Consider the following 252,682-nt stretch of genomic DNA (forward strand, 5'->3'; position numbering starts at 1 on the left):
TGTTTTGCATTGGATGGATTGTGTGTATGTTTCCAGTGCAACAGTGTGACTCATTGTTGTCAATATTTTTTTAAAAAACCTGGAGCTCCAGAGCACAAAAGTGAAACCGCAGCAGCAAGGCTGCTTACCGGCAGGTTGCTGTTTATATTGGCATATAGAGCTTGTCTCCAGACCTACTAATCCATGCAATAATCGACACAAATGAAAACCAGGACATTTTTTGGGTGTTTGACCAGTTGCAGAATGCTAACTGCAGGAGTCTGTTTTCAATAACAGGGCCATATGAGGGACACTGACAGATTTCTGACAGTGTAATTCAGATCGTTATCAAAGATTTAATGCCAGAGTTTAACAAGAGTTCAACATTAGCACAAATTGTCCTCTCTGGTTCCTGATGCTGCCTGAGCTAGGTTGCAACACTTGTGCCCGACAACTGTCCCTCAGATCGGGAGGCCACGGGAAGGATGGTGGGATATCTCACGCGGGTTCCACGGCAAAGTAACGTTCTGATCAAATGACCCAAAGACAACACCAGCAAATGAAAACAATTGTTTTTTATTTGGCACAAAGACAAAAGTGCTTTATAATAACACTGTTTTTGACATGAAAACAAACTCATGGTACAACTATTGGTGGCATCAAAGGATCAAAGCTTCAACGTATGCAGATGATTCCATTTTTTTCTTGTGCAAATTGTTTTTAAATGTTTGAAAAACTGAAACTAGGAAGTCCGACTACACATCGGTGCTGCAAAGTAATCCGTGATTTAGCAATTCTGGGAACATATGGACACTGTGTTGGTTGATTTTGTAGCGTAAACGTACACGTGGGATTTTAAATACCGGACGACACTCCGGACGACATGTTACTAAGCACAGACTGAATATAAATATGCTGGTTCCTCATCTCTGCTCAAAGTATAAAAACACAGGTTCATCTCTTGAAATCAATAACTTACCTCTACAAATTGCATTTTTATTGTTGTTATTGCAAATAATAATTAAAAAAAACCTAGCTCATATTTTCACATTGTTTGGTCAGATACAAAAGTCGTTGTCAGAACAGTTTAAGCACAACAAAGACATTTTCCCATTTTTCTTATTAAAAAAAACCTTTAGTGAAAATAAAGAATCTTTGGTAACTGTAAGCAAAAATAGAATAAAAATGTCTATATATAAAATGCACTGAAATACAAAGTAGACAATAAGTAAACGGCTACAGCAAAAGGACAACAAGGCAGGGAGCTCCAGCTTTGACTGAATATGGAACTGCATATAAAAAGAACACTTTTATAATCAGAGATAACATGATAAATTAACAGAGGCCTTACAAATGCATCAGTCTGTAACCAGAATCCTGACGCCTCGTTGCAATTCAAAGGGAACCACTGAGGTATTTCATCTTGATCAGGTCAAGCATCATGCCGGACAACAGGAGAGACATAAAAGTGCATAAGAATTAAACTCATGTCTCTTCCCGGTCATCTATAACAAACACAGAACTCGTTCTATCGCAAAATGCTTCTCCTTTCCAATAAGAACACTTTTTTTTTCACATTCCTGTTATCAGATAGTACTTTTATACACTAAAGTCTGTTCTCACATTTATGCCTCCCGCTGCAGGCTGTTTGAGCCTGTGCAGGGGAGCTGAGAGCTGTTGCTGCAGTGCCCTCACTACAGTATGTGAAGAGAGGCGGAGAGCAAAGGCGCATGGAGGCGCAGGTCTTCGGATCAGAACACACCCAGCCATGTCTGCCGAGGGATTATCATTCATCTTGGAGGAAACAACATTCGCATCGTTTATGAAACACACACTTTTTTTTAAAAAAGGCATTGTCTGTCAGAATAAAATATCACAGCAGCAATGATACACCGGCTCTCTTCTGGTCACATGTTCACCTGGTCACCTGTTCCGGTGGAGCTAAACGGACCAATCAGTGATCAGTTTGAGATTCTTCACTTTGTAAACATTGAAAGAAAAAAATAATGCATCCATGTCGTATGGGAGAGACCGAAACATTTGGATATGATGCATCTGTAGTATTTGTTACTAAACGTATTTTCATTTTCAACAGAAATAGCACTAAAATGTCCATCTGCAGGATTAACAGAAGATATTTTTATGCTAAAAGCAAGTGTGTTTCCCAGACAAAGAAGTCTTCAAACTTTTCGGATCCCTCCCATTAGACGCGCATGCAGCAAAAGAAAGAGAGCAGCTTTCCATTTTAAAGTCCATTTCGTGGCATTTCACTCTTGGTAAAGCAATACTGTGGCTGTGGACATCGTCATTACATCAGTGCATTGCCCCAAGAACCTTTACCCTCCAACCCCCAACATCTGAACACTGACCTTGACGCAGGTTCTCGTGTCAGTGATGGATTTAATTGTTTTTTCCTGTAATGTCATTTGAAAGGATCTAAAGCCGTCAACAGCTGAGATGGTGGGGCAGGCGTGATTTCATTTGAAATCTGGGCAATGCAGAGATGGTTTTCTTTGGCTGTGGCAGTGGTAAGTTTCTGCAGACACCATGATGCCCTGGAGGGAAAATGGGCTTCCTTGACAAGTTAAATGCCGATGGATGGAGGTTTTATACTCGGCTCAAATGCTGACACCCAGTGAAAAAGATAGGGAGAAGAGGTAGCTCTGACTGCATAGATGTAATTGCACTTTTGCTACCAAATGCACATTTCTTTTTGGATTATTAGCTTACAGTAGTTGACCTTTACATGAATATAAAAAGTAATCTACCTTAGCCAACTAGCTAGCTGTTTAAGTTGAACCATTCTCCCTCCAGAGCATCTCAACGACATTCTGAGAGTGAAAACGACCAAAAATGACTTCAGTGGTATGTGATGACCGCAGCCTGAGTTACACGTCCAGCACCATGTCATAGTGTGATTCCTTCTTTCTCTTTCCACACTTGTTGATGAGCACTGTGTACAACGTCAACAGGATGACCCAGTAACTGGCATAGACAACTGCCCCCACGATAAGAACGATCTTTTCTGTTTCGGGAAAGGGTTTTCTAGTCTGCTGGACTATTGTGTAGATAATCCCAAAAAAGAGGATGGTGAACCAAACTGAGATAGGAATCAGACCGATGAAGTTCACCACAATTGTTTTTCTCCCAGATGTTCCCCATCCAGACTTGTTGATGGTTGCTATTGCAAACATTTTGGCCGGCAACAGGCTTGACATGTACAGTACTGAGTAAAAGGACATGAATATCATGACTATGTTACCTCTGAGGCAGCTGGCAAATGACGACTTGATCAGTGCAACCGCCTGCACAATGAGTAGAAACAACAAAATATTCCAGAGCCTTCCTTGGTAGAAGAGTTGGATTGCAGTAGCAATGAGGAAAAATGGGAAGAAGCCAGTGATCACGGCCTCATAAGTCATCCACAGATGGTGTTTGTGGAACCACATGGAGTTGTAGAGCCACTCTCTGAAGTATGACTTACTCCACCGAGTCTGTTGGTTGAGCCAGCGCAGGTACGTGATCGGCGTCTCGGTGAGGCACTTGGATCGTGCCGTGTACTTAGTTGCGTACCCAAGACTGAGGACTCTGTTTGTGAGATGGCGGTCGTCCCCAAAACTACAGTGGGATCCCATAAATGTCTGATTATACCAGTCTTCGAGGAACTCATTCAGGAGAGAGTTCCGGTACATTCCCAGCGGCCCACTGATGCACTGCACACAGCCAAAGTAGGACTGGCAGGCCCGTTCTATGTTGAAGGCCATCCAGTAGCGGACGCTGCTCAGGAAGGAGATCCACGACTCGTATTTGTTTAAGATCTGCAGAGCACGAGCAAGAAGAAGCGCCTAATGAAGCATCCATGATGAGCAGTTGGGTGACATCGTGTTTGAATTGAAACTAACCTGAACATCTCCACCAACACCCCCGACCATGTGGTCTTCTTCCAGAACCTTCACCATCTCCACTGAAGATGCCGGGTCCAACATGGTGTCAGAGTCACACACCTGAGTAAAAGCATCAAATATTATTAATAGTCCAGAACGTGTGAACAAAAGTTTAGAAATTTGGTATGGGGGGGGGTTGAGGCGAGGAACCATCGCATAGATGGTGGCCTTAGTCTAGAATAAGGCCACAACATCAGGCACAACTGGAAAACAGAATGTAGCACTTATGGATTAAATCGATTTTAGAGTATATTTCCAAGTTTGTGTCACGGATCACCTGTGGTGTAATCACTTCAGCACCTTTACCGTCTTTCATCTTGTTTTGAAGTAGTTTTTGGCAGTAAATACAAAGAGCTTGAATGAAAGAGAATGTTTCAACTATTTAAGAATACATAAGCATTCAATTTAGTGGACAGTCCCTTATCAAAAGAGCAGGTTTCGAATCAGCAGGATCTCAAAGAAACAATAGAAATAGAAACAGATCAAAGCACATCTGTTAATGGTGAAAATATGCATCACAGTTGCTGCTTCCCCCACACAGTGGAGGTCCTGGAGTGCTGACAGAGTTCGTTCTTTCATTCCACCTGCTGACGCCTGCTGATGGTTTGATATGCCACGTAAGGAATGAGGTACCGGTACTTTATTGATTAGCATGCTCAATACAAGTCTGTAACCCTAACAAAAAAAAGGTCTTTAAAAGCTGAAATACTGAAGAAGGCAGAATAAGTCTCCAACTGCAGAGATCATCTGTGTGCACGGTCCATTATTCTTCCGCATGAGATCATTTGCACTTGCAGGAAAGAATTATGATTTTGGGTTGACCTTTTTTTCAAGCAACATTTCCTGACTGCAGGGTAAAAACAGGTGTCTCTGTGTTCCCATTTATACTGCAAGATAAACCACCACACAATGTTAGCATTATTGGGGCGTAGGAGCCAGCCAAAGCCCCTCAGAAGCTGGCTTGTCTAAAGATACAATTTAAGTATTTTTCACATAGGGACACATTCAGAGCGGAGCCAGAGTCAGGCAGCCTTTCAGTGTGCTGGATCTTGAACGCATGTCGATGATGTAACGCTCAGCTCTGTGAAACAGATCTGTTTTTACAATTAGACATCAGCTACTGCCGCCCGTCTTCACGCTACGCTTCCAAACTGCATACAGCCACCGTCCATCTCAAAGAAACACAAAAGGCTCTTTGTGGACCCCATGTTTGGCTTGGCAGAACCCCCACTGCCCACCCCACTTTGGCCATCTCCGTCTCTTTTTCTCTTCCCTTTCCCCTCTATCTTCACTCAAATCCTTGTCAGCAGTGTCTTACTATGTGTGTTCACGCGGGTGTATAGCACTGAATATATTAGCCATTATCCAACGCTGCCTCTTTTCATGTCTTTCTTTTATTCCAGTTTGCATTCAGACTAGTGGCGATGGGAAATCTGGCTGAGCTCAGTAATTAGTCCCACTTCTGGCTTTAATAATTCTCTCCATTTTCACAGTTTTACTGCCTGCGTTTGATGCCTGTCATGTTACCGTTTTATTTAGTGCTGCAGTTACAGGGTAGGGTAAAAGATGCATTAAAATCTGTGCAGAAAATGACCTTTTTTTTAATATTGCACGTGTTTTTTCCACATATATTGTATTTAAGACATGGACTGGGTATTTAGTTAGCCACAGCTGCCAGTGTTTGTCGAGCAACCTTTGTGGTAGCCATGGAGAAATGTTTGCCAGTTCCTGTCTGTCCAAATGACCTGAACCTCTCTGACGGCTCAACTGTGATTCTGCGTTTGGATTTAAAGTGGTCTTAAAGTGCTGAACTAAGGTTTTGACTGACCTGCACGTAGTCCACGCTCTTCCCCAGTGCCTTAAAGGGTGTGTACATGACCTCCCTCTTGCCTCCCCACTTCTGCATGATGCACATACACTTGTTGTTCAGCACCAGCTTGTAGATGTGCTGGATGCTCTCGGCGTAGCTCTCATCCGTCTCCTCGGGGGCGCGGTGGTGAAAGTTGCTCCGCCACACGTACGACGCTACTTTGTCGCGCCCCATCACCTCTTTAAAGATATCCATCATGTAGTTGTCGTCCTCCGTGTTGCCATCGATCACCATGATGACCTTGATGCCCGGGTACGTCAGCCTCTTTACTGACACCAGGCACTTCCTCAGGTAGTTTGGGTCCTCCTGATACGCCGCGATGCACAGCGCCAGGGATTTGTTCAGTTTGATCGGGGTCTCTAAAGACCGCCGCATGTTTCTGTGTTCTAGGAGTGCAAAGAGGCTCTGGATGAGGAGATGGATGACCAGGATGGCGCCATAAAGGCCGAAGGAGAGGTGATGGCCAGCGGTGGTGAAGAACTGGTAGCCCATGATGTAGGCGGTGGAGATGCCCACCAGGAGAGAGATGCCAAACATAGTGGTCCCAAATATCCTCAGGTAGGTGAGAATCCTCTGATACCTCATCTATGGGGAGAATAAGCATAAAACAATTCAAGTACACATCATAGCTATAAATGCATCAAAATGCTGCAGGAGGTTGTATATCAAATGTAGGAATGACACAAGGAGTCATCATAAAGCAACTATTTATAGTGATTCTAAATGTTTTGGTTGACTGTGATTTTGGGTTCCGGGAACATTTGGATGTTTACTTCAAGTACAAAGTTGCACATTTTCCCACAAATGCATTGCAACAAATTGCCCTCCAGCTCCACGTTGACAGGGGACAATACCAAAGAATCTGCAAGTCTATGAAATCCTTAGAGGGGCTGAAAGAAAACCTCAAAAACGGCAGCACAAAAGCATCAAAGTGCTTATTCACGAGTTTGGGGCTGTTCGACAATCATGCCTAATTACATCAAGCCGAGGTAGAGACGGCAGTAAAGTTTCTCACCCCACTTTTTTTCCGTCTTCCTGTCCCCCCCCTGCTACTCTCTCCCCCTCCCCAAAATCTGTCTAAATGTCAGACAGATCTGAGAAGCCGATTGTTCCAGCCCTCCATTAGTGTGGGTGGGCGCACGTTACAAGATTTCTTGACCTAATTAACCAACAAATGCTGCTTATACCGGCCATCCAAGCCCTCTTAATACCTGTGCAGGGGGGACTTGTATTTTTCTCTCGATTGCAAAGGATTTTAAAAAATATAATCAGGCGTGTATCCAATATCTGGGCCTCTGACGGAGGCATTTCTATATGAAAACACGGCCCGTGCTTTTGAGCTTAAACTGTGAGTGGCACTCTTTTATAAAACAAGGGGGGGGAGAAAAAACTTTCACTAAAGATCCAGTCCTCATTACTTTGCTACCGCCATCTGTTTGGCAGACCATCAGGGACCCACTCAGCGTGGCTCAGCTCGGCTCAACGCGGAGCGGACCACCCTGTGATGTCATCTGTTTGCATCTCCGTGGGAAGAGGAATACAAGAGCTTCTCAGATTCTCTAAAGCTGCACGTGTGCCTCTTCCCCCCGGTTACACCCCATGCAAAATACGACAAGAAAACAATTTACTGAATTAAATAAAGTCAAGGAATTATGGCAGAGGGAGCGTGGCATACGGGAGGTCAAAGGGCACCCCTCAGGGCACTGAGTCAGGGGGCTGCCGCCTGTTGACACACTTTTAACGTGTACGTTCAGGCTCAGCGAGTCCATTCGGGGCCGAACTTTTGCCAAAAGACGAGCAAATGGCGCAGACAGAGTCCAGCAGTGTTTGTCATCTGGCAAGTGTTTTTCACGCCACACCTAAATGCATGACAAATGGTGGGAGGGAGGTGGTGATGCAGAGAGGGGGGATTAAAGAGAAAGAGGTGCAACAGACAGCAGAAGGGGAAAAGCGGGTCAAATCAGAGGACGGAGATACGACGGCTTCTGGAGGACAGGCGAGCGTTGACGCGGTGAGCCAGGGGTCACGGGCAGCGCTCCGAACAAGACGCCCCTTGACTCTGGCTGAAGGTCTCATTCATTTGAGGCTTGCGGACCAGTGCAGCAAACCTCTTCTGGCACGTGTCGAAGCTTTTAACGTCAGCCGCCCATTTACAAGACCCCCGATACACCAGCGCACAGACGCTCATATGCAGCATATAAAAGCTCATTATGAGAATGAGAGGGAGGAAGAGGGATCGAGTCTGTAAAAACGCACATTTTTATTGGGCCAAGAGTTTCACATTCCACCCATTTGTATGTATCAACGTGCACGTCTCACAGCTATATAAGGCAGTGTAGAGCAAATTTTTCTGCCACAAAGGAGAAAAGGAGGTGTTCCACCACAACGGTGCCATCGGAATAGTTGAAGCTCTGTGTATGTTTGCTGCGGAGACCCGCCTCGCAATCAGGACAGGAAGTTGTCATAAATCTTTGAATGCACCTCCACAACAGGCCACAGTGCGGGCTGACACCGCCGATACCCATGTGGGCTTTACCGTTCCTACCCTGCAGAGGAACGCTCAGAGCCTCTGCTGTATTTGCTTAGCTTGTTTGAGTCTGGACTTAAGTACCTTTATTGGTTTAATTCTTTGTTTTTAAAATACAACCCCAGACAGCAGGTCTGCAGACATGAAGAGCCCTTCGCTTTCTCCTTCTGGGCCGTCTGGGCCGTGTCAGACGCTGTCATCGTTGGGAATTAAGTGCTAAAAGATACAGCTCAGACGTGGTGTCATGGGTGGGAGCGAGATCGAGCACGACGGACCCAGAATTAATTACTAGGACTCATCACGCTCGAGATAACGAAGACGACCTATGACGCACAAGCTGGTGTGTGTCCCTTGGAGAAGCAGGTATGTGGATAGTATGTCATCACAAGAGCAAGCTGGTGGCGTCATTGCAACGTGCAGATGTTATCGGCCGAGTTTTCTGTTTATTTTCTTGGGAAATGCGATGGAGCCCCACCACTATCACCCGCCATTCGGTTTACTTTGTGTGTGTGTGTGTGTGTCTGCTGTGTGTGTGTCTGCGCATATGGGTGTGGGACAGAGAGAAACCCTGCAGTGACCTCATTGCGTTATCGGGCTCCCTATGACATCAGGAGGAGTCTCTTGAGTGAAATTCCCGCATGCTGCATCTCAGGGATGCTGTGATGAACTGGAATAAATGCAGAGATAAAATAAGCTGTTAAAGACAAACTTTAACCCCGTCACATTACAGCGGTGATGGGTGGCGTGGGGATGTGATTGGGTCACCAAATTGCTCAGACAAAGGTGCTCGAATGCAGGTTTGCTATGAACAATGCTAACATCCTGTCAGAGGCAGAAGGAGAAGTGATGATTTCAGACCACACCAGAGGAGGCACGGCCAGGACCTCTAAATGTGGGGTCTCCGCATCCGCCTGTCAAAAGACAAGCTCATTATGCCGTCTGGAGCCTCTCTGCAGTCCGTGTGTGGCTGTGATGGACTGGTACTCTGTCCCGGTTGTATTCCCGCCTCTCACCGGATGTCTCCTGTGATAAGATCCAGCAACTCACTGACCCTGACCAGGAACAAGCAGCTGTGAACAGAAGACTAATGGACGGGCCAGACCGGGACAATCAGACGCTCTGGGGAAAACAGACTGCTTGTAATTCTGATGCAGAAAACACCACAAAATAAGACTTAGTTGTGTTTTAAATGACTTAAGTATGTTACGATGCTTTTTTTCCCCAACACCAGCTGCAAAGACAGTTGAAAAGTTCAATTTAATATTCAATCATGTGCTTCCATTTCCCTAAATCCACTGAAGCAATAAAAGACCTGAGGTGCAGTTACACAAATTGCCGATTATAATGAAGCAGCTTTTATCTCGCAAATGATTTAGCAGCATTCTGTTAACTCTATAGGGTGGCTGCGTGTTAGCATTTTTACATTTCTGAGGTCCAGCAATGAAAGTGGAACGTGGAACGAATCCCACTGAGAGTGTTTTTTATCCAAAGTGTGCTGAGTGGAGGCCTCGGATTTGTAAAAGGTCATTGGGGTCAAGTAACCATGCTGAGGTGCCTTTTTTCTCACAGTCAAACTTAGCATGATGGCTAAAAGACCTCTAATTACGCTGCACATCTGGACAGTTTCAGTCGTGGAACTGAAGCAAATCAAACGTCACAATTTACACCTCGAACGCGCCGAACATCCAAGACCCAAGAGCTTTTTTTTTGTTAAACAAAAACCTCTTGATGTTAAAAGTTTTTGTGCCATCGCCATGCCCGGCAGAAAGCGTCAGTGTTTTCCCCTGACAGGAGGTGTGGTCTCACGCGAGGGTTTTGTTGCTGTAAAGGCGGTTAGCTAGTGCGGTACCAGACACTGTAGCTGTCATGTTGTTTTTATTTTGGTGACGTCCTGATTTTGCGCGTTAATGCTAGCCATGTGGGAGCGCTAAACATGTTGGAGCTTTGCCAGCATGCAACATGCAAGTATGTGTGTCTGCTGCAGATATTCCTCCACACAACTCGCAGGACAGTATTGTGTTGGGCTATTAAAATAAAACAAGGCACATGTGAACATTGCATAGTCTGTGCACGCTGCACAAGCAGTGGCCATTAAATTCAGAAAGCACTACATCAGTCACAGAAACTCTCTCCCACATCAACCCGTTATGCTGCTCAGAAGAACAAGTGGTGAATAGAACAGGAAGAGCAGCACACAAGAGATAACCGTGCCGAACGGGATCAATACTGAGCTACAGGTCACCGATGAGACGTTCATGTAAAACCAGATGTGCTGAAGTCATGTTCACCTCAGGTCTCAAAGGTATGAGAAATGAAAAGCAGACATGCGAAAAAGGAGACGTGCACCCTTGGGTGGGAAATGCACATGCAGCAAACGCATGTGTAGGATGCATCTTAAAAGCATTGAAACCGAAGATGATTCCAGAAGGCTGCAGAACCGACTGCCAACTTCCCCCAACCACTATTTCTGTGTCGACTAGAAACATCAGACGTTTGAAGAACAGATACGAAGCATCTGTCCTGCGCACATGTTTCATGTCTGTATTTAAATTCATGCTGTGGGCTCGCTCGCCTAGGACAAAAAATGTGCTCTAAACACACCGAGAGGTCACGGGAAAGGCGCCACCCACCGTTCCACGCGCTGCTACACGACTGGAACCGACAATGTAGCGGGACAGGGGGGGCGGGGTTCCTTCACTCTATCCTCCGCTCTCTGATCTATGGACTCTTAGAATCAGGTGGGGAATATCAGTGAGAGGAGAGAAGTGGGTCGGAAGGGAGTGTGAAGAGGAAAGGGGCGGAGGGGTGGTGGGTTTAGCTGCGTCTGCCAGCAGAGGCACTGGACTGGAGCCACCGTGGCCGGCTCTGCTCCTGTCTGGTACTGCAGCTGCGCGGACCTTCGTCTTCCCTTCAAATGCTTCTCAGGATCACGTTTCTCAAGACACCGAGATACTGTAACTGTTGTTGTTGATGTTGTTGTCATTGTGAAGGCTTGACCTTGTCACCCATCTGTCCGGCACGTTCTCCTATCTGATTACAGCTTTCTAAAATAGTTGCCACTCTGTTTTATCTCTGTCAAAAACAGCTGAAAGATAAACTGAGACCAAACCCAGAGCCAACCTCAGTGACAGACGCACATAAATGGCTCTGCCCGCTACCTCTGTGAGACGTTCTCATCATTAAGAGGTGGCTGGAAGCTAAGTGAAGACTTCACTGACATCCAAGTTTCCATTTTTCCTGGCTGAAAGCAGCAGATCGTTGCAAGTTACCAAATGCAGGCGGACAGAAAAACGCTCTCCAAGATTAAATGGTTGCACCGTGTCAGCCTGGAGGCTCAGAAGCTGAGGAGCTCATGCTGGGAGCAGCGGCGGCACGTGACGGTTGCGAGCCCTAATGGAGACCAGTCTGGAATGCCCTTCCTCTGTTATGCAGTAAACTCACTGAGTGGAGGAACATCCTGCAGCACTGAGTCTGCAGTAAACTAGACCACTGGGTCACCAAACGAAAGCAGCAGAAAGAATCACTTTTCTGTTCTTTTATGGTAAAACTAATGAAATATGCACACGAGTGTTTAAACTCAGGTTGGCACGGACACTTTGAGGCAGCATTACAGCATTCTTTGCAACTTTTGCAATGATTTTCTTTTTTTTTTCTCCCTTTGGTTTGTACTTTTATGGAGGAATGGCAGCAATCACTGCATGTCCAAACTCACAAATCTGCAAATGTTTAGCGTGGGTTGGAGCCAGCCAAAAACTGACAGGGCGGATTACCAGAGCATTTCAACACAGCCGTTTGCATGTGCGCGGCCTGTGTGACAGCGTAGCTATCTGCGTGGAAACCGTCCACGCAATCTCTTCATCCCAGTAATGGAATCAAATTACGCGCTTCCACCACGAGGCGATTCTAACGTGTCCAAAGGCAGCGCCCCCATTGGCCCCCGAAGCCCAGCTGATGACGTCGGGACGAGCGACGTCATCAGATGGGCTTATTCTCGTGAGCCAGTAGTTTTTTACAGTAGATGGATGTCGCAAAACTTCTAAACCTGCGCTCAGATTTGTTGCCCTCCACCATCCGGCTGCCTCTCATGGATCTGCGCGCTTTACGCACCGCTGGTTAAAGTGTGTAAAGAGACAAACTTCAACCCTTTTCCTCAGAAATGGCGTGAATGATATAGCAATTAATTATTCGTGCAGAGAATGACTGCGAGCAGCAGCGTATCAAAGTTAGGAGTTAATTTAATCAGGTCGAAGGTTGCATTTATTGCTGCCTGTCAGCCGGCTGCGCGCTCGCCGGACCAAATGGTCACCGACCGCCTACCTTGAAGCAGCTGTTGCCCTCCTCTCGTTCGTCCTTGGGAAAGGATGCGGTCAGCTCCGGCGGCTCTGGAGCTGCTCCACAGGGGGAAAGAGTGTCGAGAAAGCAGCTTCTGGGGATGCTTTTGTAGTGATGTGTTTCATGAATCCGCTGGAGTCGATCGTCATTAGGAAAATGAAATCAGACCGGCGCAGGTTCCTCTGTTTGCTGGACGATGAAAAAAAAAAAATCCTCAATTCAGTTTATTAGTTATTAGAAGCTCGGAACTAGACCGTGTCAGTCAGCGCTGCTGGCATTCTTATACAAAAAGAATAAATTAAGATGTGTTGGAAAAAAAGATAAATATTCTCCTCATTTACTTTGGGCGGCTTAACTGAAATTTAGTTACCAAAAAAAGCCATCAGCTGTGGCACCGTCAGTCGTTACAACCTCAAAAGTTGCCAGCAATAAAAATAAAAATCTGATCATGACTGATCTTCAGAATTTGCTGTCTTGAGGGGCGTGTGGGCAGAAGCATTAGTTCTCTCAAGCATCCAGGTTGCACAGAGCAGAGAAGTGGCCAAAAACCTAATGCCTTCCAGACGAGTGTGCGTGGAGCCTCCTTTACGGCTGCTGCGGCTCCCAAACCCCTTTTACCGGGCAACATATTGGCGTGTTGTTTTAATAAGAGGGGATGGTTTGGGGGACATGAGGAGGAGCGACGGAAAGGAGGGGAGGGGGTGACTCATCCAAACTCCATCAAACTCCTGAGGGAGAGAGAGAAAGAGGCAGAGAGAGAGCGAGAAAGTGTGTGTGTGTGTGTGTGTGCGTGTGCGTGTGTGCGTGTGTGTGTGTGTGTGTGTGCGTGCTCGTCTGAAATTAAGAGCAGGCTCAAGAGCTACAAATCTCGTCTCGATCGCATCCCTGCGCAGGGTGATAGCTTCCAAGTCGAAATGTTTTCACAGAATCTGAAATGAATCATTAGAGCTGTCAGCTAATGTTATATGACAGTGACGCGCATAATTACATTACATTATTAACCGAGACGTTCTGACAGGGAAGGCTGGGTCCAAACATCTGTATTAGCCGCGCACATATGCACGTGGTTGCTGGATGTTATGGAATTTCAGTCATTTCATTGATTCAGAAGGGTGCAGTTCCCAACTCTGGCCAGCAGGTAGTGCTGTGCGTCGCAGAACGGAGAGGCTGTGTGTGGAGGGGGGGCTGATGGAGTACAGTAGCTCCTCCGGAAGGTAATCAGGAGGGAATATTCAAGCAGAATCAGGACTCCTGTTGCCTCCTTCCGCGGATGAGTCAAAGCGTGATGCACAGCCGTCCGGAACTCTTCTAGGAAGAGAAATGTTGATTCATTTTGAATCATTCCGCTAATCTCAACCTAAGGGACCAGTTGCATTTTTGTGGGGCAGGAAAATATTCAAAGATTTTGCAGATTATGTTGTCAAAGAGCGTGTTTCTTGGGTTTCTGGGAAGCCGGTGTGGCTAACATCCATGTCCATATAAAGAGCGTTAGCTTCTGCCACAGGTCATCCTAAAACGTTGGATTATGAAGGTTGTAACTGAGAATAATTACTTGAGGAGATGATAACTTTGAATCTACTCTTTGGGTTTATTCCAGTGATCTAAACTAATGTGAACTGCAGCTTTTGTGTTAATCTTAATAAAATAAGTCCTTATTTCCTTAGCGTGAGCGCGTATTAAACAAGGAAATGGAACCTGTGGCACAAACCCCCTTTAGAACTATGTTGTTTACACAGGCTGTTGTAAAAACACGCAGTTCCCAAGCTCCGGTGAACCTATCGGTACCACTCAGAGAACCGCATCATTGTCACAGAGGCCATTGTCCAGTGTTTGGGGCCAAATTAGACCTCGACCCTCTGCCTTTTAACTGTTGTAAAATGCTCATTCAGCCTGGTATTTATTTAAAGAGGGAAACGCACAATCACGTGCACAGTCAAAGGCTTCCTGGATGAAGGCGTAGAGTTAATGCAGCTCAGGAGAGCCTGGCATCATGGGAAAGTTTGAACACGAGGAATCTGATCATTTTAAAGAGGCGGGCAAAGGTCACCCTGCAGGCTCTGACTTTGTCAACACCGTTAGATCCTGATTCTTTTTCTCATTACCAGAAAGTGATGTTATTTCAAGATAAGCAGTCAATCAGCACGAGTTCAAAAAGAAACGCACGGGAAAGGAGCACCTTCCCCACGTGCATAGATGATAGAGATGTTACACATGTAGAAATACACACAATCACACATGCAGGAAAGAACAGCAACTAATCAGGGAACACGCTGTTTGGGTCGACGGGGGCAAGTTCATGATAAACGTCAGGCCGTCTGACGTTCGTTTGACGTTGACATTCTGGACTAGGGAAAAAGTCTAATTACTGTGATTAGCAACATCTAAAACTCTCAAGAACAGTCTTCTTCAGACAGTCCTCCCAGACCGCTACCATGAAACACTGAAAGGATGATTTTATTAGAACAGAATCAGGCCCCCAGCACGAAGAGGGAAACCCGGGAAACCTATGACCCCCAGAGTCTAGACAGTGGTTGGTGGTGAAGTTGGACCTGAAGACGGGGGATCAGAGAAGGCTGGCTGAAGATGCAGAACTAGGCTGACAGCTGAGGGGTGAAGGAGAGTCTTTAAACATCTCCAGGCTTTCTGCTCCAACCCTCAACTGGCCTCATTTTTAGCATTGTTTGTCGTGGATGCTACCTTAAAACAAGCATACATGCTAATGTTTTTTTTACAAGATTATCTCTTGATCTCTTTTCTCCTAAATGCTCCAAATTTGCGACAGCATGTGGACGCCAAGCCGGCCTCCGCGACCTGCGTGTGTGCCGTGTGTGGTAGCAACAGGTAGGACGCTGGCGAAACGTGGTGCAGCATTATGGAACGCCGCGCCATCGAATCACGGGTGGGTTTACTGACGCCTTACCTCATCCATCGCTGCTGTTGATTTAGCTGTGGCTGCTACTTCGCTGGCCCGTTGGGGTGTGACATCAAAGGTCAACCGGTGTGGCCCAAGAACAACAAAGCCAACCGAGTCACACAGAACAAAGTAAAACAGTGCAAATCGCCTCCTGGTGGGGGGTGGGGGTGGGGGGGGCTTCACTCCCCCCATAATCTGACCACTGCAAACTGCTTCGGAGACAGCCAGTCCAGCTGCATAAATTATGCATCGAGTGAGAAGTGTAGTCGGATTTAGATGCGCATGTAAACTCCCGTAATGAAGCGGCTCAACGGCAGGGACCCCCTGTGGTTTCCCCCTATGACTTCCCTGCTGTGTAAACACTCCACTGTCCTGTTTACACAGTGGACATTAAAATGGAATAACAGGGAGAGTCGTCGATCACCTGTTCAGATATGTGCTGGCTCCTTCGCGTCACTTTATTGTGCAGAACAGGGGTTGCAGGTGTGTGACGGTGCTGAAAAGCCTGTCACTGGCTGTCTCCTCGCCTCAGATGGTGCATACATGCACGTCAGTTCTCCTCAGGTTACAAGACCGCACGTATCATCCAAACACAGCTCATGTTTTTCAGTCCAGCCATCCGACAAATCTTTTAATCTGGTACAACAAGTACAACAAGAAATTACAAGTACTATAAAAATCAAACCTCTTAAAACTGGACTTTAAGCCAGGTCATTGTTGTTGTGCAGTGTTGCGGTGGCGTTTTGTGTCAAGAAAGCTAAATGTTGGCTTGTTTTGGTTATTTTGGTCCACGAGAGCCACGTCATCTAACCGCAGTCACCCGTCAAGAGCGCTTTAGGGTTCCAGGGCGTGAAAGGGACTCTCCAGGCAGCTCCGTCCGAAACCACGGAAAGCAGCGCGCTGATTGGACGATGACATCACGTTTTATGAGCGATTATGTCATAGGCACGGTCGCGTAAAATGAATTGGGCGTGACGCAGTCATGTGTGTGCAACACAAACACACACGCTTAAGGAAAAAAGGACAGAGGAGTCTGTGTTGGTGTGGTTTCCATCCTCTCTCCTGACATAAACAGTGCTACTCCAGGAGTTTAGGTAAAATTGGTACCACGTGTTCCTGTTCTTAACTATGTTGCAACCTCTAGTCCATGATTTCCTCACATCTCTCTGGGGGGGGGGCTCCCCCTGTAAATGGGAGAAAAGTTGCTTACACTAAATATAATCACTCGTTTGTAACGGAGAGTTCTGTGAGGGCAAAGGTCAAGCAGCAACTTTCTCCCATGTAAACATGGCTCTGCTGAGTCCAGCATCCTTCCTCAACCAACATATTTAGAAGGACTTCCATCCATCCATCCACCCACCCATCCATCCATCCATCCACCCACCCACCTACCCACCCATCCATCCAGCCATCCATCATCCATCATCCATCCACCCACCCATCCATCCACCCAGCCATCCATCCATCCACCCACCCATCCATCCATCCATCCATCCATCCACCCACCCACCCACCCACCCATCCATCCATCAGCTTTTCTGAGGGCAGGTAATGGTGGCAGCAGGCTAAGCCCAGATTTCCAGACCTCCCTCTCCTCCACCAACATTTTCCAGAGCTTCCAAGGGGATCCCAAGGCTTTCCCATACCAGATGGGATGCATAATCCCTCCATCACGTCCTGGGTCTACCCCGGGGTCCCCTCCCAATTGGATGTGCCTGGAAGACTTCCAAGGGGAGGCGTCCGAATCAGATGCCTGAACCGTTTTTCGACGTGTAGGAGCAGCGGCTCTAATTCAAACCCCCTCCAGATGTCCGAGCTCCTGCCTCTGAGGGCTTAACCCATGCCCCCCTGCAGAGGGAATTGTCAGACTGTATGCATAGGCATTAATTATTCAGCCCCATGTGGGGAAAAAAAAAGCAATTTCTCAGCTCCAACAGAACCTTTTGGAGGAAATATTGACGATCATTCCCGCCGCTACAGACGCTGTGAAAACAGTCGTAAAATCAGTTTCAAAAGATTAGGATTAAACTGTCAATGAGAGTGCAGGATGGATTTACTGCTGCACTTTCTTCAGCAGTGAGCTGACAAACCCCCACACCATTATGTCAAATGGAGGAAAAAATGACTCTGAGAATAAAAGCATTCTGGAAGGTCCTGTACATTCGGAATATAGTCTTGATACAAATCAACCAAAGTCATAAAACACTAAACAAAAGGCTTTCGTGAGTGTAGACATGGGTTGATTTTCCTCTGGGAATAAATAGGAATAAGAGCTGAAACTCCTGGTGCTGCTGAGGGAAAGACCATTTTAATGGTTGAACAACTAACGATGGCCTACTTTCCTGCTGGACTGCTGAGAAACGGCACACTTGCGACCCTTCATCTCTTCCTTCTCTTGAGGTGGACCGGTCGGAGGACAGAAATAACCTTTGAACCTGAAAAGGAAAGCTCCCTCCTCCTCTTCCTCTTCCCACCTTCCTCACACAGGCTCAGAGTTTCCGCCAGGCCAAGCAGGGGAGACTGTTTCATGTGGAGGGGGGCAAGATACTTGTCTTAATTAGCTCAGTGGTGAGTGTGCACGCAGGCCTGAGTGCGAGCACCCCCCTCTCATGGCACTGTTACCATGGTGATTAGGAAAAGAGACCACCAGGCTAGGTTAGGTTTCTAAATTCTTTGTCTTTCCACTCACAACCTTCCTTCGATTTTCCTCTCGCCTTATTTCCCCACACCGTTGCTGCACGGTGAAATAAAACCCCACCGTAATACTTAAGTGCACACACCCCCCCAACTCACCCTGACATCCCAGACTCTCCATGGCTGGTTTTTGAGGTCGGGCAGACTTCAGGCCGCAGCCCCTGAGAATTACAGTTCTCATGCACTCAATCATCAGTGCCCCCCCTCCCCGACAGAACAATGAGCAGACATCACATCCATATGTTTGCAACATGGCAGCACAGACAGATTACAGGATTATCAGCCAAGAAATTCTCAATCGTCCATGTGTGTCAGATATGATTGACAGGTAAGGTGGACTCTCCCAGAGATGCTGCCTGAGGTTCTCACTGTCAAGGGATGTTTGCGCTGGATCCCTTTGCTTCCACCATTGATTAATCTCCTCCAGGCGAATCCTCAAAAATGGTTCTCCTTGATCTTGACAGGGAAAATGATATGTGGAGGAAGCGCTAAATTCTGGTCCATCCAGAGAAACATCTTTTGGTTGTCTCTCATTAGCCTGACACGTTGAGTGCCTACACATGCAAGTTGTGACACATTTGCAATGAAACAGACTTAAGCCGCTCTTTCAGAAGCACAACAATGGCAGCAACGCGCCCTTCAGGCATCTCAACCTTTTCCCTGACCCTCACCTGACCCATTAAACTTTAGCCCCCCCCACCCGCGACCCCGTCCTTTGTTTTTACCGGCAGGGTCCAAGCTGTAATTACTTTTAAGCATTCCTTTAACCTGGTCTGATTCAATTTAAGCCTTTTTGCCTCAATCTATTGACTGAGAGACAGATTTAGAAAAGAAAAGGTGCGTGTGTGGGGGGGTCTCTTATACACACATGGTCACACACGTGCACAAAATGGAATTCAGGCGATAACACAACTCACCTGATTCCATCAGTCAAACCCTTCAATAACAACTTTCAATGGGATTTTAAAAAATGTGTGTTCCCCCGTTGCTGTGGTGATGTGATATTTTGTAAATTCCACCCAAATGCAAGCTGGTGGGATGAGTAATAATATTGAGCGCATCCACGGCAGCAGGGGAATTGAAGCATCAGGCTGATTGATGGCTTTGTGATGAGGGTCCCACCTTAATGTCCACCGAGAGACGATTTCTCGGGTCCGACACACCAAGAATTTCAGATGGACTAACAATGTAGGTTAGCCCGTTCAAAGGCCACTGCAAAGTCCCAGGGTCCATATGTCAGTGAATGCATCATGGAGGCCCATAAGGAGATGCTCTCGACTTTATAGATATGTAAAATGATGCCTTTTAAACAACGAGGCCTTGGTTCCTGGTAGCAAAGCCATGATGAATAGGTGGTGTTGGATGTGAACGGTTGCATGATGCCGAGTGTATGTATTTGCCCACAACGGTTGTTGTAAAGTCACATTTATAGAGGCATGGAGCCAACTCCTGTTTTAACAGCACGTCGTCATCTCCACAGTTGGGGATGGGGCTTTAACGACCAACCGACCTCTGCGCCCTTTCAGCTTGGTTGTGTTTGGTCTGACGCAGATGAGCTCATCCAAACACGGTGGGATTTCAGTTGACTTAACATGTCGACCTGCCCTTTTTGAAGTCCAGTTTTAATCAGACCAAAGCATTTCTGAGGTTTGAGAGGCACATGGAGTCATTGATTGCACCCAATGTTATTAACTCCTACATGTCTTTCAAGAAATGAGGGTGTGCTGATAATTCATGTATCATGCCCGCGCCCTATAATCCCGTGCGCCTTATGGATGTGTTAAATACAGAAATAGCACCCATAACTGAGACTGCACCATTTAATATGGTGCGCCTTATGCATGTGTTAAATACAGAAATAGCACCCATAACTGAGACTGCACCATTTAATATGGTGCGCCTTATGGTCACGAAAATACAGTATATAATGTATGAAAACAGCAAAACATTTTAAATAGGAAGAATAAAGTAGAACAACTGAGTGACGTTAAAGGAGATGAAAGGTAAGTTCAGTGTTAAAGGCCCTCGACTGTCAGTCGGTCCGTCTGCTGGACATGTGTGAAGGAGGAAGTGGGTCGGGAGTTCTTTACTGCTTCTGCTCGACCCTCCTCTGCTTCAAAGAGCTGCCATTATCATATTAATGGTCCCACTCAAGGGGTGCATGTCACTTTTATCTGCGCGCTTAATGACAGCTCCGAGTTAGCGCGGCTGCAGAACCCTGATTGATGGAGCCACGATCAGAATCATAACAAATCCTGCGGCTTCAGCACCAGCTATTGCTCAATTTGTGTTTGTGCGCAGCCTTGTTTCTGTTACCACGTTGTCCAACTCTAACATGGGAAAATGTTGTGCGGCTGATTACGTAAATACCTCCGACTCTTTGGGGGAAAGGAGTTGTGATTCCTTTTCACAGATCTTTGGATCCAGCCTCAACCGTTCAGGAAATCTGCAAACACTCACTGAAACGGCCCTCAGGTCGCAGCAGATAGGTCCGTCGCGCCTCTGCAGGCGCAAACGCTCGCTGGGCTTTGAGTCCAGTGTCGCATCGGAGGCTTAAAGGTTAGAGGAAAGCACTTCCAGACACTGCCCTGAAATCCCAATCTTAAATGAGCACAACAGAGGGGATGTTAAAGAGAACCAGGCACTGACCTCTGCTGCTTCCTGTAACATATACTGCAAGAACTCCATTAGAATTATGACTTAAAATGATGACTGTGAGTGTCAGAAGACACGATGGCCTTTCATGTGCTTCCATCTGAGTTAAAATGGCTGCTTGTTACCTTCATAATTGGATTACAGGAAGGTCAAAACCTCCTGCCTGCTGACTCATTTCTCTGTCTAGATTTTTTTTCCTTTGTCCCCCATTTGAGTTTGTTTTCATCAGGCACAACCTGGAGGCTTCATTGTTGATGTTCCAGACAACAAAGCAAGAAATAAGTCAAATACAGTGTAATAAAAGTTCAACTGCTGGAGGTGAAGATTGAAGTGGGGCTCTTTGACAGTCGGGCTGGTGGGTGGTGGGCGACTGATAACGGAGCTGACTGAACTGTAGCTCAGCTTCATTAAGGGGCTGCACTCACCTCAGATGAGACCAGCAGAAGACATAAATCTCTGTGCTGACTGAACAAACCTCTCATACCACAGGAAGCAGGCTTGCTTCCTGTCTGTTTGCCCCATTACCAGTCGCTTATTGCTGTTAGCGCAGGGCAGATGCTGCACGTGGGCTTTAATTGCCCCGTGCAGGAAAAAGCAATTGCCATTTAAACGACGATGACATTTACATAATTGTCCTACCTGATAACTGCCTGCTGAATACGACAGATAATGTGCACCGATTTTTTACAGCATTTGCATGTGACAAATTCCTGCTGCTTGATTAACTGATTTATATCAGCGCTCAGTAGGTGTGTGAGTGTGTAACAAAGTTGCAGGCAATTAACATTTTAGATAAGGGATGAATGAGAATAAACTGAATCTAAGGCCTTTGTACACCAGCTATTACCCAGGTGTGAATCTTTTAAATGGAACTAAAACAGATAGGACTGACTTTGTCGCCCAGGCAACAGGCACAAGGTAAGATCTTTGTGTTCGGCTGGTGAATTCAGAGCCTGTAAAGACAACCTGCACCTCTGCTGTGGACCTCCCCTTAGTAGCTTCTTTGTGTATTTATTAGGAAACATTAATAACATCCAATACTTTGCCTTCATGAGATGTCAAGCAGCTCTCAGGGGAGCACATGTCACCTCGAGGGTCGCACCGGCGGTGCTAATGCTGCCAGAAAAATGACCGTGTGGCCATGTGGACGACCTCAGCACACACATGTCAGTGTGTGCATGTTTCACAGCCACAGGACACCTGAGCAACAAGACCAACATCAGGACAGACCATAATAATGATGTGGTTTTGATTCCAGACCTGAGAGACGAGCTACACCGCTCATTAACGTTTCTCAGGCTCTGTAGGATCTCCCCATGGAGCCAGTCAGGGAGCATCTGAGCTTCTCCAGCTCGATATGTTTGGTTACTCCCTTAATCCACTGAGCGTGAGATGTGGAGGCTGAAATCTGCCCCAATGAATCAGCCTTCATTAGCTGATGTTAGTGTCCCAGAAACACAGGCGATGCTACGATGACAGTCATGTTCTCTATGATAAGAGGTTGTTGGAGCCATTATACTATTTTCTGGCTATATTTATTCTAGCGTGGCGTCATCGAACACAACACCATAAATCAACGTGAGATGAAAGCAAGAAAACAGTTAATTATCTTGCTGATTTGAATTGCAAAAGGGTTCGGTTTTATTGGGGATTATGGACATTTTATTCTTCATTTGCAGGTCATTTTACCCTAAACTTGATATGTTGGCCGGGTTGTTACAATGTCACCAGGGTAACTTATGGTATCCAGCCTATCACATAAACTTGAGCTCAAAAGGTTTGACGGTCACACTTGACCTTTGACTATTGCTCTCTGTTTGCCAAACCAGCTGGAAAGGAAAATATGAAAGAGCTACGAAAATGAAAGGGCGCCGTTCAGCTCTGACCCTCCAGCAAAACGGAGGAAAAAGAATCTGAAAGGGCTGTTCGTTGTCTCTGGGCTCTCATTTCGAATGTGATTTCAGTTCCTATAACACATTTATATTTGGACCGCATTACACATTGAATTACTGGCAATTATTGTCCTTTGGACACTGTTTTGGAACCATTTCTCCATCCACGGGGACTTCACAGGTTTTAGTTCTCTTTTTGGCAATCAGGTTCCTCCGTTTTATTAGGAACCAGCCATCAGTATTGCGTTTCCCAGCCATCCATTTTGGTTTCTCTGGCTTCCGTTGGTTGAGCTCCCTCCCAGTAAAGGGATAAGAGCCTTGCCAGATCTGTCAATGTGGACGGTGTAATAAGATGACTTCTACAGGTATTCTGAGCAGGACTGTCACCGAAATTCATTTATCTTCAAGAGGTTGCTCTCCTGTGAGCTCCAGCCCTCCCATACCCGACCACAGGGAGCACAGCACACCCGCAGAGAGGCCTATCAGCTCATCTTCCACATGCGTCACTTCCCACAACAAAGGGAACATTTAGTGCTGTCATTCTGACCAGGTGTTCGTCAGGATACCTGCCAAGTTGGTGATAAGCTCAAAGAGGAGCCACCGTGTTGCGGCCAGAGTCGTGCACACAAGAATGCATATCTGCTAATGGGGATGGTGTTTAAATTGCAGTTTCTAACCTTTCAAGTTGAAAGGCTTTACGGTCCTGTCACAGCCATTTAAGAGAAGGCCTGTCAGTCTTTTCTCGTTCCTTCCCAGCAGGTCTGGTGGAGATAAAGCGCCGAGTCTCTGTTCCACACTGCTGAAGTGCAGGTTTATTTCATCCAGAGGTCAGCCTGGAAGAGCCGCAGCTGTCCGGAGAGAGATGGACGGCTGCTTGAAGTGATAAATAACCCCGGGGCTTCTTTGACCAGCCCCTCCCCCCTAACCCAGACGCTAACCTGCTGATCTTTAACTTCTGTCTCCCAGATATTTTCCTTCCCAGTTATCTGATCTTTCACACCACTTCTTCCTGACCTGTTTGTCTCCATCCTGACTTTTCTTCCTGCGTCCGACTTGAGTTTGCTGTTTTCTACATCTTCCGTTGCCCTTTACTTTCTGCTTGAATCCTGAACGAGAGTTGTTTCTTCAGGGTTTAAGTTTACAGTTGTGGCTCTTTCTTGAGTTAGCTGCTAACTGCTACCAGCTGCATTCTCACCGCGGCCTTGATTAGCATAGCGTAACCCAGGGCCAGTTGCAATCTTTGGAGATGAGTTTACAGGAGCCACCCAGAGATCTCTTGAAACCATTGCAACGAGCTGGGTGGTGTTTCTGAAAGCTTTGTCCTTTTGCTGAATAACAGCGGGACTCCCACAAACAAACTTTGCATAGCTAATTACATCAGCAGCTGGTGCTGGTGGGGCTGCGGAACGTGGGGCTCCAAAATGAAATCAGGAGAAGACCTGGTAATTATATTTGTCTCTTTTCAGGTGATAATTGATGCGCTGCCCATTTCATTTCAAAAGGGATTAAAATGGAGGGGACTTACCAAATCTGGTTATTGTATTGCGGCATTTAATGAGATTAAATTTGGACATTAAAGTATTTAAGGCACCAGCTGATGCTTCATCATAATAAAGATGGACATCAACCTGCCCTGCAGGCGATCACCCACAAGCCGGATTTGGTTAAATTAAACAAGCTCCAATTGAGGTTTGATCCAGACTTACAAAGATTTTTGGCGCGGCTCAGTGGAATCTGGCATCATTTGACGGAATGATTGAACCGGACATTCCAAGAGCAACACCAGTGTAAGCGAACTGGTGCTAGGTCAAACAAAAACATGGAGGAAATCTGGTCCTACATTTTAATAGCTTTGACAGAAATTATCCAATCATCGGGGATCATGTGACCTCCTGACACGTGAGCAGCAACAATGCATGAAATCGGGCACAGCACACGTGCACAAAGAGAAGTGCCTTGAATTAAAATTGTAAATGGTTTGATTTAGTGTAATTCAGACAGAATGCTTGGGCTTTATATCCGCTGATTAGCGGCATAGATCTTCTAAAAACCGGAGCTCATCTGAGTCAGCTGACCCGAGTCACATCTAGTTTCCCATCATGCAACAGCAACGAGAGCAAAATGGTTCAAACGCCTACTGGGTGTGAACAGGCCGCACTGGGCTGCAAGGTTGATGGCTTTGTTTTTGACAGTTCCCAAATTTGACTTTGTCTCCACCACGTCACAGTTTCATTTTCTTTGACCTAATAGACGTTATTCATAAAAAGACTGTGAAGATTAGTTAAGAGTGGAAATCAATTTCTCACTGAAAGAGAGACTTAAAAACACAGAAAAGTGCACGTGAACAGCATTGTGCTAAAGGAGCCGTGCGCTGTTGTTCACTTCTCAGCTTGATTGAGATTAAAGATCTGCTCCTTGCATCTCCTGAGGGCCTCTGGATCATCTCACTAAGCTGTACATTAGCAACCTATCGGTCCTATTTAAGATGACAGCAGTTTAAGTCAATGATCCTGGACACTGTCACTTGCAGCGCCGTGCACGCTGATTAAATCCGAGGCAGCGTTTTGCAGTACATTACATACATGCATATGTCAGGGTAATTTGGCTCGGAGGTGCCTGGATATCTGGGTCTTGTAACGAGAGCGCATGAAAATGTACAAATCGCACTCTGGGGCCGTAAGAAATCAACTTTTTACAGTTCCACAACTTTATTTAACTTCTGCTTTATTTTACGAAACCCAGAGGAATACTTTCAAGCGAAGTACCAGTTCAAGTACTGCGCAGGCAACATCTCAACCACACGCCATATATCTTGTAGCAGCCTCCAGACAAGGTCACAGCCTGGTTGGAGCACCGGCTGACACTTGTCCTACCTTGATTTAACTTGGCGTTCAGTGCATAAAATTTAACTTCGGGCCTTCGCAGCCTGTAAAACGGCTCGGTAAATCATTGGAGCCGCAGCTTGGGGAATTATCATCTGCTGAACGTGCGTATTGATATATCTGATTGTGATTGGCTGATACCTATGCGCTTTGCTCCTTATAGTGCCTTATCAGCTGCTGCACTTCAGTAAATGGCATTGTGTTGTGTCGGTGCTGGCTGAAGCGAGCTAAGATGATGCTAACTTTATCAGAATGGAAGTTGGCTACTACGCAACAAGCTGTTTTGAAGATTTGGAGGTGATAATGCAGGCGGTCGCTGCTGAGTTGAGCTGATAAAGTGGAATCATTGGCACGAGATACAGCAAAATTCCCCACGTTAGCAGCAGCTTTCTTCAAGGATTAGCATAAACTTAGAGGTTACCATGATGTCTCCAACTTGTCCGCTATCCTGGACGTAGATCGTAGCTTCATATCTGAGACCAATGAAAAGATCAGAGCGCACATGCTTGCATTCCTAAAGCTTGTGTTTGAGATACCGCTATACGATTTTCTCTTCAACTCTTCCATCCACCTCTCTCTCTGTTACCGTAGATATCAAAGGATCAAGAAAAGCAAATCCAGAAGCTTGAACAGAAAGCTGACCCGACAGCGAAGAGTTTCCCTCCTAACAAAACCCATGTCCAGTATTCACCCACCGTCCATGTATGGCCTCCATATGCTCCCCAGCGCCAACAGGGATTTTATATTGAGTCGCTGCGATACGGATGACGGGAGGTAAACAGCAACAGTTGTTGTCTTGTTTGATTTCGCGGTAGCCTCCTGACACGGAGGCGGATCTTGTCGGAGTTTCCCTCCGTGAAGGCTGAGGAAACACATTTCAGCCACTTGTGAGCGGGTTCTTTCGGTCAGCACCGTCTGCTCCCGATCGCAGGTCGGGGGTCAAATCTAAGCCTGACCGTTACCTTCACGTCTCCCAGCACCGGTATCGTTAATATTCCCCACACTGAGGCGGGGACGCTCTGGCCAGTGGCGTCGGTAACGCGAATGCATTGATTGTCCTCATAGTAATAGTAACTCACCCCTGGGGGTGTGTGTTGTAACAGACAGAAACTAGGGGGGTGCTGAGGATAAGAGACTTGGCTGCGACACAGGGGTGGTCCTCGTGGGATTTGACGTTTCATCCTCCGATTTCCCAACGCTAAGCATGAACATATGCTCCTCGCAAGCCTCTTTTTCTCTCTCCTCCCCGAGTTTTCTTTAAGTTTCACATCTGCCTTCTTGTGTTACTCCTTCTCATGGTTCCGTCCACCTTCCTTTTTCTCCTGCACCCCCCCACGGGCTAACACAGCAGAGTTAAAACAAACCTATTTTTCCACGGTATAAATAAGCCACTTTCTCTTCTCCTTTTCTCTCTCTCTTCCTCTCTCACTCTCTCTGTCCCTTCTCCTCTGGCGTAGTGAAAATAAACGGCCCAGCCTGTGTTTATTTTTCAAAGGAAGACCTGACCACCACAGAGTATCTTTCAAGCCATTTCGCCATTAAAACTCCCCCGTTTCCCCTTTCGGGGTGTAATCGAGGAACTCGTTCTGCTAATTTGGGACACGCGACTCTATTAGCAAACCAATCGCATGAGCATCTTCCCGCAGCAGACACGGTTGCCAAAACAGAAATGGTGCGTTGGCGTCGATGATGCATTTTCCCATGTCAGACGTGCTGGAGGTCAGCAGTGAAAGTAAGCAGCTTCTTCCTCTGGCTAAATCTGGCGATGCTCAGCTCAAGGACAGCAGAAGTCCCAGAAACATGACGGGCTTTTTGTGTTTTTAACGCCTCATTTGTCTTTGCGGCGATGGCGGAGATGTCGCTCACTCCCATCTCTGCACCTAATGCACGGCTCCGCTAACGAGAGACGGCCACCAACACCAACCTTTTTAGCTGCTTTGGTGCTAACACTACCGAAAAGTGTAGCATGCGTAAGAGTTCATTGTCAGACGCTGGGAGAGTAATGATCGGTTTGCACGTGGTTGCGTTTTGGCCAAGCATGCGAGGGGGGTTCCAGCAAGTGTTAATGGCCCCGGAGTCCCAGGACACCCTGAGCTTATTCACTTTGGCTTCAGAGGTTGAAACGAGTCAGAAGTTGTTGTGGTTACACGCTGTATTCTGTCCAGATATAATTGATGACGACCACCAAAGTATTTACACGAGCATTGGATAAAGTGATGGGATAAGGTGTCCTGTTTATATTCTGGACCGATAGTCATTACAAAGAAGCAGAGTCACGTGCACCTTATTCTGAAAGCAACAGCACTTTCATTTATGGAAGAACCTGCAGAAGGTCTCACACAGCTTTTCACTGCAGCTATGAGGCTAAATGACTCTAGACAGGCACAAAACCTGATGAGTTGTCGTTTATATGGGTCGTTAACTGACTGCTGTACATTGCGTTACATTAAGAGGCATTAAAATAACGTCCACATCAAGAAGAATTATATTTCCTCCCCTTGCAGCACCTCCACATTGACCCAAAAGCTACCTCCTCTTGCTCAGATTTGCACATTTCACCTGGTTGTCACGTCCCAGCTGCTAAGCGCGATGAACCGTGACTGCTTGTTTGGTCACGTGACCAAGTATGAGGTACGTCTGTACCCTTTCCCACTGCAGACGAAAGCCAGATGCTGGTGGCTTTATTGCGCCTTGTCCGGTTAAAAGGGGGGTATTATTTTCAAATTTATCGCTGGTTTGCTTCCATTTTCCCATCCTAATCCCGGAGTGCCTCTCTCCCACTGCTCCAGCAGTGCCATTATGTCATTGACGCGTCTCCGCGGTGCTGCGTTGCTTTACGGCGGAGCAACGGACAGGCTACCTTTTGTGTTGTGAAATCACAACCAGGCTGTTTCCAGTTTGATAGCCAGGGCAAAAAACAGCAACGTCACATCTTCTTTCCTCCCCGCATCCTTTTCTGCTGCACACCCAATGAATTATTAATTACTCCTGAGGGTCTCTCCTTTGGGGGTAATGTATACATTTTTCTCTCCCTGGTGGGGTTCGTAGGTTCCCGTTTCCATAAGAGGGTAGTGGGAAAAGCCCGAATCTGCCACACACGCTTATCATCAAGCCAGAATATGCTGCTTTGTAGTTTTGCATTGTTAGAGCAGAATCTTATGAAGCCGCAGCGCACATGGGAACAGGATCGGGGACGGGATTCGTCTCATGTGCGTGCCCATGTGTGGAACATCAAAAGAAGTCCGGTTTGAGAGGAGATTCTGCTGTGCGTGGAGATAGAAGGTCTGCGATGTGTCACTTTTCCTGTTGCAATGAGGAACATATTGGGGAAGCATGTGCACGTGTATGTGTGTGTGAGTGTGTGTGCATGTGTGTCTTCCTTCAGAAAGAAAGCCGGCATTGTGATTTAGGTATAAATACATGACATTAAGACATCCCGTGTCTGTGTTGCTGCAGCAACGCACTCGTGCATGGGGGTGTTTAGGGGGAGAGGGAAGTTCAGGACAGCTAATGACTTATTGTAAATAGCACTTATGTCAATGTGCTGACTTAAAATGTACATTAGGCGTGAGGGGAGGGAGCAGGTGAACTTAAACGCTCTGAATTATAGGTTGTTACCGGGCGCCTTGAAGCAGGACCGTCCACCAAACCAGTCAAATGCTGCAATTACTTAGCTAAACTTTGTGGAAATTGCTCACTCCAGTACCAGCCGTCTTGACGAAGCTGACCCAAATTTCACTTATGACACTCATTGCTTGGTCTAATTAACTTGCTGGGGAAAATCCCCGGCTCTCAAAGCAAACAAGCAGCAGAGCAGCAGGTTCGGATCAGCTCCCTAACCTTTAAGGCAACACTTTCAGGGGGGTTGGTGGAACCTGCCCGCACACTTGCTCAAATGACGCAGGCTCCTGATGTTAGACAGGGCTTTGTAATAAGGATGGGCGGATCGATCCCGTGGTATCGATATATCGATACTCACAAGCTACTCATTTGGTATCGATTTTCTTTTATAAATATCGATACAAACTAAAAAAAAAATTGGGGGTGTGTGCATCACTTTCGTTTTAGATTACTTACTTAAATTAATATGTGCAATATGTGTAATATGTGTAATTTGAACCTGCTTGAAATGAAAAATGGGGTTCTGTACTGTTTTTTTACACACTTTGTTGTTCAAGCAGGGTGGAAAAGATGGTTTATACGCACTAAAACAGAAAGAAAAACATGTACCAATGAGTCTGAGAGTAATGTGGTGAATTAAATAATCCATCTGACTGTAAATCTCATTGTTTCTGTGTGTGTCAGCCTCTGTTTTGTGTTTGTGTGCGTGGCTGCAAGTGTCAAATCACCCTCATCAATATCAGTTAAAGGGAAAATTGCTGGTTGCCCACTGTGTCCAATTTGAACACAAGCCAGAGAAAATAAGGGCGTAAACCCCACAATTCATCAAGGCATGACTCCACCGGGGTGTGGCCCTTTAATTTCTGTGAAAATGTCTCTAACTGCATGCATGTGTGTGTCCCAATCAGTGAAAGATGACTGGGAAATGGGAATTGGATGGAGGGGATGAGAGGATGGTTGTAAAATGAGAGTTTACAGGAAAAGGAGAGACAAGAAGAAAAAAAAACTGAAAGTAGATGAAGAGAGTGCTTCTGGTATTGAGTCTGCAGACAGAAAATGTGTTAAAGTCATGAGATGTGGGCGTGTGCACGCTGGACTGAGGCAGTTCTTTTCTTTAAACGTGTCTTTGCTGTTCATTGTTCACATTTCTACCGCGAGCAGATGTGGTTTTCTTTCTGTGTTCAGGTCTGAGGACAAACCGAAGGCAGCTGTGTGACGGCGGGCTGGATCTATAAACGTCGCCCCGCCCTGCCTCTCTCTCCGCTGTGGGACCGTGTTTTGTTTGTCCACATTTTTGGTGAATTAATCACTTGGTAAATACACTCTGTTGCCCTATATCTGGTGTCGTCTTTGTCCTCTGCAGAGGTCCAGATGCTTGGAACCATGTGCCAGCTCCCTGCCTCTCACCAGTTCGTGCACAGCAAGCTTAAAGCAGCTGCTGGCCGTGGCCAAATATGACACAAGGCTCCGTGCTGCTGACCAGAGAACCTGACCGGAAAGCTACCGGAGCTCCAGCGATAATCTCTGGGAGCTAATCACTGACAGTTTAAGCAGATTTTCCATTTAGTCGATACTTAAACATCAGGACATTGATGGAAAAACCTGTCACTGAGCGCGTCGGCCAGCCAGAAAGGTGCTTTTGTCCTGCTGTCGCCTTGCTCCATGATGCCATTCTGCTAGCGCCGCCGCCGCTTCAGCTAATGTTTCCCATGGGGCCGCATCAAAGCTTCCTCTCCAGAAACTGACGACCGACAGAGATCCGTTCCGAATGACACATGCGTTCAAAATTTACACGCCCGGGCACGTGCGCACTCAGATGCCCGAACCACAGAGTCCCATCTGTCCTCGTTGCTAGCTGACATCAGCTTATAAAGTGCACCCTGGCCCGGGCCTTGTTTGGATTGGACGGAGCGGTAAATTTGGATCGATTCTACGTAGGTTCTGCTAAGTGGAGAATGTGGAGCAAGAAAACCTGAGACTACCAAACCTGAGGATTAGGCTTTTTAGATCTGGGACAACTGGGACCAGAACTCGCTTATTAGGCAAAGCCAGCAGCTAAAGCTGGAGATGGATTTGATTTAGTGGTGGATGGAGAGAGGCTCAGGCCCGGGTTTGGACCACTTGGAGCCATGGTTCTCGTTAGTCCTCAAAAGTTTTTTTTTCAAAAGCATTCTCTTAACCCTGCTGCTATATGATTCAATCATGACAAAAGAGGGAAGCAAATCCCTCTTTTTACGTGATTTATAGCGGTCTGCCCGCTTCACACACGTCGCCTGTTGTATTTGTATTGGCGCTGCATTCAGGTTCTTTCCCAAACTGGAGTTTAACCTGCAACCACGCAGGCCTCATCTGCCTGGGTGCAGCAGCTGGTGGTAGAGCCGCAGGAGCTGGAATCACAGCCCACACATCATTAATCTGCCTTATTTTACGCTCCCAGTCAGCGGAGCTGCGTTTGGCAGGCGGGCGCGTTGAAATAGACATTTTCCAGTGTGTGCGCGTACGGGAGCGGCTGAGGGGTTAGACGGGCCGTGCAGCCTGGTGATGTGTTGATATGACAGACCGCTGCAGCGCGAACCGTCCAAACCGAAGCAGCTGAAACGTCACTCGTGAGCGAGACGCTCGAGACTGAAGCGTCTCAGCGGCAGAAATTGAGGAAAGTGTTTAAATCGCTTCATCAACAGGGACGCAGTGGAGCTGAGATTACAGATCACGAGAACGAGATGGATGGGAGCACAGATGCAAGCCATCAAACCAGCATGAGGCGTGCGCGCCGGAGGACCGCGTCCTGGTGGGAGACACAAGGGCTGCGAGGTTTCATGTCCAAGGGGGAGTGAAGAACAGGAACAATAGACGATGGTTTCGCTCTCCCGTCATCATCAATCATGCAGCCTGTCGTGTCCGGTCCTCTCTGCCGACGCTCTCCAGACGCCGCACTTGGACCGTGTGTTGAAAAACCGCGCCTCATTTCATCATCGTGACCGATGCGTCCTGATTGAGTTGACATGTGACGGTCACTTTCATTCTGGGGGGTGCTGGGGATCAATCAAAGACCAGTACCCCCCTCTAAGAAACTTGCTCTCCTCGGCTAACGGGGCTTCCCCACAGCTCACACTCACCAACATTTGCTTTACCTTAAGTCGGCCACGTGCGTGTGCGCGCCAATTATTTATGAAGTCATGGAAAAGCTGGGTGATGCTGAGGCCGCTGCTCTTACCGGGCTAATGAACTGTTAGAACCGATGTTATGTTTTAAATGTCACTTATATCACCACGTCATTACTGGCAACAAAACGGGCCACAATTAATGTAAATGTAAAGTGCAATTATGACGGGGGAAATGCTTGAGTGATCAGCAGAGGGGGAAACGTCCTCAGCCCGGTCCAACTGGCTGGCTGATTTCATCTGAAAGAAGCTTTAGCTGCACATCAGCTGGGTTTCAGCTGTTCTGAGGTTAAGTGGATGCAGTTAAGAAGAGTTTAATGGGCGGATTTCTGGCGCGCAGCCACTGTTTGGTCGTTGGCCGTGAGTGAGAGCGTTGGTGAAAGTTCCTCGATCGGTGGTTCTTAGAAAGATTCTGATGGAACTCACATGCGCGACACATGAGCACAAGTTTTCAGTGTCAGCTTGGCCAGCTTGTGTTTTATCTGTTTCTCAGGGTAAACAGTTTATTTCTGTTATTGGGCTGAAAATTGATCATTGCACTGAGGTTTTAAAAGCCGCAGAACTCAGCAAGCTTCTGGACGCGTTAAGGGAGAGTTTATTGGTGTGATGACACATTTTTTTTGTACCGTAATAATAAGGTGCACGATGTCCACACTGCTCCAACACCTCGCACCGGCGCTGGCACACAAGGCCAAAATCTGCAGCAGACTAACATGATTAATGAGCAAAGCACCGAAATCACCGTTAAAACTCAATCCTCTTGAGCTTTTTCAGCCCCCCCGCAGGTGTATATCTTCCTGCTGGTTTATGTGTCTTTAATGGGTCCATCATTCAATAAAATCACCTTCCACAGGTCAGTGTGCCACCATAGATCTTAGAAGTGTTGCCTTAAACATGACCCCTCTGCACTTAAAAACACCTTTTATGAGTATCTGCATCCTCATAGCTTAACTGAAATAAGACTCTTGAACATATTAAGAGAGATCACCGTGTTTGTGGGAATCCTGCTCCTGAACATGTTGGTATACTGTATTATGTACATATTATAAAACCTATAACCACATTTGATTGAGCGCCGAGGTTTCGGGGGAAGGATGGTTGAGACTTTTCCTATAAATCTACAAAGGCTAAACTTTAACCAAAACTTGGCTAAGCACACAAACAATTGACATTAGATATGATGTAATGCAATAATGACACGCTGTATGTGGTTTTCCAGGAAAACTGTTTAACCATCTAATAAACGTGAGACTTTGGGTTTTACTTTGTGACTTTTGCCCCATATTTGAGGCCACATCCTCTCCTGTGATCTCCTGTTTTAAGGTTTCCCCTTACAATTTACTATTTTTCACCCCCTCGGCCTCAGTTCCTGCTTTCCCTCTACCTCCACACGTCCCTCTGTCCACCCCTCTGCCCTTTCATCTCGTCTCCTCTCCCATCCACTTTCATCGCTTTGCCCCCCCCCCCTCCTTTTGGTCCGGCCCTGGTGTTCCTGGAAACGCGTTAACTTTAGCGCATTGTATAAAGCCTATAGCTGCCCCTCCTTTGCCCTCAACACTCTTGACAGCCGCTGATTGAACCCATTTTATTTCCTCTCAGCCAGAAGGAAATCAAAACATCTAATTTCCAAAATCAAAAAAGAATTAATAGAAACTCTGTAGTGCAGTGCTGAAACCGTTTCCATGTCCAACAGGAGCGTCACCTGGGGGGGGGATTGGTCTTATACCCATTGCTGAAGTGTCTCTGGGACTTTAAGCTACTAAATTGAGCAAAAACATGAGTGTGCACCCCCCCAACAATCATACGTATAACATTTACTTTTCCAGTTGGTAGGTTTGCAGCTGTTTCTGCTCATTATCAATATTTTAAATCATCTCTTCAGATGTCAGAAGCATTCAGGTCTTCACTGTATGTGACCCAAGAGCAATGAGGGCATTTTTCATTGGTTTTGATGTCGGACAGACAAATGTTTCATGAATTTACACAATATTCTAAACTAGCTTAAATACAGGCGATCATTTTGCTGTCCTTAAACCTGACAGCACAGATGGACTAAATATTTGGATCTCTGGAATATTTTGAGGTTGCTAATGCTAACATCATGAGCTTGGCCTCAGGAAACAGATCTCAAGTTTCCAGAACAGACAACAATATCGACAATGACTCGGAAGATGGCGGCGAGCCAGAAGGCGTATATATGAGCACAATGTTTCCGAGGGGGGGTGAGAGACAATGCAACACAGGTGAGGGACCAGATGCAGGTGATAGACATCAGGGTAATCAGACGGGTGAGACAAGAGGAGACAGTGCGGAAGTTGAAAAACACCTTTTCAGCAAGTCTGTGGTGCATCCATCTTCCGTCTGGACATCATCTTTGTTTCACGCCACCTTTCGGAAAAGCGTCATTAGCAGACCGCAGAGAGAAGACAGAAGTCCTCGGCCGTGACGCTGAGCACATATTTCAGTAATGATAAGTGCTGTAATACACGGACGTGTGAACAGGGTCAAATACGCGATTCCCATCGGGGCGGGTGAGGCAGAGGTCGACGTTCGCGCACCAGTTTCCACGGAGACACTGTGGATTAGAGTCGACAAGGAGGAACTTGATTGAATTCCACAAAATGCATCTGCAGACATCTAGAAGCTGTCCAGGGCCTAAAGGCTTCAGCTGAGGAGAAGCAGAGAGATGAATTGATTCCTCCTATAAAAAACCCTTCTTGCTTTCTTTCTTGGCTCCAGCTTCTCACATGTTCCCCTGTGATACATGTGATGTGTTGTGCAGAGCTAAAGATTATGACGTGAGGGTATTTCCCCGTTAGCGGGATAAAAACGACTAGAGTTCAAATTCCACAATGAATGTATCTTCTTTTATAGAATCCATATTGAACTAAAAAGATGGGCGATGATGTCAGATCAGGATCGCAACGTTTGAATAATGAATCTGACTGTGTGGTGATTTTGGCTCGAAAACCAGCTTCCAAGCTGAGCTTTTTCCTCCGACCTCCACATGGCTGCTTCCTTAAATGGATGTACAGTAAGTACAGACAACGGCTGAGACGGTAGCAGCTACAGTAGCTAATATTTTATCATTCTCTGACAAAGTTCTGGCATCCCGCTCTCATCCTGGAAGAAAGATGTGGCGACGCTCCTGCGTGTAATTTCTGAGCCATTAACCACCCAGTTGGCTGCTCAGAGCCAGACTGATCAGTCAAATCGAGAGTGTTATTCACCGCAATTTCTTGACAATGTTTTATCACCGTGGTCTTCAGTCCCGTCTCTTCAGTCGCCTTCGGGGAGCTGTGGATCCGCACGGCTCCGTGCACGACGATGCTGATTAAACCGTCACGCCAGGCTTTGGCTGGTGGCGTTCTTCCAAAGGAGAACTGCATAAACAGGCTCGCCTAATGAGACATTTGGTCTCGATGCAAATGTGTCGGTCTGTCGGCAAGAACGGCGCAGACGGCGTCCCGAACGATCAGGGATCTACAGGAAAGTTGCGGTCCATTTTGTAGCATCGCCACCGACCACAATGCTGAAAATGCTCAGTGTTAACGGTCAAAGGGTGCAGTGAAGGAGGTTTTATGGGTGTTAAAGAACCATGTCCAACACATGTCCAGATAGAAGAAAGAGTGGGTTCTAACCTCTGAAATGCGATACGTGTCATCAAAAACACAAGGAAATACTTCTGAAAATGCCAAAAATCCTCACCTCTTTCCCACGGCAACATGTGTAATAAAAGTTACCCAGAGAATAAAAACCAAAAATAAATAAAAGCTGGAAGAGGTGTAGAGCTTATGGGAATTATCGGGAGGGCTTGGCTTTGTGCTGACGAACGCAGCCTTTGAAGCCGTTATTCTATCGTTTGCGTTTTGAACTTTGGAAGCAATTAAAGAAATCCAGGTAAATAAATTCCTGGAAATGTTGATGGAAAAGGAACTATGGAAACCCACTCTGAGATCCCAACCTTGCAACGTGTTGGCAGCACATGTCCAAGTCGAGCCTAACCTGTCACCAACTGGCTGCTGTCTCAAAAAGTCTCTCACACAATTGATTTTCCTTATTAGCATCTGCACGACTCACAGTAAGTGAATCTGGGTTTCAGTCTATTCGAAAAATCGACATTTGATTTCATCGGCGAGAGCTTGGTGCACAATGGTCCGTTCATTAGGCCATTAGCCTCAAAGCAAAGCAAGAAGTCACATAAGGTCGGCGAGCCTCCACATGAGCGCGCACACAAACGCTCTCATGACTCTAAACCAGGGGTGGGCAAATCCAGTCCTCGGGGGCTGGATCCAAGCCAGACTTTCTGTCCTCCAGGTAAACACTTTCACCTGGGGTTCCATTTACCTTGGTGAAAGCATTTCCTGCCTGGTAGGATGCAAATCCAGGCTTGAATTCAACCCTCGAGGAATGGATTTGACCTCCTCTGATGGGCAAGTCCAATCCATGAAGACTGGAATCCAGCCAGGTTTTGCATCCTACCAGGGAGAAACCGCTTTCACCAGGTAAATGGAACCTCAGGTGAACGTGTTTACCTGTAGGACAGAGAGTCTGGCTAGGATCCGGCCCTCGATGACTGGATTTGCCCACCCCTGCTCTAAACGCATTCAGATGCCCGAATTTAACCTCCCGCGCTCCTCACACAGTCTGGGAAAATGAAAGGAGCCTGTGTCGCTCTTAATTTCTGACAACTGATAAAGGAAATCCGCACGTGGGGATGCAAATGGCCCTGAGAGCGCCAAGCTCAGCCGCGACGCTGCGCAATCTAATCAGCGGGGACTGAAGCGGAGCGCTGCTCAGCCTCCCGTCACACCTTGGTCTATCACAGAGGACGGAGACAGAGGGCTCTACGCGTGTCAGCTTCAGAAAAGATAGCATGTATCTATGCAAGAGAGAAGGCAACAAAGCACCTTTTTTATAGAGGGGAAAAGGGCTTCAGAGAAAGGAGCAAAAGAGGAGTAGCCGCACTTATCAACAGGTCTGATAAAAATCAGAAACTGAATAATGCTGCGATCACTCTGAGGAGCTCTCTGGATCAGAGTCCGCTATCTTGATTTCACAATGAAACCGCAGACCACAGAGCCGCCCAGCGCCTCCTCTGCTTTTCACCAGGAGCTGTTGTCATTGGCGGCGGCCTGGAGGCGCGCAGACACCGACCAATCGAAGCGGGACTCTCCTGCGTGGGGGAATGGGATCTGCTCTCGTTCGAGCGAAAGCGGCGGTGAGAAAATTCAAGCTGTTCAATTTGTGTCTTCACTCTGCAGACGAGACGGAAGCCAATCCAGCCTGTAAAACTACTGGCTGCTGTTCAGAAGGAAGAGCGCGCTGCCAAATCGATTTGAGGCGATTTCAACATATCGGCTCGGCGGGATTGTTATGATTCGGGGCGAGAGTCCTCCGCCACTGATAGTTGTTTTGTTTGCGAGCTGCTTTTCACTCGCCGTGACGTTTGCGGTTGTATTTGGACGTGGAGGACGTTTCCTAAATCGAATTAAAGCAGCTTCACTTAAAATGAAAGGATAACAGTGTAATTCAAGCTAGCAGCGCTTACGTTAGATCAAACAAGGGGTTTGCTTCAGGAATAATAGCATCTGTCTCCTTTTGTTTTCATTTGCTGAGCTCGGCACCCTTTAATTACACTTTTCTCCTCCTTTTTTCTTCCTCTCCACCGCACACACGCAATTTACAAATGTGACAGATTAACAAACCACGAAACGTCCCAGATTCTCATGTCTCACCCCTGATTATCCTGCTAGATTACATAAACTATCAGGCTAATTGTGCTATAATGGCAACTCTTTAGCTGGAGCTACTTTTAATATGAACTAATTCGAACTAATTTCATACAAATTGCTTTTGCAGGACTGATATCAGGGTTTGTTTTCTTGCTTTGGGAGGCCTGTTGTTGCGACTTCATCTTGGCCCTGAAGGAAAACGTCTCCCACGGAGATGATGGATTATAGACTACTGAGCTCCATAATCCATCACAGGAAAGACAGGGCCTTTATTTAGCCTCGTCAGGGCTCCATTTATTTGTTAATTCGTAAAGGTTTGGTCGAGTGTTCTGCAATTTTGCCTAAACGGTGCGGTTGACACGAGCCTCATAGCCTGAGAAGGCACAAGAGAAATAATCCACAAAAGCTGATAAGGACTAAACAGGATTACCCTGATTTTTTTAGGAAAGAGAGTACAATCCAACAATACGGGTTTTCCATAGTTAACCATTTTTAGCGCGACCTGATTGGTAATCTTGTAGATAAAGTCTCCTGCGTGCTTCCTTAAGCTGTGAGGCGTGGTGGGTATCAGATATCAGGAGGAAACTAAGTGGGTGATCATGTTATTTCAGCCTTGTTGACAGCCTTCCTCTCCCACCCTGCCCCCCTGCAACCTCCCCTCCCCCCCACATCATCCAAATACCCTCTCCCCTGATTGACAGTCTGCAAACGTCATCCGTCGGCCTGCCAGTGGCCGTCCAGGACGTCCACCCGGCTGGGCGATCGTATGCTCTCCGGGGCAACAAACAGGTCAGTGGTCAAGCTTCAGAGGCAGCCCAAGACGAGGTGGGTCAGTCAGTCAACACCTTTTGGTTCTTGCTATCAGGAAGTATTTCCTGTCACTGTCTTCTCCTCCCACAACACCTGGACACACAAACAACGACACTTGTGGGAAGAGACGGTCAAATGGCAGCTTCAAAGCGAAATGCAAATCTAAGCCAAAGCTTCTCAGTGGAGCGCTCCGACTGCAGACATGACGTAAAGACCAGTCTTACGTAATTATACCACACATGCAGAGTCGCATGGATGTCACACTGTCCTTGAGACGTCAGGAGGGGAGACAGGAAACCTGAAAGGCTCCGTTGTTTCTCTAAAACCAACGCAAACACACCTATATGTCATCCATCAGTAACACTCCATCTACAGCATCTTTTTCCTAACATGACTGAATCGCCCAGCTAATTATTAAATGTTAAATATTAAATGTAAACAGCTTTTTTTCCGTGTTCTTGGTGAATAAACAGAGCTCTCTGTGAGAGCTGGATAAATCTGTCCACACCTGGTGGCCATCACCAGTTGCTTGGGGGATTTTCGAAGGTTGTCAGTACAATTTAATAATATTAAAGTGAAAATGCTGCCTGTTCCACGACGCCCGGCTGCATAAAGCGCTCCTCGCCCAGCTCGTCTGCCACGTCACCTTATCTGGCCCGCGCTTTTCACAGTCGTGACCTTTACTCACCTGGTTTACAGCCTCAGCTTAGGGCCTCGGAGCCTTGTTCACCCACAGCGGGACGATAACTGTTACTGTCTCTCTCAGCTTTTATGTTGGAGCTGTTTGTCCACACTTGAGCCATAAATCATCAGCGAGACTGTCGGCAGTCTCCGCTGTGCCGCGATGGACGCTAACGCCGATAGAGTCGACAAAAAGAAGGAAGGAATTAAGCGCTGCACCATCCAACCTTAAAATATGAGCATGTGATGCCATCTGTTCAGCAGATTTAAAGTAGAATGTCCTGTAGCTGCTACAAAATCCTTTTAGGATTGAATTTCACCTCAACTTTGGACACACTGTCTTGAATCGCTGCAGCCAGCTGCAGACGTGCAGTCGATTTTAGTTTTGGTGATGGAAATGTAAAGCTCATTTTAATAAAAATGTTAGTTTTGACAGCCTAAGTGCTCAAATAGAAAACCTGTGAAATGTGGGGCTCAGCAACAATCACTCTGACTGCGTTTATTGTCTCCAAGTGACAGTAAATCATCTGTCAGTTGATTTATGGCAGGATTAATTGTTTGATTTATGTGTGATGTAAAATTAAATTCAGGTTATGAAAGAACAGTGTGGGGGGTTTTGTCTTGCACCAACGGAGCTCTTCTGTTTGTGGGTTAAATTTATCCAAACATATGCTACACAAATGTATAGCATGTGGCTGTGGGGTGTGTTAAACATTCCAACATGGTGATAATCGTCGACAGGATGGTGATATCTTAAAAGCCCATGTGGCATTTGAAGCCACAAAATACAAATTAACCCACTAAGTCACATTCGCACCCTCATACGGTGCGTAGGGTCCTGCCAGATGCCGCTTTGCTTATATGACGCATATAAATGCGAGTGTGGGAGCTGCTGCAGATTAGCGACGTTCACCCGCAGCTCGTAGCTGTTAGGCTGCCTTCCGATTACGCCATTATGGACATTTAAATTGCAGTTCGCTGTTTTCTGCGCTAAAAAAAAAACATTAGTCATGGCATTAATGGAAACCATCTACAGTTGTCAACAAGATCATGTGAAAACATTTGGAAATACCCACAGAGAACAAAACAAGGATTAAAGAAGACAAAGCAAAGAACAAACACAACCGTCATTTTTATTCCAATTCATTTTATGCATCTTGAATATTATTTATCTGTACAGATATCCATGAAACCCAACTTCTTTGATAAACTGGGAGTGCTGTTTCACCGTAGCGACATCAGACTGGTTGTGTTAGCCCATATGGCGCCGCGAGGTCGCCCAGTTCCATCCATACATCTCTGTTCATTTAAGGGGACCCATGAAAGCACCGGAACCCAACAAACACTTGAGGGGAACTTCGGGAACTTTAGAATGCGGCCCGTTGTTTTACATGCTTCTGCGTCACAGCATTAAAGAAATGCGGTTTTCGGACACATCCGCGCCACGTTGAAGAACAACGCGAAACCCAGAGTGAAGCACCAGCTGAAGCTGTGAGGCAAAGGCCAAAGGTCAGGTTTGTCTCTCTGGGTGGGTGTGTTGCCTGTTTGCTATGGTTCCAAAACAACAATCAAAAACAGCTGTGCAATAATCTCTGTGTTTGTATGTTCGGAACCAAAATCCATATTTTACCTGCATAATGAGGACACTTTGGCGGGTCCTCACAACTTCAAAGGCTGTTTGAGGTTTTAGACCTCGTTTTAAGGTTAGAATTGGGTGGAGTTGAGGTTAGGTCAGGGGCTTAGGAAAGGATTATGTCAGTTAAAGTCCTCACAAATATTGAAGTACGAGCATGTGTGTGTGTGTGTGTGTGTGTGAATTTCTTATAGGAAGTATTGAATTTGTGTGCATGCATGCTGTCACTGTCAGCTGTCATGTTTCATTCATGGAAAAAGTGGATTCCTTCTCCTCCGGGTGGGGTATGACACACATACGGGCCCTCCGGTATAAACACACACACACAAACATCGAACTGATTTATTTACAGCCATTTCCACAATGAGAAACACGTTATCATAAACAATAAAAACAAAGATTTGTGAGGTCCACATGTGCTCGGGTTTGCCAACAAATATGGAAAACAGTATCACACATACACGCACGCACACACACACACACACACACACACACAGTTCTTTGTGTGTGGGGATGGCTGGCAAATGTGGTTGTGTAGTTTACAGATTGATACCTCGTTCTGTTGATTGGTTGGTCAAGTTACCTTGGGACAATCCCCGAAGATCACAACAGCTCTTTGTGTGTGTGTGTGTGTGTGTGTGTGTGTGTGTGTGTGCGTGTGTGTGTGTGTGTGTTTCCAAGGACAAAGAGGTGATTTATGGGTGTTTGCTTCTTTCAAGTCCAGTAACCTTTGACGTTCTGAGCTCACAATTCTGGCTAAATCCTCAGGTTTGAACATATCTTTTCATCACCCTCAGTTTTTCGCAGAGTTTCTTCCATTAAGGACTATAGAAACAGTTCTATACATTAACCCATAAAGACCTTTCGAGGTCACTGATTGAAGGCAATATTGCAGAAATGATGCGTTCATCCATATTAGATACATTTATTCACAGCCTGTCAAATGATCACATGCTGTATCATTGGAATATTGCATATTACTTATGACAAGACATGATAAAGGGCCCAACAGGCATCTAAAACAGCCTCACTGCTACCTTGCTTCTGAAACACACGTGTCCACGTAGATATGTTTGCATTCTGGGGATTGACTTGATCGATTTTGCAGGAGAGTCCACACTGTGTCTGTTTCTCCACACTGCAGACACCGTATGATGGACACATTTTGTGGGTTCTTTCCCCCATTGGGAGGAAAATGCAGCAGAAGATCCATCATTATTTGTGTCAAAAATGAGAAAGACAAAGAGAAAGCACCTGTGAAATGTGACGCATGATTCAGCGCTCCATTTTTGCTTTACCAGCATTTTCATAAGAACTTCATGTCAATCATGATGCGTTCAAGAATCTGTCTGAACTGACGATCGGCGTTGGAAGGAGGAACACTTTATTTAAAGTGTTCATCATCTGGAACAGCACAGAGAATTCCAGAAAGCTGTTTTATCTGGTACCAGCTGTCCCTGTCGGAGTTAATTCACTTTATAATGCAGCCGGCTTCATCCCGTAACAATCCAACTCAATATGCTTCCATCTCTCCTGGCCCGGACTGTGAGGAGGAGAGGCCCCCGGTGGGAGCCTGATCTGATTGACCTTGAGCGGTGTGCTGTGTGTTGTTGTAGAAGCGTCCCTGGCGTGATTATATCCACAGTATCCTGACTCACACCGCATCCTTTCATCACAGAGGATGCTTAGAGACAGCCTCATGGAGGCAGAGAAAAGCCTCCCCGAATTCAACCAACCGAGTCTGTTAATCGCTGTTTTGTGTCTCTTTACTTGAACCAAGGACAGAAGGTCGTGGGGGCATATAAACGTACTTCACATATGCATCAAATAAACACTACTCAAAGTAAGTCTGATTTGCAAATACATTTAGTGTTAGCTTTTTTAGCAGTTAGCTAATAGAACTGACAATAAATATGAGATATATGAGTTTTATAAACGATTTTCAGGTTATAATCCTAAACTTCCTTCATGTTTGGGCTGTTCCTTTACACTGAAATAGGGTTTTCTCCAAAGTCCTCAGCCTCGGGGTAAGATCTGACCAAACACATTACCAACTAGTGGCTCGGCATGGAAACTACAGGAATTTTGTTCCCGTGTAAACGATTTACAAAACAACGTATTCAGAAATGAGATGAAAAGGGGGAAATGATACCATTTCCGGCAGAGTCATTCTCATGGAAAAGGGGTGACAATCATTTCAGGTGATGCTTATGTCCATAACTCATCCTTCACATCATCGGTAGTAACAGCAGCACATATTCCCAAAAGGATATTATATTCCTGGTAAAACTTAAGGAAAAAAATCCTTTTATTTATGATAGCCACCTTTTTTTGGTTGAATATCCACACCATCATCAATCAGCCCATGTCTCCATGGTGATATCAATTTGCAACTAGCTGCAATTCATTTAAGGTTCCAGTTTCACTTGGCGTCCTCAACGTGCCATGCAGCCACATGCACAAGCACATTTGTGCGACATCCCATTATTTAAAGCTCACTTGCTTCCATAATCCCAACAAGGTGCAATATATCATGTTTGAAATATCAAATATTTGCATAGTTTAAAAGAATCTTGTAAAGTACAGATCATAAACAGATTTCCACACATCGACGTATGTTTCCAGGCCACAATACTGCAAATCCTGCAAATGCTATGATAGGCAAAAATTTCCTAATTTTACTTATGAAAGGTCTTACACGCCAGACCTTTGAAACATAAGAGACATGTTTTCTTCCTAGCTTGAAATGCTGTGGTTCTCAGGAGACTTGTCCATTTTTAACCACACCTCAAAATAATCAAGAACCATCAGGTCTCACCACCAGCTTCCCTTCCTTCCTTTATTTGAGGGGAGTTATCTAACCGAGGTCCAAAACCTCCTGTCCTTCACCGCCATCCATCAACGCCAGCATGACACACAAGCTGGACAAACTTGGCCCTCAGCTTGAGAACTACGTTCTCCCCTCCAGCCCTCTACACTTTCTCACAGTTGTCCAGCAGGAAGAGGATATCTCCGCCAGACCTCGACATATGCTGGCCAGACAGCAACACACACACACACCAACACACACACATGCATTTGGGCTAGGTCGTGGAAGCAGTAGCGCCACGCCCTGCAAGACAACCAAGTTGTCAAAGAATGTGCCAGACTCACTTAAAGAACTGGTCATTCTTCTGAAACATAATAATAATATATTATTTTTTTATGTGATTAAAAGAGTAGACAAGATGAGGTGCTTTTCTCCTGAAGACAGTGAACACACAGACTTTAGGGTGTGTGCAGAGTCAGATGAACAGTGGACAGTCTCTGTTGACCTCCTTCTGGAGATGTAGGGCAGGGTGGCAGCAGCAGCAGACAAGATGGTTTAAGGAGGTCATCCAGGGGTTAAAGACTCGCAGAGTGTGTCTACTTTTACCTTTGCCAGGAAAAAAAAAAACAGCGCTCCCATCTGGAAATCCTGGCTCACGACAAAGGGATGGCTTTAAATCCTGCTTAATGACTTGTCATATTTGCGGATGATAGTGTCATTTTGACGGATGTTAGCGAGTTGCTATTGTTACCGTGCTTCAGTTTGGAGTGTATTCTCATCACATGTCTGATGCATTGCCCTCATGATCTGGTGCAGTTCATGTCCCCTCGGGAGAACGACCGTGCAGACCCTAGAAAAACACAAATGGTTTGTCAAACAAAGTTATGATAAAACAACTGTGGTTGTAGAGGAAGGGTGGCCTGAAGGATAAACAGTGTCATCATTGGGGCCAGCTGTGAGGCGAGCAGTGAGAGCGAGCGGCCAAACGTTGATGGGAAGGGTAGCTGATGATAAAGAGCTTTAAGCTGTTTGGCCTGGGCCGACCCGCCTCTCAGAGGATAAAGGTGTAGCCGTAAAGATGCCGGGACACAGTTTTGGGTTGGCTTTATCTCTTTTCATTTGCATCTAATTGCCTTTTGTTGCTTTAGAGTCCCTTTAGAGTCCCAGTTTTTTTTAGACCTTTCTTTGAAAAGTAATCTACCTCTAAGAGCATCCTTGTGGTTTATGATCATCTCTTTTCTTCTGCAGAAACATAGTCAGCTCGTTAATCAATGTAGGATTAAACACAGAGGCTAATAGCACTCGCTCATAATGTATTATAAATAAAAAAAAAATCCACTTGTTACCGGGTTTGCAAGGAATGTTTAGAACTCTTCAGAACAGTAAGTGAGATCACACCCTCTTCTTGTTTGGAAACTAGTTTATAATAGTTCTCTCTGCCTGGCAAATGGCCTAAAATAACAGTCTGAATAGGAGATTAGGAACCTGCCTGAGATATAAAACAAGTCTGGGACCGAAGAAACAGATGTAGTCGGTTTAATTTGGCACTTTGGATGCAATGTTGTCTGTGATTCCAGGGCAGGACCCTTGAACTGCGTGTTTCCTTAGACCAGAGAAGACAAGTCTGGCCTTTCTGCATCTGCAAAAATGTCAAGTGCTTTAACATTTACATTTATGTGGTTTTTCTCATGGTTTTTTTTTACTTACAATGTGGTTATTTGGTTGAGATATCTGGGTGTATAGAAGAAGTGTAAATGGTCTAAAAATCCCCCATAAACTTCGACACAGCGTCTAAACTTGCAAGTCATATGTATTTACTGCTGTTTGCCTGATGACGTTCTCTGTACTCAAACCTTGCAACAGCAGTAAATACGTACAACCTGCAAGTTTAGAAAGTTTACTCATGTTTTGACAAACACGAAGCTGACGGCTCCACAGTAAAAGTTAGTCGGGATGTTTCACGTGTAAGTCAAAATGTTAGTGGAATTATTGAAGGATCATCCTTCTCAACAACAGCTCACTGCAGTTTTTTTTAAGCAAAATCAAGCGTACATCTGTTGTAAATTCCAAGAACCCCAAAAATCCTGCAGTCAAGCCTGGTCTCCACCATGAAATGACCCAATTCTCCAAACTCTGCCCCTCACATTAACCCTCTCAAGACTCCGGACACGAGACCCCCTGCCTGACCACAATCTGCTGACGTGATGTTACATAATACTCGCTTTATAAGCACTTCTTAGCATGATGTCTGGCACTCTTAGTTGTTCTTTGCCGCCAATGAAACCATGAAAAATGGAAATCAGTCACAGATACTTCCCTAATATGATTGTTCAACCAGGTTAGAGAATTAAAATAGTGTATGTTACTGAATCTATGCATGTAGCAGCTCTAATCTAATATTACACAGAAAATTTCAAATGGAATTTTTTTTCACATTTCTCATATTTCCATCTAAAGACAAGATAAATGAAAAGTTTAATTAAGGAAAATAATCCTAATCTCCACATCTTTTATTAATCAAAATTACACCTGAAAAGTGTAACCTTGCTTAACACAATGCCATTTGGGATGTATTACCTCCTGCTGCCCGTGGTGAAATCGATTATCCCTACACATCTCAGTAACAAGAACCACGTTCGTACAAATCAACACTGCTCTCAAACTCCACCAGAATCTTAGATCCAAGTGGATCTGAATGTGAGTTGGACACTATTGAGGTAACTGAGAAGGAGACAAATGGGAGGCAATTGCCAGAGAGAGTAGCACAAAATTTAAATGTGCTACAATGAGACACGTAGACACAACAGTGTTGAGCCAGCAGTGTGGTCATTATTGCCAGGATCACTATAATTATGTCATTGTTAGACTACAGACAAAACCATTTATAATGGATAATGCTGTTACTGAGAGTGTTTCCATCATCCTGTCAGCAGTTCACAGGGTGTGCTTTACTATGTGTGCGTAACGGGTTTATTCTTCATACCTCAAACATTTGCTGGGAGCAAAATGAAACGCTGGTGATCCATCGACCTAGTTTGGTTTATGGTTTCAGAAAAGTCCAAAACGTTAAGCCGACACAGGTTTAAATGTGGTTTGCAAATTGCAGCCATTACTCGTTTTCATCCAAAAGCATCCGGGTTTTGAAAAGAGGGCGTTTGTAATGTTTTACAGCTTGTACTAAAACTCAAAAAAATAAAATAAATTCATTGCCACAGACCGGGTTACACACACATGCACACACACCCACATATATGTAAATGCTATCGGTCCTTTTCTGTCAAACTGAATGATCGAATCACATCCTAAATTGCAACTTCTTGCAATGGGGATTTGTTCAAAACCATTAATCGTTTCATCCTTTGGTCATGACTAGCTGCCACCAGATTCATACGAATCCTCGCAACAGCTGTTATATCACAGTAGCTTATCAGTAGCTTTCGCTAGCATCATTGTGTGGTCACAACCGTTCCTCGCCAGAGGGTGTAGTTTTTGTGAATGAATCTAGACATGGGGCCTCCGTAAACATATTAAAGAAAGAAGAATGTGGAAACTGCCAATAAAGCTGACCAATGTGCTCCACAAATACCCAAATCAACACATCCCCAACGGCCTATGATGTCTATAGTCTAATATCTGTCCTTTCTTTTGGTCCAGCGACCCACAGGTGACCTTCTGTTGCGGAACTTACCCAGACGGGCTTGGCTGAAGGATACACAGTATAAAATGTCTCTTTTACATCTGGCTATCTGTTCTTTGAGTTTTCTCCTTCATATCAAGCTGTCAAATCATGGTTTGTCCACACAGATCCGCAAGAGCCTTCCCGAAGAATAACAAAAAACGTGTATGTGGAAGCTATAATGTAACATCACTACACCCTAAATATGACCTAGTTCATTCAGCCTTATCACTCTGTCGATCTTGGGGGCTGCCTGTATTGAGTTAGAGACATCGAAAAGCTACGTTGCTTGAGGGGGCACAAGCTACCTCCTGTGTTACCATATAGTGTTAACCTTGGCTTATATAATTCATGGAGACAGAGGGAGGCCATGAAAGGAAAAAGAAATGAAAGGATGTTGAAATATTCACAGGGAAAGGGGAAAGTTGGGAAAAGTTGGTCCAGGTTCAGACTTCAGACAGCAGAAGTTTAATTATTCCTTTTGATACCGTGTTTTCTTAATCAGAGCCACAGCAGGTGAGGCAGCATCTCACAGCAGTCACTGGGGGAGGGGTGGGGGTGCGCCACGAAAGGGTATTTTGAGTCTCCAACTAATTTGGTTTATTCCAATGCTTGACAGTGGCCATAATTTAGTGAGTTGCAGGTTGCGATTCTTGGAACTCAAGCTACTGTTCCGGTTTTACATAACATGCAGTCAAATCAGTTTCAGGAGCACTGCTGGAAAACAACGTGTGACACGGGGGAAAATGGAAAAAAAGGGTGGAGGAACAGGGGGATGTGCAGGCACCAATGATTGACTGGAAGAACAAAGGGGGGCTGTATAATCAGAACTGGATATCAGTAGGACAACTGCTGTGGTTCTCTGTTCCTCTCCCAGCTTTGACAAGTCCCAAAATCTTAAAGCAGTTATCTCTGGAGTTCATAGTGTAAAAAAAACACATCTAGAGCCCATGGGGTCAATAGTATATTTCTGCATTTTAAGCCGAGCACATCTTCAAATTCTCATATCTAAATCTATGGATTTGATTATGTAGATAACATATAGATTTATTTCCTTTACATCTTTAACTTATATGCACTCTACTGTGCTCTTGGAGCTCAAGTTAATATAGTAAGTAATATAGACAGTAAACTGATGACGGTTCTGGATTAAAGAGTAACTAAACCCCAAAACCACTTTTTTCTGCAGAGAACAAATGTTTTTGTATAAAGTCGTATAAAGTTGTATAAAGTAGTGCTGTTGATTGGTTCTGGTCCAACACTTGAAATTTTTGGTCAAAGTATTTCAATTTGCAATATTTTGTTGTACAAATGTAAGACTGACTGCCTTTGGGTTGAAACCCAGCAATTACAATCAAATCAATGTTGAACCAATGAGGTTTTGGAGCAGGTTTGGCAGCTTTCATCAGGAAAGCTTTCATCATGCTCTGCCCTTCCAATAAAAAGGAGCGCTGGTCGACCCTGCAATCTGTAGCAGATAGGTTGGATATAGAGAATTGCTGTGCTAACAACTCAAACTGGTATGGATCTGGACCACTGTGGTCATGGTAACTGACCTCTGGCAGAAGTGTCGTTGGTACTAGTACTGCTGGAGTCACTCAAGTTCAGCCCGTAAACCAGAATAAGTCTCAATGTGTGACAGCGAGAGAGTTTGGGGGGGTCTGAACTGCTTCAGAAGCCCCTCTTGTAATCAAGGCCTTTTTTGAATTTCCAGCCTAGATGCACGTCAGCCAAAGCCTAGGGATTTAGTTACTCTTTAATGAACAGCAGAGCATTATCTGCAGAAAGGGGAAGCCACAGCTGTACATGAAGATCTCAGTCGATAAAACCCAAAGACCAAAGGGTGACCTTGGTGGAATCGAACATCTACAGGGGTGGTGTATGTCTTTGTGCAGATATTCAGGGACGTGATGAAAGCTGTTGTGCCCTATCGACCCCTGATAATCCCTGCAGGACACTGAAGCATCATAATTGGGTTTCTCTAAATTCAGAGAAGGTACATATTGCATGAGCTAAGTTCCCCAGAGCCCTGTTAGAAGACCTACTGGAGTAAAGAATGGATTATCTTCACACCTGATCCCTATGGCTGCAAGGAGCTCCATATGACTCTCATCCACCGCTTCACAAAAATGACCATTTTATCGTAAATCTTGAACATATTCTTTGAGTTTCCTCTCCTCAGGTAAGTAGTTTGTGCTCCCATAACTCCACCACAGCTTCTTTTCTTACCTGTTGAGCAGCAAACCATCAGACCAACAAGCCTCCAGTCTCAGCTAACCCTCAGCTAACCCTGAAAACATCTTTTGGCCTCCGCTTTTGGATGCTTTGAACCTGGCCCTCTCAGATCCCCAACCTCCCCCAGGGATGAACAAGGGCAAGGTGTAGATTCAGGATGGTATTGCTGACTCAGAAATGCTTTTGGTTAATGACATAGTCAAATGTGAAATAGGAACAAAGCACATATTGAATCCAGTCTGGAGGGAGTCTAGACCAGGGGTGGGCAAACATTTTGATTCGTGGGCCACAATGGGTTCTAACATTTGACAAAGGGGCCGGACCAGGAGCAGATGGATGGATGGAGTGCTTTGGTAACCTCACCTCATTGGAGAAAAAATACACATCTTGGGATATGGAGAAAACATGTGCTTTAATTTCAAATGAAAATGAAGAGAAGCATTACAACAAAATATCTGACTTTGGAATGAGTCTTAAAACACTTAAAATCAAATGAATAAAATGTGCCTTTTTAAAAAAAAATAATAACCATTTCTATTTTAAAGCACTGAAAGTTCTGTTATCCTTCAGGATATCACCATCACTCTCCTCCTGACTGTCTTTTTTCTAGTGGGAAAACACCAGAATTGCAGTGAAAATATAACATTAACAAGGTTTATTCATTTAAGTTTTCAAGTTTGGCGGGCCGGATTAAAACGTTTAACGGGCCGCGTGCTGTAGCATCTGTAGCATCTTGCTCACAGCTGTAGCATCTGCATGTAGATCTTTTTTTTCAGTTCCTGTTATCTGTCATCTACGATGCATTTAGTTTTACTGTGTGGGAGTGCTTCTATAAACGATGCAACTGTGGTTGTTAAGTTGAGGAGAAACTACTCTGAGAGGAGCTACAGATCTTCTATTGTAAGTCCATAGTAAAGTTATTATCAACCGTTATTGAATTGCTCCTTGGGGAGAAAGAAAGTACTTTGAATTTGCATTAAATTCAAATAATTTCCATTTGTCTAATGCTTAACATAAGAGCAAAATGCGCTGAATCACAACAAAATAACAGCACTTTCCTGATGCTCTATATACTGTCAAGCTACCATAATTGCACAATTTCTTTTACATATATTCATCCAACATTTAATGGAATACAAATGGCTCTCTAACCATAAATGAAAACTAAACATATGACCGTGGTCTGGTATCCAAGACACAAACACATATGTGCTTTGTGTGTATGCACGGGGGCCAAACCACACAGAAATACTTTGACAAAGCTTTAACGTAGACTCCATGTCACTTCTCACATGAGGTTAATGAGGCTGTCCACAATGAGTCTCATTAAATGCTGATGTCCTTGCACAGCCTGACCTCCCTCAGATGCAGGAATTTTAATGAAAAGATGTGACAGATTTCTGCATTTTTAAGGGAATGAGTGTGTCTCTCTGCAGACAGAGTCAGTGTGAGTCCTATTACCAGCTGCAAGGGGGAAGGTGCCAGAAACTTCAAACCTAAACATCCCATCCTCACCAAAAACAGTGTCTGTTGAGAACAATGTAATGACACACCGAGGGTTTGTGTGGTTGAGGTATGAAGCAAATTACTCGTCGTGGTTCCCCCACTGACAAATGAATCAAGTCTGGTTATGTGTTTACCCGTGTCAACATGGTTTGCAATTCAAGCATTCAATACTCAAGAAATGCACACAACAGCGGCTGTAATTGTTGGTTTACTTTAAGATTACAGAGTGAGTGTACAGTTCCCTCATGAAAAGGGAAACCACAAGGCGCAACTGTTTCTGTGAAATCCTCTGTTTCAGACCCTCCTGCTCCCACTTTGGAGATCACTGCGCCAGGTAATCCAATGCCAAAAAATGAAAATTTCCCAACAGTTGTGCGTTCACAGACAGAAAAATGAATTGGATGCGCAGGAGCCAAATCTGCTTTCACCAACATTGTGGGAGGGAGACAGCTCCACTAACCTTTCATTAGCTGATTTATTTATTTTTTCCTTACAAGGATTTCATGAGATTTGGAAACATTTTCCTGCCATAATGCCAGCGTGGTAAGATAACTTGGTGTGTGTGTGTGTGTGTGTGTGTGTGTGTGTGTGTGTGTGTGTGTGGTGCACTCAGGCCATCCGAATGATGTCCAAAGTGTCTCACAAACACAAACATGTATCCTTGTACGTCTATCTTTGGAATGGACTTCTATTAATATATTCCATTCCCCAGCATACCCTCGCCATCCCATCTAACCCCCTAACCCTCCAACACACTTTAAACCATGTCTCAACCCCCCTAAAAGTCCTTTGAAGTTGTAAGGACCAGCCAAATGTCCACACTTTCCAAAAATGTGCTCAATTTGCTAGTAGAATATGGATTTGTGCAGGATGTATGACAGTATATAGCAAGTATAAGAACACACACACACAGATGCCCTTGTACGCCTATCTTTGGATAGGCCTTTAATAGATATAATGCATTCCCCAGCTGCTTACCGCAGCCATCCCAACTAACCCCCTAACCCTGACGTAAACCCAATTCTAACCTCAACCTTGAAACTATGTCTCAACCCCTTAAACAGTCCTTTGAAGTTGTGAGGACCAGCCGAAATGTCCACACTTCCCAGAAATGTCCTCATTTTGCTTGTAGAATGTGGATTTTAGTAATATGTATAACAAGTATAAGAACACATACACCTTCTAAAAAAAAAAAAGAATCTGTACTATCAAAGTTTAGCAGATACTGTCATTGAACTTGGCCATTTCTCAGTACACTTGCTCATCTGTACTAAGGATGGGCGACACCACACTTTTGGGATTCGATACGATACCGATACTTTTTCTTGTATTTTCATCTATATCGATACCAATACCGTTAATTTCTTACTGGCAATTTTTGCCAGTCAAAATATTATTACATTTAAGACAAATCACAAGACAAATACAGACCAGTTATATACAATTTATTATGGTCAGTTGATTACTAGGATTTCCTTATCCTTTAAACCTGCATAAGACAGTTGTTCCATGAGAAAATTAACTAGAACAATGTCTGACACCATCACACCTTTAGTGCACTTGAGGTATGTCATCACACTTTACTGAAGTCTCAGATTGCTGTTCAGAAAAAGTATCATATTCACATTTTCTGCTTTAAGACAATTGCGTCTCTGACTGATTATTTCCTCCGGCTCTGCCTTATGCTGACTGTGTCGGCTCGGCGGGCTTTGTTGCACGTTGATGCTCATTCGCTATCTCCTGTCACGTGACATGGGCCAGCTCAATACGCCGCCACGTATAGGGTGCGTCCCGGCACATATTAATTTAAGTAACTAATCTAAAATGGCGGAAAGTGATGCACACACCCCCAATTTTTTTTTTAGTTAGTATCGATATTTATAAAAGAAAATCGATACCAAATGAGTAGCTTGTGAGTGTCGATATATCGATACCACGGGATCGATCCACCCATCCTTAATCTGTACTTTTGCATTTGTGTGTAGTTGTGAACATTATCAATCAACTACCCAAGTCCTTTTCTAGCTCTATATGTGGAATGTTGCTGGTGGCCCCCACTGTGTTGGGGTAGCCACAATAGGTGTAAAATCAAACACCTGCCTTGGGACAGTTAGGTGTCCCACAATGCATTTCACCTCAGAAATTGCCAACAGCAAGTACACACTTTAAAGTACAGGCTTCCAAGTCTGTACCTGCATACTTAGACAAACAGCTCTTGTCCCTATGAACATTGATTCAGCCTCACCAGGGTCTCATGAAGGTTCAGGTTTTTAAACGATTCTTTAATCAGTGACAGATGCGACTTTCAGCCTTCTCAGAAAAAAAAGTCATGGTTTAGTCAGTGCTGATATATCCCAACACTGTCTTGAGTCTTTCAGCAGAAGAGTAAATCATTCATCTCTTCCAAGATTTGTACGCAACACTGCTGGGCTTGCAAATTCTTTAAAGCCGAAATTGCCATTTGCGAGAGCCAATGTATGGCTGCAGAATGGCTGAATTCAAAGGGGGTCTTGTTTTGGTGATCACAGGTTTTGTCAGACGTTAACAATGTGGGGGATATCTGCATTGGCTGAAAGAGATCCACAGAACATGGTTTGGACGGGCAGTTTTGTGGAGTTATTGATATTTGGTGGCAGACGGAGACAAAGAACTGCACTGCTCAGGATGCAAAAGTTGCCAGAGCATTAAAATTTCCAGGAACGTATAATGCATCAACATTTGAAACCACCGTGTCTCTGCTTAGAGCTGTGCTGTCTGCCAGCAGTAATAACCCTGCTGCAGCATGCCAGTCCACACAGTCACACACATTAGTCCAATAGCAGATTACCAGCCAACATTAACCGATAATTCACTTTCTGGTTGTTTTAAAAATAGAACAATACAACAGGCACCACAGTCTCCAGACCCTCATATGGGCTATCAGCTGAGAGACGCTGCAGCTTTTCCTGCCGCCTACTGCGCCTGATAATGAGCCTGGGAGAAAAAGACAGTCGTGCACATGCAAACGTGTCCGTATCTTGTTTTTGGAAGACCTGAGATAGAGAGCGGTCACTTTTCTGTTGCCATGCTTGTTTATTTACCTCCTCTGCCTGCCGAATTCACGCATATTTTAAAATAAAACAACAACAATTCGGCCGTCACAGCAATACGGTGTATAATATCTTTCTTCCTGCTGTTTTTTTTAACCTTGCGCCTGTTTTGTATCTGCTTTTGCAGTTAAGATGCAGCCAGTGGAGTTTATGGCAATCTCTCATCCTGCTCATCGAATAAAGATTTTTCACTCGCCCCCCAGCATCGCTTTTCAATACGTGTGCTGGGTTCGATAAATAAATGATTAAGTTTAAAGGTTAAAGGTCCAGCTATGTTTTGGTGTTAATTTATTACAGCAGTGCCAATCATCTACCTCACTCTACTTTTAACCTTTATGATAAATCGAGAGCGCAGAACTTAATTCGCCCGCTTGTCATGACACCCATTCCTAAAATAGTGTGATGCTTGTTATACTCCTTGTCCTTAGAATTCTAATCCGACATGTTAGAAATCCAAGTAATACTTGTGAAATATAGGCAGAATAACTATAAAACACGACCTAACAGAAGCACCTGACAAGTTTAGGACAAGTTTACGAAGAGCAAGGAAATTCTACACAGGTGATCCCGATTCTTTATCAAGCACTACCTGACTGGGCGAGGCTTAGACAAACATGTACAGCCCAACTCTTCCATATACAAACATATAGATACAGCAAGATGCAGCTCATGTTCCAAGAACGAAACTGGCTTCTTCCAGGAAAACTGCCTAAAGACCACCCATACAAAATGATATGATTAAGCTCAGTAACTTGTGAACCTTTGAGCAGAACACTGAGCAGAAATGGTGGAAACATATGCTGCAGCCCTGAGCAGACATTCTGCATCCCCTTTCCTTAATGATTACACCCTGATTCCGCAGATCCCTCCTTTAGCTTTCAGGCTGCAATTTTCTATGTGATTACTTCCTTTCCTCTGAAGATGAAAATGGTTTTCATACATCCCAACATGTCATCTTATTTACAGAGGACAGGGCTTCTGAGAGCAGGGTTTGTGGGACCGGGGGAGAGCTGATCTGTACACGCAACAGCTGGTTCTCGATAGAAACGTCAAACTATTTGAGCTGTCTCTGTCTTTACACGCCGCGCTTCGGTCAAGGTCAAGTGTCTTTTAAGGTTAACCATCAAAGTATTTGTGTTTTACTTTCAGCAAGTAAAAACTGGAGGTCAGAGTTTGACATGAACCCGGGAGTCGACCGGTGGGGCCGCTGGAGCGAGAACAGCAGCAACAAGACCTTTGTGGACAATCGAGTCAGAATAAATGCCGCGTGTTCACTCACAGTGGCATTAACTACAGCCTCTGCAAGGCCTCAACGCCACTTAAGATAATTGCTTTGATGGGTGGGTGATGTAGCACTTTGTCAAACTTTTAATAGTTTCATAGTACTTTTCATATTTAGTGCTGTGGAGGCTGTTCAGATCAGTTCAGCCGATCTGATCCGACCACATTCTGTCTTTAAAACCTTGTTTCATTCGAACATTTACTTTTATCTGCACCAGTTTTGTGTTTGTATCGACATAAAGGAAGTGAACACTCTCAGCGTTGCCGTTTTATTAATCGCTGCAGATTTTCTTATCATAAATACACAATGCAGTCCTCTGTGAAAAAATGCTGTTTTGACTCCCATTACTCTATAAATCAATGCATCACAGTGGGAGAAAGACGTGTGAGAAGAGACAAAGTCAGTCGGTCGGTTTGGACTCTAGCGTTGAAACTCTTAACTCAATTTGCATGTGAGGTTGTGAAAGATTCAAATGTGCTGAGTCACACTAAAAACCAGACCTTTATTTAAAGCGAGCGTTTTTAAAGACTGAGATGTGACTGACTGAGACGAATGTGTGCTTTCGTTGGATTTGCTCATCGTCAATTCAATTCCATTTCAAGTCTTCTTGAAGTGCGTGATTCCAGTTGCCCACAGCAACAGCAGTCAGATTAATGCTGCCAAGCTTGCTATTCGCAGTCTCCTGCCCTCAGTAAGCTTCAGAAAACCCCTCTGCTCTAGCAGCAACTGCAAGAAAGTCAATACTTTTGTCTTGTAAGTATTTTACATTTATAACACAAAATTACAATAACATGCTTTAGGGTCCAGTGTGTGTTGAAAATGAGTTTGAAAATGTTATCTCGTTAGCCAGTAGAAGGGGAAATGTACAAGCATGCCAAAATCATGACAAATTTGTCAGTAATTCTGAAAAAAATGTTCCAACAATCAGTAAAAGACTACAGATCTGCTCTCAGAAAAGGGTTAGAAAAACAAAGATATGCTTGCAGATGTGAGAGAAGGCAGAGATAGAGAGGGACGAGTAAGGGAGGGGTTCCTGCAACCAAACACGAGATTGGCTTGGAGGGAGTTCCTGTAGTAATTGTAAGGGGATTTCCCCTCTGAGCTGCACAGCTGATTGCAGCAGGGCTTTAAACTTTAAAGGAAAGAGGGGAGGGTAGTGATGAAACCGATGCTGACACTGCGAGAGTGGATGAGAGCTGACCGCAGTCGGGGCGGCGGAGTTAGTGGAGATGGACATCAGCAACAGCTCAGTGCCGCGGACCGCGGAGAGTCAAGGAGAGGCTTTGGATCGCGCTGATGTCGATATGAAGATAATACCTTAAGGTAATGGCAAGGATCACCGATGCTAAAAGGAATCAGTCAAAGGCCCTAAAGTAAATAGTCTCGTGACCCAGAGCTAGACTCATATGTTCAGATTTAAACAGGAGATTCTTGTGTTTTGTGTTGTTTAACATCCAGTTAATACTCAATCTGACCCAATCTGCTTAAACCTCAGATTAGATCGGCGCCAGAGGCATCAGGTGTGTGTTACAGGTACTGCTTTCCCAGGATGAAGGCGGAAGCATCGCATCCATTCGCACGTGTGGGTTCCTCGGTTAATTTGATGGTCAGTTGAAGAACTGAACATTGCTCCCCATACACACACACACACACACACATTAGACCTTCCAAGCATAACAGCATCTCCATGTCCAGGTGTCAACCGTCTGCCAGGCTTCACTGGCGCTGAGGTGTCCCTTCAGTCAGAAAACTGCTCTCCAATAGACACCCAGCTCTGGCCAACACTCAATGTGCTGTTCCCAGTGTTTTTGAAGAGGAAAATTGATCCCAGATGCTAAAATAAAGAACTGAAAACAAGTAGATTGTGTAAAGCAGAGATTCCCGGCCCAGGAGAGTTCTGACCCAAGTTGAAAAAGCCTTTTCTGTTATTTTTCACTTTTGTTTTCTCATAATTAATGTCAAAAATCATGCCAGAGCATAATATGCCTTTGCACCATGAGGGAGAATCAGTGTCTCTGAAGTTTCTTGAACTTCTTTCAAAATTGTTCTTTCAATTTTGTGTGTGTGTGTGTGTGTACTGTATTGGACATTTATTAATCACTTAGGTTAGAGCAGGGGGCTGGCGAATCAACTACACCTATAAAAGTCCTTACAAGGACACAAATTCAAGAGTGTGTGTACAGATGCTATACGTTATGCATGACTTCATTCATTCATCCATTCATTCAGCACAATTCACTCACCCACAGACTCCAGCATCTCCTGAGAGCCCGCTCAGCATAATAATCTATCATATTCAGATGTTGTGCTCTCTTTAATAAACAGCCAAATAAAGTTTTTTTTTTTCATTTGCATCTGTTGATTATAAAGATGTTCCAGGACAATTACCATTCCAGTCTCACTTTCATCTTTTAGCTGTTGCACTAATCCTCAAACCCACAAGATGTCATTAGAATTAATGGGCAGTACAAATGTGTAATCTCTCATTTTCTGCGGTTCCTTTTCAGGCAGGCATTGAAACCAGGGCCTGATGCTTCCTTCTCGCCGCAGGTGGCTGATATCCCGACGCCTTCCAAACCCTCCCTGGTAATATGCGTCACGTAATGGGAGGTGATGTTTCATTACCCTTTGTTGCGTTCCAACACAAACAGTGGATCAAACACGCTGTGTGAGGTGGCAATTGGGGATTGATCTGGTTTGTTTCACTGTTACATGACTGTGCATGACTGTACTTCCAAAAAACTGCATTGAGCGAAGGGCTTTTCTTCCGAATTTTACGTCTTCACTGTTTCTTTAATATGTTGTTGTGTCAAGTCTTTCAAAGATGTGATAAACAAGAAGCTTAAAATTTACACAAAGTCATAAATTCAACATCACATCTGGTTATTTTGCAAAGAAAAACCAAAGTTTAGAGTTCCTTGTGTAATTGTCTTTTAGTCAATAACAGCTTTATTAGGTCAGCATTTGTGGATTTTTGAGGATGTTTGACTAGATAAAACAACAGAACATGGTTGCTCCTCAGAAATTCGTGTGAAATTCTGAAATCAAGCTGAGATCAGAATTCCCGCTGGACCGGAATGGAGGAAATCCAGTACGCTGCTTCACCAGCTGCATGCTGGACATATGTAAATCACCAGCACTCTCTTTACATGGTATACAGTACTCTCTACATATGCTGCTATGCAACACATTTGTTATGTATGATTCCACGCTTCTCTCTCCCCCGGCGCTGATTTATGTAAGCGCAGCAACACATGTTGGAATTTGTCAAAAATGCACGATCTGGAACGGAGCACACATACAGTAGGACGTCTCGCGCGTATGAGGAGATTGGGTTTTTTTAAAAAATGGATTGAAAACAACACTGCAACTAGGGTGACTTCACCACGGGGAGCGTTTCCATGATTAGTGACGCTTCCAGTCGTGGCGCATGTCCCATCTGGTGCGACCGCCAACCGTAACTTAGCGCTTATTGTCATGGAAACGGGCTGACAAAACAAAACCGGCGCGATCCTGCTGGTGTGGAAGCGCTAAGCCGCCTGCTGCTTTGAGTATCACCGCGCTGATTCCTCCGAAGGCCTCTCTTCCTGCGGCGCTCGGCGAGGTCAGCGGCGCGGAACAGGGGCCAGGTTTTGCAATGCCCCCCATAGCGGAGCCGTGCCTGCTGCAGCTGACTCAGGGTGGTCTTACATGCACGTGCTGTTGCATCGTGCTGCGGCTCACGCCAACATCGCCAGAGTCAGGCAGCAGCAGCCACGAGACGGAGCTGCGTGACCGTCAAAAACTGCGGAGTCGTGCATTAGCAGTGCATTAGCGACCGGCGCCGGAGCGTTTCCTTGGATTGAGGCGCCGAAAACCACCAGCGTTTAAATAAATAACTTTGATGATGAGTCAGATCTTCTGCGTTGGTGATCACTCCCTTGAGTCCCATGATGATGTCATAGGAGCTGAATGGCTCGCCAACCTGTCATTACACGAGTTATCTACCTCCACTGAGTTATTTAACCCTCAGCGACTCCCGGGTGGCGCAGGGGTGTGTGATATGAGAAAATCGGCACTGCACTTTTTCTATGAGCCGAGGATTCAGGGATCGGTTCTAAAGGGCAGACCGTGTTTATCTGTGCTTTGATGGAATGGACGGACCGTCGTTGACCGTCGCCCAGTGATGGAGCGCTTTGCTCAACTTCTGTGGTGAACAGAAGAATCAGTCGAGGCGGTTCGGGACACCTGGCGAGAACGCATCCAGCTGGGAGATTCATTTCAGGGCTAATGACCCAGCTTTTTTTAATTAGGAACACGGGGACATATTTCTACCTAACACCACCCACTCAGGCTTATCTAATATCAGCCAAAGCAGCTTCAGATAACATCTGGGCTACCATGACTGGCCTGGTGCATGTGGAGTCCATAAAGACTGTCTAAATGGTGGGATCTGATCCTATAACATTTTTAATTTATTGCTGGAGACAAGCTGGAAGCTAACGGCTCCATATTTCTGTTTTATTAACACTACGGTTAAGCTGTGCTCACGAGACGATCCTCCCAATCGGATTCTCAGAAAGAGTGATTTTGCCCTGACTGATTCCAGATCCCGTCGGACACCGCGCAACGGTCTTCGGGGTAACTTCAGCCTCTCGTACGCAAAAATACATGCGTCATCAGCGTTGGGTCACCCAGTGAGTCAGAGCAACAGGGATCACCCACAGAGGATTCACGGAGGCTCAGTCTGTGTGTGGGTGTTGGGTGCGGGGGAGGCCTGTCCAAACAGTTGAGCAATCCCACTTTTTTAATGGTTTTGCTGGAGGTGGTGGTGTTTTTTTTTCCCCTCTTTGTCTTTTTCCTCCCAACAAACTGAACAGGGTAATATTTTTTATGATAATAGATTCAAATGAAAACGCCACATGGACAGATCGACACCTCTGAAGTTTAAGTTACTTGCCGCCAGTCCGTGAAAACATCTGTGCACACACATCTGCACTATCAGGGAAAAGGAAAATGGAAAACTGTAAGTGATGGATCATTCATCATCACTTAACTGGCTTTTCTGGATGGATGTTCACGTCATTACCATCGCAGAAAGCAGCCACTGGTACCAGATGACAGACGTTGACAGACAGAATAAATTGGGCTTTTCAGCATCTGCAGCTGGTAGGTTTATTTTCCTGGGCAGCAGTGCTGGTTTCTTTAATGCAGGAAGTGTCACCGGCTCTTGAGAGATGGAGAATGTAAGTGTGGAACTTTTTTTTTGTACATTAGATGAGGCTGCTTATATTTTACAACAGCTGTCCTCAAATGCCGCAAATGTCATATTTACGACACATTTTATGGACACACCAACAACAAGGAACTTGTTCCAGCCTGAGAAGCTGTCTTGTTGTCTTGGACTCATTGAAATCACATTTAAATATCAAGCATCAGTGCAGGGCTTCAGGCAGGTTTGTCCGCTGCCCACTGGGTGAGGTCAGGTGACAAATGCGATATTAAGTGCACCTCGGAACGTTGGTGGCAAAGTTTTCCAAACAAACAGTTTTAAGGTGGGGCCGTGAAATTCGGTGCATCGGGAACATGTGGCAAACTACCACAGGGAGAGCTGAGTGGGGCCGAAAACGGACCCTGTGAGAGGAAATCAGATTTTGCTGGTTAGTAAAAAGCCTCAACATCCTGCCGGTCTAACAGGCATTTCAAAATACAGCCGAGTTTGGTTAATACTTAGCAGAAATGCAGGCGAGGGTCCGTGGCGGCGCCTTACATAATGGAGCGCTTGACCCACTTTTACAGTAAAGTTGTATAATGTTTTCATAGCTAATATTGTAATGTTTGGGAGACTGGTAATACAATTGCAAAGGTTTATGTCTGCTTAATCTTTGTCACAAGAACAATGAAGCGCTCGTTTCATGCAGATTTGAAGGGAGCACAAACATCCTGCTGTGACTTTAACGGCTGATCCTCTCTGCTGCTCTGGTGCAGGGTGAGCGGGTGTGTAGCCATAAAGCTACACCAAAGGGATGATTTTGTTTAAAAGAGAATCCCTCAGGCTCGAGTACAAATGCAAGATCGTGCTGCCACACAGACGAGCTACAGAACAACCAGAGATTTAATTCAAATGACATGCGAAGATCAAACATACAAGACAAAAAGAAAAGCTGGAAATATGTCCCATGTGCTTCTAATATGACAGCATGATGATCTTTCCTTTGATATTTCAGTTAATCTGAAACAGGGATAGGAATATGTCAACATTTCAACAGATATTAGTAAATGAACCAACCAGAAATATTGCGGTGATCTGACAAATAAATAGACATTGCAGAAGGGTAATAAAAGTTTTACGTCTAAAAAATCCAAATGTGTGGAAGCAGCTCAGTCCTGCTCGGATACCCACTTTCATAGCCAGTCTGGCTCATTAGAGAGAGTCCCAGAGACGGAAATTGGTTCAACGTGTCTTAAATGAGCAAGCAAATAAATAAGACGCTGATTTATCCAACTTGACGTCTCTGGAGCGAGCTGCGATGGCGCAATACCACTTTGAAAATGATTCTCACTTGCAACAAAAAGAGCATGCGAGCACGTCATAAGTGCCACGGGCAAAATGAGTTTGATTTCAGGATGGTGCTATTTGCTTTTTATTTATGGTCAAGGTTGCACTTCCAAATCAAAGAAAATACTCAACATATGGACAAGAATCCCCACATTTGGATGAGAGAAAGTAAAAGCTGGAAAACGATGACAGATGACAGACAGACGCGCGCTGCTGCGCTGTGCGCATGACATGCCATATTTAAATCAAATTCAGGGTTGTTGTTTTCTGTAAGGATTTAAAGAACCCATCTGCTTTCATGGCACCACAGCTACAACAGCTCGCAAGCCAAGGTTTTCCAGGAAAGTCTGTCACTTGTGAGAAATTCTGGCTTCCAGTCTTGCTGGACAAGCCAGGAACATTTATAGACGGCAGAGCTGAATCTCAGCTCGGGTCTTCTCATGGGGGCCACCACTTGGACTGCCATCAAGTTTGTAAAGAGTGAGTAAAGCACAAATTGGTCATCATCGGTCCCTGACAAATGTGCATTTAAATGAGCCTGAGAGGAAGAGTCACGGTGCTACACTCTCTGCAGTTATTCTGTAAGATTTTAGTCAGAAAAATAGGATTTATTTAGCATTTTATAGGGCTGAAGTGGAGTGTTCAGCTGCTATGCCTCATCAAATGCATGTGTTGTCTTCAGAATTGCTTTAGTAAATGGTTTAAAGAAGCATGCAATGGCAACGCCACTCGCTCCAGTTCTTCCTTTGTGTCATAATTTAGACATGGTTTCTTTGTTTCGGTGGGATCTGGAGCAGATCTGCACATCTGGACCTCAGCAGTACCTCTGTGTCCTCATGCATAAACATGAAAACTTCTACAGATGTTCACAAGTGCACAGCTGAATGTCTGCACTGTACACGGCAATAAAAGAGTGGAGATTTACTCTCAAACGCACATGCGCACGCACACGCACACATCAAACACATCTTGATTTATTGCCATGACACTGATCAATAACATTCCCCACCCTGTTCTCTCTAAACACCCAGTAAAGTCGACTCTCTCTCCCTCACACACACACACACACACACACACACACACACACACACAGAGTCATGAAACAGCCTAGAGGCTAAAGTTTCAAGACCTTGTAACAAACGGGTGCTGTTAAGCTGAGCTCAAGCTCACAATATGAACTCAAACAGGGGATTTAGACACCAGACTGACATGATGCAAGTAATTAACATGTAACTACAACACAAAATCAGGCATCTGTATTAATGAAGGTGGCTCCAAAGAAGGAAATCAGGTGTAAAGAAAAGAAACGAGAACACAGCTGGACGTGGAAAATTGAATGATGCAGCTAATGGCAGCGACACACTAACGTGCAAATCTGATATCAAACATGCTGGACATGCTGGAAACCAGGGGAAACAACCAGCTCAGCACTTGTAACACTGGATTTGTCAACCTCTCACGTTACAGGATAATCCAATGACCCAGGTCCCACAGCAGCCCTGGCCTCCAGGTGTCCTGAAGGGTGAGCTCGGGTTAAAGCGGCATGAAATGCCTGCGGTGCGAGCCAGGCTTTAGGTGTTCCCACGCTACGTTGACTCAAGATTTTATCATGTTTACCTGATGTTTGTGATTAAAAAGCTTCCCGATGTGAATTACATCTACCTCCACCATTTCCAGAACATCATTACACTCTGTCAGTGTGATTATAGCAGTTGTCTTTGCCTCCCAACAGCCAGAAAAGAATCCTGTTCGTCATGGCAACCAAACACAAAACATTATATTTACAGATGGTTAAAAAAACTGCGACTAGTTATCTGACTCGTGTGAAAAACGGTAAAGCTTTAAACGAGTGTTTAGAGCAGACACAACTGCCGCCAAACCTCCCTTTTTAATTTCAGAAGAGAGAAACCAGGCACGCCGGCGGGCACCTGTGTGGTCCGCAAGGTCGGCCCCGTAGAGACATGAAAGAGGCCAAACGGACACGAAGACCAAACCTGTGCAAACGCAAGGTTACGTTGACGCCGAAAGCTCGCTGAAACGCTGAACGCTGAAGGCAGAGGCGTCGAGAGCCTGACACAGATGGGGGGACGGAGATTAGCCCCGCCCACAGCTCTGCACACTGTCACAACAACTGCAACAGTTGTCACGGCCGAGTCGAACACACACACATTTGTTTTAGTTGTGGGTTTGATGCTTAAAGAGTTTTGCGCTGTTTCCAGAGTCCAGTCAGTTTTATAGCTTTACGGCTCTCGTCTTTTAAAGCTGGGGGGGAATGAAGAGTCTGTTTTGGTTTAGCCGAGTCAGAAGTCAACAGATTTATGTCTCAATGAGGGTTGACATCTTAGCTGTACGATACCAAGAAAGAACAATGTCCCAGCGGTAAAGATGAGGTAAAACTCCTCCTGACGTCAGTAAATTGCCCTTTAGCCTCTTTCCTGGGCGTTTAAAATTCACCTGTTCGCTGCTCCGGTGGTATTTAAACAGGCAGCACATGTGCAGGTGTCACCAGTCAGCGCAAAAACGTCAGTTTAACTCACTTCAGCTGGCACAGGAACCCCTTTCTCTCCTTTTAAACGCCTATTTATCTCTTTTTTTCTTTCCCCCTCTCTTTTCTCCTCCTCCTTTGCCATAACAAATACATTGTTGCCATGGCTGCAGTTCTCAGAGTCTCACGAACCGACGGTGCAGATCAGTTCAGAGAAAAACCCTCCCTCATATAACAACCGTTACATAATTGCATCTCGCTCCAACCAGCATGAAAGTGCAGATGAACTGCTTCCCCGCTTGGTTTTCGTTGCGTTAACATCTGTCAATCGCGTCGAAATGCTTCAGGACGTATGTTTTCACCGATGACCTCACCTCCTTTCTGCTCTGACATCTGACTCCAGCTGACGTCTAGACAACCTAACTGTGTCGACGGTGCGAAGGCTGTACGCCTGTGAGGGAGTCGCCGTGGTGCGTTTTATTCCTCGCCGCATGCCCTCTTTTTTTCCACGTAACGCGTCGGAGGTTTGAAGTAAGCGTCTGCCTTGCCCAGGTGTGACGCTGCGTAACCGTCGGGGTCGAGGCGTGGCGGGGTTAAAGAGGTCAAAGGTGGGCCCATATTCTAAATGTCACTCACGCTTTCCTGGTGAAAAGGGAAAATGTGCTCAAGGGAGCTGAAATAATGCTGCTGGGACCTGTGGAATAGAGGTTTGCAGGGACAGCTTGGATTTTGTTTATTTAATTTCAGATTTTGTTGATGCAATTGTGTGTGAAGAAATGGTGTGTGTGCGTTTGTGTATTCTGGGATGCAGAGATTTAAGCCCTGCCCCTGATCTAAACTCTATCTGCAGCAGTCCTGGTGCGACCTTCAGTTTACAGTTAACATGGCAACTGGAAGCTGGTGATTTAGGAAAATCAGGCATGGTTTACATTAGAGGGAGGCCTTCAGCATATCTGGAGCGACGCAGCATCACTCTCTCACAGTCACGTGATCCTTGTAAACAACCGCCAGGTCCTGGGCACTCTACAAGCCTATTTTGGTCATTAGAAGTCGGCCCGGCTTCTCACATGTGGCTGGCTTTTACTGTCTGCTGGTGTTTTTGAGTGGTTTACATAAGCGTGTGTCAGGCGGTTCCTACTGATCACAGCTTTGTGTAGCACCACTTCAGCTCGCTCTTGCTGTATTTAGGAAGGTTTAACTGCCCAGCGTACAGTGAGTGTGTGAGGGGACGGTTTACTCTGCAGTGTCTGCTCATGCACAAATACTGTATATTAGTGGTGTTTTCCTCAGGGGAGGGTACGCTCGGCCACTTTTAGAGAAGGTTGGAAGCATAAATCAGAGACACGCAGCACTCAGACCGTTTTTTCCCAAGGATATATAAAAAAAATCCAGCATTTAAGAAAAGCAGCTGGACGTTATGCTGGACAGCCTGCAGCGTGTTGATCAGCTAATTAAAGCGGGCAGGCTGAACAACTGATAGAAGATTAAAGAGATAGATGAAATAATCCTCCCTCAGAGAGGAAAATAAGAGACTTTACCTATTCTTGGGTTGTATTCAAATATCCTGTGGACAGTTTTCTATAGAACACCGGCCATGTTTCTATACATGCTCTGCAGCGTCGTCTGCAGGCGCTCATGAAATAAAAGACCTTTGCAACTTTAGATTAATCTGCCCCCATGATTTGAATCCCTTAATTCTTAAACCTCTTAAATTGAGGCTGAGGATCTGCATTTTCATCATGTTGTTATTGTTTTCGTTTCAAATCCCCCCGTCTGAGGTAACCCAGGCACACATATTGACCGAGGCACTGTCAGTGCAAACACGGCCACTCACTAGCATAAACACACGTGTGCTAATGCATATCCACACAGATCCTGACCCCCATAAGGACACCGTGAAAATGCACACACCCCCGTACAACCGCAGCACGCCCAGATCTGCTCTCTGCTCAAAGCTAAAACGCGATATGGATTTTAACACACTGAGCCAACGCAGCGTTAAGGTCAGACGCCCCATCTGTGCTCATGTACGGATTTTACTGCAGCCAGGGAACGTTTTGATTTATTAAAGCCGCTTTCACACCAGAAATAAGGTCTCATCAAAGAGCCGCTCCCTGACGGTTAGCGTTACTCAGGGAAACACAACACAAACAATTACAGCTACCAGTAATTGTTCAGAGGGAGTTTAGGATCAAATCGGAACTCTACAAGGGACAGTTTAGTGGTTGCTAGGGGGACAGTGGAAAATGAACTTGCGTGATGTTGGGAAAGGGTCGACACGAGGCCCCGAGATGTGTTTTACCTCAGAGGTGTCCTGTGAGCTCATGGAAAAGTGTCACGCTTGACAAAACGTCTGCAGATCACGACTGATTCGTTTTGTTTTAAGGGCTGAGTCGTGAGAGGCAGCAGGCTAGTGGAGTTCCTGCATCAGCAGCCAGGCGATTCATAAACTCGGATGCATTTAACTACGAAAAGCAAAAGTAGAAATCTATCATTGAACAGTCACTGTGAATCGTGTCTGAATGGGTGTCAGAGAACACCACTACTGGTCTGTCTGTTTTCCTGGAAAGCTCTTCTTCATGGGGTGAGGGGGTTAAAAAGGCAAATCTGAACGATTCACTCTCCTTCAGGAAGTGCGCTGTTTTGGAACTTGAAGTGTTTGCCGAGCTCTTCATTTATCATCAGACCTTTGAAGTCTGTTTTGGTCGTTCACAAGACAAATTGAGGGCATGCGTTTCGCACGGCAAAATCTGGGGCCCTGACCCACTGACCCCGAGGAGTGGATGCGAAAAGAGGAAGTGGGGAGTGACAAGGGGAGACTTAATGAGTTATGGGGGAGGGAGGTGTTCGGAGGCAGTGACTCGAATCGTTTAATGTGAGGTCGTCACTGTGTCACCACAGCAACAGATCATGGTTGTTTCCGGATTTTTATAATTTACAGTGCATTTGTAAAGCGAAGGTTAACATTTCTGACTCTTGACCTTGTTTAGTGACACCAACTGAATGTGGGTTAGTCTTACGGCCTGCGTGTGTTTCTGGCTGGAGCTGTGTGTGACTTTCCACTAGATCAAAAGAGCGCCCGTGGCCCCCGAGGCCCCCACAGACACCAGGCAGGTGTTTCCTTTGAGCAGACACATACTGTCAACATTTCATTCACGAGCCAAAGTTCCTGCCGCTATAAATGCCTCCCGAAGGTTCTTCATCCTATCCAGCGCCTTAGCTTAAAGAGACGCACATCTGCTGGGGCGAAGAGCTCCATAGATGTGGCTCCTGATGCTGCTCTGATGCGGCAGAGCCTTTTAAAAGTTCATTGCTTTATTTACTTTCACAGCCTGTTGCTTTGGGGCTCAGGTCACACACACACCTTATAAATAGTTGGCTCACGCTGGAATAAAACAGCATTTTTAAGAGGGCGGGCGGTTTAACAGATGTGAAATACTTCACGTTGGAGTTTTGGGCTCAGACGATGCTGACCGTTCTCGGTCCAGGTGAAGGGCAGATCTTCAGACGGACAACACACGCCTGTCTCAACAGTGCAGCGTCTGTGGCTCAGTCGGCCCTCCAGCTCTGTTGTTGTTTCTGTGGTGGGAGCTCTGCAAGGCCCACACTCACAGAGGAGTGAGCCGCTGACCTCATTCACCTGGAGGGTAAGCGGCAGCAGGGCATGTTGTCTGTCTGGACATCCGCACGGATGATCGCATGGCTGGTTCCCAGTCTGGGAGGGGAGCCAACCACCTCCACTCTCACCTCTGGCTCTCTCGCCTTTTGGACTGGTCAGTCTCGACCACGGTTAATTCCCTCAAGGGTGGAATGTGTGTAAGCCCACGGGAGAGCTGCATGAATATTATCAGTATTTTAAATGAGATTCTTTATGAGAGAACATGAAATATGAATGACAGAGTCTGCTTTATTTACATATGCATGGTGCCTGCTCAAAATAAAAGCACCAGTTAAGACAAAGGGTTGTTTGTTCTCCTCCATATCAGCCCCGGTTCTGCCTTCCGCTCCTCCTACGCTGATCACCTAATCTGCTCCGCCTGGTCACCACAGCAGAGATCCTGGTGTCAGCAGAGGTAATCCTCGTCGGCAGGGGGGCTGTGTTGTTGGGACCAGGAGCAGGTTCTGGTATTGAAAGCTCTTTTTTTCTTCTTTGTATAGTTCCCTTTTTACTTAGGTCTTGCAGGTTTCGACACAAAGTCGTCCCAAGAAAAAAAAGCAAACTAGTTATCTGTTTTAAATCTTCCAAACCTTCTCCACTGGATGATTTAAATTTGACTCAGACGACGAGGCGAGGTCAGTTATTTACCAGATTGCATTACTGATTGAATTTCCTGCCTAACAAAACTGCTTCCGTTTGCTTTTGTTGGCCACCTACAGGAGTTCGTTTGATTTCAAGGTCAAGGGGTCGACCCGATGTTCTCGTTAAGCTAACGGATGAGTCATGACAGACTCGTTAACCGGGTTTAGAGTGAAGTGCGAGGAGACACGACTTGGTCAAACACTCCTGTTGCATCCAAAAGATGAAGAGAAGCATCAGAATAACATGATACATTTAAATTTTGATTCACCTTTTAAACAATTTCTTTAGATTAATCCCACTAGACAGATTTGAAGCAGAAACAGAGCAGCATGAGCTAACTTTTATTTATTTATTTTCATTTTGAACAAAGTTATAATTTAAGGCCAATTGACCTTTTCACACGCACTCTTGGTGAACGTTCCAAAATGGCGTTTATCCAGTCACCACATCACTTCACCTCCGTAGTTTGATGTGAAATCGACCAACCAACGGGAGCCGTACCACTTAAACAGCCTCTCCTCATCATTTATGTCTGAGCATGGATGGACAGATGAGAAGGGCGGACAAAGGAGAGGATGGAAAAAGAGAGGAGAGTAGTGAATATAAGAGGGCTGCAGAGAAGACAAATGATGGATGAGAAGGATGAAAGCAGGAAAATGACAGAGCAGACCGAATGCAGCAAGTTTATTTGTGATGGATTGGTACGATAACAACAATTACATTCTTACAGCAAAGATTAGAGGGACAAAATGAATATAAATGAGAGGATCTAAAGTCAGAGGACTGCCTCCGTCTTTTTCCAGCCTGTATTCCCCCACTGATACAAGACACGGAATGGCTGATACGTAATCACACAAACACTTAAACGCCTCCTTACAGTGTAATCCTGAGGATTTCTGTTGCTCTCTAGAAACTCTGGGGGGGGGGGGGTAAAAAGGTCGAATCAATCAAAAAAAATCACTTATCTCAATTTAGAATTTCATTCACATAAATTCTTCAGTCCATTTAGCTAGATTACAAAGCTTACGACGGACGCTCAGGGGCCCTCCAGATGATGTTTTGAGACCCTCCGGTGGGCCCTGGCCCACTTCATTAAAGGCTTTCGTGGCCTCCAGTAGCTCCCGTCTCAGAAGGGGGGGCCTAGAAAATGAGTCTTGTGGTCAAACTTTGACCCATGGGGGCCGAGGCAACTCCCTGTTGGGTTCACCGCTGGATAAAATATCAGGAAGGATTCTGTCTGGCAGCTGAGCAGCTTAAAGCGCCACTGTGGTAAAGACAATTTAGGCTCAGGCATGTTTATTAAACATCGCATGATGCCATGAAACTTTTACCTGGGTATTAATATGTAGGAATGATGACAAGGACAGATTGGAGATTTCATCCTTTCTCCTTAAAATTCCAGCCTCGAGTTAAAGTAAATGGTGACCTGTGGATAATCTGTCATAATTAGTATTACACCTGGGAATCGGACGCTGCTCCTGACAGGCGTTTTCCCAGTTGCCCGAGTAAAAGATGGAGAATCTATCTTGGAACTCAACATCCCATCCATCACAGATCCACCAGGAGCTTCCCTGGTTCCTCTCTATGGTCGTCTACTCCTTCAGCGGTTGTCTGGCGTTAAGCTCCTGTTTGGGGAGACCGTAGAGAGATCGCCGCTGGGGTGCAGCTCCGCTAGCTACACCCTGCTATGTTGTTTTAAAAGGATTAATAGGATTTATATCAGACAACACGGTTCCTGTCGGCCTTCCCACACAAAATTAGAGCATATTTTATCCAGTCAGTGTGAATATGGCTCATCTCCACCAGCTAAGCTAGTCGCTGTTTTGTGATGATGCAACGCTCCCTCGGTACTGGCGTTTGAAGGTGTAGCATTTGAGTTCTGCGCTGACTGATTCAGCACGGAGACTAGCCCATAAGTCCCACAGGTTCCTCTGGGGCAAGTAAATCTTCAGCTTTCCTGTTCTGACGGTCAGGCCTTTAAAGTGAAAAATGAGCAACGGTCAAAGGTCTCAACGTATTTTTTTTCGTCAAAATCTGCAGTCCGCTATAACGCATAGCGAGCTTCTTTAAATATGTACACGAAATATAATCTGATCCAAATTTCTTTTAAAAGCCTCCTTGTCTAAGTGGATTTTGTGACGGCTGATGTATTGGAGTTGCGTTACGATGTGAATTACGGCAGGAATATATTCCTGTTGTGGGTCAAATGTCTCCGCAATGCCAGCTGGATTTGTAAATTGGACGCATATCTGATTTTCAGACCCCCATTGGACCGACAATCTGCTGCGCTTGCGTTGCAAAACGGAGGCCTGCATGTTGTTTAATGTATATGGGATCAAAGCAGTTCATAGTCTATTGTTTTAATTTAGCAATATTGTAATTATGAACAAATCTATATGGAGAAAAGGCGACCGGTTTAAGTCTACAGAGGCTGTATCCATTCACAATGCTGTCCTCTGGCTTTTCGCATTTATGTAGCACAGTTAGACATGAACAAGCATGCTTTGATCACACACCATAATGTTTACATTCAATACCCCTTATCACCAAAGTGAGTGAAACCACAAGGTGACCTCACGCTAAGTGGCCCGTAGTCCCGCTTCGGTTTACATTCCTACTTCCTGTCTTCTCGGTAATGAAGGCAACTCAGACCACAGAGAGAGGGGTCTGCCTGCGAGTGTGTGTGTCTGTGTGTGTGTGGACAGTCATGGGAAAATCCGATTTGCTGCTTTAGCGTTTACATTATTTGGACCCGTCTGCCCGCCAGACGTGCACGTATATATGACACAAAGTGAGGAGGAAGCGGCGGGACACATGACAGAATGACTTATGTAGATTAAACTCTGAAAGAGACAAGGAGAAGGAGGGATCACAGGACCAGACGACTTGATCCCCATTGTTTACGTCCTCTTCCTAAAGGAACCGTGTTCATTTATGACTTTGTTGTTTTTCTCCTTTGTCCACTTGCACGAGCAGCAACATATCGCGACAGTGAGAACGCCGTTAACTATTTAAAGAATGGGATTGTTTAGATCTTTACAGAAACAACTAAGGCTTTGACTCATCTATAATACCCACATCTGTCTCCTTATTTGGTCATCTGTGGCTCCATTGCACCGCTCCAAAAGATAAAACAGATGTTTTAATTCTTTCTAAACCCTACCCAGCATATCCGTGAGTGTAACGTGTCAAATTCATGAGTATTTATGTGACTTAGTTCACTTTAGCTCAAAACTTTAGATGTACTGACCCATTTTTTGTCCATTGCCTGGACACGGTATTCTCAGGTGGGAGTCCAGCACGCTGGACGACTCCTGAAAGGTCTTTTCCTCTCAACCCAACAGGTCAGCAGATGATCCGTACGGAGCCAAAGTTTCAGCCTCCCACTGGGAGAGATCCCCGATGCTGTCCCATGTTATCTAACCAGATGTTCTTTTGATCTAAAATGATTATTTCAACACACAATAGTCCTTTAATGGTGATTTTAGACGGCGTAGCCAATGCAAACCTCAGAGAAGAATTTCTAAAATATTATTTATGTCTTCAATGTTAATTAAAACTTTTCCTAGACTTCAGTTTCCTCACACTGGGTTTATCTGGCGTTTCATGTGTGTGTGTGTGTGTGTGTGTGTGTGTGTGTGTGTGTGTGTGTGTGTTTGTGTGTTAGGGGGATTACATAAAAGGGAATAGTAGTAAATAGTCTCTGCAGGGGCAGAGCTGCAGTCAGACGTAGCAAACGGAAGTTAATATAACTGCCGTGCCACATCGACATACGCATTGTGACATATGGGGTCACAGGATGTGCGAACTATCTTATATGTGATTCTGATGCCCAGGGTGAAGCGGGAGAAGAGCGGCATAAGGCGGCATGGAAGACAGGGATTGTAAAAATGATATGAAGGAACTTTCTCCAGGATATAGAGAGTGTACCTTGTGGCTGGGAACGATTAAGTGATTTAGTGAGTTTTACAATATTCCCTGGGAAAAGTGAGTTCAACGGGGTCAGCGTGGAGCAAACTATTAGCTTTAATCATTCCTGATCTTGAAGGTTTTGCATTTCATATGTGTAACTTGACCTCGACTGTCGGTGTGGCCCCCGAAACGAAGCGAATGGGGGTCAGTATACATTTCTACGTGCCCCGCTGTTTATTTGGGGAAATGCTTTTAGCGTTTCATTGTTGTTATTTCAGTCCTGAGTGGTTTTTACTGTGGCCTGTATGAGTTGAGCTGAATTGACCGTTAGTGTGCGTTATTGATACCGTATGGCTTCCTGGAGTCTGCAGCTCGCCACCTCGCTGATCAAACACCCCAAAGAAATTCACTCTTTTCTCCTCCTCCTCTTTACCGGGCGCCTACGTCACAGGACAAACGTGAGAAACTGCAGCTGGAAAGTCGACGTCACCCCGGCGTCAACACCTGAAACGGCCCCGCGGGTTGCTGAGCGTTTGTCAGCGACAAAGGGGACAGTGTGACTTTAGGCTACACGCTAACGTGACTCAGATTGGAAAAATGTGTGAGTGACAGACTGATTCACTTTCTTCCATCAGTCGTATTGAAACACACCCAGCCGGCTTAACACATACCTAAACCAACGAACGTGCTCACACGCGCACGTGTGGCAGCGACCCTGTTGTGGAAACTGTTGCGAACTGGTTCACAGGGGCCCTGACTGGTCCGTATAACTGGAGGGCCGTCAAATATTCGTAATCCACAACACGGTTATCTGTGCAGTCTCAGCTCCATCCTAACATGTGGCGTGAAGTTACGACGTTAAAACGCCGAGAATAACGTCACGTTTTGAGCGGCTCAGTTTAATGAAGCGCATGTGTGTAAATGAGATGATATCACGTTGTTTTTACGGTCACTGTACAGCTCCGATCAATCGCAACTGGCAGCTAAACAGAGTACAGGCGGGAAAAAATGCATTAGATGAAAAACATCTTGATTTTTAACAATACCTTGTGATTCTCGAGATAGACATGGAAAGCCCCAGATAATGTTTTGATGTAAATTGCTTGCAAATCTTATATTCTATTTAATTTTCTGGCCCAAGCATAAGCCCAGTTTTCAGCAACTTATATGGCCGCTAGCTTAAATACACATCAACGTGAATACACAGGATAAGATAATGTAATCATAAAGCAAAGATTAATAAAATTGAACAAATACTAGAATATAAGCTTTAACATATGCATGGCCTTGGCACTGGAGATTAGGTAGAACAGTTTCCCACACTCCCAGTATGTCAAATCCTCTAAAATGATTCCGTTTAAGGTGGGAAAAAGAACCAGCAATGTAAGCATTTAGAGACCCAAACCAACTTCACATAAATCCAGAGCCTGACCCCCAAACGAGAAACAGTGGCAGAAAAAAAATCCCCATGAACAGGGAGAAACCTTGAGCGGGACCAGGTCCATTCAGGGGGGGAGGGGGTGTCCCTTCCAGAGTACATCTAATTTGCTGCCCTCTAGTGGTCGGATGCAGTAAGACAACGAAGGTTTTGGTGACGTCCAGATTTATCTCATGGCAACAGTTGACACACAAGCAAAGACAGCTGAGGGATAAACACACAGCTGTTCTTTGAGTCAGGCTTCGGAACAACAGTGACATGTCAACAAGTTCAAAATTGAATCAAGGATTATTCTGCCATGCTGCAACAGTCCTCGACCGTAATTGGATTGTTTCATTTTACAACCATTTGGGGGCGGTAGTTTGAAGGACTTTTGATTTATATTGCATTATACAGAAAAGTGTTTCTGAAATAAAACATGCGAATTAGCCCGCGGATCAGATGACAATTCCCATTCTAATCCAAAACTGTTTGACAGCACAAAGTGCAGCTTTTAGAGTCATCGTAAAGGGTTGGCAGGCACGGACCGCTGTCACCTACTCAAAGGAAGGATTTATTACGCCGTGGCTATCACGCCGTTTCAATAGGAGTTCGGATTTGTGCACCAGATTTGTTGCGCCATCGACGCGATGTTGAAACATTTCAGAAGATACTCGAAGCTTGTTCATGGAAACTAAGGCATTCATTCTCCAGCGGTGGTTCCAAGCCCTGAAGAAAAAAACACCAGCGCGGCCACACAACTGCAGTTTTCCCTCGCCGTGGATGCGATGATGCAACCGTTTGAGGGGGATTTTTACACCAGTTGTCTAGAAGCTGTCCTCTAATCTGAGCAGGGGTCAGACACACACATGTGGCTGTGGGATTTATGTCTGGAGAGGTTTTAGAACCGTCTCATCAACAGGCAGAACTGGAGCATGAAGACGGCGAGCGGTCGACTAGCCTGAAATCAGTGTGTGTATACGGTTGGTATCTGAATCAGCGGGGGGGCCACAGCAATCTCTGAACACATCTTAATAAATAAAGCATGTAGAGCGCACGTAAGACCTCCTCTCCCTCTCTTTTTCTCATCGGAGGCCGACGTTTTGCAACAACCCTGAGTGCTTTTGCTGCCACAATACTCTATTGTGTCTAAAATCCAAGAGGACTGCTTGGGAGGGTGGCTCTTCCAGGGGGGGGGGGGGGGGGGGATTTGTTTTAGGATCATTTGTCCACGTGTTGGAGAATTGGTTTTGGTGGAAAATGAGCACTTTTACTTGGAAGACCTCTTGATTTTCGAGGCGTGTTAAACAGGCTCCACTTTTGCGGATGGCGTGGTGTCGAGGGAGGTTGTTCGTTTGGTCACGTCTGTTGACAGGATTTTACTGCACGTTGACCGCGAGCTGATGATTTATGTGTTTGTCCGCAGCGTGATGACATCAGAGGTCGACCATTAGCTGAAGACTCACGTTCTGTTCCTCTGACCTGAAGGGGGCGCACTCACCTCACGGCTGGAAGGTTTGATGCCAGATTACAGACCTGAAATCTCTAATCCAGGGAAAGTTGCCCATTTGACCACGAGGCCTCTTCATTTTCTGGGATTGTCTGGCGAATTTCTTTAGATTCTGGTCTGGAACCGCTGCCGTAGCTCTGCGAACAGCCCTTTGAAAAGCTTTAACATTCGGGTGGAAAACGTCGACGACTGGCTGCACCTATTACTGCGTTGGAAGACAGGTGTTTCCCATTAGCCGCCCCTTTGCGTCTAACGGAAAACACCTGCGACGTTGTCGCCAAAGCGAAGCTAAAGCTGAAGCCGAAGCAGATGATTTTCGCAGTCCTCCGTCGTTCATCTGGACAGAACCAGGGGGTCGTGTTCGGTGGCTACATGCCTGTACCAGCGTGTCGGGGGTGGGGAAATTGTGGTAAATCTTTTTGTCCCGCTATCAGGATGACATGAAGGTCAAAGGCAAAGCTGCTGCAAAGCTACTAATGGCCGCCTGATTTATAGTTCTTTCAATCAGAAAACAGCAAGATATTCCTAATGAGGCAGGAGTGCAGGAGTCTCTCCCAGCAGTTCCCGGGAGAGAGGCAGGAAGACAGGTCACCGGTCCAATACAGGGCACACACCATTCACTCAACCAGGACAACGCCACGCTGCTCTCGCCGCGTGTTTATCTGCTTCATCTTCCTCTCCAGCGACGGTGCCTTATCTGAGAGACAACCCAGACCGGTGCCCTGTGACCTTTGTTGCACCATTCTCAGACTCTCACGCATCTCCGGACCAGTTATGGTTACGAATGAAGCACTGACGCATAATGATCACCCCAGCATAAATAAAAAGTGTCGACCTGTTATTGAATTAAACTCATCAACCCCCGAGACTTCGGACTGCGCCTGGAAAAATACTTTAGATAGGTCCACGCACTTTATCAGGCGTGGGTCAGAGACACAAGCCAGGCCGGCTGACAAACGCCAGTGACTCACTTAAGGAAAAGCCCCGGAGGAAAGGGCCACGTCTGTGCAACGGCTCTTAAATTTCTGGAGTAATTGAAGAGAGAAGCTGAGAAGGTTATTAACGGCATCAGAGCAGCAAATTTTACGTGTTGTGTGAATCTGGACAGCCTGGATTTTCGTGAATCCTGCCAGAACGACCACAGGATTTGTAATAAAAGGGATCCTTCCAGTGGACGGAATAACAGGCTTGTGTCACGTTATTTGAAAAATGTGTGTGAAACTCCCCAGAGCATCCGACTTGTCATCAGCGTTTACGCTGTCGATCCTAAAATTGTCTCATTAACAATCATCCGTCATTTGGGACGACTGAATCTCGCCGTTTTCGAGCCCTGGCATCGCGGGTCCCCCCCGGGGAGGAGGCCAGTGCCGGAATTTCAATGCTCTCAATGGCAACACGATGCGTGTTTACGCATGTTGCTCAACATCTGCTGAAAGCAATACCGACCACAGGATGTGTGCCAACACAATGGCTCAATCTTAACACATGTTTAGCTCTCAAATGCACAATAGGAATGAATGATGAATGATGTTACCGCCGATAAAAGTAAAACAGCCGTGTCACTTTGAGAGGACCGGCGCGATTTGCGTAAGTGAGATGAAAAAGACGTGGAAATGTATCCAAGCAACAAAGGAAATGGAATAAATAAACACAAAGCCGAGTCATACTACTGCTTCTTTTCTGATCAATGCAGAAGATGCAAGGCTATAGGTTTAAAGAGATGCTAGGAGGTGTTAGCGTTAGCATTGGACCGCTGATCGTGTCCCATCACACTCGTCCGCAGACTTAGTTGGGCTGTTTGGGTTTCGCAGTCATTTAAAGGCTGACGTGTTAATGGCTACCTCCTGTGTTTGCCTGAGATGTCGAAGGATGTGACAGCTCAGTCAGCATTTGACACCCTGGGAACGAGGATGATGAGGCGGAACTACTGTGCGCTTTCAGTTCCTCGAGAGCCAAATTTCTCTCCAATTGTTCCTGAAAAACCACAAAAAGCACCGGGAGCCATTCGGGGAAACTATCTGGCCTGGATTTGTATTTTCTTGGTATGTTCTTCTTTTATCGTCTGCTCATCACTTTCACTGGAAATAGTTTTGCTTTTGTCATGCCCCTCCCCCCTCCCCTGTTCACTAGTAGCTAACAGTTGTGGACAAAGATACATTTACAATCTGGAAAATGCACCTGTGCCACACACAGCTAAATATTCAGAGGCATGTGCTTTGCTCTGATCCATAATTCATTCAGAATTCATATGTACATTTCTCCAAATGAAGAAGACTGTCTTGGACAGCTGAGCTGTGCATCATTGTACAAGCCTTTCCCCCGAGGACGGGCGCGGTCTCTGTGTTTGCAGCCTGATGATGTATTCACCCTCTGATGTGTTGTGAAGCTAAAGCTGGAAACAGATGAGAGACACGAGCAGCGGCCTGCAGAGGTCCTGTCCAAAGGCTGCACGGCTCCCACCGCGCTGCCACGACGGCCGCCGTGCCGGTGCGCGAGGACGATAACCTTGCGGTTGACATGGCGACACAGACGGAGGGAGTTAAGGCAGGGAGGGGGCTTTCCACTGCCCTAGTTTCCATGACCTTCGCGAGTGCGTGTGTGTGCGTGCATGTGCGTGTGTGTGTGTGTGTGTGTGCGTGTGTGTGTGTGTGTGTGTGTTTCCTCCCAGGTGGGCCAAATGTACATCATCCTTGCCTTGTAAAGTTGCTTTGCAGCCCCATTTTTCCCTAGTTGCTTCCAGCAGACAAATATTCATCATCACATTTATTTGAAATTAGCAATCCACGACTTAATGCTAATGTTCTGCATGAGTAAACAAGCAGGGCAGCCAGAAATACCCAAATGGAGGACAAAGATACATAAATTGTTACCTTGATTACCACATTACATTATTTTAATTCAATATAATGAATTATTTTACATCCACTGCGAGCTACGAGAGGCTGAAGCTAAATGGAAGCGCTAATTTCTATCAAGTTCTCCTTACAAGGACTTCACAATAAAAATATATGACAGTGGATGGATTAAACAGAAACATCAGGCTACAGGTCACACGTGGTCCTGAAGATGGTTTAATGCTCCTGAATATGTGGAGGGAACTTTCACCACACTCGTGTTCAGAAGTGCACACTTGAACCTTGATGCTCACAGGAGCCGTTTTCACTTTGTCTTAAAACAAGTTCTCAGCTTTCAGTAGGAACTTGTCTGAACACACATCTCTCTGGAATGTCCATTTACACTTGCATCATTTTGATTTGTCGAGCTAACAAGTATTTTATATCCATTTAGGCGACTTTTCCACATCAGGGGTTCTTCTGTTTTCACCTTTTTCTTTGGATGCATGATGAATATGGTCCAATATTGTTCTTAATGCCAAGAGAATGTGGTCACAGATGCTGCAGTTCACCTCCAAATGGGGTTTTATGGAGCTCAAATCATATTGATGACATACTGGGTGAGCTTTTCCGTGCCTTAGCGCTGCCTGAGGGCTAACTTGAATTGCTGGGTTCAGTATTGACTAGTTTCAACATCAACATGAACTTTGTTCACCTTTTTTGTACTTTCAAGCTTTTTAACTGTGAGAAAGAGAAGAAGGTCCGTCCTTGAAAAACAGAAACAAAACAGAAAACAGGCTATTTGGAGCCCGTTCAGACCTCAGCTCCCTGACGGATGAAGCCATTTCCTTTGCTCCATTCCAAGTTTCTCCAATTCAGGTTCAAGACCACCAAACTATGGCTGCCCTCGTGTCAAAGGTCACTCCTCACAGAAAGGCAGAGAGAGGTTTGTTTGTAAGGTCTGTGCTAACAGCTAGCAATGCCATTAGCTTTGTGGATAAAGTGACATGTGGTGCTTCATTCAGCCTTCGGCTGTTAATCCAATCAAAACATTATCCCGGCTATGTCATCATAATAGGCTCATCGTTGTCTTTCAGGGGGAGCTGAAGTCTTCCACTGTTCTTTATGATGGGGGGGGTCATCAGGGAGGTTCATCTGAATCATCATTTCTTTTATTAGGTAACTCCCAGCGTGCAGATGTCGGCTCAGCACTTTTTAACCAAACCCAGATGTTGAAAGGAAGCCTTCTACTGCGGAAGTGACGCAGCTGTTGCACCGTATTTACCCCGATTAGCTTCCTTATGTCGGACTTGGAATAGATTAGAGGGGTGTGCGTGCATGAAAGAGGGCCTCATTCAGTTTAAGATGCATATCAGTGAGTCCCCTGAAGTGATGAAGAAATTAAGAGAGAGCATTGACGGAACCTTGAAAGATCGTACTTTGGAAAACCAAAAAATATGGCGTGGATGATTTACACTTCCTAAAGAATTGACAGAGCTGTTGTTGCCGTGGAGAGGAGAAGGGAGCAGCCGGAGCTGGGAATAGTTTTGTTTTTTCTGTGAAGTGGAGCCTCGCAGCGCTGAAATGAATGGCTCCCAACAGTGGGTTCGGGGGACCCGTCCCTCCACTACGCCTAAAGTCAGATGTAGCTCAGCTCTGGCTGCATTTGTCTGCACAGGCTCGTGCTTTGTTGCTGCACGGGCAGCATTTGAGTTACAGCATACGGACAAAAGTAGCAGATTGGTGACCGTTCCGCCATATATGAATTACAGATTTCTGAAACAAACGCAATCGATCAACAAAACGAGGCACAGGGCTCTTGTGTGACATTTAAGGGGCCGCCAAACTTTGTGTTTTAGCAAGCGAGCGTCTCCATGGTCACAGAGGGAAAACCATCCCGCTCCAGAGCTGATGTTGCAAGCTCTAATCCCAGTGTTACATTACCAGAGGAGGGAGGCGAGAGGAGAGAGGGATGAAACACTTCTGCTGTAAACAGCCGCTCTGCTGAGGCTGCAGCAGTGCGGAGGTTCCGCGCGTCACTCCAGGGCGTGTCGTCTGTCAGCGCGGCGGACAGCTCCAGCATGTCTGCTGTATCTAACGGATGCTAACGTTGAGCTCATGCTTGCAGGCTGCAAAATGTTGATTCATTTTAAATTCTAATCCTCGAAGTGGCCACGCGATGCAAGGCGTCAGGCTAAAACCGCCCCAGAAACATCATCTGTTTTTCACCTCTGAGTAGGAAAAAGCCCTGATGCAGAATCATGCAGCGGCTCATGTTAACAGAGGGGTTGTCTTAAATTAAATTAGATTAATTGGTGTGAAAATACAAAATCCCTCCAGATGGTTTGTAGATTTACTGTATACGTGCTGGCAGCGGAGCGGCGGTTACTCATACATAAGATTGTGAAAGCACCTTTGTTTAATCTGGCTGACAGGATAACATCCTTAATTAGGACATACACACACTGTTCCCATCCCCTCGCTGGACTCCCACCCAGCCCACCGCTCTCTCCAAGAGGGTTGTATACACACTGCGGTTACGGCCTCCTCAGCACATTAAACTGTATAGAACCGGTGCGGGTCCCCGGCGGCGGTTGTGAGGGCCAGCTTTCTGTGTGTTATTGCACAAATTCGCCATCGTTGGGCAATCGTAGCGGAGGGGCTTCGCGTGGAGCTGTAAGCTGAGAGGAGCTGCTGAAAAGCGTTGATCAATGTTAGGTGGCGTCTTTTAGAATCCAGCAAAAACCTTTAACAAAACCTGGAAAACACGATGCTATTCTCACCTATACGCTAACCTACGCTACGTTCTGATAGCCAATCACCACAGCAGGCAGCTCTTTTACTCTTTGCTCTCTCTCTCTCTCTCGCTCGGGCTCTCACACAAGACACACACACACACACACACACACACACACAAACTCCACGACGGGACAATGAATGTTCTGTCTTCTCTGTATGTGGTTGTTTATGTCAGCGATGAGAGAAACTTTGTTTGAGACGGCCGCAGGCAGCGAGACAAAACCGCCTCCCGCTCGTACTGTACCGCAGCCGGAGTTTCTCTCCGGTTCACGTTTGTCCAGATCGCTAACGTCACGTGCGCTGACATTTTTATGCATGTGTTGATAGAGCTGCTGGGTCACACGCAGCCAGAAAGCTGATGGTTTATACTTAATCAATGCGCCAGTTCACAAGGAGAAAGGCTGCACGTTCAGCATCCGGAAAATGCTTAGATTTGCATTGGAGGGTCAAAGGTTATACTTTGAAATGAATCATAGCTGCACGTATTTGTGGCGTAAAGCATCATATGTTTGAGGTCACCTTCATTTCAACTTTTTTTTTTACAGTCAAACACGCATCAAGGGGCCAAACAGAGCCTGACCCCTGAACAAGCAACAGCGGCAGGAAAGACTCCTTTTCAACATGAGGAAACCTTGAGGCTCATACCTGTCCAGGTAAAGGAGGAAGAGAAGGTGAGATGGAGGAGAGGGACGGACACATACATCATACACGCCAGTACATAAATACAAATGGGGGCAAACATGCTTCACATGTCTACCTTTGATCTGAGCGTCTCACTCTCACACCTGTGTGAGCACGTGAGAGCAGAAAATTTCATCGGCTGCAGGTTCCAGCAGCACCTCATTTGGTTCATGGTGCGCGTGTCGACGATAGAAAAGTAATTTTGATTGGACCAACATTACAGAACCAATGTGTCCGTTTAATGAAACAGGCCTTTTATAATGGGCTATTTTTGGCTGCTGCATCTGATCTAACACAGTATGAAATGAGCGTGCGTGTGTGTGTGTGTGTGTGTGTGTGTGTGTGTGTGTGTGTGTGTGTGTGTGTGTGTGTGTGTGTGTGTGTTTCCAGACTGGACTCCTCTGATCCCAGATGCATCATCATCACCGACAACAACATCACATAGTGATTAATATTTATGAACTGGAGGCTTGAAGCGTGTTGCTCGGGCCTGTGTGTAGATCCTCGTGCATCCCATTTAATCAGATCAAAAATGCAGCTGCCATCATCCACACGCAGAATTGTGATGGATGATGACACCTTTGGGATTTAATGCAAACTATTTCTCGCTGTGTCGGCAATCAGCCGAGACAGGGAGGGGGGGTTCTTTCCCAAAGAGAGGGGTTTTGCTCAGCTGAAGCCCTGTGCTGCATGTTGCTTTCTAAACTTCTCAAAATAAAAAAATATATATTCAAAATGTCCCGCTGCAGCACTGACAGCGGCACTAATGATCCCCCAGGAGAGCCAGCATGGCCTCGGTGAACTGAAAAGGAGGAAAGCGAGGCGCTCCGTGCGGGATGAAGCTGCAGAACAGTGCGAAGACTCAAGTCTCAGAGAGCCTGCCAGCTTTCATCACTGATGCCTGGAGCTGTTTGGTCATACGACAGTTGTTCAGATGGAACTCCGTCCAAAACAAGACGGAGGTCTGTGTATAATGCAGAGAAACTGGAAGGGAATCAAAGACAACAAATTTCAGCGCACAAAAAGCCACTTTGTTCCATTGTGCTGAGACACATGTTTCCTTTGATGGGGAGGATGTTTCAAGGTGCAATCTGACTCTCTTGGACCCCGGACCGGTGTTGATGTGCAGCAGTTTGCAGCGTCTGCGTCCAAACTGGCGGATATAATAACAGCGGACAGTTATTTTAAAACACAAACCTAAAACATTAAGAAAATACTCTAAGGTGGTTTCAAACGGGCCACAAACTAAAACTGCCTGCTTAGACTTCAGCTTTGAGTATTATTTTAAACAATATTCCTCCAATTGAATCACAAAAAGTGATAATTAATATGATAAAGATGGGGAAAGGTGCACATTGGGTGGAGCAGAGACTCTGAAATGTGTCCTGTGATGGACTGTTGACTCCTGAGAGCTGGGATGGACACCAGCACCCCCCTGTGACCCTCTCTAGAAATACGCAGCCCTTCTGAACCGGTGGGTGGGCGCAGCAAATAAAGAGACATCCATTACAACCACGCGGTCCCAGTTTTGACATGTTTTGACACGTCTCATCCCCCTTCACCCTCACATCAAACCGGAAATGGTGGATTGTGCGTTTCCAGCTCCTTTGTGCCAGTGCAGGAGGAAGCGTGCGTGCTTGGGCACAGGTATTTCTCTGTTCATTCCTGTCAAACAGAGCCTGCTAACCAGTGGGCTAATTAGTCCTCGGCCTTTGGGTTTTATCTGCAGGCCCCCTGTTGTGCGGCGTCCTGATTGGCTCTGACACCGCAGGTCAAAAGCTAATTGGATCAACACAATTACTCGCATTCTTATCGTGTTGAAGGTTTTTTTTTTTTCCTCCTGAAAACACACAAACACACACAGAGACAAGCAAACTGTGTCTGTGAGCAGACCAACTCTGTGGGAAAATGTGGGCCCGGCGTTTCAAAAGCTTTGTCATATTCTAGTGCGGTGATGAGAGGTAAAGAGCCTGCTAAGTTTAGCTGAAAGACCTTCTTTTAGCACCTCTTTCATGATGGAGAAAACCCAATACAGTTCCTCCACACGTCTCCTTGAAAGTTTTCACGGCCACTTCAGTTACATCTTTCAAACGGCACTTTCTCCCAGCGGATTTTCTTTCTCTCCTCTGCGTTGGAGGGTGTTTTTCTGGAAGTTCTGCAAAGGGGTTATTAGCCGTTTACACACGTTTTGATTTATTGTTTGTTATCATATTCAGGAAGGGAATTCCTGAGGAGGCTGAGGACCTTTAACATCTGCCGGAAGCTACTACAGATGTTTTATCGGACTGTCATCGCCAGCGTCCTCTTCCACGCTGTGTTGCTTTGGGGAGGCAACATTGACAAGAGGGATGCTTCAAGCTATTATTTATGTTCTATGAGGGTCAGAAGATAGATCACGGTAGCTCCGAGCTGGTCAAAACAGCTGTCCCAAAATTTCCCTCAGCTTAGCATCTTGCTCATTTTGTGGACCCATAAAGAAAGCCGAAAAGGATGAAAACCTAAAAAGTGATGCATGAATGCAGCGTCTGAGAGGTAATGTCATCTAGGTTGGCTTCATCTGCTGCCTATTTGGTTTAAATTAGCATGAATTCCCTCTAGATCCCTTTTTCCTGCAGCCCCTTTTGCTGTTTGCAGCACAATACATATCTGTTGTAATTACCAAGTAGCGTTTTCGTGTGTGTGTGTGTGTGTGTGTGTGTGTGTGTGTGTGTGTGTGTGTGTGTGTGTGTGTGTGTGTGTGTGCGTCCAACCTCCCACTGGCTTTTTCCATAAAAGATTTTTAAAAAGCCACCACCAAGGCAGGACCCCCCCAGTCTGTTTTAAGAAGTTCACAGGCTGAACAAAGCCCCCACAGTTAGTCAGCCCTCCGTGAGGCAGGAGTTCAGGATTCAGGAAACTTTGTAAACGCTCACATGTTCCCCTCGCTGCATCAGCAGGCGGCGCGTTTGATCCTGATTCGGTTTCACCACCAAACCAGCATCTGGGCTGATTTTACTGTTGCTCAGGTGATGCTGTTTCGGTGCACCTTGATGATGTCGTCACCATCAACGCCATGTCAGCGTCTGGGATTTGGGGGATTTATGCGGCGGAATGTGACGTTCTGCTTTCTAATCGCTTTACTTGGTTTGAAAATGGCGTCACTGACACTGTTTAGCACGGTCTTCTTATAAAAGGGTTTCAGATTCGACTCTGCTGCCAGAACTTTTCATGTGGTGTTCTTCCCCGTTCTTCCCACTCCTGCACTGGTTTGCTCCGACTACCTCTGGTTTGTGGGACTCTAAATTGCCCCTGGGTGTAAATTGTGTGTGTTCTGTGCACACTTTCTAAAAGTGTTCCTATATTTCTTCCCAGCCATCTCCTCTACCTCCTCTAGGACTCACCAAGGCCCTCCAGGAGCTCCAGCGTGTCCTGGGTCTCCCGCGGGGTCTAACTCCAGCTGGACGTGCCCTTAAACATCTCAACGAGGAGGCATCCAAGATATCCAGGCTGAACCCAGCAGGAAGCACATTGTAGACTTGTATTTGTGGTCTTATTCTTTCAATCACTTCCCACAGCAGGTGACCACAGGTGGGGGGGCTGGGCAGGTAAAACAGGGCCCAGGTAAGCACCCAGTGACTGTGGGGCTCGGCTGAGCTCAGCCTGCAGCTCCACCCCCCCCCCCCCTTCCAGGAGAGACAAACCACAGAATTACATCTTTTTTTACACCAGTTTTACCCATAGCTCCTTACATGTCTTCTGGGTTTGTGTTTTACAGCGGAGGACACTGTCAGGTCGTTACGTGGAGAAATAAAACACACAGAGCTGTAAATTGAGATATACGTGAAGTGAGTTAAGTCAGACCAGAAAGACCGGCCCAACGTGGGTTTGATTATGACCTCAACGCATGAAAGAAGGACGCAAAAGCGATTTAAACGGGTTTCTTTTTCACCAAAATCAGATGTGAGTCATGTTCTGTTCTACAGCCAAACAATACCCTCACATCAAAGCCGAGGGAGCATTTCGGATCAAAGAAAAACCACCACACCAACCCCCCCACGCCCCTTCTCACCTTCCCTCGCTGGTACAGATGTCCAGCGTGTGGGTTTTTTTTATGTTTTATGACGGGTTAATGCCGGGACAGAGGCTAACCAACTGACAGTTAACAAATGGCTTTTATGGATTTAGGTAAGAGAAAACGGAACACTGCTCAACTTCCTCTGGCTGCCACTCGCGCTCACACACGCTTACAGACACTCCGTGACTCACACACTTCAGCCCACTACAAAGTGAAGAAGAAGAGGGGACCGTCTGCGGTCACATTTACAAGAATACTCCGCAGAGGCCCAGACGGATTTTTTTTTTTGGGAGGGATTACAGTTCAGTTTCGCTAAGTACAGATGAATAGATGGGGCTGGTATCAGTTGGCTGGGGGCTGACGTGCATCCCATCATTGAGGTCAGCCCCTCAATGACCAGGCCAAACCAAAACTGCTACATAACACAAAGAGGAAGCCGCAGGACGTCGGGTAACACCCCTGGTCCCATACCGGACATCAAACGGAATGTTCACAGTTCAAACGATTTTCCCCTTCAGCGCCCGCGTTTCCATTCGGTCCTGTTCCCGTAAGTCCTCAGACGCAGCTATTCAGGCCCCGCCGGTGACCGAGGGTCAGCCATTTCATTAAACCAGGAAATGTGAGGGACGCAAGCTGGAAGGAAAAAAATCCCGACTTCCCAGGTGAGTCCAATTGGAGTTGACCGTGTCAGGCTGCGGTCACAGCGGTGCCCCCGTCCACCGCCCCGGCTTGGTTGGGTACGCTTGGCTGTAAACGGACACCATTAGCCGGTGGGGTTGCTAAGCTACTTTGGGCCAATTAATTTGCCTTAACAAGCAACGCGCTCAGCTGGACGGTGCATGTTTGGGTTTCAGCAGAGGCCAGAGGCAGAAACCTGCAGGCAGGGACCAAAATGGCCCAAATTCGCAGGACTTTGCAGACAGAAGGCAGAGAAACGCACGTGGAGATTCTAGCCCCATTAGAAGTTACGCAATAAAAACATAATCTAAATTATTTACTTAATATCAGGGCGTTGTTTATAGCCTTGGCTTAATTCGGCTGTGGGAAGCACGTTAAGCATCTGACGAGCAGGAAGAGGCTTTTTGAAACCCTTATACAAATGAAAAGGGGCGCACACCCCATAATAGCTTGTGTTTTCTGATTACAGAGCATATCACACACACACACACAGACACACACACACATAAACACAACTGGTAAACAATGGGAAACAAGGGAAAGTCATATTTAGACCATCATTTTGATGGCTAGGAGCGGCGCCAACCACAACTTGGAGACGTTTCTGAGTCGTGGTCTCTGGGTGATGCAGGGGAACGGGTACAGCTGCACCCCCGGTGCAGAGACTGGTTGCTAAGTGGTCCGTAAACGCAGACGTGTGACATCGTTTAGGACGTTTCCCTCTCCATCCTTTAGATTTGGAAGACCAGAGCTTCCTACATTCGACTCAATCTATCAGTCTTGTCTTCGGCGTCCTCCACTCTCGTCTCCCTGCCTTTGATACGCTCCCACTCTCCTTTTCCCTTCTCTTCCCCTCTTCAAAGCTGAGCCTCTACTGTCTCCCTCTGCTTTCACTTCCCCCCTACTCGAAGCCATATGTTTCAATGGGAACCATGTGTACCATTGACCACTGCAGCTCGGTCGGACCCTGAGAAACCAGCGCCTGACACGTAGCACCGACACTGATAGACGCACACGTGTTGGCGCGCACGCTCAGGCCTGAGGAGGTGATTTCAAAGCCCGTGCTGATTTCCTCGTCGCGGTCCTGTCAAGTCACAAGTCCACAAACTGGCCAATCACACAAGAGATTGATGGAAACTTCACCTCCTTTTACAGATGCCGGTCAAAAGATGTTCATTAAATGAAAGGTTTTTTCCCAGCTGTATTACACACACACACACACACACACACACACACACACACACACACGTTAACTCCTCAAACATGATGGTAGCATGGTTATATAATTCCACCATCACTGGCACCAGAGTTCCTAAATCTCTTCCTCTTCCGTGCTGCTCTTTTCTGCTGTCTCACGGATGGATTAACAACCCCTGTTGTGGTCAAAGACGGACGTGGGAAGACCATTTGTGGTTGCATCAGAGTTTCCCACTGTTCGAGATGATTAGGAATGCATCATTACCAAAACAGCTTCTTGAGATTCCAACCGTCTGCTTCCTGGATGGGTCATAAACCAGGAAGTACCTGCAGACCCAGCGGTGAGTACCCTCACTGGACAAACCTGCACAGTTACAGATACAAAGGTTCACCTACCAGGTCGACCAATGCGTGGTTTTAGATACTGCGGCACATGTGGAAGCTGCGGGCAGCTCACGAATCACGGAAGTTTTTGGGAAATCGCTCTGTGGCAAGTCACCAAATGATTATTTGCTTTATTGTTTGAAAACAATCAGAGATGAAGCATAAAGAACACAAGCCTGGAAAGGGGCTTCATCCTCTTCCTCTCTCCATTCTCAGTCAATAAAAAGCACACGTTACATGTGTAGTAGCAGAGACTGGGTTTTGATGCTGAGGCTGGGTTCAAAACCACTTTTGAAGGTCTGAGTTTTGTCTTGAATGGGCCCACATTTGTCTCAGACAAAGAGAGAGTCGGGGTTTTATTTCAGCATTGGTTAGGACCGCAATGTTCCTGGGGAGATCATTGTGTCGAACAATTGTCTGAAACATTCTGTATTTAATTGTGGTTTTTGGGGGGAGAGAAGACTCACTAACCAGACATACATTTGAACAAAAGAATGATGCTGTGCAACGAGTGAAATATGAAAATAATGTTGATTTTTGTTGTTTGCTTTGGTTCGTTCAAAGCAAAACACTTCCCACAGAAATAAAAATCGCATTCCGTATTTAATCTGCAGTATATTAAATACTAAAAAAGGAGTTATTCCGTGCCACTTACCTAACTGTAGCAAATGTTGCCTAGCTGCTCATAACTGCAGCATTCTGTTCTTTGGTTTGGGTTTGGGACAAGCAAAGACAACTTTTGGTGGTGCAAAATGTCATAGTTTATTATCATGTGTCAGAAGTTAGTGAAACTGAGTCAAGCAGGACAAGACCGGGAATAAGAAAAAAACAAAACACTCGGACAGCGATGAAGGCTAAAACATCATTCTGTTTTATTTTGCTTGCCCTCTCGGTCCACTTCCTTTCTTTATCTTTCAACCAATTTTTCTCCATCTCTTTTTATCAAACCTGTAATTAATTTTGTGAGAACCGTAGCGGGATTCACCAATGTTGTTGGGAGCTGCAGCAAGTAAATTTTTAAAAACAAAGGTAGAGTAACCACAGAAGCATTATTTTTCCAGTGCAACAGTACAATGGACACAATATATGTGAAATGCAATCGACATACAGTATTTGAAGTACAGTCCATAATAAAAGTTGGTTTGGTATTTGTGTTTATTTGGCTCCATCTAGTGTCCATTTAATGACATTACATCTTATTGCAGTCCTCTGATGACGTAGTTGTTTAATCTGTAAAATGTTAAAATGCAGAATCATGTTGGTTCTTGGTCTTGGTTGGTTCTTGGTCTTGGATTTATACAGAAAATAAGACAATAGAAAGTTTTTTTATTTGGAAAAAAATGAATCAGTTCATTTTTCATGTTGGGTAACCACATCTCTATATTTTATCTATTTTTCCCAGCCATTTATGTTGCTGTTTCTATCTTAATTAAACTGCAACTGTTAATATGTTGACACCATTTTAAAACTTTTAACATTAAAAAAAAATGCGCCTCGTTCTTTCAGAATATAAAAAAGACCAAAACTATGCACATAGGGTTGAAGGCCTACATCTGCAAAGAATGTATGCTATGACGCACCGTTTGCCCTAAAACGGTCCCCCATCCAGATCTCAGGCTCTGTCGGGTCTGGTTCCTCCGTGCACGGCTGCACACTGCACACGGATCAAGGTCACGGTCGGTTCCCGGTGGCTCCTGTGGGTGGCGCTGTTGTCTGTGATCTTTTTCCGCTCTGTGTCACACGAGGGCAGCTTCTTCAGGCAGCATAACCCTAAAACAGCTGACCTCGGGTTTACCTTTGACAATCTAGATGCAACTGTGTCATCTCTGCGAAGCTGCAGGAGTTGTGCAACACGCACGCGCACACACGCGCACACACACACTGCTGTATGAAGCACTGCAGCAACTCCACATGGGGTGGGCGTGTTGGAGGTGGGGGGGGCGAGGGTGGGACTTTTGGGGCTCCAAACGCCCCTTCTGGTACTTAAATATTCAATCAGGTCGGAGCGGCGGCGGGCAGGAAGCAACATAGTGACAGGTTGACGGCGCCGGGACGCGCTTCATTCATCTCCACATCGGCGGGCACGCTGCGTGGAGCCACCTGCCCCCTCCCTGTCATCTGACCGCGGCCGGGTCACTCTCCCCCGACCCGTTCGGGAACTTTTCGTCGCTGTAACACCATGAACCCGCCACGGACGGACACCGACGCTCCGGTACGGCATGCAAATACGTACTCTGACGTCGGCGATCATGTGGCTTTTGGCGTAGATCCTCCTTGTGATCTCCGATTTTTTTTTTTCTTTCCTGTCGCCTGTTGTCTCCACGGCTATTGGACCGCCGCGAGAGCGCCTCCGAACGCATCGGGTTTATTTCGAGGTTCGGCTTTCGCCTTCGGGTCGTAGCGCGGTACCCGGAGCATCGCACCAACGTCGAGGGCAGGTAAGGAAACGGACAACAACTCTTGCTATGCCCCCCCCCCCCCCCCTTCTCGGCTCAGCACGGCTACCCGAGCCTCTCAACTTAAAACTGTAGTTCCCCCCCCCCCGGAAACCTCTTCATGGGCTCCCTCTGCCCTCGCTGGGGGCGCCTGCGAACATCCACATGCGCCCCGGGAGCGAAATAAACGTGTTAACTTATCGCGTTGCTTGAACTTTGCCTTCCGTTAGCGACACCTGCGCGGCCGGAAAACAAACAAACGGCGTCACTGCTAAGTTTTAAATGGCCCCTTTTCTTTAAGTTTCACTCGGGATCGCCGCGGCGGCGCTGGGAGACGGCGGGGAGGAGGAAAAACGTCGTGCCGACTTTTCCTCCTCCCCGCGTCGACATAACCAGCAAAACATGGCCGTCCTTTGCCGACATGTTGTTACGTCGATGGCGAGAGGGGGGAACATTTGGGGAGAGTGGGTTTTTTTTTTTTTCCTTTCTGCGCCCCGCGTGTCACGCATCGGCGGCTCTGGACGTGGACGTCGGCGCGTTTCGGCGTCCTCCGCGGGCCTGTCCGCTCCGACGCATCAGCCGCGGCGTTCGAGTGCAACTTTTAGGACTCCGGCGTTGTTTATAGACTTTGATTTGCGCGACTCCGGTGTAGGCGTACCCCCGCGACGCCTCCTCCCATCCGAAACAGCGGCTCCGGCTGCATATGCAGACGCCGCCGCGCTGGAGCCGTAAAGCTGACTTGGAGGCTTCCGATGCGGGAGGAGGTTTAAAAAAAAAAAAAAAAGTCAGGCGTGGTTGTGATTATTCAGGATTCGGTTGTGAACTCGCCGAACCGTCGGCCGCCTGGATGTCCTCAGTTCACCCGTTTAAAGCCTCTCGCAAGGGCCGGAATCGTCACCCTGCGTCATGCGGTCATACGGGGTAGCATTTGAACGCCTCACGCATGGAGATCATGACATGCCACAATTACGCGTGGAGTGGAATCATTTCCCAGACAGCAGCTCTGCCCCCGTAATGTAGGTCAATTGACACGGTTTGAGTGTGTTTCACCGTTTCCTGTCTCACCAGCTCGGTTTGAATTAGAAAGTGTGGCGGTTGTACAGAATTGACCCCTATTCCGGGAAGCGGGAGCGCACATTTTGGCCTCTCCTGATCCGGCTAGTTTGACATTTCTATGGAGACATGCTGAGAAAGACAACAACAGACGTGCACCTGGTCGTCGCCCTGCATGACTGGCAACTTTGCTCAGACTCTTCCAAGTCTGTTGTTCTGGATTCCCTCGCTTCTGTTTACCTTCTTGCCCAGATTGCTTAAAGCCTCAATTACAGCCCGTTTGCCGACCATCACGGATGGTGCAAAGCCACACCCTCTCCGGCATTGGCGACGTTTTTCCAGAGCGCTTAAGTGCACCGCCGGTGCCAATAGCGTGACTCCTGTAAGTGATGGATCTGTTTCTCTTACATGGACTCATTTCCATTTCCTTCCAGCAACTTTCCCCCCCATTTCCATCTCTTTTTCTCTTTTGGAGGCAAACTGAAAACCTGCCACTTGAACTCCCCTCCTGAGTAAGTTTGCAGCTGCGTGCCTCCGCTTTATTGCTTTATTTATTCCCAGATCATATCGTCTTTGTGTTTGGCACATCAGGATTTCATGGCCCCGCAGCATCTTTCACGAGAGTTTTCCATGAATCTTGGGGTGTGTGTGGGGGCGGGGGGGGGGCTCAGCGGCCGAACGCCCGGCCTTTAGTCCGTTCATTTACGTACTGCACACAGACATGATAAACTAACGGTTGTGTTGCGTTTGAGGACCGCGAGGAAGACGTAAAATAAAGGACCCCTCTGATCTGCGATAAACAGCCTTGGCAACCGATTTGTGAAGGTGTAATTCTTATTGCACCTGTTTGCGCCCTGTCCTGTCAGCATTTACAGTTTAAGTAAAACAGACCCCCCCCCCCCCCTCCCGGCATTCTTAAGCTGTGAACGATGAAATATTTTGTTCCCAAGATGACATTTCCTTCATGCTAGCGAGGCCTCGGCGCCTTGGATTTCTAAACACTCCTTGATCAGCAGTGGAGCCTGATCCGTCGAAGATGTAACTTTGATCAGAACGGTGTAGTTAACCCACCCCCCCACCCCCCCACGTACCCATTATCAGCGATTCCTCTGGGTATATACTTGGCTTTTCTCGTGAAACCGCGCACTCTTGCTCTCGCCACGTGAATATGAAGGGGGGGGCTCCCGTTTGTTCTTCTCACCGGTCCCACTTGTGATCTGCCAAATCACAGCTAATGTTACGTAATACGGAACGACAACCCGCTCGCTTTTATCAGCTTTTAAACGGAACCAAAAAGAAAAAGAAAGAAGGGCTCCTGCTGATCAAAGGCAGCAGGCGCCCAGCCGTCATGCGAGGCGCCGTCGACAGCAGCCTGGAACGCATGTTATCCACGTGTGAGGAGAAAGCGTAGAAAAACACACAACAAAGTTGGAAAGATTTGTGAAGGCGTGGTTGTCGGCCGCCCCGCCACAGCTGGGACGTCATCGGCGCCAGAAAACATTGTATCGGTTGCTGTGCAACAGCCGCCGCAGTGCTTGTACGTGTTTATGTCGATCTTAAACACCTGCTGGGGCTAAATTAACTTGTGAAATGGTGATTTTTCAAGCTTGCGTGATGTTTAAAAGTGGTCCTCCCGTCCATCTGAGTGTGCTGTTGTCATGAGACGGAGAAGAAAAGTGTCAATGTAACACTAAAATCAACTCTTAGGGTTAAATCCTGCCCACCTGACCATACAAACTACCACAAATTATTCACAGTTCAGGTCAGAAAATTGTCTGCCGGCTTAGATTCAAGCTAAAATAGGCTAATAATGACAATTATGGCACCTGATGGACCTGACTGAAGGTATCTGATGCCTCTAATGTTTGTTAGCATTAGATTTATGGAACCTCTAATATGAATTAAAAAACGAAGAGAGGCAAATGACTTCCTCAGATGAAATTGATCTGGTTGATGGCTCCTTCTTCGCTTTAGCTTTCCTGTTAATGATGCACTAGCTTGTGTGACAGTTCCTTACAGAGAGGACAGGACCTGCCTATAGTCTCATAATGTCATGCAGCTCTGAAATTGAAGAGGATTTTTCTTGTCTTAACATCGGTTTTCTGGTGGAATCCAGCCAAAAGGGCTTCTAAACCAACACAATGGCTTTATTTCTTAACGGGAAACTTGCCGTCATCACAAATCGGTAGCAGACGGGTGGAAGTAATCCTGCCTTCATTTTGAGTCGAGAGGTTGTGCAGAAGGGATTTGATGCTGTAAACGAGTCCTCATAACAACGGTAGAGCCGTGAAAACGCGGTCTAACGGTTCACAGGCAGATTTCAATCAGCTCTGAGGCAGCCCGGCGTTTCCGGGGCGAGCCTTGACAACGCTGCCTGATGATCCCTGGTTGGGAATCCTTTCCTGGCCTCTCCTGTCTTGAAGGTCGCCAGTGGTTTGCACTTTGTAAACGCTTTGTGAAATCGAGCCCGTCGGCTCCCTCGGCAAAGCGAGTGACTCGGTGCGGAGCAGGCGGGATGCCGTCACCGCAGCCGGTCCCGCTTGATGACATCACTAGCATTGGCGCTGTTTGTTTGTTCTGGTTCAGGTCCTCTCCTTGCTGAGCCTCTGCCTCCACAGCCCATCAGACATCAGACAGTTGTTGTTTTTTTTTCAACCTGGTGACTAAGACAACCAGAGATGTGAGCGCATTACCTGTAGGTGGGGCTGAGAGGAAGATCGTGATGGAAGCAAGGAGGCGGGGCTTAGCAATTACGTGGCGACAAGAGGAGCATGGGAGGATGGGTGGTGTCTGAGAGAGACGGTGCTGCAGGGGGAGAGGCACCTGGGTAACACTCCAGAGCACAGAACATGTTGGAGGAACAAAGGAAAGAAATGAGACCCACCTCCCGTTAACCCTGCGTGCACTGGGGGGGGGGGGGGGGGGGGGGGGTAAATCCTTTTTAGAGCTCAAATGCTGTGTGGACGGCAGAACTGTGCGAAAAAGTTGCACACAATCGTTGTTTGTGTCTGATGTAGGTCATCCGTGCCAGCGTAATGACGTGGGTGTGAAGCGGCTCCCATTCTTCGATCCCACAATGCGCCCCCCACATTTCAAGTTTAGGGTAGAAAGGGGAGGGTGGGCCTCACTAAATTCAGCTGGCAGGGCACAGGCAGGCCCACCTGGAGATCGGGAAGCGGCTTCCTAAGCCCCAACCCCTCACTCTGGTTGCACAGCAGCATTAAACAACCGCAGCACCACAAACTAAAGGGTCACAAAGTTTGCATGACGTAACGCCTCCTCGCCAATGTGCAATCACGTGTAAAGGTCGGTTTCGAACACAAAAACCACATGACACGAAACGGCACTTTAATACAAATCATTTCTACGTATAGAATACTCCTCGAACCCCCCCTCCCCTGCCGATAGCGGCGACCTGATTTGCAGGATGACCCTTCCCCTGCAGCCCCCACACCTAAATGCAGCGTTATGAATTTACACACAGGAGTGAATTTATACACATGGAAATATAACTCATTTCCACCGTGTGAAAACTGCCATCTGTTGAAGTGAGCTCGTTTAGCGCCGCCGCCGTCATGACCTCCGCTGGGTTCTTCCATCAACATGAGCAGACCTGCGCACGCTCTGTGTTGGCTACAGTGTTGCCATAGTAACAAGCGTCCGCCGGAGTAGGTGACACTTGGGTATTTTTGAAGCTTGCCCTTTGTGTGCGCCAGCGTGCCTGTGTGTGTTCGGCGCGGAGACAGGACCGGCGCTCCGAGGCTTGTGTCTGCGTTCAGCGTGACACCGGCCGGGGGAAACGGAGGGCTGATCTGGCGGCGTCGAGGGGTCGGCGGTACTTTTCCGTCAGGCTGAATGTAGGCCGCTCTGTCTCTGCTGATGGAGCCCTAACAAGGTCACCCAGCGACAAACGGTCTCGGCTTCTGTCAGTCCCGGTTTTTCCAAGTTTTGCCCCGTGTAAAGGAGGCCGGTGGGCACGTTAAAGATCATCGGCCGACATTCTTAACTCACAGATTGACTCTTTGTTTTGCCTTTCCAGTATTTCGTCTCCACGTTCTGATTCAGGATAAGTAGGTCTGTTCTGTTGCTATGCAGAACATCCCGGGGAAGGGCTCGAACGCAGCGCGGCTCTGGCTCCGAGGGGAGCTGTGTGATGAGATTTAAATTAATTCCGCGACGGTCCGAAACCCTGCCTTTGCCGCCCCTGCTGGGACACGCTGTATTAATGGCCGCAGTGCCTCTCCTCGCCCACACGATGCAGACGCACTCATTGTCCCTCTCACTGCAGTGTGGTTGTTTTTTTTGTTGTTTTTTTTTTTAACCTTGCAATATAAAAAAAATCAGGTGGAGTTTCAAAGTTGCAGCCGCGCTTTCGTCTGCATCACTCCTTTTGTGTCGCGTTATGTATTATCCAACACCTCTATAGCGGCGCGGACCGGTCTGAACTTCATGCGTGGCTTCAAGCGCGCACGCTGCAGGGCTTTGACGCTCTCCAACCTCTTTGAGATTTGTCTGCCTTAGCGATTATACGGCTTCTCTGCTCCTTCTGCATCAGCTTTGGTTCTTCTTGCTCAGAATGTGTAGGGTTGCGCTGTAGCTCAGAGCACTTGATGCGTCATGTGCTCCACGTCCTTGGTACAGCGACTTGACCTCACCAGAGCTCTCGGCTACCAATGCCAACTGCTTGTACACGGAAGCAACTGCGTTGTACCTTCTGTCGCCTGGACGACCCAGCTAGCTTATCTAGCTAACTTATCTTTCACCAACTGATGTAGGATGACGGTACATACAGGTTGCTGTGATAATGTCGGCTGTCAGCAGTCTTGTCGGCAATCGGCCCTAGCCGTTACCATAGCGATCCATTAAAAAGAAAAGTGCGTTCCAATTGTCAGTTATGGGTGTATTCTGGGATCCACACATCACCCACGGTATTGAAGCCACCATGCGGAGGTTCTGTTTGCCATTTTCCATAGCAGCCAAATGGCTCCTCACCTCTGCAGGATACAGATGAGGCCAGAATCTTTTTTTTCAGTTTAAGTTCTTGGGACTACGGTCTAACTTTCCTGCGTTTACACTTTACAAAGATCTCTTTAATGATGCACAGAAATAGACTTGGAGTCTGTTGTGCTGCTCTGACTCATCTAAGGCTTGTTTTCTCCGCTTTGTTTGCCTCCTATGGCACTATATATTTTCTCTATATTAGATCATCTGTCCGTTTTCATACAGTCGACAGTTCCCAGGATGTGTAATGTTTTCCACTGGGTCCTCTCCGTGTAGGCATCATCCAAAACTTTAGCCATCACTGTCGTGGCTGGCAGCATTGAAGTGCTTCAAAAAAAGACGAATGCTAATGTAATGTACCAATCAGAGGGACAGTCAGACAACAGGCAGAATCGGCTGGCACGGGGCTGTCAGGCTGACTATTCATACAAGTTTAATGAGCATTCAGACAGTAGGGAGTTTGTGGCTCTGGCACAGCAGTTTGGTCTGCACAGCGAGGCTAACGGTGAGCGGGATAGACGTTACACAAGCAGCTGAGCACGATGACCACGGTTTCTGTGATGGAAATAAATCTAAACTTCTGTAGTGGATGAGTCCTGCCGTGGGGGAGCTGCTCGTCCCTCTTCCACTCAAACCAGTTCAGAAGAGAGCATTTTGAGCCTCTACAAGCTTTACTATTTGTCAGTCTGTGCGCGCACGTCAATCTCGCCTGCGGCCTATCGGACTGCAGATCTATTTGTGTTTAGGTTTATGTAAGATAACGCTCCCTTTTCTGACTCAGGCTCTCTTCTGAGTCTGTGTTGTCGACACTTTTACATAGATGACTCAATGGCCACTTGATTAGCATGCACAGCGGGGTCCGTCATCCAATAACTCGCAGCAAATGTTTGCAGATTCATTAGAAAGCTGTGTAGCTACTGCGTACATGGCTTAGTCATATAGACCGCCTAAAGTTAGCCGCATGTACTCTCCCCCCCCCCCCCCCCCCACACCAGTGGGAGATAACAGACTTCGCTAGCAGCTCAGGTCTGTTTTCTTCCCCGGCACGCCCTCGCCCGATCTGAGCGTCCACGAAGTGCTGGGAGCCGCGTCAGCACTGAGGTGGCAGAATTGTAGTCAAGGTGCATCTTCAGACTGTTTGGCCAGAGTCAGTCGGGGGGGGGGGGGGGGGGTCCCGAAGGACCAATGGTTCCACGTGCAGCTGGGTCGTCCCTGAAGATACCCTTCCTGACAGTAACGCAACGTAAGAGCTACCTCACTACAGTTCTATGTCCGCGGTTGCTATAGCAACACCATGGTAATGAGTCTGCATCCTAATGATGCCTCTGTGGGTTGTTTGAAGAGTTGAGATATCTCGGGACACTGAGCCGGCTCGCAGATGACGCCTTCCTTGCCTTTGGTGCAGTGTGATGAAGACTCGGTGGTCTAGATGAAGTCATGTGACCCCAGCGTGGTTCCCAGCAACAGCGGCTGCCTATAGAGCTGCAACAGAACCCTAAAGCTCCGCTTCGCTGATGGCAGTGTGCGATCGCAGCAGAGTTAATTTATCACAAGCGTTCCCTTCTGTAAACAAACGAGGTGTGAAATTACACGTGAGCCTCTGCTGCCTGAACCCGTTTCACTTTTACATGGAGCTTCTGTGTGAGGCTACAACAATCAGCAGACGATGCCAGTCAGATAAGTTCAGCTCTCATTACGCATCTTTCACTCCTCATGCTGCCTCTCTCTCTCTCTCTCTCTCGGGTCTGTGGCAGCTGTATCGATTTTTGAATTTGACGGGAAATTAAAAAATTGCTTGGAGCGGAGTGTCGTCTGATCTTCACTGATCCCGCAGATCGCCTTCCTCGGCGTGCTTGGAACAGACTGCTTCGTCTGCTTGCCCTTGAAAATGACAAATGTTGTTTTTCCTTAAAATAAATTGTCCTGATTGGGATTTGTATGAGGAGACCTTCACAAGTGCATCATGATGATAATACACAACAAAAAAGGGGCAAATGAAGGTTAATAAAACAGGGCAAAATCAAGGTATCGCCGTAAAGAATATGGCTCTGATTACTACTTTGTGCACTCTTCCCCCATCAGGTAGCATCCTGTCATGCCGTTCCAGGTTAGCGAGCACTGGAGCTGACGCCGTCAGCGAGCCCAGCCTCCACCACAGAGCAGCAGCCCTCTCTCTACCAGACCATCACCGTCCATTGCCCTCCTTGCTCTTCAGCCATTAGTCTCCTCCCAAGAGAACGCTGTCCTCCAGACCCAGTAGTGGCAGTAATCCTGCATCCTGGGCTCCTCGGCCTCCGTGGCATCAGCACTGGGCGCGCGTAGACTCCAAGTGAGGGCAGCAGTCCCCCCCAGAGGAACCCAGGGTCGGCCATCATCATGTCCAGCCGACGGAAGGCCTCCACGCCGTGTATGATCCGACAAGACCAGACCATGGTGGAGCTGGACGACGAGACGGATGAATCTCACGACATGGAGGTGAGAACACCAGACGGTGGCGTTTGACCCAGGCGACACCTGCCATAAGTTTGGCCACCATTCTCGCAGGATGAGAGTAGTATTTATCTATTGCTTCTATATATATTTTTTGTTATTAAATTGGATTTTGATGCCAGCTCATCATGCATATAGCTACACGGGACAAAGTGAGAAGGCATTTCTCAGAAGAGGTGCAGTATTCCAGCCAATAACATTTGATTTGGTCCAATTTAATGAAAACAGATTTGTTTTGTGGATGATTTATGAATTTAGAGGAAAATGTCTTTTTTAATTTAAACATTTTTTTGTCTACCAGACAATAACCAACAACCATACTGAGGAGAAACCCATCGACGTGGATTTTGCCGCAGAGATGCAGCCGTGTGCTGAAACGGACCCCCCCACAGCTCCAGACAAACTCCCCACCGAGCCACCAGACTTGTCCAAGCCTCCGCGCAGGCAGCAGGGGGGCTACGAGTGCAAATACTGCCCCTTCTCCACGCAGAACCTCAACACGTTCAAGGAGCACGTCGACGCCAACCACCCAAACGTGATCCTCAACCCCCTGTACCTGTGCGCCGTCTGCAACTTCAACACCAAGAAGTTCGACACCCTGACGGAGCACAACGAGAGGTGTCACCCGGGGGAGAGCAACTTCAAGTTCAAACGCATCAAAATGAACAATCAAACCATCCTGGAGCAGACGATAGAGGGTTGCAGCAACAGCGCAGTCATTTACAACACCTCCAGCTCCATCGGTGGCAAAGGCGAGGAGCTCCCGCCGCCCAGTAAACCCTTCACGGTCAAGGCGGTGAAGCCAAAACTGCCGCCGTTGGACAACAAACGGACAGAGTTTCAGCTGGGTAAACTGGCCCCAGATCTGGGCAAGAAACCCATCACAGCGCTCAACGTGAACGGGACCGTCATCATCCCAGAGTCAACCCTGCTCAAAGCAGATGGCCTTTCTCACATCATGCCTTCGCTACAGCCGCCTCTAAACTATACCCAGGTAGGACGCCCGCTGCAGCCAGAACACTTGCATCATTGTGCTCTGGTTTACACCGGCAAAACCTCACCGTGTCCTGGGATTAGCAACTGTATACAAACACATTGTTCTCAGAAGCTGAATGGAAAATCCCCAAATGGAGAATGTGTATATAAGACCTCAATTTCTTCATTCTTTCTGTGGGTTTAAGGTCTCCTGTCCAAATTTACCTCGGTGCTTCTGCTGACTTTATATTTCCAGGTGCCGAAGATTGCAGTGCCCCTCAACACAACCAAATACAACCCTTCGCTGGACGACAACCTGACGCTCATCTCGTCGTTCAACAAGTTCCCCTACCCGACGCAAGCGGAGCTGTCCTGGCTCACCGCAGCCTCGAAGCATCCAGAGGAGCAAATCAAAGTCTGGTTCACCACTCAGAGGCTCAAACAAGGCATCAGCTGGTCCCCTGAGGAGGTAGCAGTTAGTCATCATTTTCTTGCCATAGTAACTGGAAAAATCTGGGATTGCGTGTTACATTAGAAGCGTGATCATTACTCACTTGTCAAGAGGAGAGCATAAAAGCAGGCAGGCAAGATATAAAGATATTGTTTTTAGAATTCTGCTTTTTTTATTATTATTATATTTTTTGGACGGAACTCCCACAGGACTGAAAATCTATAATTCACGTTCCACTCATTCTACTTAACTTGCCCCTTTTGTTATATTAAAGAGCAATAGTTATTCTTTGATGTGACCAGTTGGAATTAAAATGGTTTTTTAATCTGTCTCTGACAGGTGGAAGAAGCCAGGAAGAAAATGTTCAACGGCACAATCTCCTCAGCACCTCAGACCTTTGCCGTTGTAGCTCCGCAGCTCAACTCCCAAATGTCTACCAACCACTCTGCCCACTCCACGGCCTCCAAACCCCTGCAGCCGGGCGCCTCCGTCCTGCAGTCGCTCCCCTGTCAGCTCCTGGGACAGACCAGCCTGGTCCTGACCCCTGTCGCTAACGGTTCCACTGTAACTGGTGCACCTCTGGCACTCACTCTGACCAACCAGGTATGAAAATATAAAGGATGATTGATTGACATGGACATTGTGGTTGAAAGATTAAGATAGAAATTTCCCGTGACTCTCAGGTGGTGCAGTCGCTCAAACGTCCTCTGGCGTCTCCTGCCATCGCTACAGAGAGCAAACGACCCTCCATCATTCAGGCCATATCGGCGCCCATCGCCACGACGAAGCTGGTGTCTTCAAAAGTGCTTAGTTTCACTGTTGACCCCAATAAAACAGCCGAGCAGCTCTCGGTCCTGAGGTCCAGCTACACGCAGTGTCCTTTCCCTGAGGAAGATGAGGTAAGAATAAGTGAGTGATATGGCATTTCTTTGTACCATAAGGGCTTATTTTTACTTTAAAGTGTAGTGATACTTTATACCTTAAAATGCAAATTTCGTTGCAAGTAAATATCAAAATATCTTGTGTTATTTCAGATCTACAGGCTGATTGAGATGACTGGGCTGTCCAGAGGGGAGATCAAGAAGTGGTTCAGTGAACAGAGGCTCCTTAATCTCAAAAGTAGGTGTAGCTAGTTTAGATGTGCAACAGTGAGCTGTTTAGATTACTTTTACACTCTCTAATTTCATGACTGTCTGTCTCTCTAAGGTGTCCCTGCCCCTCCGTTGCTGGTGAAAGCAGAGGTGACACCAGCACCCAAAGATATACCTATAAAGAAAGCCATGCCGAGCCAGTTCCCCCTGCTGGAGAGGGTGAAGGGCAAATCAGCGGAGCAACTGAAGGCCCTAGAGGAAAGCTTTCAGCGAAGCAGCTCCCCAAAAGATGCAGATTTAGGTAAAGACCTGCACCTTTGCCCTTTGGTGTCAGTCAAGTCTTTAGTTAGGCTCAGTAGTACATTTCCTTATGTCACCATAGGCCACAGTATCAGATTTGAAGATTACTGTTGGTGATCTATTCATTCTCTACGTTTGCTGTGTGTAACTTAATTACTCTCACTAAGATGAGCTGCCGGCTCTTCTCTGGATGGTGCCAGCATGACACGAATAGCATAAATGTTTTAATGAGCCCATTTTCATTCTGCAGAGAGAAAGAGAACACAATCCCAGGTTAAAAAAAAAAAAAAAAAGAATCCTTCGAGGTAGCATAGCTTATCCGATTCACTGAGCTCTGTCGTGCTGCAGACCAGCTGGCCCAGGAGACCAGGCTGTCCAGGACGGAGGTGGACTGCTGGTTTGCTGAGCGCAGGGGGCTGAGGGATAACATGGAGAAGGCTCTACTCACCATGGCTTCAAAGAACTTGGACGGCAGAGGAGATCGTCCGGTGGCGCTGCTGAACGGGGCCTCGCATCGAGAGCAGGACGGGAAGAATCTCTGCTCCCCTCCTCACCCGCCTGCCCTCTCCTCATCCTCTTCCTCCTCCACCCCTTCGTCCCCGCCCGTGCTTGCCGCGTCCTCCCCTCACCCGCCGACCCTGTCCACTTCGGCCTCGCCCCCCATCCTCACGTCGTCCTCCTCCTCTTCCCCGCACCCCCCCGTCCTCTCGGCCTCCATGAGCCCCGTCCCCATCACCAGTCGCTCTCTCGCCCTCCTCAGAGAGGTAAGAAAAGATACGGCGACGTCCAAACACAAACTGAGAAATCTTTCCTGGCAGTTGGGCTAAAAAATGTATGAAGACCGTAACAAGGTGTGACCACAAAGAGAGTGATGACTCGATGACATCGCACTGTTGAATGAAGATGTGAAGTGAGACGCGTGCCAGCGATTCACCTTGAGAAGAGTTGCGCCTGTATCCGGGTGATTGACACCCCGTGATGGGATTTGCTGATGCTTTAATTTTAGAAGTGAAATAAGACGGCAGGAAGCTGCAAGGTCGGATCTGGGGGGGGGGGGGGGGGGATACGAGACAGGAGCTGCATGAGCGTTGAGTCTCAAATAGCAGCATCCCTTAGGATTACAGAGCCTATAAATGGAACATATATCCACGAGATATCTGCCTCTTTATGTTCTGATGCGCATTTCATGGGCTGACAGTGAGGAATGACCTATATTGTCCCGTGATTCGCGGCTGATTTAAATCTGCCTGTGTCCATACATCAAACTGTAAACGAAGCTCAAGGGTGCGCTGTGATGTTTTTCAAATAAGAGAAATAATATAAATATTATTATTGTCAGATGTTCTGTCGGACTCAGTGGCCGTCCCCTGAGGAGTACAGTCAGCTGGAGGTCCAAACCAGTCTGGGACGCACCGACATTGTCCGCTGGTTCAAGGACCACCGCTCGGCACTGAAGAACGGCGAAGCCCTCGATTGGATGAACGCTTTCCAAGTCCCGCCTTTGAAACGGAAAACGGACCAGGAACAAAACGGACAGGGCTCTGAGGACGTTCCCCCTGGAGTCAAAGCTGCGCATGGTGAGCTTTGGATTTGGATGTGAAGGTTTTTGTGCTATATATGTTTGTTTTGGGTTTCTTTTTTTAAATCTTCTCCTGTTGCTGCAGTCCAGGACAAAGCTGGTGAAAACGTGGCTGCGGCAGCAGTGCAGGCCAAGCTGTCCGACCAAGACAAAGTCCAGTGGTTGACTGACAGAATAGCTCACAGTGTGACGGACCTGATCCGGACCAGACCGGACGGCAAAGAAGCAGCTGACCGACAGAGGACAGCGACAGACAACGATGTCCGGAGCGCAGAGCAACCTGGGAAGGTCACTGGTTGATGGTAGGTGGACAGGCTGAAATATCCCTTCGGAAGGATTAAAAGCTTGAATGGAAAAGCTAAAGGAAACGATTAAACACCAATGAGACCTAAAATAAAATTCAACCACAGAGCTTTAGCTGTTACCTAACTACATGCTAGTTGTATTTTTTTTATTGTTTAATGGGTTTTCTAACAGAAATAAGCTTTATAGTCAAAGAAAAACGGTACCAAAACAGAACCATTAATGGTTGTTGAGGTTAATGCTGAATAAATTCCCTGCGAGTTGACTGGATTATCAGCAGCTGATAATGGGGGCAGAGAGGCTGGAGATTTGGAAGCGCCTGGAATAAATGGGTAGTGAACCATGGGGCTACGGTTCCTTTAAGATGCCGCAGCTGCAGCCTCCAGCTGAGCAGGAAGTTATCAGAGTGTCATTACCTCTAATTGATCCATCCAAAAGACAGCAGGAGGATATTTGGGTCACACCACCATCGGCCATTAGCATTTGAGAGGAGCAACTCCGTTGCTTGTATTCCACATCAATCGGGAGTTAAAATGAAATATGAAAAGTCCAGATTCCAGTAGCGGTAAGTTCACCGTGATTCTGTTCCAGGTCGGGTGAAATCGCAGACTCGAGGTGTCAGAAACGATCACGGAAGATGACCAAAGGAGAGGGCGGTGATGTCACCGCCCATGACGTCATCACTACAACCGGGAACTTTGGGAGTTTATGGCAGTCGGAGCACTGACGCTGCTTCAGATACAGACATTGAGGGGGGGGTGTTAAAGCTGGACAGGATTTACTAACAGTCTTTTTTCTTTTTTTCTTTTTTTTTTAAAAAGACGGACCTGTGTAAATATTTTCTTTATTACATCTGTACAGTTTTGCTCTAAAGGTAAGGGAGGGTTGTTAATTTTTTTTAAGCCAGACTGGTGCCCCTAAACCTGGAATGTTTTTGTTGGTTTAAAGATCCCAGAGTATAATTACCTGTAGTCCTTTTTTTAAAACAAAAAACAAAAACAAACAAATCACACCTGCAGGCTACTCATAATGGGTACTTCTTGACAGCACTTGCAAATATTCCCTCAGCTGCATTAGATTGTATCCACACGCCTGGACGCTTCCTCCTGCTGCATCACGTTGACTTACTCCGGCCGGGGGGGTGTGAAGACGGCCTGCGAGGGGTCGGGCACTCGGCGGAGGACTTCTGGCCCGACCTGAATGCAGCCGAGAACCCGGTCCAGCGGGGTCAGATGACACGTGGCGACATGAATGAATGCACTGTACAGCAACGCCGGCACCTTTCTAACCAGCTTGATCTCGCGTCAGTAAACGAGGCATGTTTAATGCGCTTAAGCAGCACCGAATATGCATTTCTCCTGATACAGAGGATATATTTGAGTGTGTCTGATTGCACCATGCTGCCTTTTTCAGCTTTCTTGCGCCACGATTCGCCGCCCGCCCCCGAAGCGGACGCAGTCCGGCGACGGCGGCGGTTTTAGCTTCTTTCGTTCGGGAGACTTGAAATATTTTTGACCGATCTCGCCAAAAGCATTCGTGCTGGCGTCCCCCCCCCCCCCGCATGACTCGGCGGCAGGAGCTCCTGCCGGACGTCCGTTTTTCGCTCGGCTGTAATCTGTGAAAGCACTTCGCTCCGATGCCTCTCGGCTTTGTCTCGTCGCGTCCAAAACTGGACTGAGTTCGGTCCATTTCTGTCCTCGGAGCAAAACAAAAGAACAATTCTGCACAGACGTCTCTGATTCTGTTCGAAGGCAAAATAGAAAATGGGAGTTAAGCTCTCCACCTGCCACAAACCTCCTGCATGAACTTGTCTTCAACAATATTTCAAGAGCACCTGTGATTTGAGTCAAGAACAAAGAAAACTCGTTAAGTTTAAGAGCTGATCTGTGGAAGAATGTCCAATTTATTTTCTTGTTGACCTGAGTATCTGGGATACTGTTGACTTTATTGGCTGAGGCAGGGAAAAAAAATAACTTTCATTTTCTACTTTTAGGTCTGCTGTAACTCAATAAATACACGACCAACTGTTCAAACACCTGCGCATTTGTGTTAATTGTGTTTGTGTGCATCAGGAAGTGGAGATTTGATCGGGAATGGAGCACTAAATAATTGTGCTAAAAAGAATGAAAAAAGGTGATTTAAACACCACACTTGAACTGTTCAGACCTTATTAGGATTTATTTTAACCGTTTCTTTTTTCTGTGTATTATGTGACCGCTGCTATTTTGAGTCAATGTACTTTTTTCGAAATTATGGATTAACCATCAAACAAGGGGGAAAAACTAAATTTGATGTCAAAATACGGAGTTGAACGGAGGACATCGATGGGCTGTTTTAGATCGGCATTTTAACTCATTTGAAATAATCAGGCGCCTCCAGATAAATTGAACAGAAACGTGTTATTTCTGATGCAGGGATGATCCGAAAATTAAGACGCACTCACCGATGATGCAATAGAACAACTTGTTATATTTACAAAAAGAACCCATAAAACAAACTGTAAAAAACTTGACACCAACACCTGAAGACAGAATCCACTCTGAATAATGTTGCTCGGGTTCTGACGACACACTTGGTGCGTTGGTAATTACAGTGTAATCTAGTTGGGGGGGGGCGCAAAACGTGCTGGTGTCCAGCTGCAGCATCTCTGGTCTTTACAGTCCGACAGCAGGGTCTGGAGGTGAGGGAGGATGTCAAATGAAAAAAGGAAAACCATCACCAGAGAACATTCTTCAGGTTTCCTGATCTGGCCAACACCTCCAGCAGCACCTACAGTACAGCCGCACTTTGTTGTTGTCTTGGGCCTCCAGCCAGACTCTGAATCCCATTTTATAGTTCTGCGTCAAGTAAAATGTGTTTTCTCAAATATTTTCCTGTTACAGCTTCTAAAATTAAAGATTTTTTACATGAATTTGGACAAAGACTTCAGTCAGACAGGAAAGAACGAGAGAAAACGAGCATTTTAGCCTGAAACGTCAACAGCGCGGTTGTTTGCTACGAGCGGTTGTCGCTCCCCTCTCATTCAGCCCCCAGGTGATAGCCTTGGCCCCAGTTGTGTCGGCCTACTCCCCCCGGCCGCTGTGCAGCTGGTCTCCTGGTGGGAGGGACTCCAATGCCAGCCACACCTCCCCTCCTGTTGGGGAAGTACCGATACCTGAAGCCAAGAGGATAAAAGACTATTAAAACAAGAACAGGAAATCAGAGACGCAAATGTTACAAAGTCACAGGCAGTAAAACCCAAGTGAGGAAAGATACTTACAGGATGTCCGGTGTAGACAGGAAGGCCTGGCCTCCAAAATCGATGGGATATTTGAACATAAGGAAGTAGTAGAGGTGACCCACCAGGTTTCCCGTCAGTTCATTTAAAAAGCTGCACAACGACAAGCACAGTCTGGACTAGAACACGAATAAAGTCACTGATTCTGAATAATGAACGACTCCTACAAACATCCAGATGCAACATCAGCTCCACAAACCACAGGGAAATTTGCATTTGTGGAAGCTGAACTGTGCATTTAAAGAGACCCCATTTACTGTGCTGTGAAGAAAAACTGGCTACTTACGATCCCCCGATGACAAAGTTGAACATGAGGATGACCCAAGGCAAATAATGCGCCTAGAAGGAAAAAATATATCAAAATAACTGACAACATTGTGACAAGGCTTTACACTACAAAGCTTTAGTTGATGTCAGCAATAAGGTACTTGAATAAGTGATTTGGTGGCTGTTGGTGGGAGAACAGGAGGTACCTTAAACTGTGTTCCGAACCAGAAGGTCACGATAGTGTCTTTGTTGAGCTGGGCCCAAACGTACAGTACCGACATGATCATTGGGATCATGAGCAGCTGACAAGCAAATAAAGAATAACTTTATTAAAAACACGCAAGTGAGGATGTTACGCATCTAATAGACTGTGAGAAAAGGTCCTTACTCGCATGTTTATCAGCATTGCAGATATCTACAGAAACAGTCAAGAACAATAACTTTACATGAGAACAATCTTTCAAATTTGTTCCCCTTTAAGCAACCAGGAACTAATCAGTCCCACATCTATGATCAGGCTGCTGTTTATACTTGGATTGGGTCCTGATATAGACTAGAACTGTCAGAACTGGAGAGCACTGGTGCTGCATCTGACCTAGATTGGGTCTGTATGCTCTGTAGGAGCGGAAAGACACCGGACCATTGGCACAGATCTGCAATAACATGACACAGTGCTGCAGAGAGGGAGATGAAAGAAAAGGAAGGGAGATGAAAGAGTACTGCAGCAGGGAGTTGGAATCAATGGTGGAGAGGAAAATAAGGTAAGAGGAAGGTAGCCCTGTGCGCACAAGTAAGTGTCCATATTTAGTCGACTACAATACAGCATTTAAAAAGGGGGTTTTGGTTTCCTGCGACGCCGGCCAAAGGATACGACAATGCAAATCCAGTTGAAGAGGAGCATGAAGACGTAATCTGCGGGTCTGCCATCAAAACTGCCTAAATAATCAAACCACAATAGAATTTAGGACAATTAAACAGTGACTGTGTATGTGAGCAGCCGAGGCCAGTCATCGTACCTGTCTCCAGGCGAGTGGAGTAATTGTAGAGAAAATAGAGATTGATCAGATACTGAAACCCAGTCGGGAAAAAAAAGGTGGCCGTCAGTGGTCTCCAGATCTGAAACACACAAACCAGATATAAATTCCAGCGATGTCTTTGCAGCCGGGTTTGATCAATGCCACAGACTTTCAAAGCTCTCCTTGAAACTCGTGAATTCTTGTTTGGAATGCAAACAACAACACTTTGACGGCTGGTGTTCCTCTACTTCCATGCAGGATTTTGAGATTATTTCTTTTTTTAAGGTAAGATACAACCATAACATTTGATGAGGCGATGAGGATCAGAAATCATTTCAATTTTTCAACAAAGGAAACTACTTTCCACGACTAAAATAAAACAGTTTCACTAGATATGTTCTTTGTGTATCATTTTAATAAAACTGAGGCCTTTTAGCTTATACTCCACTACTCTGACGTGCTCAAAGGGTCTTTGGAACAGTCCCTGCTTTGTTTAAACACAACTCATTTAGAACACTAAAATTTAACCACAAAGTGTGACAAAGTTAAGAATCTTGCTTGTATAAGTAACCCAATAGATCCGTCTCACTTTTTCTGCCTGGGTTGACAGTGGATGTACCACAAAAGGTTGCTGCAGGTCCACTATTTATAGCCCCACGTCAGTCCAGTTTACAACATCTAAATTTATTCCATATATCATATCGCCAACAGATCTCTTTACCTGGTTAAACAATATTAAGACACTCCTGAGCCTCACAGCAGAACAATAATTAAAGAGGAAATCTTGTTTTGCTAAAGATTTTGACATCCGGAAAATCGCGAGCTGACGCGTCTCGCGCGCTGATTGGCCGTCAGGACAGGCCTGCTGGAAGCTAACATGCTAACTCACTGGCCAAATCAAAAGCACAGCATTCACAGCGACTGTAAGACACGGGAAATTAACACGCATAGTGAAATAGTTAACAACAACACCAAAATACCTGAAATCTGGTGAAGACTAGATCTGGAAATAACAGGAAGTTCCTGAAATCAACCAATCCCAGAATACCAATAAGAGGCAAAGCAACTGAGGCACTAAACCAGCTCCGGGTGATGATAGGGATGCTTCTGAACCAATCCTGGATATCTGACATTTTACTTTACGATAACAGCCGAGCTTTAACAATATATACCCAACTTTAAAAATGTAGCACTACAGACTATACACCTTCTTGCTATCACTACATGAGGTCTGCCCCACAGAGAAGTTTACATGACGTGGCTAATCAAGGATAGCTAGCTTTGCATACCGGCGCACTTCCGGTTCAGCTTTTCAGCGTAAAAGTACATATTTCTGAAGGTGTTGCGCCACAAGTGTGCACATTATTGCTCATTTCCAATCCTTTTATATGAATATTTGCCTGTCGCTACAAATATACACAAAGCTTTTTGGCTATGTTTAATATTGTTACAATTTCATATTAGTGGTAGTATTCTAAAAAGTTCAAATTATATTACAACAATGAATTATTAAAATAGTTTGTAGGAAACATGGACGCTGTTGAATTCTTGGCGTTATAAACCGATGGGCACTCTGTTGTGTCCTTACGTCACATTTGTGCGACAAGAGAACTTACTCAATTATACATCTAAAACTGTAGTTTTAGACACAAAATTCGCCCAATGTCCTTTAGACTACTAAACACAGACTAAGACTTAACCATACACAAATTTGTAAATTATTTGTTCTCGGATCCAAATAGAATTTATTGGGTGTTGCGCTTTCAAATTTCGCGCTGTTTGCGCCGCTACTAAAACAATTAGCTGCCAGGCTAAGCGAGATGGTTATCGATGAAGTTCTAAATTAAGCTAAAGTCTTTATAGTATTCCTTATACTATTACTATAGGCGGCAATGGAGGTGACGGATATTGGAAACAAAGATGAGGGGAAGGTTTGGCATCGAAAACCAGGACCGGGCAAGGGGTAAGTGAGGTCCGGGATGCTGGAAAAGATCGAATTAAGCACTTGGTGCTACAAGAGTGACGGATTTCTTACAGAATCTTTGTCGTCAAGAAAAATAGATAACTTGCTATATGGTGTCTTTCATAAACACATGTAAGTGTTTAAACTTGTTGCACTCCCTTCCATCTTAATGTATCAGGGGGAAAGTTGATTTGTAGGCTATAATCACAACACTGTAGGAACGTTTAAAACCTCATTAACTCAGAAAAATCAAGGTTAGTCCAATCAAAGCAGCGTTAATTAATTATTTACTATATTTGAACAGCAAAAGTACCCCGTAGTGGTTAGGAGTTGGATGAATAGTAAAAGTAACATGACACAGATAAAGAATTGATAATTCACTTTGCCATCGTTTTTAGGTTTGAATATTTTATTAATGCACTGTCGCTGCAATGGAGCCAGAGGATCAGCAGTAGCATCCCTGCTGGGGTGTGTTTTTGTATGGGATGGAAGTTATTTTTCATGTGTTCCAAAAATTAGAGCGCACCTATGATCTACTGAAACATTTTAAATCCAATGTTTCACACCCTTTTCCTTTCTCAGCTTGTTGGCGACTGTAGTCCGCACTGTTCAGCGGGCCAAGACCGTGCGGTTCCTCCATGTGGCCTTTGACGCCACAGGAGACGTCTTCCTGGCAGGGGATCACCATGGAAACATCTATGTGTTTGACATTGGCAGAAACAGGTACGACTGTGGACGAGATAACCAAAGCTTGTTAGCAAGGCCTGACCTCCTGAGTCACGTGATCGGTCTGTGGGCAGATTCCATCTGGTGCAGAAAACTGGACAGGCCTGCACTGCTCTGGCCTTCAACCTCCACAGAACCACAGAGTTGCTTGTAGCCCTGGCTGATCACACTATAAAGTGCTTTGACAAAGGTAGGATAGACACGTCTGCACATCCCTTTGTTCTTGTAGTAACAGTTCTGCCCAGCAGGAGGTTTTCTTGATGGGCGCTCATTGTTGACGAAGCCTGTTATTCTGCTTCCATCTTTCTTGCAGACACAAAGCAGATGATCAGTTGGATGCGGGGTCATGAGGGAGCAGTGTCATTCATCTCTGTACACAGCTCCGGTCGCTATGCTATCAGCACATCAGTGGACACAGCGCAGCTCTGGGACCTGGACACCTTTCAGAGGAAGCGGAAGCTCACTGTCAGACAGCCTGTTGATATTCAGAGGGTAAACATGGCATTCAGACATATAAATGAAGTCATCTTTTGAGCCCTTTAATAAAGTAGTCTGAAGTGTAGACTGCTACTCTTCTCTTCAGTTGTTATTTAATAATGTTTCAAAGCACTTCTTTAATTAACAGAGCACACCATTTGCGTTGCAGGTGTTTTTTCTGCCTTTCAGTAACACCATCCTGAGCTGTTTCAGTGATGATTCTATCTTCGCCTGGGAAAGTGACACACTGTCTTGCAAGTATCAGCTCCCAGTACCTGACTCTGGATCCCAAATCTCCTACAAGGCCTTTGCTGTTTCACAGTATGTCTTTCACATAATAGTCAGGAAAGCTGTTTTTGTTGATTTGTCTTATTTAGCAGATCACATACTATGTTAGAAACAAAATTAATTAACACAAACAGGCAGGCAGGTACTTAAACACTGGTTATTCTGAGGTGGAGTTTTTTTGGCAGTGATGGACGGAGCCTTGCTGCAGGTGGTCGTTCCAACTTAATCCATCTGTGGTGTCTGGACAGCCAACAGTTGGTGAGAGTGATCCAAATGCCCACGCAGGTCCGTACTGTCCGACAGCTGGAGTTCCTGGCTGACTGCTTTGACAGAGGAGCAAATCAGGTACAGCAAGACGTCCCTGCTCCCAACTTCTTCAACTTTCTTTTTTTTTTTTTCCCTTCCCTGCTTAAATTTTTTTCATGCTAAACATGTTAACAGACTCTTGGTGTGCTGAGCCAAGACGGCGTGATGCAATTTATCAACATTCAAACTTGCAAGCTGCTTTTCCATATGGGTTCCCGCCGTAATCCCATCAACACGGTGGCAATCGGCCCTAACGGCCGGCACATGGCAGCCATCATGGATAATGGCAGCATTAATGTTTACAACATCCAGAGCCTTACCCAGGGGATCCATAAGGTGACAGTGCCAGTACCTGCAAACAGTTTATAAAGTTTTAAGGACTATGTTGGTGAGATTTACATGTGTGTTCATTGTTGCACATGTCTGTTCAGCCGCCGTCCTCTCAGGTAGCAGTAATCTCTGGTGGTGACGATGATCAGGAATTGCCAAAACTCAAGGTCAGAGACAGACCGGACGTCCTTCAGAAATCTGCTAAGAGGTCTGGAAGGCAAAGTCAAGCAAAGATATCTCCTGGGTTTTCACTAGATGACAAAGAGGTTGGGACGACATGCACAGATGTGTTGTTTTTTTTCCACACGTGTGTGATATGACCACCGTGTAGACAAAGCATTTCCCCTCCACTGTTGAGGTTGTCTGTCTGTCTGTCACTAGAATGAACAAGCTGCCTGTCTGAATAAGAAGAGAATGGTGGCTCTGCTCAAGGAATTTGGAGAATATCCAGCTAAATACAGGTAAAAATTAATTTCTTCACAGGAATATCTGTTTCTGCTAACTGAAATTAGACTTCCATGACGGATTGTGTTCATGTTGCAGGATGTTTGTGTGGCGGTCTTTGTTGCTTCTCCCAGAGAACTACACAGCGTACAGCTGCCTGACTGATAAAGGCCCCCATTCAGCCTTCCTCACCTTACATAACAAATATCCCATCAAAAGCCACAGGCTACAGAGATGTTTGCAGAGGTATCGTTCACCTTTTTTCACATTCAATATGACATGGATTTGTGATATATGTTTGATTAATCTGCCTCTTCCTGCACTTGTCAGGGTTTTGTCTGCTTTAGCTCACTGGGCAGCCATCTTTGGAGAGGTGGAGTATCTTCCGCTGATAGCTTTTCCATTTGTCAAGCTCTTCCAGAACAACCCACTGCTCTGCTTCGAAGTGCTGGCTACTTTCATAGGTACCAGATGATGATAATAGCAAACAGAAAGATCTGTCTGTGATCTGTTGTGCAATAATGTTGTTCTCTGTGTGTACAGTAAATTGGTGTCAGCATTGGTTTGAGTACTTTCCCAACCCACCTTTGAATATCCTGTGCATGGTGGAGAATGTTCTGGCTCATCACGACAAGGAACTGCTGCAGCACCTGGTGGGCTGTGGCATCACCTCGCAGGTAAAAGACACAGCACACCTAGTGTCACATGCTTTTGTTCTATAGCTTCAATTTGGCGGCCTGTCTTCGTGCTTTGATACATCCCCGTGTATATTTGTGGCAGCTGTATGTGTGGCCCCTCCTGGAGACTCTGTTCTCAGAGGTTTTGACCCGTGATGAGTGGCTTCGGCTCTTTGACTCAGTCTTCTCCAACCACCCCTCATTCTTGCTCATGGCCTGCGTGGCCTATATCACCTGCTGCCGGGGGCCACTGCTGCACTGTACCCAAAAGCACGACTTTGAGGTAACATTCGCCATGACTTTTGGGGAACAAAGATTAAAAATTCAGTCCCTCCTTCATAAAATATTTACTGGATTTTTCTTTTCCATTTGTTTCTTCTCAGTATTTCTTCCACCATCGTAATACCCTGAATATGGGAATGATGATAAAGGAAGCCTACTGCATCATGGATAGCACACCGTCTGATATTCACCCCAGGAATATGCTTTCTGACTTCACGCCACTGCCCAAAGGACATTATCCGGTGTTTAACCATTACCCAGAATTCATAGTGGAATACCAGAACAGAGAGAGAGAGAAGATACGACTGGAAGAAATGGAGCGTCACTGTAAGAGGTGTGTTGGCATTGAGAATCTATTAGCTTTGCTGTTATAATGTTACTTAATCCTTTGGATGGAATCGTGCATCTGTTTAATCAGGGGGGAGGTTTCAGCGCCCCACACGGATTTTGTGCGAGGGAACGCTGAAGTGGAGACCTTTTATACGCAAGTATGTCACATGTTTTTGAGATTAATGATCATAGAAGTTTGATCTTGCATCTATAGTCTGCAATATAGATAAATATAAACCTGTGTTTTGGAATTAAAGGCACTTGAATTTGAACGGAAATTTGAATTTGAACAGAAAGAAGAGGATCACCGAAGAAATATTCTAGCACAAGAAGAGGAAAAATTAACTCGGCAGATGGAAAAGTATGTCCGATGCTCCGCTCCACCGTTTCCCTCAGGAAAATCTCAGTAGAAGGCTTAAATTTAGGCTGCTGCATTTTTGAAGGTTAGCGGCTATGAAGAGAGATCTGAAAGCGAAGGAGCTGCAGGTTTTGGAGCCGAGTAGTCGGCGTTTCTTTCAACAGCAGCTGGACCGGGGAGCCTCCAAGATCCAGGAGCCTGAGCAGGAGATCAGACGACTGGAACAGGTGATTTCACACAGCAATCCAGCCTCTCATTCATCATCTTCTTCTAGTAAATTTCATTCCCTGTCGCTCTCCATCTGGTTATTCCACTCTTTCCTTTGCTCCAGATGGTAAAACCATTTTATACTGTAAATATCTTGAAAAAATTCAAACCAAATAATTTTCTTGGCATCAAATATCAACGTGCAGTGTTTGATTAAACAAATTCACCAAAAAAAAAAACATGGTTCATTTTTACAAGCTCATTTAACTTAATACATTTACATCTAGCAGTTATCACAGAATAATACATATTATGCCCTGAGATAGGTTAAATATTTTTGAGGTAAAGATGCAGATTTAGTGTTTCCGCTTTGCTGATGGAGGGACGTCTGGACCGAGAGGGTGATCGGGAGATGGCGATGAGGAGGGCAGGAACAGAGAAGAACACCGATCTGCTTCACAGCACCCACACAAACGTCCAGGTTAGCAGCACGCTGCCGCGTGAAGCCAGTGTGCTAATATTGACATATGTCAGCACTGTCTAACAACCGTTTTTGGCTGGCGTCCCCCTCATATTCTCGCATAACCGTTAACTGTATCGGCGACACACAGGCCCTGGAGGCATCCCCGGCAGAGGTGCGTCAGCTGGGCTTGCAGTCAGACTTTCAGAGCGAGGTGGGGGAGCGCCTGAAGTGGCTGGATGCGGAGCAGGAGAGGGAGACGGCGAAACTGAGGGAGCTTCAAAAACAAAACCTGGCAGAAGAGGCAAGATTGGCTGACACCATGAGAGACGTGGTGGGGAGGCAGGTAAGCAAAGGTGGAGTGCTTCTCTTTGTAGTGATACCGCCACGTCCCTCAACGTCTTTCTTTTTATAAAATACGTCATAAGAGAAAAATGACTTCAAGGACTAAAGTCGTATTAATCCGATCATCTCTGTTGTTTACAGTGGGATGAAGTGATGAACACCAGAGCTCAGGTCCAGGAGAGGAGCCGGCAACAGCTCTCAGCAGACGCAGGTATTTGGACAAACACAACCTAAACTGAGAATCTCACAGGTTTTTAACGTCACACTGTTCAGCTCTGTTGCCAGTGAGGAAGCGGCAGATGGCAGGATTTCCTCATCGACCCAGCAGGACATCTGCCGCTATGGTTGGAAGCGGCGCCGCCAGTCAGGTCGTCGGACCCAGTGTCACCACTTCCCCAATAGAGAAGGGAACCCGCATGGTGTGTCTGAACAGCAGTTCACCTTCAGGGAGCATGTCCACCAACTGTGAGTCTCACCTCGTCATGTATTCACCATAAACCGGCAACAATCGTATAAATACGGCTTAATACATTTCAAATAAACCAACGTAAATTGGCAATCATCGGGGGGGGGGTTGTGTGAACATAATTTTGCTCTTTCAGTTTCTCTGGATCGAGGCCGAGCCCATCTGGACAGCAGCGAGAGGCAGCTGCTGAAGGAAGTCCGAGAGCTGAGACAGAGACTGGCCTGCAGAGCCAGAGAGGACAGCTGCGCCTCCTCACAGTCCCCTCACACGCCGCTGTCTCACCGCCACATCTGATGCCGCCCCACACGAGCCAGCTGATATCAGTCCTGATTCTCATTCCACTGCTGGTAGTCGCAGTAAAGTGGACGTCATCAGCCATGGAAAAATCATTTCTGCCCTGAATCGGCTTCTGCGCACAGACCTAAACACTGCACCCTGCAGGCTCGGGATAGAGGATCCACTCTGCGTTACTTTTATATAGATAAATGTCTCCAATCTGATGTTTTACTTGTACTTGTAATTTATATTTTATTTAACTAAGTTTTGCATGAACCATTTTTGACGGCTGAAACTGTGTTTACAGTATCTTACTGTTTTTCTAAGCCCAGCTCCAGAGGGTGCCACACATGTTAAAAAGCTGACAATCGTAATAATCCTTTCCCCATCGCTGTGGTTTCGTCCTCATCTCACCAATAAATTTGTCCATCCATACATCATTTCTGTTTCCTGCTGCTCACATCAGGAAACTGATGCATCCTGGGTGTGTCTGTAACTGTCTGCGCGTCTTTGCTCGTGGCCTCAAAAGCATCCAGGTGTAGTCTGACATGAGCCCTAATGAAGGCCGTTTCCTGCTCGTCACTCGTTTCCTCTCCTTCCCCCTTCATTTACTCTGTCATCACCGGCTCCGTATCATCGCATCTTCATCGGTCGAAATTTCGATCACTTTTTGGCCCTTTCAGATTCGTTGGGCTCCGACAAAAATGACCCTTCGCAGGAGTTTCCCAAAGCCTGACACGCTGAATTGGACGCTTTGTTTTTTTGTTTTCCAAACCGTCAGACAGTAGTTTCTACCTGCGTTAGCACTGACATGTAAATCCCCTTGACGTGCGCTCTCGCCTCACCTGTCATAACTCATCCTGTCAACGTCTTTCACCCACAGCAGGGGCGTGTCTCTTGTTCTGTGTTTACTCTTCTGCCCTTGCTGCACCGCGTGCTCCCCCCACAAGCGTGTCAGCCTCCAAGGATCGCGCACAGGCTACCAGCAGCTCATCTCGTAAAGGTTCTGCTGGGATCCACGATCCATGGATGGCAGCAGCGTGTCTGTGCTGTTGTACAAGAGGTTCATTCCTCAGGGTAAAGTGAGGCGAAGGGTTCAAGACCTCCGCATCCCCCCTGCTTCTTATATTAATTTCATAGGCAGCGATCACAGGTTGGATTTGAGCCACAATGAGAGCGCACGGATGGCCGTGGATTCCCTCCTCAGCCAGGGTTTACAGGAATACCATCAGGTGCTGAGGGAGGAGGGAGAGGTGGACTTCCTGTCGCAGCCGGAGAAGATGTACATCATGGAAAATGGAAGAGATGGAGACACAGGTTTTGGTTCTAGTCTTGGTTTTGAAGTGAAAAGAAATTAAATGTTTGTAGCTGTTTCAGGGTATTTTATCTTTTTTTTTATGCAGCTGATGCTTCTATCTCTGATGACCAATTGGTCGGCTCATTTGTGGATTCCCAGTTTGGTACACAGTGTCCTACCCTGTCCACTGACAGTGATCCTGCTGTAGGTGTGGATCTGAGCTGCCTGAGAGGTATTTTGTGAGTGAAAATCAGCCTGGAATGAGTTTTAAACAGCTTCTCAGATTAAATTTACAACTGTTTTTTTGTCTTTGCAGGTGCGACCGATGGGGTCCTGGTGAAGCCGAGTTTTGAGGTTCATTTCCAGTCTCACTGCGGAGCAGCCAGCATGAAAGACCTGATCAGAGAATTCATGCGTAAGGCAAAAGAGGTACAAACGCATAAAATGTGACATGCATGTGTCTACACTTGAGGATAAGACAAACATTGCTTATGTGTAATCATGTATATGTCTGTTAAACAATGTCTTCCATGTGCAGTCCTTGGTTATTGTCATGGACTGCTTCAGCGATGTGGAGCTGCTGTGTGACCTTCTGGAGGCGAGCAGGAAGAGGAACGTGTCCGTTCATCTGCTGCTGGACCATCTCAACCTGAGCCTGTTTGTTAGCATGTGGCAGGGGCTCAAACTCAGCAGCAGGAACTTCCCAGTGAGCAGCTTAAGTTTAAAAAAATCACACATCCAACCTCTCTTTTTTTTCTTAGAAAAAAAAAAAAGATCAAATTAGTGGCACTCCGAGCTATGAGATAAAGATTTAATGTTAAGGCACCTTTGTCCCTTCTGGGCTACTGTAGAAACATGTCAGCGCCCAAGGAGGGGGACCTACTTATAAATATCTTAAAAACCCAGCATATGAGATTATTGAAGCACCCATTGGATCTTTGACTCAACCCAGTAGCTTTTTGAAGAAACCACCAAATATAACAGGTGACATGTTCTAACGGGCATTTCATAGTTATTTATTTATCATAAACGCTCAGACAGACGCCGGTTTATAAGGAAAAGTCCTCGGTGAATGTGGTGAAACAAGGAAAATCTTTACTGTGCACTTGTGAGTGATAAAAGGAGGAGGTGACGTCTCTGTTGTGACCTAAAGTTTGCTGTGGCCATGCAGTTTAGTGGACTGAGACCTTTTTCCACAGCTGTTATTTTGTCTACTTGTGTAAAACTCTTCCCAAAACCTCCCGCTGATGATTCAAAAAGATTCGACAATCTCTTCCTTCTGTTTCTCTGTGTAGAAACTGTCCGTACGCAGTGTTCAGGGACAGACCTACTGCGCCAAGACCGGGAGGAAGCTGACCGGTCAGGTCTGTGAGAGTTTCATCATCACTGACTGGACCGAGGTGCTGACGGGCTCATACAGGTGCAAACGCCAGTAAACGCGTTGTTTGTGCAGACAAGTGTGCACAACAGCGGATCTCGTAAAACCAGTCTGAACATTTGTGTTTCGTTTTAATGCAGCGGTGACGTAACGTGCCGTTGTCGTGCTTGTGTGTTCTCAGCTTCTCCTGGCTGTCCTGGCAGGTTCATCGCAGCCTTGCGGTTCTTGTAAAGGGCAGCGCGGTCTTACCTTTTCATACGGAATTCCTCAGGCTAAATTCCAGCTCCCAAGCAGTTCCTGGCTTTGTCAGTTATATTGCTGTGCCTCCAGTCCTCCCTTTTTCTAACAAGACATCACACGCACCTCAGAAAGGCAATAAGTTTCCCAGTGATGCTACATTCCCCTCTAAACTGAGCAGGATTGAAGACAAAAAAGCAGAAGCAAACGCAAAAGTGCAGTTTTTGACTTCTTTAGAATCAAATCGTCGTAAAGAGATCGCACAGCCTGCAGGTAGCGGCGCACAAGTGCGCCCCAAACCTCCACAAAATGTTTCTGCAAGCGCACATGAGCCGCCAGGGGGCGCTGGTCGCACCCATCATGGCTCGCAGAGAACTGGAGAAACTCTGAATGACAGTCGAAACCCTTGGAGTCCCGCTCAGGTCTCACATGTCCGGGCTCAGCTCAGCAGTCTCACCGTCAGCACTGCTGGACAAAAGACTTTTCCCACACAGAGACAGTGCAGGACTGTCCAGTATCAGCCTCCAAATTTAAATCTAAATTACAGCAGCGTTGGTGCTTGTGGCCTTTTATTTCACCAGAATGAAAAAGCCAGATCGGTAAAGACTTTGGGGATGGCAGCGCATCAAAAAAGCAAGCACCAATGGTTGCACACACAATCTTTTAGGGCAAAAACAGATTTACTGTCTCCTTGTCGAAAAATCCCACTTCCTTCCACACCTCAGTTGAAAGATTTAAAGAAAGACCAGCTTATACCTTTAATCCAGCCCAGAGAACACCAGGGTAGGAAGGACCACCAGACGCATCTTCAGTCACACCCGGTCACACAGCCTTCATTGCCGTCACTCTCAGCCGCTCACCTTAAACCTCAGCTGCAGACTGGGTCCCAGTTCCTCTCACCAGCAGCCCAACTAAGCCAGGAGTCCCCTCTTAGACTTAACTGGAAATCGCAACGTCATGCTGCGAAACTCAAACTTGCTCCTCGCCACAGCTTCCTCAGCAGCCTCTACAGGCCAGCCTGGAGGCCGTTTCACAGCAACGCTTCTGCCCTGTTGAGACGGAGCAAAAGCTGGACCGAGACGCAGCCATCAAGATTCCCAAAACCAGTTCTGCTGTCCGGTGTACCCAAGAGCTGAGGTAATTTATTCATTTTCCAGCCACCTTCCAGTACAGAGCTTGGGTGCTGGTATGCTAGTAGCTATGCTAGACTCAGACATCCTGCTAACTCTCTCAGGCTGCAAATTCAATTCACCTTTACTGTTATAGTCTGTTACAATCAAAATTGCCTCTAGGCGCTTTATAGAAACACAGGGCCTGACCCCTGACCCCTGACCAACAACAGTGCCAAGGAAAAACTGCTTTTTAACAGGTGGAAACCTTGAGCAGGACCAGACACACAGCTGGCTGGGCAAAGAAGCAGGAGGACAGCTAGAGGAGAGAATAACCATAAATTTCAGGCAAAGGCATTAATTACACAGCTAAAGCTGAGCAGGACATCAAGGCCAGTTGGCAGGTCAGTGCCCAACTATAGGGTGGGTGATGCCTGTAGATGGATACAGAGAGAGGTGGGGGAGGGGGGAGACGCACCATGAAATGTGTAAATGGCATCACTGACGGACAGGACAGGACAGGCAGCTATGAATCAGCAAGGTGAAATAAACCCGTCAGGTGATCACGACCCCTGGCAGCCTCGGCCTTATCACAGCACAGCAAAGATGTAGCCAAAAAATAGGATGACCCTGTTGTAGATATAGACTGACTAGAATAATGACTGTGACTACAGCAGTGCGCACCATGAGCCTTTTTAAAGAAGAAGGTTTTAAGTCTAATCTTAAAAGTAGAGAGGCTTGCTTTCCACACCTGGACAGGGAGCTGGTCCCACAGCAGGGGGCCGGTAGCTGATTGCTCGGCCACCCATTCTACTTGTAGGACATTAAAACTATGTAATTGGTGCATGATGTAGAATATATATTTGACTTTCAAATACTCCAGTTTTCTTATCAAAGTCCAAAAACATGTACACAAGGTTTAACCGAAGCTTATTGTCTGTGAGTCATTCAGGTTCCTCTGAGGCCTTTTCTTTTATTAGATTAGTTCGATGTCTCCAAATTGGAATAAACCACATTTGAGTGCATGCATGAAACATCAAAAGTCAGGATTAATTATGAGGATGTCTTTCTTTATTTTTACTGATTATGAGTAACCTGTGTCAACAATATGCCAACGTCGTACATGCATGCTGTTAATTACACAAAAACATCACAGAAAATGTGATTGTGAGATTTATTTGGCTCAGGAATTAAACGGTCTTTGCAAGTGTACATGTTCAGCCCCAGAAGACAAAGAAGGGCTCCACAGCTGCCCTGATGTTGATCCTGGAGCTCTTGTTTGTGAAGATGTTCCACCAGGTGTTCAGAGAGCACTCCCAAGGAGGAAGCAGACTCGCAGGGATTCCAGTTTTCCACTGAGGTCTTTGGTCATTTCTATGCAATTTTCCACAATGCCAAGTAAAACAGAAACTGGGTTGGAACATATCTGTTTCTGTTTCTTTCTGGGCGTTTCCAAACCCTTTACGGGCACAAGCAAACTGTTGTAAGTGCCTGGAATTTTGTTACAATAAATATTCCATTGAACAGAGTTGGTCCTGGAGTATTGTCATTTTTTCTGGTCTTTTCCTGCCTCATGTATCTCTAAAGAGGCATCAGAGGAAAATCAGCATCCAACTGTGTTTAAGGTGGAACGTCCATCAGTCTCCAGGACACTTGTTAATAAGATCTTGCTCCACCAACGGTCCCTGAAGCTCTGCACACATATACTGCTCAGACTTTCCCCATCCTGGTTGTCTTCCCTCATCTTCTCTGGAATCAGGTCTTCTGACATCACCTACAGGTGGCAGAGACAGAGAGAGACTGAAGGTGCCCTCGTACCCAAACACAAACTGAGCCGTGGGTTCTCACCTGGGTCAGAGCCTGCAGGGTCGACTCTTTCGGGTTCAAGTACTGCAACACCTCATCTGTGCACTTTAGGGTGTTTTCACTGTGCTGCAGCACAAAGGAGGACTGCTGCTGCTGGAGAATCCTCAACAGGAGTCTGACAGCAAGAGACAATAAGGAGATAATCGGAAAATAATAAGTAGGCGAAGGTTTTAATAAATATCGATCTATAAGTGGCTCAGCTCTACAGTCAGGGTCATGAACGTACCTCGTCCTGATGAAAGAAGTGCAAGCTTTGAGCCAGATTTTGTCCTCACTGAACTCTGCTGGATTCTCTTCTTCAACCTCTTCCTCTGCAGTTTCTCTCAAAAGTGAGGAACACAACTCTACCAAAGGCAAATACAGCACAGTAAACCAGAGCAGACAAATACGACAAATCCCAGCGTGGTGGAGTTGGAAGCGCACTCGTGGTCTGCTTCCTCTTCAGCAACTGCAGACACATCTGTCCCAGGCCGTGCCAGTGCCAGGGGTTGAAGGGCAACAGGCTGCACAGCTGCTGCAGACAGGACATCTCAGCTCCAATGCACTCAAAATTGTGATAGATGGTTGCCTTTGCATCACAAGAGAAATATGACAAATTCAGAAGCTTATTAAGAGACATAAAGTTTGCTTATGTGTGTTGTTTTGGGAACAGTGCTGACCTTGAGCAGCAGGAGGCTAATCAGGTGACAGGTATTGGACATGTCTTTCTTCTAGAAACCAATAATGTTGTATGCTCAATTACAACAAAGTGACCAATGCGGTGTTTTATATTATTTAACAGTTAATCGCATTTACAGTTACTTTTAAAAGACACTGCAGGCTTTTTTTTTTAAAGACTTACCAGTATATTGACAATGTCCAGTGCTCTGTCTATCCGTCCCAGCTTGGTGCAGCATCGGGCCATTCCCTCTAGCACATCTCTTCTGATGCTCAGGTTGTTGTCAGAGATCCACTCCAGGCAGCTGCTATATGCATCAAAGGCTTTCTACACACATCACACCCCAAGAACAGAACAGAAATTATTTAAAACTTGAACAACGCAGCAGTAAATATGATGCTTCCGAGCCTCTGGGAAAAGTTAATTTCTCCAGAATATTAAGCGTGTCTAGATAAGAGAGAGTGAGACAGGGTCCGCAGGGTAAAAATGTGATTAAAGATTTACTTACCTGATAGTCCCCCCGTCTCACGGCCAAGTCACCTCTGAATTTGTAGACTTTCTGCTTCTCCAAAGAATCATCTGTGTCCAGGGCGGCATTCTCACAAAACCACTATATATACAAAATAATTTTGAACTTAGCAATACAGAAGCAAAAAGAACAGACTTTATTTTTAGCTGAGCATTTAAGATTGACCTATACACGTGCCAGATGGAATGAGCTATCAATATATGCCCACTTAGCACCGTAAGACTTTAACCGTGGATGTTCCTACAATATTGGCGCACCAATTCTCGTTTTAAATGGTACGGAGAATAATAAAAAAACAGCTAGCCAACTTCTCTAGGCACTGGATTTACAGTTCTGCAGCAAATGAAACTGGCGTGTTTCCTTCTCACCTCTGGCTCACACACTTTAGCGTTATAAGTAGTCAAAGATACAGAGACCCGGTCTTTTTTCTCCGAAAACACCGAGTCATCAAACGTGCTTCCTAAAATCTCCATCTGAAAGCAGCATACATATAATATTCTTATTGGAATATTATTGGTCGTAGTAAAAACAACACGGGTTGTTTATTAAAGTACACCCTTCTGGCCGGTCCTTCTGTGTAAGGACACGGGTGAAAGTGATCTGGAGTAATTAGTTCCGGAGGGAAGGTTCCGACTAACGATGATACAGCACCGCCAACGGCAAATAAATACAAAATAAATCATTTTGCTGGGTTAGAAACAAATAACATAAAAGGTAAGTGTGCCTTTACATTTTTTTAACAATAGTACATAAATTAACTTTTTTTTTTTTTTTTTTTTACCGAGGAAATCTATTTGAAATAGTCAAACTGTTAGTTTAGGCATGTAAAAATAGCACTTGTGACGTTTGTTCCATATTTTGGCAGAAATAATCTTAGGTTTGCATGCAGTACAGCCCTTAATAAAATTTGTTTGGCATTATATGTATAAATTTTATTAAGGGCTGTACTGCATGCATACCGACCGACCGACCGACCGACTTACAGACAGACAGACAGACAGAACCTAGTGTTAACAGGTTTCGGTGGGAAATACATTCATAGGTATTTATATGACAATTCTGCCAAGATCTCTTTATTTTGTTTTATGGCAAAAACAAAAAGTTTTCACTGGAATCTCTGATTGCTGTAAGAAACATTCAACCATCTACCTGTTTAAATACAAGAAAACAAGTGAGAAGTATAGAATAGGTATAGTGACAGATACAGATAATATATGCACAATAGAACAGCAGGCAAACTACTCAGATCACAATGCTAGCGCTTAGTTCTACAGCACATTAGCTGGGACACATGGAGACCGATGAATATAGAATCACAACTCAGCGAGTGGACACAACACCTCAAAATTAAAGAAATTATTCTATTTCAAGTAGATTTGTCAGTGATGTAATACAAGCTGATTCTGCCTGTTTTAACTCATAAGGTGCTAGTATTAAGTGCATTAATTGTTTTTGCATTTGCAGCTTAAAAATCGTTCTGGAAATTAAAATGACTCCTAATATTGAAATACAGCAATGTTGCTTCTGTTGCCATGTTTAGTGCAAAAATCAGCAGAAAGTTGTCACGTTAAAACACTTCCTATATCGCAATTCAACACTACAACACTGCTTGATGACATTAAAAACTATTTTCATGCCTAAACCTGAATCCATAATTTGTTAGGCAAACGCTTGCCGCTAACAAAGCATTTGTTTTCGTAGAAACAGCAAAGTGAATGGTCTTTCTCCCGAGTTGTGATCCTACACTTACAATAAAAGTACCAATAAAGCGATTTGTGCAACACCGGCTGATCTCTAAAAACTGAAAAACATTATTCTATCGTATAAGGTATATGAGATATGATTGTTAGCAATCAACTATTGTTTGTAAAGAGCTGTAATGACAGTTTTTATAGATAGAAACATTGTAAAACATTCAGAACAGACTATAGTAATGAAAGAGCACACCGTAAAAGACTGTGGGTGGAATACCTGGGGGAAGGTACGGGCCTAAACCGTGGACCAACCGTGGTGATGACAAAACGGCAAATTGTGGTGTGTTGATTTGGAGGATTGGATCAAAATGATGCTGGCAAAGAAGCAGGTCCACTGTGAACAATGTTAAAGCTACACTAGGAGCCCCAGATTAGGCTAGTACCATCTCAGGTAGACCAACCCAGAATATTGTATGTACAAATGAGCGGTTTGGCTTTTATTGCATGCAGGATGAGCCAGAACTTTTTTCCTTAAACTTTTCTTTAAAGTTTTCTGGACCTGGCACTTGATGAGAACACGTACCTCAGTTCACCCTGGGAGAGAACGAGCAAACCTGCTTGGATCACGTTGAGCAGACATCATGACTGAACTGAAGTAAAGGCGCTAAAATATTGTCCGGTCGGTGGCTGATGAGGATTCGGTAAAAGTCCAGAATGCTAAGGTTGTCAGTTTCGGAACTTAATACAGACATTTCCATCTTCAGAATGTCTACGCGTGGTGCCACCTCAGCAGAAAAGCGGTGCTCGTTTGAGGATCACGAGCTTAGTTTGAACCTCCTTTAAGGAACACCCCGCCCGCAGCGTGCGATCCCCATTCTGCTGGTGTCGTCATTTTCTCGGAATTCTGTTCAAACAAATGTACGAGCCATGTAGGCACATAGGATTATCTGCAAAGCTTTTCCAGAGTCTCCAGAGACAGATTTCAGTCTTTTCAGTGATGGGAAAAACAAAAATTTGTTTGGCGGGATTCCCACGAGAGGGGGTAAAAAAACACTGGGTTTGTTTGGGCATCTTTCCGTGAAATAAAGCAAATTTTCCAAGGAAGCCTGTTTATATACTTCCAGTCTTTTGCCCTGTATGTCCAGCCTCTCTGTATTCCGAACAGAACCATGAGAACAGGGGGGAAGTTTACACACATCGAGGGCTGAAAAACACATATTGGGGCGAGATGGGGGACAATTCTCACCAGTTAAAGCAACAATTAAAAACATAAAAGGCTCTGGTTGTGCAATAAAGCGACAGAAAGAGGTGGCTGATTGTTCTGAGCCTCATTACCATCCATGTGTAACAACTGTTATCAAAGAAGTGGGTAAAAGGTTTCAAACCATTAACACACACAAGACTTTTTCAAGGCAAAATACTGGTTTCATCTGAAGTCATACAAAACACATTTGGTCTCTCAGAGCCATTTTATGGTATAATAAGGGATTAAGGTGCCTAATCGGGATTTTATCCACAATATACAAGTGGATGGAGTGCAATATATGTGTATTTTTTGTAGCTTCAGGCTTCACACTTCAGTCAGTATCGACTGGGGTCAATTTCTGATTTCAAATTCTGTTTAACAACCCCTTAATGTGGGTTGATTTCTTCACAGGCCTCATTTAAACAGCACAAACGAGAAGGCAAAAGTGTCTGGGTGGTACTGGGATGGGAGCCGCAGGTAATGTTTGCATGTCCTCAAATTCTCCCCCACTCGGCCGACCAGAAATTCATACCAATTAAAAACTGCAGCACAATATTTCATTTCTGTTACCATGTCATTGTAAATCAGATGCCTGCAATTCTGAAATATTGTTTAGTTGATCGCCACTTTTTCCCCCTCAAACCATATATCTCAGGAGACACATTCAACCACAGAATGTCCGATCTCCAAGCAAAACAATTAAAAAGTTTACAATAACACAGAATGTGTTGTATCAAAAAGGTGAAAAAACCTGAATAATATCAATATTTAACACATACTGTGACTTTTACCATCAGACCCAAAAGTGTTCAATAACAAAAAAAAAAAAGAATACTAGTGCGCAAGAGACAACAAACAGCTAAAAAGGGAAGACTTCAGCCCACGTCCCATGGTGATTAAAAGCATCAGGGCATTTCTCCAGCATTTAAACATCTAATTGTTCATCCGGGTCATCTCAAACAACCCGCTGAGTTCAATCCACAGGCGAGTTGTTGCTCAGCAGTGACACCTAGCGACCAGGTTTTGTAAAGCACCTTTGTAAACAACTTGTTTATTCTCCTCCCGCTGTTTCCTGTCAGTTTGGGATCAAGTGTGAAATATTCACTAATACTGGAAATAAAAGGTACAAATCAGGCCTGTGCTCATAGCACAGAGTTTCATGGCAACATAAATTTGCAAATGTAATATGCCAGTTAGAGGACTATTAAATGCTGGTTGTTGACCGGATGTCTGTCTTTTCTTAAATGTGGAACTATTTTACACTACTCAGAAAGCAGAACGTCTGCCTCCTACTCAAGAAAACTATATAATCAAGTAATGTGCATCCTTGGGATCATTTGCATCCTTCTCCATGAGCTGATGGAGTCTTCCTTGGCAATGAAGAACTATTATTTTAAGTACTCGAGGCATGATATCATGAAACAGTGTCTCAGTATTTACGTGCTCTCTCGCTCCAATCATATTTAAGAAAAGCCAGACAACAGTACAGCCAATATCTCAGATTGTTAATTTGGTCTATAATCCAAATCTGGGGCCTCCTAAAGTGTAATCAAACTTTGCTGTGCCAAATTTCCACTTTAACAACGCCCTTGTCAAAGATTTTGAACTAAAGCTTTAACTCCATCAAAATCTTTTGTACAGGGGTCAGAAAAGGTAAAATTGTGAGTTAAAGTTCCAGCATTGATGGTAATTGGGTTTTTCTCGGCACACTGGGCAGTATTTCGCCGTGCTTCCCGCAATCATCAATCTTCGGACACCGACAAGGATTTCCTGACGCTACGCGATGGCTCCCAAACCTCACTGTCGTCCGTATCGTCGCCTTCGTCCCCTTCATCGACCTCGTCGTCATCTTCGTCTCCCAAGCCTTGTTGCTCCTCGGTCACTCCCGGGGCATCTCCGTGCATCTCGGATCCCTCTTCCCGGCCTCCGTCCGTCCTTCCTGTTGACGCCTGGAAGGGGTCGAGCCCCATGTCGATGCGTCGGTGCACCTCGGCGAACCACTCCCTCACCTCCACAACAGAAGAAAGAGACTTACAGGATGTTTGGCTGGTTCAAAGCTTCCATCAACAAAAAAATAAACCTGCATCAATGTCGAGTTTCCGCTGGATTCATTCAGCTGTTTACAGTAGACACAACTCAAGAGGAAGAGGCTGAGGCTGGTACCTGTTCATAGCTCATGTTGGTCTTGGTGACGAGCTCGTCCAGGTCTTGCTCGCTGAGGAAGCGGTGCTTCAGGTAGTACTCCTTTAGGATTTCCTTACCACTCTTGAATTTCTTGGAGTGTGTGGATCTGCCGGACTCTGTGCTGAATGAGGCAGATCTTCTCGGCTGTTTCCTAGTCCGGGAACGACCCCAACCTCGATTTTTGGTACGTCGCTTTCTGCCAAGGCCTCCACCACCTGCTAGTTTATTGCCCCCGCCACCATTTGGCGCTTCAAAGTTGCCACTTTGGTACTGGATGAACCATTTCAGGTTATTGTTCTTCCATGAGTACCGAGAGTCCCCAAACCAGCTGACAATGTAGGATCGGGGAAGGCCGCTTTCTTCCGCTAACTGGTCATACTCCTCAGGTGTAGGCCACTGGGTCCGCACGAAGGCACTTTTCAGAATGTGGAGCTGTTCAGGAGTCTTTTTGCTCTTATCTCTTAGGTCCTTGAAGGCGTTGCTGGGCAGCTGTTTGCTACGGCCACTAGGAGGCGTTTGATTACCTTTACGAGACATGGAGGCAGAAAGTGAAGCCGAGCCAGCTCCTGTTCCTCTTCCCGCTTGCGCGTCATCTGCCTCCATTTTCCCTCCCAGTGAAGAATCAGGAGAGGATGTGCTGAGAGACGGCATTTTCCGTCGCTCAGTGAACCAGGCGTCAATCTCCCTTCGCGTCAGTTTAGTCTCCGTCCTCATGCGGTTCAGTTCTTCGTCTGACGGGGTGCTGTTCTTCTCAAAACTTTCCTCCAGCACCACCAGCTGCTCTGGAGTCTTTTCTTTAAACTTCTGCAGAGTGAAATCTGGGAAGGGATTCCAGGTTTTGGCCCGCGTCTCCCTCTCCTTCACAGGGGAAGCTCGCGGAGGGAGGGGGGATGGCGGGGTCTCATCGCTGGAGTCGATAATAATTGTGTTACTAGTGCTACTGTTGAAGATGCCACTTCCTCTGCTGCCTCCATCGTGGAAACCAATGATATGGCTGTTTTTAGAGTTGCGCTGATTGTATCTGGTGTCGCTGAACCACTTCTTGATCTCCCCTTTTGTCAGGTTGGTGACCTTCATCAACCGGGCGATCTCTGCGTCAGTTACAAAGTGGTTTTTCAGGTAGCTGGCTTTCAGCTCAGCCAGCTGCTCTTTGGACTTTTTAGGCCGCAAGCCGAAAGTGTCAGTGCTAAGAGCAGAGTTCTCCTAAGAGAAGAAAAACAAGAGCAGTGGGTTAAATGAGAAGCAAGCCCAGGTGCTGAATATCGGTCAGAAGAAGGAAGAAAAAAAACTGCTTCCTGCCTGTGGTGAAAGAGAGGGGGGCTGGATGGTGGTTGCACGTTTCAGCTCACTGTTTGTTTGGATGGGCTGGCTGGAAACTCTGCTGGCGCTCTGGGACTGGCTGGGCAGCCCTGCCACTGTTAGAGTGATGGGACTTGTCACTGGAAGGTTCCCCCCTGGGCCGACCTACACCAACAAAGCAAAGACGTGCTGATGTGCAGGTATCGCACAGAGACGCAGCCACCGCTTGATTTTTCTTGTGTCGTCGGGAATTACATCCACGCATATCAGAACCTCCAGCTGACTGAAGGATGCAAGTGTTAACGCAGCGAACCGAGGAGAAGTGCTCGGCCAATCAAGGCCACCCTGAATATAAACTGAGCTGCGTTGAAGGAGACCAACTAAAGCCAAAGTCTAATAAGCAGCTGTCAATCAGCTAATTCAAGGGGGGATCCATTCAATTGAAATGTCGAGGTCACCCCACAGTCAAAGCTGAGTCTTTTTAGATAGGGCATGTATGCTTTCCTTACCTACCTGTGTGAAAACCAGACCCGGCTGACCCACGATCTGGCAGGACTGAAGAATGGACTGGAGCCCGTTGGCCGCGGCCGAGAGCTGATGCGCAGGTATGACAGTGATGGTCTGAGGCACGGTGTGCACTGTGCCGTTAAACTGCTTCCTCCTGGCCTCCTCCACCTCCTCAGGAGTCCAGCTGACCCCGTGCTTCAGTCGCTGTGCTGAGAACCACACCTGGGCGTAGATCAAGCACACCGCTGACACACTATACACTTTTTAGATCACCCTATAGAATAAAAAAGACCTTAGTTCACCTTAATCTGCTCCTCTGTGAACTGGGTCTGTGCTGCTAGGCTACTGATCTCAGCCATGGAGGGATAAGGAAACCTCTTGTATGTACTGCCCAGCAGGGGGTTGGTGTCCATAGCTGCACTATAGGATGGGATGCTGCTCAGAGGGATCAGGAGCTGAGACTGAGCGGCTGCAGCCGCACTGTGTTGGGCCTGGAATGCAGAAAGCACCTGAGGAGGAGGGGGAGGAGGAGGAGGAGGAGGAGGAGGAGATGCTGTTTGTTGAGGGTATTTAAAATTACAGCTACTCACCATAATTGGATTCTGAAAAATGTATCCCTTTATACAGAAAATGAAAGCAATACTCAAATTAAAACCTCACAGAAATATGGGGCAGATGACCTCGAATCCATATCTCAAATTAACTCGTATTTTAATCGAAGAACAACACCTTTACACAAGTCACCATAGCTAGATGTTTCTAACGAGGCTAAATTCCGGTTCTCATTTTTAAAGATAATTATCTTAAAGGACCTTGGGGTATCATTTGGTTCTAATTTGTTAATTAGTCCATTGTTCTGGAAAAAACAACTCTGATTCAAAAGTCAAGATGCATCATGTTTTGGAAATGTAGGAGTGACTGAGAAGCTATTAAAACTTTAATACCATCTGGTACTCAACATTTATCATCAAGGAAACAAATAAATTCCTAATAAATATTGACCCATGTCCTGTTTTTGATAGTTTTGCACTTCCAGTCTGTATTTTACTGATGACAGTCTGATAACAAGACGTAAAATGCCAGAAAGGTTCGGTACCTGTGCCAGGCCGGCAGGCAGAACTGTGGGATTGAAGGCCGAGGATTTCTTCTGAGGCTCCGAACCCATGTTGACCAGCATGCCTCCCCCGAGCTTCATGGAGTCTTGGAGCAGCATCTCCATAGGGGTCATCTGCCCCAGGGGCGCCTCGATGGGCTCCAGCTCTGTTCCCGCCTCCCCGTCTCCACCTCCGAAACCTTCCGCTGCCTCTTCTGTCGATTTCAGCGACACGGCGATCCTCTTGGGTTCCGATTTGGTCTTCAGCCTCATGATGGGGGTCTTACTGAGCGAGATGGCAGCCACTGCAGCAGGGTCCGCTGACCCGTCGTCTGGTGCATCGCACGGTTGTTCCTGGGCTGACTGGTCGCTGCTTTGCACCTCCGGCAGGTTTGAGGAAACCCGCATCACAGCTGGTGCGCCGACATCCGCCTCATCTATGGAGGCATTAGGTTCATCTATGATTCCAATTGAAAAATCATGCATACTTGTCATTTAAGTCGCAGTTCAGGTGTAAGAATCCACCAGATTTGAACCTACTTGTGTCTGTAGATGTGGGCATCACCGCCGCCGCCTGCTGCAGCTCCTCTGCCGCCGGCCCCACCTCCGCGCCCTCTTTCACCTTCTCCTCGTCTGCCTCTCCATCCGTTGTCCTTTCAGGTCTCTCCTCTCCCTCCTTCTGCTCCAGCACATGAGCAGGCAGCACCATGCACGGCGTGGTTGATTTCCGTCGGCTCGACATCGTAAAAGACCAACTGTTTTCTCCCGTCAGCTAGAAGTGTTCCGTGAGCCTGGTGCTGAGGTTCACATGCCTTAAGCGGTCCTGCTCACATTGATGAGACTGGGAAAAGGATATATCTGGTGGGAGAAGTGAACCAAGCAGGGAAATGTCATACAGAACATGTTATTACACCTTTATAGGCCTGTTTATGGTGACAAAGTATACAAACATCTGGTTTATGGCTGTATTGAATGATTTGATTTCTGATGACAGGGGGTGAAGGGTAATTTGACAATAAAGCAACCCTTTGTGCCGCAACAGGCAACGTTCATTAAATATGTACCAAGAATACTTTTGAGTTTGGATGTATATCATTTCATTCAATACACACCTGAAAAGCCTCTCCCAATACAGTGATATTGATCTAAGAGCCACAGCAAGGCCCCAGTTCGCCACCCTTTCTCCAGAATATGAAATATATTTACTCAGCGGCCTGCTTCCAGCAAATATTTGCTCCCAATTTCCATACATGTACTAACAATCCTGCCTTTATCTGCGTGGTTACCATCACTGAGACGGGGTGGTTAACTGTTAGAGAGAGAGGAAAAAAAGGTGTTGCTCATGCACAACATGGTGCACAGCCGGTGGGCTCTGACTGAAGCCCACTGCTCCTCACTTTCTGCTGGTAAAGGTGTTGCACAGGCTGTTAACAACGACAGTAACAGTGCAGCGCACGCTGCCATCATGGGATCATCTGCATAACAAATAGAAAAGCGCCTCGGGGGTAATGTGGGGGTGTGCGACGGCTAACTCGACATTACCGAAGAATAGCGACAATAATTCAGTGCGAGGATAGAAATATTAGCTCCACAGCTCACAACATGTATACGAGAAGGGGGGGGGGGACTAGCTAGTGTTAGCCGGGGCGGTCGTTATTGTTGTTCGTGTCTAGCGGTAAACTTACTGAAGTACTCAAATGCGGACAGCGTCGCTACCAGCCTGTCGGGGCGAGGGTTTCCTGGCTCTCAAGCTTCGGTAGATGCCTTTCGGGGGGTCTTCCTCCCGCGGCTAATCATCGGGAGGCAGCCCGGACGGGACGACAGCGGCGTTAACGTTATTCGGGCTCGCGGGTCTCCCAAACCCGGCGGAGGGAGTCAGCCAGACAGACAGACGGACGGACCAGTCGGAAGATGCTGGAAACGCCGGACATCTCTTTCCACCTCGTTGGAGCAGGTTATTTCATACCTCCGTTGGAGATGCGGCCCAAACGCCGGCGGTTACTTCTGTAATCCCGCGGCCGGCCCTGTGTTAGTTCGCTGACCCAATTTTCTGATGTGTTTTAAAGGCAGATTTTTTTTTAATGATCGAAAGGCGTCATCGTTCAATGTAATACGTCCTGACGTCATCGCTCGGCGACTCTCTCCGCTTACTTATTTTCCCTCATTACGGCGAAAATGTACTCAAAAGCGTCCCCTTAAAGGTTATCACCGCGTCCAAAGTGTCCAGTGTTGGCTTTAACACCTCCGAGAAGGCGAAAGTAAATGACTAAAATCCGTTTGACGCGCACTGAGTTCGTGTAGCCGGGAAGGCTGCCAGCGTGTCCTTACATGACCTGCCAGGGCAGTTTGAAAAGTTATCCGAGGACAGGTCTGACAGTGTTCCCTCAAATGTTCGCTTTTCACACTTTAAACTTTATATTATTATCGCCGTTTTTTTTTTTAAATAAGGCCCAACCTTCTGGTATCTGCGCGCTTTTAAACCAATGCCACTATTGGCGCCTTACTGCAGCGGTGCAAACTCAAGTTTTATAAAGTGAAACCTGTCAGTGGAAAAGCGTTAGATCGCTTATCTACAATTTTATTGTGATAAAGAGAGCGTGCAGTCAGATGCAATTTAAAAAATTCAGATGGAAGTTCTGATGCAAGAATAAAATAAATTGTTCCCAGATGGATCGTGTCATTGTAGAGCGCTATATGAGTAATTAATCTTGCCCGTAACTTGTGTCCATGTTCGAAAAGAAAAGACATTGAAGAAGTTAGTGATTTTTCTTGTCTTTTACACAAGTTATAAACACTGTTAAAGATGATGTTTTTGCTTATGATTCTTTAACTAAAATGCTTCTTCAGTCTTAAAATTAATACCATGTGAACAACAGAGGACGCCTTTGCTAACTTTAGTTCCACTCAAATTGATTGTCTTCTTGATAGCTACAGGCTTACTTTGAGTGGGGAAATATTTCACCACTCCTTTAATAAATAGAAAATGACTAACAATTTTCCATCAATGTAAAGGAAATGTGATAGAAATGTGAGGTTAAGAGCAGTATGGTGCTGGAACAGCACTGATGGTGTAAAATCAGTGACACCACAGGCCATAATGTCTCATAGATTTCCTTTCTTTCTCAGAAATGCACGTGTATGTAAAAGATCAAAGCAAAAATTACATTTTAACTGAAATTCAAGACCAGGGAGAATCTCTATGCACCACACGCGGATGACATAACGTCTCACCTCGCAAGTGCACCAACCTTAGCATGTGCTAACGTCTCACTGCCCTTTATTTTAGAAGTTGATGCCAGCCATGGTGGGTTGGGAGCTGTTCTGTCATAGGAACAGGAGGGAAAGGTGAGGCCTCTTGCCTATGCAGCCACAGTGGGCAATCGTGGAGAAGTTTAAGGAGTGCAGCTTTCGGTATCAACCAACATGAATGCTGACGTCATCTCCAGGGGATGGCAGAAGGCGATGCAGCTATCGCAGCCTTCTGGCATGACAAGCAGGTGCCGAGTTGGGCCGCAAAGGAGCATTTAAGCCCCCAGGGGCGTGGTCTGGTATGCAGATGGATGGCTGGCTGTGTTGCCGGCTCCGTCGTCCTGACGGTGGAGAGGAGATCCTACACCTTCTCCTGTCAGAGCGTGTGAAGGAGCAGATTCTTCACCAGCTTCATCAAAACAATGGGCACCAGAGCATGAAACGGACTCCCAAGCTGGTGAGGCAGAGGCGTTACTGGCCGAGGATGGCCCAGGATATCAGGGACTGGTGCCAACGGTGTGAGCACGGTATCTTGTCAAAGAACACACAGTTCGTTCTCGTATGGGCTACTTATTAGCTGCAGAGCCCAATCATATTAACTTGTCTTTCCTGGAACCGGCCCAGGATGGGTGAGACCAGATGGTCTACTGTGGCTGAGGTCCTGGTAAAAGAGTTGGTTTATTGATATGGTGTCCCAGTGCGTCTCCACTCTGAGAAGCTTTGAAAGTGCTCTGGTTCAACAGCTGTGCAGACTGTTTGGGGTGCAGAAGACCCGAACGACGCCTTGCCACGGCAATTGGCAACGTACACCCTTCCGTCTGACCAAAATCGGCACGGGCCCAATTATTTGCAACAGTTGGTGTTTATCAAAAAAAGCACCCCTCATCAGTCGACGGGTGAGTCTCCATATTTCCTCATGTTTGGTCAGCAACCTCACTTACCTGTCACTTTCCTGCTGGGCCAATTCCCTGAGCTGATATCAGGGAAGGTGTGTGCCTGGGTGATGGCACACTACAATGGGTCCACCTTTGACTTTTGACTGTGCCAAGGGACAACTGCAACAAGGAGGAGGACGGGGCAGCATGAGTGAGGAGCATTGAGTGAGCTGCTGGAAATTGGTCAAAGAGTTTAACTGCAGGACCATGGCATTAGAGGGCGCTGTAAGATCCAGGACGTATGGAGCCCCACAGTCAGGTGGAGTGGTCCATTCAAATACTCCAGTGCATGATTTGGCATGAATGTACACCGAACGATGTTGAAACTGGGTTGATCAGTTTCATCTGAGTCCTGTGGTGGCACCATCTCACCAACGCTCGGGTCCTCTCTGACAGTTCCTGGGGTGGCCATCTGTGTTGGTTCTTCCTCTGCTCCATTGACAGTCTTGTTGCTGATGGCTTCTCTGTCTCATTTAAACAATTTTACCAGAGCTGGATGTTTCCCGAGACCCTCTACCCATGCCAGTGTGACTCTGCTGATCGTTGTCCACTGGAACGGCTTCAGCGTTCTCATTTCCTGCCCCTGCCATCTCCGTCTTGCTGGTTTCTGCCGATTCAGGCAATTGGTGACATCGTGCAGGAAGAGATGGAGCGCTCACAGACTTTCTTTCCATTGCTCCTCCAACCGTTTGGCTTCCTGCTCTGTCAGTTGGTGTGGGGGAGGTGGGGCGGCAACTGGGAACACCTCCAGTGTGTTCAGCACCGAACATGGTGGGAAAAAGAAGGATAAGCACACAAAATTAAGTTTAACTATACTCAGAACTGGTATGACAACAAACATCCATTTCCTGAAATATTATTATTATGTAAACGGATGGTTAATAAATATATGCGAGCCTGTTGCATTCCTATCCTGCTTCGCCAGTCTGTTTTCTGGTTGCCATGGTGTTCCCCGCAGGTGTGTGGCACGCCCCTAATAACACCTGGTGCAGCTGATGTGTGGCTACGGTCGAAGGCCTGGTTATGTGCCTCCACTGTCAAGCTCTGGTGTCCCAGGGTGGTCGTGATCACTCCAGTCTGGTGTGCTGGATTAAGGTGGTGTGTGTGTGGCCTCCTGAGTAGCTGCCATCAAATACGGTAAATTCATTCATGCAGACTACCCAGGAAAAACATGTCATTTTGGTGTGATTTAGTATTGTTTATTTACCTAACAGTTGGCTTTGTTTCTTTTTTAAAGTTTGCCTGGTGTGGGGACGCTGTTTTGTCCCGCCTGGCCTCTTGGGTTTTGTTTGCCCTTCGTGGTACCTTTTTAATTTAGTCACATAGTAGCTGCTCTGTCTTTCTTATTTAGGTATTCCATTTTAACATAGTGAACCACGGTTTGATTGTGTTTGGCTAGATTATGGCCTGTTGGTTTTGTGTTAGGGAGGAAGGTTAGCACATCTGTGGTACAGAGGTTCTACTAAACGTGTGTTTTCCTTCTTTTGTGGTTTGGGTTTGCAGCTTTGTATATAGCTAGTTTGGTGGATTTGATTTGTCTTATTAGTGTTTAAAGTTGTAGGGACCTCTGCCACAACTAGCTGGAATCGCTTCCCCTCTCTACTTAACATTAATTCAGGTCTTTCTATTTCTACACACGTGTTCCCTTTTTTGTTCAGCTTTCTTTTTTTGAGTTGGGGGCTCTGGAAGCCTGATTGAGGATCGGATCCTCAAAGTTGCGCCTTTCTCTGCTGCTGGGGGGCTGAATTTGGAAAACTTCCCCATACTTAAGACTGAATTTCTTCCTTTATTTTCCATGATGAGGGTGGGTTAAGTATATGAAGCACCAAATTAGGGATCTAAATAATTTACCATACCTTTGCTTGGCCCACTGCGACCTGTTCTGTAGGTTTATTGGCATGAAGCTCGAGAGCGAGAAAAACAAACAAGCTGCACCGCTGTATAAACCACAGGGTTCGACGTCTGGGGGCAAAACTAGCAGCTTATACACTGGAAATGATGGAATTAAAAAAAAAAAAATCACACTTACAGGAAATTACTTTAATTTAATATAACAAGTGGATACAAAAGTCGAGTTCAAGCACAAATTAAAGGTTCTGTAGGTCTGCGACAACGGAACTGCAGTTTTTCTGCATTTTCCCAGGAGAACGTCAACAGAAATCCTCAATCTCTTGTTCCAACTCCTGTTTGAATGGCAGGGGGGGGGGGAATCAAATGACACAGAATCAGAGGCAGAATTCTACAACACATTAAGAGCATTTTCAGTAGAGATGATGCAATGTTACTGGCCTTTACAAGTGCTGTTTTGTTGTACTCTCGTCTGTGTCTGTAGATGCTCTGGCATAGATGAGTGTAGAGTCTCTCCAGCTGGAAGACCTCGTAGCCTTCGCTCTTTTCTACCACTCTCTCCAGCAGCTCCTGGGGAAGTGATGGAGGGCAGAAGCGTCACGTAAGCGGTTACTCACACTGGGAGATTCAACAATCACTGCAGCAGCCATCCAACGCACCTTCAGTTTGTCTCTGTCGACCACGAGAGGAGTTTTCTGCTCCAAGATCTGCTGAGCTTTGTCCAAGTTGACTGTCCGCTGCTGTAGCGCAGCGTTCTTTTTAGCACGTGTCATGCACCCCTGGAGTCTCTCTGAAATACACACATACTCCATCAGTTTCACCTGCTTTCCAGTGCACGGCATCATCTGAATCCCGTGATGACACCATCTCACCAGTGTTCAGGTCCTCTCTGACAGTTCCTGGGGTGGCCATCTGTGTTGGTTCTTCCTCTGCTACATTTACAATCTTGTTCCCAGTTTCTTTCAGCTTCTCTGTCTCATTTTGAACAAATGTGCCATGGCTGGAAGTTTCTATCTCCATCCCAGTGTGACTTTCCTCATGGTTTTCCACTGAAATGGCTTCACCATACCCATTTTCTGCCCTTTCAGTCTGTTTTTCTGCATCACCTGTATCCATATAGTCTCTTTTGTGCTGCCTGTCGGAGTTTTCGCATGCGCCAGCCTCACCTTCAGCAGCGTTACTGCTCTCCACCCATCTCTCCTCACCATCCTCCCCAACGCGACTTCCATCAGCTGACGCCAACTCCAGATCCATCACCGTCTGCTCTTCTTCTCCCCCATCAGCATCCGCTTTGTCATCCCCATTCTGCACGTCCTCATCAGTTGCCAAGTGTGCATCTTCTCTGTCCCGATGGGAAGATGCAAGTCTCTTCTTGACATAGATTCCAGACGACCAGCGACTCTTCCGCCTCCTTTTCTTTTCTCCTGCAGAGAAAACATTTTTATATTTTCCACTTGGATTCATCTTTAAAATATAATTTCCTGACTTGCAGCAGCGTTTACCTGTGCTTTTCAGCGCTGCAGAAACAGACGGCTTTGTGGGAGTAACCAGAGCTGGTGTTCTAGATGCCTGAGTTTTTGGGGTGGAGTTGGTGACCTTGGCATCAGCAGCAGGTTTGGGAAGAACGTGGTAGTAAGTGGGAGCAAACTTCAGGGAGGAGCCGCCTGAGATGGTGAAGCACAGTTTGAAATTACTGGTGTTCATTTTCGAGTGCAGTCCCACATTTTTACTTTTTTTATGGTGCTGGAACAGCATTGATGGTGTAAAATCAGTGACACCACAGGCCATGTCTCAGAAATGTATTTGTATATTAAAGGTCAATGGAAAAATTACCGGTACATGTTAACAGAAATTCAAAACTATGGCGAATGTCGATGCCCCCCACACAAACACACATCATTTACCTCTTCTTTGGCATGATACTTTGATCTCCTCACAGAGCTTCTCAAAATCCTCATCCAGTTCAGCTCTGATGATAGCATGGGCCGTATCTTTTAGCGCACACGCCCTGTGGCGGATCTGGCGATCTAGACCCAGAACACAAATGTGTGAAAAAAGGGCAGCTCTCATCATCTCCGACGTTTGAATTCCCCACTCTACATACCTGAGGGGTCCTGATCTGGGTTATACTTCAGGGCATTCTGCCAGATAAGATCCACATCCTCGAGGAACTCTTTGACAGTGTTGTACTGATGGAGGTCAATCTTGCAGAGAACAGTTGACAGGTCCATGGGCTTTTTGATGACACCAGCATAATCTGGTACCTAAAAACAGAAAAAAGACCGATGTAACACAAATTATGACATTAACAGACAAAAAAACCCATTCTGTCAAGGAGTTATCAGTAAATCCACATTAACTAGGGGGAAACGTACCTCTGCTAAATCAACGGGTTTTGTAAAAGCCTTAAAGCGTTTGTCTTGGGACAGGCGATTGGTGACATCGCGCAGGAAGAGACGAAGCTCTCTCAGAGTATCTTCTTCCTGCTCCTCCAACCGTTTGGCTTCTTCCTCTGTCAGTTGGCATGGGGGAGGTGGGGCGGCAACCGAGAGCACCTCCAGTGCATTCAGGACTGAAGATGGTGGAAAATAGAAGGATAAACACACAAAATTAAGAACCGGTGTGACAACAAACATCCAAGGTTTCCTGAAACATTAATTAATATTACAAATTGCATTACCAAGATGTGGAAATAATACATCTCAAGAGCACATAACAGAACACTAATTCAGGCCTTTGTATTTCCACACATGTTCTTTCTCACCAGCTTTCTTTTTTGAGATGGGGGCTCTGGAAGCCTGATTGAGGATCAGATCCTCAAAGAAGTTGCGCCTTTCTCTTCTGCTGGGGGGCTGAATTTGGAAAACTTCCCCATACTTAAGACTGAACAAGTCTTGCACCTAAGAAAAGAAAGGGGTCATTAAAGAGCAGTTTTACATTCACCTGTCAAATATATATATTAAATCATAAATATCTGTGTTGACTCAACAGCATCAACACTTTCATGTTGGGGTTCCGTACCTCCATGCTTAGCTGATTGTACTGCATGCTGCATGTGGCCAGCAGAAAAATAGGAGAGAAGGTAGGGATGGAGTTTAACAGGCTGAGGAAGGTGGCTCTTAAGGCAGGGCTCACAGTTTCCCACCACTGTCCAATTTGAGGAACATATAGGATGCTGGGAGAGGTCCGCTTTGCTTCAACGAACACCTACAGGATAGATATTGATACGTCAGACTGACAGACAGAATCCATGATGAGACTTTGGAGGTGGCAAAGAACTGTCAAAGCTAAAGGACGACAAAAGCTTTCCAAGGACGTTGTAAACGTTCCTGAAGACTGGGTAAACACGCAGAGAGCAGAGGAGCGAGGGGTTTCCACCGTGCAGCTCCGACTGAGAGCAAAAGTAATGGCCACCAAAATAAAAAATTGAAGATTTTGCTGGTGGACCATCGTGGTGTATGATTTATGGCATGAAATAACCTGACTGCCGAAAAGTAAAAAAAAAAAAAAATTGGTGGGTGAGCTTTGAGAAACAGGATGGGCCAGTTAATTATGTAATAGTTAGTTAGTTATGTAATATATATGGAAAAAGGGTTCCCCTTCATATGTGCTTCAGCGCTGTCTGTGGTACTGAGTGAGACACCTGTGGCTTATAGGTGAATGCAGCTTATATATGTAAAAATTTGATTATCAAATACTGTAATTACTAGTGCAGCTTATATTTAGGCATGCCTTATACACCAGAGATTACAGGACTAAGCAGAGTTAAAGGGGTTATTTTCACGACCAACACATGCAGAATGAGACAAAGCCTTCATTCATGTCTAAAGTGGACTGTGATGATAATAACCACCTGCCAACAAGACCCACAGTCATGAGATGCTAATGTGTGGTTGAGCTCATTGCTCACCTTCCTGCTTTTTCTTTTCTGTATTGTTTCATTATACATGCTGGAAACTGACACTGGTGTTTGCTTTCAAACCAGTTACATACCACAAGCTGATCCTGGGTAAGAAAAAGCCATTCGGCTAGATTGCAGTAAATAATTGTTACATTTTTTAAATTATTCATATCATATATACTAAGCAGAGTCAAATGTGTTATTTAATCATTACCAACACATGCATATGCACAAAGTCTTCATTCATGTCTAAACTGGACTGTGATGATAATAACCACGTGACAACAAGACATACAGTCATGAGTTGCTATTTTTAGTGTTTACCGTTTCCGTATTTAGCATTTGTCAAGGGAGCATTGAGCAATAAGGTACTTGGGAATGCTGTATGCTGCTTGCCAAGGCTCGACAGGAACCACACCTGTAGCTTCTTACAGCTAAAGGTGCCGAACCCAATCTTTCATATTAAAAACAATGGGTGGAGGAACTAATCTAATGAAGTACTAGGTGATAAACTCTAGAGTCCATTTGTTTAGGAGTGGAGGCGGAAGCATAACTAGACAACACATATCTGTTCTTAAACTGAGAACTGGGCATGTGTCTGTAGTACGCATTTATCCCTACTTCCCACAATGCACAGAGGCAGGGCCCATGAACTACAGTCACTGTGGCAGCCATTTTGGCCAGTGAAGTCCACTTTCAGAACACACTGAATTTGACAAGGCTGCCAGAGTACAGATCACCTCTATTCTAATCTGGTCACGAGATTCCTTCCAATGCAAGTCAAGAGAGGTCTGTTACCTGAGCACAATTCTCTTCTGGAATAGTTCCGCTGGATCCAAACAGCACAGCCAGGTCCAGTGTGTACAGAGTGAACTTCTCCAAAGCATGTAGGACAGCGGGAGCGAGGTGGGAGCTTTGACCCGAGCCTGGCCTGCCCTCTAGTAGCAGCCTGGGACGGCAGGAGGTCGGCTCGCTCAGAACACTCCTACACGATGAAATATGACAGACTCACTGAATACCTGACACAGCTAAAGCAGGAATGTTCTGATTAGGCTTTTACTGAGAGTTACGCCTGAATTCGGTTTCTTGACAAATCCTGGAAAAAATTTAGGGCCTAATTGAAATTGTGAACGTCCAAATATATTTGATTAATAAAATCTAAAACAAAATTAGCAGAATACACCCCCCCCCCGCATGGGATTACACTTCTTTATTAAATAACAGCTGACCAACCTGCTGAAGTTGAGAAGTTCATCAGCAGCATTTTTTTTGACTGAAGACAGTGAGGTTTTTCCCACGTCCCCAATGTCCTCTTCTTCACTCAATATTAGATCATCAAGAATGCCACAGGTCCCATCTGAAAATAAATACACCCACACAGTTACTTTCTAGTCTAGGAGCCCTTTCATCTATAGAGCCAACGTGCAGTACGGAACCTTGTCGTTTCTGCCTTTGAAAGCTCTGTTCAGCATGTGGGAAGACGTTCCCGAGTATGTGAAGGATGTCCTGCAGGGCAGCGCACAGCAGAGGACGGATGACAGGAATCAGGGCCTTGGCTGGCGACACGACTGCCCTAATAATGACAGTCAACATCGTACATATTTAGATTCAGAAGAAACCACAGGGCATAACTAATGTGTAAAATGGATCATATGCTTATTCTAGATATACCTCTGGGAAGCAGGCACTATCTTTGACATCGCACACACAAAGTCTTGGTTTGTGATCGCAATGGAGTCAACATCGAGCACAAGTTTCTGTGCGGAAGTGTAGATTTGCGGATATCGCCGACGCAGTGCACATAGAGCGGCCTCCGAGCACACAGCTTTGATGTCTGCACCACAATATCCTGGGAAGCAAAGAGACACGGAATGTTCCTGTTCTAACTGTCTGACTGTGTTTGATGCTACTGTATCATTTTCAACACAAACATACCGACACAATTATCCACAAGCTTCTCCAAAAAGGTGTCAGAAGGTGGCGGAGTCCACTGTCTGGTATGGATCTTTAGAATGTCCTTTCTCGCCTTCCATACAAAAGATGATCAATAAAAAGTCAGTCAGTGTCCATTTTTTCCCCAAACAAAAGGTTTCTATATTTTCTTACCCATCTGTCCGGCAGGCCAAACAGGAACTCCCTGTCAAATCGGCCTGGTCGTCTCAGGGCGGGATCAATGGAGTCCAGTCTGTTCGTAGCTCCTATGACAACCACCTCCCCTCTGGAGTCCAATCCGTCCATTAGTGCCAAGAGGGTGGACACGATGGAACTTTGGAGGCAGAAAAGTGTGTTTACACCCAATATTTTGAAATCTAGTTTGGAGTCTATCCTGCTTACCTGTGTATCTGATCCTGACGACTGGACCTGACTGGAGCTAAACCATCAATTTCATCAAAGAAGATGATGGACGGGCGCATCTGATATGCCTGTGAATGGTGCAATAGATTTTTAATAAATATCAATTCTATAGTCTGGCATCTGCTGCTTTATTATGCTATGGATAATAACTAAAAACAGTTGCTTTATTTTTACAGATAGATAGAAAATGTGATTACCTGATCAAAAAGCAAGCGCAGCTGTCTCTCCGACTCTCCCACCCATTTACTCAGACAATCAGCACCTTTTCTCATGAAGAAAGAGACTTTTCTCTCTCCTTGAGTGCACTCATTGGCCAAAGCTCTGGCTACAAGGGTTTTTCCTGTGCCTGGAGGACCATAAAATAGGCAGCCCCTGTAGACAAAGGAAAACAGAGAAAATGTTTTGATCATAAGGGATTCAATTATTTTTTTAACCAATTTAACCCAAATATAAACTGAGCAACTCGGATAAAGGGATAGAGACGCATGAGAACAAACCAGGTCTAACTAGATTCGCTGTATTTAATCTCAGTTATATCTTGATCTCTTTTCTACTGTGCACCAGCATTTTGACATCATTAGCATGAATCCAATATGAAGAAAAATCCATGTCTCCAGCATATTGGGTACCTAAAGTTTTCTGCTTACCACTCACTATAGTTTCAAACTGATCACCATATCAGAAGACATGAATTACTTAAGAACCTCAAAGATGTGGAGCTTACCTCGGAGGCTGTATCTTGAACTTGTCAAAGACTTCTGGGTAGAGCAGAGGAAAGACCACCATCTCTTTCAGTGACAAAATGTGTTTGCGCAGACCTCCGATGCTTTCAAACCGCACCTAAATGCCAAATAACATTCCGTTTAGGTGCTTGTTTTTTTACATTATTGTCCTATTAATAATTGGTCTCCATTTAAGCAGCAACCAAACAAATGTACACTATTACACAGTAAATGCCATTATTAGGTAAACAGTGACATCTAAAACGAGACAACACATCTGTGCAGCTCACCGTTCTATCAATGTGCATAGGATCCACATCAGCAAGGCTGGCTCCGATCTTCATCCTGTCTTTATGGATGCCCAGAATGTCATCTTTCTTAAGGTTCAAAGGTAAAAATCTGCAAGGAAAATGTATTATAAAACAATTTGTTCAGATGGTTTTAGTTTGCTGAAACAGTAAGGATTTTTTCTAATAATCATGTCGTTTTGTTGCAGTGGTGTACAGGTGTCCCCACGCAGGAGTTCTCACCTGTTGACTGACTTGTTCCTGATTCTCTTTCTTTGGAACTGCTCATCATCTGAAGATGAAGAAGTGGAGTCACTGTTGTGAATGGCATGTCTCCTTCTGCAACACAAGCACAGAACCAGGTTACCTGCACGATATTAGGAACTGTGGCAATCAGGTCTATTATTCTGGGATTAAAATTAGGGATGGGATAGCCAAGTACCAATACCGGGTATCAGTTCGATACCGCTGTTATTTCCAAGTATCTACTCTGAATGGCTGTCGATGCCACCCGCTGATATTCTCAGCAACAAAAACCCTTATCTCGAGTTCTACTCTTTGACAGTGATGGCGGTGCTGTGGTGTGACACCAAGGCCACTTATCGCGGCTCCGTTGCGAAAACATCACCGGTTTGGGAAATCTGTGAAGTTAGGACCCATGACCAGCCCACTGCAGAATGTAAACTCTACAAAATCAAAGTTGCAAGAAGTAGTATGAAGAGGAGTTGGTTTAATACAAGTAACTTGTTCAAACACCCCAGGGTGAAAACAGTGGTATCGGCGAGTAGTGAAGAGTGAGTACTCATAATTGGTCTAAAGGAAAATCATAGTATTGAACATCCCAAAATAAAATAGAAAATAAATGTCAGTAAATAAAAAGTTTTGAAAAAGATGCATACATGCATATTTATACGAAACACCAGCATGACTAATTTAACCAAACAAGTTATCACCATACACAATAATTTAACAATTATCTTAATTTGATCTTCAAAACTGTAAAACAATTCATTCAAATGTGACCACCACCAAACGCAGTCTAAACAGACTGCGGTGAAATACTAGAGCGGGTAGGATCTTATCTCTCAGAACTACTCACATTGATACAAATGACAGAATCAGAAAGATAAAGAGTGCAAAATTGAGAATTTGGGCAGCTTCTTCTGCCTCCAATACATTCTATTTTAAAAGTAGAAAGGCCATTAAGTGATGTTGCGGGATAATATCCCTAAATAGCAAACATTCCCTTTAGATGAAGTGATGTAGTCACTGTCGATTTACCTGCTTGCTTTCCTGTTGTAGGGGCTGAATCTGTATCCATGTCTGTTTGGAGATGAGTGATCCTTGAAGTACAAGCTGCGTTTTCTTGGTTCTTTGGGTTCTAAGAGAAAAAGGCAGACCGCAGGCTCCATTACTGTCATTCATCAAACCCATACAGATATTGGGAAAATGAAACATTTGCATTGTTTGAATTTGATTTTTGAACACCAACAAACTGACAAATGGAGCAGACTTAAAATGGTTGATTACCATCCTGTGGAGCCTGGTAACGAACTACATTCTTTCTTTGTCTGAAGTCATAACGTCTCTGGTTCTCTTCTTCCTCATCTTCACCATCATCATCTTCGTCGTCATCATCATCATCATCTTCGTCGTCGTCGTCATCATCATCATCATCTTCGTCGTCATCATCCTCCTCATCTTCTCCATCTTCCTCTTCCTCACCATGACCATCTTTATTCCCTCCTAAATTTATGAGAAACCAATCTCATTTGGTACCTCATGTTCTCTTACAATCATGCTAGAGTTCTGTTCTCGCCTCACCTTGTTTCTCCTCCACAACGTCTTTGCTGCCCATGTTGGACCTCAGCAACATTCTCATTCTTCCTCTGGTGTATACACCACGCTGCTCAGAGAAAAGTGTGTGAATGCCGGCCAAGGTTTAAAACAGGTTACGCGTAATCAAACAGCAAAATAGCCAATAGCGAAAAAAAGTCAATCTGATGTAATGTAGATTCCTGTTTGGTAATACTTCTTCTTGGCTCTCTCTGTCGCTTAGTCTGCGCCTCATCTTCTGCATGTCATCCATCTTCTGGAGAACTGCTTCGGCCGTGCTGACAATCAGAGGAAGAATTTAGTCATCTAATTGTCATTGCATTTAGTGGTAAACATCTTTCAGGACTAAATGTAATTATGGGTCCTGTAAAAATGTTTAAAACAATGTGATACAACTGTGCAGATTTTTTTTGAACTGCAACAAATTTTTGCCACGGTAACGAGTTTGAGAGACTGGGTGACCTTACTTAGTGATTAGGCGGTTGTAGAGCACCGACTGTTTCGGGGAATTCACTTTGCATCTTGTGATTCTGGAGCTGCGGCGCACTGAGCGATATTCCTTCTCCTCCATATGTCTGCTCTCTAAATCAAAGCGACTCCTCTTGGGAGTCGATGACCCCTCCACTTTGTCTGGGACATCTGCTAAATTAGATAAATGTTTCTCAAAATGATCTATATTATAAACATGCAAGCTAAAACTGGAAAGAAACAACACTTCAGGAAATGTTACCTGCTTGCTGATTGCCGCTAGATGCTTTTTCCTCTCTCTGCAGCTGGGAAGACTTCCTAAAAAAAGGGAGCAAATGTATAACTTCAATGTTAAATATGCAATGCTGATTTTCTTTATCTACATAATGGATATATGTTTGCATGTACATTTCTTGTACAAGTGTTGCACGGAGGTTACAATGGCTAAACACTTTTCTTAAATTTACCTGCAAGAAAGGGAACATCTACGACATGCACAAAAATCTAGCAGGACAGAATTTTTTTTTTTCAGGAATTAAGTCAGGTTTAACCTGGTGCAGCATCCTCCAGCTTTGGCTTCATTAACAGGAGAGCTGGCCGTCACCTCCGTGTTTGAAAAGGAGACCGCCGCTGCTGCTCTCCGTCTCCGGCTCCTCTGGAAGTTATTTAGACTGCTTCTGTTCTCCTGCTTCATATCAGCATGTCCCTGGAAGGTCAATGAGACACATGTACATTGCAGGACAGGGGTCTAAAAAATTTGTCAACGTCTGTTTTATGAATTCGTGTCGTGACTTATTACAAACTTGTACAATAAATTCAAATGAAATGAGGTTATTTGTTGTTGCTTTAACCCCTTCCTCACAAGGATGGATATTGTTTTTAAACACTTGGGTACTTGACAGCTCAAGTATAGGAACCAGAACCATTTGATGGGACACTGACGCCACATAATTCGCAGGACTGTTTGTCACTATAGGTACTATTATCGTGATGTGACGCTTAGTCCGTGAACGTATCAGTAATGATATTGACAAGCTAAGTAGCTTAGCGTGCTACTTGCTTTAAATCAAACATATTGATATCGTTCTACCAAAACTCTTCGATCCAAGTGGCCGGTAAAACTTACGCTTACGTTCATGCTGCTGTGGTCAAGGCTGCTGAAACTGTCATCGAGGACCCGATGGGAGCGCTTTACTCGGGTAGATCGTCTCTGGGACGCGGGAAGTAGCGACAGAAACTCGGAGCTTGTGTCCAAATCGCTGGGTCTCTCCGGAGTTGTTGCCATCGGCGCAGCTCCGACACCGCTGCGTAGTACAACCATCGTTGTCACAAATCTAGTTTGCTAGGTAAAAGACGGAGATATAATGATTACGTCCTATAAAGATCCGCTGTGTTTACGTTATTCCATCACTGATAACAAACGAGCACCGGCTGACTTGCTCACGAGCTACGTTGTCACTACTTGATTTCTGGCGCCATAAACGTCATCAGTGGGCTGGTCGCTAATAAGCTACCGCCAGGAAGAATAGATCACAAACTTGATCGCATTAAAAAAAATTGCAACTAACATTAAGGGAAGTAAAATGGACTTTTTAAAATTATCAAAATTATTACAGCGACAGCTGTCTTTCAGTCAGCATTTCTAGTTAAATTTTTGAAAAATGTTGTGGAATAAACTAAAAAGGTGGTCCAGAATAGGGTGAAGCTCACTCCGCCCAAAACAGGACCGCGCGCACTAATGACGTAGAGATAAGTTCCTCCGCCGAGGTGATGCGACAGCCGGCGTTTATTTGTTTTCTTCGCAAACTAACTCAAAAGTTCTGAACGGATTTTATTTACATTTCACGTAAACGTTGAACGTGGGCCAAGGTAGAGCTAATTAAATTTGATTTCTATAGAGGCGATTTTTTTTTGTATCCCAATTCAGATCTAAGCAACCTGGGCTTTGATAATAAAGATAATTACTGTTACGTCTACGGCCCATATAGTTTGCAAGAGTCGCAATATGTGGGGAAGGTTTGTAAGAATGATAAAAGAGAATCAAGTGATCATCTTTTATTTGAATAAAAGACAGATACCAGAAAGAAAAGTTACAAACTCTGGAATTGTTGCCTGAAAAACGCACATTGTGTAAAACTGTGTACAGGAAACTAGATTCTGACAATAAAATTTCAGAAATTTCCATTGTACCCTTCGAGGTTCCTGCATTTTGATTCTGACACCCGGTTTCTTGATGCTGTGAGGAGCTTAGCTGCAAATTATTATTTTTAATTATCCCAAAACTGTGACCATAACTGGCCCATCTTTAAGGAATGTTTTTATTTCAGAATTTAAAAAACTGCTTTATTTCTGGATGGGCAGCACTGACTGCCAATCAAAAGCATAGCTGACAAACAAGAAGGATTCAATGAAGATCAGAAATTTTACTCATCTGCATTTTTTTTATGCACAGTAGGTAACTGCCACATTTCACAGTAACAGAAGGTGTTTTAACATCCGAGACAGTTATGTGATAAAAATGAATTTGTCAATTATGGAGGGTTTGTGGCCAGTTCAGCTGTCAGAGGCAGCTATGTTAAGTGAACAGTTCTGGGTATAAACCAGCAGGATGTATGTTTGTTTTCACACGCTCAGAATAGAAACTGTTTTGGTCAAAATCTAATGCAACTGAACCAATGGTAGGATGGTGTTTTTCAAAAATGTGTCATGAGACTGTTTTCTACTGTGCTATTTATGCTTTAATCTTGAAATGTGGCCTGAAGGCCCCGTCATCGTTGTGGGTGTGTTCACGCGATGGCTGCCAGGTAGTCCTTCACCTCAGCTGGGGTGAGTCTTTTGAAGCCGGCCTCATTGCAGATCCCGACTTCAATGTTCTCCTCTGTCATTTGACCCTCAAAGCTCTCCTTAAACACCAAAAGCAGGGAATTGTGAACAGTTGGTTTAATAAAAGAGAAAACAGCAATATAGATGATGAGTCCAGATTTTTTTTTTTAACAAACCTTTAAGGTCAAGATAGCTGTATGGATGGCATCTTCTAATTCTAGATCATTGTTATACCTGAAAAACAAAAATCCTCAATTAATTCAACATATTCCAGTATATCATCCACCCAGGGCATAGCAGCGCTTGGAGTCAAAACTAGTAAAGGTATTATGATACAAAATTTTAAAAAAAAGTGACATCAGTGACATCAAATGTTATGGCATGAACTTGATTGTAGGGGTTAAGCCGTATAAATGATTAATGTTACCTAGTTGAAGAACAATCCAAGAAATCATTAAAATCATCCAGATTGTTTTCCACTGTAAATACTTCATTTAAAAATTTCAGCTTTAGGTTTCATCTTGATGGAAACTTATACCAGGTATTAATTTGTTAAACATTTAGCAATACACTCTTCTTTCAAGAGGTGAAACGTAACAGATTTTGTTAGATGGATAGAAAATATCTGAAATCCTTCATATATTAGCATTATTTTTCATGCTGGAAGAACTGCTATTTTGTAATCTCTTCAAACTATGATTCAATTCTTAGAGAAATGTTAAATTCGCTTTTCAGGCTCATCACACATTTTTACCGTTTTTCAAGGAATGTTTTTCCGTTGACGTAATTCTTTCCCATCGCTGTGGCCTTCCATGCAAAATATGCACCCTGCCATTAAAAATAAACAAACAAATATCTGGCAAAATGTCTATTTTTCATGTAGTTTTGTCAACAGAAGCCATACAGACTGTGCTTGGCACCACTGGCAGTCAAGAACAGTTTTACAAAAAAATTTAAATATCACCAATGCCACATACAGAAGGATCTGACTGGAACAAATAGGGGTGGTCTTCATCCCATCCAGCTATCAGCAATGAAACACCAAAAGGACGTACTCCACTAAAGACAAGAGAAAAGGAAAAATAACTATACTGAAGAACACATAATTAGATATGTGGAAAAATAAGCAGTGTGTGCACAGGCGCATGTTTGTACTCACCCAGACTGTGTGTATTCCTGCATTACAGACGCCACCCTCTGGACAAGCTGACCTGTGGGAATTGGCTCCTGGTAAACCAGGTAGTATTGCTGTGCCAGTTTCCTGGCTCGTCGCACCAAAACCCTGTGAACAAGTAGAGACTTTGTATTCTTATTCTTTTATAACATTGAAAAAGAGGCAACTGAAATATTTGTTTCAACAGATTTAAAATTTGATGAAAAGTTATTGTTGAACCACTGAATGCCAACATCATAAACTTGTCAATACATTATGAAAGATAAAATTCAGCACCTTCACTGACTTCAGATACAATAAGTCCCCAAGGCTCAAGGAAAATATCACACCACACTTATCTTCAGTGCTCAGCGGTTTGTTTGTTTTCATTTTTGAAAATTTGGTCTGACAAAATTTCTGGCATAAATTAAAAATTATTTCTACAAACTACATGTATTAATTATCTGTAAAGATGAGGATAATGCTTTAAAAAAACCTATACCATACAAGGCAAAATACTTTAACTCAAAAGGAGGAATGGCAACAGATGAATCACAGCTCGTTTTAAAATATGTATCTGTGGTGTGCTTTGTATAGCGAAGCTGTCATTGAGCTCAACAATTTGCATTGACCAAAGGAAATCCAAGGTCTTGTTCTGTCCATATGATGAACTCCCACCTGTAGTCAGGTCCCATGCCACTGTACACCATGCCGATGTGTTTAGTGATAGGCTCCACTTTATGAACACTCTGCTCATCATACAGAATGGACTTCTGTTTCTTCTCTGTTGCAAGGACAACTCCATTGGACGCTGAAAACAGGGAGAACATCACAATGGTTTTTATCTTTTCCCCCACCAAAATCAACAAGTACCATTCATTGTCATGTTTTGTCTCATGCAGTTAACAATCTAGGCATGTCTGTCAAGTTGGTAACTGGTATTGAGTAATTGAGTTATAAACTGCGATTAAAAAAAACTCTAATTTTGATTTACGTTATTTGAATTCAGGTAAATTTCAGACGTATTCACTAAAATATTAAATCTCTATGTTAGAGATATGCATTTTAATCTAATCATGTCAAAGTAATCAATAATGAGATACTATAAAACGCAGTACTTTTGCGTCATTTGTAGAACACAGAGGACTTTTAAGACTCTACCTTTGATGCCAACCGAGGGTGCTCCGGCTGCTACAGCTGCCAGTGCATATTCAATCTGGACCAGTTTACCCGACGGGCTGCAGAAGAAAACACATTTCTTGCTATAATGTCAAGAAAACTCCATTGAAAAGGACAACAGAAAGCAAAATATTTGGTCTTTCGAAACTGAAAGTAACAACAAAAAGCCACTGACTCATGTGTGCTAAAGTGGCTAACACGATCTCTAAACGATTAGCAGGAAACATAACCCATTCATTATTTTCATCCACAGTCCAAAATACGAATTAATTAAAAACCATTGGTTCCCTGCAGAGGAAGCAAGTCATCGTCCAAATTCAAAAACGCTGCTCGAAAAACTACCTTAGCTTATTCATTAATACCCGGCAATGACAGTGCACCACCAGCAACTGCCTCCAAAAACACACATTAGTTCACAAAGTACGCCCGCCCTTGGATTCTATCATATTGGATTTCTCAGACGACATTAATCAAATGTATTTTTAAAGACACTTTTCAAATCTTATGACAATTTTGGGAAGTTTACCTAAATGTGGTGAGAGAGAAACTATAGCCTCGTTCCGCCATCTTGTTGCTCTTCTTCTTCTGTGTGTCACTGCCGTCTCCTTGTTCTTCTTCTTCTACTGTAGTAGCACACTGTGGTAGCGCATAACTGCCCCATGTGGTATGTGATGATAACCGAAATGGCTTCGCGTCTAATACTGTACCTGTATTTACATAGGAAAAAAAGACCCGCTCTTCATAATTGCGTTATAACTAAACGTTATTCCTTTCCCTTCTGTTTTCTATTTCAGTTTCCTTCTTTCCTTTTCATACATTTTACATTAAATGATCGCATGTTCTATAGTTTCTCATTCTCTGCAGCTATCATTCAGCGTTGATATTTTCCCATTATTGTAATGTACGATTTAAACTTTGGTGTCCTATTTTCATCCTGATGAGAATTCTCTCTTCCTTCTTTTTTCCTGCAATCATACCTTAATTCCCCAAACAATGGAGTAATGCTATACAATTGTCTCCCTTTATCTCCAATTATGCATTGGTTTTGCCATTGTTTCTTGTTTTTTTTGTTTTTTTGTTTTTTTTTAATCAATGCTTTGGCATCTGTTCTGCCCCAAAGTGTTTCAATTTTTTTTTTTTAAAAACCCAACAAAACCTTAAACTTCAACAGTAGCTGGGATCCAAACCAATTTAACATGTATTCCTAGTGATTGAATGTTTCAACATTAATATTTCAAAAATAAGATCCTGCCTCCCATCTGAGTGACCAGTTTGTAAACTTGCTATTGCTGAGTGAGAGTGTTGTATTAATACTCTCTTCGTGCTCGACATTACTTTACCTTGACTTTGAAAATGTTTTTTTTCAGTTTATCCTCTGTGAGATTCTCATCCCTTTGCCAATACTTTAACCATCATATTATCCTTCTCCTCATCACTAAAAGCCAGTGCCCCTTCATATTGTAATACAGGATAGTGCCAATTACTTTTGTGATATAGCTAATGATACAACATTTTTGATTTCCCCTGCTTCCTTAAATTTAACCATAACCCTTTAATTTGCATTCATCTAGTTTGGATAAATTCTTCCATCCTTCATTGTTTCCTCCTTTTAACCTTGGAGCAACAGGTTGAAGTCTGCAGCCCTTTTTAAGATCTTATGGCAATAATAGACTATGTCTTATATTTAGATTTTTTTTTAATAATCCTTTTCGGAAATCCTTTTTACTTTTGTGAAATAGGTCTGTAGCACCAGTGCTATCTCTGTCAGTCATCCTTTGCTAAGAACAATTCTACGTGTCTGATCAGCAGGTCCTGCTCCTGTGAGCTCACAATAAATTACTTAGAACCTAGATCTAATATCATGTTTGGGTTATATCCTGCAATGATGATGCGACCATTATCTTGAGGCTATAGATGTTGTGTAGTCTAAAGAAACAAACAAAATGCCAGAAAGTACCTTTCCAAAAAAAGTTATTAGGACATTTTCATAGAATGATTACACACAGTATATTTGAATTCATCACATTTAATGTGAAAGTGAAGAGCAGAGCAGAGCAGAGAAATTAGAGATATCATATCTTGAAAAACACCCCGAAGTATCAAAATGAATATCAGCTTTACGGTGCTGCATACACTTTACGGAAGGGTATAGATACCATATTGACATAAATGAATAAAAACCCTTGTTCCTCTTTTATCCACCCAAAGCAAAGGCATTTGTCAGTTATTCAGTTGTTCTAATTTTTTGAATCTGCATGACCCCACCAGGCTTGAAGCAGCCATTGAGTCTAAAATTCACCCTCAAGCTCGGGGACCAAAATTGAAAAATTCATCTTCGCATCCAAACAATATTGTGGCACTTTTGAATTAATGGTAATATTGGCTGTGTCATAATGGCTGAGGCTGAATGAGATTTAAGGGAGACTGTTGAGCTATTATACATGCAATTTCTGAAATTTGCCACTTGTGTTTTGCCACCCCAGCAAGTAAATAAATTTAAGAGTGAGTTGGTATTCCGGTGTGAAATGATCAGCATACACTCTCATTAAGACCGTTTTTGCTCCCCTAATATGGCTGCTTCGGCTCTCTTGTATTTCTGAACGGCGATTTGGAGTTGCCAGTATTTGAGGTACACCCACATGAGACTTCCATTCTTCCTCTTGTCCTCGTTGAGCCAGTCGGCACAGTAGGTATCTCTTCTGAAAATATCTCTCAGATTGGACTCTAGCTGGAGTTCGCGCCCGATTGGTTCTCGTGCAACCTTTAGCAGCATCCTCTCCTCCATGTCCTTCCGCAGGCGTCGGGATTTAGTGTGGGAACAGTAGATACTTTGTCTCTCCACAAGCTGACCCTCTAGTTCCTTCAGAGCGGCAGTGGCCCAATTGTACCAGTTGTTTTCTCGTTCAAGGGCCTGGTGCAGCACAGCAGCAGCGGCACCAGATTTTACCATCCTCTCCTTCTCGCTCTCCAAGGCCTCGCGCTCCTTTTACGGAAGATGAGAATTTGTATTACACAGCTTAATAATCTAAGCACACATAACAGCAAAAACTAAAGCTCAAAGTCATCCAAGGCATGGGTTTACCAGTTGTAATTTTTTGTGTTTTTCAATCAGCTGCTGGCTATGTGACGCCATGGCCTCTTGGTAGCCTTTGACCCTCTGCCTCTCCTTCTCCAGTTCCAGCTGCAATGTTGCCTCTTTCTTGCATCTCTCTGTCAGTGTCTCCCGGTAACTAGCCTCCATCTCACTTTTAAATGTGGACAAATCCTTGTCATACTTTGCCTTAACCTCCTGGATCTCCTTCTGCGACTCCTTGGTCCAGATCCAACCTGAGATCGAGTGGGTGATAAAAAATAGAGGAGACTATTGTTACTATTGGTAAAGCAATGTACAAACTTTATTTTTATTTATGATTTGGATTGCGACCACTTGTGATTTTTAAGACAAAGACACATGAAACATAACTGAATTTAGCAATTCTGCAAAATAATTTCCTTTGGGATTTACAAAGTTTCTTCAATTCCATGCAACTGTTCAAAAACAGCAAAAAGTTAAACATACACTGGATGTATTCTGTACTTCACATGTCCTCGTACATACAGTAGGTCTTGTTAATCGCAAATCTAAATAACAAAATGGAGTGCAGACAAACTGAATTTGGTTTTCACATGTCTGTCTGAAGCATCACCCATGAGTTAGGGTTAGGGTTGTCCAGTATCTTCATGGTTAACTCACGGAAAGCAGCCAATCCAAGCAAAGGAAGCAGTAGAGCGTAGTTCCATTTGTTCCCATCCTCAGCTCCCACCCCTCCTTCTCTTTGGTTGGGTTGGATATTCCATCTGGGAGGTTCATTTAAGTTGTTCATGAAGGCTGCTGTCACATATGGCAGACCTATACATCAGACGTCATAAAATCGTACATTATTGTTCACATCAAACCTGAACAACTGGTGAAAGAACGGGGCTGATAAGGCTACTAAAAGGCACTATCCACAACCAAACACTGCTCCCATGAACTCCATGAGTTTCCATTTCGCATTCAAATCTACTTTTCATTTCATCATTGAGATATTGTTATACTTTTGTTTATGTCATGGCTAATATGTTCCCGCGTTTGGTCACGATGATTATATTGGTCACTCAAACATAACATTGACAAGCTAATGAGTTAAAACCTTAAACAGTTTATTTCCAGACGTGGCACCAATCTGACACAACCAGTCTGGTTTGTTGTGTTGGGTTTGACAGCCCAGCTAGGCATCAACAAGGCTAACTATGAGCTAACGTTGAAGTCACCCTTGAAGTTAGCGTCGCTCGAGTACGGTATTAAAGACTACATAAGCCATGGCAGCTTTGAATACGTTTGTTATGTCAGTCTTTTAACACGAATATGCTGCTGTTCTCACCTTGAATTAAAAGTCTAGGTCACATACGTTCCTCCAGCATTCTCATGTTATGCAGTATATCTTTTCCGTCGGGAGAGTTAATCTATACGGAGAGAGGGGAAATTTGGGTTATGCGGTCTATTTAAACTAAAAATATGTTGGAATGTATTTACGTTTGTCCTCTCTTATTTGGACTAATACCAGTATAAAACATTTATTTCGTTCCAATTTGCGTAATTAGAACGTTTTATTTGGTAAACATTGAGTATAATAACCTTTCACACCCCGTTTTGCTAGATGGTTTGGGCCAGTGCGTCTGAATAACTCATCCGCCTCCGTACCTTTGAATCGGTCCCATCATCTGGCAACATGGCGAGTGTGACTGCTGCGTCTCGTCTCCTCTCTAAGAGATTACTAACTAAAACACTGCCAGTGAGTATTAACAGTTGCATAGTACTCTTTTGCACATGAATATGTATTCAAATTTAGATGGTTTGTTGTATATTAACGCTAAATGGAAGAATGCCGTTGCTTTCATAACCAGAATACCCTTACTTGCGTAATCTGTTATGTAGCAGTATCTGTTTCAATGTGACACCCCGTGAAAAGTTATTTACACCCAAAAAGATTCAACATCTTACTCGCTTATTTCTATCGATTACATATTGTCAATTTGAACACGTATTTTAAGTAATGTTCTCCATAATTTAGGGAATCCAGCATGTCATAACGGGTTTTTTTTACGCTTGCCCTTGTGGTAAACATAACCTAGCTACTAGTGTTAGCTAGCAAAAGGAGGTAGAAGAGTAGAGTAATCAGGATATAGATTTAATAATTACAAATGGAGCTTTAAATTGAGCTGTAAATGTGCACTACATTGTAAAATCATCTATATTATATGGTCGACCCTCACCAAAGTAGAAATAAGTGTTTTTTGGGTTAAGCCAAGCAGCTCTATGCGAAGACAGAAAAAACATTTTATCCACGTTTATGTCAGTATCGTAGTTATTTTGGGAAGTGCTAGAGCAATTTTTGCAATTGTTCGGTGATATAAATTGTTCTTTTCTGACAGGTTCCTGCAGCCACAGTTCAAGGTTCAAGGAACTTTCATTTCTCAGTCTATGGGAAGAAGAGTAATGCCAAAGTATCTGATAATGTGAGTCACTTTTGTTGTTTTTTATGTCTTGTTTGTAAGTTATTACCACGACCATTTGTGTAACTAATATATATGCTATCGTTAAATACATGTCAGTAAGAGCAGTTTGCATTTACCAAAATAATGTGAATAGAAGAGAAGCATCTCCAATAAATAAAGACAGGATGGTTGCTAATAATACATTGTTGATGGAACACATTTTTTTTCCCAGTCTAGGATAAGTTTTTATTGATATATATTACCACAGATTTAATTCAGCGGCAGTTGTTTTGTCTTGGTCTCCCTGCACTTTTTGATTCAAGAAAGATTTACAGAAAGTATTATAGATGGCCAAATCGTTAAAATCTTTGCATTTTCGTGTTTGATATTGCCATTCTTCAATTTACCCAAAGGGATATTTTATGTGTTGAAGCTGTTTTTTTGTGTGCTTTCTGTGCCATTACATTGTCATAAAATAGGCACAGTAATGAAGCTGTTAAAGTAACACCTCTATGTCATTGTTTTCAGATCTCTACGCAGTACCCAGTAGTAGATCATGAGTTTGACGCTGTCGTGGTTGGAGCTGGAGGAGCAGGACTCAGGGCAGCCTTTGGTCTGTCGGAGGCTGGCTTCAACACTGCTTGTGTCACCAAGCTCTTCCCCACCAGGTCTCACACTGTAGCTGCACAGGTGAGGCAGCGCTCTTTATACATTTATAGTGTGAATGAAAAAAGCCTTTTGTAGCATTACCTTGTTTCACAGGGTGGGATCAATGCTGCTCTGGGGAACATGGAGGACGATGACTGGAGGTGGCATTTCTATGACACGGTGAAGGGATCTGATTGGCTGGGAGACCAGGATGCTATCCATTACATGACAGAGCAGGCTCCGCAAGCTGTAGTGGAGGTAAGGTTTTATATGTAACAGATAAATTCTACTGTAACTAATTGTTTGCATTTACTCTTTATGGATAGCTTCAAACGCCAGAACAGCAAACCGCCAGGTTTTTGTCTCATTGGTTGCTGTGCATTTTTCCCAGTTGGAGAACTTCGGCATGCCTTTCAGTCGCACTGAAGATGGAAAGATCTACCAGCGAGCTTTTGGCGGTCAGAGCCTGAAGTATGGAAAAGGGGGCCAGGCTCACCGATGCTGCTGTGTAGCTGACAGGACAGGCCACTCGCTGCTGCATACACTTTACGGAAGGGTATGTTCATCTCTGCTTCCTATTTTTTTTTTAGTTCAGGATACCATCTTTAATGTTCACGTGTTACTATTTTATTCATCTTTTCTTTTGTCTTGTGTTTAGTCACTTCGTTATGACACCACTTACTTTGTTGAGTACTTCGCCCTGGACCTTCTGATGGAGAACGGAGAGTGTAAAGGAGTGATTGCTCTCTGCATGGAGGATGGATCTATTCACCGCTTCAGAGCTCAGAATACAGTCATTGCTACTGGGTACGCAGCTCACAGTATAATTGCAGCAGAGAAGATTCTTCCTTTAGGCTCACTTTTTGTTATAACTGTGTTTCCTGTCCCTCCAGAGGTTATGGAAGAACCTATTTCAGCTGCACATCTGCCCACACTAGCACTGGAGATGGAAATGCCATGGTGACCAGAGCTGGCCTGCCCTGTCAGGATCTGGAGTTTGTCCAGTTCCACCCCACAGGTGAAGGAAAAGTGCCTTGTCAGAAGAATGAATTACCTTTAATGTTCAAGTTTTGATGACAGTTGACCTGTAGCTATTTATTCATGCTGTGTCCTCTCTGATGCATGAATCATATCAGGCATCTACGGAGCCGGTTGTCTGATCACTGAGGGTTGCCGTGGTGAAGGAGGTATCCTGATCAACAGCGAAGGAGAACGTTTCATGGAGCGTTATGCACCCAATGCTAAGGACCTGGCCTCTAGAGATGTGGTGTCTCGCTCCATGACAATAGAGATCAGAGAGGGCAGGTGTGTGCGTATGTGTGGTTATCTTTTTTATTTATTTATTTTTTAATTTTTAAACTCCTTTTGGCACCTTCAGGGGTGTTGGTCCAGAAAAGGACCACGTGTACCTCCAGCTCCACCACCTCCCTCCCCAGCAGCTGGCCTCCAGGCTTCCTGGCATTTCAGAAACTGCCATGATCTTTGCTGGGGTTGACGTTACCAAAGAGCCCATCCCTGTCCTGCCTACTGTTCACTATAATATGGGTGGAATACCCACAAACTACAAAGGACAGGTATGTGACATGTCTGCATGCTCAGTTCTTTCATTGGGCCCTTCACTCATGATTCTAATCTTCTCCCATCAGGTCATCACTCATACTAATGGAGCCGATAAGGTGGTTCCTGGACTGTATGCCTGTGGTGAGGCGGCCTGTGCCAGCGTCCACGGCGCTAACCGACTGGGTGCCAACTCCCTTCTGGACTTGGTAGTGTTTGGTAGAGCCTGCGCTCTCACCATCGCAGAGGAGCACAAACCTGGTGAGGATATCTATCTCACAGCCTTATCAGGAAGCAGATTCTCAAATTTACTCTCTTTGCTCATTGTTTCAGTTCGCTCCTGACTTTGTCTGGATTTTTTTTTTGTTCTTCTTCAGGGGAGAAATTGTCCCCACTGAAGCCCAACGCAGGAGAAGAGTCTGTGGCCAATCTGGACAAGCTGAGGTTTTCCAACGGAAGCCTGAGAACTTCAGAGATTAGGCTCAACATGCAGAAGGTAAACCCACAATGCTGTGGATTAGAGTCATTCTTTTGAAGCTTTGATTACGCCAATGGTTCAAAAATATATATTTATTACTGGGATTAAGCCATCAGTCTTCTTTGCACCTTTAGGCCATGCAGTCTCATGCTGCTGTGTTCCGTACTGGCTCAGTTCTGAAGGAGGGATGTGACAAGATGGATGCTATTTACCAGACTATGGATGACATCAAGACCTTTGACAGAGGTACTCTAACTGTTGTCAGTGTTGCTCCTCTTAGTTGCTTCCTCCTCCATGTAAATATAAGAACACCTGGTTCTTGTACATATATGCAATACAATGAGCGTTCTTTACTTCAGGTATTGTGTGGAACACAGACCTGGTGGAAACTCTGGAGCTGCAGAATTTGATGTTGAACGGCATCCAGACGATCTACTCTGCTGAGCAGAGGAAGGAGAGCAGAGGAGCCCATGCAAGAGAGGACTTTAAGGTCAGTTTTATCATATTTATGCTTTTACCTTTAAATCTCCCAACTTGATGTGGATTTTCTTGTTTGAATTTTAGGACCGTATAGATGAGTACGATTACTCAAAGCCTATTCAGGGTCAGGAGAAGAAGCCCTTTGAGCAGCACTGGAGGAAACACACTATGTCCTATGTGGACCCCAAGACTGGAAAGGTACAATAATCTTTATGAACTTATTGATGGCGATATTAGAACTTTCACATCCTACGTTGTAACAGAAGCCGTCATTGAGGAATGATGCAAATGAGACATAGTTAAGTTTTAATCTGGGCCCGAGCGTCCATGGAACAAATGATGAGATTGTTGAACCCGTTGATGGTTGGTGTTGTCATTTATCTGGCCACAGGTGACCCTGGAGTACCGCCCTGTTATCGACAGCTCTCTGAATGAACAGGAGTGCGCCCACGTCCCACCCGCCATCCGCTCCTATTAAGAAGATCAGATCTTCTCTCTCCACCTAAATGCAATTAGTTCATTTATTCTGCAGTTTTGATGACACTGTCGGAGGTGGCATTTAATTCGAGTGGCGCAGCTATTGTAAAGAAAGGGTGTGTTTTTAATTCATTTCTCACCTTCACGTGTCTTTGCCTTGTTTTAATCTGTTTTCTGCAGCAGATTATTTTCACCATTATTGAGCTGGAGTTGTGTGTGTGTGTGTGTGTGTGTGTGTGTGTGTGTGTGTGTGTGTGTGTGTGTGTGTGTGTGTGTGTGTGTGTGTGTGTGTGTGTGTGTGTGTGTGTGTGTGTGTGTGTGTGTATATTCCATAATGATCTAAAGGGACTTGACAAGTGGATGATTCAGCCTTCAGTTTAAGAATGAAAATGGTTAAAGTACGGTAACAGTTACGTGTTGCACCACACTGCAACACCAGCGTACACTCATTCCCATCTTTAAAACGTCCTCTCTCTATCTGTACTTCTCTGTCTCTGAGCTTTCCGAGGTAAAGCTAATAGAACTGCACCTGCCGTCTTTACGCCAGAGCGAGGTTGAAGTGTGTAAATACTGAGCTCACGTACAATAAACACGGTTGGCTTTACAGTACACACATGTTGAAAGATGAAGTCGATATTGCCTTTAGTGGTGCTTCATATCAAATAATGTAATTAAAATAGTAAATGACAACTAAGTTGTACTCAGTAGACAAATAGCTGCCTGATGCTTAAAGAGCTGCAACACGAGTCATTTCCATTCAGTAATAAAGCTTTGTTGTTGTGCACAAAAACAGGGCGTCTCTGTATCTTAAGTTATTTGTCAAAAAAGAGCAACTGAGCTGATTTTTGTTATAGTCTTGCGCTTTGTATGCATTTTCATCTTAAATAAAAATGTACACTGTGCAGGAAAAACAAATGCTAATGCTTCCTTGGTTTGGCTCACATAGAGATCCAATAGCAAATTATGTATTAGATTTTTAAAAACTATTATACAACTCGGTGGTGTTCAGTACCTACGCACGGCCGTGGGGGGGCAGCATGTACAGCATAGAACAAATAGGTGCTTAGTGTCTGCTCCGATTGGCTGCAGCAGCGTCACACCTTAACGTCAAGACCAGCAATGAGGCAAATGGTGAAGCTATTATGCAGAACCATTGTGGGCAACAGGGCTTTGTGACTGGAAAATGTGGAGACAAAAATCAATAATCAAACAGTGAGTGATGGCAGCCTGTTTCATGTTGTGAGCAGCTGAAAACACTGACTCCCTTCACACACATTGGTAGCAAATACAATGATTCTTACTTTCTGTTTACCTAATGCACAGTTAATTCTTTTTTTTTTTAACAGGATACAAACTCACTGTTGAAGAATAAAATTGAGATCCTGATTTTTGGGTGCACACCAGATTGTTGAACACTTAGTAAAACCAGAAAATGTACAAACACACTTCCACAATTTAACTGTGACGACATCTGCACAGAATTTTCTGGGGTGTTCCTGTAAACATTCCAGGGCTGCAGTGTTTGGTCTCAGCTTACTACTCCTTCAGGTCCACCCTCACATCCTGCTTTCCCTCTCAGGCCTGCCTCTTCCACTCTGCCTCCACACTCACCCAGTCTATCCCTCCTCCACCATTCCAGGGTTTCACTTTCCTACAACATCCCACCTCCCTGCAGCTCTTAGCTCCCTCCCATCCCCCTCGCTGGGTTTTGCATCCTCTTTGAGATCTGGAAACCACAGACACAGACTTCATTGTGGGGTCCTCTTTGCCTGGATTTCTCTCTACAAAAGCCTGATATGTAAGACGATCACTCCCTGGCACCCAAGAACCATTTTTGGTCTTGCCCATTTCTGCATGACTGAAACAAATACAACAGAAAAACGTTGTTTTTTTTCCCCATATACTTTATTTATAAAGAAATTTGCTATACAGTTGAACAGAAAGACATTTTTGCGCTCAGAACTGCGACAGAGAAGTGGTGTGTTCAACTGGGAAAACAAGAACTAGCTCCACTTGCAGCATGCACTCAGATGACGGACATGGATTCTACTTATCAGACGTTATGTTCTCTTAGCATACTGGAGGGTTATAGCGTTTTCGTTTCATTTTCTCCCACTTATCTAGATCCGGGTCGCGGGGGCAGCAGCTTCAGGAGGGATGCGGCTCCAAAGCCAGGCGAGAGATGTAATCCCTCCACCTAGTTCTGGGCCGGCCACGAGGCCGCCTCCCGGTGGGACATGTCCGGAACACCTCTAAAGGAAGGTGTCTGGAAGGCATCCTAGCCAGGTGCCGAGCCACCCCAACTGACTCCTCTCAGGACAGGCAGCGGTTCTACTCCGAGCTCCTCCCGGATGTCCGAGCTTCTCACCCTATCTCTAAGGCTGAGCCCGGCCACCCTGCGGAGGAAACTCATTTTAGCCGCTTGTATCCGCGATCTTGTTCTTGTTAGTGCTTATTTACAGCCAACAAATTCCTGTCAAAACAGTGGATTTTGGTTTCTTTGGATGAAATCTTGACAAGCTGCACAATGCTGCAAAGCCACACAGTACTGAGTGTGACCTCATATAAGGCATTCGATAGATTTTTACATGTCAAAAATTGGTGATACATAGAGCAAAAAAATCAAAAACTATGCTGAAGAAATAGAAAAGGTGAAGGCTGAACAGTCTGATTAAAAGCACCTACACCTGATACATGAACAATGCTTTTTTAATCAACTTTTTTTTTTTTGTGTGCGTCACATGTTTAAAAGCACGAGATGCCACCATGACTACAATTTTCTTTTTTTTGAAGATAGCTTTTACTGATGTGATCCAAGGAGATGTTTAGCAGTCGCTCACAGATTTAAGAAGTTAAAGACACCATGACCACAATGTACACGATGACCAGGATCAAGCTCCCGAGGCCCAGGCCCAGGGCCACATGGTTCAGGGTCCGGGCTGTTCTGCTGTTCCGCTCTGCTCCCTGCTGGTCCCCAATGTGGTTGGCTTCACGGGCCTGAGAGGGAGGAGGGGGAGGAAAGATGTCTGATTAGCAAGGTTTGAGGTACACAACAGCTGAACCCTCTCTGCTGTTTTCAGATGTTTCTATGAATAATGGGGGGGGAGGGGCAATCGAACACAGATGTTTGAGTCCAACCCTCCAAAAAGACAAAAGGAAAAAAAGCAACCAACTTTTCCCCTCGTGTTCTTTTAATGCAATATGAGATGAATTGAGAAGTCAAGAACTTCGTATCCATTTTAAGATGATGACCTGGACAGCAAAAGCCCGGCTAATCTAATCACACTCCCACATACTCCATTTTATCTGTGTGTGTGTGCGTGCCTGTGAAAAAGTCCCAGTCTGTTTTAGTACATCTGGTTATCATTACCGCTAGGCTCTGTGCTCTGCTATGAAAACCGTGGCTGCGACCTCACTGCCACAGACGCACAACACCAAAGAAATGTTTACGGATGAAATATATTTTTCTTTTTCTGGCGCGTGAGCAAGTGCAGCTAAAACAACGAAGTCTTCCGCGTCCCACACCAAAGACTCGGTGAGTGTGTGTCATCGGGGCCGCTTCTCTTAACACGAAAGGGGAGGAATCAAAATAGTTTCATGAATGGAAAGCTTACTGAGTTAATCTCAAACCACAGGCGTGCACAAATCATCTATCTGCCGCCTACACAAACCAAATTTGAACAGAATAAACATTCTTCACTATATCTAACGCCCACAGATGACATTTGAACAGATCTGGGCCCAGGCAAACAGGGGAAAACAAGTTGAACTCGTGCACAAGACTGTCCCTCCCTCTCGTCCACTTCCAGGATAACGTATGATGGCCACCTGCCGGTGGTGTTGGCCCTACTTTGGCTTTGGGGGCAGTGTGATTTAACCTGCTGAAAAAGGTCGCAGCCCCCCGGGCATGACATTGGCAGGACCCGAGGTTTCCCAGCACCGTCCAGCCGAGCCCAGCGGTTCAGTTCCGATGCTAGCGTGCCCATTTTTGGCGCTTTGGACGGTGATCAGCACGGGCGCCCTGACTGGCCTGCAGCTGCACCACAGTAGCTAGCTTTCAGTAGCTAGAGAACAGGAAGTCCTAGAGTCCATAAAATGTCCATAAAATTCATGAAATTCAGGAATGAGCTAAAAGCTCAAAGAAGGGAACATGGCTGTCAGTTGCTGCAGAGCACAAGGCAACTGGACAGTTCGAATTATATATATTTTTAGAAAAGGCTCTTTAATCAGCTGGCTCTAAAGAGCCTCTGTCATATTGCTGTTCCTAAATTGCATTAGCTGTCCTGAGTCATCGGGACATAAATCCTATTAGATGCTTTTTTCCCGATTGGCTCTGCTTCCCTGTTGCTGCCTGATGGACTGCCTGTCTACAGTGGTGTCTGCCTGCAGCATCGTTTCGGTGCCCTGTTCGTGCTCTGGGTTTGGCTGTCCTCCTGGTCGTCTGCCAGATGAATCATCTTGGCAGAGACAGGGGCCGGATACACAGAGATGAAACGACATTTCGGGAAAATCCGGCTAGCTTAAATTGTGCAATGCACAAAGCAGATAGACAAATATTTACGTTAACTGTGGACACATCCTCATCTTTCATCAGGACTTCATTAATTATCCAGGTTGGTCGCTGTGTTAGTAGCACGGCAGCATGGAAAAGCAGCTAAACGCACCGTCCAGAGGGTCACTGAGGCCCCACCTTCTATTAATGTTGGAAGTCAAGAGAAGCAGATCTGACTGAACCACAGACAGAAGTGGAGTCAGGGAGAAAGGACTCTCCCCTACTGAAATACAAATGAAATGGAGGTGTTGTTGCAGGTTGAGCTGGTGCAGGTCTTCCCACCAACCTCATGCCAGGAGGAACACCCTTCCCCCCCCGCCAGTTATTATCTGGAAGTCCATTCATCAACAAGAGATTATCTGTGGGGAAACGCTCACATTACGGGAAACAAAAGGTCATCTGATGACGCCATCACAGGGGCCGGGAGAGGCTGGGCTATAAAGAGCGCCAACATCTGACTGACAAAAGCATCCTTTGTTTGAGGTCTGCGGCGAAGCCTTCTATGGTATTGTTTTTTCCTCATTTAATAGGAAGTTTATTACATTTTAGGGAACATCTTCCTTTAGCGCGTGTCTAAGGGGTTATTTATATTCTCTTGTACATCATCCCTGAAAATGCCATAGAAAGAATGTTGAGTGAGACAGATTCCACCAGCTGGTGCTCTCTTCTCCGCCCCCACCCCCCCAACCGCCCTGCCCCTTTATTCACCGTTTGTTGGCCCCATCATTTCTGCAGGCTTCCCGATAGTCCTTCAGTCCTTCTCGTCTTCAACTATTAAGCAATCGACCAAGTTTTGAAATCCTGAACCTCCAAGAAACACTTTCCCTTTCCTTTCCTTTCCTTTCCTTTCCTTTCCTTTCCTTTCCTTTCCTTTCCTTTCCTTTCCTTTCCTTTCCGATCACATCCAGCTGGGGATGGGGGTGGGGGGGTGTTATGTCCTCACGGCACTGTAGCCACATTCCTGTAATCTGTGTTTGCTCAAACAAACAAGGGAAAGATGTGTGTGTGTGTGCATGTGTGTGTGTGTGTGTGTGTGTGTGTGGTAGTGCACACTGTCAGACCTAGAGCCAGCAGCAACTGTCAAAACAAAGTCCATTGGTAGATCATTTAATTGGGAGATCTGTATTTAGCAGCAGTTGGTGCACCGCTAACATGGCTGCATCTTCTGGGTGCTTCACACATGTCACACAGTCCCAGTCCTCAGACATGGTGGTGGGGCGTTGCCAGGAGCCACCCTTTTCTCATGGATTCCTTGTGTTCGTGGCAGAGCACTGCATTGCAAAGCCAACACTGCTAATCTCTTGATCTGTCATTGATTTACTGGTCTTGTAGCTGCTCAACTTTTGTTACTTCAACCGTCAACTTTCACTGGTCTGAACCACAGGTAACGGATCGGATTTGCTCATTAAGCAAGCAGGCGGAACAGCTTTGCTACACGAAATTTTCATTTTCGGAAAGTTTGGCTGATAACAAAGTCAAGTTTCCTGTTTCTGAGGCAACTGTTCAGTGTGGGTGCGCGCATGTGTGAAGCACATATTTATAACAGCCTCTTAAAGACTTGCAACAAGTAAAAAAGGATGGGGGGAGGGAAAATTCTCCCCTTTTTGTCCCAGACAGGATACAAAAAAATACCACAAGACACGTCCCAGTGAAGGTGCAGTGACCTCACACATCCTGCACTACTGCGTTCTCACACTCTGTTCAGACCAAAATGTTAAAATCATTGCACTTATGAATGTCACATGGGAATCGCTTAGTGTTATAATGTCTGTGTAGATTCTCAATCATCCAGGTTATAGTTAGACAAAGAAAACTACCTTGGATAAGTGTTATAATGGTTTCAAATCCAATGGGGGCATTGCTGAGAAAGCAGTGGGTGAAAGTTGATCACCCCTCTCCATAAAACCTCATAAAATCACTAAAGCCATCAATGCTATTGCCAGCGCTCTCTGAGGAAGCGCACCCTCGAACACATCTGTTAAACAGCAGAGGATTGAAAAGCTCTGCCTTAATGATAAGCCAAAAGCAACAATCGCCCTTTGATTCTACAGCCATGGCAACGGTGTAAACAGACTCTGCTAGAGGCTACTACGTTTCATAAAAGATAGGAAGCCGCCGTCTTCAGGCTTGGCCAGACCTTAGATGGGAATATTCCAACTGACCTGCGCCTTCATAATCTGCCTCATGCTGCAAAAGGCGACCATTTTAGACCAGCGTAAGTGGAACAAAACATCGTGGAAGTGTGGTTATCCTGGAACCGCAGCATATCCAGCGTGTCGCAGGGTCCGTAGCGCCTGCTAAATTTGGTTTCGGTCTGGAAATAGTTTTAGGACAGGGTCCACTGGCATCCTCTGAGACGCACCCACATGCAAGGCCGCGCAGCATAAACACAGCTGAGTGCGTTGGCTGGGAGATCACATGTTTGGCTTTAAAAGTATACAACATCTTCTAAAAGTTTGTACTAATGCATCTCAAAGCAGACCGTTAATGCCACTTGGGCGGCCGTGGAGGCCCCTAATCCCGTGTGGTCCATAAAGGCAATGTCGAGAAAAATGGGGAAACCGGAACATTTTTGGAGGGCGGGTAATCACATCCCTTTTGACAAGCTTTATGGTTTTTGCACCATGACTATGACACATAGTGAGCGTTTACCGCTTAGCAACACAAATTTGCCTTGATGCGATCAAGAAATATGGCCAGAAGTAACCCAGGGCATTTTATTTAAGCTCTGGGAGGGTTGCATGTGTTTAAAGTGACCTTTGGTTTCAATAAACAAGCCTGCCGAAATGAACGTCCTTATTAAATGCATGTGACATCGTCATTTTTGGACAGATAACGTTGTCACATGTGTCCCGGTCACATGACATAAAGGGGAATATACTGTACGTTTGCAGTGTCTGATTGTCAATGCACACTGGCATAACCAGAAACCAACCATGGACACTGTGTTCTGGCCAGCCATCATCTCCGATCTGTCCGAGAGTCTCGGAAGAAAAGGGAGACAAATGTGGGACGTTAGCGCGGAATCGATACAAAATGGTTTCAGTCGAGAACCACTTGGCTGAACGCACCGTTTAGAAGAAAAATATCTATATCTTCATCTTGCCACACGTTTTAATCTCCCCAATAATTACAACTGAGTTGGATCGCTGAATCGATTGGTCGCTCACACGGCTGCGGACCCCACAGGAGCCCGACCCGCCGACCCGCTCAAGGGTGCGGACGCCACTCTCGCAAATTAAACTCACTTGGATTGAATAAATCAGGGCGGCAATTCCGAGAGGCAGGCAGCAGCATAGCATGGTGAAGATGGAGTAGCACAGGTAGTCGTTGACAGGGTTGCTCAACGGGCCTGGGGCGATGTACATGGCGGGCTGGGCAGTGATGGCCCCCTGCTGTGGGTACGGCTGCTGGCCGTAGGGAACACCTCCGTACTGCGGGGCCCCTCCGTAGTGAGGAGCAGCTCCAAAAGCCTGTTAAAAGAAGTCATGAAATATAATCAGATAGGAAGCAACGAGAGACTCCATTTCAATTATCCACGAAAAGTCACGTAAGTTCTTGTATTTTACGTTTCACAATGATGAACAAACGTTTCCCCCGTCATTCCTGCTTCTGCTTACAAAACCGGCTTTCATCAATGCATTTCTTCCGCTTCTTCAACCGCACATTTTTTTTGCAATACTATAACTGGGAAATAAGGCTCTGGAAGAGTTATCTGATGTCCAGATAGCTGATTATCACACTGATCAGGCTATTTTCATGTGACTTTTCACACTAATCAGTGTTTGGCATCACTTCAGGTTGTTGGCACAGGACCCAAACAGGAAGGCCAACTGTGTTTTTAGATTCAATTCCAGATAAATGCTTCTGAATTGAATCATTGTAGGTGGGGTGTAAGAGGTTGAGGTCATTTTTACTGAGTCTACACTAATAGATAATGTCGCAATGGACATCCAGAATGACATTCTACTGATAAAGGCTGTGGAATAAGCCGTGTTCATGATCTAATTATCCTGAGAAATTAATTCCAGCTCTGTTTTTTTACGCATTTATACTATAGATGAATAAGTCCACGAATGTAAACCTTTTTAATCAACATTTAAACTGTTCAAACTTCACATCCAAACGCTGTTTAAAACACTTAACGGCCTTCATATATGTCTATTAAAAATTGCTAAACCATCAATAGGTAATAAATAATTACACGCCAATTAAAATGATTTCTAAGACGGATCAAATTTAATTTACCAATAAATTACGTAATTACCTGCCCCTGCGGCGGGTATGCGGGTCCAACGGCAGGGTACCCAACGTTGGCGTTGTCATAGGAGGGTGGTGGGGGAGCCTGGCCCATGGAGGACTTCTCCTCACCCCATTCCTTCATCGGAGCGCTCGGGTACTTGTTGGGGTCCATAATGTTACTGTTCTGCTGTCTGGTCAGAGCACTTTCAGAAATTTCTTTTTATTTGATCTCCTTTGGATTTGACCGCTAATCCTGTTTTTTTTCCCCTCCTTCAATGCAGCGCAAAAAGTATCCTTTGTGCTGCTGCTCTGATGTCACAGGACGACTTGCAGAAGTATGAGGACTCCAAACAAAATTAAATTTGTGCCAGCATAAAGAGACGTAGAGAACACGACTACCTCCGGTGGGGAATTTCAAAACAATGGTGACCCAATATCACTTATAGGCGTCTTTTAGAAAGAATTAAATTGCATTAATGACGGGGTCCGATTTTAAACACCCTGCATCCACTCTTTTTGTTTCTTATCGAATAACACGCAGGGCACAGGGAAACAATAAAGTTTTTATTTTGAATTGAATCAGTCCATTTCCGGAAAAGCGGATACAATTATCTGACTTGACACTAAATTTACTTTTACATTGTACTGAACCAATGAATAAAGAGGGTGGGTCTGCATGAACGGGGCTGGATTTACGGTAGATAGGGATCGACAATCCTGCTATTTACCTGCTACCTAAGTAAAAACGGAAGAGATTTTAGATGATTTTAGGAGTATGCCTGGTCATCTGCCATGTTTCACATGTCACACTTCATTGTTCCCAAAAGAAAATTAATTGAAATGAAATGCAGCACATCGGATTTGCCACAAACCCAATCTGCCCGTTGAAATAACTGAAAACATATAATAATGACCGCTAGAGGGAGCGCCAACCTTTCTAAAGATTTGTTATGGCATCAAGTAGTTTTCCATAATTCATTTAGCATACTGAGCTATTTCAAATTTGCTCATTCAAAGTAATTTTACGACCTGCTGTCTTGTTGAGTCGTTTGCAATTTCAATTGTCAGGGTAAAAAAAAAAAGTTGATTGGTCGCTTTAACCTCCACCTGCCACCAGATGGCAGCGTATCCTTATGAACCCTGATCTCGCGTGACTTCAAGTTCTGTTTTTTTTGGCGTCTTTCCCTTCATGTTACACCTTAAACTCAAACTTGGATTTATAAATAAGCTATTTTCGCGGTAGAGTCATGTGGTTACCATTTTATTAACACATCTTGTACATTGAATTCAAATACCTCATTATGTAAGGTCAGACTTAAATCGCATTGGTATTTAATTGAAATTAAATTAAAATCTGCCCAAAGACAAAACTTAATAATGCACATAAATATGTAAATATGATTTCCCTCCCCTTTAAAATGAGATAAAAAACACAGCCTCTTTTCATAAATCCTTTATAGAAACATAACATCAGTGTTTCTGTATCTCAACAGTGCAATTCACTACATTCTTCCATAGAGTCAAATATGACCATGAACAGATCATCAGGAATTATCGACACCGTCACAAACACTCGGAACTATGTGGATATTATATTTTCAAACAGCGGTCAGGCCGGTCACAATACGTCACAATCTATATCAGCGTTTAGCTACAACAGACAGTACGGGCTATAGACAAGGAGACACACACAAGCTACAGTATGTGAACACTCCAAGGAAGTTTTTGGTAAATATATATCTGTTACTGATGTCAATTTCAGCTCTGACACAGACTGACACAGAAAGTGACACAAATGCTTGTGTGAAGGTGTGAATTGACAGGCAGAAAGCTTCACAGCTCACAGCGGCTACACACTGTCAACCGTCATTTAAAATAACAAAAAAAAAAGAGAGCTTCTGGTAGGTGACCCTGCCGCGACTCCACTGTGTTATCTGTTGGCTGCAGCGTCGGTGAGCCAGCGTGTGTTCTGGTGGACGTCTAACAGTCGCAGGAACGAGCTGCGGAGAGACAGACAGACAGGCAGACAGACAGACAGACAGACAGGCAGGCAGACAGACAGACAGGCAGGCAGACAGACAGACAGACAGGCAGGCAGGCAGGCAGACAGACAGACAGGCAGTTGAGATTACGCATTTGCTCAGGTAACATTCAGACACAAAGCCATGGCTGCACTGTTACATAAAATAGTGTTAAAACCCTTCACCCTCCTGCCAGACACGCAGAGTCTCACCACACGTTGGATAGAGGTCTAACCATTTAAACAGCACACCGTTTCCATGCCTGCATGGTGTGTGTGTGTGTGTGTCAGAGGAGGCCATCTGAACAGATGGAGAGAGTAAATATAAACCTGAACCGTGGCAGTGTGTCAACCGCACTACGAATCGCGGAATGCTGAAGCTTCATATCTGACTCCAGAACTAAGAAACATCTCTGGTGGGTCAGATGTGTTCACCTGGACCGAAGGTGAAGAGCTTAGATCGTTACCTTGGTCGGAGAGCATCGGTTGAGCATTTCCTCCTGTCCTCCTCCTGCAAGGTCAATGAAAGCAACATTGAATGCTGATCACTGGATATCTGCGTTCCAATAACAGTAATTAAGCCCTTTTTTAATGTTACCTCTTGTTCTGGTTGAACTTGCACCTGCATCGGCCACCTGAGAGAGAAGAAGAAGAAGAATTTAGCTTTCTTTTTTTTCGCAGGACAAAGCAAAGCCTTGCCAGGCTACAGAGAGGGGAGCATCACGTGTGCACGGGCACAAGCTTTTTCCATCTTACTGAGGAGGATCATGATGCCGATGAGACAGAGGACAGCAGCGAGGATCAGGCCCCCAACACGCAGTCTGTGGTAGTCTGCAGGGAGAAAAACACGAAAAAGGCATCAGAAAATACAGAAAACACCAAAACAAGAAATGTTAAATCTCACAACAGCTTTAAAGAGAGTAAGCTTTAAAAGGACTGATTACCAAAGGTAAAGGGGTCGTCTTCGGCTGCGGAAGCAAAAAGGAAGAAGGTCACAAATCATTCCGTGTTTTCACCCGTCACATCAAAACAGCTGATTGTCAATCGACCCAGTTCGGGCAAAGTTCTAAACAGCTTAACTGGACTTACGGGTGTGTTCCTCTGCAACCACCAATGACACCACTGCAAGAGTCGAGAAGGAGAGACTTTACACAAGGTCTCAGCCGATCAAAAAGAATAATGGAATTTGAGGGTGTGAAGGGCACGACTCACGCGTGATCAGCACCAAAGCACAGATCTTTGACATCTTTAAACCTGCAGTCGTTCACCTGTGGACACAAAGGTATGACTGTCTGCGTCTTAGGTGGTGAGCAGACATGGGTCCATGTATGAAGAGTGCGGCATATTTAAACAGCGAACCAATGTTTGCTCAGTCTGTGAACACGTGAAAACCAACAGCGGTGCGTTCATGGACCAAGCGAGCAAAGGGTCCACCGGTATCAACTCGGGGTAAATATCATTATCTCGGATGGCACAAAGAAAATGTTTTAAACGGGCGAGCACGTTGTGAAGAAAAGGAAGCTAGCTGATATTATTGCATGTGTTCTAGCGCTCTCTCACACACGCGCGCACACACACACGCACGCACAGAAACTTGATCTGATGTTGAGAGTGCTCTAATGGAGCCTGAACCATCCCCATACCGCCATGTCAATGCTTCATTTTTTCATCTGCCCCGCGCTTCCACAGCTTTATTCTGTTGGATTTCACATGGAACGGAAAGGAAAGTTATTGCTGTCTCTAATGTGAATTTAATTCGATTTCAGGAAGGGTTTTACCTTCGGGAGCCTTGCATTCGCGCATTCTGTGTTCACGCTGCAGGTGAGCATTGCAACATGCCCTGGGAGGAGACACAGCTTAAAAACACAGCGCTGATTTTCCACTCAGTGTGGCGCACACGCTCCCCCATGTCATCATTGATATAATTAAAATATATTCTCTTTTCTTATGTTTAGATGAGTGCTTTCAGCACTCTTCCATCCAGCCTGAAATGCGAAAGAACCAAAAAAAAAGGGAGTGAAAAGCGAAACGGCGGCTGTTAGCAGGAAGAGGAGGAGAGGGGGACAAGTGCCTCTCTCCTGGGTGCCTCGCCACGGCAACATGAGGCGAGGCAGGGGAATGCAGAGGGAGGGAACCGGGCCAACGACCTCAAGAGAACAGTTTACCTCAGGAGAAGAACCAAGCCGAGAGCATAGTGGCAGCGAGAGAGGACGTAGGGGACAAGGCCAGGGAGAAAGGATCAGAGGAGGTGGGAAAGAGGAGGAAAATGGAGGTGCAGCCTCCCCCCTCACACAGGAGTATAATGTTCTAAAGTAAATGTTAGTGGAAGGCGCGGCCTGGAGGTGAGAACAGAGCACGTTGTTACCAAATCACTCCTCCTGAGCTCTGAGCGGCTTCAGGTTAAACCCTAAATCTGTTTGAAACGCACCCATTTAAATGAAATCGGGTGATCTTATATGTGTCTAGGTTGCTTGAAGAGGACTAGTGTGAAGCCCTCTTCAGGTCACGTCTGTTTTATAACGATGTTATTACGGAAACTAACAACTCCTTGCGTCAGCTCCTGTTGTTTTTACGATCCACTTCTATCTTTTTTCACACAAAGCTTCTTTTCTCAGGCGCTTCACTATCTTGCCTTGAAATAATCTGTCAGGATTTTAAGAATCGAATTCCTTTGACCTTGTGCAACATTGTCTACGAGCACTGGGTCGTTACCGCGATGATATTTTTGCAGAATATAATAAAGGACACAATGTTTTTTGTTCCGTGGGGTGTTTGGACATCTAGAAGGATAGAAGACAGCGGTATGGGAAGCACAAGCAATGAATGTCCGATGAATTAAAATGAATTAAAGAGTAGGTTGATTATCCAAGGGAAGGAATTCTTTATGGAACAATTGCTGCAGCTCTGCCTGCGCAGAGATAAAGAGCTTTCTGTTCTGGCTCCCTCATGCTACTCTGCCTGTCTCCAACTGTCCTTAACCCCAGAACTCTCACCAATGTTTTCCTGCTCCTCTTTTCTTCCCCAGCCACCCTCAGAATCACCACCCACCAGTTTCTAAGTCTTCTTCCCCACTGAGCACCATTATACGTCATATCTCATATTCTATAGATTTTACTTTATTTTTTTCCAACCTTCCTGCAGAAAACAAAACCTTGTGTGTTTTCCTGTAATGAACTACAAAGAGCCTATTCACTCATGAACTGCACAAAATTCCTACTTTAAAAGCAGTGGATTCCAACACAACCGTTGTCGTGCGCACACACACACACACACACACACACACGACCGTCTTCGTAGATGAAACACACTGCACACAATGTGAGTTATTTACACAGCTAAACTGCCGTGTTCTCCGCCTAAAGTCAAAAAGCGACACAGAGGGCACGAGCGAATGAGCGAAGTAGGCAGGGAGATGGAGAAGAGTGTGGTTGGGAAAGAGAGGGAATGAGTGGAAACACACAGGGATGGAGGGAGTGGAGCATACTGGAGCCATGAGTCACATATGGGAACCACAAGACTAACAGAGAGCAGCTAACAACAGACAGCAGGCTCACAGTCTTCAGGCATAATGGCACAGACAGTAAGACAGACAGCATGTAGCCATAACAGACCTGACAGACTTTAAAAATGCTGCTATTTTCACGAGAACATGTGTTTTATTCTGAGATCATTGTCTATAGTGAGTTAAAATGGAGAAATTTGGTGAGGTGAGGGAGGAGAGAGCGGCATCAGATGGATTAGATCGATGTCTGCAGGGTTCCAGACCTGTTTGTGCGACAGCAGGGTGATTTGAGGGAAGCTGAAATGGTGCCGTGATCTCTCTCTCTCTTACAGCTTCTTTTGTTCACTCTTTCTTTTTTAAGACTTGTGGTCATGTGAGGAGAGGTGAGGAGCGTGAGCCAAGTCTGTTTCACCTCCCAGAGGAAAGACAACTCCGTTGCCCTTACTCCATCTTTGCCTTTAATCCTAAAGTGCCTCTGCCTCTTTCTGTCTCACCCTTCTCTCAGACCTTATTGTCAATATTGTGTTGTGCAGATGTTATCCAACACAATCACGTCATCGTCGCGACTTCTGTCACTGGAAATCTGGTGTAAAACTGTATGCATCGTTAATTGGAACCACATTTACGGGTCTCTTTGCTGCACTTTTAGATAAATTACTGACGCCAGACATTTAATCTCTAATAAACTCTCAGCAAGACATTATCAGATATGCTGCAGAGGAAAGGTTTGTGTTACATCTGCAGCCTTACAGTGCACAATCTAGTCTCCCATCTCAAAAAAAGAATTGAACCACATTCGTGTACATGGTAACAAAATCCCGCTTTAGAATGTAGCCTTGCACTAGTAAGTATATACTAAGTATATTATTAGTAATAACACATTCTAAGCGCCTATTTCTTTATTTTATAGCAGGTTACGACTCTTGTCATGGGCCTGGGTTCATTCCAACCTGTCCTTGCATAGCAACGGCTCTTTCACTCTTATCAGCGCGCACACGCACGAACGCACAAGATTACCAGGAGGGAAATGTCAAAAACACGTCAAATAACAGAGATCATGCGCGTGAAACCAGCGACAAAACACGCGTCTCGTCATTGTCGCCTCTTAAATTATTCAAACGCGTTAATCAAGCGCTGCGTGTGCCCGTTAATAAAGAATAAAGGAATAAATAATAGCAGCTGTCAGGAGCGCGCGTGATGAACAACCATCCCGGGCTGTTGCGCACGTTCCCAAGTTTCCCCCTGAGCGCGTGCCGGGTTCCATTGTTCCGCCACTGGCGGTCTCGCGCAGACACGACGGATAACTTTATGATTTTATAACACCGTGTTTATTATCTTTTCCTTTTCACATCTCATGCTGAAATAAACGTGGGGAAAATGTTTTCTATGAGCCGAGAAAGTGGCGGAACTCGTCATTAAGGAGTCACTGTTGTGATTTAATGACTTTTATTCCCAAACGTGAAACTTGTTGAAGCTAACGTGAAAACCGTCCGGAAATTAGCTTGACGTTAGCTAAACTTAGGGAGATGCTCATTGTCATATGTTAGGGGATAAAAAACTGTCAAATGTGCCCTGTAAGGAGAGAAAAGGAGTGCGGAGCGAACCGGTGAAATAAGAGATTGTTCGGTCGAGCTCTTACCTCTGCCGGGCTGAGTTTATAAACCACCAAAGGGGAGCAAAAGTCTCCCAAAAATGTGACTCAGAAGTGGCGACTCTTCCTGCGCGAACCAACACCCTGTCCACGCTCAACAGGTCGATCAGCTTTTGGGAAAAGTGGGCCGAGTTTAAATGCTGGAGGGTTGTCAGTGAACTGCTCCCAGATTGGTTTGTGAGCTGCGGCTGGTAGAATAAACCACCGGGGCGTGGACCGGGGTTGGGGAGCCAAGAGGTGGAGGGAGGAGGAGATGGACGAGCGGAGCGCCGGCGCGCAGCGAGGGGAAGCGCGGTGAGCAAGTTGGGAAGCTGACGGCGAAAAGTGTCGAAATAACTCTATTTAGCCGACCGTTATTAGCTGCAATCGTTTAACAATTGAGCAAATTTCATCCCCAACCTAACCCCAGCAAAAAAAAAGAGAAAGAAATATTTACTGTAATGATTCAAAATAATTGCAAGTGACAAAAAACATCCTTTTTTTTGTTATTTGCGTCCAAATTGTGGACGTTTACAGCAAAAGAACCTTAATGTTTTAGTGCACACCACACGACACAATCGTGGATAATGTCTACGAATTGTCAGCAAACAGCAACAACAGGAAAAAACAGTCTAGTGTAAAAACATTGCCATAGCAGAGACATTTATTTAAATGTCTGTTTTTAAAGGGACGGATGATTTTCATTTTACAGTACATTATGAGGACATTTATATATATATATATAATTTGTGAGAACGTTTTCTCTCTTTTTTCATGATTTTACAGTCCTGTGCAGGTGAAACCACCTGAGCTGTTTTGGGCCTCCCCCCACACAAACTGCCTCTCCGCCCCTTGGCTGTTAGCTCTTCCTTCTCCTTTGGGAAAACTGGTTTGTCTGCCTGGATATCAGATTTCACTGCTGTCATCTGGCACTTTTCTGCAAAGAGCAGAGGGTGGGGCGACAGTAATCATGGGAGGTTGGTAGTTTAGGGTGAGAGGAACGATAAGTCACATGCTAAAACATTTAAAAAAAAAACCAAAACAACAACATACTTGTTCCCGATAGAGCACTTGTGATCTGTGAACGCAAAATCATCTTTGTTAGATTCATGTCTAGGGTTGCATTTCTTGCAGCTCTTTGGTTAAAAGTGTTTCCCCCAACTTCCACTTATTTATTAAAGCAGTTTAACAACTTACAGAATATAAGGCTGAGTCCTCCTATAACCAGCAGGCCGGCAAAGATTAGGCCTCCGATTCGTAGCCTGTCATAGTCTGTTAATATGTAGAAAGGAAAGCAAGGGTATTAAAAAAGGTTTTTATTTTAAAAATGGGTTGTGTCAGAATTGAAAGAACGTTTTCACTTACTGTAAACAAATGGATCTGCCAATCAAACACAAGAGAGAGGGAAGAAATAAGACAATAACAGTAGTTAACGGTAGTAATCGTTATCAAACCAATGTTCTAGTAACTGACAACAATAAAGCTATCAAGGAAATCAGCTTTTAGGAAGATTTGACACATCATGGTTCCATATCATGCAGTTAAATTGAGCGAAACACCAATTAAGCACAGTAATATGTTGTACATTTGTGGTCTCAGACTCCTGTGACTAAGATAAAAAATGAAATCCAGTTCAAAATGTTCAGATATGGAAGCTTTTAAAGATGGGTTTATTCAAGCAACTGGTTCGTTGGCCTGGACCAACAACATAATCCCATTATACACGTATACTTTGGCCTTACTTGCTTCGGTTTCAACGAGCAGAGAGAAAAGCACTGAAACGAAGACAGACAAAAGGACAAATATGAGTGTTCTTCTTGTGTGATGTCTCAGTCTGTGTTCTTCATCTACTTTAAAGAATTAGAAGTTAGCATGTTTTCATTCTGCAGGTAACACTTTCATACAACTCCCAAGAAAACAGGGAACGATCAGTGACCTTGAGACGCAGATAATGTCCCTATTTGTCTGTGATGCATCTGCGTGGTTTTGGATTTTTCTCTGCATTTACCTGCTAGAACAGCGACAACGTTGAGATGTCCCATCTTTAACGCAATGAGGAGTCAGGTAGGTAGAGATGCAGATGCTGGAGAAGGTGGAGGTGGAGAGGGGGTGGGGAGGGGTAAATGTGTGAGGGAGTGAAAAAGAAAACATTAACGTCGAACGTCCCTTCCATCTGAACATTTCACGCCTCAGTTCAATCTCACACATGCGCATAAACTAAGAAAGAGCGTCCTTGTTGTGTGAAAGGTCAGTGTCCCCCCAGCAGGGATGCATTCTGGGTGTTTGGAGAGTAAACAGGGGAACATTTTTTTCCCTCGAAGGGAGGCAAAGCAAGTATCCAGCCTCAGCCTCCACTCGGTGGGGCAAATCGAGTCATGTGCTGCACAGCGTCAAAAGATATTATCTGGACGCTTTTGCTGTAATAGCACTGGCTGAATCTATTATGAGGTCAGTTTCCAAACAGACACAAAGTCACAGAGTGTGTTATTGTTGAATTGTCTTACTGCAACAGCCTCATTCCCACAAGTGCAAAACAAACCCACCACATTTTAGCAACATTCCTGTGACCTCTAAAGGGTTTTGGTCAACCTTGAGCCTCCATTACAGCTCTTGACTTTATTTCGAAGTGTCAAGACTTTTGCACTGTTTTCTGTGGATAATGATCCTTTCCCAGGAATAGTTTTGCCGGTTGATTTGTTTTAGTACGACATGCCTGTAAACTACTACAGATACAGTCTGTGCTGGCAGATCACACACATGCGATATAAAATCAGCAATGCAATTGAGACTGCTTGTCTTGTTTGGCTTTTATCATCCTGGAACCGCTGTCAGAAATTACTGCTGCTATCTGCTAGCATGACATTTGCCAAGGTCAAACTTTCTGAGCACCATAAAGTTTAAAAATCAAGTGGAATTTGAATTATTACTACAACTCTTTAGTTCATCAAATCAATGAAATTGTGCAATAAGTACTTTTTCCACACTTAAGTACTTTTCAAACAGCATTATTTAACAATGGTGTTTGCTATTAAATGATTTTTAACACCATAGAAGCACCTAAGACCAAAATGTTATTTATCAAATTTCCCATCCTGTAGCTTCAGTGCACACTTCCTGTGCTTACCTGTGCTGATGGTTCAGAGCTGAAGAATCGTCCCGACACACTGTCACTTCAAAAGTCTGCAGTTTCTGTTTTTACATACAAAAGTTAAAAGTTGCCCCTGCTCCTCCTCTTTGTTTGGAATATAAACTGAAGATGAGATGGGTGCCATGGCGACGCTCTGACGTATATGAGTACCTGTTATTTCGTAAACATCACCTGAATCGCCTGTGCACCTTGGTGCAGATGCCATTGTGAAATGAACTACTGGACTTTTAATTTGGCAGTATGACCCAAAAATGTTCACATATGTCACAAGTCTCAATAGGAATATCATTACGGTATTATAGCTATGAGGCATTATTGAGCCCCATGATACCCAATAATGCCCCATAAATGGCAGATGACCCCTTAACTGTGATTAAAAGGTATATGCAACACAGCCTGGACTGCTCTCAATGTTTATATGTTTTCAAGTCTGCCATCTTAAAAGTAACAGAACTTTTCACTTGTCCCCAAAGTCACCTCCACAGTGGTTGTTATGCTACCTGGTGGTTGCTGAGCTCACTTGAAGAAGGCATCATATCAATACAAAGAAAATAAAGACAGGAATTCTTGTCCTCTTTTCTCTTTCTCTCCTTTAGCTTGGTTTAGAATCCCAATGTTGATTTAATTAGAAGCCAGATTCACAGATTGGAATGTCAGACCAAGCAAGCCAACAATTCACACAGACTAATATTGTGGGTTTGTGTTTAAATCTTGATGGTCCTGATCAATCTAACTGCAGAGACAAAGATTATGTTCAACACTAACTCTGAAATGCTCCAAATGATTTCTTCCCCCTCTAGACTTGATCAATACTGAGCTCTGGACCCTCCAGTTGTTTGTGTCAGGTGGATCAAACCAGATCGTTTTTTAAGTGAACCCAGAAAAGTCAACAGCTGTTATCAATCACACTCAACCAGCAGAAGTGAACAACCTGACACACGCAACCGCTCTGCAGCAGTAATGGTGGTCAGACTGTTTGACCCAGAAGAAAAAACCTTCTAAACCAAGTTTACACTTGTACCGGGTAACAAATTAGTGTAGGAAAAAACTAGTTCCTCTTGTTACAGAAAAAGCAAGAAATGTGGAAAATCTCTCAACCTATCAAACGCAATTGAATGAAAATGTTAATTCCCGCAACCCTTCTTAACCTGCTGAGCAAGAAATGACAAGCTGTTTTGCCCGAATGTGTAAATTTGGTATATAATTTGGAATAAAAGCCGCTTTGTAATGGAGAGAACCAGGTTTCCGTTTCTCTGCTGTTTGTTTCAATGTGCCCTTGGAGTGTCCTTGGCGGCACCTCTCGTCTGTCTTTGGATCCAGAGGGATCAGTGGAATCTTCCAGAGATTCTCCTTTAACATCCTACTGAGTTGGACATACAGTTAACAGATGTGTTCATACTAAGTTAAATTAAACATTTTCATGAGATGCAGCGCTAAAAATCACCGAAAACAGAGAATAATTGAGTCTTGTGGTTTGTGTGTGGTTCATCTGGCGTTTCCCCCCGTCCGCATCAACGCGTTGGTTTCTCCCAGTGCTCTCTCGCTCCTCCCCTACCTAACTCTACCTCATTCCATCGCTGTCATGTTCTCCACCTGTGTGACTTACTGTTGGATTAATTGTTTTCTGCGGAACAATCTGGACAAAATGTCAAAGTTACAAGTCAAAACTGATAATCGAGGCATTAATGTCACACCAGAATCAGCAGCTCTGCAGCTTCTGGTGTCGTGTTCAAGAAAGAGAACAGAAATACATGACGGCATCACTATTTTTACCCTTTCTGTCACACCCGATAACACAGTGGGGACACACACTCTGGTATGCACACACTTGTGTGTGGTTCTGATGCGCAGTTTTGTGACGGGAAAGTAAACTGGTGATGAAAAGTTTCATTTCAAAGAGGAACTTAACTTGTTCTTTGTTAATGTATCTAAATGCATCAGTTTCTGTTTTTTTTTTTTGCCAGTTTCTGTCCGAGTGAAGATGCCCATGTCACCATCTCAGTGAGGTCGGACTAAGGTGACCTTATCACGTCAGTGGTCTGACATCATCCAGCTGCTGAATGTCCACAGAGGAAAGTGCTCTTGGATTTACTCAGTTCACAAGGTTCTGAGTGTAAACCAATATCAGCAAACCAAAGTAAAGGACATTTTGCCTTTGATTCCTTCTCATTTTACATCATTATGAACTTATAAAAGGTGTTTAAAGGTTGTAGAATTTTTCTCTCCATTTGTCACAGAAGTGGTGAAACCGACCAGTTGTCAGTCTCCTTATTAACTTTTTACACTCGATTCCACTAAATCAACTCAAACAACACCTCTGTAGCTTAAATTTAAATTATATTAGGAATAGCTCAGGTGACAAGATAAAGTAAACCACTGTCAACTAAGGGTCATCTTGAACACAGGCAGAACAATGCAGGTTATCAAAACACACATGCATGTGGACACACAGCAACATGTCATGGATGTATGCAGTGTTTTTCCATAAACACCAACACCAAAGGTCAGCCGACACAAATTCAGTCTCTTAGCAGTTGGCTACAATCCAGAACCATTCGATTTAAATCAAATTTAAAATAATTCATTCAAAAGAGCAACACGTGATGGGTGTCCATGTCCAAACCAAAACAAATGAGAGCACAAATGGCGCTCCATTGTATCCTAAACTATAAATAGACCACACACACATTTTAGCCTTCGTTAGACTTGTAGAGAGTGTGAAGAAACATCAGAATTTGAGTGAAGTCCCTCATGGAGCGAGGCGAGGTGGAGTAGAGCAGCTGAGCAAACACATTGCTCCACGCCGCGTCTGTTGTGTCAACTGAAAGACGAGGCAGGATTCTCTCCTGCTGATTAGAGAGGGCGAGAGCGCTGCAGACAGGGGCCCGAGGACCACAGTCGGAGTCTCAAACCAGCTCGCCTAATTGAGTTTAATGCTTTAATTAGAGATTTTGCTGTGGTAGTCATGTGAGCCTACAGCTGTGCTGTGCAGGGCCGCAGTGGGGTGATGGCGGACTCATCTAATAACCAATCAAATGATTTGAGAACAGAAATATATGTGCGTCTGTCAGTCAGTCCTCGCTGTCTAACTTCAGTCTGTTGGATTTGTCTTGACTTTCATGTTGAGGTTGCGTGTTGTCGTCCCCTTCTTTGTCTTCGAGTTGGTCTCTCCCAGTTCGTGTCCTTCCTCCTCCCTCAACTAACTTCATCACCGTGATGTCTCTCACCTTGTGTCTAAGGTCTCCGCCCACGTCCGAGTGTATTTTAAGCCCCTCCCACTTATTTTTCATCTTTTTTTGGAACGCTGTCTGTGTGTTGAGATTGACTTTAGTGATTTCCTGAAAAAAGCCTTTTTAAAGCCTGTTTTTGTGACTCTTCAGAGTGTGTTTTGCCTGTGGCCTTTGCATACCTTTTATACGTGTTTACCTCTATGTCGGTGCATCACAGTCAGCAGCTAAACAGTCAGACTTGTCTCCAAAATACAAATACATGACACGTGGTGTAAATACACAGACTATACCATGTGAAAAGAATCAATTCAAAGGCTGTACATGTACAAAAAACATTAAATCCTTCATTGTAGTTAATCATTTTGTGGACCTTTGCTCGCTATTACATTTTGTTTGCTATCGGGTTTTACAGAAATGTGTAATTGTCTGGGGTCCAAAGATTTTCCTTATTAACAGCTCATATAATATCCAAAGATTTGCTTCATATAATTAAAGATTCAAATTAAAGAGTGATTTTAGCTGCTTTTGTTCAGTTTGGATTAAGCTAAGGCAAATATGCATTATATCATTATTCATTCGTGTTATATAAAGTGCTTCAGGTAAACCATTCAGGCTGTGCAGGATCATGTTATTGAGGTTGAGTAGCGTCAGTCACACTCATCAACAGCAGACGTGGATTCAGCACATTTCACTTCTTCCTTCTTTTGAGTGAACAGACCCAGCCCACACGTGGCTTATGTTGGAGGGAAAATCTCAATATCCTCTCAGTCTTTTGTTACTATGGTGGTTAGATCCTCTTCTATTTCTTTTCCTTCTGGACACACACACACACACACACACACACACACACACAGACACAGACACAGACAAACAGTTATGAATTTGGTCAACAGAGACATTATTCTGCTCAGACATGAATACTTACTGAAACAATTCTGAACAGATTCAGAGTTCTGGAGTGTGAGATATGCTAATGCGGCTACCAGCAGCGTGCCGAAGAAGCCACCAATCACGCAGCCGATGAGTATGAAAAAGCTGGTGCCTTTATCTACATGTGAAAGTCAAAGTTGGGTATTAAATTGGTCTTCTAACGCCTTCTTTATTTATCATTGGCAACAGTTGCAAGTAAAAGCAGCGGTGGAAAACTCTGTTTTTGGAATTTTACTGAGTCTTTACCATGAACATGCAGGAAGGCAGAAGGTGCTTCTGTACTCTTTGGCCCCTGACAGGTGACTCTTGTGTTGTTATCAGAGAAAGAAGTTCCTTTGAGGGTCCACGTCGCCATCAACTCACCATTTTTTACATTGCAGCTACCATAAAGCGCCTGGGGAAAAAACAGATGAAGAAGACAGATTTTGGGGGAAATGAAGCCCCTCTGGCCTTTCAGCAGCTCACCTGGGGCACATCTTCCACCTTGCCGTCAGGGCAGGTGAGGCTGTAGCTGCCATGGGTGCCATAGAAACGGAAAGTGACGTTTGGAGAGGACTCTGGTACGCCGCAGCGAAACACCGCAGGTTCTCCCACGGCAACGGAGACATTTTCCGGACGGGTGAGGTAACTCAGATGACTGGTGCTTGGTGCTGAAGTGGTGTGTGTGTGTATGTGTGTGTGTGTGAGAGAGAGAGAGATAGAGAGATAGAGAGAGAGATTCATGTATGTTATTACACATCGATGGCCTATTAAGGGCAATAAATGTGAGGTGATAGATTTACATGGATAAGCTGTTTTTAAGTTTTTTTAAAAGATTTTAAATTCCTGCTCATCATTTCACATGGAAGGAACTTTTCCTTGCTACATCTTTTCCTAACATGCAGGCAGGTTGGCGGGAAACTTGGAAAACCAGTTAAGCAAACCTCAACAATCAGAGATGAGGCGTGAGTCTTAATGACATCGCACACATCAAAATAAAGATTGTGGCTGAGTTGTTGTTCTTGCAAACCAGGAAATGAAAGTTAAATTCCCGACTGTCAACGTGGACATTTAAAGAGTTTAGCGGTGGAAGTTTCTCGTGGTGTATGTAAAAGACAAAAAAATCCAATGTTCAGTGTTGGTTTACCTGAGGTACATGTTATTGTTTGGATCAGAGCCAGGAACAGCAAAGAAAACTGGGAAAACTTCTTCCTGCTTCTCGTGTCTCCTGTCTTCCAATTCTCCATTTCTTTACTTCTTCTGAAGGTGGATCTGTGAAGCCCAAAGATGCAGTTTTTACCTCACGTCTGTCTCAGCTGTACATAAACTACACCTGACAGGGACCAGATTTGATCTAATCACACACACACACACACACACACTTACACACACACAGAGAAAAACAAATGTAAAGGAAGTTGGGGGGGGTAAAACATTAACCGACCTTAAAACGAGCTCCCGGGCAGCTCTGCAGGCAGGTCCTTGGTGAGCAATAAGGTTTAATTATGAACATACAACCCAACATGAACCAGTCAAACAGCAAAGAGGTTGTGTCTCTACTGAAGAAGTTCTCTCTCTCTCTCTCTCTCTCTCTCTCTCTCTCTCTCTCTTTCTCCTTCTCTCTCTATAAGAACAAAAGACACCTGCAGGAATGTTGACAGCGTCTCTTCCTGACGTACAGGATGATTTCTGTGAAGGAGAAACGGATTGAGCAGCCTGCAGCAGCATTGAAATGCTTCTCTCCTTCATGTCTCTTGACCTCGGTTATGCTATCCTTTTCAGAAGTGTGTTTTATGTTGCGCTTATGCATTCCCCCAAATTGGAAGGGTTAAACTTTCCACAGCAGCTCCTGAAGGTGTCGTCCTACAACACTTCTGATGAAACAGAAACCAACACCCTAGTCTATTTATAAGCATTGTATTGCAAGTGGGAAAAAAGCAGAACATACTCAAAACAGTTTTGGGGGTTGATGAATTTTTTGTTCCTTCTTTTCTCTGTCTTTGATGTCTGATTGCTGTACTGATTCATTACAGCTCTGTCATCCCTCATGTGTTCACCTCGTGCTCAGAGGCTGCCTGACATCGAACCCAAATATTATTTTCATTTTTTAAAAAGTTCTTGTCCGTCAATCCAAGGAGGATGACTACAACACTGATGTCTCTGATGCTGATGTGGGGTAAGAGATATAACCGTGTCGACTACATTCCACCTCCAGTCCACGACTGATCATCTGTTGCCACGCCACTGATCAGGTGATAATTTATTGGTTTATGTGGCGAACGCTAATGCATGCCTGTAAGATTTCAAATACATCAAACTACATATGTAATACTGCATTTCCCCCCCAAGCTATCGAAGCATCTGTGTTGAGAATATTTGGGACCAAATATAGTTTGGATGCATTCATTCTGCAGTCGATAAACGTGAAAAAGTGAAAATTTGGGTTTTGATCTCTCTGCAGGAGCTGTGAGCGCAGGTCGGTGGGTCATGTTTGAAAAGCCAGACCTTTGTGCTTTAAAGGGGTCATCGGTGGAGTTCAGGTGCTCCTACAACTACAGCGAAAGTGAAATGGTTAGTGACGTGGCGTGGTCCAAGGGGGAAAAAAAAAGTGGCCGCTGGATCCGTGTTAAACTCGCAGACCTCCCTTCAGTCCACAACCGCTCTGTATATCTTGGTGACATGCAACACAAATGTGGCCTGGCAATTCATGACCTACAGGAAAACGACACCGGACATTACTACTTCCATTTTGACACGGATGCATACGGAAGGCGAAGTAAAACGTCGGTCTATCTTGCTGTTACAGGTAAAATGACCACGGATTCAGTGTCTCCTTCAGTTGAACTGTTACTCTTTTATTCATTTTCTTTCTGTATAGAGGTAAGAGCCAGTGTGCACCCCTCCTCCACAGTGAGGGCAGGGTGGAGTGTGCGGCTTGACTGTCAAACATCCTGCCAAAACCATACAATCTGGTTCAAAGATGGAGAGCCAGTCACCAACACAGAGTTCCAGGCTCAGATTGGGGATGCTGGGAATTACACATGTGCTATCAAGGGAGACGAGTCAGTGCAGTCTGATCCTGTAACTCTGGATGTTCAATGTAAGCATGTTAACTTTATATTGTTTGCAACTTGCTGTATGTGCTTAAAATAACTGTTGTATTTAGATTAATCCTGTGCATATAAAAGTGCATATAAAATAGAATGGCAGTATAATCTGTATAGAAATAAAAGAGAAACTATTTTTTTAAATAGTTGTGTTGAACGTAAGCTCAAGAATTCTTGTCTTAGCCTTTGTCGTAGTTATTCTGTTGTCCTCAAGAGGGAGCCATTACAACGGGGCTTTGTAATATTTGCGTTTTGACACAATCATGTGACATCTGACTATAACTTGTGCTAATAGGAACTTTCATTGCAGATCCTACACAAAATTTATCAGTGGAACTAAGTTACTCTGGTCGCCTGACCCTGGGCATCAGTGTCAATCTGACCTGCTGTGGTGCAGCTAATCCTGCAGCAGAGAACTACACCTGGTACAGGAGTACTGGGGCCAATGGGAGCTCCATGGTTCAAGTTGGAACAGGACAGGTGCTGTCTATACCCTCTGTGGAGGCGACCGACTTTGGACGATACCTCTGCAAGGCCCAGAATCTCTTTTGGGAGATCAGCTCTCCTGAAATACTGATGGAGGAGGAAGCAGAGAGTTCGGGTGAATAATTCACACCATGTCCCCACTGATTGCTCAATTCTTACAATTAATTTTGTTTGTGTGTATATACTGATTGATTGTTTATTTCTTTTGCTTCTCATAGAAGCCAGCTTCTACCTCCTGATTGGTTTGGGGGTCAAAGTGGTTATTATGCTGCTCCTCACAGTGGCCATAATCTGGATTTGGTAAGTCAAATTATGTTTGACATGATTAATGTCACTATGGCACGAACAGTTCACTCAAACAAACGTTTTCAGATTTTAAGAAACATCTAGATACATTTTTAGAGAATTATGAGCACTGATTTTGATGTTTAGAATCCCCCCCCCCTTTTTTTTTATAGGAAGAGGGCCCCGCAAATGGTTAAGAAATCATCACTTCATATCTAGCCCGAACTGCCCTAGAGCAAAGAAAACCAATGGCAGCACAGTTGATACACATGAGCAATGATAAAAGGTTACTGCTTGTGTAATATGTCTGTTTTCAATCTAATTTTTTTGTGTTGTGCGACGTCTACAGTCAAAGCGGGATACATCCCCATCTAGTGTTCATTTTACGCATGTACGCTTGTAAATATCTACTTTTTACAACCGTGGCCTGTAATATCAGGTTATGAATCACCGAGGACACACATTCACCCAAACGTCACACTAGGTGAGTTTAGGGTTTGTAATCGGTGTAACGTTTGTGGTTTGTTGGGGGAAACACGCACAGACATGGAGACAACATGTAAACGCCACCTAAGAAGACTCAGCTGGATGGTTTTGGGTTCATTTCTGGCCCAGAGACAACATTGCTAAATAAAGGCACCATGAAAATATCTTGAGAGATAAATATTGGCTGCTTTGGTAACAATCTTCTTCCCTCCCTCAGTAAATATTTGAGATTATGTACAACTGAATAGTACACAACCATGACGTAGTAATTTCAATGCAGAACATTATTTGCAGCTTATCTATATTACATACTTAACTTTGCTGGTATAATGAAACAGCTGCTGCTGTGTTTGCACCTGTACTTCCATGAATAAAAAAATGTGCATTGGAAACAATGTATTTCTTATTTGTGTCAACAAAGACATGAGTAGCAAGAAATAAAACTCTGAGGTGCTAACATGTGTTTGTTATTATTTAAATGTTTAAGAAAGTAATCTCTTTCTCTTTAAACATATTAGTGATTGCACCCCACTGTTATCATTTACATATATGAGTGGCAAATAATGATTAAAAATAGACTGAAGAGTTGCTATTAATGTCCCCTTTGGACATCCTGGTGCTGGAGTCACTGTCCTCCTGGTTTTTACCCTCCTCCACTTCTCCGGAGGTTCTGGTCGGTATCTGGTGGAGTCTTATCACACTTTGTACTCAAACCCACAAAGAAATGACCGAGGAGCAGCATCGGCTGATGCCGTTTAATTGGATCATTAGAACTGTGTGTTCCATCCTCCTCCTCTACTCCTCATCATCACAAACAGGCTGCTTCGGTGCAGCAGGAGCTGGATAAACACCTCTGTCATGGAATTCACATCCACATTTGATAGGTTTAGGGTTTTTTTTTTATTGTTGTGTCTTGTAAAAAATACCTTCAGTGCAGCCACACAAGCAGTCATTTCTCTTCACGAGAGGGAAAACTACCAAACTTAAGTCACAAAATAAATAGCTTCTGTTTTTCTCGGGGTTGATTTTGCAGTCCTTATCCTCTCACCGCCTCCTCTCAGGGTACCACTGGGTTCGTCTGGGCGAGGACATACGAGCTTTGTCTTGTTGACTTCTGCTTCCTGGAGGGCCAAAGAGACGACCGGTACAGTTAATGTTACAGTGCGTGTGAGCTGACCGACTCAGACCCCAGCGTCTCGCTCACCTTGTTATGACACAGACGGCCACGGCTACAACAACCAGAAGAACACCGACGCCCACGCCGATGGGCAACAGTCTGCTTTCTGACGAGTCAGACGGAGTGATGGCTGGAACAGGCGGAAAGAGTCAAGTCAGCGGTGCATTTATTAACCAATGAATAAACAGGAACAGGGCTGATGGTTACTGCACTTCCACGCTGCAGCAGAGTCATCCCTAAATGCCAAACCTCTGCCTATTTATGCGCAATTAATTGTAATTGTTTTGGTGGAAACATACTTCTGGGACTTCGTAAAGTAACGGTGTCAGTCTGCGATCCGTGTCTGTTTCCCGCCACGCAGCAGTGCTCTCCGTATTCCTCAGCAGGGATGTTGCTAGTGCTGAAGGTCCGGCCTGTCCCTGCAGGGTCGGCCGTGGACCATCTGGCCGGGTGGGAGCTTTTGTCCGCAGACGGCTGACACGCCGCGCCTCTGTACCAGGCGAACGCGCGCACGGGCGGGTTTGCATCGCTGGTGCAGGTCAGGGTGACGGGAAGTCTGCCCCCGACAGGTGAGACTGAGACGGCTGTGTCCCGAGGAGAGTCTAGACGGCAACGACACGGCACCATGAGTGGTTCTGTCTCACACATTCTTGGTTGTCCCCCAGCTAACAGGTCACTTACACTCCACTTCGATGTTCAGAACCGTGGAGTTCTGTGCCTGGTCTCCGGTCCGTGTCTGACAGACGTAGCCTCCGGAGTCAGCAGAAGTGGCCTGGCTGATGTTCCACACCTGACCGGGGTGTCCTGGACCGACGGCTGCGCTCTTGAACCAGGTGTAATCGACCCGTTGCCCAGCTGCCGGGCTGCAGCAGGCCAGCCTTAAGGCCTCGCCTTCGGTGACCCTGCTGGATGGACCTGCTGCGACCGTGACTGCACCAGAGGAGTCTGAGAGTGAAGCACAAAGTGCATTTATTAATTACAGTTTGGGAAATTAAATGCAATTTTTATACATTCATTTAATTAAATCCCCTTTTAAGACTTTAGCAGCAAATGCCCGACTTCGTCTCTGCAGGTTTCCTGTGAGTTTCCTCTCGATAAACGCAAGATTTCAGATCCTGCAGTTAATTTTAATGATTCATCAAATGCATTAATTTCAATTCTAGTTTTTTTTACAGCTCGAATGATCAGATCCCAGACCTCGCCAAAATAAACCGATGAATATGTTCTCACGAATGAACTCACTCACTGAATGTTCTGCTGTTGTCTTGCTTTGGTGACACCACGTAGCAACTGTTACTATGGCGTGAGGTAAGAGATTGATGGTGACTGACTGAGAGTCCTGCTACTGATGCAAAAAGTCAGAATAGAGGAATAGTCTGCTTTGTCACTGCTGAAGATTAGAAGATCTGTATCTCACTTTGGCTCATATTAATATTTTTTGAGGGGAAAATGGAGAATGGGGAGGAAAACTACAGGCACACGGCCTTAGGGAAAACCCCACCAAGGAAGGTTCAGGGTTGAGGTTTGAACACAGAACCTGTTATTGGGGTCTTTTAGGCTCACATCCATCTCATATGGTTCCTTTGGTGTTAATAATGGGTTTGGACCAATAAATAAAATTCCCCCTACCTGCCACCAGCAGCTGTATTCCGCTCTGATCCGGCATCTTCTCCGTTGGATGATCCGTGATCAGATAGAACACGTATGTTCCGCTGTCCGACTGTCTTAGATCAGAAATCCTCAGAGAGCAGTTATTTGTTCCTGGTTGTCCAAAGTACTCCACCCTGCCCATGAAGGATGGATCGAGCAAGATTCCGGCACTGTGGAAAACGTATCTGAGACACAGGGACAAGTACAGATGCTTCGTTAAAATCCTGTTAATCCTGGGCTGAAAGGATTGAAAGGTTTGGTCTAAGTCGATACTTTGGTGTGACACAGCGGCTGTTTCCAAGACACCACATCTCAGACAGAACTTTGTACTGTTGCACTTCTCCTCCGTCATCCTGAAACAACGGACACATTATAAAAACGCCAACAAAAATTGGTTTAAAGTCTAGCACAGCTTTATTCACTGTGTTTAATGTTAGCTACCTGCACTGGCCTCTTTATTCATTTTACCTGAGCAAGAAGCCCTCCAACCTTCTCGCTTTCATTAGAACTTTGAGGGAAGTCGAAGGAACAAGGAAGAACCACAGATGACCTGACCACAGCACAGACGGGCCTGACGGGGAGCTGAACTGACCAATCGCCGGCAAGAGTGGCTAAAGAGGAGAGGAAAAAATATACATCACATTTCATTGGCTGGAATCCTGAAAATCGAATTAATGCCTTTAAAGACTGGTAGAAGGGCCTTTAGCTTTTAGGGTGAGGAATCCATAGTTTACATGAAGATTTATCTCCGAAACTACTGCTGCCATTTATATATAAAGTTAGATTAATGCTCTCTTATGTTTCCCATACAGGCTAAAACTTAATCTGCAGGAAAACTGAAGCTGAATGACAACAAAGCAAACAGATAGATAGAGGGCTATTTTCCATAGATTGGGTTAAAACTCTTACATTTCAGACAGAGAGTGAGAAGCAGCCAGCAGCTCAGTGACGTCTCCATCTTTTCCTTGCCACTGTTGCGATTCTGTAAAGGCCTAGAAACCTTTCTGATTGTAACAGACGCTCTATAAATACTGATTGATTGACTGATTGATCCCGCTGGGGTCTGACACCTTCTCTTAGGTTCTTCTGCTCGCCCTTCTTTTTGCTTTATTGTTCCTCTTCCTCGTCTTCCGAAGAAAGAGCGTCAGACGGTTCAACTTCCCTTTATTTCCCCACCAATAAGGGCCCTCAGTGGTGACGCGGGTTACAAACCTGCGGAAATAATGTATTTTACATAAAAACGGATGATAAACCAATAAGCTGCGAGTTCACCATCAAGATCAATGAATTAAATAATTAAATGAGTTTATTTTTAATCGGTGACACAGAGCTCAGAGTGTCCTCGTGATGCTCGCGACGCTCGTGCGCTCACCTGACAAAGGTATGTGGGCGAGCGCCCTCCGTCCACTCCGGGACGTCCCACCGTGACGTCACCCGCGCCCCTCTCTTGCACGCCGCGGGACGAGCTCACAGATCCTCCGAGCTCGCAAACGTTGTCTTCCAAATGTGTCAATCTTTTCTGTTAGAAGCAGCCGCAGGTGGTTTTGGCTGATTCAAGCTGGTTTTTCTGAAAATCCCTCTCGTGTTGTTGGTTTATTTTTTAATTCCGTGGGGTCACTAACTTGTGAAAAAACAGCAGAAAGAAAGGATTTATGTTACTGAAAAGTGGGATCTAACTGTGCTGGAGTTGCGAGAGTGTCGTCGACTAAATCTGAAGCAGAAAATTTGCCGGAGTTTATAAATTAATTTTTATAATTCTCCGTCAAAGCGCAGTGAGAAACGTAACCAGAGCAGGTGGAGACTGGGGCTGAGAACCCACAGGTGAGTCGCTTTCTATAGAGCTTCTCGTGTTCTTATCCAGATTTTTGGTGGCATGCTTATGCTAATTTTAATATCTTTGTAGCCCAAAATCAGCTGGCTTGAATATTTTGCACTATTATATATTTATTATTTTAGTCCATGCATTCTGTTTGCTGAATATTTAGTATGCGGGTGCAATTTAAAAAAAACGAAAATTCGTAATAATCTCTAATTAGAATAACATAATCTGTAGATTTTCATTTACATTCACGTATAAGGGGACCCCATTTGTTTGATACTCCTTATTTTTGCAGATAAGTGCTCGTGGCTTTTGACTAAGCTCATATACTTGTTGAGGAGACAAGCCAAGGAGACAAGGACAGTTTCCTATCGCGACCACGTAAATTTCCTGTCCTATCGAGATGTATGCTGAGAAAGTTATGACTGAGGGGAAGATAGGTGAGTGCAATATTGTTCTTGCTGCCTTTTGTCCCCTGTCCCTCCTCTCTCTCTCTCTCTCTCTCTCACACACACACACACACACACACACACACACACACACACACACACACACACACACACACTCAGATTCAAATGCTGTGCTGTCATATTAGGCACATGCTGTTGTTTTTTGGGACCAGACATCAGCCCACTTGGCAGTTAACCATTAACTTCTTTGGACAAAACCGACCCTCTGCTCGGTTCACGTGGCTGACGTAGACTTATTGTAACATTCTTAATACAGTAAAGACCAACAGAAACATGATACTTGTGTCAACACGTGGGGCTCGTTCCTTCTAGTTGAGCATAATTACAACATGCTGTCAACAAAGACCCCTCAAACCTTTCTTTTTTATGCAAAGATGCAAAGCTAAAACCGCAATAGTCATTCTACACTCTCGACAGATGCGGCTCCAGTACAACCATTTAAATCTAAAAAATTTTGGACCACAGACGATTTTGGAGCAATTTCTCCTACCTTGCAAATCGAGCGGCCAGCACGACAAAGCCAGGAACAAAATAACCGTCTCCTTCATCCCCAGAGCCTGAGGGATGTGTTGCAGCGTACGTTATGTACAGTGGCATAGCCAGCCTAACATTTTGTAGCATGTGGGGGTCCACCCATATGTGGTGAGTCAGGCAAGGCTTCTATGTGTGTGTAATTACAGGCTAAAGATGGCTCATTCGAGGAGTGGCACATCTGGTGCGGTTTGGGTGGTGTGTGTCTGAGCATAGGTCAGGTGGGCCTTCCTGTGCATTTACCCTCACGCGTACATTCAATGAACATGTGTGCACTAGGGGAACAAAAACAATCACATTGTCATGCAATGTGTGTAGCTCCTTTATATCGGGCTGACATTTATTACGCCGCCTTAATTGTGTTTATTTTAACTTTCCTACCATGGCAACCGTTGTGTGTGATTGTGTGTGATTCATGTTTCCGGTTGTGTTTGCCTGCACCGTCTTGCTATGACCACATCAGTGTTCACTTCCAGGAAGGGCCCGTCTTTCATGGCCTATTTAAACTGGACCGCACGAGGAAGCTGGCTCAGCCGTGTTTTTGATGGTCCATCGGGATGGTTTTGGAATCCAATCCTTGCTTTCTTTTTAAAAATAAAAAAACAAAGCTAACAGTGACACAGGGAACCATTTCCAGTGTGCAGATTCTGGCTGGTTGTGATCCTGTGGTGGAAAATCAGAACCCAAAATATCACAATCAGCAATGATCGTCGTGATTCATTCTTCCTGCTCTTGCAGGATTTATTTACTCTCCGGGACAATGAAACATGGCAACAGCCTCAACAAGTTAAGAAAGGTGTCAAATGCCAGTTACATGGAAGAATCGGCATTTCTAAGTGTTTAGTGTTGGAGTGTGCGCTGCTCACCAGGGTGACGTAGGAGAGCCTCATAACACGCATGCATGCTCACAGGTGGAGGTGGTCTCTGTTGAAGGGGACACAATAGAGTCCCTGTTCTGTTATGAAATGGGGCGAAGCTGGGCTGGCGGGAGAAGCTGTAATGGCTGAAATTCGTAGTTTGTAGTTTATTCTGGAAAACCGTGAGAATGAGCATCTGAAAATATTCTGAGCGGCGCCAAACGCACGTTAACCTAACTGTGTTTTGTTCCCACTTTTCCCTGGATTCCCTTTGTCCTCCGGCTGCTTCAACAAACCTTCGGAACAATGACGCCATTATCGCGCTGGCTCAGCGTTTAGAGGACGGGGAAGAAAAGTCAGGTGGGGGCAGGAATGAGGTGGTGGTTGGGTAGAGGCAGATAAAGGAAAGGTAAACTCAATCTCAATCTCTGAGCTTCTATTATTTCAGAGGAAGACAGAAGGTGTGTGGTGATGATTTGAAGATAAAAGAGTCCGATTAGGCGTATATATGATATTCCAGACTGCCCAAACTGGACATTTTGTTTATCCAAAGCTTGACTTGATCAGGGAAAGTAATGTGAAACAGTCAGAGGAAGGAAACCAGCGTCCAGAATGTCCTCTCTGAGACTATCTGCACTTATTTCCTGACACGCTGAGGCAACATGTAGCCTTTGCTGATATCAAACACTGTTTTGGAGTAAAATAACAAATAAATGCACATTTAAATGCTACATATCTAGTGTTAATCTCGATTATAAAGGTATTATGTCCTTCTGTGGCCACTGTTGATTCTATCAGCATCCATCCACCATCAGCCACCACGTGTTACTAATCTGCTTTTAGGGATGCTGGAGTCTGATACAGTGGTCACTGGGATTACCCCCCTGGACAGGTGACTCAAACTCACTCTGAGCAGCTCTATAGAGCCTCAAATGCCCTAATGTGCTTGTTGTTGGACTGTGGGAGGAAACCTGGAAGAACACGTGAACTCCAAATAGAGGACTCAAACACAGAACCCTCCTTTTATGAGGTGACCAGAAACAATGTCAAGGGGGGGTCATGAGTGTCAGATCAGTCCTGCGGGACAAAGAGAACATCTGGCAAACCTTCAGCTTTGTGTCTTTCTGCTTTGAACTGGCACATCGGGATGTTTTCACTGACAGTTCCGATCAGGATTTTTACTAAATTTAAAAAAACGTGTTAACTGTGAGGGTCAAGCTGCCCACCAGCGAGCAGAACCAAAGTTAAAAGGGGGGTTGTGAGTGCGTGCAGACGCGACATAATGGCACCGTATCCTCGCTTGAGCGTTTGTTCTCGCTCTGTGGAGGATTGCAGACTTTAGACTATTGATCGAACCAGTGTCATTTGTACTTTCCAGTCTTTGCCAGGAAATGTTCCATCTCTTTTACTTTGGGTCTGTAAACTGAAATCAGACATTTTGTTATTTGTCTTGTCTGTGCTGCCACGGAGAGGACAGGTTACTGTATGTTTAAAAAAAATACCCCAATATATTGATATTTAAGTACAAACCACCTGTATTTGGTTTATTTGGTCCATTTTTTCTGTCAGGATTGAGTAAATTCACCTGTGTCCACTGTACTGTCTGTAGGGAACAGAGGAATCTCTCTGACCTGTGTGTTGACCCCCTGCCGTGTGCTTGGAGTGTGCATGACGCTGATGACTTTGGGAGCCATCGGAGCCGTCGCCTGGGTCATAGGTCAGAACACAAATGCGAACATGTGATGAAAGTGATCACTTGTGCTCAAATGCTGCGTCAGATAACAGTTTTTAGCCTTTTTCTGCAGTTTCGTACTTCACAATGGAAGAAGGCGCAGGTCTGTACGAGGGTGAGTAACGTCAGAAACCGTACAGAGGTTTGAGAGACATTTCAGTGTGGTTGGAGGGACGTGACCATACGTTCCCACCATCTCCTCGCAGTCCAGGTAAATTCTGCGGACCAGCATCTCCGAGTGTTTGACTCCACCCACAAGAGGTGGCGCCAGGTGTGTTCCTCCTCAGCCAATGAGTTCCTTGCTAGCATCAGCTGTGAGGAAGTGGGTTTTGATTAGGTGAGATGGGTTTTTTACAGATCTATCTGAGCATTAAATGCTGTGACATGCGACTGAAGTGTGTTTGTGCGTTTCAGTGTGGTGAATCACTCCGTTGCTTCAGTGCCGGAGGCCAGCAGAGATGGTGGCGAGTTCTTCTGCGTCAAACAGGAAGAGCTCAGCTACGGCAAGAAAATCAGGAGACGCGTTGTTCCCGTGGTAAGCTCCACCCGTCTGTGCGACGCTGCACCGACAGCCACTGTCCTCCCTTTGCCCTTTTCTTCCACCTCTCTTCTTGGTTAACGCACAGAAACATCAGCACTATGCTAGTTTGGATGTCAGGCTGTTGTTGCTAACTGTGTCTGTCTTTGTTCCAGTGACTGTGAGAGCCGGGAGGTTCTCACACTCTTGTGCCAAGGTAAGATGTTTGCTGAGATATACTATCACTGTCCGACACACTCTGGACACTCTCCCACCTTATTTCACACGCTGGGCTACTCTTTCTCTCAGTGATCTTTGTGTTTTTCTTTGCTTCCTTGATGCTTTCACATCCTGTCTGGCATTTTAATCCCCTCCTTTATGCCTATCTTGTCTGTTTTCCCCCAGTTGTGTCCTAAAATTACCCCCACACTGTTTGATTTTCTATCTGCTCTCTCCCGTCAGACTGCGGCAGGCGTAGTTTTGCAGCAGACCGTATAGTCGGTGGTGTAGATGCCAGGCAGGGAAGTTGGCCTTGGCAGGTGAGCCTCCAGTATGATGGAGTCCACCAGTGCGGGGGGTCCATCATCTCAAACCGCTGGATCGTCTCTGCAGCACACTGCTTCCCCAAGTAAGCAAGAGAGCTGCATAAAATGCAAACTCTTGTCTGTATGGATACAAGAGCAGTATATATCTTCTGTGCTAGGCGGTATAGCTTTCTTAACCGCTGGAGTGTGTTGCTGGGCTCCATCTCCAACAAACCTGTCAATGCCAACGTGGCGGAGGTTAAGACTATCGTTTACCACAGCAGCTACCTGCCCTTTGTGGATGCTAACATCGACGACAACAGCAGGGACATCGCCGTTCTCGCCCTCACCCAGCCTCTCACGTTCAACGGTATGAAGGCACACACACACACACACACACACACGATTTCATGATAACAGTTTTTACAGATGAGGAAGAAGGAGCGCAATCTCTTTTCCACGGTAATGTTTGTGACCCCACAGCACAGATTTGAATAATTATATCATGTGTACAGATTAACTGAGAACATTAAATGAACTATATACACATGTCAACTTTTCTGGGCTAATATTTTATGTTAGATTCGTGGCTGGTTAATTGTTGAATTCTTCTTGTTAATTTATAACATGTTATATAATTGAAGATCTTCCGCTTGGGCATTGCTTCCACCTAGTGTTTATCATTTAGAATTACAGCCCCTGTATTAGTGCACGTCAGTAAGATGATGTAATTTTCTTATTGTGTACATTTACAGAGTACATCCAGCCTGTCTGTCTGCCAACACATGGACAAAGATTAATAGATGGGCAAATGGGAACAATTACTGGCTGGGGAAATGTCGGATACTTCAGTGAGTTTATATTTTATGACAATTGTTATTGTTTTTTTGTTTTTTTTTACAAAAGATCGGCTAATATCTACAGAGTTTGACAGTTTTGTTGCCTGTCAGGGCACCTTGCAGATGTCCTTCAGGAGGCACATGTGCCCATCATCAGCGATGCCGTATGCAACGCTCCTGATTACTATGACAACCAGATCACCACTACCATGTTCTGTGCTGGTTATGAGAAAGGAGGCATTGATGCTTGTCAGGTCTGTATTTTCCTCTGTTTATGTATTTTGGTGCACAAATCTAGTCTTTCTGTGTCCTCTCATTCATATGCTTGCATTTCTGTATCTTGGTGGATTTTCTGACCTTCTTAACCTGTGACACAGGGAGACAGCGGCGGTCCCTTCGTGGCAGAAGACTGTCTGTCCAAGACCAGCCGGTATCGTCTGCACGGAGTTGTGAGCTGGGGAACGGGCTGTGCTATGGCCAAGAAACCTGGCGTCTACACCAAAGTTTCCCGATTCCTTCCCTGGATATCTACAGCCATGAGGGTGAGAGACTCTCTTTCTTTTATGGAGTTTATTTGTCATAATACCAGAGGAAACGTTGGTGTTACAGATGTGTTTGTGCTTGTCTCCCCCACCAACAGAGCTATCACAACTTACCAGGGGTGCACAAATTGGCTCGGCCATGAAATTGGGTATGAAGCTCTAAGCCGACCTTGCAGAGGTCAGAAGGGACCTCTAGGGTAATAAAGACAGATACTGCTTTCCTGAACCATTAATACCCCAACTGTGAGCAGAGTTACTAACATTGTTTAACCTCTACAGGAGTCTATTTTTGTATAGTTAAAGACTGATTATAAAAGCCAAAGTGAATTTGTAATATGATCAATACTAGAGGCCACTTTTGTGATACAATACATTTTTTTTCTGTGACTTTCTTGTTTTTTCCCCCACTTCTTGTTCACTTTAGTGGCACACAGCATCAAGTTGACAGTTATCTCAAAAAGTGAATTTACATGCAGACTCATGAAATTGTGGATGATAACTGTTTAGTTTGTCCTCCAGATTAAGTACAGCCTGTGCCATTTATTTGGGACTCAAGTTTTTGTTGCTAAAGGCTAACTGCTAATTTTTTAAGATTACTTAAACTGCACATAGGTATGTCATAGCAGAAACTGCATGCAATACCCCGGCTTTAGCATAAAAAGCAGTTATTTAAACATGTTTTGTCTTTTTCCTCACACGAACTGATGCGGACTTCACTCTTGTTGCAATCAGTATTTTGTTCTCGTTGTAAATACTTTTTTGTTTTATGATGTTTATTTGAAGCGTTTTGCGGAGCCACAGTGCAATAAAAAAATTGAAATCGTCTTCTCAGAGGAGCTCTTTTGTGTGCTTCTTTAATGCCTATTGTGGCAGTGCCTGTGTCCTGGTTGAAAATGCCTGAAAGATGAGCAGCGTTCAAATCTGCAGAGCTGAAACATCAAGAAATTATAACTGTAAAAGTCAGATATTTAACAAAGTTTGTTAATCTTTATGTTGTAAAGAATTAGGCAAGACTGAGTCCTTGTTCAGAAATGTACCAAATATAAAATAATTAAAATGATCGATACAGTTGGTTCCTGGGTCATCGTGGTGAAATGGTAGCATAGATCACACTGTCGATGCTGTTTTTTCCTTTGGACCTGTGGGGATAAATTAACCAAACATTACAAACACACTTTGCTTCCTTTTACATTGTGCTGCTGTTTTCACCCTTCTATTCATAAACTAAACCAAGAACAAACTGTGCTGCCTGCATGACAAATTCCCCACGTACTCAACACTTCCTTAAACTTAATCAGCTTCACTCTAGATGGCTCTTCAAAATAGAGAGTTCCTTAAAGTTCTAACCACAAATCTAATGCTTCATCAGGGCGTTTTTAATGTAAATATTGCAGTGTGAAAAGTTTGAAAGTGTGACAACAGCCACCACCAGACTGGAACAGTGAACCTACCGTGAGCCCTGCACATCTGGACTGTCGCTCAGCCCCTCCAGATCTCTGGATTTGATGTTCACTAATGAGTAGATCACCTCGCCTCCGATGGATGCCGGAGACTGAGAGGAGGAGGAGGAAGGGATCGTATGGCGAGCGACGTCTGGCAGAGCGGAGCCTGGCCTGCTGATGTTGCTGTATATGACGTTGGATTCATCAAGCGCCTTCTGATGAAGGCGCCTTTTTTTCCACCTGCTGAGACAACAACAAACATATAAATATAGAATATACCTCATTCTTCCAGATCACATTTTGACTAAAGTTTCCTTGAAAGTAGCAGCGTGAAAACAGCGGGAAAGTTTCGGGAACGGACTCTCCTAATCTGTCTAGCTCATTTGAAGGTGGAAGAAAAAAAGATTTCTGAAAGCTCTGATGAAAAATTGGTCGCATCAAAGAGAAATGTGTTATTTTATTTGGTAAGGGAAATGAGGGTTAGCCCACATGTGGCTATTCTGGACAAAGAAAAACGTCATACAACGCCCAGAAAAGGAGAAGCAATAAAAATGGCATTTGAGTGGAGAAAAGTGCAGCATCTTCATTAATGACTGACTCACCAGAACAAAAAGAGGGCGACCACAAGAGCTACGATGAGAGCGAGTCCAATTCCGACCACAGCTGGGAGCGTCTGGCTACCTGAGGAGGTCAGACATGTCACCATTTAATCACTTTAACCTAGTTATCTTTGCGAACTCTACCAGACACAAACCCCGCTGCTCCTCATCCACCATGGCCAGCAGCACCTTGGTCGAGTTCTTCCCCCCCACTTGGTTCCTGGCCTGGCAGAGGTACAGTCCAGAGTGCAGCGCCTCCATGGAGGAAATGGACAACACCTGACCTGAGCCCACCTGCGACCCGTTGGAGCTGCTGGAGTTTGTATTTCTGTACCAGATGTAGGAATCTGCAGGGGGGTTAGCATCACTGGAGCAGGTCAGATTCACACTGCTGCCCCACACCACATGGGCTGGGTTAATTGTAATGGAAATGTTCTCTGGGACGTCTGGGAGAAGAACGGGATCCCACACAGTCACATCGTCATCATCAGAAATGTGTTGAGTTGAGTTTATGTCCAGATACGTACAGTAGACCTGGAGGAGGACCGCAGAGGAGTTAAAATGGTCCACCCCTCTGCTGCTGATGCTGTTCCAGGCCTGACAGTGGTACCGCCCGCTGTGATCCGGCTGCACGTCAGGGATGGTGTAGTTCTGCCCCGACCCGATGAAGCGCCCTTCCCTGTAGAGGCTGTACCCGTTGTTTCTCACCGGGGGCCTGGCGTCGCTGTGGCAGGTGAGAACCACCGAACTTCCTCTGACGACGTTCCCGGGTGAACTGATGGTCAAGGTCACTCTGTCAGGAGGATCTGATGGAGGGATGAGCCGGAAGGTTGAAGGATACAGTGAAATATGGATAGAAAAGAGTATGTAAAGGTGGAATGGCATCTTTTTTCAGACACATTTCTTATTTTTATTTCAGTTTATACACATCAGTAATTGCTGTTTTCAAAATTGATTAATGTGACTTCTGCAGAACAGTTTAATTAAGCAGATGTTGAATCAGTGATAGTTGATGAAATTAGGAGAAAGTGTGACGGGCTTACACAGTACATTTACGGCCACGGGAGCAGATCTGACCCTCTCTTGTCCCTGGACAGCACAGTGGTACCTGCCAGTGTCCTCTCGCCTGGCTACAAAGACCTCGTTCCTTACAGGTTGTCCATCCTTGAACCAGACAATGACCACTGGTGTGGGACAGCCCGACACACAGGTCAGCCTGATGTCGTCGCCTTCCGCCACGGAGCTCGACTGCACAGCAGCCGTCAGCTCTGAATCACAGGGAAAAAGGTGAAGTTAGAAGGGTGATTCAAACACTCGCTGGCTGGTTTATTCCTGTTGTTACCTTTTACATCCAACTCAGTAGATGTTTTACTCGTCTGAGTTTCGGACCAGGTGGAAAAACTGAAAGAGTAGTTCCCTGCATCGGTGTGTTGCACATCATTTATCTGCAGGCGGCAGTCACTGATGTAGTCGCCCAAATATCGATAGCATTGCGAGGAAGCCCCGAAATTTGGCAAAGAGCCGGGCCACCTATAACCAACCACCTGATATTGTTTCCACCAGCCAACTGTGGTGACAGCGTGGGAAAAAGGATTGGAATACTGGCAGTTAATCACCGCTGACGCCCCTCTCAGAACGCACAGATCACTGTCCAAGGTCACTTCCAAGGATCCTCTCCGGGCACCTTTCATCCAAGTAAATAAACTCAGTGATTAGAAGATTTGACCTGAAACGTTGAACCCAAAATATGTTGACTCACCAGATATCGTCGCAAGAATAATCAAAATATGACATTTCATGCTTAAAATCCGCCTATATCGACAGAGTTCCATATAATCTCAATGTGCACGACCAACCGCTTTAGGGCTATTTATGTTGAACACTAACCAAAAGTGGGAGGATTTCATGTTCCTTCCTTTTCTCAGATTTTTTTTTAGTGTTAAAAAAAAACCTTTTGAGAGATTCTCGTTCATGATCTGAATCGCAAGCACCGTAAAAAGAACTGCTGCTGCCTATAAGAGAGAGAGACGAATTTTATGTTATAAGTAACCTTAAAGTATTATAAAAATTTGCTCATCAGCATTTTCTGTGACGTTCTGCGAAATCCATCTCTGTCCACTTGGCGCCGCTGCTGGAACATTAAACTAAACGAAGGCAACGCAGCTGACTGGTCCCCAGATAATCTACACAGAAATATCATAATTATATACCTACAATTAATGTCAGACAGCGACTACGATGGCCAAGACATGAAGACGAAGAAAGGAAGAAAGACCAAAACGGTGGTTGTTTTTGGAGAAGTGTAATTAAATCTTATTTTTTGAGTTAGGCAATTGTTTTTTAATGTTTGTATTTTAAAGGTTTGGTTAAGTTTATTTCAGAACCGCCAGAGTCTCGCTTCTATTTTCCACACAAGAGAAATCTGACAGAACTTCTTGAAAAATTGTTCTATTCGAAATTTATCTAAAATTATAATGAAATTACCGCTGTGTTAGTTGCATGGTTTTAACAAAGCAGCAAGGATCAGTGTGTTTGACTCCACCCACAAGAGGTGGCGCCAGGTGTGTTCCTCCTCAGCCAATGAGTTCCTTGCTAGCATCAGCTGTGAGGAAGTGGGTTTTGTTAGGTGAGATGGGTTTTTTACAGATCTATCTGAGCATTAAATGCTGTGACATGCGACTGAAGTGTGTTTGTGCGTTTCAGTGTGGTGAATCACTCCGTTGCTTCAGTGCCGGAGGCCAGCAGAGATGGTGGCGAGTTCTTCTGCGTCAAACAGGAAGAGCTCAGCTACGGCAAGAAAATCAAAGATGCGTTGTTCCCGTGGTAAGCTCCACCCGTCTGTGCGACGCTGCACCGACAGCCACTGTCCTCCCTTTGCCCTTTTCTTCCACCTCTCTTCTTGGTTAACGCACAGAAACATCAGCACTATGCTAGTTTGGACGTCAGGCTGTTGTTGCTAACTGTGTCTGTCTTTGTTCCAGTGACTGTGAGAGCCGGGAGGTTCTCACACTCTTGTGCCAAGGTAAGATGTTTGCTGAGATATACTATCACTGTCCGACACACTCTCCCACCTTATTTCACACGCTGGGCTACTCTTTCTCTCGTGATCTTTGTGTTTTTCTTTGCTTCCTTGATGCTTTCACATCCTGTCTGGCATTTTAATCCCCTCCGTTATGCCTATCTTGTCTGTTTTCCCCCAGTTGTGTCCTAAAATTACCCCCACACTGTTTGATTTTCTATCTGCTCTCTCCCCTCAGACTGCGGCAGGCGTAGTTTTGCAGCAGACCGTATAGTCGGTGGTGTAGATGCCAGGCAGGGAAGTTGGCCTTGGCAGGTGAGCCTCCAGTATGATGGAGTCCACCAGTGCGGGGGGTCCATCATCTCAAACCGCTGGATCGTCTCTGCAGCACACTGCTTCCCCAAGTAAGCAAGAGAGCTGCATAAAATGCAAACTCTTGTCTGTATGGATACAAGAGCAGTATATATCTTCTGTGCTAGGCGGTATAGCTTTCTTAACCGCTGGAGTGTGTTGCTGGGCTCCATCTCCAACAAACCTGTCAATGCCAACGTGGCGGAGGTTAAGACTATCGTTTACCACAGCAGCTACCTGCCCTTTGTGGATGCTAACATCGACGACAACAGCAGGGACATCGCCGTTCTCGCCCTCACCCAGCCTCTCACGTTCAACGGTATGAAGGCACACACACACACACACACACACACACGATTTCATGATAACAGTTTTTACAGATGAGGAAGAAGGAGCGTAATCTCTTTTCCACGGTAATGTTTGTGACCCCACCGCACAGATTTGAATAATTATATCATGTGTACAGATTAACTGAGAACATTAAATGAACTATATACACATGTCAACTTTTCTGGGCTAATATTTTATGTTAGATTCGTGGCTGGTTAATTGTTGAATTCTTCTTGTTAATTTATAACATGTTATATAATTGAAGATCTTCCGCTTGGGCATTGCTTCCACCTAGTGTTTATCATTTAGAATTACAGCCCCTGTATTAGTGCATGTCAGTAAGATGATGTAATTTTCTTTTGTGTACATTTACAGAGTACATCCAGCCTGTCTGTCTGCCAACACATGGACAAAGATTAATAGATGGGCAAATGGGAACAATTACTGGCTGGGGAAATGTCGGATACTTCAGTGAGTTTATATTATGACAATTGTTATTGTTTTGTTTTTTTTTTACAAAAGATCGGCTAATATCTACAGAGTTTGACAGTTTTGTTGCCTGTCAGGGCACCTTGCTGATGTCCTTCAGGAGGCACATGTGCCCATCATCAGCGATGCCGTATGCAACGCTCCTGATTACTATGACAACCAGATCACCACGACCATGTTCTGTGCTGGTTATGAGAAAGGAGGCATTGATGCTTGTCAGGTCTGTATTTTCCTCTGTTTATGTATTTTGGTGCACAAATCTAGTCTTTCTGTGCCCTCTCATTCATATGCTTGCATTTCTGTATCTTGGTGGATTTTCTGACCTTCTTAACCTGTGACACAGGGAGACAGCGGCGGTCCCTTCGTGGCAGAAGACTGTCTGTCCAAGACCAGCCGGTATCGTCTGCACGGAGTTGTGAGCTGGGGAACGGGCTGTGCTATGGCCAAGAAACCTGGCGTCTACACCAAAGTTTCCCGATTTCTTCCCTGGATATCTACAGCCATGAGGGTGAGAGACTCTCTTTCTTTTATGGAGTTTATTTGTCATAATAACAGAGGAAACGTTGGTGTCACAGATGTGTTTGTGCTTGTCTCCCCCACCAACAGAGCTATCACAACTTACCAGGGGTGCACAAATTGGCTCGGCCATGAAATTGGGTATGAAGCTCTGAGCCGACCTTGCAGAGGTCAGAAGGGACCTCTAGGGTAATAAAGACAGATACTGCTTTCCTGAACCATTAATACCCCAACTGTGAGCAGAGTTACTAACATTGTTTAACCTCTACAGGAGTCTATTTTTGTATAGTTAAAGACTGATTATAAAAGCCAAAGTGAATTTGTAATATGATCAGATATTGCAGAGGCCGCTTTTGTGATACAATACATTTTTTTTCTGTGACTTTTCTTTGCCTTTCTTGTTTTTCCCCCCACTTCTTGTTCACTTTAGTGGCACACAGCATCAAGTTGACAGTTATCTCAAAAAGTGAATTTACATGAAATTGTGGATGATAACCGTTTAGTTTGTCCTCCAGATTAAGTACAGCCTGTGCCATTTATTTGGGACTCAAGTTTGTGTTGCTAAAGGCTAACTGCTAATTTTTTAAGATTACTTAAACTGCACATAGGTATGTCATAGCAGAAACTGCATGCAATACCCCGGCTTTAGCATAAAAAGCAGTTATTTAAACATGTTTTGTCTTTTTCCTCACACGAACTGATGCGGACTTCACTCTTGTTGCAATCAGTATTTTGTTCTCGTTGTAAATACTTTTTTGTTTTATGATGTTTATTTGAAGCATTTTGCGGAGCCACAGTGCAATAAAAAAATTGAAATCGTCTTCTCAGAGGAGCTCTTTTGTGTGCTTCTTTAATGCCTATTGTGGCACGGCCTGTGTCCTGGTTGAAAATGCCTGAAAGATGAGCAGCGTTCAAATCTGCAGAGCTGAAACATCAAGAAATTATAACTGTAAAAGTCAGATATTTAACAAAGTTTGTTAATCTTTATGTTGTAAAGAATTAGGCAAGACTGAGTCCTTGTTCAGAAATGTACCAAATATAAAATAATTAAAATGATCGATACAGTTAGTTCCTGGGTCATCGTGGTGAAATTGTAGCATAGATCACACTGTCAATGCTGTTTTTTCCTTTGGACCTGTGGGGATAAATTAACCAAACATTACGAACACACTTTGCTTCCTTTTACATGGTGCTGTTGTTTTCACCCTTCTATTCATAAACCAAACCAAGAACAAACTGTGCTGCCTGCATGTCAAATTCCCCACGTACTCAACACTTCCTTAAACTTAATCAGCTTCACTCTAGATGGCTCTTCAAAATAGAGAGTTCCTCAAAGTTCTAACCACAAATTTAATGCTTCATCAGGGCATTTTTAATGCAACTATTGCAGTGTGAAAAGTGCTAAAGTGTGAAAACAGCCACCGCCAGACTGGAACAGTGAACCTACCGTGAGCCCTGCACATCTGGACTGTCGCTCAGCCCCTCCAGATCTCTGGATTTGATGTTCACTAATGAGTAGATCACCTCGCCTCCGATGGATGCCGGAGACTGAGAGGAGGAGGAGGAAGGGATCGTATGGCAAGCGACGTCTGGCAGAGCGGAGTCTGGCCTTTGGATGTTGCTGTATATGACGTTGGATTCATCAAGCGCCTTCTGATGAAGGCGCCTTTTTTTCCACCTGCTGAGACAACAACAAACATATAAATATAGAATATAGCTCATTCTTCCAGATCACATTTTGACTAAAGTTTCCTTGAAAGTAGCAGCGTGAAAACAGCGGGAAAGTTTCTGGAACGGACTCTCCTAATCTGTCTAGCTCATTTAATGGTGGAAGAAAAAAAGATTTCTGAAAGCTCTGATCAAAACTTGGTCGCATCAAAGAGAAATGTGTTATTTTATTTGGTAAAGGAAATGAGGGTTAGCCCACATGTGGCAATTCTGGACAAAGAAAAACGTCATACGACGCCCAGAAAAGGAGAAGAAATAAAAATGGCATTTGAGTGGAGAAAAGTGCAGCATCTTCATTAATGACTGACTCACCAGAACAAAAAGAGGGCGACCACAAGAGCTACGATGAGAGCGAGTCCAATTCCGACCACAGCTGGGAGCGTCTGGCTACCTGAGGAGGTCAGACATGTCACCATTTAATCACTTTAACCTAGTTATCTTTGCAAACTCTACCAGACACAAACCCCGCTGCTCCTCATCCACCATGGCCAGCAGCACCTCGGTCGAGTTCTTCCCCCCCACTTGGTTCCTGGCCTGGCAGAGGTACAGTCCAGAGTGCAGCGCCTCCATGGAGGGAATGGACAACACCTGACCTGAGCCCACCTGCAGCCCGTTGGAGCTGCTGGAGTTTGTATTTCTGTACCAGATGTAGGTATCTGCAGGGGGGTTAGCATCACTGGAGCAGGTCAGATTCACACTGCTGCCCCACACCACATGGGCTGGGTTAATTGTAATGGAAATGTTCTCCGGGACGTCTGGGAGAAGAACGGGATCCCACACAGTCACATCGTCATCATCAGAAATGTGTTGAGTTTATGTCCAGATACGTACAGTAGACCTGGAGGAGGACCACAGAGGAGTTAAAATGGTCCACCCCTCTGCTGCTGATGCTGTTCCAGGCCTGACAGTGGTACCGCCCGCTGTGATCCGGCTGCACGTCAGGGATGGTGTAGGTCTGCCCCGACCCGATGAAGCGCCCTTCCCTGTAGAGGCTGTACCCGTTGTTTCTCACCGGGGGGCTGGCGTCGCTGTGGCAGGTGAGAACCACCGAACTTCCTCTGACGACGTTGCCGGGTGAACTGATGGTCAAGGTCACTCTGTCAGGAGGATCTGATGGAGGGATGAGCCGGAAGGTTGAAGGATACAGTGAAATATGGATAGAAAAGAGTATGTAAAGGTGGAATGGCATCTTTTTTCAGACACATTTCTTATTTTTATTTCAGTTTATACACATCAGTAATTGCTGTTTTCAAAATTGATTAATGTGACTTCTGCAGAACAGTTTAATTAAGCAGATGTTGAATCAGTGATAGTTGATGAAATTAGGAGAAAGTGTGACAGGCTTACACAGTACATTTACGGCCACGGGAGCAGATCTGACCCTCTCTTGTCTCCAGACAGCACAGTGGTACCTGCCAGTGTCCTCTCGCCTGGCTACAAAGACCTCGTTCCTTACAGGTTGTTCATCCTTGAACCAGACAGCGTCCACTGGTGTGGGACAGCCCGACACACAGGTCAGCCTGATGTCGTCGCCTTCCGCCACGGAGCTCGGCTGCACAGCAGCCGTCAGCTCTGAATCACAGGGAAAAGGGTGAAGTTAGAAGGGTGATTCAAACACTCGCTGGCTGGTTTATTCCTGTTGTTACCTTTTACATACAACTTAGTAGATGTTTTACTCTTCTTTTCGGACCTAGTGTAAAAACTGAAAAAGTAGTACCCTGCATCGACGTGTTGCACATCATTTATCTGCAGGCGGCAGTCACTGATGTAGTTGCCCAAATATCGATAGCGCTGCGAGGAAACCCCGAATATTGGCAAAGAGACGCGCCTCCAACGACCAGCCACCTGCTGGAATTTCTTCCAGACAACTAGGTTGACAGTGTTGGGAAAAGGATTGGAATACCGGCAGTTAATCACCGCTGACGCCCCTCTCAGAACGCACAGATCACTGTCCAAGGTCACTTCCAAGGATCCTCTCTGAGCACCTTTCATACAAGTAAATAAACTCAGTGATTAGAAGGTTTGACCTGAAACGTTGAACCCAAAATATGTTGACTCACCAGATATCGTCGCAAGAATAATCAAAATATGACTTTTCATGCTTAAAATCCGCCTATATCGACAGAGTTCCATATAATCTCAATGTGCACGACCAACCGCTTTAGGACTATTTATGTTGAACACTAACCGAAAGTGGGAGGATTTCATGTTCCTTCCTCTTCTCAGATTTTTTTTTAGTGTTAAAAAAAAAAACCTTTTGAGAGATTTTCGTTCATGATCTGAATCGCAAGCACCGTAAAAAGAACTGCTGCTGCCTATAAGAGAGAGAGACGAATTTTATGTTATAAGTAACCTTAAAGTATAATAAAAATGTGCTCATCGGCATTTTCTGTGACGTTCTGCGAAATCCATCTCTGTCCACTAGGCGCCGCTGCTGGAACATTAAACTAAACGAAGGCAACGCAGCTGACTGGTCCCCAGATAATCTACACAGAAATATCATAATTATATACCTACAATTAATGTCAGACAGCGACTACGATGGCCGAGACATGAAGACGAAGAAAGGAAGAAAGACCAAAACGGTGGTTGTTTTTGGAGAAGTGTAATTAAATCTTATTTTTTGAGTTAGGCAATTGTTTTTTAATGTTTGTATTTTAAAGGTTTGGTTAAGTTTATTTCAGAACCGCCAGAGTCTCGCTTCTATTTTCCACACAAGAGAAATCTGACAGAACTTCTTGAAAAATTGTTCTATTCGAAATTTATCTAAAATTATAATGAAATTACCGCTGTGTTAGTTGCATGGTTGTAACAAAGCAGCAAGGATCAGTTTGTTTGACTCCACCCACAAGAGGTGGCGCCAGGTGTGTTCCTCCTCAGCCAATGAGTTCCTTGCTAGCATCAGCTGTGAGGAAGTGGGTTTTGTTAGGTGAGATGGTTTTTTTACAGATCTATCTGAGCATTAAATGCTGTGACATGCGACTGAAGTGTGTTTGTGCGTTTCAGTGTGGTGAATCACTCCGTTGCTTCAGTGCCGGAGGCCAGCAGAGATGGTGGCGAGTTCTTCTGCGTCAAACAGGAAGAGCTCAGCTACGGCAAGAAAATCAAAGACGCGTTGTTCCCGTGGTAAGCTCCACCCGTCTGTGCGACGCTGCACCGACAGCCACTGTCCTCCCTTTGCCCTTTTCTTCCACCTCTCTTCTTGGTTAACGCACAGAAACATCAGCACTATGCTAGTTTGGACGTCAGGCTGTTGTTGCTAACTGTGTCTGTCTTTGTTCCAGTGACTGTGAGAGCCGGGAGGTTCTCACACTCTTGTGCCAAGGTAAGATGTTTGCTGAGATATACTATCACTGTCCGACACACTCTGGACACTCTCCCACCTTATTTCACACGCTGGGCTACTCTTTCTCTCGTGATCTTTGTGTTTTTCTTTGCTTCCTTGATGCTTTCACATCCTGTCTGGCATTCTAATCCCCTCCGTTATGCCTATCTTGTCTGTTTTCCCCCAGTTGTGTCCTAAAATTACCCCCACACTGTTTGATTTTCTATCTGCTCTCTCCCCTCAGACTGCGGCAGGCGTAGTTTTGCAGCAGACCGTATAGTCGGTGGTGTAGATGCCAGGCAGGGAAGTTGGCCTTGGCAGGTGAGCCTCCAGTATGATGGAGTCCACCAGTGCGGGGGGTCCATCATCTCAAACCGCTGGATCGTCTCTGCAGCACACTGCTTCCCCAAGTAAGCAAGAGAGCTGCATAAAATGCAAACTCTTGTCTGTATCGATACAAGAGCAGTATATATCTCCTGTGCTAGGCGGTATAGCTTTCTTAACCGCTGGAGTGTGTTGCTGGGCTCCATCTCCAACAAACCTGTCAATGCCAACGTGGCGGAGGTTAAGACTATCGTTTACCACAGCAGCTACCTGCCCTTTGTGGATGCTAACATCGACGACAACAGCAGGGACATCGCCGTTCTCGCCCTCACCCAGCCTCTCATGTTCAACGGTATGAAGGCAGACACACACACACACACACACACACACACACACACACACACGATTTCATGATAACAGTTTTTACAGATGAGGAAGAAGGAGCGCAATCTCTTTTCCACGGAAATGTTTGTGACCCCACCGCACAGATTTGAATAATTATAACATGTGTACAGATTAACTGAGAACATTAAATGAACTATATACACATGTCAACTTTTCTGGGCTAATATTTTATGTTAGATTCGTGGCTGGTTAATTGTTGAATTCTTCTTGTTAATTTATAACATGTTATATAATTGAAGATCTTCCGCTTGGGCATTGCTTCCACCTAGTGTTTATCATATAGAATTACAGCCCCTGTATTAGTGCACGTCAGTAAGATGATGTAATTTGCTTTTTATGTACATTTACAGAGTACATCCAGCCTGTCTGTCTGCCAACACATGGACAAAGATTAATAGATGGGCAAATGGGAACAATTACTGGCTGGGGAAATGTCAGATACTTCAGTGAGTTTATATTTTATGACAATTGTTATTGTTTTTTTACAAAAGACCGGCTAATATCTACAGAGTTTGACAGTTTTGTTGCCTGTCAGGGCACCTTGCTGATGTCCTTCAGGAGGCACATGTGCCCATCATCAGCGATGCCGTATGCAACGCTCCTGATTACTACGACAACCAGATCACCACTACCATGTTCTGTGCTGGTTATGAGAAAGGAGGCATTGATGCTTGTCAGGTCTGTATTTTCCTCTGTTTATGTATTTTGGTGCACAAATCTAGTCTTTCTGTGCCCTCTCATTCATATGCTTGCATTTCTGTATCTTGGTGGATTTTCTGACCTTCTTAACCTGTGACACAGGGAGACAGCGGCGGTCCCTTCGTGGCAGAAGACTGTCTGTCCAAGACCAGCCGGTATCGTCTGCACGGAGTTGTGAGCTGGGGAACGGGCTGTGCTATGGCCAAGAAACCTGGCGTCTACACCAAAGTTTCCCGATTCCTTCCCTGGATATCTACAGCCATGAGGGTGAGAGACTCTCTTTCTTTTATGGAGTTTATTTGTCATAATACCAGAGGAAACGTTGGTGTTACAGATGTGTTTGTGCTTGTCTCCCCCACCAACAGAGCTATCACAACTTACCAGGGGTGCACAAATTGGCTCGGCCATGAAATTGGGTATGAAGCTCTGAGCCGACCTTGCAGAGGTCAGAAGGGACCTCTAGGGTAATAAAGACAGATACTGCTTTCCTGAACCATTAATACCCCAACTGTGAGCAGAGTTACTAACATTGTTTAACCTCTACAGGAGTCTATTTTTGTATAGTTAAAGACTGATTATAAAAGCCAAAGTGAATTTGTAATATGATCAATACTAGAGGCCACTTTTGTGATACAATACATTTATTTTCTGTGACTTTCTTGTTTTTTTCCCCCACTTCTTGTTCACTTTAGTGGCACACAGCATCAAGTTGACAGTTATCTCAAAAAGTGAATTTACATGCAGACTCATGAAATTGTGGATGATAACCGTTTAGTTTGTCCTCCAGATTAAGTACAGCCTGTGCCATTTATTTGGGACTCAAGTTTGTGTTGCTAAAGGCTAACTGCTAATTTTTTAAGATTACTTAAACTGCACATAGGTATGTCATAGCAGAAACTGCATGCAATACCCCGGCTTTAGCATAAAAAGCAGTTATTCAAACATGTTTTGTCTTTTTCCTCACACGAACTGATGCGGACTTCACTCTTGTTGCAATCAGTATTTTGTTCTCGTAAATAGTTTTTTGTTGTTCATGATGTTGAAGCGTTTTGCGGAGCCACAGTGCAATAAAAAAATTGAAATTGTCTTCTCAGGGGAGCTCTTTTGTGTGCTTCTTTAATACCTATTGTGGCACTGCCCGTGTCCTGGTTGAAAATGCAAGTCAGATATTTAACAAAGTTTGTTAATCTTTATGTTGTAAAGAATTAGGCAAGACTGAGTCCTTGTTCAGAAATGTACCAAATATAAAATAATTAAAATGATCGATACAGTTAGTTCCTGGGTCATCGTGGTGAAATGGTAGCATAGATCACACTGTCGATGCTGTTTTTTCCTTTGGACCTGTGGGGATAAATTAACCAAACATTACAAACACACTTTGCTTCCTTTTACATTGTGCTGTTGTTTTCACCCTTCTATTCATAAACTAAACCCAGAACAAACTGTGCTGCCTGCATGACAAATTCCCCACATACTTCACTCTAGATGGCTCTTCAAAATAGAGAGTTCCTCAAAGTTCTAACCACAAATCTAATGCTTCATCAGGGCGTTTTTAATGTAAATATTGCAGTGTGAAAAGTGTGAAAACAGCCACCACCAGACTGGAACAGTGAACCTACCGTGAGCCCTGCACATCTGGACTGTCGCTCAGCCCCTCCAGATCTCTGGATTTGATGTTCACTAATGAGTAGATCACCTCGCTTCTCATGGATGCCGGAGACTGAGAGGAGGAGGAGGAAGGGATCGTATGGCGAGCGACGTCTGGCAGAGCGGAGTCTGGCCTTTGGATGTTGCTGTATATGACGTTGGATTCATCAAGCGCCTTCTGATGAAGGCGCCTTTTTTTCCACCTGCTGAGACAACAACAAACATATAAATATAGAATATAGCTCATTCTTCCAGATCACATTTTGACTAAAGTTTCCTTGAAAGTAGCAGCGTGAAAACAGCGTGAAAGTTTCGGGAATGGACTCTCCTAATCTGTCTAGCTCATTTAAAGGTGGAAGAAAAAAAGATTTCTGAAAGCTCTGATGAAAAATTGGTCACATCAAAGAGAAATGTGTTATTGTATTTGGTAAGGGAAATGAGGGTTAGCCCACATGTGGCAATTCTGGACAAAGAAAAACGTCATACAACGCCCAGAAAAGGAGAAGCAATAAAAATGGCATTTGAGGGGAGAAAAGTGCAGCATCTTCATTAATGACTGACTCACTAGAACAAAAAGAGGGCGACCACGAGAGCTACGATGAGAGCGAGTCCAATTCCGACCACAGCTGGGAGCGTCTGGCTACCTGAGGAGGTCAGACATGTCACCATTTAATCACTTTAACCTAGTTATCTTTGCAAACTCTACCAGACACAAACCCCGCTGCTCCTCATCCACCATGGCCAGCAGCACCTCGGTTGAGTTCTTCCCCCCCACTTGGTTCCTGGCCTGGCAGAGGTACAGTCCAGAGTGCAGCGCCTCCATGGAGGAAATGGACAACACCTGACCTGAGCCCACCTGCGACCCGTTGGAGCTGCTGGAGTTTGTATTTCTGTACCAGATGTAGGTATCTGCAGGGGGGTTAGCATCACTGGAGCAGGTCAGAGTCACACTGCTGCCCCACACCACATGGGCTGGGTTAATTGTAATGGAAATGTTCTCCGGGACGTCTGGGAGAAGAACGGGATCCCACACAGTCACATCGTCATCATCAGAAATGTGTTGAGTTGAGTTTATGTCCAGATACGTACAGTAGACCTGGAGGAGGACCGCAGAGGAGTTAAAATGGTCCACCCCTCTGCTGCTGATGTTGTTCCAGGCCTGACAGTGGTACCGCCCGCTGTGATCCGGCTGCACGTCAGGGATGGTGTAGTTCTGCCCCGACCCGATGAAGCGCCCTTCCCTGTAGAGGCTGTACCCGTTGTTTCTCACCGGGGGCCTGGCGTCGCTGTGGCAGGTGAGAACCACCGAACTTCCTCTGACGACGTTCCCGGGTGAACTGATGGTCAAGGTCACTCTGTCAGGAGGATCTGATGGAGGGATGAGCCGGAAGGTTGAAGGATACAGTGACATATGGATAGAAAAGAGTATGTAAAGGTGGAATGGCATCTTTTTTCAGACACATTTCTTATTTTTATTTCAGTTTATACACATCAGTAATTGCTGTTTTCAAAATTGATTAATGTGACTTCTGCAGAACAGTTTAATTAAGCAGATGTTGAATCAGTGATAGTTGATGAAATTAGGAGAAAGTGTGACGGGCTTACACAGTACATTTACGGCCACGGGAGCAGATCTGACCCTCTCTTGTCCCCGGACAGCACAGTGGTACCTGCCAGTGTCCTCTCGCCTGGCTACAAAGACCTCGTTCCTTACAGGTTGTCCATCCTTGAACCAGACAGCGTCCACTGGCGTGGGACAGCCCGACACACAGGTCAGCCTGATGTCGTCGCCTTCCGCCACGGAGCTCGGCTGCACAGCAGCCGTCAGCTCTGAATCACAGGGAAAAGGGTGAAGTTAGAAGGGTGATTCAAACACTCGCTGGCTGGTTTATTCCTGTTGTTACCTTTTACATACAACTCAGTAGATGTTTTACTCGTCTGATCTTCGGACCTGGTGAGAAAACTGAAAGAGTAGTTCCCTGCATCGACGTGTTGCACATCATTTATCTGCAGGCGGCAGTCACTGATGAAGTCGCCCAAATATCGATAGCGTTGCGAGGAAGCCCCGAAATTTGGCAAAGAGCCGGGCCTCCAATAACCAACCATCTGATATTGTTTCATCCAGCCAACTGTGGTGACAGTGTCGGTTAAAGGATTGGAATACCGGCAGTTAATCACCGCTGACGCCCCTCTCAGAACGCACAGATCCCTGTCCAAGGTCACTTCCAAGGATCCTCTCTGGGCACCTTTCATCCAAGTAAATAAACTCAGTGATTAGAAGATTTGACCTGAAACGTTGAACCCAAAATATGTTGACTCACCAGATATCGTCGCAAGAATAATCAAAAAATGACTTCTCATGCTTAAAATCCGCCTATATCGACAGAGTTCCATATAATCTCAATGTGCACGACCAACCGCTTTAGGGCTATTTATGTTGTACACTAACCAAAAGTGGGAGGATTTCATGTTCCTTCCTTTTCTCAGATTTTTTTTTTAGTGTTAAAAAAAAACCTTTTGAGAGATTCTCGTTCATGATCTGAATCGCAAGCACCGTAAAAAGAACTGCTGCTGCCTATAAGAGAGAGAGACGAATTTTATGTTATAAGTAACCTTAAAGTATAATAAAAATGTGCTCATCAGCATTTTCTGTGACGTTCTGCGAAATCCATCTCTGTCCACTAGGCGCCGCTGCTGGAACATTAAACTAAACGAAGGCAACGCAGCTGACTGGTCCCCAGATAATCTACACAGAAATATCATAATTATATACCTACAATTAATGTCAGACAGCGACTACGATGGCCAAGACATGAAGACGAAGAAAGGAAGAAAGACCAAAACGGTGGTTGTTTTTGGAGAAGTGTAATTAAATCTTATTTTTTGAGTTAGGCAATTGTTTTTTAATGTTTGTATTTTAAAGGTTTGGTTAAGTTTATTTCAGAACCGCCAGAGTCTCGCTTCTATTTTCCACACAAGAGAAATCTGACAGAACTTCTTGAAAAATTGTTCTATTCGAAATTTATCTAAAATTATAATGAAATTACCGCTGTGTTAGTTGCATGGTTGGAACAAAGCAGCAAGGATCAGTGTGTTTGACTCCACCCACAAGAGGTGGCGCCAGGTGTGTTCCTCCTCAGCCAATGAGTTCCTTGCTAGCATCAGCTGTGAGGAAGTGGGTTTTGTTAGGTGAGATGGGTTTTTTACAGATCTATCTGAGCATTAAATGCTGTGACATGCGACTGAAGTGTGTTTGTGCGTTTCAGTGTGGTGAATCACTCCGTTGCTTCAGTGCCGGAGGCCAGCAGAGATGGTGGCGAGTTCTTCTGCGTCAAACAGGAAGAGCTCAGCTACGGCAAGAAAATCAAAGACGCGTTGTTCCCGTGGTAAGCTCCACCCGTCTGTGCGACGCTGCACCGACAGCCACTGTCCTCCCTTTGCCCTTTTCTTCCACCTCTCTTCTTGGTTAACGCACAGAAACATCAACACTATGCTAGTTTGGACGTCAGGCTGTTGTTGCTAACTGTGTCTGTCTTTGTTCCAGTGACTGTGAGAGCCGGGAGGTTCTCACACTCTTGTGCCAAGGTAAGATGTTTGCTGAGATATACTATCACTGTCCGACACACTCTGGACACTCTCCCACCTTATTTCACACGCTGGGCTACTCTTTCTCTCGTGATCTTTGTGTTTTTCTTTGCTTCCTTGATGCTTTCACATCCTGTCTGGCATTTTAATCCCCTCCTTTATGCCTGTCTTGTCTGTTTTCCCCCAGTTGTGTCCTAAAATTACCCCCACACTGTTTGATTTTCTATCTGCTCTCTCCCCTCAGACTGCGGCAGGCGTAGTTTTGCAGCAGACCGTATAGTCGGTGGTGTAGATGCCAGGCAGGGAAGTTGGCCTTGGCAGGTGAGCCTCCAGTATGATGGAGTCCACCAGTGCGGGGGGTCCATCATCTCAAACCGCTGGATCGTCTCTGCAGCACACTGCTTCCCCAAGTAAGCAAGAGAGCTGCATAAAATGCAAACTCTTGTCTGTATGGATACAAGAGCAGTATATATCTCCTGTGCTAGGCGGTATAGCTTTCTTAACCGCTGGAGTGTGTTGCTGGGCTCCATCTCCAACAAACCTGTCAATGCCAACGTGGCGGAGGTTAAGACTATCGTTTACCACAGCAGCTACCTGCCCTTTGTGGATGCTAACATCGACGACAACAGCAGGGACATCGCCGTTCTCGCCCTCACCCAGCCTCTCACGTTCAACGGTATGAAGGCACACACACACACACACACACACACACACACACACGATTTCATGATAACAGTTTTTACAGATGAGGAAGAAGGAGCGCAATCTCTTTTCCACGGAAATGTTTGTGACCCCACAGCACAGATTTGAATAATTATAACATGTGTACAGATTAACTGAGAACATTAAATGAACTATATACACATGTCAACTTTTCTGGGCTAATATTTTATGTTAGATTCGTGGCTGGTTAATTGTTGAATTCTTCTTGTTAATTTATAACATGTTATATAATTGAAGATCTTCCACTTGGGCATTGCTCCCACCTAGTGTTTATCATATAGAATTACAGCCCCTGTATTAGTGCACGTCAGTAAGATGATGTAATTTTCTTATTGTGTACATTTACAGAGTACATCCAGCCTGTCTGTCTGCCAACACATGGACAAAGATTAATAGATGGGCAAATGGGAACAATTACTGGCTGGGGAAATGTCGGATACTTCAGTGAGTTTATATTATGACAATTGTTATTGTTTTTTTTTTGTTTTTTTTTTACAAAAGACCGGCTCATATCTACAGAGTTTGACAGTTTTGTTGCCTGTCAGGGCACCTTGCAGATGTCCTTCAGGAGGCACATGTTCCCATCATCAGCGATGCCGTATGCAACGCTCCTGATTACTACGACAACCAGATCACCACTACCATGTTCTGTGCTGGTTATGAGAAAGGAGGCATTGATGCTTGTCAGGTCTGTATTTTCCTCTGTTTATGTATTTTGGTGCACAAATCTAGTCTTTCTGTGCCCTCTCATTCATATGCTTGCATTTCTGTATCTTGGTGGATTTTCTGACCTTCTTAACCTGTGACACAGGGAGACAGCGGCGGTCCCTTCGTGGCAGAAGACTGTCTGTCCAAGACCAGCCGGTATCGTCTGCACGGAGTTGTGAGCTGGGGAACGGGCTGTGCTATGGCCAAGAAACCTGGCGTCTACACCAAAGTTTCCCGATTCCTTCCCTGGATATCTACAGCCATGAGGGTGAGAGACTCTCTTTCTTTTACGGAGTTTATTTGTCATAATACCAGAGGAAACGTTGGTGTTACAGATGTGTTTGTGCTAGTCTCCCCCACCAACAGAGCTATCACAACTTACCAGGGGTGCACAAATTGGCTCGGCCATGAAATTGGGTATGAAGCTCTGAGCCGACCTTGCAGAGGTCAGAAGGGACCTCTAGGGTAATAAAGACAGATACTGCTTTCCTGAACCATTAATACCCCAACTGTGAGCAGAGTTACTAACATTGCTTAACCTCTACAGGAGTCTATTTTTGTATAGTTAAAGACTGATTATAAAAGCCAAAGTGAATTTGTAATATGATCAATACTAGAGGCCACTTTTGTGATACAATACTTTTTTTTCTGTGACTTTCTTGTTTTTCCCCCCACTTCTTGTTCACTTTAGTGGCACACAGCATCAAGTTGACAGTTATCTCAAAAAGTGAATTTACATGCAGACTCATGAAATTGTGGATGATAACCGTTTAGTTTGTCCTCCAGATTAAGTACAGCCTGTGCCATTTATTTGGGACTCAAGTTTATGGTGCTAAAGGCTAACTGCTAATTTTTTAAGATTACTTAAACTGCACATAGGTATGTCATAGCAGAAACTGCATGCAATACCCCGGCTTTAGCATAAAAAGCAGTTATTCAAACATGTTTTGTCTTTTTCCTCACACGAACTGATGCGGACTTCACTCTTTTTGCAATCAGTATTTTGTTCTCGTTGTAAATAGTTTTTTGTTGTTTATGATGTTTATTTGAAGTGTTTTGCGGAGCCACAGTGCAATAAAAAATTGAAATTGTCTTCTCAGAGGAGCTCTTTTGTGTGCTTCTTTAATGCCTATTGTGGCACTGCCCGTGTCCTGGTTGAAAATGCAAGTCAGATATTTCACAAAGTTTGTTAATCTTTATGTTGTAAAGAATTAGGCAAGACTGAGTCCTTGTTCAGAAATGTACCAAATATAAAATACCAGTAATTAAAATGATCGATACAGTTAGTTCCTGGGTCATCATGGTGAAATGGTAGCATAGATCACACTGTCGATGCTGTTTTTTCCTTTGGACCTGTGGGGATAAATTAACCAAACATTACAAACACACTTTGCTTCCTTTTACATTGTGCTGTTGTTTTCACCCTTCTATTCATAAACTAAACCAAGAACAAACTGTGCTGCCTGCATGACAAATTCCCCACATACTTCACTCTAGATGGCTCTTCAAAATAGAGAGTTCCTCAAAGTTCTAACCACAAATCTAATGCTTCATCAGGGCGTTTTTAATGTAAATATTGCAGTGTGAAAAGTGTGAAAACAGCCACCACCAGACTGGAACAGTGAACCTACCGTGAGCCCTGCACATCTGGACTGTCGCTCAGCCCCTCCAGATCTCTGGATTTGATGTTCACTAATGAGTAGATCACCTCGCTTCTCATGGATGCCGGAGACTGAGAGGAGGAGGAGGAAGGGATCGTATGGCGAGCGACGTCTGGCAGAGCGGAGTCTGGCCTTTGGATGTTGCTGTATATGACGTTGGATTCATCAAGCGCCTTCTGATGAAGGCGCCTTTTTTTCCACCTGCTGAGACAACAACAAACATATAAATATAGAATATAGCTCATTCTTCCAGATCACATTTTGACTAAAGTTTCCTTGAAAGTAGCAGCGTGAAAACAGCGGGAAAGTTTCTGGAACGGACTCTCCTAATCTGTCTAGCTCATTTGAAGGTGGAAGAAAAAAAGATTTCTGAAAGCTCTGATGAAAAATTGGTCGCATCAAAGAGAAATGTGTGAAGTGCAGCATCTTCATTAATGACTGACTCACCAGAACAAAAAGAGGGCGACCACAAGAGCTACGATGAGAGCGAGTCCAATTCCGACCACAGCTGGGAGCGTCTGGCTACCTGAGGAGGTCAGACATGTCACCATTTAATCACTTTAACCTAGTAATCTTTGCAAACTCTACCAGACACAAACCCCGCTGCTCCTCATCCACCATGGCCAGCAGCACCTCGGTCGAGTTCTTCCCCCCCACTTGGTTCCTGGCCTGGCAGAGGTACAGTCCAGAGTGCAGCGCCTCCATGGAGGAAATGGACAACACCTGACCTGAGCCCACCTGCAGCCCGTTGGAGCTGCTGGAGTTTGTATTTCTGTACCAGATGTAGGTATCTGCAGGGGGGTTAGCATCACTGGAGCAGGTCAGATTCACACTGCTGCCCCACACCACATGGGCTGGGTTAATTGTAATGGAAATGTTCTCTGGGACGTCTGGGAGAAGAACGGGATCCCACACAGTCACATCGTCATCATCAGAAATGTGTTGAGTTGAGTTTATGTCCAGATACGTACAGTAGACCTGGAGGAGGACCGCAGAGGAGTTAAAATGGTCCACCCCTCTGCTGCTGATGCTGTTCCAGGCCTGACAGTGGTACCGCCCGCTGTGATCCGGCTGCACGTCAGGGATGGTGTAGTTCTGCCCCGACCCGATGAAGCGCCCTTCCCTGTAGAGTCTGTACCCGTTGTTTCTCACCGGGGGGCTGGCGTCGCTGTGGCAGGTGAGAACCACCGAACTTCCTCTGACGACGTTCCCGGGTGAACTGATGGTCAAGGTCACTCTGTCAGGAGGATCTGATGGAGGGATGAGCCGGAAGGTTGAAGGATACAGTGAAATATGGATAGAAAAGAGTATGTAAAGGTGGAATGGCATCTTTTTTCAGACACATTTCTTATTTTTATTTCAGTTTATACACATCAGTAATTGCTGTTTTCAAAATTGATTAATGTGACTTCTGCAGAACAGTTTAATTAAGCAGATGTTGAATCAGTGATAGTTGATGAAATTAGGAGAAAGTGTGACGGGCTTACACAGTACATTTACGGCCACGGGATCAGATCTGACCCTCTTTTGTCCCCGGACAGCACAGTGGTACCTGCCAGTGTCCTCTCGCCTGGCTACAAAGACCTCGTTGCTTACAGGTTGTCCATCCTTGAACCAGACAGCGTCCACTGGCGTGGGACAGCCCGACACACAGGTCAGCCTGATGTCGTCGCCTTCCGCCACGGAGCTCGACTGCACAGCAGCCGTCAGCTCTGAATCACAGGGAAAAGGGTGAAGTTAGAAGGGTGATTCAAACACTCGCTGGCTGGTTTATTCCTGTTGTTACCTTTTACATCCAACTTAGTAGATGTTTTACTCTTCTTAGTAGATGTTTTACTCTTCTTAGTAGATGTTTTACTCTTCTTTTCGGACCAGGTGTAAAAACTGAAAAAGTAGTTCCCTGCATCGGCGTGTTGCACATCATTTATCTGCAGGCGGCAGTCACTGGTGAAGTTGCCCAAATATCGATAGCGCTGCGAGGAAGCCCTGAAATTTGGCAAAGAGCCGGGCTCCCAATAACCAACCTCCTGCTTTTGTTTCCTCCAGCCAACTGCGGTGACAGTGTGGTAAAAAGGTTTGGAATACCGGCAGTTAATCACCGCTGACGCCCCTCTCAGAACGCACAGATCCCTGTCCAAGGTCACTTCCAAGGATCCTCTCTGGGCACCTTTCATCCAAGTAAATAAACTCAGTGATTAGAAGGTTTGACCTGAAACGTTGAACCCAAAATATGTTGACTCACCAGATATCGTCGCAAGAATAATCAAAATATGACTTTTCATGCTTAAAATCCGCCTATATCGACAGAGTTCCATATAATCTCAATGTGCACGACCAACCGCTTTAGGGCTATTTATGTTGAACACTAACCAAAAGAGGGAGGATTTCATGTTCCTTCCTTTTCTCAGATTTTTTTTTTAGTGTTAAAAAAAAAAACTTTTGAGAGATTCCGGTTTATGATCTGAATCGCAAGCACCGTAAAAAGAACTGCTGCTGCCTATAAGAGAGAGAGACGAATTTTATGTTATAAGTAACCTTAAAGTATAATAAAAATGTGCTCATCGGCATTTTCTGTGACGTTCTGCGAAATCCATCTCTGTCCACTAGGCGCCGCTGCTGGAACATTAAACTAAACGAAGGCAACGCAGCTGACTGGTCCCCAGATAATCTACACAGAAATATCATAATTATGTACCTACAATTAATGTCAGACAGCGACTACGATGGCCAAGACATGAAGACGAAGAAAGGAAGAAAGAACAAAACGGGGGTTGTTTTTGGAGAAGTGTAATTAAATCTTATTTTTTGAGTTAGGCAATTGTTTTTTAATGTTTGTATTTTAAAGGTTTGGTTAAGTTTATTTCAGAACCGCCAGAGTCTCGCTTCTATTTTCCACACAAGAGAAATCTGACAGAACTTCTTGAAAAATTGTTCTATTCGAAATTTATCTAAAATTATAATGAAATTACCGCTGTGTTAGTTGCATGGTTGGAACAAAGCAGCAAGGATCAGTTTGTTTGACTCCACCCACAAGAGGTGGCGCCAGGTGTGTTCCTCCTCAGCCAATGAGTTCCTTGCTAGCATCAGCTGTGAGGAAGTGGGTTTTGTTAGGTGAGATGGGTTTTTTACAGATCTATCTGAGCATTAAATGCTGTGACATGCGACTGAAGTGTGTTTGTGCGTTTCAGTGTGGTGAATCACTCCGTTGCTTCAGTGCCGGAGGCCAGCAGAGATGGTGGCGAGTTCTTCTGCGTCAAACAGGAAGAGCTCAGCTACGGCAAGAAAATCAAAGACGCGTTGTTCCCGTGGTAAGCTCCACCCGTCTGTGCGACGCTGCACCGACAGCCACTGTCCTCCCTTTGCCCTTTTCTTCCACCTCTCTTCTTGGTTAACGCACAGAAACATCAGCACTATGCTAGTTTGGACGTCAGGCTGTTGTTGCTAACTGTGTCTGTCTTTGTTCCAGTGACTGTGAGAGCCGGGAGGTTCTCACACTCTTGTGCCAAGGTAAGATGTTTGCTGAGATATACTATCACTGTCCGACACACTCTGGACACTCTCCCACCTTATTTCACACGCGGGGCTACTCTTTCTCTCGTGATCTTTGTGTTTTTCTTTGCTTCCTTGATGCTTTTGTGGCAGGGCGTGGCCTGCCCTCCGAACAGGTGCCATATGGAGGTAGTGCCTTAATTGGTGGGTGGGGAGAAAAGGTTTATATAAGGCACTGCCTCCAGCTGGCTTTAGTTTAAGGATGGGCGATACCACACTTTTGGGATTCGATACGATACCGATACTTTTTCTTGTATTTTCATCGATATCTATCCCGATACCGATACCGTTCATTTCTTACTGGCAATTTTCGTCAGTCAAAATATTATTACATTTAAGACAAATACAGACCATTTATATACAATTTATTATGGTCAATTGATTACTAGGATTTCCTTATCCTTTAAACCTGCATAAGACAGTTGTTTCATAAAAAAATAATTAGAACAATGTCTGACACCATCACACCTTGAGTGCACTTGAGATATGTCATCACACTTTACTGAAGTCTCAGATTGCTGTTCAGAAATCGTATCATATTCACATTTTCTGCTTTAACACAATTGCGTCTCTGGCTGATTATTTCCTCTGGCTCTGCCTTTTGCTGACTGTGTCGGCTCGGCGCAGGCTATGTTGCAGGTTGATGCTCATTCCCTATCTCCTGTCACGTGACATGGGCCAGCTCAGTACGCCGCCAAGTATAGGGGCGTCCCGGCACATATTAATTTAAGTAACTAATCTAAAACGGCGGAAAGTGATGCATACACCCCAATTTTTTTTTTAGTTAGTATCGATATTTATAAAAGAACATCGATACCAAATGAGTAGCTTGTGAGTATCGATATATCGTTACCACGGGATCGATCTGCCCATCCTTACTTTAGTTGATTTCCCCCTTCAACGAAGGTGTAGCGTGGTTGCAGCTTATCTGGGCTGTTTGACCAACTGAACCTGTCCTAGAATGAGCATGCTGTCTGGCAGCGCCAAGGTAAAAGCACGGCATGCTAACGCATATTTCCTCTGGTTACGACGTAAAGTGCAACAGTGCTGGAACGTGTGCTTGCTACTTGTTGCAGAAGGTCGGTGCTTCCTCCCGCCATCCTTCCGTCCAGAGCGCTTTGCCGTAAGGGCGTGCGCGCTAGTTGGCACTGGGCAGGTGAGGCGCAGCAATGCGCGTCACTGACTCCGCCACTCACTTAGTTGATAAATGGTAATGGGGCTGTTCTCGCTGCAGTTGGCTGCCGGCTGGTGTCGGTGGGTCGCGATGCCCCAGCGGGAACCCCTCATGGAGTAGATTACCTCGCTTACTGGACCCACTGCTGCTTTGGCTCGGTGCTTTGGTTCGGGATTCTCTCTCTCGCTCTCTCTGTCGTTCTCTCTCTCTCTCTCGCTCCCCTTTGCTCGGAGAAACGGCGCTGAGACGTGGTGGTGCCGCTGAGGCGACCACGGAGCTTTTGCCTAAATTTTAGACTCTTAACAGTGTGTAAATTGTATCAATTTATATTTACTTTTTTAGGTTTTGTTGCTTTTCGTTTCTTGGTTGACGTTGTGTTCTTTTAGACGACCTGGTCACCATTTATTTGCCTGTCTGTATGAGGTGTGTGTGTGCGCGTGTGCGCTCGTCGCGTCTGATTGTTTATCATTGTAAATTTAATTGTTCTCTTTTCTTTGTGGACAGGTGCTGCGGGCCACGGCGGGGACCCAACCCCTGGTGGAGGGCGTTTTCATCACCCCTCGTGTGTAGTTTGTTTGCAGTAGCACGGGTGTTTTTAGTTTGTTTATCTCCCCTAATTGAGTTTTACCTGCCGGTGGGGCCCCAGCCTTGTCCACCCCTTTTGTTTGACTTTTGTACAGCTGAGTTATTTTTTGTTGAGTATTGGATTTAATAAAATTGTAGTGCCTAACCCTCAATCCCGTCTCTGCCTCTGGAATAGAACCTTATCTGCGCGTGCCTGTTCTCCGGTTAATTCCTGGGGTGAAACTCCCCAGGTGGCGTTGTCGTTAACCGTTCCACCTCTCTCCACCCCGCCACACTTTACATCCTGTCTGGCATTTTAATCCCCTCCTTTATGCCTATCTTGTCTGTTTTCCCCCAGTTGTGTCCTAAAATTACCCCCACACTGTTTGATTTTCTATCTGCTTTCTCCCCTCAGACTGCGGCAGGCGTAGTTTTGCAGCAGACCGTATAGTCGGTGGTGTAGATGCCAGGCAGGGAAGTTGGCCTTGGCAGGTGAGCCTCCAGTATGATGGAGTCCACCAGTGCGGGGGGTCCATCATCTCAAACCGCTGGATCGTCTCTGCAGCACACTGCTTCCCCAAGTAAGCAAGAGAGCTGCATAAAATGCAAACTCTTGTCTGTATGGATACAAGAGCAGTATATATCTTCTGTGCTAGGCGGTATAGCTTTCTTAACCGCTGGAGTGTGTTGCTGGGCTCCATCTCCAACAAACCTGTCAATGCCAACGTGGCGGAGGTTAAGACTATCGTTTACCACAGCAGCTACCTGCCCTTTGTGGATGCTAACATCGACGACAACAGCAGGGACATCGCCGTTCTCGCCCTCACCCAGCCTCTCACGTTCAACGGTATGAAGGCAGACACACACACACACACACACGATTTCATGATAACAGTTTTTACAGATGAGGAAGAAGGAGCGCAATCTCTTTTCCACGGTAATGTTTATGACCCCACCGCACAGATTTGAATAATTATAACATGTGTACAGATTAACTGAGAACATTAAATGAACTATATACACATGTCAACTTTTTTGGGCTAATATTTTGTTAGATTCGTGGCTGGTTAATTGTTGAATTCTTGTTAATTTATAACATTTTATATAATTGAAGATCTTCCGCTTGGGCATTGCTACCATCTAGTGTTTATCATATAGAATTACAGCCCCTGTATTAGTGCACGTCAGTAAGATGATGTAATTTGCTTTTTGTGTACATTTACAGAGTACATCCAGCCTGTCTGTCTGCCAACACATGGACAAAGATTAATAGATGGGCAAATGGGAACAATTACTGGCTGGGGAAATGTCAGATACTTCAGTGAGTTTATATTTTATGACAATTGTTATTGTTTTTGTTTTGTTTGTTTGTTTTTTTTTACAAAAGACCGGCTCATATCTACAGAGTTTGACAGTTTTGTTGCCTGTCAGGGCACCTTGCAGATGTCCTTCAGGAGGCACATGTGCCCATCATCAGCGATGCCGTATGCAACGCTCCTGATTACTATGACAACCAGATCACCACTACCATGTTCTGTGCTGGTTATGAGAAAGGAGGCATTGATGCTTGTCAGGTCTGTATTTTCCTCTGTTTATGTATTTTGGTGCACAAATCTAGTCTTTCTGTGTCCTCTCATTCATATGCTTGCATTTCTGTATCTTGGTGGATTTTCTGACCTTCTTAACCTGTGACACAGGGAGACAGCGGCGGTCCCTTCGTGGCAGAAGACTGTCTGTCCAAGACCAGCCGGTATCGTCTGCACGGAGTTGTGAGCTGGGGAACGGGCTGTGCTATGGCCAAGAAACCTGGCGTCTACACCAAAGTTTCCCGATTCCTTCCCTGGATATCTACAGCCATGAGGGTGAGAGACTCTCTTTCTTTTATGGAGTTTATTTGTCATAATACCAGAGGAAACGTTGGTGTTACAGATGTGTTTGTGCTTGTCTCCCCCACCAACAGAGCTATCACAACTTACCAGGGGTGCACAAATTGGCTCGGCCATGAAATTGGGTATGAAGCTCTAAGCCGACCTTGCAGAGGTCAGAAGGGACCTCGAGGGTAATAAAGACAGATACTGCTTTCCTGAACCATTAATACCCCAACTGTGAGCAGAGTTACTAACATTGTTTAACCTCTACAGGAGTCTATTTTTGTATAGTTAAAGACTGATTATAAAAGCCAAAGTGAATTTGTAATATGATCAATACTAGAGGCCACTTTTGTGATACAATACATTTTTTTTCTGTGACTTTCTTGTTTTTTCCCCCCACTTCTTGTTCACTTTAGTGGCACACAGCATCAAGTTGACCGTTATCAAAAAAAGTGAATTTACATGAAGACTCATGAAATTGTGGATGATAACCGTTTAGTTTGTCCTCCAGATTAAGTACAGCCTGTGCCATTTATTTGGGACTCAAGTTTGTGTTGCTAAAGGCTAACTGCTAATTTTTTAAGATTACTTAAACTGCACATAGGTATGTCATAGCAGAAACTGCATGCAATACCCCGGCTTTAGCATAAAAAGCAGTTATTTAAACATGTTTTGTCTTTTTCCTCACACGAACTGATGCGGACTTCACTCTTGTTGCAATCAGTATTTTGTTCTCGTTGTAAATACTTTTTTGTTTTATGATGTTTATTTGAAGCGTTTTGCGGAGCCACAGTGCAATAAAAAAATTGAAATCGTCTTCTCAGAGGAGCTCTTTTGTGTGCTTCTTTAATACCTATTGTGGCACTGCCTGTGTCCTGGTTGAAAATACCTGAAAGATGAGCAGCGTTCAAATCTGCAGAGCTGAAACATCAAGAAATTATAACTGTAAAAGTCAGATATTTAACAAAGTTTGTTAATCTTTATGTTGTAAAGAATTAGGCAAGACTGAGTCCTTGTTCAGAAATGTACCAAATATAAAATAATTAAAATGATCGATACAGTTAGTTCCTGGGTCGTCGTGGTGAAATGGTAGCATAGATCACACTGTCAGTGCTGTTTTTTCCTTTGGACCTGTGGGGATAAATTAACCAAACATTACAAACACACTTTGCTTCCTTTTACATTGTGCTGCTGTTTTCACCCTTCTATTCATAAACTAAACCAAGAACAAACTGTGCTGCCTGCATGACAAATTCCCCACTTACTCAACACTTCCTTAAACTTAATCAGCTTCACTCTAGATGGCTCTTCAAAATAGAGAGTTCCTTAAAGTTCTAACCACAAATCTAATGCTTCATCAGGGCGTTTTTAATGTAAATATTGCAGTGTGAAAAGTTTGAAAGTGTGAAAACAGCCACCACCAGACTGGAACAGTGAACCTACCGTGAGCCCTGCACATCTGGACTGTCGCTCAGCGCCTCCAGATCTCTGGATTTGATGTTCACTAATGAGTAGATCACCTCGCCTCCGATGGATGCCGGAGACTGAGAGGAGGAGGAGGAAGGGATCGTATGGCGAGCGACGTCTGGCAGAGCGGAGTCTGGCCTTTGGATGTTGCTGTATATGACGTTGGATTCATCAAGCGCCTTCTGATGAAGGTACCTTTTTTTCCACCTGCTGAGACAACAACAAACATATAAATATAGAATATAGCTCATTCTTCCAGATCACATTTTGACTAAAGTTTCCTTGAAAGTAGCAGCGTGAAAACAGCGGGAAAGTTTCTGGAACGGACTCTCCTAATCTGTCTAGCTCATTTGAAGGTGGAAGAAAAAAAGATTTCTGAAAGCTCTGATGAAAAATTGGTCGCATCAAAGAGAAATGTGTGAAGTGCAGCATCTTCATTAATGACTGACTCACCAGAACAAAAAGAGGGCGACCACAAGAGCTACGATGAGAGCGAGTCCAATTCCGACCACAGCTGGGAGCGTCTGGCTACCTGAGGAGGTCAGACATGTCACCATTTAATCACTTTAACCTAGTAATCTTTGCAAACTCTACCAGACACAAACCCCGCTGCTCCTCATCCACCATGGCCAGCAGCACCTCGGTCGAGTTCTTCCCCCCCACTTGGTTCCTGGCCTGGCAGAGGTACAGTCCAGAGTGCAGCGCCTCCATGGAGGAAATGGACAACACCTGACCTGAGCCCACCTGCAGCCCGTTGGAGCTGCTGGAGTTTGTATTTCTGTACCAGATGTAGGTATCTGCAGGGGGGTTAGCATCACTGGAGCAGGTCAGATTCACACTGCTGCCCCACACCACATGGGCTGGGTTAATTGTAATGGAAATGTTCTCTGGGACGTCTGGGAGAAGAACGGGATCCCACACAGTCACATCGTCATCATCAGAAATGTGTTGAGTTGAGTTTATGTCCAGATACGTACAGTAGACCTGGAGGAGGACCGCAGAGGAGTTAAAATGGTCCACCCCTCTGCTGCTGATGTTGTTCCAGGCCTGACAGTGGTACCGCCCGCTGTGATCCGGCTGCACGTCAGGGATGGTGTAGTTCTGCCCCAACCTGATGAAGCGCCCTTCCCTGTAGAGGCTGTACCCGTTGTTTCTCACCGGGGGGCTGGCGTCGCTGTGGCAGGTGAGAACCACCGAACTTCCTCTGACGACGTTCCCGGGTGAACTGATGGTCAAGGTCACTCTGTCAGGAGGATCTGATTGAGGGATGAGCCGGAAGGTTGAAGGATACAGTGAAATATGGATAGAAAAGAGTATGTAAAGGTGGAATGGCATCTTTTTTCAGACACATTTCTTATTTTTATTTCAGTTTATACACATCAGTAATTGCTGTTTTCAAAATTGATTAATGTGACTTCTGCAGAACAGTTTAATTAAGCAGATGTTGAATCAGTGATAGTTGATGAAATTAGGAGAAAGTGTGACGGGCTTACACAGTACATTTACGGCCACGGGAGCAGATCTGACCCTCTCTTGTCCCCGGACAGCACAGTGGTACCTGCCAGTGTCCTCTCGCCTGGCTACAAAGACCTCGTTCCTTACAGGTTGTCCATCCTTGAACCAGACAGTGTCCACTGGCGTGGGACAGCCCGACACACAGGTCAGCCTGATGTCGTCGCCTTCCGCCACGGAGCTCGACTGCACAGCAGCCGTCAGCTCTGAATCACAGGGAAAAAGGTGAAGTTAGAAGGGTGATTCAAACACTCGCTGGCTGGTTTATTCCTGTTGTTACCTTTTACATACAACTCAGTAGATGTTTTACTCGTCTGATCTTCGGACCTAGTGAGAAAACTGAAAGAGTAGTCCCCTGCATCGGTGTGTTGCACATCATTTATCTGCAGGCGGCAGTCACTGATGTAGTCGCCCAAATATCGATAGCGCTGCGAGGAAGCCTCGAAATTTGGCAAAGAGCCGGGCTCCCAATAACCAACCATCTGATATTGTTTCGTCCAGCCAACTGTGGTGAGAGTGTCGGTTAAAGGTTTGGAATACCGGCAGTTAATCACCGCTGACGCCCCTCTCAGAACGCACAGATCACTGTCCAAGGTCACTTCCAAGGATCCTCTCTGAGCACCTTTCATACAAGTAAATAAACTCAGTGATTAGAAGATTTGACCTGAAACGTTGAACCCAAAATATGTTGACTCACCAGATATCGTCGCAAGAATAATCAAAAAATGACTTCTCATGCTTAAAATCCGCCTATATCGACAGAGTTCCATATAATCTCAATGTGCACGACCAACCGCTTTAGGGCTATTTATGTTGTACACTAACCAAAAGTGGGAGGATTTCATGTTCCTTCCTTTTCTCAGATTTTTTTTTTAGTGTTAAAAAAAAACCTTTTGAGAGATTCTCGTTCATGATCTGAATCGCAAGCACCGTAAAAAGAACTGCTGCTGCCTATAAGAGAGAGAGACGAATTTTATGTTATAAGTAACCTTAAAGTATTATAAAAATTTGCTCATCAGCATTTTCTGTGACGTTCTGCGAAATCCATCTCTGTCCACTAGGCGCCGCTGCTGGAACATTAAACTAAACGAAGGCAACGCAGCTGACTGGTCCCCAGATAATCTACACAGAAATATCATAATTATGTACCTACAATTAATGTCAGACAGCGACTACGATGGCCAAGACATGAAGACGAAGAAAGGAAGAAAGACCAAAACGGTGGTTGTTTTTGGAGAAGTGTAATTAAATCTTATTTTTTGAGTTAGGCAATTGTTTTTTAATGTTTGTATTTTAAAGGTTTGGTTAAGTTTATTTCAGAACCGCCAGAGTCTCGCTTCTATTTTCCACACAAGAGAAATCTGACAGAACTTCTTGAAAAATTGTTCTATTCGAAATTTATCTAAAATTATAATGAAATTACCGCTGTGTTAGTTGCATGGTTGTAACAAAGCAGCAAGGATCAGTGTGTTTGACTCCACCCACAAGAGGTGGCGCCAGGTGTGTTCCTCCTCAGCCAATGAGTTCCTTGCTAGCATCAGCTGTGAGGAAGTGGGTTTTGTTAGGTGAGATGGGTTTTTTACAGATCTATCTGAGCATTAAATGCTGTGACATGCGACTGAAGTGTGTTTGTGCGTTTCAGTGTGGTGAATCACTCCGTTGCTTCAGTGCCGGAGGCCAGCAGAGATGGTGGCGAGTTCTTCTGCGTCAAACAGGAAGAGCTCAGCTACGGCAAGAAAATCCAAGATGCATTGTTCCCGTGGTAAGCTCCACCCGTCTGTGCGACGCTGCACCGACAGCCACTGTCCTCCCTTTGCCCTTTTCTTTCACCTCTCTTCTTGGTTAACGCACAGAAACATCAACACTATGCTAGTTTGGACGTCAAGCTGTTGTTGCTAACTGTGTCTGTCTTTGTTCCAGTGACTGTGAGAGCCGGGAGGTTCTCACACTCTTGTGCCAAGGTAAGATGTTTGCTGAGATATACTATCACTGTCCGACACACTCTGGACACTCTCCCACCTTATTTCACACGCTGGGCTACTCTTTCTCTCGTGATCTTTGTGTTTTTCTTTGCTTCCTTGATGCTTTCACATCCTGTCTGGCATTTTAATCCCCTCCGTTATGCCTATCTTGTCTGTTTTCCCCCAGTTGTGTCCTAAAATTACCCCCACACTGTTTGATTTTCTATCTGCTCTCTCCCCTCAGACTGCGGCAGGCGTAGTTTTGCAGCAGACCGTATAGTCGGTGGTGTAGATGCCAGGCAGGGAAGTTGGCCTTGGCAGGTGAGCCTCCAGTATGATGGAGTCCACCAGTGCGGGGGGTCCATCATCTCAAACCGCTGGATCGTCTCGGCAGCACACTGCTTCCCCAAGTAAGCAAGAGAGCTGCATAAAATGCAAACTCTTGTCTGTATGGATACAAGAGCAGTATATATCTTCTGTGCTAGGCGGTATAGCTTTCTTAACCGCTGGAGTGTGTTGCTGGGCTCCATCTCCAACAAACCTGTCAATGCCAACGTGGCGGAGGTTAAGACTATCGTTTACCACAGCAGCTACCTGCCCTTTGTGGATGCTAACATCGACGACAACAGCAGGGACATCGCCGTTCTCGCCCTCACCCAGCCTCTCACGTTCAACGGTATGAAGGCAGACACACACACACACACAAACACACACACACACACACACGCACGATTTCATGATAACAGTTTTTACAGATGAGGAAGAAGGAGCGCAATCTCTTTTCCACGGAAATGTTTGTGACCCCACAGCACAGATTTGAATAATTATATCATGTGTACAGATTAACTGAGAACATTAAATGAACTATATACACATGTCAACTTTTCTGGGCTAATATTTTATGTTAGATTCGTGGCTGGTTAATTGTTGAATTCTTCTTGTTAATTTATAACATGTTATATAATTGAAGATCTTCCGCTTGGGCATTGCTTCCACCTAGTGTTTATCATTTAGAATTACAGCCCCTGTATTAGTGCACGTCAGTAAGATGATGTAATTTTCTTATTGTGTACATTTACAGAGTACATCCAGCCTGTCTGTCTGCCAACACATGGACAAAGATTAATAGATGGGCAAATGGGAACAATTACTGGCTGGGGAAATGTCGGATACTTCAGTGAGTTTATATTTTATGACAATTGTTATTGTTTTTTTGTTTTTTTTACAAAAGATCGGCTAATATCTACAGAGTTTGACAGTTTTGTTGCCTGTCAGGGCACCTTGCAGATGTCCTTCAGGAGGCACATGTGCCCATCATCAGCGATGCCGTATGCAACGCTCCTGATTACTACGACAACCAGATCACCACTACCATGTTCTGTGCTGGTTATGAGAAAGGAGGCATTGATGCTTGTCAGGTCTGTATTTTCCTCTGTTTATGTATTTTGGTGCACAAATCTAGTCTTTCTGTGTCCTCTCATTCATATGCTTGCATTTCTGTATCTTGGTGGATTTTCTGACCTTCTTAACCTGTGACACAGGGAGACAGCGGCGGTCCCTTCGTGGCAGAAGACTGTCTGTCCAAGACCAGCCGGTATCGTCTGCACGGAGTTGTGAGCTGGGGAACGGGCTGTGCTATGGCCAAGAAACCTGGCGTCTACACCAAAGTTTCCCGATTCCTTCCCTGGATATCTACAGCCATGAGGGTGAGAGACTCTTTCTTTTATGGAGTTTATTTGTCATAATACCAGAGGAAACGTTGGTGTTACAGATGTGTTTGTGCTTGTCTCCCCCACCAACAGAGCTATCACAACTTACCAGGGGTGCACAAACTGGCTCGGCCATGAAATTGGGTATGAAGCTCTGAGCCGACCTTGCAGAGGTCAGAAGGGACCTCTAGGGTAATAAAGACAGATACTGCTTCCCTGAACCATTAATACCCCAACTGTGAGCAGAGTTACTAACATTGCTTAACCTCTACAGGAGTCTATTTTTGTATAGTTAAAGACTGATTATAAAAGCCAAAGTGAATTTGTAATATGATCAATACTAGAGGCCACTTTTGTGATACAATACATTTTTTTTCAGTGACTTTCTTGTTTTTTCCCCCCACTTCTTGTTCACTTTAGTGGCACACAGCATCAAGTTGACCGTTATCTCAAAAAGTGAATTTACATGCAGACTCATGAAATTGTGGATGATAACCGTTTAGTTTGTCCTCCAGATTAAGTACAGCCTGTGCCATTTATTTGGGACTCAAGTTTGTGTTGCTAAAGGCTAACTGCTAATTTTCTAAGATTACTTAAACTGCACATAGGTATGTCATAGCAGAAACTGCATGAAATACCCCGGCTTTAGCATAAAAAGCAGTTATTCAAACATGTTTTGTCTTTTTCCTCACGCGAACTGATGTGGACTTCACTCTTGTTGCAATCAGTATTTTGTTCTCGTTGTAAATAGTTTTTTGTTGTTTATGATGTTTATTTGAAGCGTTTTGCGGAGCCACAGTGCAATAAAAAATTGAAATCGTCTTCTCAGAGAAGCTCTTCTGTGTGCTTCTTTAATACCTATTGTGGCACTGCCCGTGTCCTGGTTGAAAATGCAAGTCAGATATTTAACAAAGTTTGTTAATCTTTATGTTGTAAAGAATTAGGCAAGACTGAGTCCTTGTTCAGAAATGTACCAAATATAAAATAATTAAAATGATCGATACAGTTAGTTCCTGGGTCATCGTGGTGAAATGGTAGCATAGATCACACTGTCGATGCTGTTTTTTCCTTTGGACCTGTGGGGATAAATTAACCAAACATTACAAACACACTTTGCTTCCTTTTACATTGTGCTGTTGTTTTCACCCTTCTATTCATAAACTAAACCAAGAACAAACTGTGCTGCCTGCATGACAAATTCCCCACTTACTCAACACTTCCTTAAACTTAATCAGCTTCACTCTAGATGGCTCTTCAAAATAGAGAGTTCCTTAAAGTTCTAACCACAAATCTAATGCTTCATCAGGGCGTTTTTAATGTAAATATTGCAGTGTGAAAAGTTTGAAAGTGTGAAAACAGCCACCACCAGACTGGAACAGTGAACCTACCGTGAGCCCTGCACATCTGGACTGTCGCTCAGCCCCTCCAGATCTCTGGATTTGATGTTCACTAATGAGTAGATCACCTCGCCTCCGATGGATGCCGGAGACTGAGAGGAGGAGGAGGAAGGGATCGTATGGCGAGCGACGTCTGGCAGAGCGGAGCCTGGCCTGCTGATGTTGCTGTATATGACGTTGGATTCATCAAGCGCCTTCTGATGAAGGCGCCTTTTTTTCCACCTGCTGAGACAACAACAAACATATAAATATAGAATATAGCTCATTCTTCCAGATCACATTTTGACTAAAGTTTCCTTGAAAGTAGCAGTGTGAAAACAGCATGAAAGTTTCGGGAACGGACTCTCCTAATCTGTCTAGCTCATTTGAAGGTGGAAGAAAAAAAGATTTCTGAAAGCTCTGATGAAAAATTGGTCGCATCAAAGAGAAATTTGTTATTTTATTTGGTAAGGGAAATTAGGGTTAGCCCACATGTGGCTATTCTGGACAAAGAAAAAGTCATACAACGCCCAGAAAAGGAGAAGCAATAAAAATGGCATTTGAGTGGAGAAAAGTGCAGCATCTTCATTAATGACTGACTCACCAGAACAAAAAGAGGGCGACCACGAGAGCTACGATGAGAGCGAGTCCAATTCCGACCACAGCTGGGAGCGTCTGGCTACCTGAGGAGGTCAGACATGTCACCATTTAATCACTTTAACCTAGTTATCTTTGCAAACTCTACCAGACACAAACCCCGCTGCTCCTCATCCACCATGGCCAGCAGCACCTCGGTCGAGTTCTTCCCCCCCACTTGGTTCCTGGCCTGGCAGAGGTACAGTCCAGAGTGCAGCGCCTCCATGGAGGGAATGGACAACACCTGACCTGAGCCCACCTGTGACCCGTTGGAGCTGCTGGAGTTTGTATTTCTGTACCAGATGTAGGTATCTGCAGGGGGGTTAGCATCACTGGAGCAGGTCAGAGTCACACTGCTGCCCCACACCACATGGGCTGGGTTAATTGTAATGGAAATGTTCTCTGGGACGTCTGGGAGAAGAACGGGATCCCACACAGTCACATCGTCATCATCAGAAATGTGTTGAGTTGAGTTTATGTCCAGATACGTACAGTAGACCTGGAGGAGGACCGCAGAGGAGTTAAAATGGTCCACCCCTCTGCTGCTGATGTTGTTCCAGGCCTGACAGTGGTACCGCCCGCTGTGATCCGGCTGCACGTCAGGGATGGTGTAGTTCTGCCCCGACCCGATGAAGCGCCCTTCCCTGTAGAGGCTGTACCCGTTGTTTCTCACCGGGGGGCTGGCGTCGCTGTGGCAGGTGAGAACCACCGAACTTCCTCTGACGACGTTCCCGGGTGAACTGATGGTCAAGGTCACTCTGTCAGGAGGATCTGATGGAGGGATGAGCCGGAAGGTTGAAGGATACAGTGACATATGGATAGAAAAGAGTATGTAAAGGTGGAATGGCATCTTTTTTCAGACACATTTCTTATTTTTATTTCAGTTTATACACATCAGTAATTGCTGTTTTCAAAATTGATTAATGTGACTTCTGCAGAACAGTTTAATTAAGCAGATGTTGAATCAGTGATAGTTGATGAAATTAGGAGAAAGTGTGACGGGCTTACACAGTACATTTACGGCCACGGGAGCAGATCTGACCCTCTCTTGTCCCTGGACAGCACAGTGGTACCTGCCAGTGTCCTCTCGCCTGGCTACAAAGACCTCGTTCCTTACAGGTTGTCCATCCTTGAACCAGACAGTGTCCACTGGCGTGGGACAGCCCGACACACAGGTCAGCCTGATGTCGTCGCCTTCCGCCACGGAGCTCGACTGCACGGCAGCCGTCAGCTCTGAATCACAGGGAAAAGGGTAAAGTTAGAAGGGTGATTCAAACACTCGCTGGCTGGTTTATTCCTGTTGTTACCTTTTACATACAACTCAGAATATGTTCGACGCGCCTCCAACGACCAGCCACCTGCTGGAATTTCTTCCAGACAACTAGGTTGACAGTGTTGGGAAAAGGATTGGAATACCGGCAGTTAATCACCGCTGACGCCCCTCTCAGAACGCACAGATCACTGTCCAAGGTCACTTCCAAGGATCCTCTCCGGGCACCTTTCATACAAGTAAATAAACTCAGTGATTAGAAGATTTGACCTGAAACGTTGAACCCAAAATATGTTGACTCACCAGATATCGTCGCAAGAATAATCAAAATATGACTTTTCATGCTTAAAATCCGCCTATATCGACAGAGCTCCATATAATCTCAATGTGCACGACCAACCACTTTAGGGCTATTTATGTTGTACACTAACCAAAAGAGGGAGGATTTCATGTTCCTTCCTCTTCTCAGATTTTTTTTTAGTGTTAAAAAAAAAAACCTTTTGAGAGATTTTCGTTCATGATCTGAATCGCAAGCACCGTAAAAAAAACTGCTGCTGCCTATAAGAGAGAGAGACGAATTTTATGTTATAAGTAACCTTAAAGTATAATAAAAATGTGCTCATCAGCATTTTCTGTGACGTTCTGCGAAATCCATCTCTGTCCACTAGGCGCCGCTGCTGGAACATTAAACTAAACGAAGGCAACGCAGCTGACTGGTCCCCAGATAATCTACACAGAAATATCATAATTATGTACCTACAATTAATGTCAGACAGCGACTACGATGGCCAAGACATGAAGACGAAGAAAGGAAGAAAGAACAAAAAGGGGGTTGTTTTTGGAGAAGTGTAATTAAATCTTATTTTTTGAGTTAGGCAATTGTTTTTTAATGTTTGTATTTTAAAGGTTTGGTTAAGTTTATTTCAGAACCGCCAGAGTCTCGCTTCTATTTTCCACACAAGAGAAATCTGACAGAACTTCTTGAAAAATTGTTCTATTCGAAATTTATCTAAAATTATAATGAAATTACCGCTGTGTTAGTTGCATGGTTGTAACAAAGCAGCAAGGATCAGTGTGTTTGACTCCACCCACAAGAGGTGGCGCCAGGTGTGTTCCTCCTCAGCCAATGAGTTCCTTGCTAGCATCAGCTGTGAGGAAGTGGGTTTTGTTAGGTGAGATGGTTTTTTTACAGATCTATCTGAGCATTAAATGCTGTGACATGCGACTGAAGTGTGTTTGTGCGTTTCAGTGTGGTGAATCACTCCGTTGCTTCAGTGCCGGAGGCCAGCAGAGATGGTGGCGAGTTCTTCTGCGTCAAACAGGAAGAGCTCAGCTACGGCAAGAAAATCAGAGACGCGTTGTTCCCGTGGTAAGCTCCACCCGTCTGTGCGACGCTGCACCGACAGCCACTGTCCTCCCTTTGCCCTTTTCTTCCACCTCTCTTCTTGGTTAACGCACAGAAACATCAGCACTATGCTAGTTTGGACGTCAAGCTGTTGTTGCTAACTGTGTCTGTCTTTGTTCCAGTGACTGTGAGAGCCGGGAGGTTCTCACACTCTTGTGCCAAGGTAAGATGTTTGCTGAGATATACTATCACTGTCCGACACACTCTCCCACCTTATTTCACACGCTGGGCTACTCTTTCTCTCGTGATCTTTGTGTTTTTCTTTGCTTCCTTGATGCTTTCACATCCTGTCTGGCATTTTAATCCCCTCCTTTATGCCTATCTTGTCTGTTTTCCCCCAGTTGTGTCCTAAAATTACCCCCACACTGTTAGCCTTTGATTTTCTATCTGCTCTCTCCCGTCAGACTGCGGCAGGCGTAGTTTTGCAGCAGACCGTATAGTCGGTGGTGTAGATGCCAGGCAGGGAAGTTGGCCTTGGCAGGTGAGCCTCCAGTATGATGGAGTCCACCAGTGCGGGGGGTCCATCATCTCAAACCGCTGGATCGTCTCTGCAGCACACTGCTTCCCCAAGTAAGCAAGAGAGCTGCATAAAATGCAAACTCTTGTCTGTATGGATACAAGAGCAGTATATATCTCCTGTGCTAGGCGGTATAGCTTTCTTAACCGCTGGAGTGTGTTGCTGGGCTCCATCTCCAACAAACCTGTCAATGCCAACGTGGCGGAGGTTAAGACTATCGTTTACCACAGCAGCTACCTGCCCTTTGTGGATGCTAACATCGACGACAACAGCAGGGACATCGCCGTTCTCGCCCTCACCCAGCCTCTCACGTTCAACGGTATGAAGGCACACACACACACACACACACACACACGATTTCATGATAACAGTTTTTACAGATGAGGAAGAAGGAGCGTAATCTCTTTTCCACGGAAATGTTTGTGACCCCACAGCACAGATTTGAATAATTATATCATGTGTACAGATTAACTGAGAACATTAAATGAACTATATACACATGTCAACTTTTCTGGGCTAATATTTTATGTTAGATTCGTGGCTGGTTAATTGTTGAATTCTTCTTGTTAATTTATAACATGTTATATAATTGAAGATCTTCCGCTTGGGCATTGCTTCCACCTAGTGTTTATCATTTAGAATTACAGCCCCTGTATTAGTGCATGTCAGTAAGATGATGTAATTTTCTTTTTGTGTACATTTACAGAGTACATCCAGCCTGTCTGTCTGCCAACACATGGACAAAGATTAATAGATGGGCAAATGGGAACAATTACTGGCTGGGGAAATGTCGGATACTTCAGTGAGTTTATATTTTATGACAATTGTTATTGTTTTTTTGGTTTTTTTACAAAAGATCGGCTAATATCTACAGAGTTTGACAGTTTTGTTGCCTGTCAGGGCACCTTGCTGATGTCCTTCAGGAGGCACATGTGCCCATCATCAGCGATGCCGTATGCAACGCTCCTGATTACTATGACAACCAGATCACCACGACCATGTTCTGTGCTGGTTATGAGAAAGGAGGCATTGATGCTTGTCAGGTCTGTATTTTCCTCTGTTTATGTATTTTGGTGCACAAATCTAGTCTTTCTGTGCCCTCTCATTCATATGCTTGCATTTCTGTATCTTGGTGGATTTTCTGACCTTCTTAACCTGTGACACAGGGAGACAGCGGCGGTCCCTTCGTGGCAGAAGACTGTCTGTCCAAGACCAGCCGGTATCGTCTGCACGGAGTTGTGAGCTGGGGAACGGGCTGTGCTATGGCCAAGAAACCTGGCGTCTACACCAAAGTTTCCCGATTTCTTCCCTGGATATCTACAGCCATGAGGGTGAGAGACTCTCTTTCTTTTATGGAGTTTATTTGTCATAATAACAGAGGAAACGTTGGTGTCACAGATGTGTTTGTGCTTGTCTCCCCCACCAACAGAGCTATCACAACTTACCAGGGGTGCACAAATTGGCTCGGCCATGAAATTGGGTATGAAGCTCTGAGCCGACCTTGCAGAGGTCAGAAGGGACCTCTAGGGTAATAAAGACAGATACTGCTTTCCTGAACCATTAATACCCCAACTGTGAGCAGAGTTACTAACATTGTTTAACCTCTACAGGAGTCTATTTTTGTATAGTTAAAGACTGATTATAAAAGCCAAAGTGAATTTGTAATATGATCAGATATTGCAGAGGCCGCTTTTGTGATACAATACATTTTTTTTCTGTGACTTTTCTTTTGCCTTTCTTGTTTTCCCCCCACTTCTTGTTCACTTTAGTGGCACACAGCATCAAGTTGACAGTTATCTCAAAAAGTGAATTTACATGAAATTGTGGATGATAACCGTTTAGTTTGTCCTCCAGATTAAGTACAGCCTGTGCCATTTATTTGGGACTCAAGTTTGTGTTGCTAAAGGCTAACTGCTAATTTTTTAAGATTACTTAAACTGCACATAGGTATGTCATAGCAGAAACTGCATGCAATACCCCGGCTTTAGCATAAAAAGCAGTTATTTAAACATGTTTTTGTCTTTTTCCTCACACGAACTGATGCGGACTTCACTCTTGTTGCAATCAGTATTTTGTTCTCGTTGTAAATACTTTTTTGTTTATGATGTTTATTTGAAGCATTTTGCGGAGCCACAGTGCAATAAAAAAATTGAAATCGTCTTCTCAGAGGAGCTCTTTTGTGTGCTTCTTTAATGCCTATTGTGGCACGGCCTGTGTCCTGGTTGAAAATGCCTGAAAGATGAGCAGCGTTCAAATCTGCAGAGCTGAAACATCAAGAAATTATAACTGTAAAAGTCAGATATTTAACAAAGTTTGTTAATCTTTATGTTGTAAAGAATTAGGCAAGACTGAGTCCTTGTTCAGAAATGTACCAAATATAAAATAATTAAAATGATCGATACAGTTAGTTCCTGGGTCATCGTGTGAAATTGTAGCATAGATCACACTGTCAATGCTGTTTTTTCCTTTGGACCTGTGGGGATAAATTAACCAAACATTACGAACACCTTTGCTTCCTTTTACATGGTGCTGTTGTTTTCACCCTTCTATTCATAAACCAAACCAAGGAACAAACTGTGCTGCCTGCATGTCAAATTCCCACGTACTCAACACTTCCTTAAACTTAATCAGCTTCACTCTAGATGGCTCTTCAAAATAGAGAGTTCCTCAAGTTCTAACCACAATTTAATGCTTCATCAGGGCATTTTTAATGCAACTATTGCAGTGTGAAAAGTGCTAAAGTGTGAAAACAGCCACCACCAGACTGGAACAGTGAACCCTACCGTGAGCCCTGCACATCTGGACTGTCGCTCAGCCCCTCCAGATCTCTGGATTTGATGTTCACTAATGAGTAGGTCACCTCGCCTCCGATGGATGCCGGAGACTGAGAGGAGGAGGAGGAAGGGATCGTATGGCGAGCGACGTCTGGCAGAGCGGAGTCTGGCCTTTGGATGTTGCTGTATATGACGTTGGATTCATCAAGCGCCTTCTGATGAAGGCGCCTTTTTTTCCACCTGCTGAGACAACAACAAACATATAAATATAGAATATAGCTCATTCTTCCAGATCACATTTTGACTAAAGTTTCCTCCTTGAAAGTAGCAGCGTGAAAACAGCGGGAAAGTTTCTGGAACGGACTCTCCTAATCTGTCTAGCTCATTTAATGGTGGAAGAAAAAAAGATTTCTGAAAGCTCTGATCAAAACTTGGTCGCATCAAAGAGAAATGTGTTATTTTATTTGGTAAAGGAAATGAGGGTTAGCCCACATGTGGCAATTCTGGACAAAGAAAAACGTCATACGACGCCCAGAAAAGGAGAAGAAATAAAAATGGCATTTGAGTGGAGAAAAAGTGCAGCATCTTCATTAATGACTGACTCACCAGAACAAAAAGAGGGCGACCACAAGAGCTACGATGAGAGCGAGTCCAATTCCGACCACAGCTGGGAGCGTCTGGCTACCTGAGGAGGTCAGACATGTCACCATTTAATCACTTTAACCTAGTTATCTTTGCAAACTCTACCAGACACAAACCCCGCTGCTCCTCATCCACCATGGCCAGCAGCACCTCGGTCGAGTTCTTCCCCCCCACTTGGTTCCTGGCCTGGCAGAGGTACAGTCCAGAGTGCAGCGCCTCCATGGAGGGAATGGACAACACCTGACCTGAGCCCACCTGTGACCCGTTGGAGCTGCTGAGTTTGTATTTCTGTACCAGATGTAGGTATCTGCAGGGGGGTTAGCATCACTGGAGCAGGTCAGATTCACACTGCTGCCCCACACCACATGGGCTGGGTTAATTGTAATGGAAATGTTCTCCGGGACGTCTGGAGAAAGAACGGGATCCCACACAGTCACATCGTCATCATCAGAATGTGTTTGAGTTTATGTCCAGATACGTACAGTAGACCTGGAGGAGGACCACAGAGGAGTTAAAATGGTCCACCCCTCTGCTGCTGATGCTGTTCCAGGCCTGACAGTGGTACCACCGCCCGCTGTGATCCGGCTGCACGTCAGGGATGGTGTAGGTCTGCCCCGACCCGATGAAGCGCCCTTCCCTGTAGAGGCTGTACCCGTTGTTTCTCACCGGGGGGCTGGCGTCGCTGTGGCAGGTGAGAACCACCGAACTTCCTCTGACGACGTTGCCGGGTGAACTGATGGTCAAGGTCACTCTGTCAGGAGGATCTGATGGAGGGATGAGCCGGAAGGTTGAAGGATACAGTGAAATATGGATAGAAAAGAGTATGTAAAGGTGGATGGCATCTTTTTCAGACACATTTCTTATTTTTATTTCAGTTTATACACATCAGTAATTGCTGTTTTCAAAATTGATTAATGTGACTTCTGCAGAACAGTTTAATTAAGCAGATGTTGAATCAGTGATAGTTGATGAAATTAGGAGAAAGTGTGACGGGCTTACACAGTACATTTACGGCCACGGGAGCAGATCTGACCTCTCTTGTCTCCAGACAGCACAGTGGTACCTGCCAGTGTCCTCTCGCCTGGCTACAAAGACCTCGTTCCTTACAGGTTGTTCATCCTTGAACCAGACAGCGTCCACTGGTTGGGGACAGCCCGACACACAGGTCAGCCTGATGTCGTCGCCTTCCGCCACGGAGCTCGGCTGCACAGCAGCCGTCAGCTCATGAATCACAGGGAAAAGGGTGAAGTTAGAAGGGTGATTCAAACACTCGCTGCTGGTTTATTCCTGTTGTTACCTTTTACATACAACTTAGTAGATGTTTTACTCTTCTTTTCGGACTAGTGTAAAAACTGAAAAAGTATTTCCCTGCATCGGCGTGTTGACATCATTTATCTGCAGGCGGCAGTCACTGATGAAGTCGCCCAAATATTGATAGCGCTGCGAGGAAGCCCTGAAATTTGGCAAAGAGCCGCTCCTCCAATAACCAACCACCTGCTTTTTTCCACCAGCCAACTGCGGTGACAGAGTGGTAAAAAGGTTTGGAATACCGGCAGTTATCACCGGCTGACGCCCCTCTCAGAACGCACAGATCACTGTCCAAGGTCACTTCCAAGGATCCTCTCTGAGCACCTTTCATACAAGTAAATAAACTCAGTGATTAGAAGATTTGACCTGAAACGTTGAACCCAAATATGTTGACTCACCAGATATCGTCGCAAGAATAATCAAAAAATGACTTTTCATGCTTAAAATCCGCCTATATCGACAGAGCTCCATATAATCTCAATGTGCACGACCAACCGCTTTAGGGCTATTTATGTTGAACACTAACCAAAAGTGGGAGGATTCATGTTCCTTCCTCTTCTCAGATTTTTTTTAGTGTTAAAAAAAAAAAACCTTTGAGAGATTTTCGTTCATGATCTGAATCGCAAGCACCGTAAAAAGAACTGCTGCTGCCTATAAGAGAGAGAGACGAATTTTATGTTAGTAAGTAACCTTAAAGTATAATAAAAATGTGCTCATCGGCATTTTCTGTGACGTTCTGCGAAATCCATCTCTGTCCACTAGGCGCCGCTGCTGGAACATTAAACTAAACGAAGGCAACGCAGCTGACTGGTCCCCAGATAATCTACACAGAAATATCATAATTATGTACCTACAATTAATGTCAGACAGCGACTACGATGGCCAAGACATGAAGACGAAGAAAGGGAAGAAAGACCAAAACGGTGGTTGTTTTGGAGAAGTGTAATTAAATCTTATTTTTTGAGTTAGGCAATTGTTTTTAATGTTTGTATTTTAAGGTTGGTTAAGTTTATTTCAGAACCGCCAGAGTCTCGCTTCTATTTCCACACAAGAGAAATCTGACAGAAGTTCTTGAAAAATTGTTCTATTCGAAATTTATCTAAAATTATAATGAAATTACCGCTGTTAGTTGCATGGTTGGAACAAAGCAGCAAGGATCAGTGTGTTTGACTCCACCACAAGAGGTGGCGCCAGGTGTGTTCCTCCTCAGCCAATGAGTTCCTTGCTAGCATCAGCTGTGAGGAAGTGGGTTTTGTTAGGTGAGATGGGTTTTTTACAGATCTATCTGAGCATTAAATGCTGTGACATGCGACTGAAGTGTGTTTGTGCGTTTCAGTGTGGTGAATCACTCCGTTGCTTCAGTGCGGAGGCCAGCAGAGATGGTGGCGAGTTCTTCTGCGTCAAACAGGAAGAGCTCAGCTACGGGCAAGAAAATCAAAGACGCGTTGTTTCCCGTGGTAAGCTCCACCCGTCTGTGCGACGCTGCACCGACAGCCACTGTCCTCCCTTTGCCCTTTTCTTCCACCTCTCTTCTTGGTTAACGCACAGAAACATCAGCACTATGCTAGTTTGGACGGTCAGGCTGTTGTTGCTAACTGTGTCTGTCTTTGTTCCAGTGACTGTGAGAGCCGGGAGGTTCTCACACTCTTGTGCCAAGGTAAGGAATGTTTGCTGAGATATACTATCACTGTCCGACACACTCTGGACACTCTCCCACCTTAGTTCACACGCTGGGCTACTCTTTCTCTCGTGATCTTTGTGTTTTTCTTTGCTTCCTTGATGCTTTCACATCCTGTCTTGGCATTTAATCCCCTCCTTTATGCCTGTCTTGTCTGTTTTCCCCCAGTTGTGTCCCTAAAATTACCCCCACACTGTTTGATTTCTATCTGCTCTCTCCCTCAGACTGCTGCAGGCGTAGTTTGGCAGCAGGACCGTATAGTCGGTGGTGTAGATGCCAGGCAGGGAAGTTGGCCTTGGCAGGTGAGCCTCCAGTATGATGGAGTCCACCAGTGCGGGGGGTCCATCATCTCAAACCGCTGGATCGTCTCTGCAGCACACTGCTTCCCCAAGTAGCAAGAGAGCTGCATAAAATGCAAACTCTTGTCTGTATGGATACAAGAGCAGTATATATCTTCTGTGCTAGGCGGTATAGCTTTCTTAACCGCTGGAGTGTGTTGCTGGGCTCCATCTCCAACAAACCTGTCAATGCCAACGTGGCGGAGGTTAAGACTATCGTTTACCACAGCAGCTACCTGCCCTTTGTGGATGCTAACATCGACGACAACAGCAGGGACATCGCCGTTCTCGCCCTCACCCAGCCTCTCACGTTCAACGGTATGAAGGCAGACACAAAACACACACACACACACACACGCACGATTTCCATGATAACAGTTTTTACAGATGAGGAAGAAGGAGCGCAATCTCTTTTCCACGGAAATGTTTGTGACCCCACAGCACAGATTTGAATAATTATATCATGTGTACAGATTAACTGAGAACATTAAATGAACTATATACACATGTCAACTTTTCTGGGCTAATATTTTATGTTAGATTCGTGGCTGGTTAATTGTTGAATTCTTCTTGGTAATTTATAACATGTTATATAATTGAAGATCTTCCGCTTGGGCATTGCTTCCACCTAGTGTTTATCATTTAGAATTACAGCCCCTGTATTAGTGCACGTCAGTAAGATGATGTAATTTTCTTATTGTGTACATTACAGAGTACATCCAGCCTGTCGTCTGCCAACACATGGACAAAGATTAATAGATGGGCAAATGGGAACAATTACTGGCTGGGGAAATGTCAGATACTTCAGTGAGTTTATATTTTATGACAATTGTTATTGTTTTTTTTGTTTTTTTTACAAAAGATCGGCTAATATCTACAGAGTTTGACAGTTTTGTTTGCCTGTCAGGGCACCTTGCAGATGTCCTTCAGGAGGCACCATGTGCCCATCATCAGCGATGCCGTATGCAACGCTCCTGATTACTACGACAACCAGATCACCACTACCATGTTCTGCGCTGGTTATGAGAAAGGAGGCATTGATGCTTGTCAGGTCTGTATTTTCCTCTGTTTATGTATTTTGGTGCAACAATCTAGTCTTTCTGTGCCCTCTCATTCATATGCTTGCATTTCTGTATCTTGGTGGATTTTCTGACCTTCTTAACCTGTGACACAGGGAGACAAGCGGCGTCCCTTCGTGGCAGAAGACTGTCTGTCCAAGACCAGCCGGTATCGTCTGCACGGAGGTTGTGAGCTGGGGAACGGGGCTGTGCTATGGCCAAGAAACCTGGCGTCTACACCAAGTTTCCCGATTCCTTCCCTGGATATCTACAGCCATGAGGGTGAGAGACTCTTTCTTTTATGGAGTTTATTTGTCATAATACCAGAGGAAACGTTGGTGTTACAGATGTGTTTGTGCTTGTCTCCCCCACCAACAGAGCTATCACAACTTACCAGGGGTGCACAAACTGGCTCGGCATGGAAATTGGGTATGAAGGCTCTGAGCCGACCTTGCAGAGGTCAGAAGGGACCTCTAGGGTAATAAAGACAGATACTGCTTCCCTGAACCATTAATACCCCAACTGTGAGCAGAGTTACTAACATTGCTTAACCTCTACAGGAGTCTATTTTGTATAGTTTAAAGACTGATTATAAAAGCCAAAGTGAATTTGTAATATGATCAATACTAGAGGCCACTTTTGTGATACAATACATTTTTTTCAGTGACTTTCTTGTTTTTTCCCCCCACTTCTTGTTCACTTTAGTGGCACACAGCATCAAGTTGACAGTTATCTCAAAAAGTGAATTTACATGAAATTGTGGATGATAACCGTTTAGTTTGTCCTCCAGATTAAGTACAGGCCTGTGCCATTTATTTGGGACTCAAGTTTGTGTTGCTAAAGGCTAACTGCTAATTTTTTAAGATTACTTAAACTGCACATAGGTATGTCATAGCAGAAACTGCATGCATACCCCGGCTTTAGCATAAAAAGCAGTTATTCAAACATGTTTTGTCTTTTTCCTCACACGAACTGATGCGGACTTCACTCTTGTTGCAATCAGTATTTTTTCTCGTTGTAAATAGTTTTTTGTTTTGATGTTTATTTGAAGCGTTTTGCGGAGCCACAGTGCAATAAAAAAAATTGAATCGTCTCTCAGAGGAGCTCTTTGTGTGCTTCTTTAATGCCTATTGTGGCACTGCCCGTGTCCTGGTTGAAAATGCAAGTCAAGATATTTTGAACAAAGTTGTTTGTTAATCTTTATGTTGTAAAGAATTAGGCAAGACTGAGTCCTTGTTCAGAATGTACCAAATATAAAATAATTAAAATGATCGATACAGTTAGTTCCTGGGTCATCGTGGTGAATGGTAGCATAGATCACACTGTCAATGCTGTTTTTTTTTCCTTTGGACCTGTGGGGATAAATTAACCAAATTACAACACACACTTTGCTTCCTTTTACATGTGCTGTTGTTTTCACCCTTCTATTCATAAACTAAACCCAGAACAAACTGTGCTGCCTGCATGTCAAATTCCCCACATACTCAACACTTCCTTAAACTTAATCAGCTTCACTCTAGATGGCTCTTCAAAATAGAGAGTTCCTCAAAGTTCTAACCACAAATTTAATGCTTCATCAGGGCATTTTTAATGCAACTTGCAGTGTGAAAAGTGCTAAAGTGTGAAAACAGCCACCACCAGACTGGAACAGTGAACCTACCGTGAGCCCTGCACATCTGGACTGTCGCTCAGCCCCTCCAGATCTCTGGATTTGATGTTCACTAATGAGTAGATCACCTCGCCTCCGATGGATGCCGGAGACTGAGAGGAGGAGGAGGAAGGGATCGTATGGCGAGCGACGTCTGGCAGAGCGGAGTCTGGCCTTTGGATGTTGCTGTATTGACGTTGGATTCATCAAGCGCCTTCTGATGAAGGCGCCTTTTTTTCCACCTGCTGAGACAACAACAAACATAAATATAGAATATAGCTCATTCTTCCAGATCACATTTTGACTAAAGTTTCCTTGAAAGTAGCAGCGTGAAAACAGCGGGAAAGTTTCTGGAACGGACTCTCCTAATCTGTCTAGCTCATTTAATGGTGGAAGAAAAAAAGATTTCTGAAAGCTCTGATCAAACTTGGTCGCATCAAAGAATGTGTTATTTTATTTGGTAAAGGAAATGAGGGTTAGCCCACATGTGGCAATTCTGGACAAAGAAAAACGTCATAACGCGCCCAGAAAAGGAGAAGAAATAAAAATGGCATTTGATGGAGAAAAGTGCAGCAGCATCTTCATTAATGACTGACTCACCAGAACAAAAAGGGGCGACCACAAGAGCTACGATGAGAGCGAGTCCAATTCCGACCACAGCTGGGAGCGTCTGGCTACCTGAGGAGGTCAGACATGTCACCATTTAATCACTTTAACCTAGTTATCTTTGCAAACTCTACCAGACACAAACCCCGCTGCCCTCATCCACCACCATGGCCAGCAGCACCTCGGTCGAGTTTCTCTCCCCCCCTTGGTTCCTGGCCTGGCAGAGGTACAGTCCAGAGTGCAGCGCCTCCATGGAGGGAATGGACACACCTGACCTGAGCCCACCTGCAGCCCGTTGGAGCTGCTGGAGTTTGTATTTCTGTACCAGATGTAGGTATCTGCAGGGGGGTTAGCATCACTGGAGCAGGTCAGATTCACACTGCTGCCCCACACCACATGGGCTGGGTTAATTGTAATGGAAATGTTCTCCGGGACGTCTGGGAGAAGAACGGGATCCCACAGTCACATCGTCATCATCAGAAATGTGTTGAGTTTTATGTCCAGATACGTACAGTAGACCTGGAGGAGGACCACAGAGGAGTTAAAATGGTCCACCCCTCTGCTGCTGATGCTGTTCCAGGCCTGACAGTGGTACCGCCCGCTGTGATCCGTGCACGTCAGGGATGGTGTAGGTCTGCCCCGACCCGATGAAGCGCCCTTCCCTGTAGAGGCTGTACCCGTTGTTTCTCACCGGGGGCTGGCGTCGCTGTGGCAGGTGAGAACCACCGAACTTCCTCTGACGACGTTGCCGGGTGAACTGATGGTCAAGGTCCTCTGTCAGGAGGATCTGATGGGGGATGAGCCGGAAGGTTGAAGGATACAGTGAAATATGGATAGAAAAGAGTATGTAAAGGTGGAATGGCATCTTTTTTCAGACACATTTCTTATTTTTATTTCAGTTTATACACATCAGTAATTGCTGTTTTCAAAATTGATTAATGTGACTTCTGCAGAACAGTTTAATTAAGCAGATGTTGAATCAGTGATAGTTGATGAAATTAGGAGAAAGTGTGACGGCTTACACAGTACATTTACGGCCACGGGAGCAGATCTGACCCTCTCTTGTCTCCAGACAGCACAGTGGTACCTGCCAGTGTCCTCTCGCCTGGCTACAAAGACCTCGTTCCTTACAGGTTGTTCATCCTTGAACCAGACAGCGTCCACTGGTGTGGGACAGCCCGACACACAGGTCAGCCTGATGTCGTCGCCTTCCGCCACGGAGCTCGGCTGCACAGCAGCCGTCAGCTCTGAATCACAGGGAAAAGGGTGAAGTTAGAAGGGTGATTCAAACACTCGCTGGCTGGTTTATTCCTGTTGTTACCTTTTACATACAACTTAGTAGATGTTTTACTCTCTTTTCGGACCTAGTGTAAAACTGAAAATAGTACCCTGCATCGACGTGTTGCACCATCATTTATCTGCAGGCGGCAGTCACTGATGTAGTTGCCCAAATACGATAGCGCTGCGAGGAAACCCCGAATATTGGCAAAGAGACCGCCCAACGACCACCACCTGCTGGAATTTCCTCCAGACAACTAGGTTGACAGTGTTGGGAAAATTGGAATACCGGCAGTTAATCACCGCTGACGCCCCTCTCAGAACGCACAGATCACTGTCCAAGGTCACTTCCAAGGATCCTCTCTGAGCACCTTTCATACAAGTAAATAAACTCAGTGATTAGAAGGTTTGACCTGAAACGTTGAACCCAAATATGTTGACTCACCAGATATCGTCGCAAGAATAATCAAATATGACTTTTCATGCTTAAAATCCGCCTATATCGACAGAGTTCCATATAATCTCAATGTGCACGACCAACCGCTTTAGGACTATTTATGTTGAACACTAACCGAAAGTGGGAGGATTTCATGTTCCTTCCTCTTCTCAGATTTTTTTTTTAGTGTTAAAAAAAAA

The 252,682-nt window shown here is 45.0% G+C and overlaps 27 protein-coding genes, 4 long non-coding RNA genes, 1 other non-coding gene and 2 pseudogenes across 49 annotated transcripts; 16 read left to right on the top strand and 18 right to left on the bottom strand.

Moving 5' to 3' along the window:
* Window positions 1-539: 539 nt before the first annotated feature.
* Window positions 540-13,261, bottom strand: has2 (hyaluronan synthase 2). The gene is made up of 4 exons (XM_003965924.3): window positions 12,638-13,261; window positions 5,752-6,378; window positions 3,882-3,983; window positions 540-3,797 (listed from the first exon to the last, which is right to left on the bottom strand). The coding sequence occupies exons 2-4, from the start codon at window positions 6,376-6,378 to the stop codon at window positions 2,868-2,870; spliced, it is 1,659 nt and encodes a 552-aa protein (XP_003965973.1). The 5' UTR covers window positions 12,638-13,261; the 3' UTR covers window positions 540-2,867.
* A 43,879-nt stretch (window positions 13,262-57,140) lies between these two features.
* Window positions 57,141-58,696, top strand: LOC115250490 (uncharacterized). Its single transcript, XR_003889050.1, has 3 exons — window positions 57,141-57,250; window positions 57,423-57,533; window positions 58,435-58,696. It is a non-coding gene; the product is annotated as an uncharacterized lncRNA (long non-coding RNA).
* Window positions 58,697-90,794: 32,098 nt separating this feature from the next.
* Window positions 90,795-106,429, top strand: LOC101061638 (zinc fingers and homeoboxes protein 2-like). 3 transcript variants are annotated; one of them, XM_029838360.1, is made up of 12 exons: window positions 90,795-90,928; window positions 99,288-99,680; window positions 99,997-100,689; window positions 100,927-101,139; window positions 101,461-101,724; window positions 101,805-102,020; window positions 102,156-102,240; window positions 102,328-102,513; window positions 102,861-103,276; window positions 103,852-104,089; window positions 104,177-104,393; window positions 104,986-106,429. In XM_029838360.1, the coding sequence occupies exons 2-11, from the start codon at window positions 99,582-99,584 to the stop codon at window positions 104,389-104,391; spliced, it is 2,625 nt and encodes an 874-aa protein (XP_029694220.1). In that variant the 5' UTR covers window positions 90,795-90,928; window positions 99,288-99,581; the 3' UTR covers window positions 104,392-104,393; window positions 104,986-106,429. The 3 variants fall into 3 exon arrangements, with proteins under 3 accessions (XP_029694220.1, XP_011603680.1, XP_029694219.1); XM_011605378.2 differs by lacking the exon at window positions 90,795-90,928 and adding an exon at window positions 91,018-91,154; XM_029838359.1 differs by lacking the exon at window positions 90,795-90,928 and adding an exon at window positions 98,398-99,205.
* Window positions 106,430-106,843: 414 nt separating this feature from the next.
* derl1 (derlin 1) lies at window positions 106,844-110,256 on the bottom strand. The gene is made up of 8 exons (XM_003965945.3): window positions 109,935-110,256; window positions 108,955-109,054; window positions 108,810-108,874; window positions 108,327-108,353; window positions 108,145-108,240; window positions 107,958-108,010; window positions 107,654-107,764; window positions 106,844-107,548 (listed from the first exon to the last, which is right to left on the bottom strand). Exons 1-8 carry the CDS (start codon window positions 110,085-110,087, stop codon window positions 107,413-107,415), a joined length of 741 nt encoding a protein of 246 aa, XP_003965994.1. The 5' UTR covers window positions 110,088-110,256; the 3' UTR covers window positions 106,844-107,412.
* Window positions 110,257-110,543: 287 nt separating this feature from the next.
* Window positions 110,544-117,324, top strand: tbc1d31 (TBC1 domain family, member 31). Of its 3 annotated transcripts, none has more exons than XM_011605380.2 (22): window positions 110,544-110,917; window positions 111,500-111,640; window positions 111,718-111,833; window positions 111,957-112,135; window positions 112,290-112,441; window positions 112,594-112,753; window positions 112,850-113,050; window positions 113,146-113,310; window positions 113,426-113,505; window positions 113,588-113,734; window positions 113,819-113,952; window positions 114,032-114,165; window positions 114,269-114,448; window positions 114,549-114,781; window positions 114,866-114,935; window positions 115,071-115,138; window positions 115,221-115,362; window positions 115,719-115,823; window positions 115,954-116,148; window positions 116,289-116,358; window positions 116,421-116,612; window positions 116,750-117,324. In XM_011605380.2, the coding sequence occupies exons 1-22, from the start codon at window positions 110,847-110,849 to the stop codon at window positions 116,905-116,907; spliced, it is 3,093 nt and encodes a 1,030-aa protein (XP_011603682.2). In that variant the 5' UTR covers window positions 110,544-110,846; the 3' UTR covers window positions 116,908-117,324. The 3 variants fall into 3 exon arrangements, 2 of the variants coding, with proteins under 2 accessions (XP_011603682.2, XP_011603683.2); XM_011605381.2 differs by having other exon boundaries at window positions 115,725-115,823; XR_003889081.1 differs by lacking the exon at window positions 116,750-117,324 and having other exon boundaries at window positions 115,954-116,158; window positions 116,421-116,439.
* Window positions 117,325-117,465: 141 nt separating this feature from the next.
* Window positions 117,466-122,050, top strand: LOC105416657 (protein FAM83A-like). The gene is made up of 6 exons (XM_029839315.1): window positions 117,466-118,206; window positions 118,293-118,418; window positions 118,503-118,615; window positions 118,725-118,892; window positions 119,482-119,606; window positions 119,746-122,050. Exons 1-6 carry the CDS (start codon window positions 117,915-117,917, stop codon window positions 120,935-120,937), a joined length of 2,016 nt encoding a protein of 671 aa, XP_029695175.1. The 5' UTR covers window positions 117,466-117,914; the 3' UTR covers window positions 120,938-122,050.
* c7h8orf76 (chromosome 7 C8orf76 homolog) lies at window positions 121,960-124,685 on the bottom strand. Its single transcript, XM_003965947.3, has 8 exons — window positions 124,332-124,685; window positions 123,943-124,044; window positions 123,618-123,761; window positions 123,436-123,486; window positions 123,200-123,344; window positions 123,003-123,120; window positions 122,759-122,891; window positions 121,960-122,684 (listed from the first exon to the last, which is right to left on the bottom strand). Exons 1-8 carry the CDS (start codon window positions 124,434-124,436, stop codon window positions 122,514-122,516), a joined length of 969 nt encoding a protein of 322 aa, XP_003965996.2. The 5' UTR covers window positions 124,437-124,685; the 3' UTR covers window positions 121,960-122,513.
* A 321-nt stretch (window positions 124,686-125,006) lies between these two features.
* On the bottom strand, window positions 125,007-134,300 carry LOC101062537 (zinc fingers and homeoboxes protein 1-like). Of its 3 annotated transcripts, none has more exons than XM_011605383.2 (8): window positions 133,672-134,300; window positions 132,527-132,827; window positions 131,990-132,444; window positions 131,196-131,402; window positions 130,900-131,115; window positions 130,387-130,551; window positions 129,067-130,290; window positions 125,007-128,912 (listed from the first exon to the last, which is right to left on the bottom strand). In XM_011605383.2, exons 2-8 carry the CDS (start codon window positions 132,726-132,728, stop codon window positions 128,646-128,648), a joined length of 2,736 nt encoding a protein of 911 aa, XP_011603685.1. In that variant the 5' UTR covers window positions 132,729-132,827; window positions 133,672-134,300; the 3' UTR covers window positions 125,007-128,645. The 3 variants fall into 3 exon arrangements, with proteins under 3 accessions (XP_011603685.1, XP_029695174.1, XP_011603684.1); XM_029839314.1 differs by having other exon boundaries at window positions 131,990-132,423; window positions 132,527-132,844; XM_011605382.2 differs by having other exon boundaries at window positions 132,527-132,844; window positions 133,672-134,299.
* LOC115250516 (uncharacterized) lies at window positions 133,803-146,555 on the top strand. Of its 2 annotated transcripts, XR_003889083.1 has the most exons (4): window positions 133,803-133,940; window positions 145,307-145,387; window positions 145,493-145,645; window positions 145,849-146,555. It is a non-coding gene; the product is annotated as an uncharacterized lncRNA (long non-coding RNA). The 2 variants fall into 2 exon arrangements; XR_003889082.1 differs by having other exon boundaries at window positions 145,493-146,555.
* Window positions 138,196-149,261, bottom strand: LOC101062756 (ATPase family AAA domain-containing protein 2-like). Of its 3 annotated transcripts, none has more exons than XM_029839313.1 (29): window positions 148,720-149,261; window positions 148,139-148,293; window positions 147,850-147,905; window positions 147,587-147,761; window positions 147,316-147,397; window positions 147,108-147,189; window positions 146,814-147,029; window positions 146,565-146,664; window positions 145,527-145,622; window positions 145,287-145,395; window positions 144,999-145,114; window positions 144,472-144,646; window positions 144,254-144,342; window positions 144,026-144,185; window positions 143,855-143,945; window positions 143,591-143,768; window positions 143,356-143,492; window positions 143,153-143,276; window positions 142,718-142,904; window positions 141,040-141,225; window positions 140,783-140,918; window positions 140,394-140,590; window positions 140,123-140,282; window positions 139,923-140,045; window positions 139,521-139,682; window positions 138,891-139,442; window positions 138,678-138,808; window positions 138,460-138,588; window positions 138,196-138,353 (listed from the first exon to the last, which is right to left on the bottom strand). In XM_029839313.1, exons 1-29 carry the CDS (start codon window positions 148,906-148,908, stop codon window positions 138,321-138,323), a joined length of 4,326 nt encoding a protein of 1,441 aa, XP_029695173.1. In that variant the 5' UTR covers window positions 148,909-149,261; the 3' UTR covers window positions 138,196-138,320. The 3 variants fall into 3 exon arrangements, with proteins under 3 accessions (XP_029695173.1, XP_011603687.2, XP_011603686.2); XM_011605385.2 differs by having other exon boundaries at window positions 147,587-147,758; window positions 148,714-149,261; XM_011605384.2 differs by having other exon boundaries at window positions 148,714-149,261.
* On the bottom strand, window positions 142,512-142,645 carry LOC115250576 (small nucleolar RNA SNORA5). Its single transcript, XR_003889147.1, has one exon. It is a non-coding gene; the product is annotated as a small nucleolar RNA SNORA5 (small nucleolar RNA).
* A 366-nt stretch (window positions 149,262-149,627) lies between the features above and the next one.
* On the bottom strand, window positions 149,628-153,404 carry LOC101076346 (proteasome subunit alpha type-2). The gene is made up of 8 exons (XM_003965925.3): window positions 153,269-153,404; window positions 152,725-152,801; window positions 152,242-152,374; window positions 151,570-151,692; window positions 151,388-151,469; window positions 151,165-151,238; window positions 150,587-150,644; window positions 149,628-150,490 (listed from the first exon to the last, which is right to left on the bottom strand). The coding sequence occupies exons 1-8, from the start codon at window positions 153,307-153,309 to the stop codon at window positions 150,374-150,376; spliced, it is 705 nt and encodes a 234-aa protein (XP_003965974.1). The 5' UTR covers window positions 153,310-153,404; the 3' UTR covers window positions 149,628-150,373.
* A 1,348-nt stretch (window positions 153,405-154,752) lies between these two features.
* Window positions 154,753-157,233, bottom strand: LOC101062975 (coiled-coil domain-containing protein 127-like). Its single transcript, XM_003965950.3, has 4 exons — window positions 157,146-157,233; window positions 156,476-156,631; window positions 155,825-156,069; window positions 154,753-155,725 (listed from the first exon to the last, which is right to left on the bottom strand). Exons 2-4 carry the CDS (start codon window positions 156,603-156,605, stop codon window positions 155,288-155,290), a joined length of 813 nt encoding a protein of 270 aa, XP_003965999.1. The 5' UTR covers window positions 156,606-156,631; window positions 157,146-157,233; the 3' UTR covers window positions 154,753-155,287.
* Window positions 157,234-157,434: 201 nt separating this feature from the next.
* Window positions 157,435-162,810, top strand: sdha (succinate dehydrogenase complex, subunit A, flavoprotein (Fp)). The gene is made up of 15 exons (XM_011605386.2): window positions 157,435-157,556; window positions 158,197-158,280; window positions 158,788-158,949; window positions 159,022-159,165; window positions 159,299-159,463; window positions 159,566-159,714; window positions 159,801-159,925; window positions 160,044-160,212; window positions 160,286-160,481; window positions 160,554-160,725; window positions 160,842-160,960; window positions 161,077-161,188; window positions 161,302-161,432; window positions 161,507-161,620; window positions 161,814-162,810. The coding sequence occupies exons 1-15, from the start codon at window positions 157,494-157,496 to the stop codon at window positions 161,898-161,900; spliced, it is 1,992 nt and encodes a 663-aa protein (XP_011603688.1). The 5' UTR covers window positions 157,435-157,493; the 3' UTR covers window positions 161,901-162,810.
* A 975-nt stretch (window positions 162,811-163,785) lies between these two features.
* LOC101076803 (proline-rich transmembrane protein 1-like) lies at window positions 163,786-171,052 on the bottom strand. Its single transcript, XM_003965927.3, has 3 exons — window positions 170,719-171,052; window positions 169,700-169,924; window positions 163,786-164,896 (listed from the first exon to the last, which is right to left on the bottom strand). The coding sequence occupies exons 1-3, from the start codon at window positions 170,863-170,865 to the stop codon at window positions 164,744-164,746; spliced, it is 525 nt and encodes a 174-aa protein (XP_003965976.1). The 5' UTR covers window positions 170,866-171,052; the 3' UTR covers window positions 163,786-164,743.
* Window positions 171,053-171,938: 886 nt separating this feature from the next.
* LOC101077027 (phospholemman-like) lies at window positions 171,939-178,061 on the bottom strand. The gene is made up of 8 exons (XM_003965928.3): window positions 177,855-178,061; window positions 173,926-173,981; window positions 173,803-173,835; window positions 173,658-173,681; window positions 173,470-173,544; window positions 173,312-173,348; window positions 173,181-173,224; window positions 171,939-172,693 (listed from the first exon to the last, which is right to left on the bottom strand). The coding sequence occupies exons 2-8, from the start codon at window positions 173,957-173,959 to the stop codon at window positions 172,674-172,676; spliced, it is 267 nt and encodes an 88-aa protein (XP_003965977.1). The 5' UTR covers window positions 173,960-173,981; window positions 177,855-178,061; the 3' UTR covers window positions 171,939-172,673.
* A 21-nt stretch (window positions 178,062-178,082) lies between these two features.
* LOC115250300 (uncharacterized) lies at window positions 178,083-183,153 on the top strand. The gene is made up of 2 exons (XR_003888875.1): window positions 178,083-178,160; window positions 182,958-183,153. It is a non-coding gene; the product is annotated as an uncharacterized lncRNA (long non-coding RNA).
* Window positions 183,154-184,493: 1,340 nt separating this feature from the next.
* LOC105416650 (uncharacterized) lies at window positions 184,494-186,708 on the bottom strand. Its single transcript, XM_011605388.2, has 6 exons — window positions 186,577-186,708; window positions 186,280-186,404; window positions 185,619-185,803; window positions 185,400-185,547; window positions 185,149-185,271; window positions 184,494-185,037 (listed from the first exon to the last, which is right to left on the bottom strand). Exons 2-6 carry the CDS (start codon window positions 186,377-186,379, stop codon window positions 184,988-184,990), a joined length of 606 nt encoding a protein of 201 aa, XP_011603690.1. The 5' UTR covers window positions 186,380-186,404; window positions 186,577-186,708; the 3' UTR covers window positions 184,494-184,987.
* Window positions 186,709-187,169: 461 nt separating this feature from the next.
* Window positions 187,170-189,944, top strand: LOC105416658 (hemicentin-1-like). 2 transcript variants are annotated; one of them, XM_029838941.1, is made up of 6 exons: window positions 187,170-187,384; window positions 187,594-187,938; window positions 188,011-188,232; window positions 188,550-188,840; window positions 188,944-189,025; window positions 189,184-189,944. In XM_029838941.1, exons 2-6 carry the CDS (start codon window positions 187,620-187,622, stop codon window positions 189,227-189,229), a joined length of 960 nt encoding a protein of 319 aa, XP_029694801.1. In that variant the 5' UTR covers window positions 187,170-187,384; window positions 187,594-187,619; the 3' UTR covers window positions 189,230-189,944. The 2 variants fall into 2 exon arrangements, with proteins under 2 accessions (XP_029694801.1, XP_011603714.1); XM_011605412.2 differs by having other exon boundaries at window positions 187,170-187,308.
* A 324-nt stretch (window positions 189,945-190,268) lies between these two features.
* Window positions 190,269-193,829, bottom strand: LOC105416652 (sialoadhesin-like). 3 transcript variants are annotated; one of them, XM_029838255.1, is made up of 10 exons: window positions 193,696-193,829; window positions 193,394-193,535; window positions 193,233-193,315; window positions 192,792-192,934; window positions 192,597-192,676; window positions 192,303-192,508; window positions 191,355-191,624; window positions 190,973-191,275; window positions 190,701-190,803; window positions 190,269-190,617 (listed from the first exon to the last, which is right to left on the bottom strand). In XM_029838255.1, the coding sequence occupies exons 3-10, from the start codon at window positions 193,279-193,281 to the stop codon at window positions 190,554-190,556; spliced, it is 1,218 nt and encodes a 405-aa protein (XP_029694115.1). In that variant the 5' UTR covers window positions 193,282-193,315; window positions 193,394-193,535; window positions 193,696-193,829; the 3' UTR covers window positions 190,269-190,553. The 3 variants fall into 3 exon arrangements, with proteins under 3 accessions (XP_029694115.1, XP_029694114.1, XP_011603692.1); XM_029838254.1 differs by having other exon boundaries at window positions 193,233-193,535; XM_011605390.2 differs by having other exon boundaries at window positions 190,270-190,617; window positions 191,355-191,618; window positions 193,233-193,535.
* Window positions 193,830-193,842: 13 nt separating this feature from the next.
* Window positions 193,843-200,987, top strand: LOC105416651 (serine protease hepsin-like; annotated as a pseudogene).
* Window positions 200,927-204,088, bottom strand: LOC105419705 (B-cell receptor CD22-like). Of its 3 annotated transcripts, XM_029838234.1 has the most exons (8): window positions 203,955-204,087; window positions 203,538-203,879; window positions 203,239-203,463; window positions 202,723-203,001; window positions 202,351-202,641; window positions 202,199-202,277; window positions 201,606-201,839; window positions 200,927-201,293 (listed from the first exon to the last, which is right to left on the bottom strand). In XM_029838234.1, the coding sequence occupies exons 1-8, from the start codon at window positions 204,025-204,027 to the stop codon at window positions 201,236-201,238; spliced, it is 1,581 nt and encodes a 526-aa protein (XP_029694094.1). In that variant the 5' UTR covers window positions 204,028-204,087; the 3' UTR covers window positions 200,927-201,235. The 3 variants fall into 3 exon arrangements, with proteins under 3 accessions (XP_029694094.1, XP_029694093.1, XP_029694092.1); XM_029838233.1 differs by having other exon boundaries at window positions 201,606-201,836; window positions 202,351-203,001; window positions 203,955-204,088; XM_029838232.1 differs by having other exon boundaries at window positions 202,351-203,001.
* Window positions 204,089-204,414: 326 nt separating this feature from the next.
* On the top strand, window positions 204,415-207,826 carry LOC115250346 (serine protease hepsin-like). Its single transcript, XM_029838529.1, has 10 exons — window positions 204,415-204,477; window positions 204,691-204,821; window positions 204,899-205,018; window positions 205,177-205,217; window positions 205,453-205,618; window positions 205,694-205,884; window positions 206,271-206,366; window positions 206,462-206,604; window positions 206,728-206,892; window positions 206,991-207,826. The coding sequence occupies exons 1-10, from the start codon at window positions 204,415-204,417 to the stop codon at window positions 207,033-207,035; spliced, it is 1,161 nt and encodes a 386-aa protein (XP_029694389.1). The 3' UTR covers window positions 207,036-207,826.
* On the bottom strand, window positions 207,649-210,832 carry LOC115250291 (B-cell receptor CD22-like). Its single transcript, XM_029838246.1, has 8 exons — window positions 210,689-210,832; window positions 210,275-210,613; window positions 209,976-210,200; window positions 209,460-209,738; window positions 209,093-209,383; window positions 208,941-209,019; window positions 208,348-208,581; window positions 207,649-208,035 (listed from the first exon to the last, which is right to left on the bottom strand). The coding sequence occupies exons 1-8, from the start codon at window positions 210,759-210,761 to the stop codon at window positions 207,978-207,980; spliced, it is 1,578 nt and encodes a 525-aa protein (XP_029694106.1). The 5' UTR covers window positions 210,762-210,832; the 3' UTR covers window positions 207,649-207,977.
* A 318-nt stretch (window positions 210,833-211,150) lies between these two features.
* On the top strand, window positions 211,151-214,468 carry LOC101065267 (serine protease hepsin-like). The gene is made up of 10 exons (XM_029838530.1): window positions 211,151-211,213; window positions 211,427-211,557; window positions 211,635-211,754; window positions 211,913-211,953; window positions 212,198-212,363; window positions 212,439-212,629; window positions 213,033-213,128; window positions 213,218-213,360; window positions 213,484-213,648; window positions 213,747-214,468. The coding sequence occupies exons 1-10, from the start codon at window positions 211,151-211,153 to the stop codon at window positions 213,789-213,791; spliced, it is 1,161 nt and encodes a 386-aa protein (XP_029694390.1). The 3' UTR covers window positions 213,792-214,468.
* Window positions 214,469-214,550: 82 nt separating this feature from the next.
* LOC115250287 (B-cell receptor CD22-like) lies at window positions 214,551-217,468 on the bottom strand. Of its 3 annotated transcripts, XM_029838236.1 has the most exons (8): window positions 217,350-217,463; window positions 216,933-217,274; window positions 216,634-216,858; window positions 216,118-216,396; window positions 215,746-216,036; window positions 215,594-215,672; window positions 215,001-215,234; window positions 214,551-214,722 (listed from the first exon to the last, which is right to left on the bottom strand). In XM_029838236.1, the coding sequence occupies exons 1-8, from the start codon at window positions 217,420-217,422 to the stop codon at window positions 214,665-214,667; spliced, it is 1,581 nt and encodes a 526-aa protein (XP_029694096.1). In that variant the 5' UTR covers window positions 217,423-217,463; the 3' UTR covers window positions 214,551-214,664. The 3 variants fall into 3 exon arrangements, with proteins under 3 accessions (XP_029694096.1, XP_029694095.1, XP_029694097.1); XM_029838235.1 differs by having other exon boundaries at window positions 215,746-216,396; window positions 217,350-217,466; XM_029838237.1 differs by lacking the exon at window positions 214,551-214,722 and having other exon boundaries at window positions 215,094-215,231; window positions 215,746-216,396; window positions 217,350-217,468.
* A 342-nt stretch (window positions 217,469-217,810) lies between these two features.
* LOC115250347 (serine protease hepsin-like) lies at window positions 217,811-221,142 on the top strand. The gene is made up of 10 exons (XM_029838531.1): window positions 217,811-217,873; window positions 218,087-218,217; window positions 218,295-218,414; window positions 218,573-218,613; window positions 218,858-219,023; window positions 219,099-219,289; window positions 219,685-219,780; window positions 219,882-220,024; window positions 220,148-220,312; window positions 220,411-221,142. The coding sequence occupies exons 1-10, from the start codon at window positions 217,811-217,813 to the stop codon at window positions 220,453-220,455; spliced, it is 1,161 nt and encodes a 386-aa protein (XP_029694391.1). The 3' UTR covers window positions 220,456-221,142.
* Window positions 220,909-224,092, bottom strand: LOC105418408 (B-cell receptor CD22-like). Of its 2 annotated transcripts, none has more exons than XM_029838253.1 (9): window positions 223,948-224,092; window positions 223,557-223,872; window positions 223,492-223,514; window positions 223,193-223,417; window positions 222,677-222,955; window positions 222,305-222,595; window positions 222,153-222,231; window positions 221,676-221,906; window positions 220,909-221,397 (listed from the first exon to the last, which is right to left on the bottom strand). In XM_029838253.1, exons 1-9 carry the CDS (start codon window positions 224,018-224,020, stop codon window positions 221,343-221,345), a joined length of 1,572 nt encoding a protein of 523 aa, XP_029694113.1. In that variant the 5' UTR covers window positions 224,021-224,092; the 3' UTR covers window positions 220,909-221,342. The 2 variants fall into 2 exon arrangements, with proteins under 2 accessions (XP_029694113.1, XP_029694112.1); XM_029838252.1 differs by having other exon boundaries at window positions 221,676-221,909; window positions 223,948-224,088.
* Window positions 224,093-224,257: 165 nt separating this feature from the next.
* Window positions 224,258-229,300, top strand: LOC105419796 (serine protease hepsin-like). The gene is made up of 10 exons (XM_029838532.1): window positions 224,258-224,278; window positions 224,686-224,816; window positions 224,894-225,013; window positions 225,172-225,212; window positions 227,408-227,573; window positions 227,649-227,839; window positions 228,218-228,313; window positions 228,424-228,566; window positions 228,690-228,854; window positions 228,953-229,300. The coding sequence occupies exons 1-10, from the start codon at window positions 224,258-224,260 to the stop codon at window positions 228,995-228,997; spliced, it is 1,119 nt and encodes a 372-aa protein (XP_029694392.1). The 3' UTR covers window positions 228,998-229,300.
* Window positions 229,301-229,448: 148 nt separating this feature from the next.
* LOC115250289 (B-cell receptor CD22-like) lies at window positions 229,449-232,640 on the bottom strand. Its single transcript, XM_029838244.1, has 8 exons — window positions 232,540-232,640; window positions 232,123-232,464; window positions 231,824-232,048; window positions 231,308-231,586; window positions 230,936-231,226; window positions 230,784-230,862; window positions 230,307-230,540; window positions 229,449-229,994 (listed from the first exon to the last, which is right to left on the bottom strand). Exons 1-8 carry the CDS (start codon window positions 232,610-232,612, stop codon window positions 229,925-229,927), a joined length of 1,593 nt encoding a protein of 530 aa, XP_029694104.1. The 5' UTR covers window positions 232,613-232,640; the 3' UTR covers window positions 229,449-229,924.
* A 360-nt stretch (window positions 232,641-233,000) lies between these two features.
* Window positions 233,001-236,339, top strand: LOC115250348 (serine protease hepsin-like). Its single transcript, XM_029838533.1, has 10 exons — window positions 233,001-233,063; window positions 233,277-233,407; window positions 233,485-233,604; window positions 233,763-233,803; window positions 234,048-234,213; window positions 234,289-234,479; window positions 234,885-234,980; window positions 235,079-235,221; window positions 235,345-235,509; window positions 235,606-236,339. Exons 1-10 carry the CDS (start codon window positions 233,001-233,003, stop codon window positions 235,648-235,650), a joined length of 1,161 nt encoding a protein of 386 aa, XP_029694393.1. The 3' UTR covers window positions 235,651-236,339.
* Window positions 236,340-238,708: 2,369 nt separating this feature from the next.
* On the top strand, window positions 238,709-242,427 carry LOC101065721 (serine protease hepsin-like). The gene is made up of 11 exons (XM_029838534.1): window positions 238,709-238,776; window positions 238,910-239,033; window positions 239,836-239,966; window positions 240,044-240,163; window positions 240,322-240,362; window positions 240,604-240,769; window positions 240,845-241,035; window positions 241,423-241,518; window positions 241,617-241,759; window positions 241,883-242,047; window positions 242,146-242,427. Exons 1-11 carry the CDS (start codon window positions 238,709-238,711, stop codon window positions 242,188-242,190), a joined length of 1,290 nt encoding a protein of 429 aa, XP_029694394.1. The 3' UTR covers window positions 242,191-242,427.
* Window positions 242,428-246,299: 3,872 nt separating this feature from the next.
* On the top strand, window positions 246,300-248,949 carry LOC115250349 (serine protease hepsin-like; annotated as a pseudogene).
* A 2,511-nt stretch (window positions 248,950-251,460) lies between these two features.
* LOC115250297 (uncharacterized) lies at window positions 251,461-252,516 on the bottom strand. Its single transcript, XR_003888869.1, has 4 exons — window positions 252,492-252,516; window positions 252,336-252,417; window positions 251,791-252,015; window positions 251,461-251,555 (listed from the first exon to the last, which is right to left on the bottom strand). It is a non-coding gene; the product is annotated as an uncharacterized lncRNA (long non-coding RNA).
* Window positions 252,517-252,682: the final 166 nt, after the last annotated feature.

The sequence above is a fragment of the Takifugu rubripes genome, chromosome 7 (assembly GCF_901000725.2).
Source record: "Takifugu rubripes chromosome 7, fTakRub1.2, whole genome shotgun sequence".
Classification (NCBI taxonomy): Eukaryota; Metazoa; Chordata; class Actinopteri; order Tetraodontiformes; family Tetraodontidae; genus Takifugu; species Takifugu rubripes.

What these genes read in the sequence shown, in the direction of transcription:
- has2 (XM_003965924.3), bottom strand. Translation starts at nt 6,378, where the DNA reads ATGAGGTATCAGAGGATTCTCACCTACCTGAGGATATTTGGGACCACT. An exon ending in AGAGCGTGGACTACGTGCAG is followed by an intron (nt 3,984 to 5,751) that starts GTCAGTCAAAAC and finishes GCTTTTACTCAG; the next exon opens with GTGTGTGACTCTGACACCAT. An exon ending in GTGTTGGTGGAGATGTTCAG is followed by an intron (nt 3,798 to 3,881) that starts GTTAGTTTCAAT and finishes CGTGCTCTGCAG; the next exon opens with ATCTTAAACAAATACGAGTC.
- LOC101061638 (XM_029838360.1), top strand. Translation starts at nt 99,582, where the DNA reads ATGTCCAGCCGACGGAAGGCCTCCACGCCGTGTATGATCCGACAAGAC. An exon ending in TCAGCTGGTCCCCTGAGGAG is followed by an intron (nt 101,140 to 101,460) that starts GTAGCAGTTAGT and finishes TGTCTCTGACAG; the next exon opens with GTGGAAGAAGCCAGGAAGAA. An exon ending in CTTTCCCTGAGGAAGATGAG is followed by an intron (nt 102,021 to 102,155) that starts GTAAGAATAAGT and finishes GTGTTATTTCAG; the next exon opens with ATCTACAGGCTGATTGAGAT.
- derl1 (XM_003965945.3), bottom strand. Translation starts at nt 110,087, where the DNA reads ATGTCAGATATCCAGGATTGGTTCAGAAGCATCCCTATCATCACCCGG. An exon ending in TAGTCTTCACCAGATTTCAG is followed by an intron (nt 109,055 to 109,934) that starts GTATTTTGGTGT and finishes TGTGTGTTTCAG; the next exon opens with ATCTGGAGACCACTGACGGC. An exon ending in CAATGCTGATAAACATGCGA is followed by an intron (nt 108,241 to 108,326) that starts GTAAGGACCTTT and finishes TTTGCTTGTCAG; the next exon opens with CTGCTCATGATCCCAATGAT.
- tbc1d31 (XM_011605380.2), top strand. Translation starts at nt 110,847, where the DNA reads ATGGAGGTGACGGATATTGGAAACAAAGATGAGGGGAAGGTTTGGCAT. An exon ending in TTGACAGAGGAGCAAATCAG is followed by an intron (nt 112,754 to 112,849) that starts GTACAGCAAGAC and finishes ACATGTTAACAG; the next exon opens with ACTCTTGGTGTGCTGAGCCA. An exon ending in AGATCAGACGACTGGAACAG is followed by an intron (nt 115,363 to 115,718) that starts GTGATTTCACAC and finishes TCCGCTTTGCTG; the next exon opens with ATGGAGGGACGTCTGGACCG.
- LOC105416657 (XM_029839315.1), top strand. Translation starts at nt 117,915, where the DNA reads ATGGATGGCAGCAGCGTGTCTGTGCTGTTGTACAAGAGGTTCATTCCT. An exon ending in GGATCTGAGCTGCCTGAGAG is followed by an intron (nt 118,419 to 118,502) that starts GTATTTTGTGAG and finishes TTGTCTTTGCAG; the next exon opens with GTGCGACCGATGGGGTCCTG. An exon ending in TCAGCAGCAGGAACTTCCCA is followed by an intron (nt 118,893 to 119,481) that starts GTGAGCAGCTTA and finishes TTCTCTGTGTAG; the next exon opens with AAACTGTCCGTACGCAGTGT.
- c7h8orf76 (XM_003965947.3), bottom strand. Translation starts at nt 124,436, where the DNA reads ATGGAGATTTTAGGAAGCACGTTTGATGACTCGGTGTTTTCGGAGAAA. An exon ending in CTAAAGTGTGTGAGCCAGAG is followed by an intron (nt 124,045 to 124,331) that starts GTGAGAAGGAAA and finishes TTGTATATATAG; the next exon opens with TGGTTTTGTGAGAATGCCGC. An exon ending in CCCTGCAGGCTCTGACCCAG is followed by an intron (nt 122,685 to 122,758) that starts GTGAGAACCCAC and finishes TGCCACCTGTAG; the next exon opens with GTGATGTCAGAAGACCTGAT.
- LOC101062537 (XM_011605383.2), bottom strand. Translation starts at nt 132,728, where the DNA reads ATGTCGAGCCGACGGAAATCAACCACGCCGTGCATGGTGCTGCCTGCT. An exon ending in TCACAGAGGAGCAGATTAAG is followed by an intron (nt 131,116 to 131,195) that starts GTGAACTAAGGT and finishes ATCTACGCCCAG; the next exon opens with GTGTGGTTCTCAGCACAGCG. An exon ending in CCAACATGAGCTATGAACAG is followed by an intron (nt 128,913 to 129,066) that starts GTACCAGCCTCA and finishes TCTGTTGTGGAG; the next exon opens with GTGAGGGAGTGGTTCGCCGA.
- LOC101062756 (XM_011605384.2), bottom strand. Translation starts at nt 148,908, where the DNA reads ATGGTTGTACTACGCAGCGGTGTCGGAGCTGCGCCGATGGCAACAACT. An exon ending in AGGAACAAGTCAGTCAACAG is followed by an intron (nt 145,396 to 145,526) that starts GTGAGAACTCCT and finishes TTTTCCTTGCAG; the next exon opens with ATTTTTACCTTTGAACCTTA. An exon ending in CAGAGAGGACCTGAACACTG is followed by an intron (nt 138,809 to 138,890) that starts GTGAGATGGTGT and finishes TGTGTATTTCAG; the next exon opens with AGAGACTCCAGGGGTGCATG.
- LOC101076346 (XM_003965925.3), bottom strand. Translation starts at nt 153,309, where the DNA reads ATGGCGGAACGAGGCTATAGTTTCTCTCTCACCACATTTAG. An exon ending in GGCATGGGACCTGACTACAG is followed by an intron (nt 151,693 to 152,241) that starts GTGGGAGTTCAT and finishes ACTTGTTCACAG; the next exon opens with GGTTTTGGTGCGACGAGCCA. An exon ending in CAGGAATACACACAGTCTGG is followed by an intron (nt 151,470 to 151,569) that starts GTGAGTACAAAC and finishes TCTTGTCTTTAG; the next exon opens with TGGAGTACGTCCTTTTGGTG.
- LOC101062975 (XM_003965950.3), bottom strand. Translation starts at nt 156,605, where the DNA reads ATGAACAACTTAAATGAACCTCCCAGATGGAATATCCAACCCAACCAA. An exon ending in GCTTGGATTGGCTGCTTTCC is followed by an intron (nt 156,070 to 156,475) that starts GTGAGTTAACCA and finishes ACTCGATCTCAG; the next exon opens with GTTGGATCTGGACCAAGGAG. An exon ending in AACACAAAAAATTACAACTG is followed by an intron (nt 155,726 to 155,824) that starts GTAAACCCATGC and finishes CTTCCGTAAAAG; the next exon opens with GAGCGCGAGGCCTTGGAGAG.
- sdha (XM_011605386.2), top strand. Translation starts at nt 157,494, where the DNA reads ATGGCGAGTGTGACTGCTGCGTCTCGTCTCCTCTCTAAGAGATTACTA. An exon ending in TGTCCAGTTCCACCCCACAG is followed by an intron (nt 159,926 to 160,043) that starts GTGAAGGAAAAG and finishes GAATCATATCAG; the next exon opens with GCATCTACGGAGCCGGTTGT. An exon ending in ATGCAAGAGAGGACTTTAAG is followed by an intron (nt 161,433 to 161,506) that starts GTCAGTTTTATC and finishes TTTGAATTTTAG; the next exon opens with GACCGTATAGATGAGTACGA.
- LOC101076803 (XM_003965927.3), bottom strand. Translation starts at nt 170,865, where the DNA reads ATGGACCCCAACAAGTACCCGAGCGCTCCGATGAAGGAATGGGGTGAG. An exon ending in CATACCCGCCGCAGGGGCAG is followed by an intron (nt 169,925 to 170,718) that starts GTAATTACGTAA and finishes TTCTTTTAACAG; the next exon opens with GCTTTTGGAGCTGCTCCTCA. An exon ending in CCCTGATTTATTCAATCCAA is followed by an intron (nt 164,897 to 169,699) that starts GTGAGTTTAATT and finishes CCTCCCTCTCAG; the next exon opens with GCCCGTGAAGCCAACCACAT.
- LOC101077027 (XM_003965928.3), bottom strand. Translation starts at nt 173,959, where the DNA reads ATGTCAAAGATCTGTGCTTTGGTGCTGATCACGC. An exon ending in AAGTTCAACCAGAACAAGAG is followed by an intron (nt 173,225 to 173,311) that starts GTAACATTAAAA and finishes TTGACCTTGCAG; the next exon opens with GAGGAGGACAGGAGGAAATG. An exon ending in ACCGATGCTCTCCGACCAAG is followed by an intron (nt 172,694 to 173,180) that starts GTAACGATCTAA and finishes GTCTCTCCGCAG; the next exon opens with CTCGTTCCTGCGACTGTTAG.
- LOC105416650 (XM_011605388.2), bottom strand. Translation starts at nt 186,379, where the DNA reads ATGGAGAATTGGAAGACAGGAGACACGAGAAGCAGGAAGAAGTTTTCC. An exon ending in AACAATAACATGTACCTCAG is followed by an intron (nt 185,804 to 186,279) that starts GTAAACCAACAC and finishes ACACCACTTCAG; the next exon opens with CACCAAGCACCAGTCATCTG. An exon ending in AGGTGGAAGATGTGCCCCAG is followed by an intron (nt 185,548 to 185,618) that starts GTGAGCTGCTGA and finishes TTTTTTCCCCAG; the next exon opens with GCGCTTTATGGTAGCTGCAA.
- LOC105416658 (XM_011605412.2), top strand. Translation starts at nt 187,272, where the DNA reads ATGACTACAACACTGATGTCTCTGATGCTGATGTGGG. An exon ending in GGTCTATCTTGCTGTTACAG is followed by an intron (nt 187,939 to 188,010) that starts GTAAAATGACCA and finishes CTTTCTGTATAG; the next exon opens with AGGTAAGAGCCAGTGTGCAC. An exon ending in GTGGCCATAATCTGGATTTG is followed by an intron (nt 189,026 to 189,183) that starts GTAAGTCAAATT and finishes TTTTTTTTATAG; the next exon opens with GAAGAGGGCCCCGCAAATGG.
- LOC105416652 (XM_029838255.1), bottom strand. Translation starts at nt 193,281, where the DNA reads ATGGAGACGTCACTGAGCTGCTGGCTGCTTCTCACTCTCTGTCTGAAA. An exon ending in TACTTTACGAAGTCCCAGAA is followed by an intron (nt 190,804 to 190,972) that starts GTATGTTTCCAC and finishes CGCCTGTTCCAG; the next exon opens with CCATCACTCCGTCTGACTCG. An exon ending in GCCGTCTGTGTCATAACAAG is followed by an intron (nt 190,618 to 190,700) that starts GTGAGCGAGACG and finishes TTGGCCCTCCAG; the next exon opens with GAAGCAGAAGTCAACAAGAC.
- LOC105419705 (XM_029838232.1), bottom strand. Translation starts at nt 204,027, where the DNA reads ATGGAACTCTGTCGATATAGGCGGATTTTAAGCATGAAATGTCATATT. An exon ending in TATTCTTGCGACGATATCTG is followed by an intron (nt 203,880 to 203,954) that starts GTGAGTCAACAT and finishes CTTGGATGAAAG; the next exon opens with GTGCCCGGAGAGGATCCTTG. An exon ending in CCAGATGTGCAGGGCTCACG is followed by an intron (nt 201,294 to 201,605) that starts GTAGGTTCACTG and finishes TTATCCCCACAG; the next exon opens with GTCCAAAGGAAAAAACAGCA.
- LOC115250346 (XM_029838529.1), top strand. Translation starts at nt 204,415, where the DNA reads ATGTCAGACAGCGACTACGATGGCCAAGACATGAAGACGAAGAAAGGA. An exon ending in AAAGATGCGTTGTTCCCGTG is followed by an intron (nt 205,019 to 205,176) that starts GTAAGCTCCACC and finishes TCTTTGTTCCAG; the next exon opens with TGACTGTGAGAGCCGGGAGG. An exon ending in GGATATCTACAGCCATGAGG is followed by an intron (nt 206,893 to 206,990) that starts GTGAGAGACTCT and finishes CCCCACCAACAG; the next exon opens with AGCTATCACAACTTACCAGG.
- LOC115250291 (XM_029838246.1), bottom strand. Translation starts at nt 210,761, where the DNA reads ATGGAACTCTGTCGATATAGGCGGATTTTAAGCATGAAAAGTCATATT. An exon ending in TACTAAGTTGTATGTAAAAG is followed by an intron (nt 210,201 to 210,274) that starts GTAACAACAGGA and finishes CCTGTGATTCAG; the next exon opens with AGCTGACGGCTGCTGTGCAG. An exon ending in CGTGGCCGTAAATGTACTGT is followed by an intron (nt 209,739 to 209,975) that starts GTAAGCCTGTCA and finishes TCCCTCCATCAG; the next exon opens with ATCCTCCTGACAGAGTGACC.
- LOC101065267 (XM_029838530.1), top strand. Translation starts at nt 211,151, where the DNA reads ATGTCAGACAGCGACTACGATGGCCGAGACATGAAGACGAAGAAAGGA. An exon ending in TCTCACACTCTTGTGCCAAG is followed by an intron (nt 211,954 to 212,197) that starts GTAAGATGTTTG and finishes CTCTCCCCTCAG; the next exon opens with ACTGCGGCAGGCGTAGTTTT. An exon ending in GAGGCATTGATGCTTGTCAG is followed by an intron (nt 213,361 to 213,483) that starts GTCTGTATTTTC and finishes CCTGTGACACAG; the next exon opens with GGAGACAGCGGCGGTCCCTT.
- LOC115250287 (XM_029838235.1), bottom strand. Translation starts at nt 217,422, where the DNA reads ATGGAACTCTGTCGATATAGGCGGATTTTAAGCATGAGAAGTCATTTT. An exon ending in TACTGAGTTGTATGTAAAAG is followed by an intron (nt 216,859 to 216,932) that starts GTAACAACAGGA and finishes CCTGTGATTCAG; the next exon opens with AGCTGACGGCTGCTGTGCAG. An exon ending in CCAGATGTGCAGGGCTCACG is followed by an intron (nt 214,723 to 215,000) that starts GTAGGTTCACTG and finishes TTATCCCCACAG; the next exon opens with GTCCAAAGGAAAAAACAGCA.
- LOC115250347 (XM_029838531.1), top strand. Translation starts at nt 217,811, where the DNA reads ATGTCAGACAGCGACTACGATGGCCAAGACATGAAGACGAAGAAAGGA. An exon ending in GGGAAATGTCGGATACTTCA is followed by an intron (nt 219,781 to 219,881) that starts GTGAGTTTATAT and finishes GTTGCCTGTCAG; the next exon opens with GGCACCTTGCAGATGTCCTT. An exon ending in GGATATCTACAGCCATGAGG is followed by an intron (nt 220,313 to 220,410) that starts GTGAGAGACTCT and finishes CCCCACCAACAG; the next exon opens with AGCTATCACAACTTACCAGG.
- LOC105418408 (XM_029838252.1), bottom strand. Translation starts at nt 224,020, where the DNA reads ATGGAACTCTGTCGATATAGGCGGATTTTAAGCATGAAAAGTCATATT. An exon ending in TATTCTTGCGACGATATCTG is followed by an intron (nt 223,873 to 223,947) that starts GTGAGTCAACAT and finishes CTTGGATGAAAG; the next exon opens with GTGCCCAGAGAGGATCCTTG. An exon ending in CGTGGCCGTAAATGTACTGT is followed by an intron (nt 222,956 to 223,192) that starts GTAAGCCCGTCA and finishes TCCCTCCATCAG; the next exon opens with ATCCTCCTGACAGAGTGACC.
- LOC105419796 (XM_029838532.1), top strand. Translation starts at nt 224,258, where the DNA reads ATGTGCTCATCGGCATTTTCT. An exon ending in AAAGACGCGTTGTTCCCGTG is followed by an intron (nt 225,014 to 225,171) that starts GTAAGCTCCACC and finishes TCTTTGTTCCAG; the next exon opens with TGACTGTGAGAGCCGGGAGG. An exon ending in GGGAAATGTCAGATACTTCA is followed by an intron (nt 228,314 to 228,423) that starts GTGAGTTTATAT and finishes GTTGCCTGTCAG; the next exon opens with GGCACCTTGCAGATGTCCTT.
- LOC115250289 (XM_029838244.1), bottom strand. Translation starts at nt 232,612, where the DNA reads ATGGAACTCTGTCGATATAGGCGGATTTTAAGCATGAGAAGTCATTTT. An exon ending in GGTCCTCCTCCAGGTCTACT is followed by an intron (nt 231,227 to 231,307) that starts GTACGTATCTGG and finishes TTCTTCTCCCAG; the next exon opens with ACGTCCCAGAGAACATTTCC. An exon ending in GGTGGATGAGGAGCAGCGGG is followed by an intron (nt 230,863 to 230,935) that starts GTTTGTGTCTGG and finishes TGACCTCCTCAG; the next exon opens with GTAGCCAGACGCTCCCAGCT.
- LOC115250348 (XM_029838533.1), top strand. Translation starts at nt 233,001, where the DNA reads ATGTCAGACAGCGACTACGATGGCCAAGACATGAAGACGAAGAAAGGA. An exon ending in GCAGCACACTGCTTCCCCAA is followed by an intron (nt 234,214 to 234,288) that starts GTAAGCAAGAGA and finishes CTTCTGTGCTAG; the next exon opens with GCGGTATAGCTTTCTTAACC. An exon ending in GGATATCTACAGCCATGAGG is followed by an intron (nt 235,510 to 235,605) that starts GTGAGAGACTCT and finishes CCCCACCAACAG; the next exon opens with AGCTATCACAACTTACCAGG.
- LOC101065721 (XM_029838534.1), top strand. Translation starts at nt 238,709, where the DNA reads ATGTCGTCGCCTTCCGCCACGGAGCTCGACTGCACGGCAGCCGTCAGC. An exon ending in TCCGGGCACCTTTCATACAA is followed by an intron (nt 239,034 to 239,835) that starts GTAAATAAACTC and finishes CCGCTGTGTTAG; the next exon opens with TTGCATGGTTGTAACAAAGC. An exon ending in GAGGAAGTGGGTTTTGTTAG is followed by an intron (nt 239,967 to 240,043) that starts GTGAGATGGTTT and finishes TGTGCGTTTCAG; the next exon opens with TGTGGTGAATCACTCCGTTG.